The 255,557-nt window shown below is 48.2% G+C and overlaps 4 protein-coding genes across 6 annotated transcripts; 3 read left to right on the top strand and 1 right to left on the bottom strand.

The window, feature by feature from the left end:
• Window positions 1–11,156: 11,156 nt before the first annotated feature.
• MAEL (maelstrom spermatogenic transposon silencer) lies at window positions 11,157–26,540 on the top strand (the record flags this gene model as incomplete). Of its 2 annotated transcripts, none has more annotated exons than XM_081112177.1 (12): window positions 11,157–11,288; window positions 11,551–11,643; window positions 12,876–12,975; window positions 14,114–14,269; window positions 16,035–16,076; window positions 18,686–18,810; window positions 19,549–19,603; window positions 19,725–19,866; window positions 23,291–23,353; window positions 24,513–24,645; window positions 25,286–25,361; window positions 25,890–26,540. In XM_081112177.1, the coding sequence occupies 12 exons, from the start codon at window positions 11,157–11,159 to the stop codon at window positions 26,075–26,077; spliced, it is 1,305 nt and encodes a 434-aa protein (XP_080968303.1). In that variant the 3' UTR covers window positions 26,078–26,540. The 2 variants fall into 2 exon arrangements, with proteins under 2 accessions (XP_080968303.1, XP_080968302.1); XM_081112176.1 differs by having other exon boundaries at window positions 11,157–11,300.
• A 13,381-nt stretch (window positions 26,541–39,921) lies between these two features.
• On the bottom strand, window positions 39,922–61,575 carry GPA33 (glycoprotein A33; the record flags this gene model as incomplete). The annotated part of the gene is made up of 7 exons (XM_081111931.1): window positions 39,922–40,033; window positions 40,369–40,492; window positions 41,115–41,234; window positions 49,062–49,214; window positions 52,257–52,473; window positions 52,957–53,111; window positions 61,533–61,575. The coding sequence occupies 7 exons, from the start codon at window positions 61,573–61,575 to the stop codon at window positions 39,922–39,924; spliced, it is 924 nt and encodes a 307-aa protein (XP_080968057.1).
• Window positions 61,576–73,724: 12,149 nt separating this feature from the next.
• STYXL2 (serine/threonine/tyrosine interacting like 2) lies at window positions 73,725–96,430 on the top strand (the record flags this gene model as incomplete). The annotated part of the gene is made up of 5 exons (XM_081112934.1): window positions 73,725–73,837; window positions 83,627–83,721; window positions 87,814–88,045; window positions 90,254–90,471; window positions 93,188–96,430. 5 exons carry the CDS (start codon window positions 73,725–73,727, stop codon window positions 95,971–95,973), a joined length of 3,444 nt encoding a protein of 1,147 aa, XP_080969060.1. The 3' UTR covers window positions 95,974–96,430.
• Window positions 96,431–129,841: 33,411 nt separating this feature from the next.
• POU2F1 (POU class 2 homeobox 1) lies at window positions 129,842–252,466 on the top strand. 2 transcript variants are annotated; one of them, XM_081112569.1, is made up of 17 exons: window positions 172,161–172,332; window positions 173,142–173,299; window positions 197,777–197,842; window positions 220,183–220,283; window positions 221,170–221,223; window positions 224,632–224,751; window positions 228,118–228,306; window positions 229,873–229,999; window positions 231,164–231,258; window positions 236,345–236,518; window positions 242,029–242,170; window positions 243,572–243,717; window positions 244,597–244,776; window positions 245,924–246,029; window positions 248,323–248,668; window positions 249,328–249,416; window positions 251,599–252,466. In XM_081112569.1, the coding sequence occupies exons 3-17, from the start codon at window positions 197,785–197,787 to the stop codon at window positions 251,907–251,909; spliced, it is 2,238 nt and encodes a 745-aa protein (XP_080968695.1). In that variant the 5' UTR covers window positions 172,161–172,332; window positions 173,142–173,299; window positions 197,777–197,784; the 3' UTR covers window positions 251,910–252,466. The 2 variants fall into 2 exon arrangements, with proteins under 2 accessions (XP_080968694.1, XP_080968695.1); XM_081112568.1 differs by lacking the exons at window positions 172,161–172,332; window positions 173,142–173,299 and adding an exon at window positions 129,842–129,989 and having other exon boundaries at window positions 251,599–252,125.
• Window positions 252,467–255,557: the final 3,091 nt, after the last annotated feature.

The raw sequence follows: 255,557 nt of genomic DNA, 5'->3' as shown, positions 1-255,557 counted from the left end.
CGCCCCGCAGCGCCGCCCGCTGCCCGCCCCGCGGCCTCCAAAGTTTCTGGGTCACGTGCTGGCCCCGCGGGCAGCACCCAGCGGCCAAGTGCACCAGGGGCGCCGGGGGCGGGCGCGCGGGCTACTCGGAGCCAGAACCGGACCCCCGGTTGGGGACGCGAGCAGGGGCGGCTGTGCGCGCGCGTGGGGGACGGAGCGGCCAGGTCGGGACCCGCCAGGACTCGGGGCAGCTCATCAGCAAGTCCCCTGGGCAAGGGGCTGCTTGCGCTGGGCCCCACCCCTCCGTCTGGGTCGCTTTCTGACGCGCAAGGAACCAAGATGCTCCGCAGAATTGGAAAAGGTGGACGGGAATCCCGCGCCCTAACTTCCTCCTGTTAAAACATTACTAAGGGCACGCAGCTCTTCAACAGGAATTGCCAAACGAGAATGAAATAAACAATATGTCGGCTTTCATTTGTCCAACATTTACCGCTTCTCAGCCTTTTGGCTAAGATCAGGCGCACTTGCCCAACACTTCACAGTATGCAGGACACATTCACAGGCTTATTTCCATGTTGTAAACAGATCTGTGTCGTGTGTGTGTGTGTGTGTGTGTGTGTGTGTGTAAGGAGCCTGTGTGTTGAGAGACAAGGCAGAAAGGTATGTTCCCAAAGATAATTAAGCGCCTACTAGGTGCTAAGAACCTGGGCTACGAGGATGTGAGACAGACTTCCTGCGGTCCAGGGCCCACCTTGGTCCTTTAAACACATCACTCATTGGTAGGAAAACAGGGCAGATGCGACCCCGGAGATGCGGAGAAAGTGCCCTGGGAACTTAAGAAGGACTGTGTGTGAATGGGGGTGAGATCTGAGCATCAGAAGAGGTGAGAATCCGCTCTGCACAGTGGTCTTGTTTGGCTGCCTGACCTCTGAATGCCCTGAGTTTGAGGAATGCCAACTATGGAAGCCAAAACAGCTAGAGCCATCCCCGACCCCCAGCCGGAGGACAGCCGGCCCCTGATGGCCTGGGCTCCTCTCTCTGAGCTGTCTGAGCTCCAAAGCAAGTGATGCAAGAAGCCGAGCCAACAGAGAATTGGTTTTGCCTCGTCGGGCAGTGCATCCAGGGCTCAGGGCAGCGGTGGGAGGTCAGGCACCAGGCTGCCTGGAGGTGGGAGGTGCTGACTGCCAAGGTCTTGGGTGAGCTTGTTGGTTCCAGCCCACTCTCTGCAACTGGCTCCTCAGCCTCCTGGCAACTCTGAGAGCTCCCCACCGCCTCGCCTCAATCCCCTCTCCGCTGCTTTTGGCAATTGAGAGCCTGACTAATATGCCCTGTGAGAGACATTTGGAGACCTATTTCCTTTCAGATACGAAAAGATAAAATAAAATAGAACATAGAACTAAAAGAGTTACCTAACACTCGTGGGTTTCCTGTAGGGTTCTTGGCACAGTCCTAGATGCTTCACCAGCATTCACTTTTCATCCCGATAAGGAAACTCAGGCCCAGGGACCGGAACTAACCGTCCTAAGGTCAGGTAACTAGGAAGGCGCAGAGGTAGGATTTGAACTGAGGTCTCTAAACGCTGAAGCATATGCCCTTTGCATCATAAAAGGCACCTCTAGACCAGAGGTTGATATGGTGATGTATTGGTATTGTGTCCTGCCATCTCGTGTGTGTGTGTGTGTGTGTGTGTGCATACGTGCATGGGCACGTGTACACGGTGCACAAAAGTCTTTAGGATCTAAGCATGCATAACAATGATACTTTATGCAAAACTTGGGCATAAGAGCCGAGAAATGGGGGACTGGCTGTGCAGGGAAGTGGGCAGTGATGCCCACAGGAGAAGCGAGCTGTGACATTGTGCTGAGGGTGTGCCTGTGTGTAGGTCAATGAGCTGGGGAAGAGCTGTGCGAGAGGGAGTCAAAGCCCACCATCAGCTTTGTTTCCTGCAGCGCACCCTGTGTCTTCTAGCGAGGAGGTGCAGTGGGCGGTCCCCAAGGAGCGGCTGCACAGACTGAGTCTCCGTGGAGCCCCTCTCAGCGCACATGCTGCCGCCAAGGCGGGAGGGCTAAGGGGAGCGTGCAGAGTCCATCTGATGACCCGGGACGTGGAGCCTAAGCGATGGAGACCCGAGGGGAGACAGGGGTTCTTTTGCTGCACTGGTGGTGATGGCTGGGTGACACCAGAATCGGGGTGCTCTTCCAAGTGTGGTTTCTGAACTGGCAGCATCAGCATCACACCAGTGGCTGCCCCAAAGGCAGATCCCCAGGCCCTGCTGGGAGCGATGAGATCAGAAGCTCTGGGTGTGCCCTGGAGAGTGCATTTTAACTGCCTTCCTCAAGTGCTTCTGAAACACACGGGACAGAGGGCCACCCAAGCAGAGGTTCATCTTCACGGCCCGGGAGGGTCTGGATCCCCAGGCCTTCAGACTTCGTGCTGCAACCGGAGACAGGTCAGGGCCCAGGCCTGTGTGGGACCAGAGCAGACCCAGGAAGCCCCAGTGTGACCCATAGGTGCGTGGACTCACAGGCCCTGCCATCAGAGCAGCATTTTAGAACAGAATTAGGACGTGGAGAAAAGAGAAGTGAGACCTGCTGGCTGCCGGTAGCAACCACATGGCTATAAATATAACCAGCGGAGCCCTCCCAAACATGGCTTCACTGCAGGCCCAGGCGTGCAGGCACATGAATCGCTTACATGGGTGTTCTTAAAGCACGCAGGTAACGTCGCCTTTCCTCTTCTCTTCTCTGACCTGGACTCCACACAGATGCCATGTTTCTCCCCCCTTCTTCCTGTGCCATGGGAAAAGGTTTACTGAGGCGCTGGCCGGGTAGCTCAGTTGGTTAGGGGGTTCTCCCAATACACCAAGATTATGGGTTTGATCCTGGTCAGGGCACATACAAGAAGCAGCCAATTAATGCATGAATAAGTGGAACAAAAAATCTCTCCTCTCTCTCTCTCTCTCTCTCTCTCTCTCTCTCTCTCTCTCTCCTCTCTCTCAATTTTAAAGAGGTTAATTCACATATCATGTAATTCATCCATTAAAAGTGTACAATTCAATGGTTGTAAATATGTTCAGAATTTCTGTACCATGTTATTTTTTTAAGTTTCTTATCTAAGTTTTGTCCTTTCTTTTCCTCGTGCTACCTGTTAGGTTTGTCATCTTCCCCATTCCCTGTATCTTCAAAACCAACTTAAATGAAGTATAAGTTTTAAAACATTTAAATTAAAGCAAGAAACTAAACAACAACAACAAGATACCGAGACTCCGGGCGCCCTATACTGAGAACTGGAGCCATTTCAACCTGGAAGCCTTTTCCTGTTGAGGAATAAGCAGTCCGTTAAGAAAGTGCCTTGCAGAAAGGAAATGCAAATGGGAGTATAGGATGCCAAACACTTTCAAAGCTGTCCTGCCAAGAGCAGTGGGAAGTGTATAAGTAAGAGATTGGGAGAATGTGCTGAAAACTTTATGTCTCAAAGCAGATTTGCAGTACTGGCTACCTCAGGCTTCAGATCGAGCTGCGGTGGCACCTAGAGCTGAATTAGGGGTGCCCGCCCTAAGGCCGCACCCCGACGGGGGCAGCCTCCCCGTCGTGAGCTCCCTGATCATGCTGCCCTCACAGCGGTCCAGTCCAGGAGACTGTGCAGAAAACAGAGCAGAAAACGGTAGAAGAACATCAAATTCTATTTAGCCCGTGGTCTCAGTGATGGGAAATGCATTTTAAGGTGGCAACGGGAACAATGGAAGGGTGGCAGTGGCTGTGCTGGGTGGGGTTGTCGTTCCCTCGTATTTTCTTTTTTATAATTGAATATGTCCTCTGATATTTCTATGAGGTAGGAAAAGGTGCTGGGCGGAAGCTGTCACGGTGTGCTCTGGGACACCATGGAGGAAGGACCGAGGGCAACAGGTGTTTTGTCAGGCCCGAATCTCTAGCCAGATACAAAGCCCCCACGTGTACACCTGCTCTCTCCTGCCTTGATCTTCCGCAGTTACCAAGTTCCTTCTGCGCAGCTGTAGCCCTGGGCGTCCTGCCTGCCTGGTGGCTCAGCCTGTCATTCCTGTGAGCGACAGGCCCAGGGATGGAGTAAGCCTGCCTCTCTCTTCGGAGCCCCATCTGCAGGTTTTGCTTTTGTTTCTGTTTTCACTTCAACATTAGCATCCTTTGGGGACCAGAACAGCACTGACAGCTCCCAAATGAGCAAGAGAGCAGATTCCCGGGGTCAAGTGCATCCTTCAGCCCGGGGGTGGGGGTAGGGGGGTGGGAAGAGGGAGACGAAAGGTGGCCCGTCTTCCTGCCTGTCGCCAAGGCCTCAGGTGCTGGGTGAGTGGTTCAGCCAGAAGACTGCATCTCAGCCCCAAGCACTCTTCTCGAGGCACTGGGCCCGGCACAGGCCAAAGACAGAACCTAGGGGAGGGCAGTGAGCCAGAGCAAGTATGGCATCCGATGACCTCACCCCCAGAAAATGGGCCAGGACACTGAGCATCAGAAAGGAAGCAGCTCAGACAGGAGAAGGGTCTGGTGGGCTCTCCAGCTGGCGTTAAAGAACAGCAGCCTTGGCCATGGCGCTGGAGCCCTGGGGCAAGGCTCTCACCAGTTAATCCTGTACCCCTACCCCGGTTCTGAGTGGGTGCCTGCCACATAGAGAAGGTCTGTAGGGATTTGTCTAATGAATTACAGACTGTTCAAGAAATTATATAAAGGGTATTCTTCTTGCTTTTTCCTCCGCATCTCTTCTGTCTTCCCCGAATTCATTATTCTATTCACATGTAGTGAGCACCTACTATAGTCTAGAAACTATGCTGTCTAGAAATTCAAGATGAATAGGAATTTAAAGATGAGTAAGTCACAGAGAGTACGGTTGAGTGGGAGCCATGTGTGTTAGGGTGGAGGAGAGACAGGCGTGTGGTCTTTAAATGTGATGGTGGAGCAGGGCCACCTTAGCACATGGGCCAGGAATGGTGGGGGAGCAGAGGGAGGGGGGCAGTTACCCATCAGGAGTGCTGGTCAGAGATGTCTTTGTGAAAAGGTGGCCACTGAGCTAGGTCTTCAACATGGTCGGGCAGAATTTCTAACAGCAGAAATGGACCAGAGGTGGTGCAGGCAGCAGGCAGCAGGCAGCAGGCAGAGGTGAGCGGAGTCTCTGTGGGAATATGGCTTCATGAAGGGCAGAGTCAGCAACAAGGCCAGAAAGGTAGGCTGACGTCAGGCCATGGGGAGCCAGGCCACCAAGTCTGGACTTAATTCTCCAGACAACGGACCACCCATACAGATATCAAGCATAAGAACAAGATCAGACCTGCGTTTCAGCCAAGTTATTCTGGCCACAGGGTGGAGGATGGGTTGGTGGGAGTAGAGGCCTTTTCCAGGTGAGAGCTCAAGACCAGAGCACAAGAAGGAACAAGCACGCAAACTGGATTATGCAGCAGCAGGAATGGAAGGCAGGCGGCAAGTGAGAGACACACTGAGGGAGACACAGAGGCAGGATCCGCACGACCTGGCGCAAGGCCACAGGTGTGTAGACGGAGCACGCAGGGGGCATCAACCAGATTCAGGCTGAGTCACTCACAGATGTGGTTGTGCATTCAGGCCACATCTAGAGATGGTGGGGGACTCGGAAACCCCCTTTTTTGCTTTGGCAAAGCACCTTGAGCATTTCTAGCGAACAGTTTGGAATGAGAGCAATAAGGAAGCACCGATCTCACAGAGGTCAGAGCCACCCAGGCTGTGTGGTCCGGGGAAGGCACTTCACCACTCTAAGCCTCAATATTTCATTCTGCAAAATGGGGGTGATCATGAGTCTATTTCAGGGGGTTGTTGTTAAGAGGAGAGATGATATCCCTGGGGCCACATTTAACAGCCTGACACAGTGGCGTTCCATGACTGTGACTCTTATTACTATTACAGCACAGGTTGGAGGGTGCATTCTGAACAAGGTCAGGGCCTTCATTTAAACTAGCACCAGGGAAAAACTAGTATTAGGAAAAATGCTGGGTCTTCTTGGGTGGTTTTCACAACACTCACTCAGCTGAAAATCACACCTTAATAATAATAAAAAAAAAAAGGCAGAAGCCATCATGTCTCCAATGGCTTGTCACCCATTTAGATTTAAGTCCTAAGTCCTTACAGTGGCCTTGCAAGTGCCACACGATTTGGTGCTAGCTCCCTCTCTAATATCCTCTCTACTTTCCCCCTTACATACTTCACTCCAGCCACAGGCATGCTTTGCTGTTCCCGAAACATGCTTGACATGAGCCCACCATGGTCTTTACACTTGCTATTCCCTCTGACTGGCATGCTCTTTGCCTGACATCGTCCTGTTTTGCTTCCTCACTTCCTTCTGTTGTTTGCTCAAATTTCATTTCCTCAAATAGGTCCTTTTCTGACCATCCTAAAATTACACCTTCCATAGGTCCCTGTTCCCTTATTCTGCACCATTTTTCTTCACTGGACTTATTGTCCAATAAGATATCTTATATACATAATTGTTTATTTCTTTATTGCCTTCCTTCCATACTACAAATTTTGTTCTATTCAAGTTATTATTATGCCTAAAAAAGAGTCTGGTGCTCAGTAGATTTAATAATTACCCATTGAATGAAAGCAGTGCTTCCTCCTGGAAACACTCCATTCTCCTGTTTTCCTGGTTTTGTCCCTGCTTCTTCTTCTTCTTTTAATCCTCACCCAAGGACATGCTTAGAGAGAGGAAAAAGGGAGGGAAGGAGGGAGGGAGGGAGAAATCAATGTGAGAGAGACATCGGTTGCCTTCTGCACATGCCCTGACTAGGGATCAAACCTGCAACTCAGGTGTGTGCCCTGATCGGGAATCAAACTGGCAACCTTTTGTTGCACAGGATGATGTTCAACCAACTGAGCCACTCCAGCCGGGCTCTCCCTGCTTCTTCAGACATTCCTTCTTAGTCACCTTTATGGGTAACCCTCTTCTAACTGGCTTCTCAATGCTGTGTTCCTCAGGGCTCCATCTTGGATCCTTTCCCCTCTCTCTTTACCCTCACCCTACATGATCTCATCCATTTCTATAACTTTACCGTCTTTATGTGGCTTACTTCCAAAATCTATCTCTAGCCCAGAACTCCAGACACAGATAGCCACTGGACTGTATAATAAGGTATTTCAAAATGAACATGTTCATAACTGAATTCTGGACCCCCCCTTCCCCTCCCCTCCCCCTCCCCCTCCCCCTGCTATGCACACCGAACAAAAACCTGCAACCCTCCAGAATTCCTGAACAGAAAGATTGATCTGGCTGAAATGAGGGGGAAACTGTTCTGTTTATGGAGGACTTTATTTAAGGAAGACTGAAAAAAATCAGTTTTATCAAAGAAGGAGAGGAGCAGGTCGTAGGTATCACTGGGAGTGTTGGACACTCTTCGCTAGTACTGTCCTCCTCCCCTAGTCCTCACTCTCTTAGAAAAAGGCACCACTGGCCACTGGGTTACTCAAACCAAAACCTTAGGATTCCTACTTTTTCTCACGTCCACCTCCAATCCATCAGCCACTTCTGTTTTCCACAAAGCACAATTTGAAGCCACCCTCTTCTCTCCACATCTACTGCTTCTTCTCTGTTTGGTCACCATCATCTCTCACTGGACTCCCGAAGGCGCCTCCTACCTCATGTCCCCATGTCCATTCATGCAGCTTTGAACCTATTTTCCGACTAGCATCGACTGATCTAAACTGTGAACCATATCACGTGTTCTTTAAAAACCTTACATGACCACCCATGTACTTAGAATAATACTTAAGCCCGATACTGGCCATGCCCAAAGACCTGCTGATCACTCCGTCCTCAGCACGTATCATTCTCCACTGACTGGACACAAACCAGTCTCCTGTCTGTTCTCAGGATACACCAAACTCTTTATTGCCTCAGTCCTTAACATATGCTCTTCTTTCATTTCTTCTCATGACTAGCTGCGTTTCAAATGAATTTATCCAGCAGCCTGAAACAACTAAACACTGGTCAAAATTTATGAACCAATGTTTTCAGACACTGGCAATGAGGGAGCAGAGGTGAGGAATTCCTGAAAGAACAGAAATAAACAAAGGGGAGCCCAGCGATTGCCCCAGGTTGCTACCTGAAGGCAGTAGTATCCAGGAGGCAGCATCAAGAGGGGTAAGTCAGGCAGAGCTCCTAGGTCTTTCTGGGATGAGGAAGTGGAGTTGGGTGTCTAGGTGCCACAGTGGCCAGCGTGTGCAGGGCAGAGTGCCAGAAGAGAGAGAGCAGCACAAAGAAAGAGCTCTGGACGTCCACTGAGGCTCTTCCCTGAACCTCCGGCTGAATATGTGGGAGGAAACCACACAGTGCCATGGAAAGAAAACCTGAAAGGATCAGAAGGAACAATCCTTGAAATTCACCCAGCGCTATAAATAGTTTGTTTCCATCAGCCAAAGTAGGAAAATCTCCAAACTCATGGATTGTCAGGCACAGTACCCAGAAGGGTGCTATATCAGCAGAGGAGAATGTTAGTCCTAAAGGTTGCTCTGATTCCAAATAACAAAGCATAAAAGCCAGCCACAAAAGAAGAAAAATCTAGACTCAAACTGTTTCCAGATAACATAACTCTGACACAGAACAAAGCACAAGAATTCTAAGGAGAGTACAAAAATATGCAGCACTCAACAGGGTAAATTTTATTTTGGTCACCCAAGCAAATATTACGAAGCTTGTAAAAAAGCTGGACAATACACAACCCATAATAAGGAGAAAAATTAATCAGTAGAAACAGACCCAGAAATGATACAGATGGTGGAATGAGTAGACAAGGACATTAAATAATTATAACTATGTCATATACTATTCTAACCATGTTAAAGTAGAGGAAATATAGACCATTTAAGTAAAAATATGAAAGATATAAAAAGGCTCAAATGAAATTCAAGAAATGAAAATTGAATGATCTGATACAAAAAAATACACTAGGTGGGATTAATAGATTAGAGATGGCAGAAAGATTAGTAAACATGAAAAATAGCTATAGAAACTGAAACTGAAACAGAGAAAAGGCCTGAAGGAAAAAATAAACAGAACATCAGTAAACTCCGGGCAACGTCAAGCAGCCTAAGGGGGTGAGGAGGAAACTGGTTGGTGATGGTTTCATAGTTAGTTGCACAGGTGGTTAAGCCTTATGAAATTGTATGCTTTAGATATATTCAATTTATTGTACTTCAATTGTGTCACAACACTGTTATAAGAAAGCAACGTGGAACTAAAACAACATTGGAAATGGCAGTGTGGTGGTGGACAAGTGGGTTTGTGGGAGGCTGAACAGCACCAGGTGTTAGACCGCAGGGGAGTTCAGCAACCTCAGTAGTTGAGTTCTGGCTAAGAAAGAATTCAGAGACAAGACTCAAACTATAAGAGCAAGTTTATTTAGAAAATCACAGAGGTAGAGGCGATCCATAGAAGAAATGGGCTCAGGCAACAAGTTACAGAGGCAAAAGAAAGGCCCTTGGAGCTTTAGAGAAAGAGAGGAAAGGAAAAGGCCTCTGGGAGAAGGAGGTGGGGAAAGGCCAGGGTGTGCTCCATGGAAACAGCTGCACTCTGTCCCTGAACCAAGGGCTTTCATCTGGAGGCCTCAAGGGAGAATCCCAATAGAACATTCGTGAGCTTTCCTGGTGAGCCCCCCTTGGGTCTACTGATTAGTCAGCACCAGGGGGTCCCTAGTCAATGCAGCCAGTCCTGATGCCAGCCCTGTGTCACTCCATCTGATTTTGCTGCTTCTCTGGGCTCCGAACTGAAACACAGCTGAAGCCTAGATGTCATCTTCCAGGGATGAACACTAGGGGAGTGGTCCTACAAGGGCTTGTAGTTCTGCTGGTTGCTAAGCGCCCAGGGCTCTCCACCCTGGTGAACCTCTGCACCTGGCCTAAGGTTCCTACACTGCTCCTACCTAATTGCCTACTGCAGGCTGGGAGACCAAGTGTAGAGAAGCAATAATTTTCTAAGCTGCTTATCTATTTGGGAAGAGTGGCGTATGGATACGTCTTAACTGCATAGCTTGTTATAAAAATGTTTTAAAAAAAGTATCTTAAAAATGTATGAATAGCCACTGACTGAAGCAAAATAGACTGTATTTCTTGAAACCAGCTGAAGGGTTCAGCAGGGTGACTAAATGCACAAGATTAACAGTTAAATCAATACCTTCTCGCCACACCAGCTGTAACCAATTAGAAAATATAATAGAAACAAGAAAGTTTTCATAGTGGTATACTATGACATACTATGAACAGATATACTCTAGGAACAAAACTAACAAAAACATAAACCAGACCTTTATGAGGAAATGTATAATGTCCTATTCAAGGACATTATTTTAAATCTCAGCCTCTTACTGTGTGTTTCCTCCCTAATACTTACTAAAAACTGCATTTAAAAAAAACACATATTCTTTGCAACAATAAACGTTACTTGATTAAGAAAGGTGAAAAAACAATATTGGTTTTGTCGTCTTCCCCCCCTTTACACTGTAAATTTCTTTTTTTTTTTTTTTATCTTTTATGTGTACCATTCCCGGAGGTACTGCGATAGTGTGTCGATGCGCAGAGTGGACGGAGCAAGCTCCTATTCCACCTTCCTGCTCCGAAAATCCATTTAATATATTGTCCTCAGAAAGAGGAGGTATCAGACATTAAACTGGTAAGAACAGATACTACACTTGATCTTAGCCAAAAGGCCAAGAAGCGATGCGCTGTTTCTTGGGGAAAAAGATTTTGGTTGCAAGGGTCCTCACTCCATCCCCTAGAGATACCTTGCACAGTGCTTGGCACAGTCGGCCCTCCTAGTCGCAAAACCTGGGGGGACTGGAGCACTCGCGGGCCCTCTTTCTCTCCCTGCTGGGTTCAGTGTTACGCAATAATGCCCAGAGATTGCTTCACGTCTTCCACGTGACCACACCCGACCACGGCTCATCCCAGCCAATCAGAATGCTTCACACCCACGACCACGCTCCGCCCCCATCGCCGCTTGCGGAGGGATCTTATGTCTCACACTTCTTTTTCCACCAGCTTGGCCAATGCGGCTGCGCGCTGCGCCCTGATTGGCCAAGGGCTGTGGCGCTGCGCGCGCAGGCGCAGCCTCGGTTACTAAGGGCGGGAGCCCGGCGAGGGCGGCCGTGGCTGGTGCTGTCTTAGGTCCCTCGAAGCCTGGCCGCGTTCGCCATGCCGAACCGCAAGGCCACCCGGAATGCCTACTATTTCTTCGTGCAGGAGAAGATCCCTGAACTGCGGCGGCGAGGCCTGCCGGTGGCTCGCGTGGCGGACGCCATCCCCCACTGCTCCGCTGATTGGGCGGTAAGGCCGGAGGGGTCAGCGGGCAGGGCAGTTGGGCAAGCCGAGGCGAGGCCGGCGGGCCAGGCCGGCGGGCGAGGCCAGAGGGCAGGAGGCCTCGAGGAGGACAGCGACCCTGTGCCAGGGGGAGGGGGACCCCCTACGCCCCCGCGGGCAAACGGACGCCTGAACCGCAGCCCCTCTAAGTCCGGGCCTCCGCCTGCGGGGCCGGGGCGCTCGGGCCTCACTGCTGTTTCCCTTCGTGTCTCCCCTGCACTGTCCGAAGCTCCTGAGCCAGGACGAAAAGGAGAAGTACGCAGACATGGCTCGAGCATGGAGAGCCGCCCAGGGAAAGGAGTCGGGACCTTCCGAGAAGCAGGTAAGGGTCGCCGAGATGAGCAGCTACGGGCCTGGCTCCCGGGCCGGCGAGTAGGTGCCGGATGCGTGCGTGGGGGCTCGTCGGGCAGGTGGCTGGGCGTTGGCGTGAGGAGGTTTTCGTTTTCCTCCCGGTGTCAGAATGCCGGTTATGAACCCGGCAGGCTCCCCTGCGAGGGCCCAGGTTGGTATCCCTGGCAGCGGAGACCAGGGAAATCCCATCAGGGAACCTGCTGCCCGTGTGCCCTGATGCAGGGGGAGCGGCGGCATTTAGGGCCCGTACCGCCGGCCTCTGAGGGTCCCTTTCCACCCTTTCGTGGTTTAAGAACGCTTTTTCGGGTATTTTAGAGTAGTTTGGGCCAGCATCTCTTTTTAAGTGAACCAGGCCAGCTGCCCTATGTAAAATACTGACATAAGGAGACTTGGAGAAGTTGGCAAATGTTTCATGCCATCCAGGTAAGCATTGAAGACGGCGAATTTGGTAAATTTCTGTGTAAGCGGAACGTAAACATACCCAGTAAGATTGGTTTCTTGATTGATATCGAAGCGCTGGGTAACTGGGTTTCAAAACCACTCCCGTGTTCTCTCCATTCTTACACAGTGAAGTTCCGTTCTTCCTCTCCACTGCCAGTGTCGGATTCAAATTCCGGAGAGCTTTGCCATGTTTTAGGTTTGCGAGGTTTCTATTTGGGGGATGTATGTTAGGGTAGAAGCTCTAATCACTTCAATTCATTACTTACACTTGCGAGCCTTGATTCTCCCCCCCCCCCCTTCTTTCTACTATAATGTGTTACAAGACGTTTCCCATCAGAAAGTAAGCTGTATTGTCTATACACCTCATTAACACTTGGAGTCAACATGATCTTTTTTTTTTATGAAAAGCAAACATTATTTTTCCAATGATGTCCCTTTGGCCACTGGACTGGCACATATTATGACTCATTAGGAATAGTTTAGGTTGTCAGTAAGGGAGGGGCAAGTAGTGCTCAGCAATGGTTGAATTTAAGGTATTTACCACTCACCTTTGATTCAGGATATTTATAGATTTTGCCATTGTCTGCCTTTCACGTTGTCATTGACAAGTGTGTATGTATTTACCCATTGGGCTTGTTGGCCTGGAGAGGTCATTGAAGTAATCTGTGGGCGGTTTTCCAGCTATTTTGCTAATTTAAGTTTGTGGTATAAAGTGCCAGGCAAGAGTGTAAGGGTGTGGTCACTCATTCTCTTCCTCTTCAGAAACCTGTTTGCACCCCACTGAGGAAGCCAGGCATGCTTGTACCAAAGCAGGATGTTTCACCCCCGGATATGTCAAGCTTGTCTCTGAAAAATGATCAAGGTAGAGTAATCCTAACATGTTTTATTTAGTTACATTTGGGTGCTCAAGACGCTGTAATATGTTGATCAGTAAGTGCGTGTTGTGTTTATTTTGAACCTGCATTTCAAAGTAATTGATTACAGGTGTTCAAGAATGATGGCGCCAATGTGGTAAGAGATCAGGTTGTTTGCATTTTGTTGAAGTAACACTGGAGAGTTTTTTGTTTTACAGAAACCTGTCCTCTTGGTTTCTACCACTTCATGTATTATCAGACATACCTTAGGCATTTGTGTTTATAGCTAGAGACTTAAGTATATAGGGACTTGCACATTTGTGTTATAAAGATAAAGTTGAAATATTGATCTAGCCCTGAAAAGAACATAGTTAATAAGAGTCCTTGCCATTCCCTTCTGGCTTATTTTTTGATATGTTTATTTTTATTGATTTCAGAGAGGAAGAGAATGAGATAGAAACATCATTGATGAGAGAGAATCATTAATTGGCTGCCTCTTGTATGCCCCATACTGGGGATCAGGCATGTGCCCTGATCAGGAACCAAACTGTGACCTTCTGGTTCATAGGTAGATGCTCAACCACTGAGCCACGCCAGCTGGGTGTGGCTGTTTTTATTAATTGTGGTCTGACTTTGTTGAAGATTAATAAACTTTCAACAGTCTTAGAGGTGGTCAGTCCTGATAATAAGACCGATCTCCCATCCTCACATTTTTTTCTGCCTTAAGGTAATTTATAGATGGTCTTGTGTATATTGGTAACCAGGGAAGGGTGAACTAAATTGTCCATAGTTTATATCACAGTTTTTCTACACTAATTTGGACTCATTTCTCAAATGCTTATACTAGTACTTGTTGACTATGGGTCATTCCTGAGATTCAGGGCTTATGTTTAGCTAAATTATATAGAGTAAGCTGCAAGTTTTGAATAATTTTGTTGTTTCATGCAGACTGGTTACTGCTTTAACCCTTGATAAGTGCCATTGGAAAGCTTTTGATTCATTTATCCCATACAGCTGATTCGTTCTTTTTCCCAGCTCCTTTCGGTATATAGGAACAAAAGAAAAATGGCTCTAGAGTTTTGCTTTTGTAGAGGGTAAATTTGAGATGCTCATCAGTTCATGTTGTCTGTGATTTTTTTTTTTTAGCTCTCCTTGGAGGCATTTTTTATTTTTTGAACATTTTTAGTCACGGCGAACTGCCTCCTCACTGTGAACAGCGCTTTCTCCCTTGTGAAATAGGCTGTGTGAAATATTCTCTCCAAGATGGTATCATAGCGGACTTCCACAGTTTCATCAGTCCTGGTGAGTAGCCAGATGCAGCAGGCCTAGATCTTTAAAAGTATGGGTTTTATCTTGAACTCCTTTGATACACTATTTGTTTTCTTAAAAGCTGATATCCAGTTGAGTTCTTAAACTGTAACAAGACTTTATAATACTTGGTTGAAAAATGGTTAAGAATTGTGTTGACACAGGTTTTTGGTTTAGGCTTTTAACCTCAGGTAAGCATCAGAGTTGGATGGATGGAATGCCTGGAAGCGTGTAGCCGGCTCTGTGCTCACCTGCTATTCTACAGACTGGAATTTTCTAAAAGTTTTTTATACTGTGGCTCCTCTGAAGGGTTCCTTTACCCCATCCTTCACCGAAGCTGTCACCAGTTTTTAACTATTTATTGCTTTGTAACTTTGAGCCAAGGAAGCTGAACCTATTAGAGAGCTGCTCTAAGGAATAGTGAGAAAGTGCGGAAAGAGCCTCGTGGCTGCAGGCGCTCAGATGTTCTTAGTGTCTCTTCTTCTCACTACTCCACCTCATCAGAGCAGTTTGTTACAAAGACATGGATTTGGTTTGTTTTCCGAGAGGATAGACCAGTGGTTCCCAACCTTTTCTTTGGCCATGCCCTACCTAAGCATCTCTAAAATCCTGAAGTCCCCCCTTCCCCGTGACATAGAATTTTTATTCAGAAAGTGAACTCCTATTCACATGGAGGAAGCCTAAAAGGCCATTAGCTTTGTCTAAACAAGCTTCCAAAGAACATGGCACCCATGAAAGAGAAAAATAAAAGAATGAAAGGACAGTTGAAGTATTAAGTAAGAAATTGTTAAAAAAAAATAACAACATGAAGTGATATGAAGAAATAGCAAATAAAATTTCAAAACATGTAATAGAGAACTGAAATACATAAATATGTCACCATCTATACTTATATACTTTATATGAGGCCCATAGAACCATAAGAAATGCAAAAAATTCACTGTTGATAACTCATTCTTGGAATTGCCCCCCTGTGGGGCGTGTGCCCCATGTTGGGAACCACTGAGATAGACGGTAGTTAAAGGGACACGGACACTCTACCTTTGAAGGTAAGCAGGAGAAATATAACTTCTTCATATGGAGACATGTAAAGGAGAAGAGGTCAGGGAAAGAAGAGCTGCTTCCTCAGTTTTGTCCGTTGCTTTTACGTTCATTAAGATCCCAGCACGTTTTCTTGTTTCTAGGTGACAGGAAACCGAATCCTGCTCCTACTGAGGGTTGCTGCTTAGGACAAGCCAATGACTACTTTTTTATATGGGAGGTCCATTCCTGGACCCTGAGCTCAGACCCTTTAGCACAAGTGTTCTTTCTAAAAAATACATGTTTTTATTGATTTTAGAGAGAGAGAAATATCCATTGGCTGCCTCCCACATGCACTCCGACCTGGGATCAAGCCTGGAACCTGGTCATGTGCCCTGACTGGGAATCAAACCAGTCACCTTTCCGTGCATGGAATGATGCTCAACCCACTGAGCAATACTGGCCAGGGCCAAGTGTTCTTTACCTAAGATTTCTTTCTCGGTAAGGAATAATTTGCTTTTTGAAGTAGCTTGACAAAAATACAAAAATTTTTGATGGTCATCATACCTTTGGTTAAAAAACCCATGATGAAATAGGTTTACTGTCTTGTATTTTTTCATAGCAATAACAGTTACCCACCTATGTTATGACTTGGTTGTCCTGTGGAATATTGTTGCTGTAAGATAACCACAGAGCTGCCAGATTTCTGCTCTTCTCAGCAAAATATTTTGTATTACAGGTGAAATTCCACGAGGATTTCGGTTTCATTGTCAGGCTGCAAGTAAGTATAAAAGAGTGGGGTACATTATAGGTATTGAATGAATATGTGTGTGTGTACCTGGTTAAGACTTAACTGCTTTTACCAGATACATGAAATGTCAGTTGAAAAATAACCTTAAGTTAGTTGTTGGAGACTCTTCATAGAAGTGGTAGATGTGTAAATGATCCTTAAAAACTTTAAAGTTATATACACTTTGTAGTATAATATCCCTTTTCCTTTATGGGGGCTGTGTTTTTATTTTCTGCCTTTGGCTTTGAGATTGGCTGCTTTTACTGGCCAGATACGTAGGTAAGTCTTTTAGGAGGTATCAGATTATCTAGGTTTATTGGAATTTACAGGGAGACCTTTCAGAATGAAGAAAAAGAGATGATGTTTCAAAAATGACAGAATGACAGTGTTAAACACACAAAGGAGCTCTGAATTAACTTTTAGATGAGGAAATCAGGTTTTTATTTTCAAGTTTTAAGCAGCCAAAGGACATGACTGTATATACCTCAGCTCTTGAACTAAACTATTTTCTAGAAACTAGATTTTAACCAGGTTCCTGTTTGATTAGAATGAAAATTGGGATAATAGATTTATTTTAAAATTTATATTAGAAAGTGTTTGAAATTAGAAAAATGTTTTTTAAATCTGTAATCAGCTATTTTGTAATACTTATAAAGGTAAATGAGTGTTTTAGATTCATTTTTGGTGGTGTCATTTGAGTTTTTTCATAAACAGTATGATATGAACACCAAAAAACAAGCAGACCAATAGAGCAGAATGAAATACCAAAAAGATTCGTGTGTGGTACAGGAGTATACTCTGCATATCAGAGTACATTGATTACTGGTATTCAATAAGGGAGGCTGATTATCCACAAGGGGGGTAGGGAGGGATGCACTGAGTCTACCTCACACCATAAACAAGTCGATTCCAGGTGGAGTAAAGACTGGATATAAAAATAAAACTTTACCAGAAAGTTTTATTCATGACCTTTGGGCATTCATGTTAAAGGTGGAAATCGGTTAATTTACCTGATCTTGTTGTTTAAGGTTATTCTGTAGTCTTAAGGAATGTGTTTTCAATCACTTCAGAATCTGGAATATTTTTGGATCTCTCTCTACCACTCTGTTTTGGTTCTGATTCTTGTTTCTTTGTGTACTTGGTAAATCATTGAAAAAAGTGATTTTAAAGTAATTTGAGGCTTATACTGATGTTCCTTTTCTTCGAAGAGGATTTCTGTGTTTTTTTTCTAGACACATGGGGCCTCGCTAGCTCGCCAGGCCCCCAAAGCAGTGAAATCGCACTTCCCACCAGTCACCTCCCTCTTCTGGAATTGGCACACGACTCCAGGGCCACTGCCCCACAGCAAGGCTCTGTGCTCTGGAGTCTGTTCACTTCCACCTGCTCTAATAATTCCTTGCTGCTGATGTGCTCTTGGTGTCCCCAAGCACTTTACATCTCTGTGGCAAGGCTGGTCTGAGTTACTTGGTCCATTTTTTGCTGGAAGTGGAACTCTTCTTCTTACAACTTTGAAAAAGTGGTCGTTATTGTTAAGTTCTGTGGTCTTATTAACAAACAGATTAATGAAATAGTGAAGACACAGGCTCAGTCACTTTACAAACCTGGGTTTCAGTTCTCACTCTACTGCCAACTGTTAACACAGCCATCCCCCCTTGTCCACAGGGGACCTGTCTGAACTCCCCATGGGTGCCTGAAACTGCAGAGTTCTAAACTCTATATACTGTGTTTCTTCTCTACAGACAAACCTGGGATAAAGTGTAACATCAATTAGGCACACTAAGAGATTAATAACAGTAAGAATAAAACAACAGTCAGAACTATAGACTAATAAAGTTCTGTGAATGTGGTCTATCTCAGAATATCTTATTGTACTGGCTTAGCCTTCTTCATGATTTTTTTCTTTGCCGTTTCACGGATAGGAGATTCATTCTTATGATTTTGGCAACCTTAGCATACAACTTTTTTTCTTATTTAGTTGGGAACTTTCACCTTTTCACATAAAGGAAGCCCTTTCCGGCTTCTCTGGCAGATCCGAATCGCAGCGTCACCACTCTTGTGCTTTGGGCTGTTCTTAAGTGAAATAGGGGCACTCGAACACAAGCACTGCGGCACTGTGACAGTCAGCCTGGTAACTTGGACTACAAGAGACTAAGGGGTAGTTAACGTCTACAGCGTGGAGACCCAGGACAAAGGGATGTCTCGCCCTGGGTGGCACAGAGAGGGACATTGTGATTTTCATATCACTATTCAGAATGGTGCTCAATTTAAAAGTTTAAAGAATTGTTTATTTAGGGAATTTTCCATTAAATATTTTCAGATCACAGTTGAAGCAGGTAAACTGCGGAAAGCAAACTGGATAAGGGGGGCACTGTGATGCTTTCTTCTGCGACCGCAGCTGTCTCTTCTCTGTGTGTATCCCCTACCTGATAAGGGGGGTGAGAGGGATAAGACAGCTAAAGTCCCTAATCTAACCAGGCTTGGTTCAGTGCGCAACATGAGGCACCCACTATCTTCCTTTCTTCCTACTTTCTTTCATACCTGCTTTGTAACATTTGTCTTAGTCAAGTTTTGAACTCCTGCCTTCTCTTTATTTCCTTCAGGTGATTCGAGTCACAAGATTCCTATTTCAAACTTTGAAGCTGGATGTGACCAAGCAACTGTGTTGCAAAACCTTTACAGGTTCATCCATCCGAACCCAGGGAAGTGGCCACCTATCTACTGCAAGGTAATGTCAACGGAAGCATCTCTTTAAGGCATCTCCTTAGGTAACCAAGATCCACGAAAGGGACCCAGAGAAAGACCCTTTGCCTGTCTATTAGCTGTGCGTGTGACTCAGTGTGTGTGTGACTCACTGCGTGTGTGACTCACTGCGAGTCATTTTCATTGTAATTCGGTGCGATGCCTTTTCTTCTAAATTTCTCTTGTACTGAAGGCTGCTTTGATAGATCTCGTTTTTAGTTGCTCCTGAAATCCCTTCAAAATCCTTTTACCCTGAAGAGTGGATGTTTTAGTCCACAGACCCATCTGTCTAAACAAGATTACCCGTTTAATCAAAACTGTCCTACAGCAATCCCTTGACTCTTATTTATTCTCTATAGAGTTCATTTGTTCATTGCTGGGTCTAAATTCTTCTAAGCTAGGAGCTAAAGAATTGGCTTTTAACCTCACTATTTACTAGCATAACCATGAATAGATTATCTTTTTCTGAACATTGGGTTCTTCATTTTTCTACCCTAAGTCTCACTAGCTTTTCATAAAATATTATTTTATGAATATAGCTGGTTATTAATGGTAGTGGTCTATTCTGATACATGTTGCTCTTTGCTATAGTTCTCATCTAGCTGACACAGACTCTCCAGTCCTCTTCCGGCCCCCCCCCCCCCCCCCCCGCCCAGTTTGAGAGGAGAGCATTAAGTAACTCGGGCGGGCGGAGAAAATACGAGTCGTTTGTTCTCTCCTGCAGTCTGACGATAGAGCCAGAGTCAACTGGTGTCTGAAGCACATGGAGAAGGGGTTGGGTGAGTAGCCCTGAGCCCCTGCTCCGGGGCTGTAATATCTGCATTTGTTTCCATTTTGGTGTTCATGCTCTCCGTACCTGAAGTCACTAATCCTGTCTGTTTTTCTGTTCACCAATTAAAGAAATCAGGCAAAATATGGAACTTCTTACTGTTGAGGATCTTGTAGTGGGGATCTACCAGCAAAAGTTCCTCAAGGAGCCCTCCAAGACCTGGGTTCGGAGCCTCCTCGATGTGGCCATGTGGGATTATTCTAGCAACACAAGGTATTCAGTGGTTTTGTGATAGAGTGATTTTGACTTCTTTCCTGAACTGAGAAAATATGATAGGATTAGTTTTTGCCTTTTTAGGCCATATTTTCCTATCAAACCCTGGAATCATTATAGTTCCTTGAATATAAGATTCCACTGATTGTGAGACACTAGTACATTGTAACTTTGTCTACTAAAAACAACCAAAAACTGCCAATTAAACTGACAGTACTTTCACGTAGGATTTCTGTACTGATAAAACATTTTCGCCGAAACCGGTTTGGCTCAGTGGATAGAGCGTCGGCCTGCGGACTGAAGGGTCCCGGGTTCGATTCCGGTCAAGGGCATGTACCTGGGTTGCGGGCATATCCCCAGTGGGAGATGTGCAGGAGGCGGCTGATCGATGTTTCTCTCTCATCAATGTTTCTAAGTCTCTATCTCTCTCCCTTCCTCTCTGTGAAAAATCAATAAAATATATTTAAAAAAAAAAAACATTTTCTATTTAGGTGTTTTATTACATAGCATTCTTATACGTACATGTAAGAAATATATAAGTGAAATACACTGAGTGGCCAGATTATTATGACCACCTGACGTTTGTAGGCAAATTAGCTATAATTTCACACTGAAGTTGCGAGGGGACCAGATCATTATAGACGTCTGAATAGCACAACATACCTAAGTATCGTTGCTGATCAAGTTCATCCTATCATGTTGATGGCATATCCCAGTGGAGATGGCTTCTTCCAACAAGACAGTGCACCATGCCACGGTGCTCATATTGTGCAGGAGTGGTTTCAAGAGCATGAGGGAGACTTTACCTTGCTTAGGTGGCCCCCACAATCACCAGATCTCAATCCAGTTGAGCATTTGTGGGACGAAGTTAAAAGAGCCATCAGGCAGCTGGTTCCACAACCATCAAACCTCACAGAACTGGACAGTGCTATTCATCAGGCATGGTGTCCGATTCCTCGCATCACCTTTCAACATCTCGTGGAGTCAATGCCAAGAAGAATCGCCGCAGTATTGAAGGCAAAAGGGGGCCCAACAAAGTACTGATGGGGTGGTCATAAGAATCTGGCCACTCAGTGTATATCAGCAAAAGTATTTTTTACTTTGAAGTAATTTCAGGTTTAGAGAAAATGTGCAGGAATAGTACAAAGAAGTCATATATGCCATTTTCTCAGATTCACTCAACGTTTTAGTACATTTCCTTTATAACTGTGTCTCAGCATTTATATACCACTTGAGTCGGTTGTGGTCATGATGCCTTTTACCCTCAGTAGGGAATGTTTTTCTAAGAACAAGCACATTTCTACGTTTTACCCCAGTGTGATAGAGCCGGGGGCTGCCTGCCACAGGGCCGCCGCCAGAGGCTTCGCTCACACTTGCTGGTTGGTTCAGTAATGTCTTTTACAGCAAAACGACAACAGTAACATCTAGTCTAGGGTTCATTCCAGGATCACAGGTCGTGTTTAGTTATTGTGTCTCTTTAGGCTCCTTTCACCTGGGATGGTCCCTCTCTGACCTCCATGGCTTGGCGTTGGAAGGGTGCAGGCCAGGCACGGTGTAAGTCACCTTTCTCACTTGGAGTTGCCTGCATTTCCTTGTTAGACCGGGTCAGGTATTGGTTTGAGGAGTAGCACAGAGTGATGTCTTCCCAGCGTCTCATATCAGGGGGCATGTGTTGGCCCAGTGACTGATGATACTGTTGATCACATGCTTAAGACAGTGTCCGCCCGATTTCTCCACTGAATAGTGGAATTTTTCACCTTACGATGTTTTGTGGGGGATACTTTGAGATTCTGTTCCTGAAATCTGTGGGTTTCAGCATCTGTGAATGATACTCACCTGGAACTTATTACTGTGTTTGTGAATTAGTGACTTTCTAATCCCATGGTCCCACTGTAGGAAAGAGCTGTTCCCTTTGCGCGTACATTTGTAACGTGCTTTATGCATGTGGACTCGCGGACTCCTTTCTATTCCAGGGCTGTAATGTTCCTGTTATTCTGTAACTTTCCTCATGGCCAGGGCGTCCCTGCAAGCAGGGTTGTGGCTTGGCCATCTGCTGCTTTGCTTTCTGGCCCCTGTGGGCCCAGCTTGCCCTGCAACGTGCCCTGCAGCGGCTTGGGTCAGTACTGCTTCTGGAGCCCCGGCGTCTGCCAGCCCGGACAGTATTAGGAACAGGCTCTGGGTGCTAGGGGTGCTCATCCTCCTGGAGTACCTGACTGGTGTGCTCCCTGGAGCGCTCGGGCATGTCCGTGTACACACCCTCGGCACACGTATTATGTAGCCCACTTGTCTCTCTCGCTGTGAGTTTGTACTAACCCTGCAGCTGCAGTCCTCAGCATGGGGTTCCTGGTGTCCACGCTTCTGCTGGTGCATTTCCCTTCTCTGCGTGAGCGCCTGGCTCTGAGGTCTGTGTGTGTGTTCCTGCCTAGGAGACGTTAGAAGTCATCCAGGATGGTTCAGTGACACCCGGCAGTAGATAGACTCACTGACTGGGGTTTGTTTTTCGTTGTTTTTCAGTCTGAAGGTAACAGAAAGTAGTTCGTTCAAAAGTTATTTGGGTTTTTTCCTCCCTATCAGAGTGGTTAAATTACTTATTTGCAATATAGTTAAGTCCATTTGCTAGTTTTATTTCATTTGTTTTCTCCCATCCTTGCTTTTATCTTTTGAAAGTGTAGTGCACTAGCATGGCTCAAACAAAAAAGTGTATTCAGAGTATCACTCGCTTCAGTCTAGTTCCATAAAAAAGCTCCTTGGATTGCATTAAGTGTATAAATTAACTTGGGAGAATGAAATCTTTATAAAGTTAAATTCCATCCAAAGAACAAGAGGTGTCTTTTGATGGAATTTGGTTCAAATCTATTTTGGGGGTCTTTCAAGTCTGTATTAGCATTTTTCTTGTGCAGGTCACGCGTTTCTGGGGCTGCACTTCTGTGGCAGGTCCTGCTTCTGGAGAAACGGGCTTTATCGGCTCGCTGACTTTCCTGGGACCAGCTGTGGCCGTCAGGCCTTCCCTAGCAAATGGCACCTCATACGTAGGTCTCCCAGTGCATTTGAAAGTCTTCCAAGTGGTCGTCTCTCATAGTTTTTGACAGTTTGCACTCAGCAGATGTTTGCTGAGCGAGTGCATATTCACCATGGTCACTGCTGTGTGTCTGGAGCACTCGTGTGAGTTCAAGGTAAGATTGACCTGTTGTGGTTCTGAGGGGCTTGCATAGCGTCAGGAGTTTGCATCAGAGGAGGTACCATAAAAAGATCTGTTCTTTAAAAATCTATTTTTTGTGTTAAATTAGGAACCTTAATCTTTAAGTAATAGTGTCAGTTTTCTTTGAATGATTTCAACGAGGTAAATTAGAAGTCTGGCATGCAAAAACCCTTAAGTGGTGCTCTCTCATAAGATCAGGAGATTAAAGCCCTTTTTTTTATTCAGGTGCAAGTGGCACGAGGAAAATGACATTCTCTTCTGCGCTTTAGCTGTTTGCAAGAAAATTGCGTAAGTTGGAGAAAGAAGGCTCCTCTCATGTGGGTTCGCCATGGAAGTCTTGGTGTTGGGCTGGCCCTGGTGGTTGCAGTTGGAGAGAATGGCTGTTCACCTCTATTCCCACAATTCCTTTTCAAAGCAAAGTGGGTTTTTCCTTCCTGTCTCTCTTATTATTCCACCCACGTCCCTACTTGTCTGGCATAGTTACCACCTGAGCGATTGGGGCAAACCTTCGTCAGCACTTACTGGAGTCTTCCTCCGCAGTTCCTGCAGGAGGAAGTCCTGCAGCCATGAGGGCAGTGCTCCCTTGTGAAGGTGCTGGAAACACAGACCCACTTCCCCTTCTTAGCCTTGGGGGCTCTGGGGTCCCTTCCACGCTGAAGTAGTTGGATCTGAGGAGACATGAGTGTTTTCAAATTGCAGCCTTATTTCTGGTGCCCTCTCCTTGCCTTAAACATTTGAGAATTCTAGTGAACTTTATCTTCATTCATATTCTCTTAAAACAAACCTGAAATTTTATATGGTAATCAGAATATTAAGGCTTAGAAATAGGTGAAAATACTTTAACAGTGGTGGCCAGTTTTACATGTGTTGCTACCATTCCTGTTCCTTCTCAGAATTCTGCATTTCTTTTTGCCAGTTTAGAGCAGTGTCCCTGCCACCAGCTTTTATGGGAGAAACTAGAGGCCTGGTGCACGAATTTGTGCACTAGTGGGGTCCCTCGGCCTGGCCTGTGGGATTGGGCTGAAACTGGCTCTCTGACATCCTCCAAGGGTCCTGGATTGCGAGAGGGTGCAGGCCAGGCCAAGGGACCCCACTGGTGCACCATCGGGGCTGGGGAGGGACATGGGAGGTTGGCCAGCTGGGGGGGACCATGGGAGCGCTTCAGGGTGTGTCCAGCTCATCTAGCTCAGTCCTGATTGGCTGGACCCTAGCAGCAAGCTAACCTACAAGTTGAAGCGTCTGCCCCTTGGTAGTCAGTGCACATCATACTGAGTAGTTGAGTGACCTTAGCATATCATTAGCATATTATGCTTTGATTGGTTGAACGGCTGACTAGACAACCAGACACTTAGCATATTAGGCTTCTATTACATAGGATGTTTGAAGGGTGAGTGCTTGTAGGAGGGGCTGGGCAAGACCTGGTGGTGACCTTTCCTTCCCTCTGAAGGTACTGCATCAGCAATTCTCTGGCCACGCTCTTTGGAATCCAGCTCACAGAGGCCCACGTGCCCTTGCAGGATTACGAGGCCAGCAACAGGGTGACACCCAAAATGGTCATATTGGATGCAGGGCGGTACCAGGTAAGGGCTGACTTTGGAGCTCCTGTCTCTTCTCATGTCCTCCTCGGTGTGGTCCTGGCCAGCAGCAAATCAGGCCTTTGGTTCCCTCTCCCGTTAAAATTCCTAAAATCTCCATGGTGTGTGGAGCAGTTCTCACTCAGGTGACTCCTGCACAAACCCTTTGCCTTCCTGGTACATTTCCCACTCTCATTGACAATGTGTTAAGAAAATTAAAATTATACAAACCACGTCCAAACATGTATTCCAAAACTTACCTATCTGAATGTAGGTAATACAGCTATTTAAAATCTTCACTTCAAAGATGTCTAATGCTGGAGTCAGGGTTTGATTAAAGGCTGTCTGATCTCTCTGCCTCCTGCCATGTCCCTGCTCACAAGGAGGCCGGCTCGGCCAGGGCACAGCTGCCAGGACTGCGGCTGGATTCCGGTCATTCCAGCCTGTGCTTCCTGCAGGCCCAGTTCCCCTCCAGACACTCCCCTCCACAGCATTTTTCTTCAGAAGGTGGTCAGATATTAGGAAAATGGAGGCTGGTTGTCTTTTTTAAAGAGTAATTTGAAATTGTAGTAGAGCCAATATTTGTGTCTCTCTCCTCCCCTCCCCCCAACCCCCCCGGTATTTTTTTCTTCTTCTGTTTTTATAGAAGCTAAGGTTTGAGAGCTCAGGATTCTCTCATTTCAACTATTCTAATCAGGAACCAAGATCAAACACACCCACTGGTAAGCATCTCATATTTGATAGGAATGTACACCGAAGGGCTTGGGGCCTCAAGAGTGTTCGAGCGCCCAGAGTGTGGTGCTGAAACGGCGCTCTGCCTGGGCTTTAGGGCTGCAGGGGCTGGTTGAGCTGGGGGTTTTATTAGCCACTAGCACCTCAGGCAGTTGCGATGGGTGCATTTGGTATCACTCAGACACCTGAACTCATCCTTCAGACTTGTTCTGGGCATTTAGAATACAGCCCGCTGTTCTGTGGCAGCTATAGTTTCATGGTTTTGATATGATGGTGGCTTTGGGACGATGGGAAAGTTAAACACCCAGTGAAGTTCAGGTGGTTCCCAGAGAGCTTCCGTCTCAGTTTCCAGGGCTGAAAACAAACAGGTGGCACTGTTGAGCCTCGGCCTCCACTGGGCTCTCAGTCATCCCCAGCCCGCCAGGCCCAGGGAGCCTGCACTGCAGTGCGGGGCGGTGGAGGGGTCTCTATGATGAAGCTGTACAGTGGCTTTCCTTTCTTGCATTTCAATGTCCTAGGTGACTACCCTTCTGGGGTGAAGATTTCAGGCCCAAACAGCAATGTTCGGGGAAGAGGGATCACGCGCCTGCTAGAGCGCATCTCGGGCTCCTCCAGCAGCGTCCCCAGGTTCTCCAGCTGTGACACCGCGCTCTCCCCTTCCCTGTCCCCGAAGGGTGGGTACAACTCCTTCTCCCCCCTGTCTTAATGATGGTACTCTTCAATTCTGGGAAAATAGCAGGCCTGCTTCCCTCTGATTGCAGTCCCGGACAGCAGAGCACACCCCTGGTACATGCCACCCTCTGAAACGGCCTGCCTTGTAGAGAATCCTGTTTCATAGATTAAAAGTAACTGTGGTTGGAGAAGATTTGGCATTTTTGCTTTTTTCTCGAGGGCTTGCTCTGCTTCCTGACTGTGTAATGGGAACGCCTTGGAAGGTTGACCTCCAAGGACAAAACTGGCCTTTTCAGAGGAGTGCTTTTGCAAATGTTACATTGTGCTCATCTTCCTCCACAATAAAGGTATTGAATGTCTGTTATGAAAGGTGTTAAAATAGTGTTGCTGTACTTCTTCCCATTATGACGTGTAGAACCTTTCTCTTGAGACCTGCTGGCTGTTTTCATTGCAAATATCTAAAAAATTTGCCTTTAATAAAAATAAAGTTTTGTTACTAAAGTCTTTGAAATATGCTGACTTTGGCAAAAGGAATCATATAAAGGAGAAGAAGCCAAGATGGGATTATGTAATTTCCCCCAAATCACAAGGCTAGAAAGTGACCAAATGCCAGCTCCACTTGAGCATGGAGCTCTCTTCACTACCCCCATCCCCCGCCCCCCGCCGGCACCTCAGAGTCGGTGTGCCCTGCGCATGGCTGACTCAACTGCTCACATCCTCTCAGACTTTTGCATATTTCCTGGTTAAATCAATGACTTTTTCTTTTGTAAACCTAATGTAATACTTGCATAAATGCAAAGAAAGAAGTAATAGAGCTTACGGAGAAATAGACAAATTATCATCAAGCTGAAAGATTTAAACAGTCTTTTATTGATAAGCAAACTAAAAATCAGTAAATGCCTGAAAATTTAAATTAACAAATTTGAACCAATTTGTTCACTACAGTCATTTCAAACACACATGGAATATATGTGCTTTTAAATGGTAATGTGCCAAACCATAAAACAAGACTCAATATATTTTAAGGAATTGACAAGTCATGTTCTTTTTCTATTCAGTTAATGTATAATTTAAAAATAAATTTTTAAACCCTATTTATATGAAAGTCAATGAAATAAGCCAACTTATAACAAAATGATAGTAAAAATTCTGCAAAACAATTGAATAATAAACACTATGTAACACTTTAGGAACATGAAGGGAAAACCACAGCTTTAAATAGTAATATTGGACAAAAAGCATCAAATACACATTTTAGGAAGTTAGAAAAAAAATTGGAAACATATTTCCTGCCAACTACAAAAAAACAGTTTTTAACACATTGCTGACGGATCACGAGAATTCTTCATATTACACAGTGTTTTACAAAGTATGATACTTTAAAGAGATATTAGCTTGTAAGAAAATATAATAACTTCAAAATGCAATGGGTATTTAATTTTAAAGCATGCCTTTAACATTTATGTAAAACGTTGTTTGTACTTGTTCAGTAGAAACTTACCTGGCCACTGGGTAAAAGCTAGCATTAAAACTACTGGTCCGCAATGTGTTAAGTTAGAAAAAGAACAATAAACCCATGAAAAGTGGAAGGAAGGAGAAAATGAGGAGTAAACATCAAATAGAAAAAGAACAAAAGGGGGGTTCCACAAAGCCTAAGCTGTGAAGTAGATAAAAACTCCAATGAGAGGAAGCAAGCAAAAAGGAGAGAAGGCACAAACCATGGCCCAAGCCACTGGGTGCATGTGGGAGGCACCCTATCGATGTTTCTCCCCTCCTCCTCCCTTGCTTCCACGCTCTCTAAAAATCAACGGAAAAAGTATCCTCTGGTGAGGATTTTTTTTTTTTTAAAAAAAGTGGCACAGACTAGAACAGCTGAAATTAAACAAGTAATTCTATGAGCATTCATACCAATAAACGTGAAACTGAACTGGAAACAAATTCCTAGGAACATAATGTGCTAGGAGTGCCTCGAGAAGAAATAGAAAGTCTGCATCTTCAGTAACAGATAAATTGAGCATTAAATTTAACCTGCGTTCAGCACTTGGTTTAACAGGTGAATTCTAAACTTTCAAAGGCTATCTTTCCAATATATAAAAACTAGAGGCCCGGTGCACAAAAATTTGTGCACTCAGGGGGGGCGGGGGGTCCCTCAGCCCGGCCTATGCCCTTTCCCAGTCTGGGACCCTTCGGGAGATAACGTTCTGCTGGCTTAGGCCGGCTCCCAGGTGGCAGAGGGCAGGCCTAATCCCTAGGTGCAGCCCCTGGTTGGGCTCAGAGCAGGGCTGATTGGGGAGTTGGGGCGCCGCCCCCTGTCATGTACAGAGCTGGGCAGATTGGGAGGTTGCGATGCCACCCTCAGTCACGCTCAGGGTAGGGCCGATTGGGGGGTTGGGGCACCGCCCCCTGTCACACTCAAGGCAGGGTTGATGGGGAGGTTGCGGCGCTACCCCCTGTCACGCACAGAGCAGGGTCGATCAGGGGGTTGGGGACCTCCCCCCTGTCACGCACAGAGCAGGGTCGATCAGGGGGTTGGGGACCTCCCCCCTGTCACGCACAGAGCAGGGTCGATCAGGGGGTTGGGGACCTCCCCCCTGTCACGCACAGAGCAGGGTGCATCAGGGGGTTGGGGACCTCCCCACTGTCACGCACAGAGCAGGGTGCATCAGGGGGTTGAGGAGCTCCCCCCTGTCACAGAGTAGGGCCAATAGGGGAGTTGGGGCACCGCCCCCTGTCACACACACAGCAGGGCGGATCAGGGGTTTGGGGTGCTGCCACTGTCACACTCAGGGCAGGGCCGATGGGGAGGTTATGGCTCTACCCCGTCACACAGCAGGGCTCATGGGGTCGGGGGGTTGGGGCGCCGCACCCTGTCACACACAGAGCCGCAGGGCGATCAGGAGGTTGGGGAGCTCCCCCCTATCAGGCACAGAGCAGGGCCGATCAGGGGGTTGGGGAGCCTTCTCCTGTCAGGAGCAGAGCAGGGCTGATAGAGAGGTTGTGGCCCCGCCCCGTCACACAGAGCCACAGGGCGATCAGGGGGTTTGGGCGCTGCCCCCTGTCATGCTGATCCCGGTGCTGGGAGACCTCACAGCTCTGCTGATCCCGGTGCTGGGAGGCATATTACCCTTTTACTATATAGGATAGAGGCCTGGTGCATGGGTGGGGGCTGGCTGGTTTGCCCTGAAGGGTGTCCCGGATCAGGGTGGGGGTCCCCACTGGGGTGCCTGGCCAGCCTGGATGAAGGGATGATGGCTGTTTGCAGCTGGTCACACACCCTTCAGGGTGGGGGTCCCCACTGGGATGCCTGGCCAGTCTGGGTGAGGGACTGAGGGCTGTTTTCAGGCTGGGACTGAAGCTCCCAGCTGCTCCTTTTTTTCTTATTTTTTTTTTTATTCTGGGCCAGCTTTAACTCTGAGGCTCCAGCTCTTAGGCCTCCACTCCTGAAAGCAGGTATCTGGTTTGTTTAGGTTCTACAATCGAAACTCTGTATCAACTCCAGGTCTGAGATCCTGGCTAGCTGAAATCTGGTTTCTGGGGTTTTGTTTAGCTTCTATTTTTGTAATTATGTTTCAAACTGCCAGCTCAGAGGCCTGCAGCAGCAGGCGGGAACGTTGGAGTCCTCCGTCACTGAAGCAAGCAAGCCTCATGTTAGTTTCAAGCTGCCTGGCTGCCGGCCGCCATCTTGGCTGACAGTTAATTTGCATATCGCCCATTAGCCAATGGGAAGGGTAGCGGTCATACGCCAATTACCATGTTTCTCTTTTATTAGATAGGATATGTAATCGGTTGTGTCCAAACTGGATTTATTAAGGAAAGCAAGAGTGATTTAGCATTAGAAAAAGATACAAATGTCATTTGTCACAATAGATTCAAGGAAGAAAAATGTGTTACTAGAATGGATGGAGAAAGAAGCATTTGACAACATTCCACACCCATTAGTGATAAAAACCAAACTAGAAATAGAATGAGCTCTTTTGCCTGATGAAAGGCATCTATAAAAACTCTACACAAATATTCTCCATGGGAAACTGAAAAAGCGTTTCCTTTAAAACCAGGAACAAGACAGAAAATGCCCTCTGTGGCTGCTGGCACTCAGCACTACTGGAGATCTAGCAAGGACAACATATGGAAGTAAAAAATCAAAGGCTTGGGAAGGAATAAAATTGTCACTATTCACAGATATTGTTGTCTGCACAAAAGCTCAAAAAATCTACAGGTAATAAGTAGAAACAAGATTTGGCTGTAAGATCAGTTAAAAATCAAATGCATTTCTATACATCATCAATAAATGGTTTAGAAAACAATTTTAAAAAAGAACTCAGCATTTGCAGTAGCAAAATACTTGAGGTACCAAGGAATAAATCTGATGAAAAATTTTAAAAGACCTATATGCAGAAAATCATACAACTTAGTGAACAAACAACAAAGACCTAAATAGATTCCTATAATATTATAAAGATTTATTTAAAATAATTCAATTCTCCCTGGATCTGTAGATCAACAATTTCATTAAAATACCAAGTTTTTGTGGTACTTGACAAGCTAATTATAGAAAGGCATGAAAAAGCCAGGACAGGCTTATGGAAAGTTAATATGGTCAGGGGGTGGAACTTGCCCCCCAACATCTTCAGTTTATTATAAAGCCTATAGTGATGATTAAGGTGGGAAGAGTCTGAGTAAGGACGGACAGACTAACAAGTGGGATAAACAAAAGACCCTGCACTTATGGCCCTGTGATGCATGACGGGTGACATTTCAGACCAATGGGACTATTTAGAAAACTGTCCAATAACGACTTATAAGTCCATAAAGGGGAAGAGTTGAAATTGGACCCCTGCCCCACGTTAGTCACAAAAAGCCATTCCACTTGGTTTAAGGATTTAAATGTGAAAAGGAAGCTGCTTAAAATTTTAGAAGAATTTTGGTGTCTTGTTTTCCTTAAAGCAGGGGTGGGGAATGTCTGGCCCGTGGGCCGTAGAAGGCCTGCAAAATCATTTTGTCTGGCCCAGCTAAGGCAGTAGGGATGAGTTAACAGTCTGACCAAACATAACAGGCACCTTTAAAGATAATTTAAATCCTGAGGTCGTTAGGATTTTTTGAACACCTAATAAAGAATGCACTACCAAAGAAACAACACGTGACTACGTTAATTTTATTATCTTGTGTTCATTAAAAGACAAAACAAAACAACTACAGTGGGGCCTTGACTTACGAGTGTCCCGACTAACGAGTTTTTTTCAGATACCAGCTGTCTGCCTATTTTTTGCATTGAGTTGTCAGAGTAATCTGAGTTAACGAGCTCCTTAACAAGCTCGGTCTCCAAACGAATTAAACTCGTAAGTCAAGGCCCCACTGTATTTCAGAAGAGAAAGCAGGGGAGTTCTGGGTGCTGTTGTGCACATTCGATGTCTTGCCAGCTGCTGAGCCGAAATGTACCTGTACTTGCCTTTAAGGAAGGGGGGAGCCTTTCTCAGCCAAGGGCCATTTGGATATTTATAACATCCACGGGCCGTATAAAATTATCTTTAAAAGTAGCCTGTTATATTTGGTCAGACAATTAACTCACCCCTAATGCCTTGGCAGGGCCAGACCAAATGATTTTGGAGGTCTTATCCGGCCCATGGGCTGGACATTCCCCACTTCTCCTTTAAGGAAAACAGGACACTAAACTTTTAGTCCAGCCATAGCTGGACCCCCACCCCCCACTTACCCCGCAACCCCAAGCACTGGTTCACCTGCCACCTCACAGTTTGAAGAGTCTACAAAGCCCCTTTCTCCATTTGAGGTGCCAGGCGGAGATGGCAATTTATTTTATTTATTTTTAAATGTCTGAAGTAGGAAAACAAGGCTGCCCAGCTCGTGTCAGCCCCGACAATAATCCTCAAGGGTTGATCTTGGCCTCCAGCCCTGGCTGAGGGGGAAAGAAACCCTGCAGGCCCATGGAAAAGAGGCCCTGAGGATGGCAATGTAAATAAACTTGGCTTCCCAGGGGCTGAGAGGCAAGTCCGCCAGCAGGGCCCAGAGCGCATCTAGCATTGGTACCCGCATTGGAAAAATAACGTCACTTTCTCCGCTGGCACACATGGGGTTAAGCACAGCTCCTTTACCAGGGGGACAGGGCACAAAGGAGGGACAAGCCCTTAGGAAGCCACTCCCTGGCACACCAGCCCTGGACCTTCGCCAGGCCCATCAGTGCTTAGACTCCTCAATTTCCAGACAAGTACAATGCTCCTATAGCTCTGGGGCCCCTCTGACACCCCAAGTTCAATGCTCCTATAGCTCTGGGACCCCTCTGACACTCCAATGCTCCTATAGCTCTGGGACCCCTCTGACACCCCAAGTTCAATGCTCCTATAGCTCTGGGACCCCTCTGACACCCCAAGTTCAATGCTCCTATAGCTCTGGGACCCCTCAGACACCCCAAGTTCAATGCTCCTATAGCTCTGGGACCCCTCTGACACCCCAAGTTCAATGCTCCTATAGCTCTGGGACCCCTCTGACACCCCAAGTTCAATGCTCCTATAGCTCTGGGACCCCTCTGACACCCCAAGTTCAATGCTCCTATAGCTCTGGGACCCCTCTGACACCCCAAGTTCAATGCTCCTATAGCTCTGGGACCCCTCTGACACCCCGAGTTCAATGCTCCTATAGCACTGGGACCCACAGCCGGTCAATTCAGTCACCACTTCTGCTGCCACCGCACTGTCTTCACTGCTCCTGACCAGATTCCAAGCCCACGATCACATGTTGCAATCAGTCCCTCGCACACATTCTTGCCTGCTTTGCTCATTTCCTTTCTTTAATCATTAGGCACAACCGGAACCCTTGCTAACCCCAACCCTCTGCCTCGTCCACGCCAACACGACCACTTTGGGTCCCTTTTCTCAATGGGGCCTCGGGCAGCTCTGGCAGTGGCCACTGTTCCTGCCGGCTGCTCCTGCGCCCACCGAGCTCTCCGGGGTCACGGAGCTGGTTCAAAGGCCTGCAGGATGTTTGTAGTTTCAGGACGGAGACAATGAAAGCCTGTGAGAGAAGTGGGAGCAGGAAGAGAAAAGTAACAGTGGGAGAGAAGGAAGGCTGCTCTGAGCTGATACCACTTAGGTTTCCCTGAAGGGGAGGCTAAGGCTCACGGAGTGTAATGCTGTCCTTACACCACGTGTCGAACTGCACTTAACACTGGGTGTAGAACTGCACATACACAGGTATAGAGCTGTCCTTACACGGGGTGTAGAGCTGTCGTTACACGGGGTGTAGAGCTGTCCTTACATGAGCATAGAGCTGTCGTTACACGGGGTGTAGAGCTGTACTTACATGAGCATAGAGCTGTCGTTACACGGGGTGTAGAACTGCACTTACACGGGGTGTAGAGCTGTCGTTACACAGGGTGTAGAGCTGTACTTACATGAGCATAGAGCTGTCCTTACACGGGGTATAGATCTGTACTTACATGGAGTGTACAACTATCCTTACACGGGGTGTAGAGCTGTACTTACATGGGGTGTGGAATGTACTTAAGCAACGGACACTTATTTGGGGGTGTGGGTCTCTCTCTCTCTCTCTCTCTCTCTCTCTCTCTCTCTCTCTGAAAAGAGAAGTTCTAAAATGAAGCCCAGGACATAAGTAGTTAGACCTGGTTTGGGCCTTCAGTTCTGTCACTTGACCAGCTGCCTGACCCTGAGCCTCAGTTTCTTTGTCTGTAAACGGGGCTCTTGTGACCACCTGGCTGGGAGTGTGGCTCTGACGATTGCCATGGGCCGTGTCTGCATTTGCTTCCTGAAGCTCAGCACCGCCACCCCTGGCCCCTGGCGACCTCGAACATGTGGTACAAAGCACCGGCGTTTACATAGGAACCCCACTGGCTGTGATTCACGGAGGCTGATTCTTCTAGAAAGTTGCTCAATTTGTGTTTCCGCTGGTTCTTTGAAGCCTCTTCCTGGATGCGGGGGAGACGAGGCGCTGAGTGCACCTCTCAGCACTCCTGCTCGGAGGCAGCTGCAGCGAATTATTTCATTTTTGGAGCGAGATGAAATAATTGCCGCCGGCACAGCAAGCCCACCTCTCCCCCGGCAGCACGAAGGGAAGCTCCAAAGCACCTCTGGTCCTGAGGGCCCGCGGGGGAGGGAGGGACAGGAGTCCGTGCTGAGCCAGGTGTCCCTGCAGGAACCCATCCCCGCCCCGCGATGCAGATGCCACTTCCTGCCGCGGGTGCCCCGCGACGCTGATGCCACTTCCTGCCGCAGGTGCCCCGCGACGCAGATGCCACTTCCTGCCGCAGGTGCCCCGCGACGCTGATGCCACTTCCTGCCGCAGGTGCCCCGCGATGCAGATGCCACTACCTGCCGCAGGTGCCCCGCGATGCAGATGCCACTACCTGCCGCAGGTGCCCCGCGATGCAGATGCCACTGGCTCCCGCTCCCTGGAGGTCCGCATGTCCAGGTGCTCCCAGCGGAGCGGGGGGCTCCTTCACCTGGGGAGACGAGGCGGACAGGTGCCTGTCGAGGCACCTGGGAATGTCGGGGGGAACTTTAGGTGGAAACAGACAGGCTTGCCTCTCTTCATTCAGAAAAAGAAAGATTGTCACGCTGAGTGAGCTGTGCTCCGTGAGGACTCCCACGGTGGCTGCCGCGTGCTGATTCCGTGAGGAAGGTGCCTGGTGGGTTTGTGCGAAGTCCTCTGAGGGGAAGATTTCTGTGGCCGTGGCCCTCCCGCTCGTCCGCACCTGCCGGGGCTCTGCTCACTCTGCCCAGTTCTCCTCCCGCGTCCCGACCGCCCAGGTCCGGGCGCTCCTGCTCCTTCCCGAGGCCCTGGGAGAGCTGGACCGGCCCATAGCAACGGCTGTTGCTATGATTCTTACTTATTGCTAACCAAGCTCATCCTGTTTTCAAAAGGATTGAGGTGGATTCCTAAAATACTGTACATAAAAGATTAAAACTAAGTACAGCAGCCCCCCTCCCGGTCCAGCTCCACTTCCCGTGGACTGTTACCCACGGCCACCGAGGCCCAGAAGTATTGAAGGGAGGATCCCAGAAATAAGCAATGGACACGTGCGTGGAGCCGCGGGTGAAATCTCCTGAGTCCCACTCAGTTCCACGCAGGACCTGGCCCCTCCCTTGGCCGCATCCCTGCTCCAGGGGCCCCGCCCGAGGGCACTGAGGAGCCTCTTGGCCTCAGCTAGACGGTGTGGCCTTGCAGGCTTGTGCTCACATCACCCCGACCTTACATGACGTCACAACGGCCCCAAAGCGCCAGAGCAGCGAGGCTGGCAGTTCCCATGCGCCCAGGAGAAGCCGGAAAGTGCTTCGGTCAGGTCAGCAGCAGCCTGACGTCACCAGCCCCGTCGCTCCCCACCCTTCTGTCGCCACCAGGGTTTAACACCACTCGGATGCTCACCAGGATTGTTAATGTTTTCAAGTGATCTGGTTACAAAGTTCCATTGGCTTTAGACGGTCTTCTTCCAATCCCCATTTTCCCACAAGTCCCATTATTTTTAGCTGGTGTTTGCAGAATGCAAGAGAAACGCACGTACAGTGTTACATCTGAAATGCCTATGTTGGGTAATAACATTCACATACACATTTAAAATAAACAAACAAAAACTCCCTAACTCTGTCTCCACGCCTGCCTTCTCCCCACTCAGTGCCCTCTGCATCCACAAGGCCAGGAGCGAATGTGCCAGCAGCGTCAGAACTGCTTATTCTGGGGTCTTATTCTGACACTGACCAGCTGTGAACCCGGGTGACTTCACTCCCTGAGCTCCGTCTCCTCGTCTGTGACACAAGGAGGGAGGGAAGGCCTTTCTGGAAACCAGCCAGGGAGCAGGCAATCTCAGTGAGCACACTCGGTCACAGCAGCTGGGTGTCCTGCGAGTGGCCTTTCCCGAGGACAGCGCTTCCTCACAGGGACCAGGCATCACCTGTGCAGGTGCCCAGGGCCGGAACCTCCAGGGTGGGGCTGAAGCCAATGACCCTTTCAGAATGCCCACAGGTGACGCCTGGCTCCACTGCTGCAGAGAGGAGGCTTGTTCTGACTTCCCTTGTTCTGACTCACACCCAGCAAGCAGCTGGGGGCCCTGGGGGGAGAATGCCTGGTCTACTTGACAGCTGGAAATACCCAATTGAAATTCTGTGCCTATTAATATGCTCCGATTTGCTGAGCCTCAGCTTCCTCATCTGTAAAATGGACATAATAACAGCTCGTGTCACAGACCTGCAGCACGGATTGTGAGATGTCCCGTGGAGCATGCTCAGAGCAGCGGCTGGTGCAGAGCAGCTCTTGGAGTGATGCTGCTGGTGTGCATCAGGCTCTCTGAGGTTGGTTCCTGTGACTCTGCCCTGGAAGGCCAGTGCTGCTCAGTGTACACAGAAGCAGCTGCAGGAAGACCCGAAGAGTGGCTAACTCACCACACTACCCGAGGGTTGTCTGAGCGACTGTCGGTGCCTGACCAGTGTCCAGCAGGGCTCCCTCAGCCAGCGTAGCCCTCAAACACCAGAGGTCTATGAACCGTCAGCGGGAAACCACGCATGGGGAAGGAACGCCTGGCCACCCGCCTAGGAAGTCTATTGCTGGACTAACTTGGATTGTAAGAGAGCCTGCAACTTCAGAGCATCAAGAGGATTAGGAGGGGGCCTTGAGCATCTGCAGAAGTGGCGCCAAACATTATTCATTCAACAAACATCTATCCAGCGTCAACACGTGCCAGACCACAAATAAGATCTGAGGCTGAAACCGACCATGGTAGTGATGTACCTGTGACAGGTGCTAGGACAGGAGGACACAGGGACCACAGGAAGGGGCGTGGAGGAGAGGACCTTGAACATGAGGCAGGAGAGACAATGTCAGAGTCAAGAGCTAACTGGAGCGAGCACCAGGGTAAGAGGCTCTCTGCTCTGCTCCTCTCTGACGGCTGTGGCACGAGGCGGCTTCTTCGCCCACTCTGAGGGGCGCCACTTCGGGCTTCACAGCGAGAGCAGGTCACCTCTTCCTTGAAGCTAACTCCCAGGCCTACTGGCTCACCACCCTGTGGTCCTGTCCTGGCACACACAGTGGGACCCCCAGAATCTGGCCCTCGGCTGCCCTTGCCTGGCCCGTCACCAAGGAAACAGAAGAGGCCTGTGGGAGGTGGGTACAGGTGCACAGACACAAGCTCCACCCTCGTGGGAACCAAATCCACACAAAATCCACAACAAAATCCACATCAAATCCACACCAAAATCCACATTGAAATCCATACCAAAATCCACATCAAATCCACACCAAAATCCACATAAAATCCACACCAAAATCCACATCAAAATCCACAACAAAATCCACATCAAATCCACACCAAAATCCACATCAAATCCACACCAAAATCCACATCAAATCCACACCAAAAACCACACCAAAATCCACATAAAATCCACATCAAAATCCACACCAAATCCACATCAAAATCCACACCAAAATCCACATGAAATCCACACCAAAATCCACGTCAAATCCACACCAAAATCCACACCAAAATCCACATCAAATCCACACCAAAATCCACATCAAAATCCACAACAAAATCCACATCAAATCCACACCAAAATCCACATCAAATCCACACCAAAATCCACATCGAAATTCACATCGAAATCCACATCAAATCCACACCAAAATCCACATCAAATCCACACCAAAATCCACATCAAAATCCACACCAAAATCCACATCAAATCCACACCAAAATCCACATCAAATCCACACCAAAATCCACATCAAAATCCACACCAAAATCCACATGAAATCCACACCAAAATCCACGTCAAATCCACACCAAAATCCACACCAAAATCCACATCAAATCCACACCAAAATCCACATCAAAATCCACAACAAAATCCACATCAAATCCACACCAAAATCCACATCAAATCCACACCAAAATCCACATCGAAATTCACATCGAAATCCACATCAAATCCACACCAAAATCCACATCAAATCCACACCAAAATCCACATCAAAATCCACACCAAAATCCACATCAAATCCACACCAAAATCCACATCAAATCCACACCAAAATCCACATTGAAATCCACACCAAAATCCACATCAAATCCACACCAAAATCCACATCAAAATCTACACCAAAATCCCCATTGAAATCCACACCAAAATCCACATCAAATCCACACCAAAATCCACATCAAAATCCACACCAAAATCCACATCAAATCCACATTGAAATCAACACCAAAATCCACATTAAAATCCACACCGAAATCCACATCAAATCCACACTGGAATTCACACCGAAATCTGCATTGAAATTCACATCGAAATCCACTGACAACTTTATCATTGTTGACAGAATTTTGAATGAAGCAAAGAACTTAACAAAATATATGAAAGGTCTTTTTGTAAATCACAAATGGACAGCAGATTTTAAAAGTTGCTTTTCTGATCATCCAGAAAAGACCATGTTTATTTCATAGTAAACAGCATGTGGGTGAGATGGGCCATCGCCAGGAGGCCGGGCAGCCACACTGCAGGGCTCTCAGGGGAAGGACAGCCACCAGCGGGCGAGGCTGTGGGGGCCCAGCAGAGCCAGCAGCTGCCAGGAGTGGGCGGGGCGGGGCGGGGTGGAGCGGGGCTTGGGGAGGGGAAGCACGGGGGACAGGTAGTGACTCGGGCCTTCCAAGGAGTCACCATGACGGGTGAATCCTGCCCGCTGCAAACAGCATGTTCACTTACATCAGCTCATGGCCATTCACCAAATGAGCAGAGGTTTAGGTGCGAGTCCTCTGTGTCCACATCACGTCAGGGAGAGCAGAGAGGGGCAGGGCCAGCCTACAAGCAGGGCCGAGCCCAGCCCTGCCAAGGAGCACAGACCTCACAGGGAGTGGGGGGTTGGGGGTGCGGGTGGGACATTGGGGCAGGGTATAGAATTCAGGGGTGTGAGATGGGCCTGGGGCACAGCTGGGATGCTGACAGGCAGAGATGGGCACCAAGTGGGCAGTCGTGCGGGCGGGGTAGGGGCTGGAGGTGGCCCTCGCGGGAGTGTCTGAGGTGCAGGGAACCTGCGGATGATGAGGCTGGAAGGAGAGCTCATGGCCAGGCCAGGGCCCCAAGCACGGGGTGTACACGGAAGCTGGGTAAATAATGGGGGGCCTTCATGTGTGCACTTATTCTTTCATTCATTCAACAAAAATGTACTAACCCTCCGTTGTTATGGGTTCACTCAGCGAGATAGACCACCAACTCAGAATTTAAATTTAAGAGCCTTTATTAAGCTGGCCAGCTGACTACAGTTACAGCACCCTGCCGAAGCAGAGGCTGAACTGCAGCGATGACCACAGGAGTTACATTTTATTATTAAATTCTGTGCAGGCCCAGAGAAAAATGTGTCTTTCAAATTCTGGGCCCCCAATATGGAGGAAACTCTCTTTATTTACACTTTTTCCAGTCCTTTGTCTCCCAAATTTGGAATGAGACTTCCGGGCCTTCTGAGAAAGGGGCCATGAGACCATATCTCCAGGCCTGGCCTGATGTCAGTACCTTCCTATCTATGTGTTTTAGGAACAGACAGCACAGCATGACCGTCTGGCCGAAGCGCCAGATATGCAGGCCAGCACATCGTCAGCGGGCAGCCCCTGCTGTCCCACCGGCTGGAGGAAGATGGAGGCTGCGGCCTGGCCCCTGGGAGCCGGGAATGGCAGTGGGAGGGCTCACTTGGCAGGTGGCATCGGCTCATCAGGCTAAGCCAGGGCCTCTGGCTGCCATGGGGAGGAAGCACCATCAGTGCTGCTCGTGGGGAGGGGAGGGCAGGGTGTCAGGAAAGCGGCTGGAGCAGGGGGGGTGGTGGGCAGGACGGAACCGCTGCCCCTGCCTGCCCTGCAGCAGGCCCCGGTCACACGTGGGCAGCATAGTCAGAGGATTGGCGCCTGGAGTCGTCCTCGTCTTCCCGCCCTCTGGGCAGTTCCTTCAGCTGCTCTGGAGGCTCCCGGTAGATGGACCGATTCCTGCGGCCATGAGGACAGAGGGAAGGTGTGCCCCAGAGCCGGGCAGTGCCCCTCAGGGCCTGCCAGCCCCACCCAGTGCCCCTGGCCGAAGGGCGGGCTCAGAGAGGACAGGAAGGGGCCCAGGCTTGTTCCTCCTGTGAGCTGAGGGACCCACCAGGGACAAAGGTTCTGGCCACATTGGGCCCTGGCCCCCTCAGCAGCCCTGCCCTGAGATCCACGGGCCTTGGTCAAGTCTAGGGCTGCTGTGCTGATAAAAATGACAGCTGTCCTGGTGTGAGGAGCTGGGGCCACCTTCCCCACCTGCCCAGACCGTGCCGCCGGCGGCCCACACTCACGGCCTGGTCTCCTCGTCCTCGCCCTTCTCCCGGCAGCAGCAGCAATAGACCAGGACGCCTATGATGATGAGGGCCGCCACCACGCCGCCCGCGATGCCCGAGTACAGGGCCACGTTCATGGAGGCTGCAAGGGACAGAGCAGCTGCACTGCCCGAGCCCAGCGAGCCGGACGGGGCCCAGCTGGAGGGCTGAGCACCCCAGGAGGCCCCACAGCCAGGGCCCCAGTCCCTCCACCCCCACCCCTGCCCCCTCACCCCTGGGATCCCGGTCCTCCAGCCCAGGGAGCAGCCTGGGGGCACCGTGAGGCCTGGCCTGGTGGGAGCGCCAGCCAGGACTGGGGATGCTCTTCTGCATGGAGATGCGGACAGGACAAGGACGATGGCCCTGGCTCTGTGCCCGCCTCCCTGTGCTCCCCGGGCCCGGAGTCCTCAGCGTCAGCCAGGCAGTCCTCCTCCAGCTCTACCTGAGCTGGGAGTGGCCCACCCCAAAGGATGGGGCCCGGACCACGGCGGCTCTGGCACCGCCCGGCCACTGGCTGGGCAGGTCTCCAGGCACCAGCGTCCTGGGCGCTGCTTCCAAAGAAGCAAGGGAGCTGGTCTGGCCTCCAGGCAGTGGGCTGTGCAGGGCGTCTGGCGGGTCCCCCGGCCACCGGCCCCCCCCCCAGCCACCGCTCCCCCCCCCCCCCCGGCCCCGGGCCCCCGGCAGCGGCACCTCCCCTCCCCGCCCCCACACTCGGCTGCTCTTACGAGGCCTGACGGTCAGGGTGATGTTGCAGGACTCGGTCCCCACCTCGTTGCTGGAGGTGCAGACGTAGTAGCCGGACATGTCCGTGGAGATGTTCTTCAGCGTCAGGGTGTGCCCCGCGCCTGGGAGGGAAGGCCGCGGCGTGAGCAGGCGCCAGGCGGAGGGGAAGCGGGCGCAGCTGCAGGCCGGGGCCTGGGTCCAGAGAAGCCCCGCAGCTGCAGGCCGGGGCCCGGCTCCCACTCACGGTGTGGCCCTGGGCGGCAACAGCTTCACTGCGCTCGGTTTCCTTATTTCTGAACAGAAAGAGCGCGGTGCCTGCCTCGCGGACACGGTGGGCGTCAGCCGAGGCCCCGGTCACTCAGGCCCACACAGAAGGCCCGACTGGCGGGCGCTCTGGACACACGCTATACACACGCGTCACCTGAAAATTCTGATGAGGCGTCACTATGACCCCCTCCATGACCTTCAGAAACTGAACCCGTAGCTGGGACTCATGTGGAGGAAGCTTTAGAAATCAGTATGTGAGCATGTGTGAGTGTGTGTATGTGTGTGTATATGTGAGTGTGGTGTGTGTCTGATGTGTTCATGAGTGTGTATACATGAGTGTGAGTGTGTGGTGTATGTGTATATCTATATATGTGAGTGTATGTGAGCGTGTATGTGTATATGTGAGTGTGAGTGAGAGTGTGTGTGTGTATATGTGAGTGTGTGTGGTGTTTGTGTGTATGTGTGGTGTGCGAAGGTGGTGTAATCATGAGTTTATATATGTGAGTGTGTGAGTGTGTATGCATATAATGTGAGTGTGTACATGAGTGTCTGTAGTGTGTGAATGTGAGTATACGTGTATATATGTAAGTGTATGTGGAGTTTGGATGTGTGAGTATGTATGTGAATATACATGTGTAATTATGAGTGTATGGTGTGTGTAGATGTGTGTATGTATGTATATGTGAGTGTGTGTTGTGTGAGTGTGTATATGTGGATGTATGTGGCGTGTTAATGTGTAGATGCGTGTGATTGTGTATATGTGAGTGTGTGTGGTATGTGAGTGTATGCAGTGTGTTAGTGTATATGTGTATATGTATGTGTGGTGTGTGTGTATATGTGAGTGTGTGTGGTATGTGGGTGTATGCAGTGTGTTAGTGTGTATGTGTATATGTGAGTGTGTATATGTATGTGTGGTGTGTGAGTGTGTATATGTGAGTGTGTATAAGTGTGTGTGGTTTGTGAGTGTATGCAGTGTGTTAGTGTGTATGTGTATATGTGAGTGTGTATATGTGAGTATGTGTGGTGTGTGAGTGTGTATATAAGTGAGTGTGTGTGGTTTGTGAGTGTATGCAGTGTGTTAGTGTGTATGTGTATATGTGAGTGTGTATATGTGAGTATGTGTGGTGTGTGAGTGTGTATATGTGAGTGTGTGTGAGTGTGTGTGGTATGTGGGTGTATGCAGTGTGTTAGTGTGTATGTGTATATGTGAGTGTGTATATGTGAGTATGTGTGGTGTGTGAGTGTGTATAAGTGTGTGTATCTGGGAGGAGGGTGCGGGGCAGCTGTCTGTCTCGACTCTTCACTGTCCACCCTTCCGTGGCCATTTAACTGTGGGAGCCGCAGCTTCGTGTCAGGGTGAGGGGAGAGGGGAGTCCTACCCCGACCCGCCTGAACTCAGGGGAGGCCCGAATGTGCTCAGGAGCGGCCTTCCTCCGAGTCCCGGCCCTGTGTGTGTGCACCTTGGGAGGAGAGCGGGTGTCACTGTATTTGTATGTCCTGTCCTCTGAGACGCTCTGCTGCGACTGCGGTTTTGAGAGGAGGGTTAGGAGGCCTTCGTCCTCTCCCCTGTGGCAGAACTAGCCTGTGTGGCCCTGCTGCCACCAGGAGGGCGCACTCCGTCCTGAGGGGACGGCCTACATGCAAATAGGACCGCCCGCCGCCGCCAGACATCCCAGGGGCGGCCGTGGTCTCCAGTAAGGAGTCCAGACTCTGCAGCAGGGTCCCCGGGCCGGGCCTGGTCCTGCCCCCCTCCAGCCTGCCGCCTGCCCTGCCCTGGCGCCAGCCTCCCCCGCCCATGCCACTCTCGCCAGGTTGTATTCCTGGGTCTGGACGAACCATCAATGTGCTTCCTCAGGCAGGAGGTCCCTGGTTCTGCCAGAAGCGACTGACTCTCCTGAAGTCACAAAACTACGAAATGACGAGCCCTTAGCAAACATCCTGCTTCAGGTCCAAGCAGGCGGCGAGGCCCCCATTTCCCAGGGAAGACAGACGGCGCAGTGGGGGCGGCAGGGACCGGAGCCCCCAGTGGCTGCCTTGGAGCTTATAGAAGGGAGTGTGACCGCCCCGCAGCGTCGCGGAGCTCCGCGAGGAGCAGAATAAGACGAAAACCACGCTTGCTCCCACCAGCTGGAATAGCAGCGGGTGTTCCCTGTGCTCATTCCCCCTAAAACCCTGGACACCCACAGCTCGGGGTGCTCTCTGGAATACGGCCCATGCGATGCTCACATACTGAAGAGACCATGACGAGAACGGGTTTAGAAATCAGAGTTAAGGGTAAATTTTTTTTTTTTAACGACAGAACTCTCGTAGCTTCTGATATGCTAATGAGCACTGGTTGGCGAGGGTGTAATGGTCTCATTTTCTAAACTAATGGGATTTTTAAAAAGAGGCAACTTGAAGGAACCCACTTTGGGACATGCTCTCCGACCTGGACATACTTCCAGGCGAATCAGGTTCCCTGTCTGAGCGGCTGGAGCTGGGGCTGCGCTCGGTGCACAGCGCGGGGATGGAGGGAAGGCTTGTTTAGGGCACGCACCCGGGCTTCCTACTCGAGTCGGCACCCTCCCCGGCTCCTCAAGCAAACAGTGGGCATTGGCGGCTGCCCAGGGCACACCCGGGGCCTAGACCTGCTCTGATTCCCACTCGGGGCTCCCCAAACCCCCTTTCTGGAAAGGACCTGATCGCTCTGAAGCTGTTTCTGCTGCAATGGTGACCCCTTGTGGTCAAGATGGGAAACGCACAGGACAGCGGCTCCCACCTTCCCGGGGCTCCGCTGGGCAGCCTGGTCTCCAGGGCACTGAAGTCAGTTGACAAGAGTTAACTTTCCTGTCCACAGCTTGGCTGCTGCCTCTGGCCTCCATGATCTTCCCTGGCTGCTGGGAGCAGGGCCCACGCCCACCCCTCAACTTCCTCCCTGTAGTGCTCCAGCCCCCAGAACCGCCCTCTCTCCCTCCCTCCCTCCTGGATATCAAATTCCCGCTCCTTCGTGCGTGGCACCCTGGCTACAGAGCATGTTCAGAGGTACCCCACACGGGCGCCCCTCTTGGCCTCCTCACAGCCTTCGGGAGGGCGATGGAACAAGGCCGGGCGGGACTACAGCGGGTGGAGAGTCAGGACCCGGTCCGTGTGCTGATCCCAGCTTCCCCGCCCGCCCTGCCGGCTCCGCCAACGGAAGCCGTCTCTAACGTGGGCAGGGGAGCCCTGCTCTGTGGTCCACCGTGGCCTGAACTGCTTATGTGAGAAACGGGTTTCGTCTGCCCCCGCAGGAAGCAGCGGGACAGGCTCTGCACGGCTCTGAGGCAGGAACGCCACCCACCACACCCTGGCACCAGGTGCCGCTCCTGTTGGCACCCCGACAGCCCACTCCTCCCTGTCTCTCCCAGGTCCCGAGTCTGACTGGCAGGTGAAGCTTTCAGAAGCGGGCAAGTGCACTTCCCTTAACCTCCTCGTGTCCTCGGCTCTCCCCTTGGGGGTTACGAGAGAAGAATGACGTTCTGGCTTCTGACAACCAGAGGGTCTTTTCTGTTGGAGGCAGGAGAACTGTGAATGGGGTGCCCGTTTGGGGCGCGCCTCAGAAGGAGCAGGTGGCCTCCCGGGCCCAGGCAGCCCCCCTCCCAGTGCACAGGCTCCTTTCAGTGCTGTCCCCGTCCTTCTGAGCATGCTCCCTGCGCCTTGCCACCCCCCACGCTCTGTGCCCTGCGGCCGGCCTGGCTGCTCCTCCTCAAGGCCCCAGCCCACAGCAGCGCCAAGCGCTCATAGCCGCCAGGCCAGTGGTTCTCAGCCTCGGCTGCACATTAGAAGCACCTGGGAATCTTTTTAAAATCCTGATTTCTGGGCCTCATCCTCCGGAAATTCTGTTTCTTTGTTGCTAATGTTGTGGCCCCAGAAATCAGGATTTTAAAAAGATTCCCAGGTGCTTCTAATGTGCAGCCGAGGCTGAGAACCGCTGCGCCAGGCACTCCGTGCTTCCCCGGTGCGTTTATTTAACCTTCACAGCAATCCTGTGCACTGAACACTAGCAAAATGCCCATGTTTCACGCAGAAGCTACAGCACAGAGAGGCTGAGACGCTTGCCAAGGTCGCACAGCGCGCCGTGCTGTCAGCCACGTGCTGTGCTGCCCGCGCCAGTGCCTCCTCCGGACGCCGCCTTGCTGGCCTCTGCGTCCTCTGTGGCAGCGCCACTGGGTGGAAGACTGTGGACCTGGACCCGCTGCGCACACTGTGCTGCCCGAAGGGCAGGCCGAGCAGTGGCCATGGCACACCGCGGCGACCGCTGCGGAGTCACGTTCCCAGCCAGAGAGGGGAGGCCACCGGCCAGGGGAGGCTGCCCGGCGCCAGCAGGAACTCCAGACGCGCCCAGAGCAGGCCTGCCAGCAGAAGCTGGCAAACTGGAAGCTTGCTGAGTCCACACCACAGCTTCCATGTCACATTAGAGCGAGGGGTTCCCGCAGTTCTGTCCTTTCGTTACTTTTAAGAAGTTCTTGTTTTGCCCCAAACGAGTGAAGGGTGGAGTGGCAGGTTCATCCCGGTTAAACGGGAGCCCCAGCCGGCACTCATGCGGCCACAGGCTGGCGGCTGCTGCCCTCCCATCCGACTTTTCCAGATACCACCTACCCTGCATGTGCCTCCCCCACACACACGCCTACCCTGCATGCACCTACCCCCCACACACGCCTACCCCACACACATGCCTACCCCACGCACATGCCTACCCCACGCACACGCCTACCCTGCATGTGCCTCCCCACACACACGCCTACCCTGCATGTACCTACCCCCCACACACACGCCTACCCTGCATGTGCCTACCCCCCATACAACACCTACCCTGCATGTGCCTACCCCATACAACACCTACCCTGAATGTGCCTACCCCACACACACACCTACCCTGCATGTGCCTACCCCCCCCACACACACCTACCCTGCATGTGCCTACCCCACACACACGCCTACCCTGCATGTGCCTACCCCACACACACACCTATCCCACGCACATGCCTACCCCACACACATGCCTACCTCACACACACGCCCACCCCACGCACACACCTACCCCACACACATGCCTACCCCACACACACACCTACCCCACACACATGCCTACCTTAAACTGACACCTACCTCCCACACACACCTACCCCCCCACACACCTACCCCACACACATGCCTACCTCACACTGACGCCTACCCCACGCACATGCCTACCCCCACACACACCTACCCCACACTCATGCCTACCCCCCCACACCTGCCCCACACTCATGCCTACCTCACACTGACGCCTACCCCACGCACATGCCTACCCCCACAAACACCTACCCCACACTCATGCCTACTTCACACTGACGCCTACCCCACACACATGCTTACCCCCACAAACACCTACCCCACACACATGCCTACCCCCACACACACCTACCCCACACACATGCCTACCCCCACACACACCTACCCCACACACATGCTTACCCCCACACACACCTACCCCACACACATGCCTACCCCACACACATGCCTACCCCACACACACACCTACCCCACACACACGCCTACCCCACACACACGCCTACCCCACACACACGCCTACCCCACACACATGCCTACACCACACACACACCTACCCCCCACACACGCCTACACCACACACACACCTACCCCCCACACACACTTACCCCACACACATGCCTACCCCACACACACACCTACCCCACACACATGCCTACCCCACACACACACCTACCCCACACACACACCTACTCCACACACATGCCTACACCACACACACACCTACCCCACACACACGCCTACACCACACACATGCCTACACCACACACACACCTACCCCACACACACGCCTACCCCCCCACACACCTACCCCACACACATGCCTACCCCACACACACACCTACCCCGCACACATGCCTACACCACACACACACCTACCCCCCACACACACCTACCCCACACACACACCTACCCCACACACACGCCTACACCACACACACACCTACCCCCCACACACACCTACCCCACACACATGCCTACCCCACGCACATGCCTACTCCCACACACACCTACCCCACACACATGCCTACCCCACACACATGCCTACCCCACACACACACCTACCCCACACACACGCCTACCCCACACACACGCCTACCCCACACACATGCCTACACCACACACACACCTACCCCCCACACACGCCTACACCACACACACACCTACCCCACACACACGCCTACCCCACACACACGCCTACCCCACACACACGCCTACCCCACACACATGCCTACACCACACACACACCTACCCCCCACACACGCCTACACCACACACACACCTACCCCCCACACACACTTACCCCACACACATGCCTACCCCACACACACACCTACCCCACACACATGCCTACCCCACACACACACCTACCCCACACACACACCTACTCCACACACATGCCTACACCACACACACACCTACCCCACACACACGCCTACACCACACACATGCCTACACCACACACACACCTACCCCACACACACGCCTACCCCCCACACACACCTACCCCACACACATGCCTACCCCACACACACACCTACCCCGCACACATGCCTACACCACACACACACCTACCCCCCACACACACCTACCCCACACACACACCTACCCCACACACACGCCTACACCACACACACACCTACCCCCCACACACACTTACCCCACACACATGCCTACCCCACACACACACCTACCCCACACACATGCCTACCCCACACACACACCTACCCCACACACACACCTACTCCACACACATGCCTACACCACACACACACCTACCCCACACACATGCCTACCCCACACACACACCTACCCCACACACATGCCTACACCACACACACACCTACTCCACACACGCCTACACCACGCACACGCCTACACCACGCACACGCCTACCCCACGCTGTATTTCTCCCTCCCCTGTTCCCAGCCCATTGAGCTGGAAGAACCCCTGAGACCAAGGGCGCCTCTGGCCTTGTCTTCTTATCTCCGAGAGCTCTGGGTGCAGCTGGCCAGGCAGCATGGGCACCGGGGCCGGGGCCCCCAGCTGTGCTCCCACTCCATGGGCTCCAAGGTAAGGACGGAGAATATTTGTATAGTTTTTGGATTTTCCCTCCCAGTTTGTTTCCTGACCAAACGGTCAAACACCAAGCTCCCCAGGACATGAGTGGCCTCCTGGCAATGGAATGGGCCCTCTCCACAGCCCTGGTCTCCTGTGTGCAGCCATAAGGGCGTGCATTTGTGGAAGTAGGTTCAGGGGAGTCTGAGACGGACGGCCTAGGAGGGAATGCGGACAGGAAATTCCCACCCTGAGCGGAGCCACAGTATTGGATGTGGGGCCTCAAATGTGAACTTGGCATAATCGTACTCAAAGCTGCGACCAGGGCTTTCGCAGTGACTCCGGTGCCCTGGGCCTGAGGAGCGCGTCATGGGCTCCCACCAGGTGCTTCTCAGGAAGCCGCCGCTGTTGCTTTCAGCAACTGGGGGGAGGCAGGCGTGGCTATGAGAAACCGGCGCCCAGAGACATGACCCAGGACGTAGCTGTGCCCACTGCAGAGTGGGACCGCCTTCCGGGCCCCCTGCAGCCTGGCAGTCGGCTGCGGGGGGTGTGGTTACCTGGCAGGCCCTTCCGCTCCTGGTTCTGGAGGTTGAAGCTCTGCCAGCGGTACTGAGGCGCCGGGGAGCCCTCCTTCGACTGGCAGGTCAGCTGGATGTCGCTCCCAATCACGGTGTCGCCCAGGATGCTGCAGTCCGGTTTGGAGGGTGGCACTGTGCAGGGAGGGGCCGAGAGGAGGCGTGAGTGGGCGGGGCTTGGCGACAGCCACCTACCTCCCACCCGAGCACTCACGTCTGCCGTCGTGTTTGCTCCCAGGCAGAGAGATTCACAGCCAGGAGCTGAGAGGCAAGCGCTCGAGGTCAGCCCAGCACAGCCCCTCCCCAGCGGCCTGTCCCCATCGCAGAGCAGCAGGCACAGTGCGAAGCGTCCCCGTGGCCAGTCCCCTCTGTCCCCTCTGTCCCAGCAGCCCTTACACCCGCTGCGGGGACCCCGGAGACCTCAGGTCTCAGTTTGCTGGTGTCCGCTCTCAGACAGGACGCAGATGCCACCTGAATACTTATTGCGGGCAGAGCCATGGGCAAGCGGAGCCGGGACACAATGGGCTGGAGGCCGCTGCAGGGCCTGCGCCTCCCACGGAGGACACCAGGGGGCGCCAGAGGCCGGGAAGCACCCGGCCCGATCCCATGGGCACCGGCAGGTGTCCCGGGCAAGGCGGCCTCCTTGGGTGACCTGGGCCTCGTGCCTCGTCCAGCCTGGGTGGGTGGCGCCACATACTTAATGCCCTTGTGGGTCAGAACTAGCCCCGCGGGAGAGCCATTAGGAAAGAAAACTTTGTTTTTTAAGAGAAACTGCTGAGTTTCTTGACATATAGTACAATATGATCTCTCTCACGCCTTTTTTTTTTTTAAGCAAAAAATGGGTTTCACCAAGTTCCATAACCTCAGATTAAGGGTGTCCCCTCGCCCTTCAAGTTAACTAAAATGCAGCGGCCCCGGCCGGGGGGGGGGGGCGCTGCCTCCCCAGCCGCCCCGGCGGGAGGGCCCGCTGCCTCCCCAGCCAGCCCCGGCGGGAGGGCCCGAGGTGCTAAAGGGCCACGGGAGACAGAACTCGGCAAAGACCAAAGACCGGGGGAAGAGGGGCTCAGCCGGGGAACCGGGGCAACGGGAGGATGGGGGGGGGAGCAGGAGAGAGGCTGGGGGACACGCTCATTTTCTTGGCTTGGTAACCTCTCTCTCTCTCTCTCTCTCTCTCTCTCTCTCTCTCTCTCTCTCTCTCTCTTTCTCGCTCTCTCTCCCTCTCTCTCTCGCTCTCTCTCTCTCTCTCTCTCTCTCTCTCTCTCTCTGTTGAGAGGACGTGCGGAGAAGCGTGGAGGGTCTGTCAGCGCCCCACTTGCTGCTGGTGGGGCGTGTGGGAGGGGAGACAGCCCTCCATTCAGGGCTGTGCTGTTTGACTCACGACGAAGCTTCAGAAAGCCAGGCAGCCACCTCAGCGACGAACAACCCCCCCCCCACCCCACCCCGCCCCCCGTGGTGTAAAGGGAGGAACTAAAGGGGGAACGGGGCCGTGGCGGTCAGACTCAGACAGGCGCTGCCTTGCGGGTGGGCCGTGCGGGCTGGGCACAGCACAGGTGTCGCCACAGGCTCCCCGCGGCTCTGGCTTGGCTGCCTGCTCTGGGCCTTGCCTACAGAGGGAGGTCCTAGCGTAGACGATGGCGCAGCTTCCCTCACAACGTGGACTCCACTCACGTTATTTGTAGGGAGAGAATGGGGTCTTGGGGCGTCTTTGAAAGGCAGACGACCTGGCGGCCGTGTTGTTAGTAAGTTGGGTGTGAAAAAGGGGAGAGGGCTGCCCTGGCGGATGGACCAGGTGGTTGGAGCGTCACCCATGCACCAGAGGTGGCAGGGTGATTCCCGGTCGGGCACATGCCCAGGGTCGGTTCCATCCCTGGTCGGGGCGCATGCGAGGGGCAACCAATCGATGTTTCTCTTTTATATCAATGTCTGTCTGCCTGTCTCTCTCCCCCCTCCCCTTTCTCTTTGAAAATCAGTGAATATATCCTTGGGGGAGGGTTTTAAAAAGAGGAGAGGTGTCCAGGAAGAGGCGTGATCAGAGCATGGACAGGATCCCGCTGAGCCCCAGGGGACACTCCCAATGGGCCGTGTCCTCTGCCCTGCAGAGCGGCCACCCTTCTGGAAACTAGAATGTTCTGCAGCTCTGAGGGAGGCGCAGTGCCTGCCTGAGGCCTGCGGACAACGGAGGAGTCCCAGCTCTGGGTCAGGCACTGCTGCTACCAGGCACCTGTCCTCCAGGCACCCCCTCCAGGCACCTATCCTTCAGGCACCTGTCCTCCTGGCACCTGTCCTCCAGGCACCTGTCCTCCTGGCACCTGTCCTCCAGGCACCTGTCCTCCTGGCACCTGTCCTCCAGGCACCCCCTCCAGGCACCTCTCCTCCAGGCACCTGTCCTTCAGGCACCCCCTCCAGGCACCTCTCCTCCAGGCACCTGTCCTCCAGGCACCCCCTCCAGGCACCTCTCCTCCAGGCACCTATCCTTCAGGCACCCCCTCCAGGCACCTCTCCTCCAGGCACCTGTCCTTCAGGCACCCCCTCCAGGCACCTCTCCTCCAGGCACCCCCTCCAGGCACCTCTCCTCCAGGCACCTATCCTTCAGGCACCCCCTCCAGGCACCTGTCCTCCAGGCACCCCCTCCAGGCACCTCTCCTCCAGGCACCTATCCTTCAGGCACCCCCTCCAGGCACCTGTCCTCCAGGCACCTGTCCTCCTGGCACCTGTCCTCCATGTACCCCCTCCAGGCACCTGTCCTCCAGGCACCTGTCCTCCAGGCACCTGTCCTCCTGGCACCTGTTCTCCATGCACCCCCTCCAGGCACCTGTCCTCCTGGCACCTGTCCTCCAGGCACCTGTTCTCCAGGCACCTGTCCTTCAGGCACCTGTTCTCCATGCACCCCCTCCAGGCACCTGTCCTCCTGGCACCTGTCCTCCAGGCACCTGTTCTCCAGGCACCTGTCCTCCAGGCACCTGTTCTCCATGCACCCCCTCCAGGCACCTGTCCTCCAGGCACCTGTCCTCCAGGCACCTGTTCTCCAGGCACCTGTTCTCCATGCACCTCCTCTAGGCACCTGTTCTCCATGCACTCCCTCCAGGCACCTGTCCTCCAGGCACCTGTCCTCCAGGCACCTGTCCTCCTGGCACCCCTGCCGCACCTGCTGCCTACCACAGGAAGGGGGGCACTCACCCAGGACCAGGAGGCGGACTCGGGCCTTGGAGGTGCCGTCCAGGTCATTGAGCAGCGAGACGGAGCACTCGTAGGTGCCGTTGTCGTCCATGGTCAGCTGGTTGATGATGATGGAGGCGTCGGACTCCTCGGCATTGCCCGACAGGTTGACACGGTTCTCATAAAGTTTACCGTAGTTGTATTCTTTGGTCGAAAATGTCCAGGCGAGCACCCTTTCCTGGAGGAAGGAGAGATGCCGCCTGGCCCTCACCCTAAGGCTTCGGCGCGGCCCTTCCTCCCGCGGTGCCGCTACCCCGAGGCCCCGCCCGCCCACCCGCAGCACCGACGCCACCCTCGGACCAAGCAGCTCTCCTCTGTGGCACCAGCTCCCAGCATCTTCCTAAGTTTAGTGACAACATTGAAGGGCTGGGCAGGGGGCGTGAGGGTAAATGGGGTTTCCCCAGATCCCGCCTCGCTCTCACCCCGCAGGTGAGCCCACTGTCTGTTCCTGCGCCCCGTCAGCCAGCGCCCATTGAGCGCCTGCCACAGGCCAGCACCGTGTGGGCAGCGCCCTGGGCTCCCGGCCGCTTCGTGTACTTGGTTCTTGCCTTTGGAGTTTATTTATTCACCAATTTACTCATCGCTTATCAAATGGAGCCTGGAGCAGACTGAGGTCGGTTCTGCCCGCCCGTCCGTGACGCCCTCTCTCGGGGACACTCACCGAGTGGCTCCACAGCAGCTTGTCCCACAGGATGAATCCTTTCCGCTCCAGGACGGAGGTGCGGTAGGTGCAGGGGAGGGTGACGCTCCGGCCTCGGGCAGCCCGCAGGACTTCCCCCGGCGTCTCCACTGAGATGGCGGTGACGGTCACCCAGACTGCGGGACGGTGGGGTGGGGGCAGGTGAGGGCGCGGGCAGGCCCCGTGGCGTCCTGCCCCCGCGGCCGCAGCCCACACACGGCATGGGCCCCTCCCGCAGCACACGGCCCGCCTGCCTGCCAGCCTCGGCCCCTGCCTCCTGCCCATCCACCTCCCAGGTCAGACGCGTTTATCCCCGCACCTGCGACTCCACATCAACACACGGCTTCTCCAGGGCTGGAGGAAGTGGCACAGCACTGAGTTAAATGGTTTAAACGGAGTCCCTCTGTCCCTAAATGCATGACCCCCAGCAGTCCCTCGGGCACTCGGGCCTGCGTTCTCACTGGGACACGGCCGGTGGTGAATGCCTGGCTGGAATGTTCGCTTTGCTGAGAACGGGGGCTGCCCCGTAATCCGCGCCCATCACTGTGAGTTGTCCTGCGTGTGCTCTGTCCTGCTGGCTCGCTTCCACCGTCCTGGCCCACAGTCTGTTCCTGAAGACCCCCTCGGTTATAAAGAAGAAGTCACGCGAGAACCACCCCCAGCACCCTGGGCGAACGCTCGGGAAGGACTATCATTGCTAGGGGTGTAGGGATCGTTAGGACAGGGAGTTAAAAGCATTTCATGTTGGTAGACCGTGAGGGGAAAGACGGAAGTGAACGGATAGGAAAGAGCTCATAAGCCAAGGGGAGCTCTCTGAGCGGAGTCAGATGCTATTGTAAACCCGGGGGGCCTCTGTGGGTGGGTCCTGGCCCCAGGCACCCTGCCATGTTCCGTAACCCCCACTGGGAATGAACCCCGGGTTTAAGGATGTCAGGCCCCCAGCACCCCACACAGCCGGACCCCTGGCTCTCACACCGCGGGCCTCACGGCTCGGGGCTCCGATGGCTGTCCCCCAGTCCCCTCCCACCTCCTGGAACAAGCCAGGTCCTCCCCCCTCTGGGCTCAGGGTTGTAGCTCTGGGCCCTGGGTTCCTCTTCTGTGGGATCTTCGTATCCCTACGCAGTGGAGGAGCCCCAAGTGGAACAGCTAACCTGTGATTAGAAAACTAAGACGTGGAGGAATTCTAGAAATTTCTAGAGCCTTCCAACCACCTTCTTTCCACTTCCTTGCCCAGGTCTGTTGGGCACCTTCCTCCCAGTTGCCCTGGATCTCCCCCCGCCCAGTAGTTGCCTCCCTAGAGCTGTGTCCTTCACGCCCCAGAATATTCCTCCCTCCTCCTCACTCCCCTGTGCTCCCAAGTGTGAGCTCCCCACGCATCCGCCATCCACGGATGTGCTGACTCACCCCAGGGGCTAAGCCAGCCGTGGGCAACTTTCTGACTCGAGGGCCACAATGGGTTCTTAAACTGGACCGGAGGCCGGGACAAAAGCATGGATGGAGTGTTTGTGTGAACTCATATAAATTCAAAGTGAACATCATTACATAAAAGGGTACGGTCTTTTTTTTTTTTTTTTTAGTTTTATTCATTTCAAACGGGCCGCATCCGGCCCACGGGCTGTAGTTTGCCCACGGCTGGGCTAAGCACTAATAGTTCAGTGACCAGCTAGCCTTCTGGGGGTCGGGGGGGAGAAGGGGGGACGTGTTGGAAGAGCAGGTGCTTCACCTGCCAGGAGGGCGGCACTCTCCTGCGCTGAGGCCCTTGGCGGAGAAGGAAACGCCTAAACTCTCCCAGGCAGGGCTGTGCCACCTGCCACCCGTGAGCACCTGCTCCGAGAACCGCTGCCATGAGGAGTTATCTCGCCCGCAGGAGGGCGGCCCAGAACACATGCTGGAGCCCAGCTGCCCGGGTGGCACCTCACCCTGACTTACCAGCTGTGTAACCAGGGCAACTTAACGAACCTCTCTGCCTCAGTTTCCTCCACTATAAAATGAGGAGCCCTGGCCAGGTAGCTCAGTGGGTTAGAGAGTCTTCCCGCTACGCCAAGGTTGGGGGTTCAATCCCAGGTCAGGACACATATGAGAAGCAGCCAATGAATGCATTAATATGTGGGAGAAAAAAAATCAGTGTTTCTCTCTCTCTCTCTCAAAATCAATAAATAAACACATTTACAATGAGGACAGTGCTCTCTAACTCCAGGTTGTTGTGAGGGTTGAACGACAATACATTTAGCGTGCACACCCTTTCCCCAGCACATACGCAGGTACCAGCGATGTTATCGTGTCTTTTCCTCTGCTGGGCTGTGTTGCTCCATCGTCATATCCCCGGGGCACAGCCAAGTGCACCCACATCGGACCTGCTCTAGCAAATGAATGAGGTACAGAGCAGCCAAGCTTTCAACATGGGTAGGATTCACAGCCCAGACACTTGGTTGCAGACTCTATCCCACAGATCACGAGAAAATGCAAAAAAAAAAAAAAAAAAAAAAATCAAGTAAAGAAGCCCCTCCCCTCCGGGGGAGGCCAAGTCTGCAAAGTGCTCCAGGCCAGTGGTCGGCAAACTCATTAGTCAACAGAGCCAAACATCAACAGTACAACGATTGAAATTTCCTTTGAGAGTCAAATTTTTTAAACTTAAACTATATAGGTAGGTACATTGTTATGAACTTAATTAGGGTACTCCTAAGGCTTAGGAAGAGCCACACTCAAGGGGCCAGAGAGCCGCATGTGGTTCACAAGCCGCAGTTTGCTGACCATGGCCCCAGACGAAGCCGGGCTGTCCTTTAGCCTCCCTAAGGGGCGGGGCCGGAGGCCGGCGAAGCCACGGTGATGCTTGTAAGTCATCACGGTTTGTTACGAAGATGAACTGTCTCTTGAGAGCTCCCGGGAAGCAACACACCCGAGGCGGGAAATGAAGTGCGTGATGGACTGGCTGCTGGAGGCCACACAGTAAACGTGGGGGCCCTGGGGGCACTGGCAGTACTGCCTCCACTTAGGACATCCATCTGCTCCCACGGACGGACGAGGAGGAGCTGGTGCGAGGCCAGAGGCCGCCGCCTGCCCGGGGCTGGGCCCGCGCTCTGTGTTGAGGAAGTGCGGGTCTTTGGAGGGGCCCTGCATGCTGGCGGGTGGGTTTTTCCTGCTCCCTCTTACGAATGACCTCCAACTGGCACTGGGGGGAGATGGGGGGTTAGAAATCGATGAATGTTCGTTGAACTTTTTGTTCAACATGGATCTTAGGAATCTGCAAATGCCAATCAAGTCACTGGTTTTCCCCAGTGGCCCCAGTTTAGTGCAGGCGCTGGGCGTTGCCGCGGGCCTGCTCACGGCCGCCTCCTCTGGGAACCCACTGGGAACCCCCAGCCCTCACTGCGCTGGCTTGTATGTGATTTATTTCTGTGAGTGTAGTTGGCATCCGGTATCACATTAGTTTCAAGTGCACAGTATAGGGATTCGGAATGCACATGCCTTACGACGTGATCGCCACACCACGTCCAGTGCCCACCTGTCACCCTGTGGAGCTGTGACAGTGTCATTACCACAAGCCCGTCACCTTTCACCCAGCTCCCCGCGCCCTCCCGCCGGCCACCACCAGTTTAATCTCTGATTCCATGAGTGTTTTTGTTTGTTTGGGTTTTTGTTTGTGTTTATTAGATTTCACATGTAAGTGAAATCATGCGTATTTGTCTTCCTCTGTCTGACTTGTTTCACTTAGAAATGCCCTCCAGGTCCATCCGTGCTGCCACCAATGGCAGTTTCCTTCTTTCCCGTGGCTGAGGGTCTGCACACGCCTCCTTCAGCAACTCCTCTCTGCGGGCTCCTGTGCGGCTCCCGCCTCCTGCCGCGGTGAATAAGCTGCCGTGAGCGTAGGGGGGCAGGTGGCTTTTGAGCTAGTGTTTCCGTTTTCTTTGCTGGCTTTCAGGGCCACCTCAGGCAGGTGACTGTCCCACGCACACTCTTCCCGGGTGGATGAGGGTGGGTGGGTGCAGGCCTCCTCCCCTCCCCAGACAGGGCTCCTTCCCACCCCAACGCGTCTCCACGGAGCTGAGGGCTCAGACGACCTCGCTGAGTGAGCGGTTCGTGGCACAGTCCTGCCCAGACGGGTCGGAGGCCACGGCCAGCGGGCACCTACTGGAGCCTAATTACGCGTTCAATGCCGGTGTGAAGGCAGGGGTGGGGACCCTTTTCTCTGTCAGGGGCCATTTGGATATTTATAACACCATTCCATACAGAATTAGCAACTTAAAAACTAGCCTGCTTATGTCTGGTCAAACGTTTAATTAATTCACCACTAAGGCCTTGGCGGGGCCAGGCCCAATGACTTTTCGGGCCTCATTCGGCTCATGGGCCGGACGTTCCCCACCCCTGTGCTGGGAGAGAAGAGTGGCAGAGGGCAGGTGTGGGACCAGGACTGGACAGGAAAGGCCGCCCGAGGGGCCGGGCCTTGAAACAGCCCCAGGGATCCCGTTCCAAGGTGGACATGTGCACACGAGGGACCGGATCAGGCGTGAGCCTGTCTGCACAGCCGCACCGCTTCCCGCCACCGCAGAGAGAGCGGGTTCTAGGAGAACACAGGCCCGCACGCAGGGCGGTCACAGCGGACTGGGTTCTGGGGTCACAGGGCAATTTGGGGGTTTTGTGCATTTTTAGTTCCCAAACGTCCCGCAACAGGCACGCGCGCTCCTGGAACCATCTCGCTGGCTCCGGTTTGTAAGTCACGCAGGTAGCACGGCACCGGGAGGACCTGGCCTGTCGCAGGGCACAGCCAGCTGGAACCAGGGGCCCCATCATGCCTCTCGCGGGGGTCTCTCTGGTCCCAGCTGGGGCAGAAGGTGAAGAGACCTGAGCGGGGTTCCAGGGCAGGAGCTCCCAGGGGGAGAGACAACAGAAGAGAAGCAGATGGAAAGACCCAGCCTGGGCAGGGGAGGGGCGGGAGCTGGCGGCCTGCCCCGCCCGCTCATCCCCAGTGAACTTTGTAGCAGTCCCAGGTCCTGCTGGTGTTTATGGCCGCCTGACTCACAGGCAGACAATGCAGCTCAGGGCACTGGTGGCCGAGGGGAGGGAGGCCGGCAGGAAGGGGGTGGGTTCTGGAGTGACAGTTGGTGCCCTGGGCGGGCAGGAGGAGATAAAACCCAAGTAACGCCAAGGCCAGGGGCAGCCTCACTCTACCTCCCAGCCCAATAGCTCTGCCCTTCGGGGCTCACCACCACTGCGTCCAAACAGCACATTGTCCCATCCAGGCCCTTTGAGGCAGATCCTGCCACCTGGCCCCTGGCCCCTGCAGTCACACCGCTGCCGTGCGGCCAGCTGGGGGCCCCGCCCTGCCCCCACTTGTTTTCTGTCCGGTGCCCCAGGTCCGGTCCCCACGGCACTCTGACTTCAGTGGGGAGTCAAACTGACCCCCCTCAGCCTGTGACCAGCAGGAGCCGGGCACTCAGAGTGGCCAAGTGGAAGGCATTTAGGGGCAGGTCTCCTGCTGGGGGGCAGGGGTGGGCGGGGAGTGCTCTAACGAAGACCCCAAGGGGGGGATTCTAGAATGGCAGGACCAGCCTGCAAGTCTGGAACTTAGAAAGCTGGTTCCCGCCAGAACCCATTGTGGATCAGCACCCACTGGTTCAGTACATTTGTTTAGATGAGGGGAGAAAAAAACACATTTCTCATCTGGAGCATTTGAGGGTGATGGATTCCTTTACTTCTCTATGTAAAGCAGTATTTCCCCAAGTTTTTCTCACTTCTGCTTCAAGGAGGGTTCCTCTAGTTCCAGGGCTGTGGGTTGTGTGTGTGTGTGTGTGTGTGTGTGTGTGTGTTATCAGGTCTTCACAGACTTCCGGGCCTTGGGCAGCACTGTTCAGGGACGTTCTTCCTGGGGGGTTCCTCTCTCTGAATCTCTTTTCCTGCCGCTGGGACTGTCCCCACGCCCAGTCCTCATGGGGTCTGAGGACCCAGAAATCCCTGGAGTTCTGGGCTCAGGTTGGAGTGTTTCCTCTAGCAGCCTCTGGGGGGTGACAGCTCCGGGCTCCGCCCCAGTCATCCTGACTCTGGGCGCAGGTCTGCCAGATGAGCGCCCTCCGGCGATGAGGAGCCAAACTCCAGTTATTTTCTGTAACGTACACCTGCCCGCACTGATAATAAGAGGCATTTGTTGAATGCTCCTGGTGCCAGGCACTCTTCCTAGATCCCTACACCTACGAACGCTGAATATCGGCAGCACCTCTGGGAGGAACAGCGAGCATCCTGCCCATTTCACAGGTTAGGAAGTGGAGGTGTATGGAGGTGAACTTTGCCCACACTAAAGTGAGTGAAGGAAGAGGGTGGCTGGGCCCCGGGGGAGGCCTGGGAGGAAGAAGTGTTTGTCCCTGACGTTAGAACTGTCAGGCCCATGGCTGGTCACCGTCAGTGTTGTTTTTAAATTCTCTAAATGCACTGCCTTCTGTTTCATCCCCCACGTTATCTGATGTGATACCTTCTCCCTCCCGCAGCCTGAGGGGCTGGGCCTGTTATCAGTGTGGAGTTGCTCTGCCCAGGACGTCAGCAAGATCTACGATATAACTGGGCAAGTTCAGGTGCAGAACTCCGCCTCCTCCAGCAGCCCGCCCAACCTCCCTGCGCCTCCTCGGAGTCCTCTCCTGAGGGTGGGGGAGGGCCCCCTGGCTGCTCTTAGGTTTGACCGTCGAAGGCCTTCGTTGCTCACATGCAGGTGGCAATGGCTATTTCTCCCCCAAATGTTTTCACTCAGCGAACTGTCCTAGGACCCGAGGGGCCATCCAGCCTGGGCCCTCTGCCCCGGGCTCCAGCCCATCCTCTGGTGAGAAAGGCCAGGTGGTGGGCAGGGGTTCTGGCCTGGGCAGGGGGAGAGGGGGCAGAAACACACTTTATCTGAACACAAGCCCAAGAACGGGTTCCTCCTCACAGGGGGAGGCCAACGGACCCTCCAGGCAACGCAGGGCTAGGGCCACTTTCCATTCTACGCTGGGTGAGCATTTTGTTTTGAGGTCATTTCCTAAGCAAATCAACTTTCTTTTCATTCAGGCATGGGTTGCAGCGGATGGGGGAGGGGAAGCCAGGCATCACAGCCCAGCTGGGCAGGATGGTCACTTCTTCTCAGCCCCCGCCCATTCCCACCTGGGTCTGCCAGCTGAGCCTCACTCCTTCGGTGCCCGCACAAAGTGTGTCCAGTAAGGAGCTGTCTGCATGAAGACGTGGCCCAGGCCCCGTAACCTGGTGACCAGGCCCCTCGGGCCCCAGTCAGATGGACCACCTGGCAGCTTGGGCTTGAGTGAATCGGTCTTTTCCAGATCTATCTTCAAGCTCGACCCAGCCCTTCCCCAGAACCAGGCCGCCCTCCAGGAGTGGAGAGGTGGGGAAGGTGGGAGCCTGGGGGCCTGGGAGGATGGTCTGGGCATGGCTGGCGGGTTCTGGGGCCTCCTGTACAAGCTGATTATTTTTGTTGTTGACTTTTAGAGAGAGTGGAAGGAAGGGGGAGAAACAGAGACAGAAGCATCGATGTGGGAGAGACACATCAATTGATTGCCTCCTGCACTTTCCCTGAATGTCAAGCCTGCAGTTGAGGTTTGTGCCCTTAACTAGAACCAAACCTGGGACCCTTCAGTCTGAGCCAAACCAGCCAGGCACACAGCTGAAAGGTGAGCTCTGCCTCGTCGAGCCTCCTTGGCTCCAGGCCTAGGGCTTAGGACTCTGTGCTTCCTGCTATGACCCTCCGCCTCCCTCCTTTCTTCCCAGCTCCCTGGAGCCTGCAATCGCTTCTACGCTGCAGGCTGATGAGATTTCTCAGTGTTGCCAAAAACACTGAGTGAAATCTACTCCTAAAATTCCCAGCCCCATCTCTCACCTTCCCTTCCCATTCCCATTCCCGCCAGGCCCAGGACCCTAACGCCAAGCCTTCCTCCATCCTAACTCTAGGGATGCCACGGTCTCACACAGCAACGGGGCTGGGACGCAGCTGCTTGGCCACAGCTGTCTGATTCTTATTTTGTGGGGCCCCGTCTTCTGAGCTCCGGGTGAGCAGAGAATCAGAGGCTGAGGGGCTGGGGCCTTGGGAAGGGCCTGTCTCGCCTTTGTTTGTCGTTCTTGTTGAAAGGTTGGGTCTTCTTTTGCTCTGGGAATGATATTGGGTCAGTTGAATTGTCTTTCTGCCTCAGTTTCCCTATATGTGGTGCAGATGTTAAAACTCTTCACATTGACTTTTTCTCTGGTTTTAAGGCAAAGGTTAAAATCTCAAGTAGTGAACATGTCTAAATCCATAGATCCTGGATTTTCCAGGACAAACTCAATTTCAAACACTTTGTCCCAAAGGTCAGATCCTGTGTCCGACCCTCTATTCTGATCTGAGATCAGAAAATATGGTGTTTGAGAATTTGCGAATTCTTCGTTTTAGAAAAGGGCTGGGATCCTATTTACTAATACGCGAATGATAAAGCATTCTGATTATGGGTTCTGGACCGGAACCCGCCACCTGAACGACAGAACGTGTCATTCTGCCCAGCAGGGCCTCCCGGGGAGACTCGCCCACCTGGGCACTGGGCGGGGAAGGGCCTACTCACCCCCACAGAGCACCCACAGCACAGGCCGCGTCGTCCCCGCCATGTCCTGCTGCCTCGTCGCCTCAAGCCCAGCCGGGAACCGGCAGTACCCAGACAGGTGTGGGCTGACTCCTGAGAGCTGGCCCCGAGGTGCACCGAGGGCTCCTCTTCCTGGTCCCCCAGCTCAGCCTGGCCCGCACACCCCGCCCCTCACCTCGACTGGCAGGCAAGCTCACCTGTGGGGCTGGACTTGTGCTCCACCTCCTCTACCAAAGGCCCCAACGGGAACTTGCCCGCCTTCTCCTTGAACTCTCTTCCTGCCTTTTCACCTCTTGACAGGTGTACAAAGTCCTGGGCTTCTCCTATGATGGACAGGAAATTGCCGCCTCGTCATAAAAAGGGAAATGATCTCAGAGGAGAGTCTGAACCAATTAAGAAGGGCGTTGCCCACAGTCTGCACCACCCCAAGGCCCAACATGACCCTGTCACTCCCTCCCCACCTACAAGCCCAGCCCACACTAGACACGTCGTGAGGAGACGGGAAGTCTGTCTCCTCAGAGGGCGGACCGCCTGGTGGAGGAGATAGACAGGACACAAGTAATCAGAGAACACGCCTCAGAGAACCATGGCCACCTGGTCTCAGGTGCGGGAACTGTCCCGGGTCCCCTGGCCCTGGACCCCCTCAGTCCCAAGCAAGCTGGGAGGGCAGGTCATTGCTTCAAGAGTAAGAGTCCTGTGGGGCATGGCCTGGGGTAGCACAGGACAGGAAATGGGCAGGGGAGGGGCTCCTCTTTAGACGGGTGGTCAGAGCCGAACGGGAGACGGGCCTTGGGATTTTCTGTATTACAAACGCTGAGCGTCTCAGAGAGCTTAAAGGGGTCTCCGCGGGCAGGAGCTGGCGCGTGGTTTCCTGGTCTCTGGTCCACTCCAGGGGTCCAGTGTCACCCCTGCAAGTCCAGGTGGTGACCAAGCGCACAGAGAAGTCCAAGGCCCTCAGTCCTCTCCTCCTGAGTGGTCCCCTCTTTGTCCGGCGCCTCTCATTGTGTTAGCGTCTGTCTTCCCTCCCCCACTGCCCTCTACACCATCCGCTCTCCCCCCGCCCCCTGTAGTCACTGTGAGCCTGGCCCGCCTGATGCCACCCTGCAGTCCCTCCCTGCCCCTTCCTGCCCTGTTCCCACTGTGAATAAAAATAATATCAACGGAACCACTTTAAATGGCCCTGGAGCTGCTGTCCCAGAGGAACTGCTGTGTACATCCTATGCCTCGAATATTTAGAATATTAAAACAGGGCAAAATAACCTTTGCACTGGGCCTAGGGCAGCCTTGTGTCCCAAAGAACTGTTTGCAAAGATAACAAGGAGGCGGTTATTGTGACTACGGGACTGAAATTTAAGCCATGTTTAGAATTAGCATCACCGTGTCATGTTACCTGCACTGATAACAACGCCTTCTTCTGTTGATGTCACTGTCAACCTGCCCTTTCTCATAACACCCGTCCCCTCTGGCTCCTCCTCCGAACACTGTTTGGGCTTCTGCCTGAACTCGCGCTTCCCGGATCGCTATTCATGTTGATCTCAGATAAATGCTTGCTGCCTCTCACTCTGAAATGTCTTTTTATTTTTGAGTTAACATACCCTTGCTTCACTTAGTAATTCATCTTAGGAGGATTCCCTAGGGCAGTAGTCGGCAAATTGCGGCTCTTTGGCCCCTTGAGTGTGGCCACGAAGTTTCAATCGCACTGTATGTGTGCACCCGCACATGGTATTTTGTGGAAGAGCCACACTCAAGGGGCTGCAGTTTGCCGACCACTGCCTTAGGGAATCCATTCATTTAAAAATGTAATTATTTAATACTACCATGTGTCAGGTGTGTGAGGTTCCAGGCGGGAGTGGGGGGCACAAGGGAATGTCCTCAATGACAAATAGCACTGGGCTCTCCCTCTGCCCCGTGCCAGTGCCAGCAGACATTTTATTTCACATTTATCCAACTGAATACGTACGCAATTCGGGCACTCAAAGGGAAGTGGCGTGGGAAAGTAAGCCTGCTCCCCATCCTGTCCCCGGTCACCTGGCTCCACTTTGTAGGGCAGCTTTGGTCATTGGGTTCTCCCAGCTCTTTTGTGTATACACTGAGTGGCCAGATTATTATGACCACCTGACGTTTGTAGGCAAATTAGCGATAATTTCGCTCTGAAGTTGCTATAGGGCCAGACCATTATAAATAGGGAAGCAGGTTATTTACGACAACAGTAGAAGTGATTTTTTTCTGAAGATATGGGTAAACAACATGATTTAACAGATTTTGAACGTGGGATATATATATATATATATATATATATATATATATATATATATATATTTGAGTGGCCAGATTATTATGACCACCTGACATTTGTAGGCAAATTAGCCGTACACTGCATCATATGAGATATGGAAGCCGAAGGCCTGTTCAAACACCTTTGCTGTCTGCAGTTACCAAGATAAAACGTCTCCAATTCACACAGTAACACAAGGATTGGACAGTTGAGCATTGGAGAAAGTCATGTGGTCCGATGAATCATGTTTCCAGTTGCATCTGCCATGCAGATGGCAGAGTGAGAAGTTGGCAGAAACAGCATGAAAGCATGCACCCACATGCATGAGTACAACCTTTTAAGCTGGTGGGGGCAGTGTTATGGTTTGGGGCATGTTTTCCTGGCATGATTTGGGCCCTTTAATTCGTGTGGAACAACGTCTGAATAGCACAACATACCTAAGTATCGTTGCTGATCAAGTTCATCCTAACAGAGAAACCAAGATGGCGGCATAGGTAAACACCGGAAATTGCTGTCTCCCACAACCACTTCAAAAATACAACTAAAAGACAAAACGGACATCATCCAGAACCACAGGAAGGCTGGTTGAGTGGAAATTCTACAACTAGAAGGAAAGAGAAAAGCACACTGAGACTCAGAGGAGGTGCAGAAGTGCAGAGGTACGGAGGTGCACGTGGAAAGGGCTGGCAACTGAGGACGCGGCTGTCTTTTTGAATCGGGAAGGAGTCACAAGCCCCCGACTGCTCTGAACTCCAGTTCTGGGTGAGTCTCTGGGGACCCAGACTCATACAGAGAGAAACTGGACTGTCTGGCAGTGGGCAGAACTCGTAACCCAAGGGCAGCTATCTCTCAAAGGTGCTTGCAGCGATTACTGGGACACTGAGACGCAGGGCCCCTTAGAGCAGGGCTGAGGATCGGCCATAGCTCTTTGCTCCGCCCTGTTGATTCCCTGAGACCCTGCCTCACCCAAGCTGCGGCAGAGGCTTTTGCATATGAATGCCCTGACCCTTTGCAATCTGAAAATTACCTAACAAACTGCAGCTGGGCCAGACAGACCCAGAACTTCCAAGAGAAGGCCCAAGGCCCCACAGCAGCTTGCACTGCTTCACAGCTGGGCCTCATTTGGGCACCTCCAAATCCCAAACAAGGAAGGGGAATCTGCAGTTCTCTTCGTAGCTCCTGCTGGGTAGCCTCAGGCAGAGGCTAAATTAGCACCTCCTTAGATCCAAGAGCCAGTGTACCCAGTGGTCAGAGTGGGACCATCCAATTACAACTCCTCAGGTCCATAAGGGACACACTCAGGGGGCAGACTCAGTGAGCACCAAAGCCCCACTAAAGCAAGTCTTGCCTCATAAGGGTGTCTTCAGCACAGAAGTTCTCCCACCGTAGACACAGCTGATTCTCACAGCCAATTGGCCTGGAGGTTAATTCCTCCCAGTGACACCTACAACAATAAAGGCTTAACTACAACAAGACTGTGCACAAAGCCCACAAAGGGGTCCACCAAGTGTGTCCACCTCAGGTAATTGGGGATGCTGAACCACTGGGCTCTATGGGACACCTAGCACACAAAGCCACTCTACCAACACAGGGAAGCATAAAAAATGTGGAGACAAATAAACAGGTCACCAATGACAGAAATGGAGGAAAGCAAACTACTGGATATAGAGTTCAAAACCACACTTTTAAGGTTTTTCAAGAACTTTCTAGAAACCGCTGATAAATTTAGTAAGGCCCTCAAAAAGTCTGGTGAGACTGCCGATAAATGTAGTGAGACCCTCAAGAAATCTAGTGAGACCCTCGAGGTTATGAAAAAGGACCAACTAGAAATTAAGCATACACTGACTGAAATAAAGGATATTATGCAAAGTTCCAACAGCAGACTAGAGGATCGCAAGAATCAAGTCAAAGATTTGAAATACGAAGAAGCAAAAAACACCCAACTGGAAAAGCAAAATGAAAAAAGAATCCAAAAATACGAAGATAGTGTAAGGAGCCTCTGGGACAGCTTCAAGCTCACCAATATCCGAATTATGGGGGTGCCAGAAGAAGAGAGAGAGCAAGATATTGAAAACCTATTTGAAGAAATAATGACAGAAAACTTCCCTTACCTGGTGAAAGAAATAGACTTACAAGTCCAGGAAGGACAGAGAACCCCAAACAAAAGGAATCCAAAGAGGACCATACCAAGACACATCATAATTAAAATGCCAAGGGCAAAAGACAAAGAGAGAATCTTAAAAGCAGCAAGAGAAAGAAAGTCAGTTACCTACAAGGGAGTACCCATACGACTGTCGGCTGATTTCTCAACAGAAACTTTGCAGGCCAGAAGGGAGGGGCAAGAAATATTCAAAGTGATGAATGCCAAGAACCTACAACCAAGATTACTTTATCCAGCAAAGCTATCATTCAGAATTGAAGGTCTGATAAAGAGCTTTACAGATAAGGAAAAACTAATGGAGTTCATCACCACCAAACCAGTATTATATGAAATGCTGAAAGGTATCCTTTAAGAAGAGGAAGAAGAAGAAAAAGGTAAAGATACTAATTATGAACAACAAATACACATCTATCAACAAGTGAATCTAAAAATCAAGTGAATAAATAATCTGATGAACAGAATAAACTGGTGATTATAATAGAATCCGGGCATAGAAAGGGAGTGGAGTGACTATTCTTGGGGTGGAAAGGAGTGTGGGGGATGTGGGAAGAGACTGGACAAAAATCGTGCACCTATGGATGAGGACAATGGGGGGGTGGGTGAGGACGGAGGGTGGGATGGGAACCGGGTGGAGGGGAGCTATGGGGGGAAAAAAAGAGGAACAACTGTAATAATCTGAACAATAAAGATTTAATTTAAAAAATAAAATAAAATAAAATGTTATGAAAAAAAAAGTTCATCCTATCATGTTGATGGTATATCCCAATGGAGATGGCTAATTCCAACAAGACAATGCACCATGCCACGGTGCTCATATTGTGCAGGAGTGGTTTCAAGAACATGAGGAAGACTTTACCTTGCTTAGCTGGCCCCCACAATCACCACATCTCAATCCAATTGAGCATTTGTGGGATGAAGTTAAAAGAGCCATCAGGCAGCCGGTTCCACAACCATCAAATCTCACAGAACTGGACAGTGCTATTCATCAGGCATGGTGTCCGATTCCTTGCATCACCTTTCAACATCTTGTGGAGTCAATGCCAAGAAGAATCGCCACAGTATTGAAGGCAAAAGGGGGCCCAACGAAGTACTGATGGGTGGTCATAATAATCTGGCCACTCAGTGTATATATATATATATATATATATATATATATATATATATATATCCTATCTAATAATAGACAAACATGGTAATTGACCATACCTTCGCTATGCCTACCATGGGCCAATCAGCGTGATATGCAAATTAACCGCCAACAAAGATGGTGGCTAATTTGCATACTGCAAGCAGGGTAGGACAGTGCAGCCGCCACCGCGAGATCCACCATCCAGGCCCCCGTGTGTGACCCCAGAAGCTGCCCAGAAGCCAGTGATTGGGGGGAGATGGGGGTCCGCTGCCCAGGCCTGACACCTCTGGTGGAGGCATCAGGCCTGGGCAAGGGGCCGATTGGCAATCGGAGGGTGATGGAGGTTGACACCTCTGGCCGAGGCATCAGGCCTGGGCTGGGGCGGAGCCGTCAATCGGAGTGGTCTTGGGGGGGGGTTCCCTGCCCAGGCCTGACGCCTGGGCCAGAGGCGTCAGGCCTGGGCGAGGGCGGAGCAAATGATCAGGAGGAGATGGGGGTCCCCTGCCCAGGCCTGACACCTCTGGCAGAGGCGTCAGCCTGGGCAAGGGCTGATCCGGCAATGGGAGGGTGTTTGGGGTCACGCCTCTGACCCAGGTGTCAGGCCTGGGTGAGGGCGGAGCTGGTGATTGGAGGGAGATGGGGGTCTCCTGCCCAGGCCTGACGCCTGGGCCAGAGGCATCAGGCCTGGGCCAGGGGTCCAAGCTGGCGATTGGTGTGAACTACAGAGGAAACACCTTTTCTGACCACTCATTGGCTAAGCTCCCTGTATGCCACTGGTAATATTCTTAGTAACTTGGATAATAAGAATCCAAAAAGATGATCTAGGGTTTTTCACCACACACCTGGCGAAAAAAACGAAGGCCTGCTGCTGGAGGGCGAAGAAATGTCATATCCTGCCCTAGCCGGTTTGGCTCAGTAGATAATGCCTTGGCCTGCCGATGGCAGGCTCTGGGTTCAATACTGACCAAGGGCATGTACCTAGGTTGCAGGCTCCTCCCTGGCCGGAGCCCAGGTCAGGGCTCATGCAGGAGGCAACCAATCAGAGTGTTCCTCTCACTTTGATGTTTCTCTCTGTCTTTCCCTTTCTCTTCCACATTCTCTAAAAATCAATGGAAACATATCCTCAGGCGAGGATAAAAAAAAATAATAATAAAGAAATTATTATTGTATGAAAGACACATCTTGAAAATGCCTAAATAAAGTTGTCATTTTTTCATGGTGAAAGGGCTGGAGTCCGTGTTGATGAGAAAACCTTGGTGGCTGCGGTGACTGGCAGTGGCTGCAGCAGCGGTGTGATGGGGCTGATGCCTTCCCCTGATCAGCCCGGTCACCACCCACAAAGGGAGGCCAGACTGCAGCTTAGGCCCTATCCCCAAGGGGAGCAGGGAGCGGGCCTAAGCCGTCACTAGGACATCCCCTGAGGGCTCCCAGTATGTGAGAGGGGGCAGGCTGGGCTGAGGGACAACTCCCCCCCCAGTGCACGAATTACGTGCACCGGGCCCCTAATATATATATATATATATATATATATATATATATATATATATATCCCATGTTCAAAGGCTGTTAAATCGCATTGTTTACCCATATCTTCAGAAAAAAATCATTTCTACTGTCGTGGTAAATAACCTGCTTCCCTATTTATAATGGTCTGGCCCTCTAGCAACTTCAGCGTGAAATTATAGCTAATTTGCCTACAAACGTCAGGTGGTCATAATAATCTGGCCACTCAGTGTATATTCTATTGTTTGTTCTCCAAGGCAGCCTACCGCCCAAGGAGTCTCTTCCCTAATATGTAACTTGTGCTCTGACCAAGTTAGACATCTCTTCACGCCCAGAAGTCATACTTTCCTACCCCAGGACTTTGTTCACGCCGTCCCCTCTGGAGTTCCTTTCCCCACCATATCTGCTGTTACAACCCAATTTGTCCTTTAAAGGCCAGCTCAGGTAAAACCTCTTCTTCTGTGAAGGCTTCCCTGATTTCTTCAGCCGAAGGGCTGTCTCCCTTCTTAGAACTCACCCGCTCTCTGGAGCTCTTTAGGACACTCTGCCTTATGCCAGAGTTATTTTTGACCCGGGTCTCATTCCTCCTAATAAACTGTGAGCTCATTCGTGTCTTCAGCCAGTTTTTCATGATAGTGCGTGTTAGGCATTTTCCCACCTACTCAGGAAGAAAGACCATTTTAAGCATGCAATTGTGTAATTGCTAACTTTGGTCAAGTACAGTGTCTGAGACATAGTGGGAAATCAGTAGATACCTATGAAGGGATAGACGGATGGGTGGATAGATGGGTGGGTGCGTGGGTGAATGGGTGAATGGGTGGATGGGTGGATGGGTAGGTGAGTGGATGGGTACATGTGTGGGTGGGTGGATGAGTGGATGGATGGGTGAGTGAATGGGCATATGAGTGGGTGGGTAGATGAATGGATAGGTGAATGGGTGGATGGGTGGATGGGTGAATGGGTGGATGGGTGGATGGGTGGATGGGTGGATGGGTGGGTGTGTGGTTGGGTGGATGGATGGGTGAGTGGATGGGCATATGAGTGGGTGGGTAGATGAATGGATAGGTGAATGGGTGGATGGGTGGATGGGTGGATGGGTGGATGGGTGGATGGGTGGGTGAGTGGATGGGTGGATGGATGGGTGAGTGGATGGGCATATGAGTGGGTGGGTAGACGGATGGATAGGTGAATGGGTGGATGGGTGGATGGGTGGATGGGTGGATGGGTGGGTGTGTGGTTGGGTGGATGGATGGGTGAGTGGATGGGCATACGAGTGGGTGGGTAGATGGATGGATAGGTGAATGGGTGGATGGGTGGATGGGTGGATGGGTGGATGGGTGGATGGGTGGGTGAGTGGATGGGCATATGGGTGGGTGGGTGGATGGATGGATGGATTGGCAGTCATAGAATATGTGGGATCAGGAGGTGAGTTATTGGGTTATTGGGCTTTGCTTTAATCATAGTGATGGTGGGGGTGGTGTTGTGATGCAGGCTGGCTTCATGGGTTTATTTGAAGTTTATGAAGCTCATGGAATTTTCCTATCACCCAGGTTGCCAGCTGACCACTACTGAGGGGTGAGTGTGGAGGAGGGATTTTGGAAGGGAGCACAAATGGCCAGATTGCTATCCGGAGCCACCTGTGTTGTAAGGAATTTGACCTGGCTCACAAGCAGACTTCCTTTTGGTCACACCGTGCTGCTCTCCAGACACCTAGGAATGGTCCTACCCCGCCCTACACAGCGGGTCATTTCCGTGGCCCCTCTAAGGTGACATGGGGCTGAGGTGCAGTTTGTCTCATTCTGCAAGATCCTTGGCTTCAGACTGTCTTCTGGCAGACGTGGCACAGGCAGCCCCAGGTGGGACGGTATAGAGCAGCGATGGTGAACCTATGACATGCGTGTCAGAGGTGACACGCTAACTCATTTTTTTGGTTGATTTTTCTTTGTTAAATGGCATTTAAATATATAAAATAAATATCAAAAATATAAGTCTTTGTTTTACTATGGTTGCAAATATCACAAAATTTCTATATGTGACATGACACCAGAGTTAAGTTAGGGTTTTTCAAAATGCTGTCACGCCGAGCTCAAAAGGTTCACCATCACTGGTATAGAGAGAACCCCAGGTGGGAGCGTATATATAGAGGGACCCCAGGTGGGAGGGTATAGAGGCAGCCCAGGTGGGAGGGTATATATAGAGGGAGGCCAGGTGGGAGGGTATATATAGAAGGAGCCCAGGTGGGAGGGTATATATAGAGGCAGCCCAGGTGGGAGGGTATATATAGAGGGACCCCAGGTGGGAGGGTATAGAGGCAGCCCAGGTGGGAGGGAATAGAGGCAGCCCAGGTGGGAGGGTATAGAGGCAGCCCAGGTGGGAGGGTATAGAGGCAGCCCAGGTGGGAGGGTATATATAGAGGGAGCCCAGGGGGGAGGGTATATATAGAGGCAGCCCAGGTGGGAGGGTATAGAGGCAGCCCAGGTGGGAGGGTATAGAGGCAGCCCAGGTGGGAGGGTATAGAGGCAGCCCAGGTGGGAGGGTATATATAGAGGGAGCCCAGGTGGGAGGGTATATATAGAGGGAGGCCAGGTGGGAGGGTATATATAGAGGGAGCCCAGGTGGGAGGGTATATATAGAGGCAGCCCAGGTGGGAGGGTATAGAGGCAGCCCAGGTGGGAGGGAATAGAGGCAGCCCAGGTGGGAGGGAATAGAGGCAGCCCAGGTGGGAGGGTATAGAGGCAGCCCAGGTGGGAGGGTATATATAGAGGGAGCCCAGGTGGGAGGGTATATATAGAGGGAGGCCAGGGGGGAGGGTATATATAGAGGCAGCCCAGGTGGGAGGGTATAGAGGCAGCCCAGGTGGGAGGGTATAGAGGCAGCCCAGGTGGGAGGGTATAGAGGCAGCCCAGGTGGGAGGGTATAGAGGCAGCCCAGGTGGGAGGGTATATATAGAGGGAGCCCAGGTGGGAGGGTATATATAGAGGGAGGCCAGGTGGGAAGGTATATATAGAGGGAGCCCAGGTGGGAGGGTATATATAGAGGGAGGCCAGGTGGGAGGGTATATATAGAGGCAGCCCAGGTGGGAGGGTATAGAGGCAGCCCAGGTGGGAGGGTATAGAGGCAGCCCAGGTGGGAGGGTATATATAGAAGGAGCCCAGGTGGGAGGGTATCTATAGAGGCAGCCCAGGTGGGAGGGTATAGAGGCAGCCCAGGTGGGAGGGTATATATAGAGGGAGCCCAGGTGGGAGGGTATATATAGAGGGAGGCCAGGTGGGAGGGTATATATAGAGGGAGCCCAGGTGGGAGGGTATATATAGAGGCAGCCCAGGTGGGAGGGTATAGAGGCAGCCCAGGTGGGAGGGAATAGAGGCAGCCCAGGTGGGAGGGAATAGAGGCAGCCCAGGTGGGAGGGTATAGAGGCAGCCCAGGTGGGAGGGTATATATAGAGGGAGCCCAGGTGGGAGGGTATATATAGAGGGAGGCCAGGGGGGAGGGTATATATAGAGGCAGCCCAGGTGGGAGGGTATAGAGGCAGCCCAGGTGGGAGGGTATAGAGGCAGCCCAGGTGGGAGGGTATAGAGGCAGCCCAGGTGGGAGGGTATAGAGGCAGCCCAGGTGGGAGGGTATATATAGAGGGAGCCCAGGTGGGAGGGTATATATAGAGGGAGGCCAGGTGGGAGGGTATATATAGAGGGAGCCCAGGTGGGAGGGTATATATAGAGGGAGGCCAGGTGGGAGGGTATATATAGAGGCAGCCCAGGTGGGAGGGTATAGAGGCAGCCCAGGTGGGAGGGTATAGAGGCAGCCCAGGTGGGAGGGTATATATAGAAGGAGCCCAGGTGGGAGGGTATCTATAGAGGCAGCCCAGGTGGGAGGGTATAGAGGCAGCCCAGGTGGGAGGGTATAGAGGCAGCCCAGGTGGGAGGGTATAGAGGCAGCCCAGGTGGGAGGATATATATAGGGGGAGCCCAAGGGGGAGAGTATATATAGAGGGAGCCCAGGGGGGAGGGTATAGAGGCAGCCCAGGTGGGAGGATATATATAGGGGGAGCCCAGGGGGGAGAGTATATATAGAGGGAGCCCAGGGGGGAGGGTATATATAGAGGGAGCCCAGGTGGGAGGGTATGGAGAGAGCCCCAAAAGCTTTTCTTCAGGTTCTCCAACTACAAAGCGTGAACGTCCCCCGACCTTGACTGCTGGTAGGAATGGGCCCAGAGGGAAAGAGTTAAGTGGGGCCTGCTTTCTGGGGTCTGAGCCTGCATTCCTTCTCCCAGAGATATGCCTGCTGTGGGGCCAGAGGCTAAATTTAGAAGGTAGCTCAGGTTTCCTGCCGACAGCTGTCCTGCCCCTCAGAGGAGAGGCCCGAGGAGACAGAGTGGGGCCTCTCACTGGTCAGGCTTGTGGCATTGCCCGTGGGTCCCCCCAGTCCTGGGAGACCGCCCTCGCCCTCGGTGTGGAGACCACAGATCCGCGGTGAGTGTGCTACCTTCTCCTCTCTGTCCTGTGGGCCCAGGACGCCCTGCCCAGGGAGCCGCTCTGGCCTGGGTGTGGGGCCCAGCCCCTCCTGGGACCAGCTCCGGGAGTTCTCCTTCCTGAACAGGCTGGGGGTCGGTGCCTGGGCCAGAGACCCTGGAGGGCCAGCTGCTCCTCCCCCAGCAGAGGCAGAAAGTGTGTGTGTGTGTGTGTGTGTGTGTGTGAGAGAGAGAGAGAGAGAGAGAGAGAGAGAGCAGATGGGTGTCCATGTTTCAACAGAAAGACCTTTCTGGTCTGGGGAATTCACTGCCTTCAGTTTCCAGTCCCTCCCTCCCCCTCTTCCTTGCTGGCATCTGTGAATGCAGCCAAGTTGCCACTGAAGTCGTGTGACTCGAGGCTGGCTCCTCCTCGGCCAGGGCGTGAGTCTCGGTGTCCTGGTGACAGTGGCTCGGCCCAGTGTGACTTGGTTTCCCCCATGCGTCTTCTCACCAGGAGGGGTCTAGCACGTGGTGACTCCCCCCCATTCCTAGGTCCATTGAGGTGACATCGCCAACACACCCCTCCCCACACAAATCCCCCCAAACCAGATTCCTCAACTGCCTTTTTCACACCAAATATGCAGAGGCTGACAGGCGCCATGGCGACCCGTGGGGACCCTGAGGAGGAGCAGGTCGTCCCAAGTGAAGAGGACGAAGCAGATGTGAGGGCCGTGCAGGCCCGGTACCTCCTGCGGAGCCCCTCGCCCAGCCAGTAAGTGCCGCTGGGGGTGGGTGAGGGAGCATGCCCCCAGGACAGCCACCCCTAAGGCCACTCATCAGCAATGTCGCGGAGTTCTCGCTGTGTGCCGTCCCTTCTGGAGGCGCGGACACCCGGCGACCGCGGGGCAGGGTTCCCAGTGCCGTTAGGACCCTGCCTGGGGCCCAGTGTGCCCTGGGCTGAGGCAGGAACCACTGCACTCGGAAGGGGGTGGGAGGTTCCTGGAGGAGGGATGCTGGTCGGGACCTTGACGGGTGCCCAGGATCTGACGGTGTAGCTGAGGGTGGTGCCTGGATCGCTGGGACGACCAGAGACGGAGACGCTGCAGGAGCGGAGAGGCCCGGGGCCAGCCCGGCACTACGGTAACTGCTCTGTGTCTCTCCCGGGAACATGTGCGTGCCCGGGGGCAAGGGCGTGTGCCCAGCGCACGTCCCACGATGCACTTCCTGGAGAGTCCCCTTTATTTTATGACAATTTAACATGAAATCACTGAGAATACATTATGATGTAAGTGGAAGATTTTCATGTTCATGACGTTTTAAGGAAAACCATGAGGCAGCAAAGAAACGCTGCGGTGCCCGCCGTAGCGATAGTGTGTGTGCCCACCTGCGTTTTCTGCCACGGGTCACAGTCGGGGCCTGACGCCTCGTTTTAGCTCCGTCACCACATCTATGTGCGGAGCCACTCTGATTCTTGAGCCTGTCTTCTTAGCTGTGAAACAGGAAGAGGAGCCCCAACTTTATATCTCAAGGTCAGCTGACCTTGAAGTAGCCACGAATCCGCTTCACTTCCCTCAGTCCTCTGGGGTCTTGCAGGCTCCTGCTTCTCAGGGCCGGAGGCTTCCCCACGGGAGGGGGGTGGGGGACATAGGTGGGCGCTCGTCACTCAGGGGCTTTAGCAGACTGTGTCCTGCTTATGGACTTTGGGGCCCATGGGCTGTTCTCAGGCTTATAACACCCAAAGGCTTTTTAAGGCTCATCGTTTTTTGAAAATATGACCCCTTCATAGGTGTCTGATCTGCATAGACCAGACACCTCCCTGAGTCGGGACCACGCCGGGTGCTTCCTCACGTAGGAGTTTCCATCCCGATTTTCTGCTTTGCTCTCTGGGGGCATCATCTCTAAGCTGCGCCGCTCGCCGGGGAGGTTTTCTGAAACCCTGAGCCTGAGCGGGAAGTCCAGGATGTGTGTTGTAATCTCTAGTGTAATTGTTGAAAGTTTCACAACAGAATGTATAACTAACAATCTAATGAGGGGAAGCTACTGTGATAAAATGTAACTAATGCAAAATGAGGCAAGAAAGAAGAGGGGGAAAAATATAGAAAATAATGAAAATAATAAGAAAATAATAAGAAAAGCATCATAAATGATAAAAAAAGCATAAGAAATAAGAAAATGGTAGACTTAAACCTAATATGTAAGTAATTACATTAAACACAAATAAACTAAATACTACAATTAAAAGACAAAAACTGTCAGACTCCATGTTTGAAAAGCCTATATACTGCTTACAAGAGACACGCCTTAGAGGTAAAGCTACACAAAGGCTCACAAGGGGGAGAAAGTCTTCACCACGCTGTCCCAGCTGCTATTGCTCAGGACTCCCAGGCTTAGTGACATGAAGCAGCCATTTTATTGCGTTCACCCCAGGACCCTGGACGAGGGACAGCGTGTGGCTGGCCTTTGCCGCAGGATGTCTGGGGCCTCAGCTGGAAAGCTGTGAAGATTGGGGTGACCTGCAGGCTGGGGGTGACTCCACAGCCGGGCCTGGGATCGTAGAGGCATCGTCACAGGTCTGGTGCTTCCTGACGGTCAGACACCTAACGTGGTCTTTGCATCTGACGGCTCCGTGTGGGCCAGTTTGTGCTTTCTCATAGCCCAGCCGCTGAATTCCAAGAGTTAGCATCCCAGAGAACATGACAAGAGTGCATCAGGTTTTAAATGTAGCCTCACTGGGCCAAATGGCAGTTCCGTATGTAATTTTCTGAGGAAACTTGTACTGTTTTCACAGTGGCTGCACCCGTCTGCATGCCCCCCAGCAGTGCCCAGTCTGCATGCCCCCAGCAGTGCCCAGTCTGCATGCCCCCAGCAGTGCACCCGTCTGCATGCCCTCCAGCAGTGCACGAGGGCTCCCTTGTCTCCGCATCCTTGGGACACTTGTCGTTTGTTGATTGGTTGATGGTGGCCATTCTGATAGGTGTGAGGTGCTATCTCATTGTCATTTTAATTTGCATCTCTCTGATGATAGTGACTTTCAGCATTTTTCATATGTCTCTTGGCCATTTGTATGTCCACTTTGGAGAAGTGTCTATTTAGGTCCATTTGACTCAGTGATCCCACGTCTAAGAAGCTTGAAACTCTAATTAGAAAGAATGTATGCCCCCTATATTCATAGCAGTGCTATTTACAACAGCTAAGATCTGGAATCAGCCCAAGTGCCCGTCAGCAGACGAGTGGATAAAAAGCTGTGGTACATTTACACCAGGGAATACTATGCAGCTGTAAAAGAGAAGGATCTCTTGCCCTTTGAAACAGCATGGGAGGACCTGGAGGAAGACAAGTATCACATGATCTCACTCAGATGTAGAATCTAAAGAACAAAATAAACTGGCGAACAAAATAGATCCAGGGACATAGACGCATGGAGCAGACTGTGGAATCTCAGAGTGTGGTGGGGAAGAGATTAACAAAGAACTTATATGCATGTATGCTCAACCCATAGACTCAGACAATAGTGTGGTGAAGGCCTGGGGTTGGGGGCAGGTGTGGGCTAGCAGAGGTCAATGAGAGAAAAAGGGGGGACGTCTGTAATACTTTCAACAATAAAGATACACTTTTTAAAAAGAGGCAGGCTCAGAAGTCACATAGAGGACCACAGGTTCGAAAGGAGGGGCATGGACTCCAAGCCCTGCACTGGAGGAGTGTCCAGGTTCCGCTGTAGGGAGAGCACGAGGGTGGGACACGCCGGGCCATCTCTGGAAAAGGCCACTGACAGGACCCAGAGCAGGCCAGGGGCGCTGTTGATTGGCATCAGACTGAGGGGACAGGTGCTGGAGACAGAGAGGGAAGTTTCGTGATGAGCCAAGGTCCGGTTCACCGGGAGATATAATTATTTAAAATTTCTATGAGCTAATAACATAGCCTCAGAATATAGAAAGCAAAAAAGTGGACAGAACTGAATACAAAATTAAAATCCACAATCTTAGTCAAATGTATATTTTTTACAAAACGATCTCAGCAACGAATAGAATGAGACAAAAAAAACATTAAGAATATGGGAAGTTTTATAACTGGCAATTAACAGTCACAGGATGTATGGCACATTTGTAGGGATCATAGTCAATATTGTGGTAACTATGTCTGGTGCCACTTTGTAAGGTATATAAATGCCTAACCTGAAATTAACATAATAGTGTATGTCAACTGTAATTTAAATAAATTAAAAAATATATCTATAAGAAGTGTGAACAAAACAGTAAACATAATTAATCTAATTGGCATTTATGCACCATGTATCCAACAATCACAGAATACACATTCTTATCACGCACACATGGCACGTTTACCGAAACAAATTGCATACTGGGCACTACTTCATTTATCGACACATTTTTAATTATACAAAACATGTTTTTTGACCAGTTGAGACTTAAGCTAGAAATCAATAAAAACAAAAATATATAATAGAAATTTAAAGGAAAACTACAATTCAATACTATTACATACTCACCAGACCATCTAAAATTAAAGCCTAGCGATAGCAAATATTAATGAGGATGTGAAATCGCTGGTGAGCGTGTAAATTAGTACAACGATTTGGAAAACTATTTCCTAGTATCTACTAAGACCAAGCCTACGCCTGTCCTATGACCCAGCAGGCTGGCTGCTGGTCCGTACTTCACAGAAATAAGTCCCTCTGTGCCCAGAAGAATGTCTTAGCAGCTATAGTGACTGAGGATATAAAATGTGAACAACATGGCGAACTGTCTAATGAAGAGTAGCCCTCTAAGTAACGTCTGTACATACATTGTGTTGCCCTGGAGGATGGGCATTGTATGAAGTGCCTACCCCTTGGGTGTGGTGAGCTCTCAGATCACTGGCTGGGGAAGGAAACCAGTGAGACCTGGGAGTAAAGGAGGAGGGTCGGTCTCCTTTTTCTGTTTCCTTAACTGGAATCGAACCCAGGACCCTTCAGTCCTTGGGCCGACGCTCTATCTACTGAGCAAACCGGCGAGGGCTGTGTTTCCTGTTGTTTCCTGCTGAGTTGAAGTCGGTTTCTTGCTTTGGTTTTCTGGGTCTGAGCTTTCAAGCTTTGCAGCTTTTTGGAATTCCTTGGTGGTCGTCAGGCCGTCTCCTGTGGTGGCATTTCCATCCACCGTCAGCGACGCTTCTTAGCTGGGCTCTGTGGCTGTTCCCACGCTGAGGTCCGCGTGCGGGAGTGGCGGGTGGGTGGCTGGCGGTGGGCGTCAGGTCTGAGCGGCCTCGGGAAATGGCTCTTCCTGGCTACGCTTTCTCGTTTACCTTTCTTTCCCCATGACGACCTCTCCGCCTCACTCTTTCTCCCGGCCTCCCCCTGAGGTGATGGACATTCAGAGGCAGCTCAGAAACCTGTTCCTTTTCTGCAAAAGCCAAATCAGAAAGACAGCCCTCCTGGGCCTCTGCCTCCGTTTCATTCCCAGGGGCTCCTTAACAGGAAGTGACCAGCTGTCGGGGTCTGGGTTAAAGGACCCCAATTCCACTTGATTCTGTGTCCTGACAGCCTGTCGATTGGCTTATAGCTGCAGCTTTCAAACTTGGCCGATTATAAACCGCAGTGGCCATATCATTGGAGTCTCAGCTCCCGGTGTGTGTACAGGTGTGTGCACGCTTACAAAAAGGTTTCACCACCTTATGCTGGTCCTCGCCGTGGCTGGTGCGGTCCTGTTTTTCTCTCTTTGTTTTTCCCAGATGCTGGGCACGAGCCAGTGAATTGATTTGAGGTTACACGATTGGGCCGCGGCCTGCAACTGTGAAAAGCACGCTTTGAAGAAAGCGGCACCGTCTTTTGCTCTTGCTTAGGACGTCCGTCAAACTGCTCACCTTATGGTTGCTTTTCCCATTCGCCCTCAAGGCTTTCTAGCTGCTTCTTCCCGAGCCTATGACGAGGCGGCTATGGATCCTAGGTCCGCCCTCCCTGCCTGTCTTGTGAACAGCCAGCCCGTGCGCTTCTGATCCCGGTGTGAGTGCCGTCTCATCTCATCTCAGGGATGCGGGCGATGCGGGTGGCCGCCCAGGTGTGGTCATAAATCAAAACCGCCAGGGCCGCCATCTCCCTGACCTTGGAATAGGCACAGGGTGTGCTCAGGTCTCCCCTCCCTCCTCCTTCTGGGCACTTCTGTCTGCTCCCGGGCGCCCACCCCCACCACCGGGCTCTCGGGTCCTCCCCCCACACCTTCCTCACAGACTCTAAACTGCGCTGGTGGCCACCAGGCTGCGTGTCCTCCTCTCCCGGCAGTCGCCGCATACAGCCTGTGACCCAGCCCCGCACGGACGCGCTCCGGACCGCAGCAGCCTGGACACACGTGCGGGGCGGGAGGGGGTCTCCTCTGTGTCCTGGGTCCTGCTTCACGGCCGTTCCCCAGATTTGCTGAGCACAAGGCGGGGCACTTCTCCATCATTTCTGGTTTCAAATGCTCCTCATCAGCCCGCAGCCTCCGAGTTCAGGCAGGTGTAGAGCGACGCTCAGGTCCCCGTGTTTGGCGCTTAAACCCAGGCCACGCCGTCGGAAGTCAACACTGTTAAGGGAAAATGGCCCGGTCGCGGGCTCGCAGCTGGACAGTCCCAGGCTGGGATCCCGCTGACGCCACCTGCTGAGTCCTCCCAAGGCCTCTGCACACCTGACGGGTGCGGCTCTTCCTGTCTCTTTCGCTCTCTGCCCTAGCCTGGAGGACTGATCACAGACGCTAGAAAGCCTCCTCAGAAAGCAGAGCCCTGGTGGCCGGCAGAGGTGGGAGCAAGGGGGGCTGCCTGGAGGAAGCGCCTTGTCATCCCATAGGAACAAGAATTCCCAGCTCATTACCTGCAGGGTTCGGTCTTGCCCTTTCCCCACAAACCTCATTTTACATAATACTGACTCTTAATAAACAAACCAGTTATTTTATTAACAGTAGTATAAATGATATTAGCTATTATAAATAATATTATTTAATAATATTATATTTATTATTAATACATATTGTTGAAATGGAGATGGGACTCACATTTATATAAAATTTGAGGCTCTGGCTGTAGTTCTATGAGATATGTTGGTACTTGAGAACCAGAGTGCCCTGAGCCATGCGCACAGTGGGACCAGACTGTCCCCAGAGTGGGGCCACTTGTGTTTCTCCTCAGCTGCAGAAACAGGTGGCCGCTGGCACTTACGAGGTTCCGTATCGCAATGAGAAGAGTGCCTGGTGTTTGCTCAAATTTCACTTCTTAGTCTTAGAATCGCCGGTTCCCACTATTTATTGCTGCTTAACAAGTTACCCCAAAACATGACGACTTAAGGCCATGATTGTGCTCCCTTTTCTGTGTCAGAAATTTGGGCAGGACTTTACTGGGCAGCTTGTCTGTGTCAGCTTGGGGAGGCGGGGCAATGGGTGCAGGTTGCACCTCTAAGAGGCTCGTCCACATGGCCGCTGTCGGCTGGGAGCCCGGCAGGGACTGCTGACCAAGAGCCTTCCCAGCGAGGTGATTGTGGGTAGTCAGACCTCTTATAGGGCAGCTCCAGGCTTCCAGGGAGAGCAGCGGGCCAGGAGGAGACACGGGCCCAGTGTCGCCTCCAGGATGTTCTATGGGTGAAAGCAGTTAAAGACTACCCAGATTCAAGGGAAGTGGACTCATCTCTCTACATGAGGAGGGTCCCAGGGCTGGGGCCCCCTGTAATCCACCGTAAGAAAACGTGCTGATTGCCGACAGGCCTCCCAGCACATGCACATTTTGGCCTCAGGAGGGCAGAGTGGGCATGGACAGACGGAGCCAGGGCCCTGGATTGCTCCTAGCAGCCCAGTGAAATGATGAGCCAGTGGTCAACACCTGGTCAATACTTGTCCTAATTGTTGCAACTGCCCTACCCTGTAAACTGATGCTATTGAGGACAAATCCAGTCAGAGGATCAGAAAATAACTATTAAGCTTTTACTCTGTGCAAGATATTGTATGGGTGCTGGGAACCCAACCATTATCAAAACACCCAGCTGTGTGCTAGCCGGTTTTGCTCAGTGGTTAGAGTATCGGCAGACTGAGGGTTCCATTACAGTCAAGGGCACATACCTCGGTTGCAGGCTCAACCCCTGGCCCCTGTCAGGGAGCATGCAGGAGGCAGCCAGTCCATGGGTCTCTCTCACATCAATGTTTCTCTCTTCCTCTCTCCCTGTCCCTTCCACTATCTCTAAAAATCAATGGAAAAAATATCCTCCGGAGAGGATTAAGAAAATAAAACAAAAACCCACCCAGCCACGGTGGTGCCTCCTAGAGGGTGTGGCCTAGTATAGGAGGTAGGCACTTACCTGATGATTTCGCAGGTGAATGACAACGTCCACCTGATGAATGGGGCAGCGTGAGGCGGAGGCCAGGGGAGACTTTTCGAAAGAAGTGGTGGCTGACCTAAGATGAAAGATGGTGAAGGGGGGAGGACGGAGCACCCAGGCAGCAGAGGTGGGCTTCAGCGAAGTCCCCGGGCCGAAAGGAGCTCAGTGAGGATGTGCAGCTGGCGCCCAGGTCCCGGGAGGAGCGAGGCCGGGAATCCTTCAGGAACTGCCCTGGTGGCGTCACGTCCTGCTGTCCCCTGTGCGGCACGGGCAGGTCTAGCTGGTCTTGGGTAGAGTCCCAGGCTACTGCTGTCTTCCGGCAAAGACACTGTTTTCTTCATAGCCTGGCTGGCCCTGGGCACACTGCATGTGGGTGTCAACAATGAGATAATTACTCTGCTGATCCACCAACTCAATCCAACTAACCTTGTCCGAGCTCATGTCAGCTCTGTCAGTTCACCTGGACTCAGCTCAGTTCAACCCAATCCATCCATCCTTCCGCCCAGCCACGATTCCAACATGAATCTTCCAGGTGCTTTCCTGTGTCAAGGTCTGTTGGGCCTGGGGATCCAGCGGGGGTCACTTCGACCAGCTGCCTCCCGCTTCCAGTCTAAGTGGGGGCGTGCTGTGGTGGAGAGGAGATGGGATTTAGAGCGAGGCTCCCGGCGTTGGCAGCCCAGCCCTGCCACTCACTGCCTTGAGTAATTTTGGTGACCCCTCTGAGCTACAGTTTTCTCATCTTAAAGCAGGAATAGTAAGACCTAGTTTGCGGGAGTTTTGTCAGAATTAAATTCATAGAAGGCACTCAAAAAACGGTGCCCATTCTCAACACACTGGGTGGAAGCAGACCTGGGAACATCAGTGGGGAATTTCTAAACACCGAGGACTGAAATAAGATCTTACCAGTTCCTATAAATAAAAATAGGTCAATTACAGAGATCAGGAAACACATCCACTTGAGACTTTTAAAAGCAAAAGGACAACGGGCAGAGGTTCTGGTTCCAGGTAGTTCGGTGAAGGAGCCCCCCACCTGGACCGGCTCACCGATTGCCCTGTCGCAGCGGGGTGGGTGGTAGCAGCTGCCGAGGGCTTGTAGAGTAGATAGTGCCAGGCAGGCTAGGGAAGATCAGAACCCAGCGACCAGCCAACCAGAGGCAGGGTGTCCTTTCGCCCCTGGGTGCTCAGCCTCCACTCAAGGCCGCGTAGCCTGTGGTGTCTAAGTAACGGAATATTATTAGGCAATAAAAGAAACAAGTTATTGATTCAAGTCGTAGAATGGATGACTCTTAGGTGCACTTTGCGAAGTGAAATAAGTCAGCTCCAGGAGACCCCAGTTATATATGATTCCTTCACAGAGCATTCTGGAGAAGGTCCCAGTATCGGGACAGGAACAGACCCGTGATGGCCAGGGGTCGAGGGGCAGGGAGGGTGGGTTATGCAGGGGCAGAATGGGGGAAGTTTTGTGATAAAAAAAGAAATGGTGTCCATTAAACCTTCTTACATCTTTGTGAGTTTTTTTTTTTTTTTTTTTTTTTTTTTTTTTTTGCCTCTCTAGACCTAGGAAAGACTAGGCAGAAAGACACCCAGAGCTCACCTGACACTGGCTAAGGGGGATCCCAAGAGAGGAGGACCCGCCACTAGAGGGTGGTCCTAACAGCCTTGACATTGACCTCAGTTGGTTTATTACATTCCAGGGCTCAGGCTAACCCTTGAGTTCTTGTGTCCGAACGAGGTCTGGGTGTGGGAGCACGTCTTCCTGCCCCACCCCCCGACTTGTGCCAGCCTCCATCCTCAGCCCATCAGCCCACTCCCTCCCACGCAGGGATAAGATACCGGCAGAGAGGGAATGGTGGCACCTACCATGCCCAGTCCAGCAGGCCTGGCAGAGGCACAGTTAGGCATGTCCTCTGTATCGACAACAGAGGACAGGCGACAAGGAAACCAGGAGCAGCAGGACACCCAAGGGTGGGAACAATAGAGAAAGTCAAGCCGCATCAGGTGGGCGACCCCAGCCACAGCCCGACCAACCATGTCGCTAAGCATCAGCGCGCCTGGTGCCGCCTTGGTCCGAGAGCAGAGGACCCTGAGCGGAGCCACAGCACCCACGCTCCGCATCCTCAGGTCCTGAAACAGGAGGCACCCCTTCATCCCCCATCGCTGCCCACTTGTGGCTCAAACCCGGGTTTCTCCTGTGGAAGGAGCCTCCCATTCAGCGCCATCTCTCTCTTCCCCCAGGTTCTCGGTGGTCTCGGAGGCAGAAACAGAGAGCATTTTCATGGAGCCCATTCACCTCTCCTCAGCCGTGGCTGCCAAGCGCATCATCAGGGAAGGTAAGGCCGTCAGAGGCCGGTGGGAGTTGGGAGAGTCCTTGGGTCACCGGAGACGCTGGGACGGGGCCCGGAAGGTGTCAGTGTGCTTCTCAGGTGCTTTCCATCGCAGACGAGGAGCAGAAACAAACAGCCGCCGCCCTCCTCCTCCTCCTCCTCCTCCCCCTCCTCCTCCTCCTCCCCCTCCTCCTCCTCCTCCCCCTCCTCCTCCTCCTCCCCCTCCTCCTCCTCCTCCTTGCCTCGCAGGACAGAGGCGGGAATCGCCCGTGTAGTGTCGTGTCATGCGAGCAGTGCTCTGGTGGCACAGGAGGCGGCCCTGCCTGCCCTTATGCCCCATTCGGGTTTTCAGCTGCCTCAGGGTCCTGGGGGGCTCGTGTTAGAGACACAGACCGAGAGCCGGGAAGTGGCTGGAGCACGCAGGGCGCCCTGGAGGACTGTCTAGGGAGGCCTGCATGGCCACTGGGATTGAGATAGATGTCTGGGGAGGAGGTGGGACAGGGCTGGGGAGAGGCGTTACCATTACACAGTAAATCCAGGAGCAGAAAACATACTATATCTCACTCACCCTGATTGGATGGATTCACCTTCTCCCATCAGTTTTGGGAAAATAATCTTCCAGAATTTCTTTCCTCCTCTTTCTCCTCACTTTGGCCTGAGGGTCTCTCCCACTTCGGTGGGTTTGGTTTCAGTTGGGATCCACCGCTGGGGGCCAGGACCCCATCCCAGGCCTTTCGTCATGAGACCCACACACGTTGCTCCTGTACGTGGAACCCTGGGGCTCTCTCAGTCCCCTGGCCCTTGGGGTCCCCCCAGGATCCACAGGGACATCTGGGTCTCCTGTATCCTCACGAGGAACCAGAAATTCTATCTGCTGTTGCTTGCTCCCCGGGCCCCTGGGAGGCCCAGTCTCCTGAACTCTCCACTGGTCTCCTGTTGGCTTAGAGCAGTGATGGCGAAATTTTGAGCTTGGTGTGTCAGCATTTTGAAAAACCCTAACTTAACACTGGTGCTGTGTCACATATAGAAATTTTGTGATATTTGCAGCCATAGTAAAACAAAGACTTATATTTTTGATATTTATTTTATATATTTAAATGCCATTTAACAAAGAAAAATTAACCAAAAAAATGAGTTCGCGTGTCACCTCTGACACGCGTGTCATAGGTTCGCCATCACTGGCTTAGCGCAACCTGCCTGGGCCTCTGGGACCCTCAACCAGTCCAGGTGTCCTCGCCCGCTCTGGGTTTCTCTGGACGGCGCCCAGCATCACGCTGGCTCCGGAAGCTCCCTTTCGCTCTTGTGCGGCTGGGAATGCCCCGGCCTCCCACCTGCATCTCTCCTGGCTCCACTCTCTGGCCCTCTCTCCAGGCTCTGGTCCTGGGAAGTGGAAATCCCGCGCTCAGAGTTGGGAGAAAACCACGCGCCTCTTGGAGCGTCACTTGCAGGTCGATAGGACGCTGGGGACACTCCGCAGGGAGAGTGGGGCCTGAGCGGAGCCAAGCCCGGCTTCCTGCAGAACCTCGGGCTCTCCCTTCCCCAGCGCATGGGCCTGAGCTCCATTGGTGTTAGGGGCTGAAAGGTGGCCAGGGGATAAGAAAAGTCCAGAGAAAGGAAAGCGTGTCAGGGGACAGTCTAAAGATGGCCCTGCTCATGAGTCAGGGGTGACACTGACTCTGAAGAGCCTGTTTTCATGGAAGCCCGCGTTGGACAGAGCCAGGAGAGGCGTGGGCTTTGCTTTCTCGTGAAGAAACCTCACGCAGTGGCCATGCACGGGAGGAGGGGGCGTGGGGAGGGGCTGGGAACCGCTGGGGGTGGGCCTGAGGCCAGGGAAGGGAAGTGATAGAAAATGGAAGAGGAAGTCAATGCGTGTATTTTAATGAGGTGCTGGGAGTTTTGTTTTTAAATTAAAAGGGTAAAGGAGGGGTCTCTCAGCAGGGGAGGGGAGGAGAGGGGCTTTCGCCTTGCTCGGTAAGACCCCCGGAGAGCTGGGAGACGCGTCATCTGGTTTTCAGCAGCACGGAGCCCGGGCCAGTTTTCCTCTCCGCCTTGCATTGGAGATGCGAGACTGTAGAGCTGAGACCTGCTGCAGGGGTGTGGGCCGCTGGGATGGTTTAGAGGACAGAGGGAAGAGAGGGGCTTTGGGGGACGGGTCCTCCTTGGGAGAACGTAGGGCTCCGCCCGCAGGCTGCAGGACTGACAGCATCTTGGTGGCAGGCGGACTCGCAGCGCCCACAGACCTGGAGTAGCGAGAGGGCTCACAGACCCCTGCTCCCCCCGCGGGGCTGGGCCAGGCCTACTGGCCAGTGGGGACGTGCCTTTTCACTCGGAGCGGAGCAAGCTGGTGCCGGCAGGTCATGGCCAACACAGAGAACGCCCGTTCCTACTTAACTCCTCCCTCCTCTCTCGATTCAGTGTTTTGGCTGCTAAGTGGTGGGGGTGGGGGTGGGGGGGGGGACACACCTGCTCTCCTCTCTCCTGCTACCTTCTTTATTTTTTAATTTATTTATTTCAGAGAGGAAGAGAGCGGGAGAGAGAGGTAGAAACATCAATGATGAGAGAGAATCATTGATCAGCTGCCTCCTGACGCCCCCTACCGGGGATTGAGCCTGCAACCTGGGCATGTGCCCTTGACAGGAATCAAACCCAGGACCCTTCAGTCCCCAGGCTGAAGCTCTATCCACTGAGGCAAACCAGCTAGGGCTCCTGTTACCTTCTCACAAAAGGGAGTGTTAACGTAAAAAAACCACTGAAACCTGTAAAGAATTTTTGTGAGTTTATTTGAGCCAAACTGTTGACATGTGCTGGGAAGCAAAACTCAACGAATTGAGATAGTGCTTCGGAGAATGGCGGGGTTACATCCGTATTTATACATTCCAATCAAAGGAGGAACATAGGTGGGTTACATGAAATTCATTGGTGATAGATTAAGGAGGTGGGATTAAGCGAAGCGGGGAAACCTCCGGGATTGGATAAAAAGTAAAATGATGGACACACACTTAGGTGGGTGCAGGAACAATTAACATGATGATGGAGGAATCTGTAGTCTCTGTCCTGGGCCCAGCACACCTGGTTGTGCCCCAGGGGCTCCAGATACAGGGAAGTCACAAGTTACCCAGGCATTTCAGGGGTGTGTTATCATAGATGCAAAAAGACAGACAGGCTCAGGTAAGGTAAAGGTTGACCTTGTCAGTGAAGATACTGGCCCAGGACGTAACTGCCCGCCATCACTGCTTTAGTTAAAGTTTAATTTCAGACCATCCTTTGTGGTTACTTCAGGTCTCCGAGTTTGCAAGACCGCCATGCAGGCCTCCCCTGAGCCTGTCAGGTCAGCATGTGGCCCCTTCCGTCCACAGAAGTATCTGCCTGCCCCCGATTTGATAAATTGTGAGCAAATGGATTAGGAGGAGACCAAGGTTCTCTAGAGGTGGGGGTGAATAGGACTTGATTTTATTTGGAATCTGAGCCTCTCTGGCCAGAAAGGCCTGGGTGCTGCCTTGACTAGTGTCAGAGCCCTGGCCAACCCGCCGCCTGCGGAGAGCTGGGGCCTGGGAGACACGTGCTAATGCTCCAGTGCGGGAAGCAGACAATACCCGGCATAGACACGCCCACTAAATGTGATGGAGCAAAACCCACCGCGGAAGGTGTTGCTTTCTCAGGGTGCCTGCATCGCATGTGCAGAGGAGTCAAACCAGCCTCGGGTTTGCACGTGAAATTCAGATACATGCACATGCAGGTATTCAGTTAGCCAGGGCTTCTGCTTTGTATGGCGCACTGGAGGGTGTAAGTATGTACCGGATGTATACCAGGCACTAAGGACCTCGGACTAAGGTGTCAGCAACTTTCGGGAAACGAGGGGGGAGTAAGGGAAGCTGGTGTCCCATTCCCTGCATGGCCCTGGCCCTGGCCCTGGCCCTGGTCACAGTGTCCAGGCCAATGCAGGGCCCTTGGGCCCCCGTAAGTCCTTCCCGGCAGATGCTGCAGGCGTTTCAGCCCATGCCCAGAGGCCTGGCAGCAAACTGGCCAGGAGTGGGCTCTCCCCAGGAGCAGGGAGCCATGGTGCCCCAGCTCTGATGAGAACGCTGCCTGTCCCCCTAGAACTCAGGCCGCGGGGCGTCAGGGCCGAGGCGGAGTGTCCGGGCATGCTGGAGTCTGCCGAGCAGCTGCTGATGGAGGACCTGTACCACCGCGTCCGGGAGAAGATGGACGACACCAGCCTGTACAACACCCCCTGCGTCCTGGACCTGCAGCGGGCCTTGGTCCAGGACCGCCAGGAGGCCCCCTGGAACGAGGTGGATGAGGTCTGGCCCAACGTCTTCATAGCAGAGAAGTGAGTCTGACTGCTGGGCACAGGCCACTGTCCTCCCCTGAGTAGTGCCCGAGAGAGATGAAACGCCTGCCCCCAACTTTCACCAAAGGCCCCACTAGCTCCATCCAGAAACGTGATGCTGCTGACCACCCACCAGCCCCCGCCTTCGAGACAGGCCCTGCCCACCTGTCTGCACGCAGGGGTCCCCTCACCTCTATACGGCAGCAGGGCAAAATGCTGGCCCCATGACCCTGTTTCCCCTGCCAGGGCTTTCGTCACCGCCTCGCCCCTCCAGGTGCCTTCTCGGGGCCTCCCTGCCTGCCTGGAGCAGTGCCAGCACAAGCACCCTCACCATTGTCCCCCAACGTCCATACAGCCATAGAAGGGGACAATCGGAGCCATTGATGTCATGGTTTTTACGTGTATTACCAACATACGGAAATGTTCATGATGTAGTAAGATAATTAGGTCCCGGGATAGTATAGCTGCTGTGTGATGCTAACTGGAGAACATATAGATGTGTGCGTATAGCTTTTGCACAGACAACAATTAGAGCCAAACATGATCAAGTGTTACCAGTACTTCCCTCTAGGAGGTAGTTCTACAAGTGATTTTATTTTCTTCTTTTTAGGGTCTTTTGAATGGAACAGATTTCCTAGAGTAAACATTTGTGGTTGTTATAGTCAGAAAAGAAATGCTATTTTTAAAAAGTATATCAGGGGTTTCCAGAACAAACCTCAAAACAACTCACTCACATCCATTCCCTCGGGGTCTTGCCAGGGCCTATGTGGAGCCACGGCGTTTGTGGCCTAAGGCTGGCCAATCCGTTGGCTACTTACTGAGATGTTCTCCTGCTGTAGTTACCTTCTATCCAGAAGCACAGGGGGGCCTGGGACCCCAGGAGAACAGTAAGAAAATAGCTTTGGATGGTGGGTCTTATTCCCCACCTGGACTCAGTGCCCAGAACCTGATTCCCAGCACTGGGCACCGAGTCCCAAGCCATCCCTAATGAGCTCTGTGGACCCAGAAGCTCCGCCACCGTGGTGACCAGGGAGGGGTGCAGGGCGTCTGCCGAGGTCCCAGCTGAAGGCCTCTGAACCTTCTTGGACAGCCCTGTCCTCGGGCTCCTCAGACCCCTCCACCGCAGCGGAGAGCTCCGAGCGGACGCCAAGCCACCGGGCCCTGCGCGGTCTCTTTCTCAGCCAGTCTCGGGAAGTCATACAGCCCTCGGTTCATTTTTACAATCTTCAAATGGGAATAAAAGTAGTTTCTCTGTCTACCGCTGAAGTGCATTATTAGGACAAAGTAATGTGCATGAAAGAACTTTGGAAAACACAGCATTCCAGATCAGCGTGCGGCACACGCAGGTGATGGTTATTTTTGTCTGCCTTTTCTGTGTCTTGGTGAGTGTTTATTCCCAAGGCCTAGGATTTTAATTATTATTGTTTTTGTTAATCCTGACCGAGGATATTTTTTTCCATTGATTTTTAGAGAGAGTGGAAGGGAGGTAGGGAGGAGCAGAGAGAGAGAAACACCAATGTGAGAGAGACACATCGATTGGTTGCCTCCCACACACGCCCTGACTGGGGCCAGGGGTTGAACCTGCAACTCAGGTACGTGCCCTTGACCCGAAATTGAACCTGTGACCTTTTGGTGCACAAGCTGACACTCTGATCACTGAGCACACGAACCAGGACTTAATGCCTGATTTTTAACAATATATATATAATTTTATTGATTTCAGAGCGAGGATGAGAGGGAGAGGGATGTAGAAACATCAATAATGAGAGAGAATAGAATCATTGATCGGCTGCCTCTTGTATGTTCCCTTCTGGGGATGGAGCCAGCAACCCGGACATGTGCCCGGACTGGGAATTGAGCCATGACTTCTTGGTTCATAGGCCGACACTCAACCACTGAGCCACACCAGACGGGCAAGATTTTAAACTAGAGCTCTCTGGACTATTCAAAGGTTTCCTTCCCCCCCTCTGGTTCTCTTCTCTGTCCTGCCCTCCCCTACCAGCCCCCATATCTTCTCTCCTCCGCGGGGACTGAGCCCCTGGCCCCTTTTTATAACGGTATCGCAGTGAGCCCGACCTGTGGGGGAGCGAGGAGGAGGCACTCGCTGGCTGGCCCTCCTGACCCGGCGGGTGGACTCCCCTCTCCGTGGGGATGTGCCTGTCCAGCTCCGACTCTGGCACAAACCCGTCCCCGCCTCTTCATCCTCAGGAGTGTGGCTGTGAACAAGAGCCGGCTGAAGAGGCTGGGGATTACCCACATCCTGAACGCTGCCCACGGCACCGGAGTCTACACAGGGCCCGAGTTCTACACTGGCCTGGACATCCAGTACCTTGGGGTTGAGGTCGACGACTTCCCCGAGGTGGACATCTCCCGGCACTTCCGGAAGGCCGCCGAGTTCCTGGACGAGGCCCTGCTCACCTATCGAGGTGAGGGGGTCTGCCTGGCCTGGGAGAAGAAGGCGGGGACATATGGAAACCTCCCGTTATCTGCCGTGTCTGGGGTTACCTGTCTTACGGAGGTGGTTGTATCATTATAAGAAGAGGGGAAGGGAAGGACCACCACACATCCAGTAAGTCATGACTGAGAGCTGACAGGTGCCCTGGGGTGAAAGCCGGCCCAGAGCTCTGGCCTTTGCATCCCCCATCCAGTGAAGGCAGGAATGAAACAGAAAAGAGAGGAATGTGAGACCCTGCGGGGTGTGAGGCCTGAAACGATGTGTTGGAGCGACAGGCCAGCCTTGGAGAGGGAGGCTGACGCCCGTAGCTGAGTGACAGGGCGGGACTAGCCATCGGAACATTGGGAGGCGCTACCTGGCGGAGGAAAGTGCTGGAGCAAAGGCCCCGAGGGGAATAGGCTTGTCCAGGAGTCTGTGGAGGAGCCCTCGGGGGAGGAGGGGGTGCGGGCTGTCCTGCAGGAAGGTCAAGGACAAGGCAGGCACTGAGAAGGCACCTGGACCACACTCACCCCTCCGCTTTGGAGACCCCACGGGTGGGAGGGGAGCGGCGCTGTGGCCCAGATAGGAGCCCACGGGAGCTGCGGAGCTGCAGGTGGGCACGGGGTGGGCTCTGGGCGGAGAGCTCAGGGCCCCGGAGCTGGGGAGCCGGACCCGCTGCGCCCTCTCCATTCCATGGCGCTGCGGGCCAGGTCCTGGGCCGGGGACTCCAGCTTCCTATCCAGAGACCAGAGAAAGGCGCTCGAGTCCTCCTAAAATTGCTGTGAGGATTAAAATGTTAAAAATGCATAAAAGAACATGAAAAGATGCTTGAATACTGACCAAAAAACACAGAATAGCCAGGAAAATGAAATAAAGTTTAGCAAAGAATGTGATAGTGATGTTCTTAAAGATTTTGTCTGAAAGGCCTGGTTTATACAGATGTGTTCATTATTGACCCCAGATCATCCCAGGGGGAGCCCTGAGTGTCTGCTATAGAGCGTGATGCTCTGCCCTAACACGTGAAGGGACGCCCCCAAATTAGATCTAAGTGTGGAGCGAGGTGAGTGTGTATGTGCGTGTGTGTGGTATATGGTGTGTGTGGTGTGTTTATAGTGACGTGTGTGTGTGTGTGGTGAGTGTGTGTGGTGTGTGTGTGTGTGGTGTGTGTGTGTGTGGTGTGTGTGAGTGTGGTATGTGTGTGTGTGTGGTATGTGTGGTGTGCGTGCATGTGAGTGTGGTGTGTGTGTGTGTGGTATGTGTGGGGTGTGTGTGTGTGAGAGTGGTATATATGTGTGTGGTGTGTATGTGTGTGCAGCATGTATGTATGTGTATGAATGTATATGTGAGTGGTGTATGTGTATGGTGTGTGTGTGAGTGTAAGTGTGTGTGGTATGTGGATGGTATGTGAGGTACTGAGCTCCCTGTCACAGGAAGCATTCAGCAGTGTATGTATATGTCTGTGTGTGGTATGCATATGTGGTTGTGTGTATGTGTGAGGGTGTGATGTGTGTGAGTGTGGTGTGTGTGGTATGCATGTGCAGTGTGTGTATGTGTGTGTGGCATATATGTGTGTGTGAGTGTGTGTATGTGTGTGTGGTTTGTGTCAGTGTGTGTGGTATGTGTGTGGTGTGTGAGGAACTGAGCTCCCTGTCATAGGAAGGATCCATCAGTGTGTGTGTATATGTGTGTATGTGTGTATATGTGTATATGTGTGTGAGTATGTGTGGTATACATGTGTGGTTGTGTGTGTGAGTGATGTGTGTGTGGTGTGAGGTGTGTATGTGTGTGTGGTGTGTGAAAAGTGGTGTGTGTGATGTGTGTGTGGTATGTATGTGTGAGTGTGGTATGTGTGTGTGGTGTGTGTGTTGTATATGTGTGTGTTGTGTATGTGTGGTATGTGAGAAGTGTGTGTGCGAGATGTGTGTGTGGTATGTGTGAGCATGGTGTGTGTGTTGTGTATGTGTGTGTGGTATGTGTGGTGTGTGAGAAGTTGTGTGTGTTTGAGATGTGTGTGTGTGGTATGTGTGAGTGTGGGGTGTATGTGTGTGGTATGTGTGAGTGTGGGGTGTATGTGTGTGGTATCTGTGAGTGTGGGGCGTGTGTTGTGTATGTGTGTGGTATGTGTGATGTGTGAGAAATTGTGTGTGTTTGAGATGTGTGTGTGTGGTATGTGTGAGTGTGGGGTGTGTGTGTGTGGTATGTCTGGTGTGTGAGATGTGTGAGTGTGGTGTGTGTGTGATGTGTGTGTGAGCAGAGCCTGGATGAGGAATGATGCAGCAAGGATGCTATGAAGGGAATTCTTAAGTTCCAGCTGTGACTGTTGACGCTTTCCATGGCAACACTCCACGTCTCTGTGACGCCCTCATCTTGGCCTCAGGTTTCTCTGGTCTTTCCCTGTCCCCCCTTCTTTCATTTCTCCCCGCTCTGATGCCCAGTTTGGCGGGAGAAATGAGAACTGTGGGGACAGTGGTTAGTCCCTTCCCCCCTCTGCCCCACGTCCTGCCCAGGTTCAGACAGCGCACAAAGTGTGTGCCTGGGCTCAGGACAGCCCCACTGCTCTGCCTGACACTGTAGCACGGGACAGACGGACTTGAGCATGGACAGAGACCAGAGGCCAAGCAAACATGACACCAGCACATCAAAACAGGGCTTAAAACCAAGCCAGGACGTGCTGCGGCCACAGCTTTCTGACCGTGTTTTCTTCTCAGGGAAAGTGCTGGTCAGCAGCGAGATGGGCATCAGCCGGTCGGCGGTGCTGGTGGTGGCCTACCTCATGATCTTCCACCACATGGCCGTCCTGGAGGCCTTGATGACCGTGCGGAGGAAGCGGCCCATCTGCCCCAACGATGGCTTCCTCAGGCAGCTCCGGGAGCTCAACGAGAAGCTGATGGAAGAGAGAGACGAGGACGACAGCGGGGAGGGGGGCGCACATGGGGCCGGGGAGGGTGAGGACACGGGGAGCACCATCGGGGCCAGGGTGCAGGACCTCACGGTGGAGGAGCAGGACGACACCACCAGCCGCCTGAGTGGCTCCTCCTTGGGGATGGCCAGCCAGGCCTCCAAGCCCCTCACCCTCATCGATGAAGAGGAGGAGGAGAAGCTCTACGAGCAGTGGAAGAAGGAGCAGGGCCTCCCCTCCGGCAAGGCCCCGCAGGGTGGGGACGGCAAGTGCTCCACGCCCTCTGCCCAGAGGGGGGACGAGCCTGAGGATGAGGATGTGGAGGGGATCATCCGGGAGTGGCAGCGCCGCAATGAGAGGTACCAGGCGGAAGGGCACCGGAAGTGGGGGCAGGAGGAGGAGGTGGAGGAGGAGGGTGATGGTGGCTCCTTCAAGGGGAGAAGGCGCCGGTACACCCTGAGTGAGACCAGCACCTCGGAGAGCGTGAGCAGCCATGACATTCGGGTCCTGAAGCAGCAACTGGAGATGAGCAGCCAGAGCCGGCGAGGGAGGCAGCGCTCCGACTCCGTGTCCACCGACAGCTCCTGGGACGTGTGGAACCAGAGGCTGCTGGAGATTGAGAAGGAAGCTTCCCGGAGGTACCAGTCCAGGAGCGAGAGAGAGGAGGTGGGCGCAAGCTCAGAGGCGGGGAGCAGGGCCCGGGAGGAGGACGAGGAGAGTGTGCTGTCCGAGGCCAGCTCCTTCTATAACTTCTGCAGCAGGAACAGGAACAAACTCACTGCCCTCGAAAGGTGGAAGATCAAGAGAATCCAATTTGGGTTTCACAAGAGGGACTCAGAGGCAGGAGGCAGCTGCAGCGAGCCAGGCGCAGAGGAGGCCGAGCAGGAGAAGAAAGGCGCCTCCGACGTCAACCTGACAGCCTACCAGGCCTGGAAGCTGAAACACCAGAAGAAGGTGGGCAGTGAGAACAAGGAGGAGGTGGTGGAGCTCAGCAAGGACGAGGCCTCAGCCTCGGCCAAGAAGAGGCAGCGGAGGCTGGAGCTGCTGGAGAGAAGCAGGCAGACGCTGGAGGAGAGCCAGTCCATGGGCAGCTGGGAGGCCGACAGCTCGGCAGCCAGCAGGAGCATCCCCCTGTCTGCCTTCTGGTCCGCAGCCCCCTCGGTCAGTACTGATGGGGACACAGCCTCAGTACTCAGCGCCCTGAGCCTCAGCTCCCACCCATCTCAGGCCGTAAGCAACACAGGGGGAGGCTTGGCCTCCGCCCCCTCCACGCCGCTGCCTAACCTCCCCGTGGGGCCCGGAGACACCGTTTCCATCGCCAGTATCCAGAACTGGATCGCCAACGTAGTCAGCGAGACTCTCGCCCAGAAGCAAAACGAAATGCTCCTGCTGTCAGGCTCCCCATCCGCGGCCAGTGCGAAGGCAGCGCCCGCGGCCGGCGGCCCGGGGGAGGACCAGGTCTCCATGCTCAGCGCACAGAGCGCCGCCTCCCTGGGCCTTCCGCCTCGCGGCCAGGCCAGACCCAGTTCCGACACGCAGTCCCTGACGTCCTGCCACAGCAGGCCGAGCTCCAGGGCCGAAGGCACGGGGAGCACCGGGAGGGGGACCAGCAAGCCCATCTACAGCCTCTTTGCCGACCACGTCAACCTGAAGGAGCTTGGCCAGAAGGAGAAGGAGATGCAGGTGGAGCTGAGGGAGAAGATGTCTGAGTACAAGATGGAGAAGCTGGCCTCCGACCACAAACGCAGCAACCTTTTCAAGAAGAAGAAGGTCAGGGAAGATGAGGACGGGGACGTGGGCGAGAGAGACGAGGACGCCGACAGCGCCATAGGCAGCTTCCGGTATTCTTCCCGCGGCGGCTCCCAGAAGCCTGAAACGGACGCCGGCTCCTCCCTGGATGTCTCCGATCGCGACGGCAGTGGCCACGAGGCCAGCCACGAGGCGGACAGCAGCATCAACAAGTGGCTCAGTGGCCTCGGGGCCGGGGAGAGATCTCCTCCCCAAAGCAGCTGGTCTGGAAGCTCCAGGGGCAAGTCCACCAGGTCCTCCCTGCTCCGGGAGACGGGGTGCAGCTCCTCCAGCTACAAGTTCTCCAAGTCCGAGGAGCAGGACACCTCCTCCTACCGCGCGGCCGACGGCGGCTCCGTGAGAAGCTCCTCCCGGTTCTCGTCCTCCTCCACCAGGGAGGGCAGGGAGACACACAAGTTCTCCAGGGCCCTGTTCAGTGAGACCTCGAGCTCCCGCGAGGCCAGCCCGGAGCCCTCGGCCGGGGAGGAGTCCCCGGAGCCCCGACGTGCGGACTGGGCCAGGCCCAGGGACTGGGAGGACGTGGAAGAGTCGTGCAGGGCAGACTTCTCTGAGTTTGGCGCCAAGAGGAAATTCACACAGAGCTTCATGAGGTCTGAAGAGGAGGGAGAGAAGGCGAGGACGGAGAGCAGAGAGGAAGGGAGGTTTGCTTCAGGGCAGCGGGCACGGTACCGGCGAAGCACTGACGGGGAGGACGAGGAAACAGCGGGCGATGAGGCCATCATCGCGGCCTGGAGGCGCCGGCAGGAGGAGACCAGGACCAAGCTGCAGAGGAGGAGGGAGGATTAGCGGGCAGGTGGGCCTGGGACAAGGCCAGGCGGCTTAGCCCAGGGCTCAGGCACCAATTGCCACCACCCATCACGGGATGAGGGTGGGCACAGGCTCGCTGAACAGGCAGAGCTGGAGTAAGAGGTGCCAGGCAGAAGGGCACAGGAGGAGGAGAGCCGTCCATGGGCCGGCCTACACTGGACCAGCCGACACCATCACCTGTTGCCCAACGTCCTCTAAGCCTTGGAGCTTCACGTCTGTTTCCTGGTGTTTATCACAGACTAAACGGGGAGCCCGCAGGGTCGCCGGGGCTTGTGGGAGACTCCCGGTCTCACCCAGGAGGCTGAGAGTGCAGGGCAGCTTCGGGCGGCGGTTTCTAAGGAGTCAGGGACCTGCCCTGTGACACGCACCCTCCCCATGCGATGCTGAGTGCGGGCTCTTCCTTTTTAAGGCACTGGATCTGCATTAAATTGGTTTATTGTCCAATATTTCTTCTTCCTTCTGGTCACTCTTAGTGCTTTCAACATTAGGGCAAATTTTTTTAATTGTTACCCAAGGATATGTGGAGAGAGAGAGGGAGGGAGGGAGAGAGAGAGAGAGAGAGAGAGAGAGAGAGAGAGAGAAGAGAGAGTCATCGACAGAGAACATTTTTGGGGGGCCTCAGAGATGAGATCCTGGAGGGAAAATTTAAACTTGAGGCTCAGAAGAAACAAGGCGATCAGCAGCATCTGGCAGGCGCGTCCCACAGGAGCGGAGACGCTGGCCTGGAAGCCAGCCACCGGGAGCCCACAGGCAGCCCAGAGGGGTCAGTCTCTCTGGCATAGTTTCCCGTCCTCCGTCCTCTGCCTCCCTTGGACGACCCAGAGGGAAGGGGCCGGTGCTGCAGTGCCCTCAGCGGCCTCGCCTCGCGGGCAGAGGAGGTGCGGCCCCTGGCGGAGAGGCTCTGCAAGGGCACACGGACACGCCCCACAGCAAGGGCCACCCCTGCCGCCAGCCCCGCAGGGAGCCGGGACAGCGCTGTGACACGGGGTGCTGGAGACTCCTGGTGCGGGAATCCTCCCGGAAGAGGGGCTATGGGTGGCTTTGGACCCCCTGAAGCTCTCATCCCTGGTGTGCGCTGGGGAGAATTATTACCAACGACAATTAAGTAACGAAGGCTGCCACCACCTGCCTTCAAGCCTCTACACAAAGTTTCTCTTGTGAGCAGAATCCTGAACACAAATGTGCACCTGGGCTTGGGGTCATGCACTTCGGGGGACTGTGCCTCGGGCTCGCGATTCAAAGCACAGTCTGCTTTCCGAGGCCAGTCTTCCCTCGGCTCTGGCTGCTCGGCAGGTCTGCCGTGTGCAAACCAGAAACCACCCCTTCACACACACACACACACACGCACACACAAGTGAATTTCATGTAACACCTAAATTTTAAGTCATCCCACCCCCCTCCCCCCAAGTGCCTGCCAAATTCAGTGGAATTCCCTCAACCCACGTTTGGTGGGGAGGTCGTTGCAGCATCAGTTTGTGTAGGGTCCGAGCCTGCAGCAGCCACCGGTGGCCCCGGGCGTCTGCGAGAGGCGTGTACACCGAGCAGGCCCCGCTCCCGCATTCCGTCACCGAAGCCGGTGCACATGGCCCCTCGGCAGGAGCGCATGCACCTGGTTAACTTCCTCCGCCTCCAGGCTGCTGAGGGCAGGAGCTGGATTCAGCTTTGATAGCCACCAAGGCGCTGGCCTCAGCCACTAACCAGGTAACTGAGCTGTCTGGTCAACATTTCTTGAATGCCCACCTTGTGCCAGGCTGCCTGGCGAGAGAACATGCCGTGACTCATGGAGGCTAAAGACCATCTCCAGGGAGAAAGTCCCAGTCCCTCCTGAGAGGGGTCTGTGAGGAGCTGTCTGAGTTAGGGGGTCGTCAGGCTGTCAGGTGTAGCTTAGCAGTGCACCAAGTACATCAGAAGGGCACCAGCCACCGAGGCTGGGACCTCACAGCCACCGCCCTTCCCTGTGCCCCACACCTGGGCCAGGTGACTGCCCACTGCATTTGCTCCCCCTCACTGCATTCTCCCCCAGCCCCCCCTCACCCCCCCCTGCAAACCAGGCTCTTCTCGTCACCTCCTGGCTAGCACCATAGGCATCTTACTGGTCCCAGCCTCATCACCTGCCCTTCTAGTCTAGAATCACATCAACCTCCCCAAATCTCAATTCTGGATCTTTTTATTCTTCTTAAACTTACTGCCTGTGAAATGAAGCTCACATGTCTTCCCTGACATTCAAAGGCCACCCTGTCCTTCGTTTCCAGCCCCACCATTTCTTGTACCACAGTGTCGCCCTTGTGAGAACAGCATGCAGTTCCCAACACTCCGTGCCCTTCCTCAGGCTCTCCCTTTGTCTCTCTCTGCCGTCCCCATGGCACGCCATTGCCTCCCCACCCAGATCGCACCCTCTACCCTCCAGCCTCTGAGGTTCTCCCCTGTGACCCTCTCCCAGCCTCCCTGCCACAGGTGTCCTGCCTCATCTGAGGTCCACAGCACTTTGTTCACACCTGTCTTTGACCCTCACCACATCTGCCTTTTATATAGGAACTAGAGGCCCAATGCACGAAATTCGTGCAAGGGGCTTGGCCCTTGCAGCCCTGGCTGGCCCTCACAGCCTCTCGCAACCCCGGCTTCATCCGGAAGGACGTCCGGAAGGTTGTTTGGCTATTCAGTCTAATTAGTATATTAGCTCTTTATTATATAGGATTGGGTCCCTAAGGATAAAAATTCTACCATTCAGGATTATTGTGGCCTCATAATTAAAGAAGATATTGGTTTATTTATTATTTATTTATTTATTTATTTATTTATTTATTTATTTTATTGTCTAAAGTTTTACATACATCACCTTTTTCCCCGATTGACACCACCCTCCCCCAGCCATTCCCACCCCGGGTAAGCCCTCATCACCCCAGTGTCTATGTAGATATTGGGTTGTTTTTTTTTAACTAATGAGAGAGAGAGAGAAAGAGAGAGAGAGAGAGAGAGAGAGAGAGAGAGAGAGAGAGAGAGAGAGAGATGTAAGAAAGAGACATGGATTAGCTGCCTCCTGCACGCTCCCTACTGGAGGTCGATCCCAAAACCTAGGCATGTGCCCTGACCAGAAATTGAATTGTGACCTCCTGGATCATAGGTCAATGCTCAACCACTGAGCCACACTGGCCAGGCTATAGTAATTATACTAGTATATTATTACTAGGGGCCCAGTGCATGACAGCCTGTACTTTGAAAGGAACTGGGGGCCGCGAGGCTGTGGTGGGCACAGGGGCAGGTCTCGATCCATCCTCTACACCCCTGCCCGGCCCCTCCCACTGCAGCCCCTGGTCCTCTGTCTGCCAGCAGCTCAGCTCCCACGCGCTGATGGCGCTGGCCCTGCTCGCAACCACTGACGTCGGAGAGCAATTGGGGCTGGCGCCAGCAGCGGGTACAAGTGGAGCAGGCGCTGTCAGTGGGTGCGAGCAGTGGCTGCTGTCCTCATTGCCCCTCAGGAGCAGGGGAAGGTGGAGAAGCCCTTCGGGGAGATTGGGACCAGTGCTGGGTACCAGGTGTGAGAATGACTCTGACACAGGCAGCGAATGTGAGTGGGGCTGTCGCCAGCAGCAGGTGCAAAAGGTGGCTGCCAGCCCCGATTGGCCCTCAGGAGCAGGGGGAGGTGGAGAAGCCCTGAGGGATGATCGGGGCTGGCTGCTGCTGCTCGCACCCACTAATGCTGCCGAGTGATCAGGGTTGGCACTGGGCGCTGGCAGCGGGTGGGAGTGGGGCTGGCACCGGCAGCAGGTGCAAGTGCCTGGCGGGGTCACAGCGCATGGGCAAAAAGAATTTTCAGTAACCACCAGAAGTTTGCCCCCATGATAGCGACTGGTGCCCTGCCTTGGTCTGGTGCCTCCACTCATCTGCTCCACCATCCTGCCGGTGGCCAATGCCCACCATGTTTTGTGTGCCCCCTGGTGGTCAGTGCATGTCATAGTGACTGGTTGTTCAGTTGTTCTGCCGTTTGGTCTATTTGCATATTAGGGTTTTATATATATAGATTGTTGGTGTTGTTATAGTTATTACTATAGACACAAAGTGGTTAAGAACACAGCTTTAAAATCTAATTGAAAAGCAACCAACACTTTGCTAAGTGTTTGCCACGTCCCAGACCTACGCGAGGGCTGGGCACGGACTCTGAAGTCTGGTTGTGTCCCTGTTGACTTCACTTTCTGAAGCATATGCTAGGAACTGGGGATTCAGAGGAATCAGGGCAGATGAGAACTAATGATTTTATTGATGGAGATAGGCAGTGGACAAGGAATTTAGAATATTTGGAATACCACTTGTTCCCCACCCGCCTGCCTGCCTGTCTATCTGTCTGTCCCCGCTGGGATGGGAGCGCCGTGGGTGCTGTATTGCATCACTGGATCCCCAGTGCCGAGAAGCCCAGCCAGCAGGGGGCACCTCCAGCAGACGGTGGCTGTGGCCGAAGAAGCCAGTGCTCCGGAATAGATGCCGCGACACGAAGGGAAACAGCGGTGGGGTGGAGAGCATCTCTCAGGGGGGATCATATTTAAGCTGAACCTGACGGCTGAGAGGGGCCCAGTTCGGACAGGACCCACACAAAACACTGATGGGGACACTAAGGCTTAAGAGGCAAAATAACGAATTACCCAAGGCCACACGGCCACTCCATGTCAAAGCCATCACTCAGACAGCGGGTGTCAGAGCCCACACAGCTCACAGTGCGTGACGTCGGTAACGTGCTCAGGTCGATGCCCGGCTCGGAGTAACTGCTCAGAGAGCAGCTCTGACATCCTCTCCGGGGCTGTGAGTGTTTGAACCAATCTTGCTCTGAAAGCGTGGAGTTATAGGTCAGCTGCCCATGACAGCACAGACCGTTGTTATAGCCCAGAGACCGCACTTTAGTTCCAGCGTGGTCTCTCCCCCTTTTCTGTGATGAGTAGCAAGGTGTCCCGGGTGTGGTGGGAAGGGGATGTCGAGGACACTCCTGGTGGGGGTGTCCCAAACACCCCTGGGCACCGCGGTCCAGCCCACCACCCGCGGCTGAGCAGAGGCGCTGAGAGCGTTTCTCTCCCGGCCACAGTGGCTGCAAGAGCTTCAGAGGCTCCGTCCTGACGAAAGCCTGCTCTCCTAGAGTCTGCTCTCCTAGAGTCTGCTCTCCCAGGCGGAGCAGGCGGCGGGGTGTGTGTGTGTGTGTGTGTGTGTGTATGTGTGTGTGGAGGGGTGGGGGAGCGGGAGGGGAAAGGAAAGCCCGTCTAAGGCCACCACAGGAGAAGGTGGTTCTGGCTGCTCTTACTGCATGCACGGGCAGGGGCGGGAAGGCGGGAGCGGGGTGGGGGGGGGGTGCGGGGGGGGCAGCTAAGAGCCGGTTGCAGGGCCAGGCACTCCTCAGAGGAACACAGAACTACTACCTAGGGCAGAGGGCAGACAGCAGGCCTGACTCATGCCCTTCGCAGAACCTCCGAGCATGTGGCTTTAGTGACAGTGGTTCTCAAACAGGAAGACAAGGCAGTGGCTTGCCCGGGCTGACCCTGGGGGCCCCAGAAAGGGCATAGTGAGAGGACCCCCGTGTTCTCTCATTCTTGTTTCTGGAATTCCATCTGGAAAGGTGCTCAGGCCACCTCTCTGCCATGCTCCACGTAGCCCTGGTGATGGACACAACCCCAGGAAGCCAGCGTTCATGTCTCTGTTCATGTCTCTGAGACGCTGTGCCCAGACCCACCGTGGAAGGAGGAAATGGACACCTGAACCTAGGCATGTCGGGGCTTTTATGTTTGTTGTTAATCCTCACCTGAGGATTTTTCCATTTATTATTATTTTTTTAGAGAGAGTGGAGGGGAGGGAGGCGGGGCGGGGGGGGGGGTGTGGACATCGATGTGAGAGAGACACATAGATTGGTTGCCTCACACATGTGCCCTGACTGGGGCCAGGGATGAACCTGCAGCCTAGGTACGTGCCCTTGTCCAGGAATCGACCCTGGCTCAGTCCCTGGGCTGACTCTAACCATGTAACCGTGTCTGATCTAAACGCCACTGTTTTTGCCACACTGTCTTGCCTTTAAGAAGGATCAATGCCCAGGGAGGGATTAAAACTGTAATTGCAGAGAAATCTGGAATGTGCTGTGGGGCTTCCGCCAGACTGGCCATCCCGAAGATGTGGTCCCTGAACAAAGTCGAGCCCGAGCGGCTGTCCCCGTCCCCAAGTCCGCTGCTCACTGACAACCCGTCCAGGGCGAGGGTGTGGGGGACATGGGGAGCCCCGGCCCCCGGGACCGTGGTGAGGTAGGAGCTGCACTTAAAGGATGGATGTTCAAAGAGGTTAGGGATTCCACGCTCCCTCTTCCTGATCCCGGAGATGGGCCTTCCTCCCGGGGAGTGACAGGAACTGTGTGCCTTTCGGGCAGCTTTCTCTTTTTAAAGCTGCGAGGCTGCGAAGCTGGTGGCTCCTGATTGATTACAAAGGCTGCTGGGGAGATGGCTTAGAGCTGGAGGGCGTGTGTGTGTGTGTGTGTGTGTGTGTGTGTGTGAGGGCGGGGGTAGGCAAGTCTCTCATCCTCAGTCTCTCAAACAGGAGGAAAATGAGTGCCTGTTTGACAGCCATGGGGTCCGGATGAATGAGGACGTCAGATACAGCCAACATTTAGACTGACAGGCCTAACACCGGCCTATTCAGTAGACCTGTTTTATGCTATATTTATAATCGAGGACAGTCGGGACCCGCCATGAAAGATCTCCCTCGTTGGTTTCATCCACTCGGCCCTTCTCCCACCCCACAAGCACCTATGGCGCACCTGCTGGGGGCAGGAATTGTTCGGGGGCTGGAATACAAGCACAGATGACACAGTGCGGTCCCCTCTGGAGAGTCTGGGCACAGTCCAGGGAGTTCTGGGACAAAGAAGGGCACTTCAGAGCCAGAAGCGACTCCCGCTTGAAATCCCAGCCTTTGCACGCATTCCTTTGAGTTAAGGCAGCGGCTCCAGTTAAAAGGTCTGTGAATTCGAGATAACTCAGTGGCCTGGATTAGCCACGTCCCCTTGAAATGAGACAGACACTGAGAAAGTAAGTGTAGATGACGAACATCAAAGGGCCCAGGAGCTGGCGCTTGTGTCGGAGGAGTAAGCGAGGCGCTGAGGCCGTTTGCACACCAAGTCTAGGCCTCCTGATCCTTGTTCTTGTCCATTATTTTCAGCCTCAAGAACTACATCTCTGAGCTGCCGGGAGTCACAGACAGAGCACAGCTCCCTTTCGACACACTGGCCCTCCACGCCAAAAAAAAACCTAAAAAAATCTCTGTATCAGCGGTTCAGCCAGGCTGACCAAGGCTTTTTATCTGATCATGAAAATTGCGGGATTTTAGGTGGCAGCATTTACTGGAGGCAAAAATATCGACTGTGCTATGATTGTACACCGAGTGGCACTTACCATCATAAAACACTTTCAGCACTCCACACTGTAAATACGCACGGGGCACTCTGAACCCGGGTCCATGAGGTCCAGCTTCGGGCTGAGTCCTGTCGGGGTGGGTGCCGCGCCGGTGGATGGTTGGCCACCAGGGCCCCGGGTGCCCCTTGTCTCCGCTCTGCCGGCCAGAGCCAGCAGTGCTCACGATGAAAGGCAAGTGCGCGGGCGATTGATTCCACGGAGAGCGTTCAGCTCCCCTTCTCCTTGGCTCATGAACGTCATTTCCTAACTCGTGGTGTCCTTGGGGGTGCGGTTGTGCTGTGTTTATTTCATTATGATAAAGTCAGGCAACTGTCAAGACTGTTTCAGAATCAAATGCCATCAGACATTATACACTCATCTTTTTGTTGTTAAATGAAATGAGGTTTCTTCACGTCTGAAGCGTTAAGTCCATTTGCAGAAATGCCTGCCTTGACTTCCCCAGAGGCTGGGCTGCGTGGCTGTTCCCCAGGCTGTGCCGCATCCCTCCACATCTCGCCTCCTCCAGAGCCCGGCTCCACCCGGCCTGCGGGCTCTCCCACGCCTGTCTGTGGGCTAAGCCCGGCACATCTTCGCTTTCATGACTGCATAACCTCAGTGGTTGAGCAACAACCAAACGAAGGCATTTTAATCACCATTTTACAGATGGAAAAACAGGATCGGGAGTCACATAAATTGCTCCGAGTCAACCAGCTAGGAACCACAGAGCAAGAAATCCACCTTCTGTCGTAGACCCGCAATCCCACAGTTTCTCCACTGGGCCGCCTGGTTTATTTTAGTTCTAGATCCAAAGCAAGACATGAAGGCATTTCAGTTTTTTAACTAAAAAAATAATCAATAATTAAAAAGTGCCTATTACAACATTGTAGGCTTGTTTGTTTGTTTTTAGTGTTATGGGTCAGCAACATGATTTTCCACATTTTTCACTTCCATACTCACCCTCTAGCTATGAGGAACTTTCTAAAAAATTATCTGTTTCTTTGGGGTAATTCTTAGAATTACCTTTTTAAGTGAAATTCTGGTTTTCCTCAAGAATATCTTTAAAATTTCTAAATAAGACTCTACCCGCCTACCCCCCCCCCCCCCAAAGCCTTTGCTGGGATGGTGATTTCTTTCCGCCATACTTGCATATGTGGGCATCAATGTGGGAGATATGAACTCAAGATTCCCATAAACATGAGTGTCGGTTTGATTCGATGGAACCACAACCCATGGTCCCCCAGTGTTCTCACCCCATGATTACCTAAAAGTGCTGTTATTTTCTCCAACAAGAACCTGGGTGCCTCTTTAAAGCACCCACTCCTTTGTGCTTGTTTGGCACAGTCTGCGTTGCCTCTCTGTGTGGCATTGTGCACTGTCCCTGATGTCACCAATCGCGTTTGGTACCATTGTTGGTGGAATGTCACGGGCACTACGCCCGGTATTTGTTATCCATTCTTTTATTTCATGCTCACAGCATCTATGAGGTAGGCATTTCTACACCCTTTCACAGACAAGAAAGGAGTTCAGAGAACTCACGCATCTAGACTGTTCAAGGTCACACACCTAGACTGGCAGGACTGGACTTAAAACCCATTTCTGCCTAAATCTGGAGCCAGCACCTTCTCCCAAACCCTACTTGGCCTGCCAAACGCTCAGGTGGGCATGGCATGGGATTTTGAAGTCCACAGACTTTTCTGATACTTCTAATTTGTTTTATCTACCATCCCAGACCCCAAATCAAAGCCCAATATCATCACTAAAGTCTTGGCACACCATTTTCTTTTCTTTCTTTCTTTCTTTCTTTCTTTCTTTCTTTCTTTCTTTCTTTTTTAATCCTCAACTGAGGATACATTTCCATTGATTTTTTAAAATATATTTTTATTGATTTCAGAGAGGAAGGGAGAGGGAGAGAGATATAGAAACATCAATGATGAAAGAGAATCATTGACCGGCTGCCTCCTGTACTCCCCCTACTGGGAATTGAGCCCACAACCCAGGCATGTGCTCTTGACCAGAATCAAACCCATGATCCTTCCGTCTGCAGGCTGACGCTCTATCCACTGAGCCACGCTGGCTAGGGCTCCATTGATTTTTTTTTTTAAGAGAGAGTGGCAAGGAAGGAGGGAGAGGGAGAGAGAGAAACATCAATGTGAGAGAGGCACATCAATTGGTTGCCTCCCAAATGCCCTTGACTGGAAATGGAGCTCGCCACCCTTCGGTGTAGGGGCCGACTCTCTAGCCACGGAGATCACAGGCTAGAGCCCGGGCACACATGTTAAATCGAATGGGCTATGAGGTTGGTGTCTCCTTCCTTGGATGTCCTGATCATGGCCGGCCCTGGGGCTGTTGGTTTCTTTTTCCTCCCGGGAGAGCTATTCGCTCTGAGAGCACCTGGGGTTTTCTGGGAGGGTTTTCCGGTTTGGCACGAAGCTTGCTGTGGGCGCGAGACATGAGAAAGTAACACCTCCTGCAGAGAATGTTCTGGTGCTGAGTGAGCGTGGCCTTCGTTAGCGATGCCCCGCCGCCCGCTGCCTTGGTTAAGTTGCTGGGGACTTTGAGGGGACAGAGGGCCGTGGAGCCAGTGCGTACGCTGCTCTGCAGAGCAGGTGCCCTAAGGGGGATTTCGGGGGCTGCGGCTGCGGCTGTGGGTGCCGGCTGCCGTCACCGGGAGCAGAGCCGCTGCGCACAGTGGGGCTAGCTGCTCTGAAGTAAACATGGAGGCTAGGAATCCCCTCGATGTCAGAGGGTTTCCTGGAAGATGCACAGTTTCTCCGTTGGAGAAGGCAAAAGACTCAAACACGCATCGACCAGTCAGAGGATCGATTAGAGAATGTTTAAAAAGTAGGTAAAGAAATGTGAACTTGGGTGCTAGAAACCTTTATACTTTTTTCAATAACATATACTCTTGTCAATTTCCTTTCCCTCTGTTACCAAAAGAGGAAAACATAGAAACGAAAACTTCACTGAAGCAAATTTGGGACATGCAGAAAGGGAAGAGAAAAGCTACCTGTAACCTGCCCTGGAGGGCGGCTCTGCTGGTTGGAGGGTCGTCCAGGGCACCAAAAGGTTGTGGGCTTGATCTCTCTCTCTCTCTCTCTCTCTCTCTATCTCTCTCTATCTCTCTTTCTCTCTCTCCCCTTCTCTCTTTCTCTCTCTATCTATCTCTATCTCTTAAGAATCAATAAAAACATGTCTTTAGGTGAGGATTTTTAAAAAAAATACCTGTATTTTACTATTTGTTTTTAATAGTAAAGCATACTCTTTTTTCTTTCTTTTTTTTCTTGTTAATCCTCATCTGAAGATATTTTTTCCATTGCTTTTAGAGAGAGAGGAAGGGAGGAGAGAGAGAGAGAGAGAGAGAGAGAGAGAGAGAGAGAGATTGGTTGCCTTCTGCATGAGTCCCAACTGGGGTGGGTAGTGAACCTGCAACCCAGCTACGTGCCCTTGACCGGGAATTGAACCCAAGACCTTTCTGTGCAAGGGGTGGTCTAACCACTGAGCAACCGCCTGGGGCATAAAACATACTGTTATAAATCTTAAACATTTCTTCAGTATTTATGGCTAGATTCTCTTTCACATTCCTAGTGTTTTATGTTTGTTTTTTTTATTTTTGTTTTAGATTAGATAGCAGATTGTCTACTTTCTTGTATTTTGTCAAAAACAACTGTATTTCACTATTTCTTTTCTACTTAATAAATGTCTGCTCCATACATAGTCAATAGAAGCAAGGCTTTGGCCAATAAATCATTGGGCAAGTTGGTCATTAGGCAAATTGGTCATTGAGACCATATACTATTTCTTTTTAGCAAACTGGCATATTGGCTTTTGAAAAGTCAGTTTGCTTCATGCAAGAAGTGACATGCCAGGCAGGAGGACGTCGGAAATGACAGGACAGGCATGGGCAGCCATCCACAGGGGTCCCACTCTCAACTCTGACCTGCGCAGGTACCCCCTGTGACGACAGACGCCTCCGCCAGCTGCCAGGGACAGGTGGTCACACACCCAGCTCTTCCTCGGACCCCACCCTCTCCTTGAATGCTCCTGGTTGGTGACAAATGAGCTCCCCACCGGCCTTCCTCCAGAGAGGGAATTGGCCGGCCAGGGGTGAGGGAGGAGCAGCTGCTGGGTGGGCATCAATCTCGATGCGCACGAATTAAGCGGGCAGCTTTGTTCACACTTGTATCCTGTGAGCCTCAGAGCGCAGTCAGGCCTGGGAGTCAGAGGAATGCTCCCAGCGTCTGTGAGACATGGCCAGGCCCAGCTCTGCCCCAGCTCACAGGTGCTCCTGCAATCTGTAAACTCACAGCTGGGGAGACTCTACATTTGAAGAGCGGACCTGAAATAATGGCAGAGGGAATAAAATGTTTCATTACACGTTTTATGTGAAAGCCCTGAAGGGATAAGGGATAGCCTGAGAGCCCAAGGCTGCATCAGCCGGAGTGTGCGATGGGGGCACATCGACGGAACCCCCAGGTTGTGTTGGGGTCTAGCTTCACCCCACCATCAGGGGCTTTGCATCTTTCCAGACCCCCCCAAGAGCTCCCACAGCCCCACCAGTTATTTAGGGGCGTTCCCAAGGACGTCTTGTGTGCTGCTGAGGTCCTCGGCCACCCCTGCCATTGTCTGCTCCCAGGTGCCCCTCGTGATGCCACGGCCAGGCGGGCAGCGAGGGGCAGCCTCCTGCTGCTGGGCCTGTTCCCCCGCTTCTCCACCTGCAGCCAGAGCGGCGGGAACTACTCCAGGTCCTGCAGGCACCCACGCCGGGCTTGGCTGTTGGCCTTGGCACACTCTGCACCCAAGGGCATGTGGGGAGTCTCCCTCTTCTCCTGTGAGTCCCAGGGGGCCCAGGACCCTCAGTGTTGCCCTGCAGTGCTGCCCTGTGTGTCCACAGAGCTGCCACGACAGGCCCCGGACTCAGGGAGGGCTCCTCCGGGCCGGCTAGACGGGGCGAGCTCACTGCTAGGCAGAACCCGGCTTTCAACACGCTTGGGGAGCCGCGTGGAACCGCCTATGAAGGCAGGGCTAGCAGCAGCAGCTGGAGGTGGGCCCTGGGCCTCCTGACCATCCTGAGAACTGGAGGAGAGGAAAGTGAGGCTGACCTTTGTCACCAGAAAGGGACCAGGACCGAGGCAGGTGGCCTGGCACGGTCTGGGATGTGTGGGTTCTTGACTTGGTGGCGGGAAGCTTTCACGACAGGAGTCCAGGTGTATTGGAGAGGACATTTCTTAAAGCTGGGACAGTGCAACAAAGGAAGGGCTTAGGACAGAAGAGGCAAGATCACAGCCGCAGGAGTGAGCCACGCCGGGCTGCCTGGCCGCGGGGAAGGCAGTCACAGAGGCAGCAGAGCCCTTGGAGACGGGTTCAGGGGGTGAACCTGGGATGAGCTGCCACTGCCTGCTGCCCCCTGGTTGCAGGTCTCATGGGGACCCCTAGAGCTCAGGAGAAAGAAAGCAAAAGGACTTGCCTGAGGAAAGGGGGGCGCAGGTGTGCTCAAGGGAGAGCGGCCTCTGGGTCCTTTGTCTTAAGGGTTCCTATCTGTCTCTAAAGGCAGGAGTTTTAGGGGAGGTCGGGGGGAGGTGTCAACAGAATATTCAACAGCTTTCCAGGCCCTTTAAGATGCCGATGCATCAAAATGAGTGTAGAGAGGCGTTTGGGACCGTTGTCCGGTCAGCGTTACTGCTTTACCTCTATCTTGGATTTGTTGGCTCTGGTTGATTTTTGCTTTGATTTGTTTTTGTCATTTAGTTCCCTGACTTCATTCGTTCTGGGGTTTGGCTGGCACTGATGGCACTAACCTGCTGTCTTAGCTCCCTGCCCAGGGTGACTGAGCTGCTCGCTCTCCGGGTGCGGGTAGAGGTGTAAACCTTTGCTCCTAAGTGTCCTTGGTCGGGGAAGAGAAGATCTTGTGATTCATTGGCAGCTGCTAGTTGCTCGGCCTTGTTTAGTTATTTTGTCTCAGTTTCCCTCATTCCACTTGCCAAGGAATTTCCTAGCTTCTAACCACCCTGCCTCACATCAGAACCACCCGGAAGGACATGCCACATGTATACTCATAAAAAGGGGGCGCAGTTCACACCACCGTGGGCATAAGAGCATCTTCCTTCGTGCGGTTTGGTGCTCTGGTGCTCACGGCCATGGATACGGACCGCGGCGCGGAGTCCAGTCCTGTGGGCACAGTCACTCCTGCCAGTGAATCGTCCGGCTGTCGCATAAAGTCACAGGTGAGCAAAACTCATTGGTTGGTGTAGAAAGATACCAGATCCAACCAGACCCGACTAACGGTTGCATCCGAGACGCCAGGACCCCGAGGGGGCGGGCCAGGTGAATGTCCCCCACCTGCCCCTTTCCCTGAACCCAGAGCTGCCCAGGTTCCATTTCCCATGCCCAGGACTCCCACCCACACCCTCCCTCGAGGGGACTGTGATCCTGTGCGCACCTGGGAACATACATTTTGTTCTTGACCCACGAACTCCTAGGCTGCTGGTCACCCCTGGGCTGGTTTCCCGAGCCGCAGTCGCCCCTCCAGGCTCCGTCGCGGACACCTAGGGAACTGCGGGTTCTGCACGCTGCCTCGGAGCCCTGGAACCTCCCCTCCCCAGCGTGGTTCCGCTCGGCACCCCTGGCGGCCCTGTGTGTCCTGCGGACGGCAGGTGGCGTTCATTCTGCAGGTACCTCCGAGTGAAATCTCTCCTTTACGCGCGCATCTTTCTCTCCGCCCCATCTCTCTTTCAGATCAAGTCAGGAAAGGCCTCTGCTGTCGTCCACCTTCCCTGGCGCCGTGCGCGCTGTGCTAAAGGGTTCGTCCCCCCACCCCCACCACTGGGTTTTAAAATTAATTTCAAAGAGAATGCAATTTCTGAGGCTGCCCTTCCTTGAGGGGCTTTTTTATTCCCTCGGCAGAGTGTGTCCTGGGCACCGGGCTGCACACAGTTCTTCCCGGGCCTCTGTCTGGTTTGCCTCCTGAGGTCCTTTGGGGGATGGGGACGCACTGAGCGCACTGGGGGTCCTCACTCTCTGAGCTTCGTTTATGACGGGTCAGGGCTGGCGGTGTTCTGAAATGCCAGCCACCCTCTCCCCCCAAAACGCCCTCCTGCCTCGGGCCAGGCCTCCTCCTCTCCTGTTACTCCCGGTGTCTCCACGGCCAGAGGTGATGAAAAGAACCCAGGGGCCTGTTCTATGCAGACACACAGACAGACACACAGGCATGCACAGACACATGGACACATATAGACACACACATTCAGACAGACACACACAGACACACACAGATACATACACAGACACAGGCACACAAACACAGAGACATGTAGACACACACAGATACATACACAGAATCACAGCCACAGGCCTACACAGACACAGTCAGACACACACAGGCATAGAGAGACACACAGAGACAGACACAGATACACAGACGCACACGAGAAGTGAGCCTTCCACAGGTGTCCCTTTCATTGCTACCTGGACCTGCACCTCTTTCTTAGAGGGGAAGGGTGTGTAGTGATGTGTGGACATGTGTCCTCTGAGTGTGGGCCCCGAGCCTCCTGCAGGGGGAGGCCGGAGTCGGATGGGAGAGGGGACGGTCCGAGGTGAGGTCCCAGTGACCTGGAACCCAGGTGCCGGGAAGAAGCCACACTCAGTCCATGCGAACACCCAGAGCACAGGTGGGACGTGGAAATGGATGCACTGCTGTGCCAGGTTTCTGCTGGGGGCCTTTCCATACCGGAACCAAAATACCGCCAAGACACAGCAATAACAGCCAATCTTGGCTCGGCTTAGCGATGAATAAGAGCCACATATTGAAAGTGTGCAATTCGGTGATGTTCAGTATAGTCACAGGGTTGTACAATGATCACCACTATCTAATCCCAGAATGCCCTCATTGCCCCCAAAGAAGCCCCACACCCACTAGAGTTACTCTCCATCGCCCTCCCCTCCCAGACCCTGGCAATCACCACTCTACTCTGCCTCCATGAATCCGCATATCTTGGATATTTCATGTAAACGGAATCGCACAGTACATTGTCATTTGTGACTGAGTTCTTTCACTTAACATGCACTCAAGGTTCATCCGCAATGAAACAAGTACCAGTATTGTATTTCTTTTACCGGCTGAGTAATATTCCATTGCATGGATATTCAGTATTTTGTTTATCCATTGAGCCTCAAGAATCCAAGTGCACCACTTCTAGTACCTAAACTTTAGTCTCTCTTCTCTCTCTCTCCCTCTCTTCCTCTCTCTCCCCCTCTCCCTTGCCCTCTTACTCTCCTCTCCCTCTCTCTCCCTCCCTCTCCCTCTTCCTCCCTCTCTCTCTTCCTCTCATTCTCTCTCTTTTTCCCTCTTCCTCCCTCTCTCTCCCTCTCTTCCTCCCTCTGTCCCTCTCCCTCCCCCACTCTGGCTTTCCTTCCTGTGGAAGTGGCTGAGTGGGCAGCAGTGGGGAGGGCTGCAGAGAGGTCAGCCTAAAGCTTAATGAGAATCCCTATCTCCAGGCCGCTGTGGGAAGGGGAACAGATAAGGTCTCGAGCTCAGAGGGCCCTGGAAGGCCGCCCCTCCGAAAGTATAGGATTGGCTTTTATTGCCGCAGCTGTTAATAAAACAGATGTTCTCAAGCTATCCTCCAACCAGTGACCAGACTTGGAAAATTGCTGTCCCTTGTATTGGTTGCTGAAACCAAATAAAAACCAAATGAAAGTTTAATTCACCTCATAATTTTCTCTGTGGCAGCTCTGCTCCTCGGCCAGCCTCAGGCAGGGCCAGTTTCCTCCTGCTCCGTGGCACACACCCCTCGGCCTCATGGAAGCCCCAGCGGCCGGGTGGCCAGGCGGTGGCATTGGCAGCTGGAGGAAGGGCCACAGCTCAGGCGACGATGAAAGAACTTTGGAAGCTGCTGGGTGGTACTGGAGAGGAGAAGAGGGCGGTCTCCATGGCAACAGGGGGCCGGCTGTTGGGTATTCCAGCTATGTGACCTGGGCCTGCATGTCCCACAGGTTCCCAAAGGGTGCAGGCCTGTAAGTACTGGGAGGCCTACGGCACATACACCAGAGCCTGTGACCCTGGGCCTCAATCAATTGTGCACACATTCACTCAGTAAGCTCTGCTGTTCAATTAATATGCAAATGAGTGTGTGAACGAATGAAATCATTTTCCAGCTGCTTGTTTCCTTTTTAAATAGTCTCCTTCCTTCCCTCCCTCCTTCCTTTCTCCCTTCCTTCCTTCCCTCCCTCCCTCCCTCCCTTCCTCCCTCCTTCCTTCCCTCCTTTCTTTCTTTCCTATGGCCTATAAATGACCTGGGACTCCCGGCCACCACTCCGAGGCTGGCAGAAGCGTCCCCACATGCCAGGAGTTAGCAACTTGCCACAGATGCCAACTCAGAGTTGGGTTTTGCTGTTTGAAATGCATCACGTGCCCTATAAATGCTGAAAGGGGAGGCCAGGAGATGGGTGAACCCCAGCACCAAGCATACCTTCAGACCAAGAAGCGCCTCAAGCACAGTCCTTGCAGTGACATGAGAAGGTCAGAGGGCACGCTGGGCAGGACTGCAGGTCCTCGTCAGTGTTAACCCCCTGCTCTCGCTCACTCTGTTCTAATCAGCATTTCTGTGCCTGCGCCTGGCCTGCGAGGTGGGCTAGGCCCCACAGAGGGAGATGAGGCCAGAGCTGCTGGCCAGCAGGGCACCCCATGTGGCCACAAGTTGTCACCCTACAAGGTGGCAGAGACATAAAGAACCCGTGGGCGAGGAGGTGGGGGCATTCTTAGTGGCAGGGGCAGGACTCTGGCTTTTGCAGAGTGGAGTCAGGGCGGGAGGGGAGCTTAGGAGGGCGAGCCCGGGGAGAGGCTGTTTCTCCAGCCGCTGCAGCTCCATCTGAGGCGGGCGCCACCCACCAGGCAGGTCCCTCCTGGGAGCTTTGAAGACACCCCTCCCTTGACATTGAGATCGTGGTGTCTTTGCCTATAAGAATGGGAGGTTTTTCACTTTGTTGTGTAAAATGTAAAACATATTCTGAAACCGTGTACCGGCTACACAGCTTCTGTTTCCCTATCACAGAAGCAGCTGCGCACAGTCTGGTGTGAACTCCGGAAGCAGGAAACCTCTCCTGGGAGATTCTGGTGAGTTTCCAGTCTGGCTGCTGGTGGACCAGACAGGTGTCTTCTGCAGCCCCCACCTCTCCAGCTCGAGCGGAGCTGGCCATGGGGGTGGGAGCATGGGCTCCTTGAAGTGAAGGGGGGGTGCTCCGCCGGTGGCCAGGGCGAGGGGTGGGCTTCCTTAGCAGGGAGAGCTGCCCCGCGGAGGCTGTACGGGGACCGAGTGTCCCTCCCTGAGCCAGGCTTCCTCTCTCTCCCTTCTCCCACCTTCAGAAACATTTAGCATTTCGTGGACAGGGTCGTGTTAGATTAGGGTGCTGTGAAGAGGGAGAAGACCAGGGAGGGAACGGAGAAGATGTGTGTGGGGGGGCGGCTGGAGAACCAGGGGAAGGAAGAGAAGGAAGGACCAGGAGGAGCCAAGAGCCAAAGGAAAAGCAGGGGCAGCAGTGACCTGACTTTCTGGGCCGTTGCCAGGGCGACAGACGCTGCCTCGGGCCGTGCACTGGCCGGACCAGCACTGGCTCAGCTCTCGCTTTCTCTGTGCCTAATGTCACCTCCCAGCCAGGGGCCTTGACCTCTCCCCAGGTCGCTCTAGAAACCGGGTCTGTGTTTCCTCACAGCCGTGATCGCCAGCCGCGTTGTGTATTCACTGGGTTGGTTTTCTTCCCTCAAAGGAATGCAGACTTCACTGGCACCGGGACGTGCCTTTTTCTTCTTTAAAGTTGCTATAAATTTTTATTTCAACCTCAAAAACAGGAGGCATTTCCAAAACTAATTTGTACAGAATAAGAAGGAACATTTTAAATAGGATTATTTTACTTAATTAATATAAACATCTGAAATTCTTTGTGAAAAATTTTTTTTTAAAATTTGCTGATTAGCTCAGCTCTGCCTAAGGTGTTTGTGTAACAACTTGAGAATTATCAAAGGGCATTGCCTGTCATTTCCTTTCTCTTTGTAAGTTGAGGTATAATTGACATAAAACTTTATGTTCGTTTCAGGTGTACAACATAATGGTTCCATATTTGTACACATGGTGAAGTGATCCCCACAATCAGTCTAGTTCATATCTGTCAGCACACATAGTTACAAAAAAAGTTATTTTTCTTGTGATGAAAACGTTTAAAATCTACTTTCTTAGCAACTTTCAAATATGTGATTCGGTGTTAACTATAGTCACCACGCTGTACATGACATCCCCATAACTGACTTAGTGTATAACTGGAAGTTTGTATCTTCTGACCCCTTCACTATTTGCCTGCCCCTCCCCCCGCCTCTGGCAACCACCAGTCTGTTCTCTGTATCTGTGAATTTGAGGGGCTTTTGTTGTTACTTTTGTTTTGTTTTTAGATTTCACATATAAGTGAGAACATACAGTATTTGTCTTTCTCTGTCTGGCTTACCTCACTTAGTACAATGTCCTCAGGGTCCATCCATGTTGTCCCAAATGGCAAGATTTAATTCTTTTTTATGGCTGAATAATATCCAACTTCCTTTCGCTAAATAAAGCCAAAAGCCTGGCCACTCCAGAGGAATGCAGAGATCCAGTGCGAGAACAGCTCCCCAACTTCTCGTCCTCTTTGGGGCTTTGACCTTTCCCGTGTCTGGGGGGTCAGTTTGCGGCGGAGCAGCAGCTGCATCGTCAAGGCCCAGGAGTTAGGGCTCCCACCCTGACGGTCTGGTCTGGGGTCAGTAATGAACGCGCCTGTGTGAACCAGGCCTTTCATACAAAATCTTTAAGAACATCACTAACCTATTCTTCGTTAAATTTTATTTTTCTTTTCCTGGCCATTCTATGTCTTTCCATCATTATTCAAGCATCTTTTCATGTTCCTTTATTAGCTACTCTCTTCAAGGTCAAACTTTACTTTATCCATTTTTTTTTTCCTTAGGAGTTTGTGCAGGAAGAAGGCAGATAGGTCAGGTTTGGGCTTGGACCGACCCACACAGAGTGGAGTGGCCCTCACCAGCCAGTGTCCACATGGCACACGAACAACTGGAGGTGCCTGGAGAGAGGTCTTCTCCTTTGAATAATTGTTCAGAATCTATATTTTTCTCTTGAGATAAGACAGTAGTGATCATCCTTGTTCATAGCCAACAAATAAAAAAATCTAAGAAGTAGTTTTTACGTAGTTTTTAAACACACAAAACTGTAACCCAGTAATAAATTTCTCCCCAACCAGCGCTAGCTAGAGAACATTTTAAGCCAAAATTAAAATTTCAGAGACATTTCTTTTTTTAAATATTTATTTATTGAATTGATTGGGGTGACATTGGTCAACATGAACATGTAGGTTTCAGGTGTGGGTTTCTATGCAGAGGCACTTCTGAAAGACAATAAATATAATTAGGCTCTGGGTTCTGTTATCTCTACAGGATGATCCTAATTTTCTAAATAAGAAATCAGGACACAATCAGGCGATTCCTCTGCTTGGAATGTCAGGGCCCATCCCCTCATGCAACTAGTGAGCTCCTATTCATTCTTCAAAACCCAGCCAAGGAGTCACCTCTTCTGGGAAGCCTCCCCTCCAGTGTCCCGCCTCCAGACTAAATAAAGTTATATGCTCCCTTGTGGTTGAAACATGTTTTGATTGTTATATGTAAATCGCCAATTGCAATTTATTTTTTACTTTGTGAGATCCTTGGGGACAGGGATTGTGTTATATCTACTTCTAGACCTCCTTGACCTAACTTAGGACTGGCATATCACAGAGCAATCAGTAAACGTTGGTTGAATTGAATTGAATGGTGAAGAGAGTGTTTTCTTACTTGTGAATCTAATTACATGAAGTCTTACAATTATATGAAATGACTTCATATTTAGTTATATATTCAACAAGATGAAAATTACATGAAAGGAGAGTGTCCAGGAACATCCTAGACATGTGGCCTTCTGGCTCTGAAGTAGCATGATACCAGCGTCCTGGACGCATCTAACTCGACCAAGTGAGGTGCTCACTGGCATTTGAAAGAAATGTCCGACAAAATCGTGGGGAGAGTTGTCTAAGGTCATTTCAGTTGCCAAAGGGAAGTGATTCACTTCCATGCGATTTGTTTTGCCTCTGATACTATTTCCCTAGCATAGACTGGGCCCTACACCTTCCAGTAATTGGTTTGATACCTTTGGATGCTATTTGGCCCCTTTTCACATATGCACTGAACAACTCACTTTAAGAAAACACTTGTTTTATATATATATATATATATGAAAACACATGTTATAAGTACTTGCTAGTTAAAGAGCCAGCTTCTTCTACTGTTTAAATTAGGTTCTCAGGGAAATTAGGAGGACTTAGCTCAGAATTACTTCATAAGCAGTGAAAATTATAGGGTGAGACAATTTGGATTAGGAAAGAGTAGGCGGAAGTGGTGGGAATTTAATCTTTCCGTGCTGGAGAAACAACACCTGCAGTATGAAAGCATGTCACTCCTTCATTTGTTCACTCAACAAACTCACATTGGGGCTCACCGCGAACACTGCAGTGCCCACGGCATACGGTAGGGTCCCACCAGAAAGTGCTTGAAAGGATATCCCAGCAGCTTGAAAAATTGAATGCCCTCTTCAAGAACTGCACTGAATGGTATAACTTATTTTGATTGTTGAGCATAAGACGAGCTGTAATTGGGGTCTTAGCAGGACGGGCGACAGAAAGCTTAACTGAATCCCAGCTGAATAGGATGAACCCCGACGTTTTATCTCTAACCGTCTCTGTCACTGCCGACAAGAGGCCTGGTGCTCAGAGATGTGTGTGCGGCATTCAAACCTGAGTTACTGTTCATTTGCTTTGATGGCTACACCCTTTAGTCTGTGAAAACTAGGCAAGTTAGTGTGTGGAATCTGGCTTCACCTGAGCTTCCCCCTTTTTTTGCAGGACTCTTACACAAGAAGTGGGTGTCCCGGACCAACAAGCTGTCAGTACAACAATGTTGATTTTGTGCCTCTCAAGTGTGCGAGGCACTGAGGACACGGGAATTGCCAGCTACAATCTGTCTCTGCGCGTCATAGACGCTCCAAGGGTGGACTTGTGTATAAGACCAACAACGTCGGAGAAACCAGCAGATGCTAAATGGAATAGTCTCTGAGTCCAGGCTGGATGGTCTGGCTGGGGTCATGGAGGATGGCAAGCTGGACAAAGAGGGGGTTTCAGGAGGGGTTAGCAGCGGTTCTCAACCTGTGGGTTGCGACCCCTTTGGCGGTCGAATGACCCTTTCACAGGGGTCTCCTAAGACCATCCTGCATATCAGATATTTACATTACGATTCATAACAGTAGCAACATTACAGTGATGAAGTAGCAACGAAAATAATTTTATGGTTGGGTCACAACATGAGGAACTGTATTTAAAGGGCCAGAAGGTAGAGAACCACTGGGTTAAGGGGTGGCGCAGGCACGTGTGAGCGGAGAGGAGGGAATGAGAGTGCAGAGAGCAATGGTCAGACCAGTTCTGCTCTGGCCAACGGTGGCTTGAGGCCTGGTTCTGGCTACAGAATATGAATTATTTGGACCGAACGTAGTTTGCTTATTGAAAAACTGGTAGAATTCACATAAAATCTAGATTCCCGATAGTCTCTTTAAAACATTGGAAAGGCTGGCGGCAATGGGCCTGCGTTCCTGCAGTGACCCCTCAGTGCTGAACTGCTACTGCCGCCAGGCCCTTCTGTCTGCCCAGGTCCTCTGGCCCGTGCCCACCTGTACTGAACCAGCCAGCTTTTGCTGGGGGAGGGGGTGCTGTGGTAACAACCACGCCCCAAGTCTCAGCGCTTACATACACCAAATCTTATTTCCCGCTCTTATTACACACCAGCAGTGACATGGCACACGGTGCTTCCCCTGGGAGCACATTTGGCCACAAGCAAGTCAAATGCCAGTGGTTTGGGGAAACACAGTCCTCCCTCAGGGAGGCCAAGTAACTAATAGGGAACATATAATGCAAATTTCAACAGCATTTGAATGTAGCCCTCTCCTGATGAGAAAACGTTTGGTGTAGAGTGAGGATCAGAGAGGCTTGAATGCTGACTCCTAGGCCGCACGACTGGCAGCAAAGTTCCATGTGCACCAAACACACAAACACCCCCTCCTCCCCTTCCCCGCCCAAAGACAGCCTGCCTCCGGGAAACAGGGCTCTGGGCCCACGTTCACACCAAGTGTGCAGCTGCACGGACAGAAGCTAACAGAGGAGGAGGAAAGGGTCCACCCTGTGCTCCTGCCTTTACAGCACAAAACACTCTGTCACCTTGGAAACAGCCCACAAAGCAGCGTGCAAAGCCATAAGAAATCCCTGTCTGCTCTCTGAGAGGTGGCTGGGGCTAAGTGGTGGGGTGGGGTCCCCTGCTTCTGACCACCTGGGGTTGGGGAGTGTGTACTAGTAGTGGGGCAGGCTGCTCTGGCTGGAAGAAAGCTGTGTGTTTTAGCAATGGCTCTCACGGCTTATCAATCTCCTAAAATAGAAGGTGAGTCAAAAGTCAATTAGGAAATTATGATGGTCACAGCTGCCCACATAATATGTACCTCCTTGTCCTTTGTATTCAGAGATAACACTGCGGACAGAGGATGAGCCCAGTGCCCGAGCCTGTGACCCACACTGGGGACAGTCCCGCCGTCCTGTGTCCAACTGCTCTTTACAAGTCCCAGGGCAATTGGCGGTTGTATAGCCTGGGCCACTTTCCCTCTGAAGAAGCCACCACTACCTGGTAGGTTTTGCCATCGGTCCCAACGGTCATGCCTGTGTCATGCTTGCATATGTGTAGTCACTAATTTTCTCTTTCCTTCTCATGCTAAGTTGTGTGAACACTGCACTAATAAAATTCCTCTTCTGTCCTAGGCCGAGGGACACTCGAAATTAACTCACTGGTCACACTTATTGCCGTGTTAGCCTGGAGACCTGATATGGTGTCTAATGTTCTGTTGATGCTACCCCTGCATGTCCGAAACGTTCTTGACCTTTAAAATGGGGTTTTGAGCTTCTTGGACTTTCCAGATGTTGTCAGGGAGACGGCGCACAGCTAAAGATGGCCCAGCGCTATCTGTAGTCACCGAGCACCTGAGGCCATCCCTACGTGACTAGTCCTAAGTTGTAGCAAACTTTATTTGCATTTTGCTGGAGAAAGCATCTAATTCTGTTCTAGATTACACATCATTGAGCTCAAAACTTCATAATAAATCCCAGCCCGTTGGGTATTAAACTCCAGGGTATTTAGCTGTCTTTGCATACAACATGGTCTAAGAGCAATGATAGCAGATTGAAGGGAACCCAAGCTTTGGTTTCAGCTTAGCTACTTATTACATGATCGGAGACAAGGTGTTCATTCATTTGTACAGAGCGGACTAGATCAGATAACAGACAGCAAGCAGCACTAATGACGCTGCTCCCAACTCCTTTGCCTGGGCAGACATGACTAATCAATCGCAGCCCGATTCTTACTGACCTAGAATGGTCCTCAGGATCCTTTTCAGTACAGCATTCCAGGCAGCTGCCACCGGTCATCGGAATTGACACTCAGGTCGGAATCTGTGTAAAAGTTTAGGTCTAGATACTCTGTAACATATGGAGATAATGTGAAAGTGCTTTGCAAAGTCTCCATGTTGTACAAGCGTAAGGTGCTACTATTGTAGTTGTTACTATCACATTCACTCGTTAAAGAGGTTTGCATGGGTTGTTCATTCTATACGGGGTGCCGATGGTGGTTTGTATCTTGTCAACACCACCTTCGTGTATTATCCTCATAACAAACTCTAAATGCTCCTGGCATGTTTACAGCAAGCACTCTACATGAAAGTAGTCCCCAGATACAGAGCAAGGCCCTGGTGACTGCCAGGGAGGCTGCCAGGGAAATGGACTTACACTTGGACCCTGGCTTCACCTTTTCATGTGCGGGTGCAGGGCTGACACCCCCTCTGGCCTCAGTTTCCTCCTCGATGAAGTGGGCTCTAGGACTTCCTCTTAGGGCTGCTGAACAATGTAAATGAGTCAACACGTAGAAAATAAACTGCAAAAGACAGGATTAAGAAGCTGTGCTCTCTAAGTGCCAGTTCCTGAGGCTGAGGTTTGTGATGAGCACTCTGGGACTTTTGACTCACCTTCTATTTTAGCAGAAGATTGATAAACCGTGAGAGTCAGAAAAGACTTTCAGTCAGAAATAGTATTTTTTTAGTGCAAGACATAAGCACCTGGTGTGCCCAGGAGTTAGGACTGTGGCAGCCCTGGGGAGCCGCCTTCTCCGGGCGGCAGGGATGGCAGAGGGGTTCCATACAGAGGGAGCCCCGAGGGACAACACGGCTGGGGTGTGTGATGCCCTGCGGGGGTGGCCACTGGCACGGGGAAGAGGAACGCTGGGATTACTGATGATAATTAGCTCTCATTTGTACCCACAGGTAGCAGGTCTTGAGACATCTAACCTGATATAGCAAGAAGTCGAATTTCCAAATGAATGGAACAGCCCTTTAAAATGTGTAACATTTTCATCTCTGTGATACAAAGTTTGCTGAAACACACATACACTTGCTGCTTTCTTAGAGAAAACAGATGACATTGACCCATCCTCGGTGTCTCCAAGCCTCCCGAGCACTGACTACATTTGTGCCTGCACGGTGAGGCCCCAGGGTCTGAGATAAGCTGCGCGCGGACGGCCATGCTTTCTGAATGCTCACACCCACATCTGGTAGGTTTTGCTCTCCCACTGTTACTGGGCTGTCGATAGACACTTCTTGCTTCTCTCAGGAAGACAGTTTCTAGGACTCTCCCCATCTTCCTTTTCACTTGATACGGAACCTGCTCTGGGTCTAGAAGTCACGGCTCTTGCGAAAATTCTGCCTAAAAGAAAAAAATTGGTTTCTAACTTCTGACAGAGAGAAGGTTTGCCTGAGAATGAAGCACAAGCCTTTAAGAGGATTATTTGGTCTATTTGGAGGGATTTTAAATTAACTTCATCTTCGCTGTGTTCCCTTAAATTGGAGTTTCTGGATGAGGGGCTCTAGAGGACGAGACGTTAGTGTATAAACAACTGAGATGCTGGGGAGAGGGGACAAAGTGATCCCTTTCACCCCATCAACATTATCCTATTCGCTTTATGGAAATTGTAGCTAATATTTTGAATTAATCAGATTGCACAATCACAGGCAAAAGCATAATGCAAAAAACTTGTTATGGAAATTAAAAATTTTAGGGCCTAGATCAGTGGTTCTCAACCTTCTGGCCCTTTAAATACAGTTCCTCATGTTGTGACCCAACCATAAAATTATTTTCGTTGCTACTTCATAATTGTAATGTTGCTACTGTTATGAATCATAATGTAAATATCTGATATGCAGGTCTTAGGCGACCCCTGTGAAAGGGTCGTTCGATTGCCAAAGGGGTCGCGACCCACAGGTTGAGAACCGCTGGCCTAGATGAAATTCGAAGATGAATTTTGTATGAAGAAATAAAATAGTTTTGCTTTATTATAAGGAACACCACCTACAATATCATTTAAATACTGTCCCATTCATCACAGGCAACGCTTCCCAGAAAACAAATTTAAAACAGACTCTAGGCTTGATAAATATCGAAAGGGTGCATCGCTGGCCTGCCTCTGCCTGTTTTCCTTTTGACGATCAGCAGGCTTAGTAACAACAAGACATTTCCTAACATAAGCATTATCATCCACAGAGAAGACTGGAAATCGTGAGTGATGCGAGCAATGTCCCTTGGTTATGACAGGAAGGCTGCATATGTAATCTTTGAAGCGAATAAACATCTTCAATTTCTAGTATTATATCATCCAATTCCAGGAAAACATTATCATAATATGAAATAGATGAGAAAGTAAATCGCAGTCAGAACTATCCGGCAATGAGAAAGGCTAGGTTTTTCTCTCTTCTGAGTTGGGCCACCCCCTTAGTGGGAGCAGGTGGTAGAAGGTGGTTCTGGGTTCAGATCTCAGTGTCTGTGTGACTTAGGGCAAGTTACTAAATGTATTTCACTGAACCTCTGTCCTTCTGACGTCAAGGAGTGGAAGCGATCCTTCCTTTCCAAGGATGGCATAATATGCAAATGAGACAACGTACATTTATGTACCACCGTATATTTCCTCTATGGAGAAACTGCAGGGCTACCCCCACAGTGTGCTGTTCTCACGGCCAACCCCAGCTCCCCTTTTTATGTCTTACTGCATAGGGGCCCCCAGCCACCCAACCTGGAAGCCAGCGGCTGTCTACACCTTCTTCATCTCCTTCCTCCCACTGGCTCTGACCCTCCCCTCCCCCAATTCATGTCTGACTTGGGAGATCATCTAATCTATACCTGTTTCAGAGTGTGTGCCTCACCCACAGTGGTGAAGGCGCAATAACCTAACATTTTGTCGAAGTAAGGAATTGTAGTTTTTATCTCTGGATACCTATGGAACTGGAGTGAAGTAACGGAGAAACAGCTCAATAAATCCCAGTTTGCTCTCTCCCTGTCCCTGCTTGGCTCAAATTGCTGACATGTGTGACTCTGGTGTCACTGGCTCTTGCTCTGACAACGCCTGCAGGACTGGGTCCTGCGGGTATTTCTGGTGGGACCTTCTGGGTATGTCCCATGATCGACCACCACTGCAGTAACAGGGAGCCCCTGGGGAACACTGTGGTCCCCTTTTACAGGGGAGGGCCCTCAAGTCTCTTGCTGGAGGTTAAACAACAGTGAGTGAACAGGATCCATCTCAGATTCAGCTGATGCCAGAACTCATCTAGCACCATCCTGTTCCCTCCTTAGTCTGAGGGTCACCCTGGCACCCCACACTTAATATTGAAATGAGATCATGCATTCCGTTCTAAACACTGCTGGTGCTCTGGGCTGGTGCTGTTGGTCCCTTTCCCAGAGCTGGTCAGAGTTCTCTCTCCTCTCCTCTCCTCTCCTCTCCTCTCCTCCCCTCCCCTCCCCTCCCCTCCCCTCCCCTCCCCTCCCCTCCCCTCCCCTCCCCTCCCCTCCCCTCCCCTCCCCTCCCCTCCCCTCCCCTCCCCTCCCCTCCCCTCTCTTCTCTCTCTCTCTCTCTCTCTCTCTCTCTCTCTCTCCGTTGTGCACTAAACTCTATCAGAGGTGCAGCAAAGCTCCTATGTCTCAATGTCCTGTACAAAGTTTCATGAAATGGTCTTTATAGACAGGGCTTAAGTCCATCAGGTATGGTCCTGGTAAGGGTTGGTTGTCTGTTCTGTTTGATGAATGCCTGTATTGCTTTGGGTGTTAAATATTTTGAATAGCACCTCTGCTCTCAGAGCTATGTCTCCACAGGAATCCACAGATGCATGCTGATGGGAATCTGGGCCTGAAGTTGAACCTGAGTGATGGACACCATGCTCCAATCACAAATGCCTGTCCCCTTCAAAGACCAAGATGGGTTTGGATGAATGGTCAGTATCAGAGTGATTCAGGGTAGTTTTTCACCCAGAAGCTGTAGACCAAGCATGTCAAACTCAAAGGCTAACACAGGCCAAATAAACAAGGTTTAAGTTTATGTGGGCCGCAAAAAAACAAAAGCTTCAATTTTCATAGAAACGTAGGTTTATTTTGATAGAGACATGCTGAATACAAAGAGCTGAAATAAGTAACAACATAAAATAATAGAACATTTTAACAAAAATTAATATTTTTTAAAAAATATATTTTGATTTTTTACAGAGAGACGAAGGGAGAGGGATAGAGAGTTAGAAACACTGATGAGAGAGAAACATCCATCAGCTGCCTCCTGCACATCTCCTCCTGGGGATGTGCCTGCAACCCAGGTACATGCCCTTGACTGGAATCAAACCTGGGACCTTTCGGTCCGCAGGCTGACGCTCTATCCACTGAGCCAAACCAGTCAGGGCGATATTTTTTTGAACATTAACTTACCAGACACTGAATAACTGCACAAATTAATAAGCGTGACGCAAATAAACCTATTTTTCTTCTTCTCTGAAAGCGAAATATTTCCTATTGCGCACACCAAACAAGTCAAGTCAGTACAAGACTAACAACGGGGCAATCAGCTGCTAAAATATTCGCTGCTGGTATTAGTGGAGAGAAATGGTGTGCCTGCGCGTAAGGCGTGCAAGGTAAATGAATGCAACACGATTACAGTAATCAGTCATTAGTGAATGTTGTAGTTTGTTAATAATAATTATGTATAACAGGATATTGTAAAAATTAAGTTACAAAATTTTTATTAAAACATTTCTTACACATCATTATATTGGCTGGGCCGCAAAAATATTCATTGTGGGCCACATGTGGCTCGTGGGCCGCAAGTTTGATATGCTTGTTGTAGACCTTCAAGCAGACAGACATTTGCTGATCTATGTCACACTGCTAGGTATGGCAAGACACAGCTGAACATGAATGGGACAACATTACTTTACCTCTGCCCATCAGAGATATTAAGAATGAATCCTCAGAAAGAAAGCAGACACCCCCAAATACTCTCACAATAAATATACATTTCTCAGAGTTTTTTTCTCCTTTTGATTTTAATGTAGGCTGATGACATAAGTCCAAAATATAATTCTAGGAAAGAATCGTACAAGGGGACAAAATAATGTATTTCAAGTGCATGGCTTTCTGACAGTTTGGCTTTTAAGAGTATGGGAATTACAAATGGATTTCATCTCGCATGCCAATGCTGATGAGATGCCAACACAACCTGAAGCGCTGGTGGGGAAGAATCAGGTTTGAGCAAGAAAGAGTCTAGGCTCAGCCTAAGAAGCTGTCCAGGGGCTTGGAGGGGACAGTAGTAAGAGTAGTCTCATGAATTTGCTGACCCGGAACCTGAGGGAAAAATGGACTATGTATCCATCAGATAGTTTTCTGATAATATTGAGCTTTTTGATAAGTAATGACTTGTAAAGATTTCAGTGTACATTCTCTGAGAAGTACAAATATTCTACATTGCACATTCAGGGTAAGCACATAAACCACAGCAGCCAGCTACAGTCAGTAGGGATGGCATACTTTTATGAATGTTAAGAGATGTTAATTTAATGGAAGCCCTCTCCACCTGCTCAAGGAAGAAGACCATGGAAATATCTGAGGCAGGATCAGAAGCGTCCTTGGGAAAACTTCCGGGTGCACTATAAGACATGGAGGAGGAGATGGAGTGCCCAGTACTTCCTAGAAAGGGTAAGTGGGCCACCTCGAATATGGAGGCAACTTTTTCCTCATTTGGGTGTCCGTCCAACCCATTCACCAATTGACACGAGAAGCTGTTGGTGTTGCATGAGGCCCAGAACAAGAGAAGGCTGTGAACTAGGTCCAGAGTGCTGTGCAAACTGCTCCGCCCTCAGCCATCTGATCCAGCAGATCCCATGGTGCTTGAAGTGTCTGTGGCTGAAGGTGATGCTGCTAGGAGCCAGTGGCAGCCCTTGCAGGTGAATGGCGGCTCAAACCCTTAGGATTTAGAGCAAAGTCCTGCCACCCTCGAGGAATAACTACTGCTCATTCAAGAAAGCTCTTGGCCTGCTACTGACTGAATACTTAACCATGGGCCACCGAGTTACCATGAGACCTGAGCTGCCTAGCAGGACTCATGAGGAGGTACACTACACTCAAAAAGAACTATTTGCGTTTTCTAACTTACACAGACAGGAATCTAGGGAATGTGTGTGGGATAATGGTGGAGGGAACATAAAGTTGGACCTGGCTTTTGGATTCTGACTGGAACTTAAACCACTCACTCTCCTTCTCAGGCCTTCAGACTGCAGATTGTGGGATTTCTCAGGCTCCATAATTATGTGAACCAATTCCTTATAACAAATCCTATCCTATATAATAAAAGCATAATATGCAAATCAACCAAACCAGGGGTCCTCAAACTTTTTAAACAGGGGGCCAGTTCACTGTCCCTCAGACCGTTGGAGGGCCGGACTATAGTTTTAAAAAAAACTATGAACAAATTCCTATGCACACTACACATATCTTATTTTGAAGTAAAAAAACAGAATGGGAACAAATACAGTATTTGTATTTGCATGTGGCCCGCGGGCCGTAGTTTGAGGACCCCTGAACCAAACGGCCAATTGCTATGATGCACACTGACCACCAGGGTGTAGATGCTCAATGCAGGAGCTGCCCTCAGCCTGCAGGCCCCAGGCCAGTCACAGAGGGTGCCAGCTGGGGCCCCCCTATCGCCCCACAGAGGGAGGTGACCAGCGGCGGTGGCGGGGGCCGGGGCCGGCGAGTAGGCTGCGCTAGGCTGGCCAAGATGGGTGCCAGCAGGGCCCCCCCCCCCCACCCCGATCACCCCACTGGTTGCCCCACAGATCAGCCCTGATCACCGGCCAGGCCTGGGGACCCTACCCATGCATGAATTTCATGCATTGGGCCTCTAGTTCACATATAAATAAATATAATGAAAATCATATATATCTCTATCTCCTATTGGTTTTTTTTTCCTTGGGAGAACCCTAATTCAGCCAAGTTTTGTAACATCTCTATGTCTTAAGTTCCCCATCTTAGAAAATTAGAATTAATGGATTTCCAACCCTGAGTTGTGAGGATTAAAAAAAGTTGATTCATATGAGTTAGCTGAGGTCAAATCAGCACCTTACACATTTTCATATCCTTAGCACCTAGTCAGGCTTCTGGCAGAAAGCAGATGGTCATAAATATCTGTTAAATGACCATCACTTTTTCAAAATACTCCTAATGCATATAACTGTATTATTATTTATTATTCAACAAATATTTATGGGTACCTACTATGCCTATGCATTGTGCTAGGCGGCCTGGAAACACATATAGAAAAATAAATATTTTCATTAAAAGGAAAATGAATCGACAGATTATGTCAAACTATTTTTTTCCTCAAAGAGCTATTCTTAAACAATAATTCATTCCATGAAAACTTCCTTTTACTGAAATTAATAAAGAATATTAATTTACTTAAAAAATTATCTTTATTGCTGAAAGTATTACAGATGTCCCCTTTTGAGCCAAAGAGCAAAACAAATATTAAGCAGAAGATAGGAATTTAAATAAGGGTACTTGAGCTCTATTCCATAGTGGAGATGTTTCAGAGCAAAGGCATATACTTAACTTGGTTTCAGATAGGTTGATGATTCTGGCTTCCCCTATAGTAAGGCTAGTGAACATAATTTAGAGCCATTTCCTGAGTGATTGCAACATGATTAGATTTTGTATTTCCTCATGTGTGTGTTGGCTGGCGTGGTTTGAAATAATTAGATTACAGGGTGGTCCAATTACTTGGTGTAAACAGTCATGCACACACCCTAATGCTTAATTACTGTGAGTAAATCAATCGCATCCCAAATTCACTGGCTGAAACTAACAATAGTTTTCTTTAACTATACTTTCACAGTGTAAGAAACTCAAGGTGCTGGCTAAGTCCCACGATTAAAACCTCAGCAGTTAAAACAAGAATCTGCAATTCTACCCTGATTTAAGCTTTACAGTCATTTCTCTCTCGGACAATCTTGGACAATTGTTGGGGTCCAGCCCCAGCAGGTCCAGGGGTTCCCAAAGGTGTGGATGGAGTCGGCAAAGGATTGACACGGAGACAGTGTTCAGTTGATCAGCATAGCCAGGTTCTCTCTTTATTGTCCTGTTACATCTGTATTTATACCAGTTGATTTTAATCCTATCCATTCTATTCCAAAGGTTAGGGCATTTCTTATCTCCATTCCAAGGTTACTCTATTGTTCTACCAAGCTACAAGGAAGTAACTGAAGGAGATTATCCTAAGTAAAGATTATGTTGCTTAAGCGTGATTGTTCGTAGTTAAAGTGATTAACTACCCGCCTGGCATTTAGTTAAGGGGTTTTACGGATTTATTCCCTTCCTTAGTCCTGTTTAATCCCTATTTCCAGGGAAGAAATCCCCACCTGGGGAAACAACCTTTCTCTGGGAAGTGGTCCTGTTTAAAACACATAGCACTAAGAGGGGGAGCAAACATATGCCATATACGCCAGGTCCCTTGAAACATAATCTGTGCAGATGTTTCTTCCCTGGAGTGACTGTGTCAAGCAGCAAGGGTGTACTGGCTTCCGGCAAATTCCCCCATTTTTATTTTTTAAATGACAGCGCGTGTAAATCAGTGGCCACCTCTCGGATTGAGTTGTTTAAGACTCGGAAGAAGACTTGTTTGTGACTCTGCCAACAGGTCAGTCCTAGGCTTAACCCTGTATCAGCTCCCCACAGAAATTTTTAAAAATGTAACACTTTCAACAATAAAGAATTTAAATTAAAAAAATAATACTCAGAATAGAAAACAAAAAACCCTTTTCTTTGCTGTTCATAAAATACTATGCTGAAGCTAATACAAAATAATATTGAATGTAAACTAATTGACAAATAAAATTTAAAAAACTGGAAAAAATCTTAGCTCTTTAGTAAGAAATTACACCTGGGTCTTGTCCAGGGAAATTTACCATTCAAGTTAAAGAAGTCTTAGGACATTATGGCTAGTTACAAAGAAATACTACCTGCAATGGAAAACATCTATCCTATTTACGCTGAGATAGCAGCCAAGTAAAATCCATGAAGCTATTTCGCCGTTATTACTTATAGGCCATCAGTTCCACTTTCTTGCTGGGTTTTAACAGAAGTTCCTAGGCCAGGGAAGGGGAGGAAGCCTGTCCGTCCACGGCCAGGGGCCGCCGCTTGGTGCGATCCGCCCGAGGGCAGAGGCTGGGTCGGCGGGAAAAGCGAGGCTGCAGAGCGGAAGGGACGGGGGATAATTAAGTTAACCCGGGGCGCGCCCCCGCTGGGCCCGCGGACCGCGGCTCTGGCAGAGCCAAGGGCGGGGACTCCTCCGATTCAAATTTCGAGCGGGCCGCCCGCGCGAGGCTCAGCAGGTGCCTCGGCCCGGCGGCGGGCATTTCCGCCTTACCTGCCCGCAGGGCCGGAAGTCACCTAGCGGAGGCGCGGCCCCGCCCGGTGGCCGGCGTTTCAACCGCGCGGAAAGCCTCAAAGTGTGCGCCCACGTGTAGTCACGAGTCTCCACGCTCCGGGCCGCGGGCGCCCTGCCCTGCCTTTAGAATGCCCTGGGCCCGGGGAAACCGGGGCAAAGCTGGGGGGGAGCGAGGAGGAGGAGGGGGAGGGCTGTGAGAAGCCCGGGCACTCCACGTACCCCCACTGCACTGGTTACGCGCTGGAGGGAGCCCCAGGAGGTCGCGCATGCGCCGACTGTCCTTCAGGCGCGTGGAAGAGATTCGCGCATGCGCAAAGCCCAGACAGGAAAGTGGAGCAAAGGGGTGACTGGCAGGTTGAGGGAGCTTCAGCGACTAAGGAGCCGCGGCGGCCCGGAGGCGCGTGCGCAGAGCGCCCGAAGGGGCGGGGCTCCTCCACGCGGGCGGCCTTGTGCGCCCCCTGTCGCGCGCCCGGGGACGGAAGGCGCGGAGGGGCGGGGAGGAGGGGGCGGTGTGGAGGGCGGGCGGGGGGAGGGGAGCCGGAGCGAGGGAGGGCTTATCGACCCGGCGATTTTGGTTAAAATATTCAAAATGGCGGACGGAGGAGCAGCGAGTCAAGATGAGAGTTCAGCCGCGGCGGCAGCAGCAGCAGGTAATCATTACGGCATTTTACATATTCATATTCATACTCGAGCCCGGCTCCCGCGGCCCCCCCGCGACTTAGCATAATTTATTAGTACTCAGGATTATTATAATTAACGGCGGGGCGCTGGGGGGCCGGGGAGCGCTGAGCCCCCGCCGGGCGCCGAGCAGAGGGGGAGAGGCTCTCAGCGGCCGGGCGGAGGGGGACCCGGGGCACCGGGGGCTGCGGCCCGGCCCGCCGGCTGCCCGACCCGGCCCGGCCTCCGCCTCCTCGCCACCCCGAGCCCGAGCGGGTCCGCGGCGGGGCCGGGGCCGAGCAGGACAATGAAGACGCTTTACATATTCATAGCGGCGGGCGGCCCGGCGGGCGGGGGGGCGGGCGGGGGGGCGTGGAGGCCGGGCGGCGGCGGCACAATGCCGGGAGGCGGCGTGCCCGGGCGGACCCGGCGGCCGGACCCGAGCACGCGTGCCCCCGGGAGTGGCGCGGCGGGGCGGGGCGGCGGGGGGCGTCCGCGGGGAGCTCCCGCCGCCGCTCGGGACCCGAGTCTGGCCGGGGTCACGGCCCCGCACCTCGCTGCGCCCGCTCGTCCCCCGGGGGGCGGCCCGACCCGAGCAGGCCCGCGCCCGGGGTGCGCAGGGCGACAGTGGGCTCGGCCTCGCGCCCTCGGGCGACCCTCGGGCTGCCCCCCTCGGAGGGCATGTCCTCGGGCCGGCGGTCAGCAGCTCCGTGGGTCCCCGTCAGGCGCAGTCCCCGAGGAGCCGGGTGGAAGCGCCGGCGTGCCGTGGCCCCCGCGCCCTTCCCTGGCCCTCCCGGAGTCGGGGCACGCACCCCGGAGCGCCCCCGGGTCCCCGGAACGCGGCGGTGAGGCCGGCCGGCGCCGGGACCCCCGGCCTAACAAGTTGATAACATCCCGGCCTCCCTCCCGTGGGAGTGGGGAGGCGGGGATCCCCGTCGGTCCGCGGCCGCGTCTGCCCGCCGGGGGCTGGGTCCTCCCCGCTCGCCGCTGCGCGGATCCTCTCTCATTTGAATAATGTCTAATTCGGGGAGGTTTATATTATTGAAATGGCCGCCTGGCTTTCCCCGCCTCTCATGTTTAGTAATTCAGACCTTTAATAACAGCCACTCACAGCCCAACGCCGTGTTTATATTTTACATTCGCCCCATGTGCTTTTGTGGTTCGATATGATTCTTTTTTTTTTTTTTCCTTGGCAATCCACAGGGCTCTGAGATCAAACCCAGGCTGAGCCGGGAAGAGAAGGGGGAGCGAGGCCTGGCTCCTCCTGCAGTTGCCTAGGCCTCATGTTCTCTGCCGCCTGATTTATTTACTAATAACCAAAATGCCTCCCCTCACCCAGTCCTCACGCACCCCCTCCTCCGTGGGCACAGCTGACCCTCCGAGGCCTCACCGGCCTTCCCACAGCCCCGAGCTGAGCATTAACTCTGCCTTGTTCTGTTTTCTCTTAAGACGACTTTCCTACAGTGTGCAGTAATATGGGCCTAGGGGGGCGGGGGAGGGGGACTGTCCTATTTTCAGAGGCTAAATGAAGCCTTTTTGGGTTTCACTTTGTTTTGGTGGAGCCCCTTGCCCTCTGCTTCCAACCCCCAAATTAAACATTTGCTAGCTTTGTAAAGGTGGGTCTGCAGGATTTTTGAAACCAATCTTTTTTTTTTTTTTTTTTTTCAGTTGGGGAATAGCCAAGTATTTTATAAATCCTAATTTACCGCACTTTCAGAACTTCTCAGGGCTGCGGTCCCTTTTCAACCTCTTTATTGGAATTTAAAATGGGGCTGATACTAATTCTGTGCTGTCACTGTCACAGATTTGCTTATTTTCATTGGAGCACTCCCGAAAGCAGAAATGGGGTTCTGTTTTCTTTGAGTGTTTGTGTCATGATTAAATGAGTAAAATGGAGGAATAAACACTGTCATTTGTGTCCACCCTGATCTTTGAACTTACCACCCTCCCAGCACACCCGCCCCCCTCTTCTTAAAATTGTCAGAATTGATTTTGTTCCATGTAGGTTTAGGACAGTTGGTCGGCGAAAGGCAGATTAATTTCAACTATGTAGAAGAAATTTTGAATTTTGGTCTTTGCCTTGATGAAGTTTTTCCTCCATTTTATTTTGTATAGTTGTAGTGTGTTTTTAAAATCATGTTGTTGCTTCTCATGGGGTTTTTTCCCAGGCTGGGAGAGGAATGTATCAGAATTGTTGTTAAACACTGATGTGTTAAACCTCTGAAATTATGTTAAGGCCCTTTAGGGTCAGTTGCTAGCTACAGATTTGGTGAGACTTTGATTTTCAGTTTAATTTGTAACAAATATCTAGATTTAATGGGTTAAAGCCATTTTCAAATAACTAGTTCTTACCGTTTTTCATAACCTCCAGTAGGCAGGCCCTGAAATGCAGCAGGGGGAAAAAAATCTGTGGCTTCCACCGGACTGTTCAGGGGAATGACTGTTTCAGAGATCTGAAGCTTGAGGTCAGGTGGACAAAAAGCAGGAATATGATTTCCTGCCTTAAGTAGCATATGTTTTTGCACCAGATTCCCAAGATGTGGTCAAACTGATGATGTCATTGGACAGAGGACAAGGTGCAGTTAATTTGATTTATTGTCCTGAGGTGAAGTGTAGCAGCGAAACCTTCTCATAGGGAAACCATTTATCTCGGGACAATTTCCTTTATAGCTGCAATTTAACCACCACCGAGGCTGTAGGTATTTTATCCAAGAGGAGAAAATGGACATTGCATTTTACAAACAAAATTTCACTGGTACAATTTCTGTAATACAGAAAAGGATGAATATTATGAACTGGCCTTTTATATTCTGGTTGGCTTTCCATGCTATTGTAAAAATTCATTTCCTCAAATTCTCAAATGGAGACGATAGGCCTTAAATAAGTGTCATCTTGGAAGTGGTCCAGGTGCATGCTCATTTTAGATGGCTTCTTCCTGACCCCCCACACTCTGGGAAGCTGTTTCTTGACTTAATCAGAGCACAGCCCAGGCTAAAGGAGAGACTATGTGTGTTCCTTGTATCTATTTCCACGAATAAAGTGAAGTTAAAGAGAATGAGGGCTAGCTGTTCTTTTAGGTTGAGATTATAGTGTTTAAAATGAAGTAGAATACTTAACAGGAAAGCATGTGCTTTGCAAACAGTTTTTAAAAATATAATTCATAATTCTTTTTGGGTTTGTTTTAGTCTGGACAAGTTTGTGTATTTTATTTTGATTGATTAGTGATTTTTAAAATTGAGGTAGTGATTTCACTTATAATTTTTGACATCTGAGTAGATTTTCCTGTTAGACATTTTTTATCCAATTAGTTTATCTTAGTGAGGATTAAAATGCCCTGGGAATGTGGTAGTATTGCTTTATTCCTAACTCTGACTTGTGAGCCAAGCTTGTTGGATGGAGTATTTTATGTTACTTTTGAGCCTCCAGAAGTTGTACTGTGCCTGTCTGCTTTTGCATATGTCAGGTGGCTTCCACAAATTTTCAGAAAACCCATTGTCACTTCCTTCTTACCTTCCCCCACTGGTGCTTTTGAATTTATGTCCTGAAAATTCTTATCACTGCTGACCAAATGCTTTTAATTTTTAAAAGGACCAGTATGGCTGTAACTGGTTTGGCTCAGTAGGTAGAGCTTCAGCCTTCGGACTGAAAGGTCCCAGGTTCGATTCTGGTCAAGGGCATGTGTACCTTGGTTGTGGCCACATCCCCAGTAGGAGGTGTGCAGGAGGCAGCTGATAGATGTTTCTAACTCTCTCTCTCTCTCTCCCTTCTTCTCTGTAAAAAAATCAATAAAATATATTTTTTTAAAAAAAGAAGAAAAAAAAGAAAGGACCAGTCTGCTTGTAAGCTATTTTTGTACAAGTAATTTTTAACCTCTTTCCCAAACTAATTTCTAATTTCTTTCATTTTGTCATCGAAAATCCCAGTAGTCAGGGGAAATACAAACTACTACTGCTATTCAGGTTTAAATGGTGTGGCATTGTGCCGTATTTTTAATTTACCGATTTCTGAACCCATAGGCGGTATAAAGCAGCAGAAATGAAATGTCTCACTGCTGTCTGGGTTGAAGTCATTGTTAAGCTGTTATCCACCTGGTCAGTGGATTCTGAAATAAGTTAAATTGCTCTTATCAAGCCACCAAATGTGTTTAAAGGAGCCTTTAATATCTTAAGCAGATGATTCTATAATCCCAGAACTGAACATTTAAATGCTATCTTTCATAAGTGTTTTCCATTCAAAATGAAATATTTAAAGTTTCTTAAATCTGTATTACTGGATCTTGAATTTAGTTGTGTTTTTTCAATTGGTCACTCATCTTCATGAATATCTATTTCCTTTGTTGCAGAAAGACTCTAATATTATGTAGTGATGACTGCCTTGTTACCAGTTATTTTTGTTTTGTATTTAATATTGAAAACCCACAGCCCCAGTCTTTACATACTAACCTTCTTTTGGCCACTATTAAAATTAATTTTATTTTAAAACTCTGGTGTGTGACTGTCATTAATTTGCTTTTATGCAACAGTATTGGTTCAGTTACACAGTTTTTGTAATTCATAAAGACTGTGAAACCTCAATTTCAGCAGGGATGTGTTTTCCTAATGGAAGTGATTGCATTTAGAACTATTCAAATAATTACTGTTTACAGAACAGAACAAGTCACAGACAAAACATGCCCCTTTTCGGTCACCCCTGTTCTTGTTGCTCTTGCCTCTTTAATGTTAAATGCCTGAGCAAACATGCTTATTATGTATTTCTCCGGGGAAATCTAATATTGGGTGGTAGGTAGCGTGTGGATCAGCTAGTTCCACATCTGCCTTCTTCGGGTTTCTGCATCCCTCCTGGATGGAGTCTTTCCTCCTCTTCCTTTTAAGGACATTCTTTGGGCCAGAATTCTCCCTTATTATCTTTTTGTGTTGCTTAAATAAGATAAATATCTTTCAGAGTGGAATCAAGGTTGAACGAGGTAATAATTATGGTTCACAGAATAGCAGTTTCCTTCTCCATCTTCTTTTCCTGGATGTTTTTGCACATTATTGACATTTTGTGAATAAAGATAATTGGGTAATTTTGTAGATTTATATTTCTTCTTTGGAACAGATCGGTTTTGTGTTGTACTGACATCTTTCTGACCGTGTCTACGCTGGCAATGAGCCCTTATAAACTCTTTCAGCAGTAATAGCACTGGGACCAAAAATAGCACGAGCGGAGCCAGGGCCTGACTTACTGGTCCATTTACGGGATATTTCAAGTTGGAAATGAGAATTGTCTTGAGCTTCAGAACCTCTGATGGAAGCTCTTTATGTACCATGTGTGTAGTTTATAGAGCTGTGTGTTTTAACTACAGGAAGTTAACTTATTGAGTATTGATATGGTATCTTGTTTGTACTCAGTGACTGATATCGCTTCTTTGTTTTTCCTTTTTAATTTATTTTTTCCAGTTAAACACTCAGGTTTTCACTGTTGCCTAGATTCTGCTGACAGGACTAGTAAAGAGCAAAAGAAGAATCAGCAACCTCTCGATGTGTCAGATTATTTTTTAAGTACCGTCCAGGACCCTGGGTATTCATCCAGAAAAGGAGCCATATTATTAATTTTTTCAAAAAGACAATGTGAAAAGCACAAAACTAAGCTCAATATGAGTATTGGTTGTAGTAGCTTTATGCAGCCTGCAATATTAGGTACAGTTTGTCACGTGAATTATTTCCTCATCCGCTGCGTCACTTTATCGGTTTTTATGTTGGAACTATAGCAATAATGTGTATGTAAAATTAGAAAATAATAAAAATTTTGGTTGGTCTTTTATTTTGTTGGTGGGCATTCACTTTGCAATCAAAGATAATAAACATTATGTTGTGTATGTTAACTCAGTTGTATTTGGCAGGTGGTCACCTTAAATAATGGGGTTATACTGACTGGCTTTAAAACCTACTAAGTGAATATACCTTTTAGAGAAAAGTGACTTAGCTGTTTTCTTGTCTTAGTCCCTTATTTTAATGGTCTGTTTAATGGGGGAGGAGGGAAAGCCCCCCTTTTTTGCTGATTCATACTACAGCAAGCAAGTATAGTATAATCAGTCTTTTAAAAAATAGTTACTTAAACAGTTCTTTGCTTACACAAAGTGTCTGTTATATACCTGCTCTTGTGCTGGTTATCTTTGGGGACAGCAAGGGACTGACTATAAGGCTCTTCTGTGGGACAGTTGATATGTTTACTTAGGGAAGATTGAAAGACAGTGTTTGTAATTACATATTAAAATATGTAACAGATAATAAGGATCAGAGTAGAGATCAGGGTGTGTCTGCGTTTGTAGGAGCCCACCCATCCTAGAACCCTATAGCTGGAAGGTAGTGGAGATGCACTGGCCGTAAGCCATGACTACTAGTAGATGCTGAGAGGGTCTCACAGTGGGTCAGTGGCTTGCCCACAGTCTCTGAACAGATGAGTAACAGATCAGAACACAAGACTTCTGGCTCTCCAGTCTCCTCCTCTCCAGTCTCCCTACACCACGTTGCTGCCAGTCAGACTTTCAGTAGGAGGTGAAATTTTTAAGCTGAGCTCAAAAGGGCAAAAACATTAGAGGAGGGAGAAGACGGGAGGTCGTGGTCTAGATTGTGCTGTGAAGGTGAAGAAGGAGGTATTTGTTCTGTGCGCAGAGAGGCTGGGGAGGTTTTTATAAAGTAAGGAATCTTGTGGTAAAAGTGATGTTTTAGGTTTGATATGGTAGTGTGCAAGAGAGTTGGAAATAGGAAGGGAGAGATTGGACCCATGGAAACCAGTATATAAAAATCGAGTTGTGTTGGCTGACTGGCGTAGCTCAGTGGTTGAGCATCCACCTATGAACCAGGAGGTCACAGTTCCTGGTCAGAGCACATTCCTGGGTTGCGGGGCCGATCCCCAGTGTGGGGTGTGCAGGAGACAGCTGGTCACTGATTCTCTCTCATCATTGATGTTTCTATCTCTCCCTCTCCCTTCCTCTCTAAAATCAATAAAAAATTTCAAAAAAATTGAGGTGTGTTGTTTGTAGACTAATTGCTTCAAGTGCTGTTAGAGATACAGACGTAATAAGACAATTACCTGACCTCAAGAGGCTTTCGATCTGATACGATGTAATGAAATAGGTCATCCAGGGTGTTGACGACGAGCATGCTGTCCATCTACATCGCAGGATGAGAACCGGTAGGAGACATTTTTGCCTGTTCTTACAGTCGGAACTGGTTTATTTCTCACCAGTGGTTTTGTTTTCCGTGTTTTGGACACTGTCTGCTTGACTTAGTTTTCTTTCCAAGTCAAACTACAGTGTTCAGGCCAAATCATTAACCTGAAAGATTACATAGGCAGTTGTGGTATGCATTTTTCTTAGCGGCATTCCGCATCCCATTTTGTTTGGTATTTTTTTTATTGTTTCTACTTTAAACTCTTGTTATGTTTGTTTTATGTGAGCTACTTTCTATCCTTCCTGGAGCAAGGCAGGTATAAAATTATCATAACTGTGACATAATGATAATGTCGGTGTTTTTATAGTACCTTAAAATTTATAGCAGCACTCTCATTTTTATTACTTCAGTTAGTCCTTTCAGGCAAGTATTATTATACCCATTTTATAGTTGGGTAAAATAAAGCCCAGATGAAGTGACTTTCCCAAGGTCACATGCTTAGGAAGCACTGAGTGTGCTTGGGGAATAGCCAGCACTTGCAGGTTAGGGATAACCTGGGCTGTGTTCTGGAGACTGGGGGAAACCAGGCTGTGACTGTGAGCAGGGCTCCCATGCTGTGGTGCTGGTGAAGGAGTTTGGATTTCATTGGCTAGGCAGTAGAGAGTCATTGAATTTTTTTGTTCTTTGAGCTATGATCAAAGCCCTTAATTTAAGTGTTTAGCAGCTAATTAGAGTCAAAGGGGAAACAAGGTTTTGAGTTTAGATGAACAGAAGTAGGGAAGTGGAGGATGGAGGCATTTGGGGAATAGGCAGTGAACTCAGTGATAGACATGTCATTTCAGACATGATTGAGTGGGTCCTATTAGATTATACATTCACTGTGTGATCAACATAGAAATGTGAGGATTGAGGTTTGTGCTCAAGCCACTGTGTGTGTGGACTGAGCATTGAGTCTGAACACTAAATTCTAGACATCTCAGTTGGCCTTGGCACTGACTTCTGTGGTTGTCTCTTTCAGCAGTGTGATGGTGATAATACCAGTGTCAGAGGATGCTGTGGGAGTAACAGACGCAGAGCAAAAGCATTTCACAGTCCTGTAGCAGTTTTTCTTACATGGGCACAAGAGTTAGATGTGCTGCTGGAGAGGAGGAGCTGTGGCTCTCCAGTGATTTGGGGCATCTGACGGCAGGGTGTCCATTTCCAGGTGTGGCCAACACCTTGGGAGAGGGAGCAACTCCCCTATGGTCCTCTGAAATTATGCAGCGGAGCTGCTGCATTGTGGCAAATGTAAACTGGCCCTGGATCTCAGGCCCTTCTGCCGAATGCCCCACTCCCACGGCTGCCTCTGCATTCTTACCTTTTACTACTTCCTTGAAGAGCATGACCGAACAATTCCACCAGGAAGTCCCCTTACAGGCCCATCACAAACATGGCATTTCTTTGATCAGGTTTTAATTTTTAAAAAAATCTCCCTAAAATTGTGTTTAAGACCTGCCGTGGGAGGGTTGTGTTTTATTCTGCTGCTTGCTCAGTCTCCTCTCACTTCTCCTCCCCCTCCACAGTCCCATCCAGGTTTGAGACACAGGACCTGAAACAGTCCATGGGTTCTGGTCAGGCTGGTGTTTCGGGTGCTCTGAGAAGCTCACATGGTCCCTCTCTTGGGATGTCATGGTGGGTGCAGTGTGTGTGCCAAGGGTTGGGAGCTGAGGACCTGGGTTCTAGACCAGCGGTCGCCAACCGATGGTTATCCGTGAGGTCCGAAAGGCTGGTGACCGCTGTTCTAGACCATTGGTTAGTTTTGTGACTTTGGGATAAGTTACTTCACCACTGATTTTTTTCTTTTGCATTTGTAAATAAGAGAGTTTTCAAACTCTTAAAAGCCATCAGAATTCTTATTTAAATGAATTTGAGGCTGAAGCTTCCTGCATGAAAGGTAAGCATGCAGCTATTGCGATTGAAGTGGGTGCAGGGCCAGGGTGGGAAAGTGCACTCCGCTCCTTTGTTCCTGGATCCTTAGGACTCAACGCTGCACTACATGAAAACTTAGCCTGTTTATCATTCGGGACCTATCTGTCCCTTATTCTTGCTCCACAAATAGCTCATCCAAGCCTGTGCTCTTGTGCTACTTTCTCTGAATTTAGCAAATTCAGCACTTCATTATACTCAGTCGTATTTTTTCTCTAATTTAGTTTATATAAGTAATTCTTGTCTCAGAAACACTTTGCTGGGGAGAGAGTAGATATTTAGCAAATGATGCTGATTGATTAAACTATGGGTTCTTGACCTTTGCTGGGATGAGAATCACCCATGGCACTTTTTTTAAAAATTGTTTTTTGGAGAAAGGAATGGAGGTAGGAAGGGAGAGAGAGAGAGGTCAATTTGTTCCACTTATTTATGCATTCATTGGTAGATTCTTATATGTGCCCTGACTGGGGATCAAACCCCAAACCTTGGCATATCGGGACAACTCTAACCAACTGAGCTACCCAGCCAGGGCACCCATACAACTTTTTCAACATGCAAAGGACCAAGCCTTCCCTCTTGAGTTTCTTCTACCGTAGAGGACACCCATAGTTTAAAAAGCTTTGCAAGTTGTTCGGTAGCATTGAATTAGTACTTGTTGCATTTTAAGATTATTGCTTAGACTCTCTTGAATGGTTCTCAGTGCACAAAAAGGAAACAGAACTGGAACCTTGGCTCCTTATTGCATTTATAACTCTGTCTAGCTTTCTGTGCTGTACAAAATCATTTCACTTTTCTGCCCCGAGGTTCTCATCGATAAGTTGGGGATTATTTTCATCCTTTTTGCTTTTTAAGCTGTGGAATTCTTCAAAAACATCTCTTGGATGAAGACCAGTAAACAGCAGATCCCTTGAATAGGTTGGCTTTCATCTGATACCGTTTTAACAGACATATTAAGAATATAAAGCACAATAGGCTCGATCCTATCTTAGCAGCAGAGCTGACTTTCTGGAAAGGTGGTATTTAGATTTTAAACTGGAAACATCTTATTAGAATGTGAATGAACAAGGACAGTAAGCTTATCAGAAACTAGTCATTCTCAATGGGAACATGAACTGGATTGCAATTAACCATCCAGACTGGTCCTTCCGAATTCACAGGAGGGTTTGGGAAGGGCTTCGGAGGAAGTGGTGTGTACAGAGATGTGAAGGATGCTGCAAGTCAGTTGCCCGTGCTAGGAGTAGGGAGTGGGGCTGAAAGTGTTCTTGGCAAGGTACGATACATACATAATTCTGGAAACTAGTGAAAACAGCACTTTCAAGGAACTGAAGCTTGGCTTGCTGGTCCCGGAAGAGCCGGATTCAGCTGAAGAGTTGAAGATGATTTTCAAGACCTTGTCCTTCTCAGTGGCCAGATACGCAGGCAAATTTTGGAGGAGATTCCACACCTTGCCACCAATGTATTTCTAATGCGAATAAACAGCATTTACTAAGTCTTTGTCGAGTTAATGTACTAAACGTGTTACAGCATTTTCATGCTAATCCTCACAGTGACCTGAGGTGTGTACAGTTGTCACCCTCACCTTTCAGGTGAGAACACTGCCCTGTAAAGAGGCTGAGTGCAGACCCAAGTCTCCTACCTGTTTTGGTCGTGGAGCCACTAACTGCTACTTCAAGTCAGTTGAATGATCAAGTATTTAGCAACAGTTGTTTCTGAGTTTGTCCTTAGTGCTCTACATGGTTCCCAGGTCCAGATCATGTGGTCCAGAAGAATTCCGCACTCCTTTCTGTCTGCAGCGTGGAGAGATGGACACTGGCTTACAGATCTAACGCTAGCCTTGCTTTCAGCCATCTCCAGGCATTGATTACGAACATATTTTGAAGCTGTTGGTATGAAGATTGTACAGTTGGTATGCTGATCCTGGTACCCTTAAATCCTGAGCCTTTTGCATTTCTCTGAAGAATTGTATTTTAAACTGAAGCTATTTGCAGATGTTAACATCCAGATCATTTTCATTTGGGACATCTTATTTTTTCGTGACCCAGTTAGCTAGATAGAAAATTAGGCCTTACTGTGGTTACATATTATTTTGATTAACGTGTTTAAAATATTTTAATGTTTCTCAAATGAGTTGTGACTTAAAATTAGTGTACAGAGAGATACCATGGCTTTGTTTACATGCCTTCCCCTTACCAAGCTGTTACTAAATGGGGGTGTAGCTTTCAGTTGAGGCCACATGACAGTTGATTCAGTTCTGATGAGAAGTCAGTCATTCATGGTACTGGTGCTCCCAGCCCTAACAGCCTGTTTAATCATGCCCCAAATCATCTTAAGTTGCTACTTGATCTGTGCCTAAAATGGTTTTCTTTACACTACCTTGCTGAACACCCTCCACCCCCATCCTTCCTTAAGCAGTCAGCAAGAATGCTGTTCTGGTGGACTGTAATGTAGGTACACTCGAGTGCCAATCACTGTTAGTTAGGAAGAACTGGTGAAAAGTCTGATAATGGGGGAGATATGGTAAACTTTAGCTGAGAAGATGAACGAACCATTTCGAGTATTGCTGGAAGAAACGGTGTGATTTCAGGGGATTAGACTAGTGTCGAAGCCATTCCAGCCCCTGCTGCTGCAGCCACATCTTCATCATGTAACTGCACAGTGCTGTGAGGAGCAGTGTGCTGCTGGCTCTGTTTCCCAGCCCTTTCCTGGAACGCGCTCCTGCATGTGCAGACACACCTGCGGTGCACCGCACACATGTCCACATCACACGCCTCTGAATGTGCACACACACCATTTAGAGGGATTCCTAGTGTACAGCCTGTTCTATAACTCGCTCCTACCCCCCTTTGTGTGTGTTTGCATGGCTCCTCATTCTTTAGAATTTACCCAAGTAATTAAACAATCCTTTTATTTGCTGGGTATAATCTCTGGGTAATTTTAAGACTGGCTTTCGGAAAGATCTCGGATCTTTATTTAGTTGAATAACAACTGGCATAAATAACAAACGGTAAAGTACTTGTGGGATTATTAGGGTGGCCATAGCTGATCAGCGGTGATTCTCAGGTTAATCAGAGTGGCCAGTGAAGGCAGCAGAGGGGCACTGCCACCTTGTCTTGTCCTGTAAGATTGGAATATATCGACGTGTCTGCAGTTTCATTTCTTCAAAAATTAGCCTAACCTGCCTTTTTACCAGTCTTTCCCAACCTTCCACACCTTACCTCACCCTTTGTAATGGTTGCACAGTATTTTATTGTATCGATGGGCCAACCTAATTACTTAATTTCTTTTGATGTATGTTGGATTTTTCCCCATAGTTATAAGTATCCATCAACATTTGAATTTTGTGTATATGGCCAGATTGCCCTTGAGAGAGGTACCATCCTATATTTTTATCTACGGTACAGATTTTATCTGTGATATTTAATAGTGTTGGTTTAAATTTTTGCCATGTTGATAGATAACAAATATCTCATTGTTTTCATTTTCTTTTTCTTTTTTTTTTAAATATATTTTATTGATTTTTTACAGAGAAGAAGGGAGAGGGATAGAGAGTTAGAAACATCGATGAGAGAGATCGATCAGCTGCCTCCTGCACGCCCCCCACTGGGGATGTGCCCGCAACCAAGGTACATGCCCTTGACCGGAATCGAACCCCGGGACCCCTCAGTCCGCAGGCCGACGCTCTATCCACTGAGCCAAACCGGTTCGGCAATTCATTTTCATATTTGCACTGTAAGTTGGGCATCTTATGAATTTTTTATTTCTTTTTCGGTATATATTTCCAGTGTAATATGATTACTTTCTCTTGTATTACACTAGTTCTGGCCCTTTCAGAATACTGTGGTTTTTTTGAAAATTTATAATTTATTAAACACTATTCTCTTTCCATGAGTAACTTCCCCTCAGCTCCCCCATATTATTAATTCCTGTATCGTTTTCAAGAAGCAGCTCAGCGATGAGAGTAGCGCCTGGGTCACTCCCTGGGAATTCTTCAACATTCCCCACAGGCCCCTCTGTTTCTATGGACCCTCTGCAGGCATCTATCTTAGCACTCTTAATTATTGGTTAACTTGTTTCTCTTTTTTAGAATAGCTTAAGGTCTTTGAGGTCAGGGACTACATTGTATTGCTGGCACTTAACACATGCCTGCTAGTGGTGCTCAACAAGTATTTATGGAGCCATGTTTTGAGTCTCAGATTTTCTTCTATCCATGGACCTGTAGGAGGAGAGTGCACTGTGTCCTTAAGAGTTTGGGGCTGTTGCAGACTGCAAAAGATGATGGCCCAGGTAATTGAAAATGGCTATGAAGTCTGTATTCTCTTTCATAATAGACTGGTATTTGTTACCAAATATTTAAAAATTGGTAACCAAGTTTTTATAACAAATATTTAAAATTATCCAACTTTGAGTAAAATGGACTTTCCAGGGAGATGGAGCATGTTTTTCTTGTGATTTGGGGTCCCCGATGAGAAGGGGAAGAGCACCGACGCTGGAGCCAGGCAGGCCTGGCCTTGCCACCTCCTGGCAGGGGGCTTGTTCTTCAGCTCTTTTTAGTCCTTTACAGAATAATCTATTTCAGTTAGTACGTTTCTTCATAGCAAATACTTACTGATTGCTTGCAGTTTGCAGGGCCTGCCATGGTGTGTTCTGATTGTGTGATTGGAGCGGGCACAGTGCTTGTCTTTACGGCGTGACCGGGTGCCAAGGCTCTCTGCCCTGGGACTGTACACATTTGCCCTCCTTTCCCGGGATCTGAACCTTCCTTCCCGTTCACTTAGCAGGACTTCAACCACAGCCAAGTCTTGCTTATCTGGAACCAACTGGTATGCAGACTAACCACAGTCTGAAAGAAATGGTACGCTTTGAAGGAATAAAATATGATCAGAAAAACATCACTTATTCTGAATGGCCTCTCATTGACCCTGCATGGTAACCATAGTTGCGACATGTACCTACTTCTTTGGGAGTTAGATACTTTACTTATAGCCATCTGTTGGCTGCTCATTCATAGGGAGGGGATTGCAGAGTTGGGGTGGGAACAGGTGAGTGTGGCACTGTGGTCCTGGAGAGTGGAACCAAACCTCATCCTTGCACAAAAATGTTGCTTTTAGTAGAGGAGAACTAAGTGCACTTAATTTTTTACTCTGCCTGCTCTTAAGACATTTCACTTTTATTTTTTTTTTTGTGTGTTAATCTTCACCTGAGGATGTTTTTCCATTGATTTTTAGAGAGAGTGGAAGGGGAGGGGGAGAGACAGACAGAGAGAAACATTGATGTGAGAGAGACACATCGATTGTTTGCCTCCCACACATGCCCTGAGCAGGACCAGGGATCGAGCCTGCAACCTAGGGACATGCTCTTGACCAGAATGGAACCTGGGTCTCTTTAGTTCCACAGGCTGACGCTCTGTCCACTGAGCCAAACTGGCTATGGCAAGACATTTTAATTTTTTAATTCAATATGTGGGAGGAAAGGGATGGGAAGGTGTGTTGGGTGATCTGGAGTGTATTTCTTTCTTTTTTTTTTTTTTAAATCCTCACCTGAGGATTTTTTTCCATTGATTATAGAGTGGAAGAGAGAGGGAAAGACAGAAACATCAATGTGAGAGAAACATGTGAGAGAGACATGGCAATTGGTTGCTTCCTGCACACACCCTGACCAGAGCCCGGGCCAGGGAGGAGCCTGCAACCAAGGTATGTGCCCTCGACTGGAATTGAACCCTGGGACCCTTCGGTCCATAGGCTGGCACTCTATCCACTGAGTCAAACGGCTAGGGCTGGAGTATATTTTCCACCTATAGACTTGGAATTGACAGGACTCAACCCAAATCTCCTCAGTGCTGCCTGGAACTGGGTCTAAGCTCCCAGCAAGCTTGGGGCTCTCTGGGGCACGGGGAGCAAGACATTTGGAAGCTGATAATTCTGAGTAGAGGTGGCTCAACCGTGTGAACCAGAGTGGACATACAACAGTGACATCACTGCAAGTCCTTGGTGTCTAGGAAAGATGACAACGGCTTTGAAGGTGAGAGGCTGTCTAGCAAGAACACGATTTGGCCGTGCTGGTTGTCGGTTGAAACACCACGCTGGTCATCCAGAAAGCTAGAGGGCAGTGGACTCATGCTGCCATGTGTAGGGTTTTCCTTAATATGGAGGCTGGGGGAGCTCAGATAAGAAACAGGTTAATAACAACCTGTTTGTTTTTCCATTTTTATGAAGTAATTTTTGTTTTCTTGATTGTGACTTATCATTTTGAGTGGAATCATAAATATTTCTAAATATTTTATATGACTTAAACCAGCGGTCGCCAACCTTTTGGATCTCGTCCGCGGACCACCGGTTGGCGACCACTGACTTAAACCATATAATAAGTTTGTTTACCCAAAGTCATTTTTCTGCTACCATTTGTCTAATTTCTGTAAATAAATACAGATTGCTTGGGAAATTCCCTGCTCTTGCCTCTTCATTTCCCTTCTGTTTCCCCAGTCCATTGAGAGTTGAGTTTTTATATTTTAAATCCATACGTCATATTCTTGAAATCCTTTCTCTCCCTTGACTTCTCACTCTGACTTTTTTTCTGACTCCTTAAATTTAAAAAGAAAATTTTTCTTTTCTTTTTTTTTTAATATATATTGATTTTTTACAGAGAAGAAGGGAGAGAGATAGAGAGTTAGAAACATCGATGAGAGAGGAACATCGATCAGCTGCCTCCTGCACATCTCCTACTGGGGATGTGCCTGCAACCCAGGTACATGCCCTTGACCGGAATCGAACCTGGGACCTTTCAGTCCGCAGGTCGACGCTCTATCCACCGAGCCAAACCAGTTTCGGCAGAAAATTTTTCTTATGATTCATTAAGGCAAACTTTACTCATTTGTTTCATTTTCTCCCAAATTTAATGTGGTTTATAGAGATTCATAAACTATAGCAAGAAATGCAAAACAAATATGTAAAACAAAATAAAAGCCTGATACAGATCTCTAATATTTGTTCTCAGTGGGGCACAAATATGTCTCTAAGCTTCATAGTAGATATTGCAAAAGAGAAGCCTCGTCAATTTATGGCATAACATTTGAAAACAAGCAAACTTTTATTTGAAGATTGGAGGCCTGGGAAACGGCCCCATGTGAGGGAATGAACAGTGGCTGCCTCGCAGCAGTGATGCTGTGGACGCATCAGCCAACATCACAGTGCCCCTCCTAGGCCAACACATGCCCAGCTCCCTTCCTAATGGCCTCAAGGGGTGAGGAGGTGAGCGTCATTCAAAACAGTCCGCGTTCAAAGGGGAAGAGATTTTGGAGACGTTCGAAGGATGGAGATAGTGCATATTCTTTAAGTGTGCTTCCATAAACATTCTTTCTCAACTTTTTATGAATTGTAAGCTCCACGAGGACAGGAAGTACATCTGCTGTGCCCACACTAGTGGACAGGGCTTGCTGGCTCAGTGTAGGCTAATAAGTTTTTTCATAATAATAAAATTGGGCTGCACTGGCTTTGAAATTATGTTTGTTGGTTGTTGTCATTGAAGGTAGAGAAGATGGTTTTGTTGTTCAGGGAGATTGGTGGCGACTCAGGTGGCACCTGAAAAGTACCATTACCTTGGCAGCTCAGGGCAGGCTTGGTTCTCAGAAACTTTATTTCGTTGCCATCCGTGCTAAGAACAGGACATAGAAACAATGCCTGCTTGCATTAACCCGTATACCTGCTATGGAAAATGCAAGTGCAAAGTGGGTAGAGTTCTTGCCATTCGGCAGTACTTACCTTGCTTTAGGGAAAGCCAAACTAGAATTAGAGTTGTTGCTTCAGACCTTCCTTGGTCAAGGCCAAGGAAATTAATTAGTTATGCTAATGGCCGGACATACCTTCTCTGCCGCTTGGGTGTGTTTTGCCCTGAGCACTCCTGGGCACATCTTGAACATTTTCTTCTCTGGACTTCCCTTTCCTATTCTCAGCCCAGGTGCTGTCCTCTAAAAGCGTTGTTTGCCACTGACAGAAGGACAACACAGGATAAATAGCCCACTTAAATGGCGTTTTAAGTAAGGGGCAAGGTTGAAATTTATCCTTTGGACTGTTTGTGACCCTCAGCTCCCCATCGCCACGTTTGAGTCTGCCATGTTGTTAGGCAGTGTCAGCTCCTAACGTAAACATGAATGGTTTTCCAGAGCTTTGCCATAGTCAAGCACACACTGGACGGTGCTGTCCCTCGGCAGCAGCTCAGGGGGTCATCGTAGCACATACCTCAGGCGTACGGGTGTGTGTACACACAGCAAGCTGCTTGGTGGCCACCGGTTGTATTTTGGCATTGTAGTCAAATTTGATACTCTCACCCTCCCCTCCCCATTATTGTCATTCTAGCAGGTGTTGAGGGAGATTGGTGGCTACTCAGGTGGCACCTGAAAGCAGAATACTAGAAGCAGAATACTGAGCCCTTGAACAACAATGTGCTTTGAAAAGTGATCACTTTAATGCAGACATGAAAGTTCCCTGTCAGCATTAAGCAGTTTAGGAGCCTACAGTGGTTTAAGTTGCGTTAGGTAGAGGGAACAGGTGGTGGTAGGAAGTTGGCTGTTCATTTGGGGGGAAAATGTGTGTCTGGGTTATACTTTATACAATATACAGAAATGAATTCCAGAGAGATTAAAGATTTGAATGTTTAAAGAAACACTCAGAAAAGTACTTGGACACAAGGGGAATAATTTTTATTTAGTTTTAGGGATGGAAAGGCTTTTGACACAATATACAACTCCATAAAAGGAAAAGATGGGTAGATTTAACTATGTAAAATATTTAAGGTTCTAGCTACCAAAGATGCTACGAATAAAGTTATATAATATATGGGAGAAAATATATGAATAATAGAGTTAAGTTTATTCTTAATATATTAAAAATCCTTAAACATCAATAATAAATGACAAATGCCCCAATAGAAAGGTGGTCAAAGTGGATGAAGAGGCAATTCACTTTGGGAATATAAAGATGAACCCTGGTAAAAGCCTCAGCTGTAAAGACAGAAACCTCTTCAAGTCTGAAAGGTTAACAAACACACAAAAGGATGAAGAAATTGGGAAATGTGTGCTTTTGGTGAGATAGTGCGGCAGTTAGCATGTTAAGGACCTTGGCTGAGACCTTGGCATAGAGACCGTCAGTGCATCTGGAAGCCTGTTTTTAATCAACACAGTAGATCAAACCAACTCTAAAAATGGTTTTTAACAATCTCATAAACAGAAGACATCTGAGGACCCGGAATATATTACACAAGTCGGTCTTCTGGTGTCCTGGGCATTATTTTAAAAATATATTTTAATAACACCCTTTTTCTTTATTGTGAATTATTTTATTTCTTCAAATTTTGTTACCTTTCCTAATTAGGTTCAGTTTAGGCTAGATTAAAACTGAATATGCTTGCCTAGCTAGTGTTACTCAGTGGTTAAACGTCGACCTATGCACCAAGGCTCTGCTGGTTTGATTTCCTGGTCAGGCAACATGCCTGGGTTGTGGGCTCCATACCTGATGAGTGGTATGCAGGAGGCAGCCAAGCGATCTTCTCTCTCATTGGTGTTTCTATCCCTCACTTTCCCTTCCTCTCTCTTAAAAAAAATCAATAAAAATCTGTTTTTAAAAAACAATACGTTTATACAGACTTCAGTTTATTTGGCTAGGGTTCTAAAAGCAAATTCATATTTTATATTAGTCATTTCAAAATGTGTTTCTCAAGAGATTGGTCAAGATTTAACAACAGTTTCAGCTAGGAATAGTGAGATTGTGAGTGTGAGTGTGAATGTGTGTGTGTGTGTGTGTGTGTGAGAGAGAGAGAGAGAGAGAGAGAGAGAGAGAGAGAGAGGGAGAGAGAGAGAGAGAGAGAGAGAGAGAGAGAGAGAGAGGAAGAGAGAGATGTATGAGAAGAAAACCCCATGATTGGATGATGAGGTTTTCAGCTTAAGGACTAATCTTGGATTCACTTGTACTTTAGTAAATTTAGTTCAGTATTTATCAATATTTATCAATATTTTGCTGAGTGTAGAGAGAAATAGTTAGGGGGATAGTTTCAGTATATTAGTGGGAAATTTTTTATTTGGTTTTCTTTTATGTCTCCTTGTATTGGGTACTAGGAAAATATATTTTTCCATTAAAAAGGTTATACTTCTTGGAAATTCTCCTGGTTTGACAGCCTGAGCTTGTTGGTCTAATTAAGGGTATGTTTCTTGCTTGACATAGTAGGTTTTGCAAAGTAGGTGGAAACACCATATTATTTTTGTCATTACTGAGTATACGGTGCTATGGGCTTGACAGTGCATAATGTAAGATAATTAAATTAACCTGTGTTCTGTTAAGAAAACAGATATGGTATAAGATAATATTTTTCCTGTTTTTACTTTATATATCAATTATTTAAATTAGATATATTTCTTTTCTAAGTGTGGGCGGTTTTCCCCATGTTTTTAAATATGTTTTCTTATTGTTTATCTTGTAACAGGCTTCTTTAGAAGCTTCTTGCAAATGAAGGCCATCCTGTTTGGTGTTAGGGCTCTCTGACCAGACTCTGGCGAGTATATTTAGCACCAGCAGTCCAGGTTTCGTGTGTTCTGTCTTTGCAAATGAGGAGAAGCACAGATGTTTTTCTTTCTAGAATGTGCCTACCAAACAGCCGTCCCCGCTGCCTCCTCCCGGAGACTTGCAGTGTGCTTTTCCAAAGTGCTATCCACACTTATTCCTGCAGGTTTCCATGTGGAAGAACCCCTGCGGAAAGCACTAATACGAACTTTTGAGTGGGTCTAAGATCCCCAAATCTGTTGTCAGTGATCATTTTTTCTCACTGAAGAGGAACCAGCACCATAATAAACTCCATTGTTGATTATTTAAAAGCACAAATCAGATTGTTGTCTATATACTGTAAAATTGTGTAGTTAAGTTACAGCTTTTATTAGGTCTGGTTTTCTACTTTTTTGCAAACTCCAAGCCAAAGAATGTTCATAGCTGAGCACAAATGCAAAATGAACCAAGAGTATTTCTGGCCAATAGAAAAGCTTAACACATTATTTCAGAATGTAACTGAGTTGATAGTTTCTTGCTCACAGAAGAGTCCCCTTTCCAGGGATGATTTGTTCATACTTTCAGTCTGATGTGGGGGGGCCCTGTGCCTTTCGCATGGCATTCTCCTGTTCTCTGCCTAAGACAGTGCCGGCAGGCATGCTAACAGGAGCTTTGGGTATTTACTGATTTCTGTATACACTTAATTCACATAATCTAATTGGGCCTTTGGGTTTTTAAGAAATGGCCAGGCTTTATTGCATTATAGCGCATGTGGCCCAAAGAGCATGTTCGGATGAATGTGCTCATGAAATACTAATGAAACTTAGATATGTGTGACTCTCAAGGCACAAGTTACTTATGAGGCTAAAAGAGTTTCACTTCAGAGAAAGGCCTGCAGTATTTACTTTTAATGCTTTGAATTATGTTTGTATCTCTCATTAGCCCAAGAGTTTGTACTTGAGGGTCAGAAACAGACTTTCGCCTCTGACTTGCATATTGACGTACTGACTCTCTTGAACAAGAAGGTGTCATTCTTTTCTACTGTCATGTTCCATTCTGTATTTTTCTAGGTTGTGGGTTTTTTCCAGAGTAAAACTTGAAGCTGTGTTTAGTTAAGGATTTTTTAATTAAAAACAAACAAACAAACAATAAAGTTCCTCTTAGATTTTTTTTTCTTTTTAACTTGGTGCTAGGTTTGCCTGTCTCAATGAGGAAAAGAATAGAAAAGTTGGCTGGGTGTCTTTGCTGCATTATTTTCCCTCTTTGCTCCTTGCTTTTATGCTGCAACTGGAAGAACAGGCGCCTCAGTGACACAGACTCCAGCTGCATCTTGGAAGTTTTGTCAGTTTGATTTCTGACTAGAATGTAGAATGGAATCTCTTCTGCCTTCGTTACGTCCTTGGGCAAAATATTTCAGACGCCTGTGTAATAGGTGAGTGGCACTGGGTTTTTTAAACCTGTTCACACGTTATTTAGTTTTTGAAGAAAAAAACTTTCTATAATGTTGCTTCAAACCAGGAAATGCCTTAGTATTCTTTTTAAAAAATATATATATTTTTATTGATTTCAGAGAGGAAGGGAGAGGGAGAGAGAGAGAGAGAAACATCAGTGATGAGAGAGAATCATTGATCGGCTGCCTCCTGCACACCCCCTTCTGGAGATCGAGCTCACAACCTGGGCATGTGCCCTGACCAGGAATCAAACCTGGCACCCTTCAGTCCACAGGTCGACACTCTATCCACTGAGCCAAACCAGCTAGGGCTTTAGTATTCTTTTAAAACTGTTTAATAAGCTTATTAATCTGACTTAGAGGTTCTGGTGGAATACAGGTAAAAACATTGGGCAGCTTCAGTTTTATTGACTGTAAATTCAAGCAACATTACTAATGAGTGTGCAGTGAGTGTGTTTCTCAGCCCCATGAGGGCAGCCACTGTGCCTCTCGCCACCTTCCTCCTGCACAGAGCTGGTGTCTGGCCCTGAAGGTAGCAGAGAGTATTTACTAAATTAGATTTGATGTAGCGGTAATTCCGTTTCTTTGTGCACTGCCCAAGCTTCAGCCATACCAGAGCTGCTCCACAGGTGGCTCCGGTCTGGCCACACAGAAGCCTACACAGAAGGTGGTGTGAGTTTCACTCCACTGTTCAAAGCAGCAAGTGTCTGACTCATAACCATAGAGAACCTTGTAACTGAAATCAGAAACATTTATCCTTGGTTTCAGCGATGGAACATATAGGATGATGCTTTATTCTCAATTATCAGAGAAAATGGTGGCTCAGGCCATTTCTTTATCTATCTCTCCCCCCCCCCCCCCCACAAGTATAAGAATTTTAAATTGGAATGCCCAGAGATGGTGTTATGGTTCACTTTCTTACATTGGGTGATTTTTGGTAAAAGTCACAGTAATTTCTAAGACTGACTTACATTCCATAACATTTATTGTTTCCCTACTGGCCAGGAACAATTTGAAGAACTGGAGATATTTAATAGGAATTTCTTTCCCTAAACAGGTCTGTTGGTGGTTTTTGCCTAGAGATGGGGCAGGTGATCTAACTGCCTGGGAGCTTTTTTGAGGTATATGTGCCTGGGCCCTGGTCTGGTTTGGTATGTTTAGTGTGGTTAGGTTCAGGCCTCTGCGTTTTGACATAGCTCTTTAATGATGCTGAAGTGTGTTTGCTCTTGAGAACCATTGCTCTTGAAGATGAGAGATACCGGGTGGGCTCCAGTGGGGCACACAGAAGTCCCAGTGGCACTCAGGAAGGTTTCATAGAAGTAGGGACATCTTAGCTGGCTCTTGTCCTCACAGGTGTTGGGAGTAGGGGTGAACCCCTGCATCCACAGAGGGCACAGGTAGATTCCGGCCTGAGAGCAGTGAACAGAACGATAGGTGAAGACAGCTTACTGAATTTTGGAAATTGCATGTAGTTGGCATGATTAAACTACAAGGTGAACATGGTCAGAAATGAGATAGTTTTTATGCTACAGGAAACAAAGAGACATTAAAAAGTATTAAGAAAGGAGGAGAAGACTAGACTTGAACTTTAGGTCAGAGGTGGGTGGTGTGAGACGAGGCAGGGCGGTCAGCTGGAGTCACAGTAACCGGGTAAGAGCGACGAGGAGGCCTGAGCTGAGAGTTGGTGACTGGTTGGATTGAGACGACGAGGAGCCGGTGATTTCTCACTTGTCCAAAGAGTGTGTATGGATGATGTGCCCGGCGTCAAGTGAAGATGTGAGGGGGTGATTAGGTTTTGGAAGAAGATAAGTGGCGGGGATAGAGCTGATGAGGGAGAGGGCCTCCGTGGAGGGAATGGCTTTGAGTAGGGGAAGGTGTAAAGGACATCCTGGTTTTGCTTGGAGGCACTGCTCCTCCCCACTCTCAGTCCATGCCTGATGGGTGGTGCGCTCTCCGCTGGCACCTTCAGGAACCTGTTCCCAGTTGGTGGTGGGCTCAGGTGGTGGGCGTTTTCTCAGGGGAAGCCATCACAGCTTTTGCTTCTGTTTTAGCTATGGGGGCAGGCATCCTGGCAGGCATCCTTGCTGGAAGGGAGAGTGGTTGCAGTTATCTGGCTCCCTATGAAGCCTGAGAATAAAGTCAGAATAAAAGAGGGAGGATGGAGGTGGAGGGAGGGGAGAGAGAAAGACAGGGGAAGAGGGGAGACAGGTGAGGGGAGAGGAAATACCAGGTCCTGAAGATACTGCTTGAGTGTCTGTAATGAGCTCTGCTTCTGGCTATTCCAGTTACTTGAGCCAATAAATCCCCTCCATTTGTTTAAAAACTTATCTCAATTTGTGTTAAGGTTTCTTCTCCTTTGAAATAGATAGGGTTCTCACCGAGAAAGAAATGATCATGATTTTTATTGTTGTTGAGGCAGGAGATACATGATGAAGAGAACCTGGGTTTTAGGTGAAGAAGTGATGAGGATGTTCACTCTGAGTCCCTAAGTAAAGTGAAGATATCTGAGGCTAAGGGACTTGCTGAAGGTCCGGTGTCGGATAAGTGATGGCTGAGACTAGACTTCAGATGTTGGAATTCCAGCTCAGTGATGTTTATACCATATTGCCTCACTTAGGCTTCCAGAAAAGTAAAAAAAAATAATGGTCTGTGGATGAGCTGCCTGTGGATGAAAAGAAAGATGATTTGGTTGTTGTTGTATTTGAAAAACTCTTTGGATCTAGCAGTACAGCGACTGCTGCTCAGAAGAGCCTCCGTGCAGGTTTTTGATGCACGAGGAATGGGTACACTGGTTAGAGCTGCCCAGGCCTTGACTTGGAGGCAGGCTTTTTGAGTGGCTTCAGGGAGAGAGCTCCTTAGAAGGCGGTACAGCCCTGTGTGAATGTGGCGTCCCTTTCCACTGTCTGATGTGCTTGTGGAAATGTCTCCCGAGGACCTTTATTTTGTTCCTAAATTTATAACGGAGCGGCTTCTTGAGGCCGTCTGTTGCTCAGGATGCTCTTGGTGATAAGATTGTTATTAAGTTGGGAAGGTGAGCGGAAGACTGCCCTGCGGGGAACCATTTGCTGCTCTGTACAAGAGAGGCAGTGTGGCAAATCAGCTCACATCAGGAGCATCAGACGGTCTCTCACATTACAATCTGACATTGGCACTGCTTTTTCTTTGATTTAAACAGAAAAGCCAGCCAATGCTCATATGAGCATGAGAAAGATAACTTAAAAACAACTTCTTGAGGCATGGGCTCTATTTTATTTGTTCTATGGAGACTAACAGGGAAGAGCCCTGTAGTAGCATTATATACCTGTGTCCAGATGATGAGAAGTGGATAGCATTTTGGCCTAATGTCAGTTACTATAATACTTTTCCTGAGAAAAATACCTTTCTTTTGAGTCCACCATTGATTTTCAGTTGAAAATGTTAGAAGTATACAGGGCTAAGAGTATACAGTAGCTTCAAACTAAAGAAATTTGCTGAGGAGTAAAATAAAAGCTTTGTTAAACACAATTTGAGGCAGAGAGTATTGGAGACAATGGAAAGCATAGACTATGAATGATTGGCTTTGTAGGAAACATTAAGGGACCTACTTAGACAAGACTTAGCAACTAGTGGTGATTATAATGACCCCTCTTAGGGAGTCCGATGACATGCCGGTGGCCACACCATGGTTAGCTGTTACCTCATTTAGTATTCAGGGTCTTAGGAGGCAGACAGTGTTTTTAACCCCCATTTTACAGAAGAGGAATGTTGAGATAAGTTAGATAACTTGCCCAGGTTTTCAAGCTGAGCTGTGAGTGCCAGAGCTGAGGTATTTCTCATAGTTTGGGTGCCTCTTCATCTTTTTTGTGAGATGACTTAAGGATCAGGAATCAGCAACTCCCCCTTTATATTTCCTTCATATTTCTTCTTTTTCTGAATGTGCCACACTGTGATTGTTGGGCATTTTTTGACACCCTGGTTATTACCTATCTCAATCCTTTTTTCTATAGCTCTTAGGAGAAATTGCAAAGATTGCATAATTATATTAATTTTTGTTTATATTTTGTTTTCTTCCACTAATAATAATATCTAGTATTTGTTGAACTCTTCCTATTGGCCAGCTGTGGTCTCTGTATATTACTTCTCTTTCTAACCACAATTCTTTCAGGTAGATACAGATGAGGAAACAGACACAGAGTTTAACGATTTACCTAAATTTACACAAGATTTAACTTCGAGAGCTGTTTGTTTAAAAAACATTTTTATTTATTAATTTGAGAGAGAGAGAGAGAGAAACATCATATGTTGTTCCATCTTTTGATGCACTCATTGGTTGATTCTTTAAAAAAAATATATACATACATATATATGTACATACATACATATGTACATACATACATACATACATATATATATATTTGTTTATTTCAGAGAGGAAGGGAGAGGGAGAGAGAGATAGAAACATCAATGATGAGAGAAATTCATTGATTCACTGCCTCCAGCACACCCCACACCAGGGATCCAGCCTGCAACCTGGGAGTATGCCCTAGCCGGGAATCGAACTATGACCTCCTGGTTCAGAGGTTGACACTGAACCAGTGAGCTACACTAGCTGGGCCATTGGTTGATTCTTGTACGTGCCCTGACCAGGGATCGAACCCACAATCTTGGCATAATGGAATGACACTCTAATCACTGAGCTACTTGACTAGGGCAAGAGCTGTTATTCTGTTTTGTTTTGTTTTAAATCCTCACCCAAGGATATTTTTTGCATTAATCTTTGGAGGGAGTGGAGGGGGGGGGGGGGAGAGAGAGAGAGAGAGAGAGAGAGAGAGAGAGAGAGAGAGAAAGAGATATCAACATGAGAGAGACACATTGATCGGTTGCCTCCCACACATGCCCAGACTGGGCCTGGAGCAAACTTGCAACCAAGGTACGTACGTGCCCTTGACTGGGAATCGAACTTGTGACCCTTTGATCCGAGAGCTGACTTAGAGCTGTTGTTCTTAATTAGAGGCTGGTAGACCTTTCCAGTAAAGGGCCAGGTGGTAAATATTTTAGACTTTGTAGACAAGAGGTAAAATCAAAGATATGATGTAGATACTTACATAACACGAGAGAAAATAAATTTGATGAAATTCAAAATCTCTATATATAAAAGCCTAAGCAACCGAATGACCGGTTGACCAGTCACTATGGTGCGCATTGACCACCAGGGGGCAGACGCTCAACGTAGGAGCTGCCCCCTGGTGGTCAGTGCACTCTGACAGCCAACCTCCTCCGGTCCCTTCCCCCGGCTGGCCAGCCCAAATCGGCCCTGATCAGGACTGGGCGAGACAGCCCTGATCAGCCCTGATCTCCGGCCAGGCCGAGGGAGCCCAACCATGCACGAATTTGTGTACCGGGCATCTAGTATTATAATAAGTAAATATTTTTGTAATCAGGTCTACTAATGAGAAGAATAGAATTTTTTTGGGGGGTAGCTTAATTGGGGTTCAAAGTTAGTGTTCCGTATCATCAAATTAATTGTGCTTCTGCATATAATGATGTCTGGCTTGTGGACCTACAGCAGCAGGCAGCAGGCCAGATGTTGCCTGTGGCCTGCAGTTTGCCAGTTGCCGTCTTAACTGCTACCATGCCACTTACTCCCTTAGGGCCGAGGGCCGTGACTCTCAGTCCAGGGTGCGCCTGAGTTACCTGGCGAGCTTTAATGAGAATTTCTGCCAGTGGTTGTTCTAGGAGCTGGGGAAGCAGTGACAAACATAGTACAAATCCTGCTTTTGTAGAATCAGCCCAGGTGAAATGTTAAAGCAGGGAAGGAGTTATAGGCAGGATTAGGTAGGGGGCTGTGGGAGGTCGCACTGGACAGCTCCAGGCCCTGGACACCTCTTGTGATGGCACCTCCTCCCTCTGACCCTGGAGAGAGCCACCCTGCATACATATGCAGGGTGCTTTTATGTCCTTTTAAAGCGTATATATAGTATGATAACGTTTATATTTTGTGTAGCTTACTTTTTACACGTCATTTGTCAAATTTATTCATATTAATATGGGTAGCTTTAATCCATTCCCATATCAGTAATCTGTTGCTTTGTGACGACCCCCAAAACTTACTGACTTAAATAACAACATTTATTATTGCTCCTCAGACTGTGGGTCAGCTTGATGGCTCTGCTGACCCTGGCCAGGCTCGCTCATGTCTCTTTGACCAGCTCTGGGTTGGCTGAGGTTGAGAATGGTTAAGATGCTGTGGTAGAGACAGCTTGTTCCCACTCCCGCATTTCAGCCTGTGGGAGGTGAGTGCATCTTGTTCCCCAGGCCGCTGAGCAGGGGTATAAGAGAGCAAGAGGAAACTGCAAGGCTTGAGGCTTCAGCTCAGCTTGGAGAAGGCCAACATGACCCTGCTGCACCCTGTTCAAGGCCATCCCGATGGGAGGGATGCAGCTCTGGATGGAGGAGCAGCAGAGACAAGGCGCAGGGTGCCGCAGGCAGGGAAGGGAATTGTGGCCAGTTCAGCACACCCTCTATACCAGTGATGGCGAACCTATGACACGCGTGTCAGAGTTGACACGCGAACTCCTTTTTTTGGTTGATTTTTCTTTGTTAAATGACATTTAAATATATAAAATAAATATCAAAAATATAAGTCTTTGTTTTACTATGGTTGCAAATATCAAAACATTTCTATATGTGACACGGCACCAGAGTTAAGTTAGGATTTTTCAAAACGCTGACACGCCGAGCTCAAAAGGTTCGCCATCACTGCTCTATACAGTTCATTATCACTGCTGTAGAGTGTTTTGCTGTATGCACATGCTGATGCGTTCCTTCCTCCACTGTCACCAGTTCTTGGCACTGTACCCAGTGCTGCTATGGGTGATCTCATTTGTACGTCCTTGTGCAGGTGTGCTGCAGCTCCGTGAAGGTGTGAGTGAGGGAGACAGGGCATGAGCAAAGTGTGTGTGCACGTCCATGAACTAGAAGTGGTGTCACATCAGAGGCTGTACTGGGAATGGCCAGAGTGCCTGCATCAATCTACGTGCTCACTGGGAGTGTGGTTCTCACTACGCCACATCCTTGCCAGTCTCACGGGTGCTATATTCTAGAGCAGCGGTCGCCAATCTTTCAGACCTTCACGGACCACCGGTTGGCAACTGCTGCTCCAAAGGTTTCCTTAAACCAGCGGTTGCCAACCTTTCAAACCTCACGGACCACCGGTTGGCGACCGCTGTCCTAGAGGTTTTAATTTGTATTTTCTTTATTAGTAATGAGATAAACACCTTTTCATATGCTTATTGGCCATGTGTTTCTTCTATGAATTGCCAGTTAATATATCTTGCCCATTTTTTATTGGATTATTTTTCTTTCAGTGATTTGTAGGACTTCTTTGGATTCTAATTTTTTCTTGGTTATATATGTTCTAATATCATTTCATAGTCTGTGGTTTATCATTGCATTTTTTAAATGGACTCTTGATGAACAAACATTTTTAATTTTAATATTGTTAGATTTATCAGCCTTTTAAAAATGTTTTGTACTTCTTATTAAATAAGTTTTCTCTTCTCCTTGTTCAAATTCTCTTATATTTTCTTAAAGTTTTAAAGTTTTTGTTTTTTCACATTTTGATCATTAATCTTTTGGAATTGATTTTTGTGCATGGTGTGAGGTCAGGACCTCTTTTTGTGTGTGTATGGATTTCCATAAACAATTGTTGAAATTCTTTCTTCTTTTTTCTGCTTTCAGGCAAGGCCAGCTCTGTCCCATGTTTAATTTCCATGTGTACATAGGTTTTACTTAATACTAGTTTCATATATAGAAATGGTGTCCAGTTTTCACTTTGCAGCTGACACCTTTTGTTTACTGTTGTATTATTGCTGAATTAGTGCCCTTAATTTCCTGGATGATGATAGTAAGTAGCAGGTCTTTGGTTGCTTACTCTGTGCTAGGTTACTATACCTAGGGCTTTAATGCATTGATTCATTTGGTTCTCATAACAGTATATGAGTTAGCTGTTTTTGTTTTCAGTTTAGAGATGAGTAAACTGAGGCACAGAGGAAGCCCACTGAGAGTTGGGATTACGAACCCTGTCCAGGTGGCTTCAGGGCCTCAATTTAAAGCCATTATGCTTTCATTTGCATGAGTTCCTAAATAACTTCTCTAACTTGAAACATTTGAACGGGAGACTGGCTTCTAGTCAACTGTTACCTGTTGAAAATTTGTCCAGTTACTTATGCTTAAGGACACAGTTGTTAGAATGAGTCAGGCAGGACAGTATGGATTTTTGGTTTGTTTTTAGAATTGGATTTGGCTTCTGAACCAGTCATCTTTGCGCCCGCCTTCCCCATCACACTGCATGTGAGGAAATAGAGAAAATGACCGTTCCCGGATTTCTGGATTAATGTATGGCACTAGTAGAGACTGCTGTGTGCAGGAGTGAGCACAGACATGTAGGGCAGAGATGGGTGCTCTGCAGGGGTTCTTCTTTTTAAAACCAGGATGTGTGGGTTTTACAAAGGGCAGATAAGGCTGTTGGAGCAACCTGGGAGCACGCTGCTTTGGGTAATCTTGCCCCTTCTTGCCCTCTAGCCACCCTCAGAAAAGCACCCTTCATCCAGGCCAGCCACTTGGGTCTCTGCGCTCTGGACCTCCCATGGCATGTGTTAGCTGTCCCAGCTCTGCTAACATTCATTTAGAGTTTGATTGTGTTTGATAGCACTTGGATTACTTTTTGATTGCCGTTAAAATATGTCTTCTGTTCCTAACGGTATTGTAAGCTTCTTAGGATAGGGATGGTATTTTATAGTTACTTTTATCATCCCCTCTGTCTCTCAGCATAGTAGCTAACTGCAGTTCAGGTGCCTGAAGATTTCTTTCTTTGAATGTAGCTCAATGAGTAAGACCTGAGCAAGGGAAAATTTTATATTCAACTTAAATTTTTGGCTGTTTTATTCAACACGGTTGTTTAAGTACGTGTTTTGTTCAAAGAATTGCAGGAACAAACTATCAGAAACAGTTCCTGCCCTCAAAAGAAATAGGCTCTTAAATCAATTTACAAATTATAAATACAGTGTTTGTTTTTACTACATCTTAGTTTCATAAAAGGAGGGGGGCTAAAATTGTTTATAATTGATTTTAATTGGGGAGATCCATGATACTATTATAATTATATCATTAGGAAAAAGTCACTCAAGGTAAACTGTAGTGAGGTCGAGAGCTGGAGTAGGCAGCTGCAGGAGAGGGAGCAGGCATTGTGTCCATGTGGAGGGGCTGGACAGAGACGAGAGCAGAAGGAATCGGGGAGCTGGTCCTGAATGTGGAAGGTAGGATTTTGACAGGTGGATTAGGAGTGGAGGGTGGGATTGCATTCCAGGAAGACAGAACGATGTGCACCCAGCCTGGTAGAGGCAGAAAAATCTGGCTGGGTTTGAAGCAAAAGTAGTTGAATTTGGCTAGGAAATAGGGGAGTAAAAGTAGGTAAGTTGGGGCCAGTTTGTGTAGGGTCTTAAATATCAGGCTAAGGTGTTTGGACTTGGTTCAGTAGACAGTGGGGAGCCACTAAAGTTTTTTGAGTAATATGATCTGAGCCATGCTTTTGGAAGATTAACCTGGTTGAATTGTGAGTAATGAATGAATGGGAAAATGGAAGTATTTTCCATTGTTGGATCACATTTTTGTTTTCTGTATAAACATAACTAAAACAAATAAAGGCTTAATTTAGTTATTAAATAATGCTAAGAATCATCATTAATTAATATGTAATAAAAATCTGTATGTGTATATTTCTCATATCCAACTACCTTTTAAAACTAGTCGAGGCCCTGTTCACCTGTTAGATTCTAATTAAATTTTTGCATTCAGATTCTTTAATTAGTTCTACTTTATAGATAGATTAATCTTTCAGGTACATGGTTCTGATGATGGCATTGTGCCACTCAAAAAGCCTTCAGCACCGCTCTGTGGCTGCTGAATAAAGTCCGGATTTCACAGCCCAGCAATCAAGGCCTTCTCTCATTTCTCTCTCCACCACTCCCGACTGCCTCAGAGAAACGGCCCTGAGACTCCTGGCGATGTCCTCTTTCCTTGTCTCCTTTACTCTGGTTTCTGTACCCTTTCTCAGAGTCAGGAGATTCAAAGTATGTTGCCGTCCTGAGAATTTAAGTGACCCGCTCGTATCTGGCACAGCTGGGAGGAAAACTCTCATTCGACCAAAAAGTATTTTTTTGTACTTGGTCGGGACGTATTGTGCCATCCCCTGCGGATGTGTTGGTGAGTAAAACAGAAGCGGTCCCTATGCTTTATAGCCTATAGTCCTGAGAGACAGACACTGCTCACTCAGTAGAATTAAGTTACAATTACGAACTGGGGTGGGTCCTATCAAGGAAAAGTACTTTGGGGTACTCGAGAGAATTAATGGGGGAAGGAAGTGAGACCAAGTCAGAGCAGCATGTCAGGAAGGTCTCTTTAAGGAAGTGAATTTCAAGCTGAGAACTGAGATGTGCTAGCCGGAGTGGATAAGCAAGGTGACCAGTGAGAAAGCCCTACCAGACAGAGACCAGTGTGCTGAGGCCCGAGAGGAAAAGCATTTGGTAGTAGCCTGGCTGGTATGGCTCAGTGGTTGAGCATCAACCTATGAACCACGAGGTCATGGTTCGATTCCTGGTCAGGGTACATGCCCAAGTTGTGGGCTTGATCCCCAGTAGGGAGTGTACAGGAGGCAACTGATTGATGATTCTTGCTAATCGTTGATGTTTCTATCTCTTTCTCCCTCTCCCTTTCTCTGAAATCAATACTATATAATAAAAGCGTAATATGCAAATTGACCGAACTGCAGAACAACCAGTCGCTATGACATGCACTGACCACCAGGGAGCAGACGCTCAACACAGGAGCTGCCCCCTGGTAGTCAGTGGGGGAGTGCTGCTCAGCCAGAAGCCAGGCTTACCGCTGGCAAGTCCAGCAGCAGTGGCGGGAGCCTCTCCCACCTCTGCTGCAGGCGGGTGGTAAGGAGCGAGGAGTCCCAAACTGCTAGAGGGCTCAGGCCAGGCTGAGGGATCCCCCCACTCACTAGTGCATGAATCTCGTGCACCGGGCCTCTTGTAAAGACATATTGAAGAAGAGAATATATCCCAAATCCACTCTTATCCCCACTACCTACTCTGGTCTAAATCTCACTTGAATGAACTGGTCTCTGCTTCCAACCTTGCAGCCCTGCAGTCTGTTCTTAACATAGTGTCCAGTAATTTCTGTTTCACAGAGGAAAAGGCAGAGGCATGCTCCCACCTCAGGGCCTTATGCTAAATACTTCAATGCATAGGTCAGCCCTCCTACCCAGCAAAGTGCTCCAGTCCAGAATGTCAGTGGGCAGAGTATGAGAAACCCTGCCTCAGGATCAAAACTCAGACTCAGTTATGCTGTTAACATCCACAGACCTTTATAACTTCTTGTCTACAGGTGATTGGAATGATTGCACGTACTTCTAAACAAATATACTGTAACTGACATACACATGCATGCTCATGTTCCTACATCTAACTGAGCATTCTGTGTTCAAAATAGTTCCTTTGAAAAGGTTATTCATTTGTTTATGTGACCTGCTGTTTTTACAGTTGCTTTTGAGACCTGCAGCAAATTCTTTAAATCTCCTTATTGGTATCACATTCTAAGGGTAAATTTGGAGATATCCAGTGCTTTTGAATACATTGCGATGAGTACTGAGGCTGGGTAGTAATTCTTTTGTAAGATGAAATGAAATATGACTATAATGTGATAATTGGCTATAAAGGCAGTTTAAAAATATACTGCTTCTATAAAATATTTTCATCAGTAAATATTGGGAATAAATGTTTTATATTCTCAATTTGAAGGAGAGTATTTGTGAGGGAAAGTTCTAAAAAGCAGTGTTCATCTGAGTCACATGTTGAAATGTTATCTAGGATTAGGGACACAGGCACTCATGTAGTATTGGGAACGTAACTTGGCACACTTTGGGAGAGCAATTTGATAATATTATTAGATTGAAAAATGTTTGTACCCTGTCATTTAGGAATCTGACCTGCAGCTATTAATTTTCAGAAACATTTATGCCAGTAAGCAGAGATACATATACATAGAGCTATTTCTTAAAGCGTTGTTTATAAAGTGGAAAAAGAAACAATCCAAATACCTATCAACAGCATATTGGTCACCAATCATTAGTACATCCTTCCAGTAGAATACTATACACTGCCAACAATATATGTGGACTGGCATGAAAGGAGGTAGAAAATATATTAAATTAGGGGAGGTGGGTGTTAAAAAACACACACCAAAAACTAGTATGTATGGTATCCAGCACAAAATTATATATGTCAGATATGCGTAGAAGAAAAATACTAAGCTAACTATGGGAGTAGGGTACATTCCTACATTTCAGACATGTTTGATTGTTTTAAATGAATCTATGTTTTACATCAGAAAAAGAGAAATTATTTTGAAGCCATGGGACAGTCATCTTGCTTTATAGCCAGATCTTTCATTGTTTTGAGGTAGCCTTTTTTGTATTAATAGGTAACATAGCAAAAGATCTTCCAGAAGTTCTGTATTTGTAGTCAGGAATATCTGACATTGTCCACAGATCCCTAGGGCTTTGTTCTTCACTGCCTTAAAAGTTTGTAATTCTTCACTTTAGAGTGAGAATGCCAAAGGTTAGTTATGACTGTTTCTTTTTTAAAGTCTTAGGCTTGCAGTATGTGGTGGCGTGCTCATCTGCGTTGCTCCTGCAGGTGGTGCTGGTGGGTTTGCAGTGTTCTTGGTGTTTATTAAGTCAAGTTCCCCTGAACTGGGAAATCATTTCATTACTGGCCCTTCCTGGTATATTGCTGTTTTCATGTAATTGTGGAGAATCAGCTGTTATTCAAGAAATACAGTGTAGCAGAAAAATATGTAACAAGTTCTTATTTATCTACTTTGTTACTTGTTGCAGTCTTTGGGAAACTTGAATTTATGTCAACACAGAATGATCCTCTCTAACTCCTTTAAAGTTCCAAAACTTCATCAAAATTGTCAGGAGAACTAATTTTTTTGAAATGAATTTTCTTTGAAGTCCTCCCTTCCCTTTCTCTTTGTGTGTCCAACTCCCCCTCTCCTCTCTCTTTCTTTCTCCCAGTCTGTCAAGTTCAAGAGCAGCTCAGATGCCATGAATTAAGTGAAACACAAAAGGGGAAAGGAGACCCTTTGGAAGAACAAAGGCCTCCCATTAGGCTGCCATGTTCTCTTTTGAGCAAATGCGCACCCTGCCCAGTTTCTCTTGCTGTCCCCATGCCCTGCACAGAAGGTAAATAGGCAGATCCTCATTACCCCGAGTTTCCCCCTCTCCTCCAGGCCACACACAGGCTGCAGGGCTTTGATGTCTTCAGGCATTCTCTGAGAGTTGCTTTACTCCTTTTAAAGAGCAACAGGGGAGAGATGGAAGTGAGAGCAATGCACACTGAGTAAAACCCCACAAGGAAAGAAAATGAGCTGCCAGTGGGCCGCAGCCCGAGAATCCGGGGCAGGTGGGAGGGACCCAGCGTTGCTGCCATTCTTCTGCTCCATGCCTTTTAAAGCCTGTATTTTAAAAATAATAACTTCGATTTACATTCGCTATAGATTGGTGAGTTAGTTTCTCCTTTCTGACAAAATAGGCAAGTGGGAGTAAGTTTAATTGCTGAGCACAATTCTTATAATACTGAGAAATTTGCTCATCTTCCTGCATTTCATTGGATGTTGGCTCTGTGGTATCATGTGGATGGCTTAGCATAGGTTTGTGGCCTTACATGTCTTTTCATTGGGCTGGAACTGAGAAATGACAGGGAAAAAGCTTTGAATGGCATATAAGAAAAGGGATAACCTATGTGGAACCAAACTTAAAATTTGGGAGATAAACTATTGAAGTTCATATTCTGCACACTTGCAATGAGCCTGCTTATGGTAATGCTTTAATGTTGCTGACAAACAGCAGTTGCATTTGCAAAGGAATGTATGATTCGAGCTGTTTGCTTCAGTTAATCACTTAAACGTCATCAGGGTAGCAAGTTTGTGGAAATAGTCAGGAACCTTAATTCATTGCAAAGTGGAACTATCTGATAATTGGAGGTTTGGACTATATGTATTTATTTTTATTCCTTCAAAGAAATTGGATAGTAAGTGGTTCACATTGAAATCTGGCTTATACACTTGAAGTAAAAACCAAACAAACAAATAATAATAAATATGTTGACTTCATGAGGAAATGTTTTGACTTGAATGGACTCTGGATGTTGCTTTTCAGGAACCACACCCTTGGTTTCTGGTTTTCTGGGTGTAGTAGTTTGCAAGAAATCCTTTGGTTTATATACTTGGCAGCCAAATAAAAGGCAAAGGGCTCCTTGCTTTGTACTGTGTAGGGAATCACATTTTCTGTTGTCTGGGCAGGAGGTTCCTAAAGGTGCAGCCCGGAGCCTCAGGAGAGACTGGGGTTCTCATTTGATCTCGCTGTGCCTCTCTGGTCATAGGTGTGATTGTTTGTCGGCTTCTGTTCTTTGAGGAGGCATCAAATCTTCAGGAGGAATTGCTTCACAGTCCAACACACACTGCTCAACTGTGGCATCCTTGCTGCTACAGCTATGCTGATGTCACGGGGAGCAGTGATTGACAGTTTGATGGGGGGAGAGGAGAGTGAATGCAGGACTTACTGAATGCACATCTCCTGCCATCACCTTTCTGAACACAGCTCTGACCCCATTGCATGGCTTTGCACCAGCCTCAGTATTTCTCTGCTAATCTGAGAGGCCCTGCACCAGAGACCAGGCAGTTACAGTCCCACATATGGACACTCTTTCCTGAAGGAAATGACTTCTTGACACTTCCCAGGTTTCTGATCGCACCTTCCAAGTCAATACTGATTTGAACAGTTTTCAAATACTATACTCGGATGAGATGAAGACTTACACAGTTTTAATTATTTAAATAATTTAACATTTCAGGACCCCGTGGCTTTAAATTTAGAGATCTATTTTTTTAATTTTGAAACATTATGCTAATAATATTGTTATAAGAATAATAATACTAATTAGGAAAATAATAAAGTAAGTAGTAAGTTTTAAAGCTAAGAATAAAGAAATTCATTACTGGGAAAGTGATGAGAGAGGCCTTGAGAGTAATAGCCCAGCTCTTTTTCTGAGTTTCCTGTGAAGCCTTTTGAACAGTTACTGGCAAGATTTTAAAGATGAAATGTATTTGTGACTAAAACCGGCCTTTGCAATAGGCAGCCTCACTGCTGCGCCCTCACGGGCCTCACTGTAGAATTAGACTCAAATGACAGCTGCGAGGGAATAGCGCAGTGCGATGGCCAGACCCGAGTTTACTGAAAGATTGAGCGTGCACACATTTAGAGCTTCACACCAGTTCGGGGAAGTAGGATTTGTAAAAAATGGCAATGGGCAGCTTTTTTTCCTGGCACGGGTAGATTTTGATTAAAAATCATCCAAGGGACTGCAAGCTGTACTCTGGGGAGGGGGATGGGTAAGGAGGGGAGGGGTCTGATAAGCCAGACTTCAGAAAGTGTCTGTGGAAGGCTTGGAACTGGGGATGGAGGAGAGAAATGAATGAAACATCAAGATATTTGAAACAAACTTTAATAGATTGTTGCAGCTTGTTTCTATAGACATTGTTGGGAATAATGCAGGGAGGATAGTGCATGGTGGTCCTCCAGCCAACTCTGCATGCTTTCTGGTTTCGTATGGCCCAGGAGTCAAGACTGAGTTTTACATTTTTAATGGGAAGAAATAAAAAGAAGTATAGTATTTCATGACACATGAAAATGGTATGAAATACAACTTTCTGTGTCTATCAGTAAAATTTTATTGGGATACACCTACACCCACTTGTTTCTGCGTTCTCTAAGTATGTTTCTGTGCTGCCCTGGTATGTTTCCATGTGATCTAGGTACTGGCTGTAGCTGCTCTTGTGCTGCTGGGCAGAGTTGGAGCAGTTGTGATGAGATTCATGAAAACTAACGTGGTTATTTCTGCCCTCTACAGCAGCGGTTGCCAACCGGTGGCCCGTGGACCGCTGGTGGTCCGTGAGGTCTGAAAGGTTGGTGACCACTGCTCTACAGAACAAGTTTGCTGTCGTAGAGGATTGCCTGTAGTACATTAGAGTGAGCAGTATAGCTTTTCCTAAGACTGGGAATGTTTGCCATTAACAAGTTTGTTTTCTGTGCTCTTGTGTTTGTTCATCAGGAATCAGTGCTTTTTCTAGTCAATGGTGTCATTAATTCTGCTCTCAACAGAACATTGTACAGTCGGTTGTTCTGTGCCTGTGTCTGCCAGAGATAGAATTTCTTAGGGGCCTTGAAAAGATAGTTGACATTGGGCTTTTACATGACCCTTAGTGTTTTTTAAGGTGAGGGTCAGGGTGTGTTACAAATCACTTTTGCTTTGCTTTGTTTGAACTTATTTTAATGTAGGCTTTTATGAACGCTTGATCTTCATGTGTCATTGAGATGGTTTCCTTTGCGTATTCTTTCCACAGCCTCAATCTTTAAGTTCTAACTTAGCCTAAAGGGGAAGGTCATTCTTCTTTCTGACCCTTCCCTGAAATTAATTGTGCTAAATCGTCAGTCTCCTAGGTTTTAAGCTGTCCTCCTGCAGAGGACTCTTGTTATAAAATGTCCATGTGCGCTGGCTCCTGTGCACAGTGTTGTAGCAATAGAGCAGGGACACTTGGGACTCTGCGCTGTTAAGTGCTTCTAAAGTGCCAGGTAACATTAATGCAATCATCTGATCCACAGCATTCATGTAGTGTCCCCCATCCCCATCCACCAAGCTAAGTGTTGTAAATGTGTTAAGATCACATCCCTGTAGGACAAGCATGTCAAACGCAAAGGCTAACATGGGCCAAATAAACAAGGTGTAAGTTTATATGGGCTGCAAAAAAACAAAAGCTTCAATTTTCATAGAAATGTAGGTTTATTTCAATAGAGACATGCTGAATACAAAGGGCTGAAATAAATGAGTAATTGTTAACAAAATAATAGAACATTTTAATAAAAATTAATTTTTTTCTTAAACATTAACTTACCAGACACTGAATAACTGCACAAATAATAAGCGTAACACAAATAAACCTACTTTTCTTCTTCTCCGAAAGCGAAATATTTCCTGTTGCGCACACCAAACAAGTCGGTACAACACTAATGATGTGGCAGTCGGCTGCTAAAATATTCGATGCTAGTATTAGTGGAGAGAAATGGTATACCTGCACGTAAGGCGCATAAGGGAAATGAATGCAATACGATTATAGTAATTAGTCATTAGCGAACATTGTAGCTTGTTATTATTCACTAGACGCCCAGTGCATGGGGCCCCTCAGCCTGGCCTGTTCCCTCTCGCAATCCAGGACCCAGAGAGCCGGTTTCAGCCTGATCCCTGCAGGCCAGGCCAACGGACCCCACTGGTGCACATGCACTGGGCCTCTAGTACGCATAAGATCTTGGGTTAATCTCTTCCTTCCATCTCCCCTCCTTCCCTCTGATATTCATTAGTCTGTTTCATGTTTCCATGCCAGTGGTTCCGCTCCTGCGTTGAGTGTCTGCAACCTGGTGGTCAGTGCACATCATAGCTACTGGCCGGTCAGCTGGTCGCTTAGGCTTTTATATATATAGATTATGCATTACAGGATATTGTAAAAATTAAGTTATGAAATATGTATTAAAACGTTTCTTATATACTGTTATATTGGCTGGGCCACAAAAATATTTGTTGTGGGCCATATGCAGCCTGCGGGCTACGAGTTTGGCATGTTTGCTGTAGGAGGAGGGTGGAGTTGTCAGTCTGCATTGGGGTCTGGTCTAGATGAAGAAACATCCTATATAATAAAGAGGTAATATGCAAGTTGACCATCACTCCAACTCAAGATGGCCACTCCTATGTGGTCAAAGATGGCCACCACAAGATGGCCGGCAGGGGAGGGCAGTTAGGGGTGACCAGACCTGCAGGGGAGGGCATTTGGGGGCGGCCAGGCTGGCAAGGGAGGGCAGTTAGGGGTGACCAGGCCAGCAGGGAAGGGCAGTTAAGGGCAATTGGGCTGGCAGGGGAACAGTTTGGCGTTGATCAGGCTGGCCAGGGGAGTGGTTAGCGGGCAATCAGGCAGGCAGGCAGGTGAGTGGTTGGGAGCCAGCAGTCCTGGATTGTGAGAGGGATGTCCAACTGTCCGTGGACATGAAGAGCAGACAGTCGGATATCCCTTGAGGGGTCCCAGATTGGAGAGGGTGCAGGCTGGGGTGAGGGACACAATCCACCCCCCCCCCCCCTGCACGAATTTCATGCACAGGGCCTCTAGTAAGTGATATATAGTTCTCCAGAGGTCCATTTCTAGACCTGTCTTACTTAGAATTTATATAAAGCATTGGGGAGTGCTGCCCTAGTAGCATAGCATCTGTGACTGCAATTGTCTGAATAAGGAGAAATGGACAAAGCTATAATGTACAAGTTTAAAATAATGGGCTTGGGGAAAATATTCCATTCTACACTTGTAGGATTATGGTTTTCAAGCTATTAGTAGGGAAGAGAATTTAAAAGTTGTTTATTATTTGAAAAGGACAGATTGGTATACTGTGGCCAAAAGACTAGTTCTGGATTTTAAATGAAAGTTTATTGGAAACATCAAAAAAAAGTTCCCACTCTTGTACATAATGATCTCTATTTTCTTGAAAATATGTTTTTATTGATTTTAGAGAGAGAGGAAGGGAAGGGATAGAGAGATAGAAACAACGATTGGCTGCCTCCTGCACACCCCTACCGGGGATCAGCCCACAACCTGAGCATGTGCCTTGACCAGGAATTGAACTGGAGACCTCCTGGTTCCATGCTCAACCACTGGGCCACACACCTGTCTTGTTTTTAGTCTGTAGATTTGGACACAGTGCTTCAGTAAAGGATGGTCCAGAAGAGGGATGGCCAAGGATTGGAAAACAAAGGAACGGAAACACTTCCGTCTGCATCATTACAAAAATTCAGCTGTGTTAGGCATTCATTCACCTGGTTACTTGTTGAGAAACTATGTTGTAGGCCCTGTGTTGGCCTCACAAAATCCTCTGTCACCTCTGCCAGACAGGAAACTGCTGGTCCGTGCAAAACGTACGTCTCACTAGTTTGTTTTTGGTATGCTCTTATAGGAAAAACAAAAGGACCAGAAATACGAAACAGCCGAAACCGGTTTGGCTCAGTGGATAGAGCTTCGGCCTGCGGACTGAGAGGTCCCAGGTTCGATTCCGGTCAAGGGCATGTACCTGGGTTGCGGGCACATCCCCAGTAGGAGATGTGCAGGAGGCAGCTGATCGATGTTTCTCTCTCATTGATGTTTCTAACTCTCTATCTTTCTCCCTTTCTCTCTGTAAAAAATCAATAAAATATATTTAAAAAAAAAAGAAATATGAAACAGATAAAGCCTTGCGATTGCCTATGATCCCAGGTGATGGAACCCGAGTAGGTGGCGGAGCTGCAGTTATTTATCAGCATTTGGGAGGCAGGTAGTCTGGGGGTTGAGAGTGAGTTCTAGAGCCAGACGCCTGCGTTTCATTCCTGGGCTCTCTGACACTCTGCATCTTGGTTGCCTCATCTGTGAATTGGCTGTTTTGAGGATAATGCATGCAAAGTGCTAAGGACAGTGATTGGGCCACAGTAAGGAAGGGCCCACGAAATGCTAGCTGTGAAGTGGAAGAATGCTAGGACTCGGAAAGACTTAGAGAACCAGACCCTGGACTCGAAGAGCAGAGAGCCCCTGCAGTACACCCAGTGAGAACACCTCCGAGCAGCATGAGAACATCCGTGCGTCACGAATCCTGGGACAGGACTATGGTGCAGAGACCTATGGAACGGGGGTAAGAGTTGCTTGGATAATAGAGGATGGGTCCGCCGAGTGTCGAAGAGCCTTCCAGGAGCCAGGATTAGTTGAAGAGAAGCGTCCTCAAATAACGCAACTTGTCCCTCAGGAGATATTTGATGGCTGGAGACATTTTTGATCATCATGATTGGGGGGAGATGAGTGCTACTGACATCTAGTTGTCAGAGGTTCGGGTCACTGCTAGACATCTGACAGTGCACAGGACAGTCCCCATAACAAACCCTAAACGTCAGCAGCGCAGAGGCTCAGAAACAGTGGCCTAGCACCAGGGGTAACAAAGGCCCCTGGGAAATAGAAGCCTGCATTTATAATGTCATCTCCACCCACCGCCCGGTGAACACGTGTGTGCACACTTAGCTCAAGTGAGTCTAGCTCCAGCATCTCCTCTCACTGTGCAGTCCGGAACCTCAGATGGCACTGGCCTGCTCCATGCTTTGTGTCTCCCTCCCAGCCTAGACGCAGCAAGGAGAAATGGACGTTTGCTTGGATTAGAACAGTGGTTCTCAACCTTCTGGCCCTTTAAATACATTTCCTCATGTTGTGACCCAATCATAAAATTATTTTTGTTGCTACTTCATAACTGTAATGTTGCTACTGTTATGAATTGTAATGTAAATATCTGAAATGCAGGATGGTCTTAGGCGACCCCTGTGAAAGGGTTGTTCAACCGCCAAAAGGGTCGCGACCCACAGGTTGAGAACCGCTGGATTAGATGTTGCAATAAAACTGTTTGCAAGACTCTTCTTTTCTAGGTATCTTGCATCTTTTTTCACTGTATTTCTCTCTTACAGGCACTCTTTTGCACACTAGGCAAGGTGATTGATTAATAAAAAAGTGAGTAAGGAAGATTTAGTTCATGACTTGAATAAAGAGAAGTCCAAGCTTGAAGACATAGAGATCCTTGGCATTTTGTCTGTAGGACAGTTTTTGAAGTCACTATGGTTTGGGTGGGGAGAGAGGTGACAGTCTATGCGTGAAGTGGAGGGTGGCCTGGTGTGTGGGATCATTTTGGAGTGAGGCAGTGTGTGCTTGGATACTTTGATCAGGGAGAAGATAGGGACCTTTCCCTTTTATCCCAGACCTGTAAATTCGGCTATTTGCAGAACTCTCCCATAGGCACATTGACTTCAACACATCCAGACTTATCCTTGTCCCTTCACCTCACATTTTCCCTTCTTGTACTTTCCTCTGTAGCCCCACAACTTACTCAGTGGCTCAGGCTGAAGTTCGCGGTCATTCTGGTCATCTACTTCATTTAGTGATAGATAAATAAATAAAAGCCATCCTGGGCCAGAAGTGCTCTGGTGGGGCCAAGGCAGACGTGTGACCCGCCTGAAGGAATGTACCTGCAACCCAGGCTCCTCAGGTTAGTTTTCCAAATATGAATTGAATCCCAAATTATAGAACCTAGGAGGGAGCCAGCCAACATCAGACTTGCAGCAAAACAACCAACAATAGAAGTAGACCCTCTTCCCCGGCAAGGACTTAAGAGTAATCGGATCAATCAGGTTTAGTATTAAAGTTATAAAGACTTTAATAATAAAAGAGGGTGTTGAAAACATGGGCAAAGAACAAAGCATAACAATGAGGAGGCAGATTTGTCAAAGAAGCAATTTGTAGAAAGGAAGGGAATAGTCACTGAATTATAGAAACTCAGTGAACAAGTGAAGTAGTAGGTTGGACTCTTTTTGAAGAATGGATTGATGACAAGGCTCAGAAAATGAACTAGATGTAGCAGCAGTTATAAATTAGTTATAGGTTATAGATGAAAGATAAAATGTGTAAGAGAAGTTGGGAGATATCAAGGATAGAATGAGAAGGTTTAAAATGAATCTAATTGGACTTCCAGCGAGAATACAGTTCTTAGCTATTATCAATTCAAATACATACTGGCTGAGAATTTTCTAGAATTGACAGAAGGCTGGAGTTCTCAGCTTCAGGAAACACAATGAAACCCCACGCTGGATAGATAAAAATTCTACCCCTAGATGTATTATATGACACTTCAGAAAATAAAATATGAAGGATGTCTTAATAAGGAAACAGAAGGAATAGACAATTGCTCATAATGAGGCCCCATTTCCCTGTACTCAGTAACAATGGAAGCCTACAGATATAGCAAGCTTATTAAATGCTGAGAAATAATAATGATCAGCTTAAACATTTTTTTCCCAGATAAACTTTTATTCAAGAATAAAGATGAAGTGCATTTTTTCCACAAATAAAAAACGGAATTGGCTCCCATCATACCTAAGCTAAAGAAAATTTTAGAGGCTGTCCTTATGAAAGGATCTTGAACTCAAGAGGAAAGACTGAGGATGGAAGAGAGAATGGTGAGCAAAGGGATTGGTAACGTGGGTAAATCTAAGTAAACTCTACACGCCCGTTTTAACACCTTGGCACATAGTAAATGCTTGACTAACACATAGATGATTCATCAGTTTCCTGAAATAATGTGCTTCTTGTTCAACCACGGCAAATAGAGGAATTGACTTCCTACTCAGGATTTTTCAAAGAGAAGCTGGAATCTAAGAAGGACTCCCAGCAGGATTCGTCTTACTTCGCAGAGTTCAGAGGCACAGTCAGTACCTGGGATGTGATTTGGAATGGCTGAGTTTCTTAAAAGATTTGTGCCTATTTATAGGCTGCTGAGCAAGTTGTAACTTAGTTATTAACTGAGTTTACCGCCATTTACCAAGATCCTAAATATCAGTCTGGATTTATAGTGGGAATCTGGAATTTCTGCTCATAATGTTCTCAGATTTCACATCAATTAACTAGAAGACAGTTCTAAATTTATCATTTCTGAGAACCCATGCTAATCTAGGAGAAACAAAAGAGAATGAATAAAATGGAGATTAGTATTAATTAAATGGCCAAGAACACCACAAATCAGAAGCCACTCTTTCTCCTTTATGGCTCTGACTTTATAAAAGAAGTATTTGCTAATAAAAAACATATTTTAACTGCTGAAATTTAAATATGCTATCAGAAGTATAGTAGGATTTTGTTAGGGGGCTGCCTTTATTCAAAATCAATAGATGTGCGCTCTCAGTACATATTCCTCTTTTGGAAATAGTTTCTTTCGAGGAGTTTTATTGTAGCCTTAACACCAATGTCCCTGATCATTCATTCAACACATAGTTTTGAGCACTTGTCAGGTTCTGCAAGCACTAAGGTTGCCGTAATGAGTAGGACTGATAGGTGGGGCAAGTAAACACGTTTTAAAATGAGAAGAACAGAGAGAACCAAGTAGGGTGACATGATCGTAACTTGAGAAGGGAGATGCTTTTTAGACCAATATTTGGGGAAGGTCTTGCTGAGGAGATGACATTCAGACAGAGACTTAAACAGCCAGAAGAAGCCACCTGGGCAGAAGCATCTTGGGTTGAAGGAGCAGAAACTGCCAGGGCTGAAAGGCCCATAGGAGCATGGTGGGGGTTCCCATGGTGTGTTCGGTGCTGAGAGTGTATTAATGCGGTGGCTTAGCTGGCCCGACATCTTGTGGAATCATTTTGGTTTTATGATGGTGTAGAAAATTATAAGAGCTAAATAGATGTGCAGAAAGAATAGAATTGAGACTGAAATCCGTAACTTAACACCATCATGTACAAATCAAAAGACCACATTTTGTCCAAGATGTGCACATATAATAGGAGTTTTGCAAAGTTGCCAAACATTATGTGGCAGCCACACTTTTTAGCAGAAAACAAATCCTTAGTGTAGTCTGAAAACTCTAATTTTACTTTACACATCAAATTAGTAACTTAGTAATTTGCATATTTGTTATTGGTGGGTTGCTTTCAGCCTAGTAGAAACTGAGACTGGCTGAAACACAAGGGAATCAACGTGGCTTCTGTGATTGAGAGACCGGAGCGTCAGAGACAGGACTGAGCTCCAAATGTTGCTTTGCCCTCAGATTCTTTTCCTCATGGTTGGAAAACAGCTGCCAGCAACCAGGGAAATATGCTTCCTGTTCATGTCCAGAGAAAGGAGAGTAACCACTCACCGTTCTTTATGCAACATGAGAACAACTACCCAGAAAAGCCCAGGAGCTCTGTCCTTGGTGTTAGTGGCAGAATTGAGTAAAAATGCTGAATTCAGAACATTGAGGTCTTTCCCCTGAGCTGAGGTCGTTGGCTAAATGGCATTGCCCTTCTCCAAGTGGGAAGAGTGGGAACGGCAGCCAGCATGCACTGTGAGTTTGTAGTGCAGTCAAGCATGAGGGTCAAGAATTAGCATTTTGGATCAGTCAGGCCCAGGAGTGACACAAAGAGAGTGCTCTGAAATCAGTGTTACAGTGAGAAGTGGATTGAGGATGGTCCCGAAGGGCCACCAACATTTAACAGAAAGAGAGGAGCCTGTGAGTCAGAATTTCCAACTTCAGTTTACCCAGCGTTGCTGCTCTGATGTAGAATGAGACAGGAGTGATGACTGTGGGATTTGTTTCTCAAGTATTTCTTTTTCCAGAAGAATAATTACTGGAAATATATTAAGCTTAGAAATTGAGATTTGAATTTACTCTAAGCAAAAACATCCCTTAACATTTAAGTAAAAACATCTCTAAAATTCACATATCTATAATAATAATGTAATATGCAAATTAACTGAACGGCTGAACAGCAGAACGACCGTCCCAACGACCACACTATGACACACACTGGCTCCAGGCCAGCCAAGGCGGATGTGATGTGGGGGGGGGGGGGGCGTCCTCCATCACCCCATGAACACCCCGCAGAGGGAGGCCCAGGCTACCCAGCCAGTGGTGCTGCAGCAGGTGGGTGGAGCCTCCCTCTGCAGGGCGGTTGATCTGGGGGCCCTGTGATTGATTGTCCCACAGAGGGAGGCCCAGGCCACCGGCCAGTGACTCTGTGGTGGGTGTGCGGGGCCGGCCAGTGATCACCCCACAGAGGGAGGCCCAGGCCAGCCAAGCAATTGCATCCCATGCCTCTCACCCACAGAAAGAGGCCACTGGTGGTGGGGGAAGGGTGGCAGCTCCACACAGATGGCAAGCAGTGGCAGCAGCAGGGGCAGGGCCAGCTGCCAGCAGCCAGGGGAAGGAAAGCCCCGATAGGCCCTGATCCCTGATCCCTGGCCAGGCCTAGGGACCCTACCCAAGGGGTCCCGGATTGCAAGAGGGTGCAGACCGGGTCTCTAGTATTTTAAGAAAAGAAAATGACAAGCAGAAGAAAATTCAAATGTATGTTATTTTCTGTATTCTGCCTTGTATATAAGGTCAAGAATCTGGCCTTTGAGTAAAGTTTTATCATGTATCCTATCTAATAAAAGGGTAATATGCAAATTAACAGCCACTCCATCACAAATATGGTGGTGCCCATAGCCACAAGATGGCGGCACCCAGTTCTCTCAGCTCCGCTGGAGTCCCCCAGTCCTGGGGGAGCAGCCACTGAGAGCGGGCAGCATGAGCATTCCACCCCAGCCGCGGAGGGCCTCTGGGCAGCAGAGGGAAATGCTTGCGTCGTTGCCCCGGCGATGAGGCAAGTGTCATTGCAGGCCAGGCTGAGGGGACGTCCCCCTCCTCCCCCCGCACAGATTTTGTGCACTGGGCCTCTAGTTTTGTTGTTTTGTTGTTTAAATATATTTTATTGATTTTTTTACAGAGAGAAAGGGAGAGGGATAGAGTTAGAAACTTCGATGAGAAAGAAACATCGATCAGCTGCCTCCTGCACACTCCCCACAGGGGATGTGCCCGCAACCAAGGTACATGCCCTTGACCGGAATCGAACCTGGGACCCTTGAGTCCGCAGGCAGATGCTCTATCCGCTGAGCCAAACGGGTTAGGGCCCTCTAGTTTTATCATAAAACAGATTTTGAAATATTCCTGGGAATAAGTAAACAAACACTTCCTTTGAATTTAATGGATTTTTTTAAAAAAATTGTGACGTCTTTGATTAACTTACAATATAGTTTTAAAAGTACATTTTGCAAGTGTAATACTGAAGGTATTTAGCAATTCATTTTTTAATTTTGAGCTGCAGAAAACTACTCAGTGGCCTTGAATTCATGAATTGTAATAGCATATAGTATATTTGATTTACCCAGTGGTTTTTCCCATTAGATCTCTGCTTGTCTCTGGTCACTTAAATGTCACTAGTTTAGCTATTCTTTGAAGTGCTACCCATGTCTTAAAGGAAATAGGGAAGCAATTGTGACAGGGTGTACTGAAGTTACAGGGAAATGAAAAGTGTGTCTTGTAATATGAAGGCAGCATTGAAGGGTTGGATACTGAGGAAGAACTGAATACTTGTATTTTTTTTAGTTCTTATTAGTAGTTCTTAGTAAGGAATGTTAAAATTTATGACTCACACTACAGATTATCCCTCATATACCTAGTACATCTTGGAAAATTATTATTTTCTCATTATAAAGGAATAGATGGTTAGGTTTGCTGCCTCCTGTCTGAAGGCCTTGGTGATTGAAAGTGGGTTATGAGTGGTAGTGGATTGAGTGTCTTATGTGCAGGGACTCTGCTCTCCTTAAGTCGTCATGAAGGGACAGGGATGCTGTCTGTGCTTGTTGTGTGTGGGAGAGACATGACGAACTGCTGACCTCTGGTGTCTTGTAGACCATGAGATACTGGCCAGCAGACTCCATTCGGAGACCATTGAGTTCTTTACACATTGTTTTGTTCCTATGCCTCACTTAGTTCCAAGGAGTGAGAGAAAGCATTGCGTTTTCTGTTTCACATTTCAGACACTGTAAATCTTGGTTCAGCATGTGGCAGCATCTTCTGCAGGGTTGGTGCAAACACAGATTTTGGGGCCTCCCATGCAGTTTCTGATCCCGTTGGTCTGGGGTGGAGCCTGAGAATGTGATAAATTCCCAGGTGATGTTGCTGATGCGGATTCAGGTACTGCCCCTTGAGAATCACTGCTGCAAAAAAATTAACTTTCAGTAAAATCAACCAGCGGTCCTATTCAGTTTATATAAGGAAAAGATGCACCATATTAACTACTATTTAAATTAGATTTTATATCGCTTCCATCTCTATTTCTCTGGATGTTGGTTATAACATTAAAGGACTCACAGGGAGCACACTCTGAAAGTATTATGTTGCTTTAGTAAAATAATGGTTATTGTTTGGTAATTGGTATCTTGTAACTTTTCACAGACACATTATTACTGTCACTCGACAAAGGCACGTGTGGGCAGGGGAAAATACTTTGCATTATTTTGCTTGATGATTCCAGCAAAGATGGGATTTTTTTTTTTTTGGTATTTGTTCTTTATAAGAATAATTATTATTTCACTCAATGAGTACTGAAGCTTTTTCAGTCACTCTGAGGCCAGCACAACCTCTTTGCTGTTGCTGGCCGAGCGCGTTTCTGTGCATAATCAGTAGGTCTAGCAGGATTACTGTTATAAGGACCACACCTGGCTTATTTAAATTGGGGAGATTTCAGAAGAATGAAAGGCCTGTAGAGGAGCCAGTGGATAGCCAGGAAGGGTTTGTCAGGTGGCAGCCATCGTGTTCTTGTAAAGGGAAAGAAAGGGAGGGCGGGTTTTCCTTGTTACAGTTTCTGCTCCGGAGAGTTTGGGGTGGGGAGTGCTGAAGTTTCTATTTGTTTTGTGTATTTATTTGTCTCAAGGTGTTTTTCATTTTGTTTTAGGGAAATCCTCTTACAATTTAATGTTTTAAAAAAATTCCTTAAAGAACTTAAAGTGCGTACAAATTAGACTTTTTTTTTCCCAAGAAAAAGAATTCTGTTTCTTTGTTTTCAGTAGTATACTGCAGTAAAGTGTCTTAGTAAGTTTTGGACATTGTTGGAGAATTGTGGCAGAATTTTATGTTAAACTTTACTTTCATTATAAACTAGTATGAGCCCCTTCTCTCACAAAAATAACTCTTTTTTAAGAAGGCAGTTTGAGGTATTTACATTTTTTATTTTGTTTGCACTATTGAATCTAAGCTCTTGATTCAGAGTTTTATGAAATAGAAACATCACAAATATATAAGGAAAAATTATATGGGCTAGTTACATGAGCACTGAAGACAGTAATATAAAACATAGGTGGTTTTCATTAATTAGTTACACCACTCAGTCTGTTCATTAATTTGTACCAGTTACACCAACTGTTACAGAAATTCAAACATAGCTGTGAAGTACTGGTATAGGGCAGGCCAGAGTCAGTGCAGGTACCAACTCCTCCTTGGTTGAGGCTGCTGAACTCTCTACTGGAGAACTCTCTACAGAATTTGGAGGCCTCGTGGTAAAGAGGATGATGGTCAACCAGTGATGGTGAACGAATTTCCACACCTGGGTGCCAAGTGTTGATCTTCCTCATTTTCTAAGACAAAAATGTGATCTTGTATCTTTTCTCAGAATGCTTTGCAATGATAGCAACCTATATTCATCTGTCTGTATCTATTATCTTTGTATATACTCAAAGCTAATTGAAGTAGATACTTGTAAATTGGAGAGAGGTTCATGTTGGATGTGTGTGTGTATGTGTGTGTGTTAGTTAAATGTACCCTTTAAAGAAAATAGTAAGTAGGCTGTTTTATCCAGCTTCATGAAAAAGTAACACCTTATGATGCATGTTCCAGGAACTTTCTAATTGGCCTGTGTGTTCCCACAGTGAGGACAGCTGCTGGTCCCTGTGTAGTAGACGAGGAAGTGGGCACAAGAGAGGGGCCTGCCCAGGGCAGCAAACCATACCTTGGTGGGCAGTCAGTCCGTGTTCCCCACGTGTGTGATCGTTCCCCCTGAAAGTGCTATGTTTCTCATACAGCTTAGTCTTGCCTTTTTCTCTTTTTGTATTCATAGATTGGGAAAGTAAGAACTCTCCTGCCTTCTGAGTTACTAAACTACTCTGTTTTCAATGAATCAGTTCAAAGAAAGAGTATAGTCTTTCTACACCTGGTAAATATTTTCTGCTAATTTCGTAGCCTCTGATAAATCCAGGTGTTATGATGATTGCCTTTAATTCTGTGGGATGACTATAAAATGACTTTCCAAATATATATCTATTTCATTTGTAACTCTGAAATTTGTTTGATTTTTTAAAAATTAAATCTTTATTGTTCAGATTATTACAGTTGTTCCTCTTTTTCCCCCCATAGCTCCCCTCCACCCGGTTCCCACCCCACCCTCTGCCCTTACCCCTGCCACCCACTGTTCTCATCCATAGGTGTACAATTTTTGTCCAGTTTCTTCCCACACCCCCCACACCCCTGTCCCCCCCGAGAATAGTCCACTCCCTTTTTATGCCCCTGATTCTATTATATTCACTGGTTTATTCTGTTCATCAGATTATTTATTCAGTTGATTTTTAGATTCACTTGTTGATAGATGTGTATTTGTTCTTCATAATTTGTATCTTTACCTTTTTCTTCTTCTTCCTCTTCTTAAAGGATACCTTTCAGCATTTCATATAATACTGGTTTGGTGGTGATGAACTCCTTTAGCTTTTTCTTATCTGTGAAGCTCTTTATCTGACCTTCAATTCTGAATGATAGCTTTGCTGTATAAAATAATCTAGGTTGTAGGTTCTTGCTATTCATCACTTTGAATATTTCTTGCCACTCCCTTCTGGCCTGCATAGTTTCTGTTGAGAAATCAGCTGACAGTCATATGGGTACTCCGTTATAGGTAACTGATTGTTTTTCTCTTGCTGCTTTTAAGATTCTCTCTTTGTCTTTTGCTCTTGGCATTTTAATTATGATGTGTCTTGGTGTGGTCCTCTTTGGATTCCTTTTGTTTGGGGTTCTCTGCGCTTCCTGGACTTGTAAGTCTATTTCTTTCACCAGGTAGGGGAAGTTTTCTGTCATTATTTCTTCAAATGGCTTTTCAATATCTTGCTCTCTCTCTTCTTCTGGCACCCCTATAATTCGGATGTTGGTACGCTTGAAGTTGTCCCAGAGGCTCCTTACACTATCTTTGTATTTTTGGATTCTTTTTTCATTTTGCTTTTCCAGTTGGGTGTTTTTTGCTTCTTTGTACTTCAAATCTTTGACTTGATTCTTGTGATCCTCTAGTCTGCTGTTGAAACTCTGCATAATATCCTTTATTTTAGTCAGTGTATGCTTAATTTCTAGTTGGTCCTTTTTCATAACCTCGAGGGTCTCACTAGATTTCTTGAGGGTCTCACTAAATTTATTGGCGGTCTCACTAGATTTCTTGAGGGTCTCACTAAATTTATCGGCGGTTTCTAGAAAATTCTTGAAAAACCTTTAAAGTGTGGTTTTGAACTCTATATCCAGTAGTTTGCTTTCCTCCATTTCTGTCATTTGTGACTTGTTTCTTTGTCTCCGCATTTTTTATGCTTCCCTGTGTTGATAGAGTGGCTTTCTGTGTTAGGTGTCCTACAGGGCCCAGTGGCTCAACCTCCCCAATTACCTGAGGTGGACACTCTTGGTGCACCCGTTTGTGGGCTTTGTGCACAGTCTTGTAGTTAAGTCTTGATTGTTTAGGTATCACTGGGAGGAATTGACCTCCAGGCCAATTGGCTGTGAGAATCAGCTGTGTCTGCAATGGAAGAACTTCTGAGCTGGAGACACTCTTCTGGGGTAAGACTTGCTTCAGTGGGGCTTTGGTGCTCACTGAGTCTGCCCCCTGAGTGTGTCACTTATGGATCTGAGGAGTTATAATTGGATGGTCCCACTCTCACCCCTGGGTACACTGGCTTTTGGATTTCTAAGGAGATGCTAATTTAGCCTCTGCCTGAGGCTACCCAGCAGGAGCTATGGAGAGCTTCCTCTTCTTTGTTTGGGGTTTGGAGGTGCCCAGATGAGGCCCATCTGTGAAGCAATGCAAGCTGCTGTGGGGCCTTGGACCTTCTTTTGGAAGTTCTGGGTCTCTCTGATTCAGCTGCAGTTTGTTAGGTAATTTTCAGGTTGCAAAGGGCCAGGGCATTCATATGCAAAAGCCTCTGTGCACAGCTTGGGTGGGGCGGGGTCACAGGGGACCAACAGGGCAGAGCAAGCAGTTATGGCTGCTCCCCAGTCCTACCCTAAGAGGCCCCGAGTCTCAGTGTCCCGGTAATCGCTGCAAGCACCTCTGAGAGAAAGCCACCCTCGAGTTCTGCCCAATGCCAGACAGTCCAGTTTCTCCCCGTATGAGTCTGGATCCCGAGAGACTCACCTGGAACTGGAGCTCAGAGCAGTCGGGAGCTTGAGACTCCCTCCCGATTGAAAAAGACACCGGCGTCCTCAGCTGCCAGCCCTTTCGGTGTGAGCCTCTGTACCTCTGCACTTTACTGCTGCACCGCACCTCCTCTGAGTCTCAGTGCTTTTCTCTTTCCTTCTAGTTGTAGAATTTCCACTCAGCCAGCCTTCCTGTGGTTCTGGATGATGTCCGTTTTGTCATTTAGTTGTATTTTTGAAGTGGTTGTGCGAGGCAGCAATTTCTGGTGTTTACCTATGCCACCATCTTGGTTTCCTTGAAATTTGTTTGATTTGATATGAATTGCTGTGATGGCGTCATGCTTCGAATGCCTGTGCCCTAGCCAGCAATGGAGAACAGTTCGGATTGGCCCTTGTACTTAGATTAGGCTCTAACTTCTTTAGAACAAGTTGTGAAATTAATGCTAATAGGGTTTGTTCTGTGATAATATAACTTTAGCAATAATCTCTATATGGTAGTTAATTGAAGTGCTTTGTAAATAATAGTCTTATAAGATTAATCTAATCATCATAATACAAATTAACCTAGGTGAAGATCAGAGAGGTCAAGTAACTTGCTTATGGAGATTCAGGCAGCCAGAAATGAGATCAGCATCTAGATCAGAATCTACATATTTTGACTCCTAGAGTGCCTTTTAAAAATTCTTCTTTTAAAGTAACACAACATGCCTAAGAGAATAAAACAGACCAAAGGACAGTTCATATGGATTTTCCTTTTGCTTAACTTAAAATATTAATGTGGGAACAGAGAAGACAAAGGTTTTATTTATTTTACATTCAGTATTTTCTCTATTAACAACAATATAGCAACCATGAATGAACTACTGAGCGCCATGAAGCTTTCAGATACATTTTATTTAGGCCTGCGGAGAACCCTCAAGGGTATTATGGTACTTGATTTACAGAGAAGGAGACAGGCTTAGGGGCAGAATCCTAGAGTTTAGGATGTGAGAACCGGAGTTTAAACCTAGTTCCCTCTGGTTTCAAAGCCCATTACTAAATGAAGCTGGATTATTTTTGGAATTAAAATTTAATTATAAATTCAGCCCTTTCCATGCTAACCGATGAACTGATCCTGATGGTGGAATCATTTCCTCCCTGAGTTCACCCATCCAAGATGCTGTGAGCACGAGAGGCACACTGAGGAAGTACAGTGAGACCGCATCTTCCTCTGGAATGATTTCACTGTGGGAATCCTGTTCACCATCTTTATAATGTAGTTTAAAGGTGTAGGTCATATCCCCTTTAAGAAGGTGTTTATAAAGTATTTGTAGCTTATAAACATGTTTAAACTATAGTAAACTATTTTGAGCAAGTTCAAAGGTATATTTCGTCTAACTGAACATTTGTCTCCATGTTTTTACTTTTATAGTTGACCAAGCAGTGATTAATTTCCCAAAATATTTTAAAAATAAACCTTTCAAAATTAGTTAAAACACCTTTAATGGAAAAAGATGTTACAGCAAAGAGTGTTATTAAAAATTAATATAACATTTCACGTGTCTGATTGATTGGCTTGGGGAAATAAAAGCTCATTATCTTAAATGAAATTGTAATGTTGAGAGTATAAAGGAAATTCCTTCTTCTTTTGTTAAATACCCAGAATTGCTCAAACCAGGAGATTCTTTGCCTTAAAACCTGACTCACCCACTGAAATTCATCTTTACCCAGGAATCTTGCATTAAATTACCATCTGGCTGGCCAAGAGCGGGCGATGCACAGAATATGAGCATGAGATATTAAAAATACATTTAGAGTAGCTCACATCCTATGTTTTGTTCCCAGCAGCGTGGAGATCTTCTAGCACAGAATTGTAATGTGTGTGCGTTTTAATCTATACTATTCAAAATGAGGAGTAATGTACATTAGAATGCCTGGCATCTTTCTGTTTGGGGGAGTCATGTTAGGGCTTCTAAAAGGCGAGCTATATTGATGGATTTTATTGTTCTTCCAGTTAAATTCTTTCTGACCAACTGGAGCTTGCAAGGATGAGATGAAACTTATTGATGCTGTTGACATTATGGAGAGATTACAAAGTTGCTTGACTACGCCCAGCATCCCTTGCAGTTGCTCATCATCTTCACTTGGCAGGGCTGGGGGGCTCATGGTTATTGAATTCCTCCCCTGTTGGGCACATGCTAGACTAGACACATCCTCGTACGGGCTGGCACTTTTAATACTCATGGAAGTGTGGAAGTCCAGGCAGTAGAGCATAGAGAGGAAAACATTCTGTCCAAAACTATGCCTTGCTTTTTGTTCAGTCAGCTTGTCAACCCTCCCTATTGTTTGTCCTGTGCTGTGGGCAGTGCCAGTGCTGCAGACTGTCGCAGCGCCTGCATCCAGCTGGGGTTGCGTCCAGTGCTCATGTGGCCAGAGGGGCAGCCAGTTTTGGAATTTTTTTGGTGGGGTCAAATTTTAGGTTTTCAGAAGACTATAGTTAACAATACTGTATTATATACCCCAAAATTTGTAAAGAAAGTAGATTTTATGTTAAAGTACTCTTACCACTCACAAAAGTATTTTATTTAATGTGTTGATTTTTGAGAGAAGGAGAGAGATCCGCAACCTTGGCTTATCTGCGTGATGCTCTCACCAACTGAGCTACCCGGCCAAGGCTGCAGAAGGTTCAGCCCTGGCCTGATGGCTCAATTGGAGCATCGTCCCGAATACCAAAAGGTCTGATTTCCAATCAGGGCACTTAACCCAGATTGTGGGTTTGATCCCCATTTGAGGCGGGGCATTGCGGGAGGCAAACTAATTGATGTTTCTTTGTCTCACTGATATGTGTGTCTCTCTTTCTCCCCTTCTTCTCTCTAATATCAGTGAAAAAAATTAAAAATTAAAAAAAGACCAAAAAAAAAACCCCAAAACAAAAAAAAAAAACAACCCCAAAATATTTTTTAATTCAAAAGGAAGTTGAGAAAAGGAGACTTGCAGGTGATGGATAATTTTATGCCTTAATTGTGGTCTCATGGGACGCACTCATCTCCAAACTTGTCAAGTTGTATGTATTAAATATATACAGCTTTTCATATGTCAAGCATACCTCCATACAGTGTTCTTTTTTAAAAAGTTTTCAAAAGAATTTTTAAATCTCTTAAGAAATGTAATTTGAGGACTAAAATATTAATACTCTTCTTACCATTACAGTAAAGATGATTTTCTGGCCTATGAATTAAAAGTTAGTTAAAAAACATGGAAATATTTAAGATCATTACTTAAACATTTTTATTATAACAGAAGAAAAATCTTATATTTGTTAAGTATTTATCAAGCGATTATAATAACATCATTTTTATAATTCCTGATTATTATAAAAATAGCTTATAATCTTATCTTAATTTTAAAAACAACCTTAATTTTAAAAAGAAATAATTTGTCAGTGAGGAACTTCGGGTTCAGGTGTTGTGTTAGCTTCCTGGGGCTGCTGTAACAAGTGCCACAACCTGGGCAGCTCAAAGAACAGAAATATATTGTCAGAGCTCAGGAGGCCAGGAATCCGAGATCACGGGGTCAGCAGGGTTGGGTCCCGCTCCAGGTGGTGTTGGGAAACTGTTTCCTGCCACCCCACTTCCCTCTGTATGTGTCTGTGTCCAAATTTCCCCTTCTTATAAGGACAGCAGTAGCACTGGCCGGGGCCCATCCTCATGACCTCATTTCAACTTATTCATCTGAAAGACCATATTTCCAGTAAGATCACATGTGCAGATGCTGCGGGGTTGGCCTGTAACATTTTTGGAGAGATTCAGTTCATAACAGATGTTGAGTGCTTTGCTTGGGGTTTCTTAAGTAGTGCCATGAAAGTGGTACTTGTTGTTTTTTAAAAAATATTTTTTATTGATTTTAAAGAGGAAGGGAGAAGGATAGAGAGAGAGACACATTTATCGGCTGCCTCCTGCACGCCCCCCATGGGGCATCGAAACTGGGGTATGTGCCCTGATGGGAAATCGAACCAGGAACCTCTTGGTTCATGGGTTGACACTCAACCACTAAGCCAGATTAGCTGGGCCAAAAGTGGTAGTTTTAACAGAACATGACAACATACCTATAATACCACACTTAAAGTTCATTTTCTATGATTGTCTTATGTTGGGTAAATTTTACTTAAAATTAACTGAGTTTCCAACCTTAAGGAAAAATCTGGAAAATAGTGAAAGAAATGACACCTTGCCTATGGGGAAAACAATTTCAGAGATAGATTTCTTATCAGAAACCATGGAGGCATTGCCCTGACATTTTTCAAGTGCAGAAAGAGCTCAAAATCCCCAATTCTATTTCCAGCAAAAATGTCCTTCAGGAATGAAGAGGAAATCAAGACATTCTGAGATGAAACAAAGAATTTTGTCACCAGCTGACCTACCCATAAAAAATGGCTGAAGAAATGAACTTAGTTTTAAATCCAACAAAACATGTTCAGGACTTGTATACTGAAAACGACAAAATGCTGATGGAAGAAATCAAGGAATACTGTATATAGAGAAGTGGAGAGACATACTGTATCTGTGGATTAAAACACTCAACATAGGAAGTATCAATTCTCCCCAAATAGATATGCAGGTGTAAGGCAAATCCTATCAAAATCCCCACGAGCTTTTTAATAGATAAGGTTCTAAAATTTATATAGGAATTCAAAGGAACTAGAATAGCTAACACATTTTCGAAAAAGAATAAAATGGGAGGAATCAGTCTCTCTAATTTCAAAACTTAGAAATAGCTGCAGGAATCAAGCCTGGGAGTTTGGTGGTGTGATTGGCACTATGATCAGTAGAACCAAATAGAAGACCTAGAAATAGACCCAAACAAGTACAGCCCGCTGATTTGTGACAAAGGAATAAAAGACATTCAGCGGAGGAAGGGTAGTCTTTCCGACAGAAGATTTAAAAATAAAACCCTAACCTAGACCCCGCACATTAGGGAAAAGACAGAGAAGACATCTTCAGGATGTGAGGCTTGGTGAACGGATTTTAAACACGACAGTGAAACTGAGTTTATAAAATTGAAAATTGAGTAATTAGACTTTATCAAAATTCTGTGAAGAGAATCAAAACACAAGCTCACACTGGCAGAAATTATTCGCAAAGCACATACCTGATAAAGGACGTTTATCTACACAATATATAAAGAACTCTGAAAACTCAGCCCTAACAAGAAAATAAGCAGCCCATTAGAAAATAGAGATTTTTAGAAAAATCCAAAAGGAAGAAATAGATACTCCACTGAAGAAGATTTATGGATGGCAAGTAGGTATATAAAAAACTGTTCAGTATTCCTAGCCACTGCTAAAACTTCAGTAGAGCTATGCGACAGTCATACTTTCCCCACTGAGAAATGTCAGGGTTGGATTCTGTAATGATGATGTGTTTACTGGATGCCAGTGTCAGATGGAGCAGTCAGTGAGCTGTGCACAGGCTGCAGAGATACAAGGTAGCACAGTCCACAGAAGGGATCCGAAGCACATGCCACTTACTAGCTGCCTCTTAGTGGGGTGGCTTTCCCTACAAACCTCCATTTAAATGACAGAGTAGAGCCACTGACTTCGCTCTGTGTTTGCCCCACAGCATGCTGAGTGCTCCTCTTTAGTGGTCTGTGCAGATCTGCCTCCACTAGTGGGTGGTATGGTGACCAAGAGTTGTTGACTTACTTGTGCCCCAAGTCTGTTGTACTACTTACTTTAATTATACAATTTAAATAATTATTATATAAACCAAGGAAAAGAAAAATGATGCTTTTGTGAAAACTTTAACTTGAATGCATTGAAAAGATGTGATAAAGGGTCATTACTAAAAATGCTGTTGAATTAGACTTGAATAGGAGAGCTGTATGATATTAGGGATTGATTATTCTAAAAGAAAAGAATGGAAAAGATTCTGCATTCAGAAAGCTTCACATGTCTTAAGTTCCTGTCTTACTTTTAAAGCAGTTTTTCAATATGTGGGTCATGGGGTCAATTAAGTAGGTTGAAAACAGCAGTTAAAGAAAATAAATGTATCAGTGCATTACATCCAAGAAGTAGCATTGTTTCCTGAGACTTTCCTTTTTCTTTATATTTATTCTATACATATTATGTACAGTGTAAAATGTGAGGATGGAAAAGCCTGAAAAACAAAGCTAAATAAATTGAAACTGAAAAGATTAGGGTATGTATTAGTGATATAATTGTCATCCAAGGAAGAAGAGGAAACTCAACTGAAAGCAAAGGTTTTGGTCTGACATAAAAAATTGGTGAATGAATGTATATTTATGAACTTTGCATTAAAATTAAATAGTTATGATGTACATAGTGTTTTTATGGCACTTATTTTAAGTTGACCTAAGAGGCATTATTTAGGCCTCAATTTACTTTTTATAAAATCTATAGTAATAAAAGCATAATATGCTAATTAGACTGGAAGTCCTGTCCTTCCCAATGACCTTCCACATGAAGCCAGGGCTGCGAGGGAAGCCCCGTCCCAGGTGCCTACCAGCGGCCTGAGGGAAGCCAGATCCTGGGTGCCAGAGGGAAGCCGGTGGCAACAGCTGGGGGAAGGAAGGCCTATTCTTGCACGAATTTCGTGCATCAGGCCTCTAGTAAGGTTATAAGAGTAGTTATTGCCCTCTTTCCCAATGGAAACAACTATCACATCACATATGGACTCCTAAACTAGATATAAAGTGAAAGCAATTGAGTTGGATTAATTCAGGTTAAAATGTGAATGACTGACAATCCCACAAACCTCCCGGAAATCTGGAATTTTTTTTTAAGGTTGTCTTTTTTGGGTTACATTTTACTGTATTTCAGACAGAGGACCAAATGTAGTGGACATTTGAGACTATGAGTAAAGCTCTCTGTTCCCTTGCTTTAGGTCTGACTGTGCCATGGTTGGGGGAATGCAGGGGAGAGATGGTAGCCATCCTCCCTCAATCCATCTAGAGAGACCTGGACAGTCTTGTGGAATTGAAACCTGCCCTCTAGAATTTGCAGGTACCTAGATCAAGGGTGGCAGAAAGGGAGTTTTATTCCCCTTCCCATTAAAACGGTGAGTCTTCTTGTCACCCTGGATAGCTGCATCTCAGGGCTGCCTCTTTCTCTTGCCCTCTCCCTCTTCCTGGAGTGAAGATGGGAAGTTTTACAGTAGAGGGGATGGGGTCCCTCTCTGAATACTGACCTTCAGTGAGCAGTAGGCCCCCTGCTGTTCAGAGACCCTCTCTCCTCTCCCCTTGTGGGACCCTAGGCTCATTACCCTACCAAGGTCCTGCCCTGCATGGTACCTTTCAGCAAACACTCCTTAGTTGGCAGTGATTGTATGGCTGTAGCTCCAAGACATGAGACGAGTAGTTTAGGAGTGTTACTACATGTGGCCCAGAGAGGTAGGAGGTGAGTTGCAGAGGTATTTCGTAAGTACAGACAATAAATTTAAAATTTTATGAAGGTAGAAGAGGAGGGAAGGAAACATTTATGACATTTGCTATATTCTAGTCACATTCATCATTGCGACTCATCTTTAACTGCCAAGCAGAACTTATATAGTCCAATACATTCTGCCTTAAAACTCATTTGAATTTTATATTCTGTTTCATACTATAGTCTTGCTTGTTTACTACAGTGTTATGAATTGTGATTGAATAAAATTTATGATCTTGAAAGCTGTCCCATATCTGCCTCATGCCTTGATGTCTCCCTGGCACAGCTGCCCTGACAGGCGTGAGCACACTTATCCTGACAGCCAACTCATGAGAGAAACGGCGTCATTTTACAGATGGGAAAATTAAGGTTCAAAGAGGGAAGGCACTTAGGTCTCGCAGGTACTAAAGGGCAGTGTTCGATTTCTCCCCATACCCTCTCCTCATATGCACTTTGTGATTCTATAAAACAGAAAAACTAGCAATATAAATGGAGTGCTGATCTGAAAGTTGAGAGAGATTCTTGGTTTTGTTTCTAGCTATTACTGATTTGCAAGGAAATCTTTTTAAGATTTTTTTATAAAAATCTTGTCTTTCATTTTCTCATATTCATGTTGAGTTCAATTTCACCCTTAGCATTGGTAAAAGTGAACTATTTTTAAAAGGCAGACACTTGGCGTGCTCCAAGACTGTTTCTAAATCAAAGCAGTTAGTAGCGGGATAATGCCCCCGGGAACTCTCCTCACCCAGTGCATGTGCCTGTGTGTCTGCGCACACTTGACTTTTAAACACAAATCCTTGTCACCAAATATTGGTCTCCTGACCACACTGAAACATGCTGTTTTAGCCTGGCCTTACTCGAGCCTTCCCCCACGTCTGCCGCGTCCCTGAATATAGAGCTTGTCCATCATGGGTAAGAGCCAGGAGCTCAGATTTCATGTCAGGAAATCTGGTTAAATCCTGACTCCATGTTGCTAGTGTGATGTTGGGTAGAGTGCTCCAGCCCTCTGTGGCTCGGGGTCCTTGCTTTTAAAGGGGAAATAATGTCTGCTTCATGTGATTTTTTTAAATAAATCTTCTGAACCATCTAGAATGATTCCAACACAATGTTGTCATTGTAATACCTAAAAAGTTTGGGTTGATGTTTTACCTGTAAATTCATTTTAAATTTTATAGATGTATTTAGTAGGATTTTATACACACACTCACACACACACAATCACACACACATATATATATACACTGAGTGGCCAGATTATTATGACCATCTGACGTTTGTAGGCATATTAGCCATACACTGCATCATATGGGATATGGAAGCCGAAGGCCTGTTCAAACACCTTTGCTGTCTGCAGTTACCAAGATAAAACGTCTCCAATTCACACAGGAACACAAGGATTGGACAGTCGAGCATTGGAGAAAATTCATGTGGTCCGATGAATCACGTTTCCAGTTGCATCATGCCGATGGCAGAGTGAGAATTTGGCGGAAACAGCATGAAAGCATGCACCCCACATGCATGAGTACAACCCTTCAAGCTGGTGGGGGCAGTGTTATGGTTTGGGGCATGTTTTCCTGGCATGATTTGGGCCCTTTAATTCATGTGGAACAACGTCTGAATAGCACAACATACCTAAGTATCGTTGCTGATCAAGTTCATCCTATCACGTTGATGGCGTATCCCAAAGGAGACGGCTTCTTCCAACAAGACAATGTGCCATGCCACGGTGCTCATATTGTGCAGGAGTGGTTTCAAGAACATGAGGGAGACTTTACCTTGCTTAGGTGGCCCCCACAATCACCAGATCTCAATCCAATTGAGCATTTGTGGAACTAAGTTAAAAGAGCCATCAGGCAGCTGGTTCCACAGCCATCAAATCTCACAGAACTGGACAGTGCTATTCATCAGGCATGGTGTCCGATTCCTCGCATCACCTTTCAACATCTCGTGGAGTCAATGCCAAGAAGAATCGCCACAGTATTGAAGGCAAAAGGGGGCCCAACGAAGTACTGATGGGGTGGTCATAATAATCTGGCCACTCATTGCGTGTGTGTGTGTGTATGTATGTGTGTGTGTGCATATATATATGTGTGTGTGTATATATATATATATGTGTGTGTATATATGTGTGTATATATGTATGTGTATATATATCCCACATTCAAAGGCTGTTAAATCACATTGTTTACCCATATCTTCAGAAAAAAAATCACTTCTGTTGTGGTAAACAACCTGCTTCCCTTATTTATAATGGTCTGGCCCTCTAGCAACTTCAGCATGAAATTATAGCTAATTTGCCTACAAACATCAGGTGATCATAATAATCTGACCACTCAGTGTATATATATCTTATGTAATAAGAGAAGGATATGCTAATTATCCCAGATATGCTAATCACGATCAGATATGTTAGTCATGACCAGTATGCAAATTGACCATCGCTCCAACAAATAATAAGAGAAGGATATGCTAATTAGCCCTGATATGCTAATTAGTCGCAAGTATGCAAAATGACCATCACTCCAACACACAAGATGGCCTGTAGGGGAGAGCAGTGGGGGGGGGGGCGGGCCTGCAGGGGAGAGCAGTTGGGGGGGGACTGGGCCATCAGGGGAGGGCTATTGGGGGAGACCAGGCCTGCAGGGGAGGGCTATTGTGGGGGACCAGGCCTGGAGGGGAGGGCAGTTGGGGGTGATCGGGCTGGCAGGGGAGGGCTATTAGGGTGGACTGGGCCTGCAGGGGAAGGCAGTTGGGGGCGATCGGGCTGGCAGGGGAGTGGTTAGGGGGTGATCAGGCTGGCAGGCAGAAGCAGTTAAGGGCAATCAGATAGGCAGGCAGGCAAGTGGTTGGGAGCCAGCAGTCCTGGATTGTGAGAGGGATGTCTGACTGCCCGTTTAGGCCCACAGGAATAGGGACATTCCTAGAGGGGTCCCAGATTAGAGAGGGTGTGCCGGGAGCCAGTCCATCCTTGCTGTTTCAAGGGACCTGGCATATATGGCATACTGTTCTTAATATGTTTGCTCACCTTCTTGGCACTATGTGTTTTAACCAAGGTCGCCTCTCTGAGAAAGGTTGTTTCCCCAGGTAGGGATTTCCCCCTGAAGTTAGGGAGGGAATAAAATCCCTTAACTAAATGCCAGGCGGGTAATTAATCACTTTAACTACGAATAATCATGCTTAAGCTACATAATCTTTACTCCCTGGAATGGAGATAAGAAACGCCCTAACCTTTGGAATAGAGATTGATAGGATTGGAATCAACTGGTATAAATACAGATGTAACAAGACAGCAAGAGACAGAAGAGAGACAGAACCTAGGCACAGAACCTACACAGAACGTTCTCTAGAGACAGAAGAACTTCGCTGGAGAGAACATGGCAAAAGATCCTGGACAGAAACTAGCCTCAGAACCTAGAGACAGAACCTAGCACGAGATCATGGCAAAAGATCCTGGACTGAACCTGACTACAGAAATTGGCAAGAGAACCTGACTAGAACCTGGTGACTGAACCTGGCTGGAGAACCTGGACAGAACCCGGCTACAGAACCTGGCTGGAGACCCTGACAAGAGAACCCGGCTATGATGATCAACTGAACGCTGTCTCCGTGTCATTCCTTCTTCGCCAACTCCGTCCACACCTTTGGGGACCCCTGGACCCGCTGGGGTTGGACCCCAGCAAGGGTGCAGGCTTGGCTGAGGGACATACTCCTCCCCCCATCCCCCGCAGTGCACAAATTTCATGCACCAGGCCTCTAGTGTGTGTGTGTATATATATATATAATTGATTTCAGAGAGGAAGGGAGAGGGAGAGAGGATAGAAACTTCAATGATGAGAGAGAACCATTGGTCAACTGCCTCCTGCACACCCCACACTGGGGAGTGAGTCGGCAACCAGGCCTGTGCCCTAACTGGGAATCAAACTGGTTGTTTGGTTCATGGGTTGAAGCTCAACCACTGAGCCATGCCACCTGGGTTGTCTTCCACTTTTGATTGAGGTTGATGGGGAAGGCTACACATCATGTGGTGATCCACTAATCTAGCCTTTTAGCTCATAGTAGAAAAAGAATTGTGCATCAGGCCTTCCAACTCTTAAGGTGGTTTTTCCATCCTGCCCTGCTTCTGGGTTTTTACTGTTGCCTTTTGTGAGCAGTACTTTCCCCCCGAGGACACATGTTTATAATCTGGAACCTTCCCTATCAGTGGGCTAGCACCATCTTGATGGTCCTGTGTTCTGCTTCTACCTTGCTAATTGTTTCCTTGGGATTATCTGGATGGTGTAGAAAGGTTTTTGCAAATCCTCTTATTACTGAAGTCATTGTTGCCAGCAGGAATAAGATTAAAGGTGCTTAAGTCTGTGGAGTTGTTTCTAATTTGTACGTGTCATTTCAGTGGCATTTTAACAGAACTCTGTCTCTTGTCCCTCCCTTCTTCCCTGGCACTATCTCAAGTTAGGTCCGAGAAGCCAGGCCATTGGAAGAAATCTCATTTTATCCTCCTAATTATTATGCTGGCACTCAGGAGATAATTTTTCCCTTCACGCACTGCCAATTAATATGCAAATGAACTGATAAATATTTATGCAATGATTTAAATTATGCAGGGAGGGCTCTCAGTGTATTCTGTAAATGAATTGTTCATGGACTTCAAAGTGCTGGCTGCTGTGCTAACGAGGAGAGATTTGCATAAGGCCCTAATCACCTGCATACTGATTAAGCTTCATTATGGAAACTGCCAGCTGCAATCTTTGTTTCTATTTTATTACAAAAAGGGGAACTTTTCATGCTTCAGTTGCCTTGACAATGTCAGTCCTAGCTGATAGCAGAGACTAAAACTCCTCTGAGCAACTGAAGTTTCCTTATTCAGTTGAAGATGGCTATGGTGTAACTGAAGTTGTAGTCTGCTTCTCCCCAGCCCGCTTTCCACCTCCCACTCTAGTTCCCTTAGTTTTGTCAGAAATAGTAATACCTTCTGACCCCCCCAATCCGTTACCTGTTTCTTTGCTGTGGACTGTGAACCTAGAAGATTTCACAGCAATGCTGGACTGCAGTGACTTTGTTCTAGGTGGGTACCAGCACGGCTCTTTCTTACAGCTTTACTGTGGAAATAGTGGGAGTGGGGTTGGCTATGCAGAAATGCTTCATCTCTTATACAGCCGGCTGGGGGAGAGGAGAGACCAGTGGAACAGGGAAGGCGGGGGAGCATTTGCAAAGCACCAGTACTTGAATTTGCTGTAGGTCCCTCCCTACTTCTAGCTCTTCTGGTTCAGAGGAGACTTTCAGTAAATATTGTGGATTTAGAGTTCAACTTGAATGGAGGACATTTTTGCTTTTTAAAAAAATTTTCTATTGAGAGCATGTCATGTAGTTCTAAAAACACTCTGGATCAGAAACAAGGTCTGTAGTGTACCTAAATAATATGAATGTTAATAAAAATGTTTTGCATACTTAGTTGAAATGTCTTGTAAAAAACAAAAGTACTTAGTGCAAACCAGGTGGAGCCACAGTGCAGAGTTGCTCCCAAGAGGACAGATTGGGTGACTGCCCTGGTTACTGCAGTTGGGCTGTGGGTTAATTTCCAGATTTTAGAAACTGAACTTTCCAAATTTTGACAATATTAGCCTTTTTATTTTAAAAAATTTAGCTTCTCTTCACAAAACAGTCTTAAATACTGGAAAGCCTATTTTTAGAGTTTTTTTGTGTGGGTTTTTTTTTTTAGATTTTTAGAGTTATCCCTATAGAGCTACAAGCCTTTGGAGAGGGGCTTTCTGGCTTGAGTATATAAATTATGTCTTTGGTGACTATGATTTATAAGAGTTGGAGTCTCTTTGGTTTTTAGACATACAGTGGATGCTCGTGGTGGCCATACTTTGTGTTGAGCTTTGCCTGCTTGTGTACAAAATTGTGGAAACCTCTTTAGGTTATTCTGGTCACCTGGAGTGTTAGATGACGGGAACTCCAGGACTCATATATCTTACAAATCTTTGCAAATGATTGCTTTTTCCTGTTTGCCATTTTTCCCATTTGAAAAAGCCAGGCTGTCCCCATCACCTTCACAGTTGCCAGGGTTAGAATAAAATGATAGTTCTGAAAAATGTTTGAACTGTAGGTAGACAGAAGGCTTGGCCTAAATCCAGGGTAGTAGTGATGTCTGCACAGACTGTAAAAGCCACTGTTAACCATGTGAATGGCTGAACCAGCAAACCGATGTCAAGAATTCATCAAGAGCAACTTGCAGAGTGTGTATTAGACTCATTATACAGTCAGCTCAGGGTGTCCAGGGGGGAGCACTCCAAATATCAAAAAGGAAATTACTTATTTCAGTTTATATTTACTAAGTTGGGAACTCAAGAAAGGAAAGGAAAATATCTTTTTGAAATATTTTTAGCATTATATTTTAGAATAAGAAATTATATCTATTTTTAGCTAATAAATATTTAAACAGTCTTCCCATAGTTGTACCGTTAATCAGAATGTTTATTATTATTTTGTGCATGAAGTAATTTGTTAAATGTCCTTGAAGTTCCTGACAATTCAATAGAAAATCCTTAGAAAATTCACATAGAGTGCCTGTGACATAATCTTTAATTTATGGATGGGAAAATTAGGATATGACTTGTATAAGGTTGAGCTCATGACTTGTTAAGAGTTATGCCTTCTTTGTTGTTATGATAGGTAGAAAATTATCTTTTTAAAATGAATGTTAACTGCTTCATTATTTTCCCCACTTCCTTTTAAAATATGGTCTAAAGGAAGCGTTCAGCAGTGTGTATGCTTAATGGCATATTCTATTACATGTGTTGTGATCTTTGTTGGCTTTCATAAGATTTTTGTTAAGTCATTCAGAAAGCTGGTGTTCACTGAGTTGTACACCTGTTTCTTTCAAACCTTAGCATGCTTTCAGATGACATTTACATTTTTCTGGGCAGTGAGGGAAAGGAAATTGTAGAACAACCCTTATTTATGACCAAAGACATAAGAATCTGAGCCCTTTGAACTTTTGAAAAACAAACTAAAGACATGAAAGACCTGCATAAGCACATAAGACAGGCATGCGTTTAAAACACTGTGTTAGAATGGCTGGTGCCCAGCTTCTGGGTTGGAAGTGAAATGTATGAAGCTCTCTCATCCCTTGTGCATGTACATAATACCACTGTGGCAACGTGGTAGGGACTCTAGTGATCTGTTTGATTTCCTATTTAAATATTTAAGCATATGACAAAATGGACTCTGGTAAAAAAAAAAAAATCAAATATAATATAGTTAAATTGTTTATTCTCTACTAACCAGTAGTTAATTGTCCTTAACCTGGTGGGGAAAAGGCAGAGCTTGCTTGATAGTAAACTTGTTGGATTTATAAATACCCTAAGTTTGAGTTTGTAGAAGTAGAATAAGGTCTGTATTTAATTTAATGTATATTTAGTTTTCACACTTCTGAAGAAGTCGAAGAAAAGCAAACTTGGTCTTGTCCCATCTGTTGCATGTCTTCTGGGAAACCTAACATTGCTCGATGAAAACTTTTCACTGTGACATCTTCATTAAAAAGATAACCTAAAGATCTGAGGCACAGAAGTGGGTTCATTTGGGGGTATCAAGGCAGCATAATTCATAAGTGGGTGTGGTTGTGTATGGTGGTGAGTCAGTCTTGACATTATTAGATGTATCTGTTTTGCCTGTGGTAACTCCTTGTACTGGTTTATGATTGAGGTGTGAACTCAGATATCACGTTGACATATGCTTAGTTTCTTGGGGGAGGGAGTAAATTTGGAGATATTTTTTAGATATGCCGTAGCCGTATACCATTCTTTTGAGTTACTGTCCAGTCTGTTGTCAAGATTATCAGTGGCTTGTTTGGTTATAATTAACAAATATCTCTGCTCATGGGAAAAGAAAGTTTATTGGCCACTAACATGTTTTACTTGGTGAGGTGCTTCCCCAGCTTTGTTTCTTTAACATTTTATGCTTCATATTACAAAGCATTTACACCTTTTACATATCAGATCTATTGTTACTTTTTAGGTTAGATTTCTGCTCTCTTTCTTAGAAGAATCTTAAAGTTTATTAGAAAGACTCCTTATTTGTGGATCACTTCAAGGTTGATGGAATCTTGAATTTTTTCAGTCAAACTTTTATTGCAATTTCCAACATTTTAGCATTGACTCAGTCTCTTTGAACTACAGGGCTGTGACATTAGTCAATATTCTTAACCTTTCCCTCTGCCACAATTTTGTCCCCCTAACTCTATCCCCAATTTTTTAAACTTCATTCACCTCTGATTTATTGCAGACTCGAGAATGAACAACCCGCCAGAAAACGGTAAATCGTCCGTGGAGAGTGGAGACAGCAGCACAGGTAAGAAACCCTCTGAGACTGAGCTTTTTCATTCAACTTAGTAGAAATAAAAGAGGAGGTTTTCCATTTAACCGGGACTCATATGGGCAAATGAAGACGGATTTGAGTGTTGAGCCATCACATGTAATTTAGTACCTGCAGAAACGGGTGTGTTTGCTTCAGATACCCGACTTCTCCTGCACTTGGCTTGTCTTTTTGCTGCCGTTTGTCTGCGAAGCTTCAGAGCAGCTCAGAGCATTGTTCTTTGGGCCCTGTAGTTCTGGGTATGAATTATGGATGTGCCACTTACTAGCTTTGTGATATGAGGCAGTTTCCCTCATCGTTTTGAGACCCAACCAAAAAGAGGGATAATATATTTCAGAGGTCATTGTGAGCACTAAAGAGGAAGTGTTAAGCACAGTGCAAGCCACACACTCAGTACAAAGTTGCTCTTGTTACAGGTGTTAACAACATAATAAATCTTACCCACCCACATTCAATAGAAACTATGTTAAAGTTATGATAGTGTCTGAACATAGTTAAAAACACACACCTGCTCTTAGTACATCCTTTTATTTGGTGATTTAAAAGAAAAATTACACTTGGTTAAACCTGTCAGGAGAAAATCTACATATATATATACAAGTCAAGTGACAGGAACGACTGGTTACTATGATGCACACTGCAGCTGGCCAACCTCCTGCAGGCCCCTCCCCCCCCCGCTCTGATTGGCCCCGATCGGGCAGGCCGGCCGGACCCCACCGGTGCCCGAATTCATGCACCGGGCCTCTAGTGACTTTGTAAATGAGAATACTGAGGCCCCAGAGAGGAAAGCTATCCATCCAGGGCAGATGGTCTCCACAGCCCACATTTAACTCTGCGTGGCTCAGAAGACATCTGACTGTGTCTATCTGCTGGTGATTGCCCCAGTGTTTGGTCAAGGCACAAATTACAGTCCTCAACCACATAGGGAATTACAGGCTGGGAAGTACAGAAAGTGCCAGTTTCTGAGTGAGCCAGGTTTTTCACTAGCAAGGACTTGCTTCTGTGACCCGCTGTTTAAAAGTGCCTTGCTGCCCTAGCCGGTTTGGCTCAGTGGATAGAGCCTCAGCCTGTGGACTGAGGGGTTCTGGGTTTGATTCTGGTCAAGGGCACATGCCCAGGTTGCAGGCTCGATCCCCACCGGGGGCATGCAGGAGGCAGCCGGTCAATGATTCTTTCTCATAATTCTTTCTCATAATTGATCTTTCTATCTCTCCCTCTCACTTCCTCTCTGAAGTAAATAAAAATATTAAAAAATAATAAAATAAAAGTGCCTCGCTCTGGGAGACAGTAAGAATGAGAGTCACTCTTGGGAACTGTTTCCCACCCCCACTGACCACACAGCCTTTTCACTTGAAGCTGATGAGTTGAACCAATATGGCAACATCCTCCCTACACAGCTTTCATTTTAAACTGTCCTGAACCTGAGGGTCCTTGTTAATCTTCCAGTCTCTGAAGTATACCTGCCCCTCCAGGTGACACTGAGCTGTGGGCTCCCTGATGTGTTAGCATATCTCTCCAGTGACCCCCTGAGGCCAGCTGTGCAGACTGCTGTGCACTCCTGAGAGCGGAAGGGCTGCATTCGACTGTCTGAACTGTTGGCAGTGGCCTCCTCTCTATTGTTTATCTGTCCCAGTTGGGCCCCATCTTTCATTATCTTGTAGCACTAGTATCTAGCAGTGTAGGTGGGTTGGCACCCAGCCTAGGTGTGGGGCTTGGTTACAGAGAAACAGGGCAGAGGGTCCCATTCAGATACTCGGGAAGAGAGCAGGGCACAGTGCCTGCAGAACATCTGCGCAGAGGAGGCATGTTCCAAGGGAAGAGAAACTCGCAGAATGACAAGAGCACTGGAGGCAGGCACTGCGCCCTGCACTGCGCCAGATCCGGGGGGACCCCAGCACAGTCAGGACCTACTGTGCCCTGAACACCTTTAACACACATAGGACTCCTGCTCCGGGGCACTGTGTGCATTATCTGACTGCAGTTTGAATTCTTTTTGTTTTGTTAATCCTCATCCAAGGATATTTTTCCGTTGTGTTTTTGAGAGAGTGGAAGGGAGGGAGAGGGACATAGAGAAACATCAATGTAAGAGAGAGACATCGATTGGTTGTCTCCCACATGTTCCACACCAGGGCCAGGGATCGAGCCTGCAACTGAGGTACGTGCCCTTGACCAGAATTGAACCTGGGGCCCTTTAGTCCGCAGGCCGAGGCTCTATCCACTGAGCCAGACCAGCTAGGACCAGTTTGAGTTAATGCCAGCCCTGCAAGCTAGGTATTATTATTGTTTCAAGAAATCGGAAATTCAGGCACAAAGCCAGCCAGGAAATAAAGGCAGGATTACACCTGCTTATGGTTTCTCTGCAATAAAATAAAACTGCAAATTCTAGTTGGAGCACCTACTGAAACTGGCTCATGAATCCCTCTCTCTGTTTTCACATGAAATGTGTGGCGGAGTCACTCCCCCATAAGAAATTTATCTTATGGGAAACGTGTTTATGAAAATGAACTAGAAGATTCCTAAGAAGTATGCATGAGTTCAGTAGTGTAGGGAGAAGTGGTTTCTAGCTGGGAGGTTTAGGGAAGGCTCTGGAGGTAGTGGAGGGTAAACCGACCCTTGGCAGCTGGATGCGATTTTAACTCAGTGGGGGGTAATGTATGTTCAGCATGAAGAAATAAGTCAGTGAAAGCTCAGGTGGGAGGAAGAAACCCACCCTGATGGTCTCCAGGTCCTCCAGGTTTCTCACCAGGTCCTGTGACGTCCTCCCCGGTATCATTCACTCACCCTCAGAATGAGACCATCCCAGTCCTCCTCAGGGTGGCCATTACCTACCATCGACTTACTAGTGTTATTTTTGAAAACTTACCATTGGCTTATTATTATTACTAGAGGCCCGATGCACAAAATTCATGCACTGGTGGGCGGTGGGGTAGGGGGGAGAATCCCTCAGCCCGGCCTGCGCCCTCTCACAGTCCAGGAGCCCTCGGGGGATGTCTGACTGCCTGCAGGCCTAAGCAGGCAGTAGGACATCCTTAGTGCTGCTGCAGAGGCAGGAGAGGCTCCCGCCACTACCGCTGCTCTCTCCAGCCGTGAGCCGGCTTCTGGCTGAGTGGCGCGCCCCCATTGGGAGTGCACTGGCCATCAGGGGCAGCTTCTGTGTTGAGCGTCTGCCCCCTAGTGGTCAGTGTGCATCATAGTAACCAGTCGTTCTACCGTTTGGTCAGTTTGCATGTTAGCCTTTTATTACATAGAATTATTATTATTAATGAAGGTAAAAATGACATTACATTTTAAATATAAAATGTTACTTTTCCTGATATTTGTTTTGAAATATTAAAACTTATCCTATCTAATAAAAGACAAATAGGGTAATTAACCGTACCTCCGATATGCTTCTCATTGGCTAATCCGGGTGATATGCAAATTAACTGCCAACCAAGATGGCGGCCGGCAACCACGCAGCTGAAGCAAACAGGAGGCTTGCTTGCTCCAGTGATGGAGTAAGCCAAGGTTCCCCGCCTGCTGCAGCCCAGCTCTGAGCTCCAAAAGCAACAACTCCGAAAGCAACTATGTTTCAATTATAGAAGCTAAACAAACCCCAGATAACTGCTTTCAGCTAGCCGAGGTTTCAGAGCAGGAGCTGCAACAGTGTTTCAATTATAGAAGCCAAACAAACCCCAGATACCTGCTTTCAGCAACGGAAGCCTCAAGCTGGAGCCGGGCCTCAGAGCTGGAGCCGGCTCTCACCTCCAGTGACAGCCATCGAAGGTAAATAAATCCCAGAATAAAAAAAAAAAGAAAGAAAAAAAGGAGAGGTTGGGAGCTTCAGTTGCCCACCAGCCTGAAAACGGCCCTCAGCCCCTCACCCAGACTGGCCAGGCACCCCAGTGGGGACCCCCACCCTGAATGGGGTGCAGCCAGATGCAAACAGCCATCAGCCCCTCATCCAGGCTGGCCAGGCACCCAAGCGGGACCCCCACCCTGATCCGGGACACCCTTCAGGGCAAACTAGCAGGTCCCCACCCATGCACCAGGCCTCTATCCTATATAGTAAAGGGGTAATATGCAAACTGACCCTAATGCAGAAAAAATGGGAATGACTGGTCACTATGACATACACTGACCACCAGGGGGCAGACGCTCAATGCGGGAGCTGCCCTCTGGTGGTCAGGGCGCTCTCACATGGGGAGCTCTGCTCAGCCACAAGCCAGGCTGACGGCTGCCAGTATAGCGGTGGTGGTGGGAGGCTCTCCTGCCTCCTCAGCAGCGCTAAGGATGTCTGACTGCAGTTTAGGTCTGCTCCCCGCTGGCAAGTGGACATCCCCTGAGGGCTGCCGGACTGCCAGAGGGATGTCTGATTGCCATCTTAGGCCCAATCCCCTGGGGAGCAGGCCTAAGTCAGCAAGTGGTCATCCCCCGAGGGGTCCCAGACTGCGAGAGGGCACAGGCCGAGCTGAGGGACCTGCCCCCCGCCTCCCCCCGAGTGCACAAATTTTTATGCACCAGGCCTCTAGTCCTATATAATGAAAGGCTAATATGCAAATCGACCAAACAATGGAATGACTGGTAGCTATGATGCACGCTGACCACCAGGGGGCAGATGCTCAATGCAGGAGCTGCCCCCTGGGTGTCAGTGCACTCCCACAGGGGGAGCACCACTCAGCCAGAAGCCAGGCTCACAGATGACGAGCACAGTAGTGGTGGCGGGAGCCTCTCCCGCCTCTGCAGCAGTGCTAAGGATGTCCAAATGCCATCAGCCGGACATCCCCCAAGGGCTCCCAGACTGCAAGAGGGCGCAGGCCAGACTGAGGGAATCCCCTGAGTGCATGAATTTCCTGCACCAGGCCTCTAGTTTTAAAGTAACTGACTCACCTTTTAATTCATTAAGTTTGTGGTGAATGAAATGTAAGCCTTTGTCCACCTGAATCATGATGGATAGAGTGAGGCTCTCCTATCCCATCCCTGGGCACTTTTCATTCAGATGATTTTCCCCCAGGATAACATTAGGATCTTTCTGGCAACTGAAATGACCAAAGAAATTTATTAAGTCAACCTAATATATATTTATGTCATACATTCCAAAATTATTATTGCCAGAAGTTCCTAGCAGCCAGTGATGTGCTGTCTGTGGAATTTATTAGTTCTGGTGTCAGACATCGTTTTCTCCAGGTGAGAGAAGGATCATGAAAGCCCAGGGCGCCTGTGAGCACTTCTGCTTTTCTTCCTGGGAACCAAGGACCTGAGGTCTCCACCCAGCCCTCCTTGTAGGACATTTTCACGTTTTCAGGAGATGCCTCAGAAATTCGCTGAGGAACTTCGCTGAAGCTCTCATCACAGCAGTGGAGCAGTTGAGATTTCAGGCTCAGAAGGACTGTTTTCCCTCCGAACTTGTGTCTATCCAAGGACTATTTCTAATGTTCTCTTGCTTTTATTATGATCCTGATTTCTATGTTTATTGCACACTACTGTGTGGACTACATTCTGTGCTGGCCAAAGTGCTCTGATAAGCCTGAGGGGTGAAATACCAACACAGAGATGTCTTGGAGTTCCTCTGAGTGAAGTTAAACAGTGGGTGGTTCCAGAACTCATGGAGCACTTGTGGGGAGAGCCCTGGGAGCATAGGGGACCACAGGTTCCTCTGTTCCTGGTGGGCTGGCAGATGTCAGCATGGGATGTGGCCTCTCCGAGATTCTCAGCACTGCCTGCCTGCCCATTGGTGTATGTGGGATTATTTTTAGGTGTTCGGGGGCAGAAGCTATAATTATTAAATATATGAGAATACTGAGTGGCATTTGCATTGATATACTTTTGATAAATGAATGAGTGAGCATTTGATCCTTTCACCAAGAGATAACCCGAGCACACATTTAGAATTTTTAAGATAGTACCCACTTCATTTTTAAAGGCTGCCTTACACACAGAGTGAGATTGTCTGTACTCCCTCCCCCCACCCCCCTTAGGATGGCAGCTTTGGCAGCTTTTTCTGTGATATTTTTCTGAAAAGTATAAAAGAATTTTCCAGCCATGTTCTACTTTACCTCTTGCTTGACATACAAATACTGGACTTCATTAATCTCTCAGGTCCACTGTATAGATCCTGGCTTAGAACCGTGGCAGTGGAAGCTAGAGGACATGTTTAAAGAGCATGGAGGGGTGATTGAGGGGGAGGGGGGGGCAAGAAAGAGGAAAGGGAGTGATGTAAAATGAATCCCTGCTTTTTCCTCTGGACCAGGCAGGAGGTAGCGCCTGCAGTCTGTTCTCTGAGTAGGGATTGCCTGAGTGGGAGGAGATTCGCCAAGGAAGTGGTGCTTGCAGGTGAAGAAATGATCAGTTGGAGGTAGAGGTGTTCCCGAGGAAAGACGTCTGGGCTGTGTCGGAGGTTGTGGTGGTCTTCTGTGGAGGTAGGCTGCTGGGAAGAGCAGAGTAAGCACCAAGGACAGAGCTCTTCTGCAAGCTTGCAGGGCCCAGCACAGGAGCCCTGCAGTGCCTGCAATGACCAGTAGGAGGCCACAAAATTCAGTCACGCTCACCAAACTGCTAGTGCTCAGTAGCCACCTGTGGTTAGTGGCTTCCATATTGGTTAGCACATCCATAAAACATTCCATCATCACAGAAATTTCCATTGGACAGTGCTGAGGTAGACCAAGAAAGGGTACCAAAGAGATCAGGGTGAAGCCAGCAGTGAGTTCATGGCCTTAGTATTCAGGTTATTCAGGGCTGCAGAGAAGTCAGGGCACAGAAGCTTAAAACGTGACTGGTGGGTGTGACAGTTAGTAGTTATGGGGACCTTTGAAAGGGTTAGGTAAGTGGTAGGGAAAGAAATCTCTGTGGATAGAGAAGTAAGTGGTGGAGGGAGGGGCATGACAAGCTCAGGTGACTCTTATAAGGGAGGCTGCATAGCATAGTGGCTGAGAACTATGTTTTATATAGTTCTAGAATTTTTCACACACCAAACCACTTCAGTTCTGAACCTGGTTCTTTCACTTGGCGGCTGTGTACTTTGGGCAGATTATTTCTTCCTGTGCCACAGTTTTCATAGTTGTAAGAGAGAAATAAATAATAATGACCCATTGCATAGAATTGATGTGTTCATGTAAGCGAGTAGGTGCTCAGTCAATGCTCAGTCATAGCACTTATTAGTATTAGCATTAGGAAGTGGAGGATAAAATCCTATATAATAAAAGGCTAATATGCAAGTAGACCGAACAGCGGAACAACCGAACAACCAGTCCCTGTGACGTGCCCTGACCACCAGGGTACGCGTGTGGATCATGGTGGGTGTCAGCCGTGGTGGGATGGTGGAGCAGGTGAGTGGGGATGCCAGACCAAGGCGGAGTGCCGGTCACTGTCATCGGGGTGAGCCTCTGATGGTTACTGAAAATTCTTTGCTCCCACGTGCCACGGTCCCGCCCAGTGTTCACACCTGCTGCTGGCATCAGCCCTGCTTGCACCTGCTGTTGGCGCTGGAGCCACCGCTCGCACCTGCTACCGGTGCCCAGTGCCCAACACCGGCCCTGATCACTTGGCACCATCAGCAGGTCTGAGTGGCAGTTGCCAGCCCCAATTGTCCTTCAGGGGTTCTCCACCTCCCCCTGCTCCTGAGGGGCAATTGAGGCCAGCAGCTGCCGCTTGCACCCTCTGCTGGTGCCAGCCCCAATTGTTCCATGCTGTCAGTGGGTGCAAGTGGGGCCAGCGCTGTCAGCACATGGGAGTGGCAGTGGTGGGAGCAGATCTGCTGCCAGACGGGACCGGGGGCCGTGGCGGGAGGGGCCAGGCGGGGGCACAGAGGATGGGTCAAGATCCGACCCTGTGCCCATCTCAGCCTTGTGGCCCACAGTTCCTTTCAAGGTGCATGAATTTGTGCACTGGGTCCCTAGTATTAAATAAAGGGAAGGTGAGAGTGGGAGAGGAGTGGTAAAGAAAGGACTGATGATTCAGGAATCAGTTCCCAAGGAGAAAGGGGTGTTGCATTTCAGAGCACTGGTAGGTGAAAGGCAGAGGAATGGGAGAGTGAAGGGGCTAAAGATAGAGATAATAGATACAGATAAGTCAGCTTCCAGGAAGAAGAATGTACTCTAAGCAGGGTTAGGGACAAAGGCAATGAGGGGTGACCCTGTGGTGTTAGGAAAATGAAATCAGGAAGTGCAGTGGGGACATCTGGGAGTAGAGAGTTCATCCAACCAAAAAAGAGTACAAGCAGGATTGGTAGCAAAGGGTCATAGTGCAAGCTAGGAACCCTGACACCAGGGAAAATCAGAGGATTAGGAGTTTTACTGCAGCTTTTCAGGAACTTGTTTGTGTTTCTGAAGCAGGCAGGAAACGGCCACCATTTAACTGGCTCATATCCTAAAGGTAAACATGAGGAAGGAGCATTGGACTAGTTGAGAGGGGGGCAGAAGAAAGACCCAGCAGAGTAAATGTTTGGTAAAAAAATTTTTACCAAGAAAAATGTTCATATGATGTTAGAAATTTTAGAATAAGGACTTTCTCTGCTTTTCTTGGTCCTCGAAATACTCCCTATATGGGGCATGTTTAAGTGATTTGAAAAAGACTTGGTCACAATATTCATTTTTTCTACAGTTGAGAATACTATCTAATAAAAGAGAAACATGGTAATTAGCGTACGACCACTACCATACCTATTGGCTAATCAGGGCAATATGCAAATTAACTGCCAGCCAAGATGGCGGCCGGCAGCCAGGCAGCTTGAAACTAATATGAGGCTTGCTTGCTTCAGTGACGGAGGACTCCAACATTCCCTGCCTGCCTGCCGCTGCAGGCCTCTGAGCTGCAACTCTAAGCAACTATGTAACAAATATAGAAGCTAAACAAAACCCCAGAAACCTGCTTTAGTCCGCCGGGCTTCAGCCAGCAGGATCACAACATTGTAAGCAAAGGCCAGAAACCTACTTTCAGCAGCGGAGGCCTAAGAGCTGGAGCCAAGACTCAAAGCTAAAGCTGGCCCAGAATAAAAAAAAAACAAAAAGAAAAAAAGGAGCGGTTGGGAGCTTCAGTCACCCCCAGCCTGAAAACAGCCCTCAGCCCCTCACCCAGACTGGCCAGGCACCCCAGTGGGGACCCCCACCCTGAAGGGTGTGTGACCAGCTGCAAACAGCCATCATCCCCTCACCCAGGCGCTGGCCAGGCACCCCAGTGGGGACCCCCACCCTGATCCAGGACACCCTTCAGGACAAACCAGCCGGCACCCACCCATGCACCAGGCCTCTACCATATATAGTAAAAGGGTAATATGCCTCCCAGCACCGGGATCAGCGGAGCTGCGAGGCCTCCCGGCACCAGGATCAGCGTGACAGGGGGCAGCGACCAACCCCCCTGATCGCCCTGCGGCTCTGTGTGTGACAGGGGGCGGGGCCACAACCTCCCTATCCACCCTGCTCTGTTCGTGACAGGGGAATGCGCCCCAACCCCCTGATCGGCCCTGCTCTGTGCCTGATAGGGGGGAGCTCCCCAACCCCCTGATTGCCCTGCGGCTCTGTGTGTGAAAGGGTACGGCGCCCCAAACCCCTGATCGGCCCTACTCTGTGTGTGACAGGGTGCGGCGCCCCAACCCCTCCCCCCCCACGGGCCCTGCTCTGTGTGTGACGGGTTAGAACCATAACCTCCCCATCGGCCCTGCCCTGAGTGTGACAGTGGCGGCGCCCCAACCCCCTGATCCACCCTGCTCCGAGTGTGACAGGGGATGGTGCCCCAACTCCCCTATTGGCCCTACTCTGTGAGTGACGGGAGAGCTCCCCAACCCCCTGATTGGCCCTGCTCTGTGCGTGACCGGGTACGGAGCCCCAACCCCCCTGATGGACCCTGCTCTGTGCGTGACAGGGGGTGGCGCCGCAACCTCCCCTTCGACCCTACCTTGAGTGTGACAGGGGGCGGTGCCCCAACCCCCCAATCGGCCCTACCCTGAGCGTGACTGAGGGTGGCATCGCAACCTCCCAATCCGCCCTGCTCTGTGGATGACGGGGCAGCGCCCCAACTCCCCAATCAGCCCTGCTCTGAGCCCGACCAGGGGCTACACCTAGGGATTGGGCCTGCCCTCTGCCACCCGGGAGCAGGCCTAAGCCAGCAGGTCGTTATTTCCCAAGGGGTCCCAGACTGCGAGAGGGCACAGGCCAGGCTGAGGGAACCCCCCCCCCCCCCAGTGCACAAATTTTTGTGCACCGGGCCTCTAGTCTCTCTATAAAAGGCTAATATGCAAAGTGTTCCCACAGGAGTTCAACCGGAGACCAAGAGTTCTGTTGCTTGCTATGGTGTGCGCTGACCACCAGGGGGTGGCACAGAATGAAGGAAGGCCCCGGCCGGCAGCTGGGGAAGGGGGGCCCTGGCCAGCAGCCAGAAGGCCCCAATTGGCCCTGATTGCCGGCCAGGCCTAGGGACCCTACCTGTGCACAAATTTTGTACACCGGGCCTCTAGTAAAGTTAATAAAAATCTGTTTTAATAGTACCTCACATCCAGCTAGACTTAAATAATTCAGCAAGCATTAACCGCTCATAGGACATGTCATGCTCACTGATGGGGCAGTTGCCTACAGGTAGCTTACACCAACATTAGAAGCATCCCGTTACTGAGGAGTGAGGAGTGTGCAGTAGAACAGTGGTGGAAAGTGTTAGCAGATAGTAATAGTCATCCATCTTGCAGACGATCCATAGCATCACTTTGGTTACGCTTCCTGCTTTTGTAGGAACATGGAACTTTTAAAGTGATTCTCCTTCTGGATCTCCATTATCCTAGACTCTTCTATTTTATGATGACTCGCTTACCGCACATGTGCATACATACGCACACGCACACAAAATGAACAGAGGCCAAGTTTTCCTTAAACATATTGTTAGCTGTTATTTATGTTAGTTATGCTCCATGGTTGCTTGACTTTTTGTGAACTTCATGTAGAATTTGTGCTTGCTTATCAAGGTGACATAGTGACAGGCACAGGGATATTGTCATTATTTCCTTTACAGCATCTGAAATTGAGTCTATTGGTGCCGGACACCAATTCCAGCATGACAGCAGGGCTGAATCTGGGAATGGCTGATGGCATTTCCCCAAACCTGAATAGGATACATTAAATTGTTTGCTGCCAGACAGCTCAGGACATCTTAATCTACATGTTATTGCCTCCTACTGGCCAAACACCTGAACAGCCGTAGGCTAATTCTCCCCAATCTGACAATGGACTCTGTATAGGAAACCCTGACCCTTTGAAGTGTATATCTCTGCCTCGCCTCAGGACAGTTTGTGTTAATAAAAAACATGGGGTCCTGCCGAAACCGGTTTGGCTCAGTGGATAGAGCGTCGGCCTGCGGACTGAAAGGTCCCAGGTTCGATTTCGGTCAAGGGCATGTACCTGGGTTGCGGGCACATCCCCAGTGGGGAGTGTGCAGGAGGCAGCTGGTCGATGTTTCTCTCTCATCGATGTTTCTAACTCTCTATCTCTCTCCTTTCCTCTCTGTAAAAACTCAATAAAATATATTTTAAAAAAAAAAAACATGGGGTCCTGAGATGAGGAGATCTTAGTTTCCTTTAAAATAGGCTCCTCTGACCCCCAAATGCCTTTCAAAATTACATTTTGTCTCTGGACTATTTAATCTACACACAGTCCTTTCTCCAGATTTCCTCAACCCTTCTTAATGCTGGAACAAGAACCCCAGCATATTGGTAAATTTTACTTGGACTGACTTAAATTTACTGACAAATAGGAATCTGTAAAAAAAAAAAAAATAGTGTATGTACTTTTCTTTATTACATAGGTTTAATTGAAGTAGGAGTATATGATTTCTATTACTGACGAAAATGTAGTAAAGTATTATTCAAAATATACCTTCTGAATGATGAAAATTACCTTTCACAAACAACATGTTCAAGATTCTCTAGGGCTCTCATTCAGGAAGTGTGATTTTTATTTTCACACATGGTTCCCCCAGGGGTCATCGTGTGTGACTTGGCTAATAGCAGGGGGTAAGTGGCCAGAGAGACTGGCAGGGCTGGCTGCTGCGGGCAGGAAAGTTATGCTGGCAGATTCGTCCTGGGCCTGCAGATTCCTTGTATTTTTTTTTTAATGCGCATAACATAAAATTAACCATTTAAAGTAAACGTTTCAGTGGCATTTGGTACATTCATGGTGTTGTGAAATGTTTTATATAGTTCTAAAATTTTTCATCACCCAAAGGAAACCTTGTAGCCAGTAGTCGGTTGCTGTCCATGTTCCCTTCCCAGCCCCTGGCAACCACCATCTGTGTTGTTCCCATGGATTTACCTGTGCTGGATATTTCAGATCAGTGGAGCCATACATATGTGACATTTTGTGCCTGGCTTCCTTCACTTTAGTACCATGTTTTGGGTTTGTCCATGTTGTAGCACGTGTCAGTACTTTATTACTTTTTATGGCTGAATACTATTCCATAGTATGTATATACCACAATTTATTTGCCCAATCATCTGTCAATGGACATTTGGGTTGTTTCCACTTTTGGATTATTGTGACTATGAATAGAGCTGCTATGAACATTCATGGTCAAGGATTTGAGTGTCTGCTTTCAGCTCTTTGGAGTGTATTCCTAGCAATGGGATTGATGGTTCTTGTAATAACTTTGAAGAGCCACCAAACTCCTTTTCACAGCAGCGGAACCATTTTTGTTTACAAACCCGTGCACGAGGGTTCCAGTTTCTCCATGCCCTTTCAGCACTTGTTATTTCCCTTGTTTTCTGGTGGCATCCTAATGGGTTGAATAATATCTACCTTTAAAGTAGCAACCCTGTCCTCATTTTCCCTCAGGAAGTAAGATCAGAATGAACCCTCCCTCTTCTCCAGCAGTGCTGTGGTGCTGCCCCCAGTCGTGATCGTGATCGGAATGCCTTGTAGTGAGATGAGCAGTGGGTGGTAAGAGCGTCCATCTGAACCATTAGGCTTCCATTTCCCTCGCCTGAGTGGCTCAGGCCTCCCTCTGCAACCCCTGCCACCTTTGTACTCTGTCTCCCTCCTCCTGGCCCTGTGGGCACTCTCAACACACTGCCCACATTCCTCCTAGGACATGAATTTGGCCTTGCTGAGCTTGAGGTTGGTGATGGTGCCTTCCTTGTTCTTGTCTGTTCCACCTCCTCTGTCTTCCTAGATGAATTTTTCATAGACTTAATAAATCCATGTTATAGTGATTTATTTCTTGTCTGTCGTTCACACATAACTGAGTAGCTTGTGGTATGGGAACATGACTTGTTTATCTTTGTAACCCCAGGACCTGATATTACAGGTAGTTTGGAATCTGGTACAGATGCTTGACCTTCCCTCCCCCCATCTCTAGTTAATTCCATCTCATCCTCGTTAGATTCAAGTGAGAGGTCACCTTCAGGAAGTTTCCCCTGGCATTGCCTTCTCTTCCCCATAACGTCCCCTTTCTGTGTTGTGGTCATGCCCTACATGGGTCTGTTGTCCCACTTTCCATGTTGTGTGTATCTTTATAAGACCATAACTAGCCATTGCTTGCATACCCCACCAGACTCCCTGTCCCCTTTCCTCATTGTCCATACATTTCTTTCCATCTAATGTTCAGTGTTTTCCGTTTGTTGGCTATTTCCCCTCACTAGGATGTAAGCTCTGTGAAGACGTGGTTTCTGCCTCCTCTTCTCTGTCATGTCTCTTGCATGTAGAACAGAGCCTGCCACATAGTAGACGCTCAGTGAGTATTTCCTTAGTGTGTGAATGGCCACGTCCAGGTCGAGGACACCTGAGAGCAGGGCCTGTGGGGCCCTCCTCTTCACAGCCGTGGCACCACACGCCAGAGCTGCACACACGTGTGAGTGTAATGCTTATTCCCACAGCAGAAACTTTTCCTACATTATATATGCTGATTCTCTTTCTGTTGTTTATACCCAAATAATTATATAAAAATAGAAAATGCACATAAGCAAAAAGAATTGTCTAACTGCAAATAATACATGCTTCAGTCGTAAGTTTTGTGTCTAGGGAATAATGGGTTTATCAAAAGCTAGTTCCTGTAAAGGTAAAAGCATCCATTCGAAAGGAGAAATTTCTTTTGAATTGTAAAGATGGCCAATCCTATTAAGAAGTTAATGAGCCTGGCTGGTATAGTTTAGTGGTTGAGCGTCAACCCATGAAGCAGGAGGTCACGGTTCGATTCCCAGTCAGGGCATCAGGGCACATGCCCAGGTTTCAGGCTCATTTCCCGGTAGGGGGCATGCAGGAGGCAGCCAATCAATGATTCTCATCATTGATGTTTCTATCTCTCTCTCCCTCTCCCTTCCTCTCTGAAATCAATAAAATATATATGTATTTTTTTAGTTAATGATTTAGGAAAGAGTTGAATAATCCTATAGCCATATATCGAATTTGTCATTGTTGGGGTAGATTGAAAATTACAAAGGTAGTATAGAGTTTCAGGTGTGCTGGATTCTTACAGAGGTTGGAGGTCACATGCTGCAAGTTCCCAGTTTAATTAGCAGGTGTTACTCAATGTCATTGAAAGCAAGGTAGCCTCCAAAGCACCTTGCCCTTCTATATATTCAGGGTGTAGGTCTCCATTCAGAATAAATCATCTTTGATCCTCTATTAAAACAGAGTATTTACAGATATTTTTCGTTAAATCCAGTTCTCTGCAACCAGCTTCTTTGCTCTGAAATAACTCTGTTTGGTAGTGTGGGTGATTCTGATACTCAGTGTGAGACCCACTGTAACAAACAAGGTCATTTCCCTGCTTTTAGCAAGAGTCTGAGGCCACTTAGAAAATGATTGTTTTCCTTTTTTTTTTTTAAGATATAGCTAGATCCTAAAGAGATTACTAAAATATAATATCACTTTAAGTTTTCATTTCTGGCCTTTAATCTTCCTCAAATTTTCTATTGTCTTTCTGATATGATATGAATTGATCTCATTTCACTTTCCCCCCAAATGAATGCCTTGTTTTCCATTGCTTCGCACGAGTTGACCTGCAGGGCCTCCTCACCATGTTTTCCGTGTCCTGATGTGTGTGGCTGTGTCTGACTCTATCTGATCCATTTGTTTACCCTGTACTAGTCCCACATGGCCCTAACTGGCACTGCTCAGTGACCAGTCTTCCTGTCTTGATACACACCTCTCACCCTGAGAAAGAGAAGAAAAAATGAGAAAGAAAATAACTTGTTGAAATGAAATTGCTTTTGAGATGAAATAACTTGTTTGACATGAAATTGCTTTGAATCCATTGATAAATTTGGGAAGAACTTATATCTTTACCCTGTTGAGTCTTATAATAAACTAGAGGCCCAGTGCACGAATTCATGCACCAGTGGGGTCCCTCCACCTAGCCTGTGGGATCGGGCCGAAACCAGCTCTTTGACATCCCCCAAGGGTTCCTGGATTGCAAGAGGGCACAGGCCAGGCTGAGGGACTCCACTGGTGCAGGATCGAGGCCACGGAGGGACACGGGAGGTTGGCCAGCCGGGGAGGGACCGCGGGAGGACTCTAGGGCATGTCTGGCCCATCTCGCTCAGTCCTGATCGGCCAGACCCCAGCAACAAGCTAACCTACCGGTCAGAGTGTCTGCCCCCTCATGGTTAGTGCACATTATAGTGAGCAGTTGAGTGGCCTTAGCATATTACTCTTCGATTGGTTGAATGGATGACTGGACAACCAGACACTTAGCATATTAGACTTTTTTAAAAAATATATTTTATTGATCTTTTTACAGAGAGGAAGGGAGAGGGAGAGGGGGATAGCGAGTTAGAAACATCGATGAGAGAGAAACATTGATTTAGCTGCCTCTTGCATGCCCCCTACTGGGGATGTGCCCGCAACCCAGGCACATGTCCTTGACCGGAATTGAACCCGGGACCCCTGAGTCCACAGGCCAACGCTCCATCCGCTGAGTCAAACCAGCCAGGGCTAGACTTTTATTATATAGCACTAGAGGCCTGGTACACCGGTGGAGTCTCTCGGCCTGGCCTGCGGGGATCAGTGGACCTCTGTGCTGCTGCAACGCGGCCTTAATTACCAGCTCGTTGGGCTCCAGCCTGCTGTCTGCATCGATCCCGCACAGCATGAAGTAGTGTGTGAAGCAGCAGGCGGCCAGGGAGGAGCCTGAGCCCAGGCTGGGCACTGGTCCACTCCCACTCATCCTGGCCCTGCTGCGCCTGCCGCCACTGCTCGGGCTTGCGCTGCTGCAGCTGTACTCGCCAGCGGTGAGTCCAGCATCTGGTGCCCATCTGTCAGCTGAGCGGTGCTCCTGCTGTGGGGGCGCACTGACCACTAGGGGGCAGCTCCTGCATTGAGTGTCTGCCCCCTGGTGGTCAGTGCGCATTATAGCTACTGGCTGATTGTCTAGTTGTCCGGTCACTTAGGCTTTTATATATATAGACTAGTAAGTCCTGTGCACGAATCCATGTGCCTGTAGGTCGCTGCCACCCTCCTGTAGCTCTCTGCCCACTGCCCCACCCTCCTGTAGCTCCCCCCACTCCCCTCTTCCATTCCCCCCCTCATAGTTTGCTGCCCTGCCCCCTCCTGTAGCTCTCCGCAGCCAACTTGTACCTCGCTGGCCCACCCTCCTGTTGATCCATGATCTGGCTGTGACGCGCTTGGTCGTTAAGCTTCAGGGCGTAATGGCTAATTAGCATATTCCTCTCTTATATAGGATGAGCATTTATTTATGTCTTCTTTATTATTTTTAAGTAAAATTTTACAATTTTTTGCTCATAGGACTTGCTATAGTTTGATTTTAAATAAATTTTGTGTGCTGTAACCTGTTAAACTCTCTTATTCTAATAATAGATCATTAGATTCCTTAGTATATTTATATACAAACATAATCAAATCATCTGAGAAGAGAGCTTTGTTTCTTTTTTCCAACTTCTGTGTTTTCATGCCTTGCTTTGCTGCCTAAGCTTTCCAGGAGTGCGTGCCCTTCTCTTAAAGGGAGTGCTTATTGCTCCTTATCCAATTAAGGGAGTTTCTTTCTATTCCTGTGCCTAGAAGTTTTATCATAAGTGGGTATTGAATTTTATCTGAAGGTTTTCCTTTAAGATAATGGTAAATCATATTAATTTATTTTTTTTTTTAACTCCAAACCAATCTTACATTCCTGGAATAAGTCCATCTTAGTTATAATATTTTATCTTGCTAGATTATTTTTGCGATTGTTATTTAGGCTATTTCCATATATATTTATGAGTAAATCTGGCTTGTGTGTTTTTTTTTATTTTTCATACTGTCTTTGTCAAATTTTGGTATCAAGATTTTCCTGTCCATATAAAATGAATTAGGAAGTGTTCCTCTACCCTCAACTCTGGAAAAGCTGTACAGATTGGAATTATTTTGCCTTAGATTTTTGGAAGCAAACAGAGGAAAAGTGTCGAGGCTTTTCATTTGGGGTGGGGGTGGGGGATTTTACTTATTAATATAATTTCTTCAAAAATGTGGCCTCTATAGATTTTCTATTTGTGTTTTAGTCAGTCTTGATATGTTCTCTTTTCTAGAGTTATCCGTTTCTATGTTTTTATGTTATTGGCATGGATTTTATTGGTTCATCTTGTTAGTATCTGTGGCATTTTTCAGTGATGCCCTTTGTGTTAGCCTTAAAATACTTGCTCCGCCTCTTACTTTCTTGTTCCATTGTAAGAGAAGTTTGTAAGTTATGTGATTTTTTTTTAAAGAACTGAGTTGGTGTTTCTATAGCATGGTGGGCAAAAATAGGTTTAAGTTGTGTGTACATGAAACACAGTTTATTCTTGTATTATTATTTATTAACTAGAGGCCTGGTGCACGAAATTCATGAATGGGTAGGGTCTCTAGGCCTGGCCAGCGATCAGGGCCGATTGGCGCATTCTGGCTGCCGGTCGGAGCCTTTCTTCCCTCAGCTGCCAGCTGCCGGCCGGGGCCTTCCTTCGTCCTGTGCCGCCCCCGGTGGTCAGCGCATGTCATAGCGAGTAGTTGAACTCCTGGTCCATCGAACTCCCGAGGGGACAATTTGCATGTTAGCCTTTTATTATATAGGATTACTGTATTTTTTATTACAACCATAAACCTCCTTTTTCATACCCCTGGATGTGTTTTTGTTGCTGTTTCACTGGTTTTTGGTTTTAACTTTATTATTGCTTCTCCTCTGTTCTCTTTGGATTAATTTCTCTCTTAGCACTGCCTTCTCTTTGCTGCACATCGGACAGTATTAAACTACCCTGTCCCGTAGCTCTCCCTTCACTGGCTTCTGAAGCACACTAGTCTTGAGGGGTCTTTCTACTTTCTTAGCTTCCCCCTTTCTGGCTCTCTTTGACTTTTCATCTCCTCTTGTTGGTACCCTCCTGTCTTCAACCCTCTTTTCTCTATATTCATTCTTCTCTGATAGACATTTTTACTCTCCTGATTTTAGCTATCACATTTCTGTAAGTGATTAACAGAATCAGGGAACACATTCCATGTCCTGGCTCTTCCACACACTAGCGATGACATGTTGAGCAATCCACTGAATATTTCTTATGCTGTTTCTTCACCAATAAGACAAAGATGTTGGACACAAGATCTCTGCAGTTCACCTCGTAATGCCATTCCAGGAACAGCCTTACAGAAGTGTGAGCTCGCCTGTCATCTGAAACTGCCTTCTGGATCACTTTTCTTCCATGTTTGGTCAGGATTTCTGAGTTCTCTCTCTCTGAGGTTAACCTTCCTTTTTGCAAATTCACCTTCTCCTCTGTCCATTCCCCTGGTTTTTTACTTGGATGTTCCCAGTTTTCCAGGCACATGTTTGGTGCTGGCTCCCAACACTCTGTCTCCCCATATTGTCCTCATACTCAAGACTGATTGTGTGTGTGTGTGTGTGTGTGTGTGTGTGTGTGTGTGTGTGTGTTGTGTTCCCTCTCCTCTCCTTTTAGCCGAGTTTAAGTCTCTATGTTTTATACGAATGATTTCTACATCATGTCTACTTTCTTCTGTCACTCATCACCTTATTGAAAAACATCTGCCTTTGCATCTTACATCTCTGTTTATTGGAATTGTGGAATGTTCTATTTACCTTACTAGCTTTGGGTATCCTACCTTTATGCCATGTCCCAGTGGCAGAGCCAGAGCACCTAAATAGTATTAACCGTAGGTCCTTGTAGGAGGATCTATACCAGGGATACCAGAAATCAATCAGTCTTGTGTTAGTTAGTGCTGTCTGACTTATAAGGGGCTTGTTACCATTTTTGTGGGACCTTGGAAGTGGAACCAGTGTTCAGATCTCTTGTGGTCCCATGAGAGTGGAGCACTTGGTTCTGGCAGACTTCCAAAACTGGTGATGTGTCCATTCCTAGTTCTTGTCTCTGCTTGTCAAAATCTTACCTTCCTTCAGCCTTCTTGATTTATTCCTAGCATGTTTTCTGTAATTCTGTACACTCTTAAAAATTTTTTAAAATATGTTTTTATTAATTTTAGAGACAGAGGAAGATGGAGAGAAACATCAATAAGAAACATCAACATTAATCTGCTGCCTCCTGCACACTCCCTGCTGGGGATTGAGCCAGCAACTTGGCATATGCCCTGACCAGGAATTGAACGACCTCTTAGTGCATGGGTCAATCAATGCTCAACCACTGAGTCACACCGGACAGGCCTCTCTGAAAATCTTAACCTAGTAATGATTTTGTGCATAGAGATAGAAACAGCAGCGTTTCAACTTTAAGAGAGTGAAACTTCTATAGTGTGTGGCTTCCAGAAGTGACCCCAATCACTTTACATTTTACTTCATACTAGTCCATCATTATTTGACACAAGCAGGTATCTTGTATTCATTAACTTCATAGATCTAGATAGTTCTATAGTATCCTATGTATGGGAAAAAAACATAAAAGAACAATCACTGAGATTTTAAGGAGGTGCAATGTATATACACATCTATCTATATATAAAAGCCTAAGTGACCGTTACGATGGAACAACCAGAACAACCAGAATGACCGGTTGACCAGTTGCTATGATGTGCACTGACCACCAGGGGGCAGAAGCTCAATTCAGGAGCTGCCATCTGGTGGTCAGTGCACTTCCACAGGGGGAGTGCCGCTCAGCCAGAAGCTGGGCTCATGGCTGGCGAGCACAGCTGCAGCAGTGGGAGCCTCTCCCAACTCTGCGGCAGCACTACCAAGCGGCAGCAACAGGTGCAATGGGCCAGGATGAGCGCAAGCGGCGCCCTGCCCTGGTTCTGGCTCCTCCCTGGTTCTGGCTCTTCCTATATGGCACACTGCTATATCCCCAAGGGGCCCCAGATTGCAAGAGGGCGCAGGCCAGGCTGAGGGACACACCCCCTTCCAGTGCACAAATTTCGTGCACTGGGCCTCTAGTTTCTTGTATAATTATCTCACAGAAAAGTGATACATTTCTTAGGAATTAGGACACATAATGGCAGAAATTGCACCTTTTAGAAATATTGCTTTACTCTCCTAACTGCTGTGCTCTATGTACACAGAGAGGTGAGGGCAAGGAGATGGGTACTCCAGTGGTGGGAAGTGGAAGGGCAATGCTCGATCATGTGTCTGTATGGTTCTCACAGGTTCCTGCAGTCTGTTTTATTTTATTCAGTGTAAAGTATTCTGATGTTTTCTAACTAATAGCTGGATATGGTAACTTGAAAATAATGTCTTAGATACCGTAGATGTATTTCTGGTTATTAGGGTGGTATGTCTTTCCACAAGTTAGTCCTATTCTAACATTTGTAAAATTATAATAATCGCAGAGCCCTTGCTAATCTATCTAATAATAGGATAATATGCAAATTGGTTGGACGCTGTCACAAAATACCAATCAGCAGGCTTCATCCCCGTCACCTGTGCCGGCCCAGAGACATGAGACTCACGTCCCCACCCCCAGCAACGGGCCCTGGGATGTGAGGCTTGTGTCCCTGCCCCCGGCAACGGGCCTGTGATGTAAGGCTTGCATCCCCAGCAACAGGCCTGTGACGTGAGGCTCACGTTCCTGGCCCCCCGGCCCAGCCCAGGGGCGGGGTCGTGGTGGGGCCACTGCCACCACATGGTGGGATCTGTAGGCCTCCCCTGGCTCTGGCCTACCTCTTTGAGGCAATCCATCGAGGAGCCCTGGATGGGTGGGTGGGGCCTACCTCCTTGGAGTGATTTATCGCGGGGCTCCCACACTGTGATGGGGCACAGGCCATGCTGGAAACGGCACCTCCCCTCTCCGCCTCCCCCCAACGCCCAAGTGCACAAATTTCATGCACCGAACCACTAGTTACTTATAGGACTCAAGCTAAACTTTGGGATTGAATACAGTATTAAAACTATTTTGATTATCATGTAAATGGCTGTTTTAGCCATCAGGTTGTTATTTATTAACTAATGGCCCAGTGCACGGATTCGTGCACATTGAAAGGGAAATAATTAGAAGAAATATTTTAATATTGCTATTTGCCCTTTCTCCCTCAGTACCTGGGAGACAACGACCTCTTAGTGCGTGGGTCAATGCTCAACCACTGAGTCACACCGGACAGGCCCCCTTGCCCCCACCGCCACTGCTGGTTGCCATTTGCGGGGCAATCAGCAGGGCGATCCCCTGCCGCCGCCACCGGTCACCATCTACAGGGTGATTGGCAGGGTGATTGGGCCCCTGCTCACACCCGCCTTGGTCTGGTGATGCCCACTCACTGGCTCCACCATCCCACCATGGTCCCGCTCTCATCGGAGCCCACTGGGGCCAGCAGCGTCTCCACTGCTGCCTGCTGCCAGTGCCGCATCGCCAGTGCCTACCATGTTCTGCGCTGCCGCCTGTTGGTCAATGCATGTCATAGTGAGCAGTCGAACTCCCAGTTGAGGGGACAATTTACATATTAGGTTTTTATTGTATAGGATGTGTTTAAGTTAAGAATAAGTTTGTCTTGCTCTTGTGAATGTCACTAGTGAATTTATTCTGTCGAAGCCAAATGCTGAGAAGGATGAGACCAGGGGAGAACCTTGGTACCTCCTTGCACCTCCGTCTCCACCATCTTAACAGCAGTGAGATGACAGTAATCTCTTCCTAAGTACCTCTCATTCATGCTTTTGTTGGGCCTGTTTCCCAGTCACCACATCCACTCCTGATTTCTCCAACACTGTCTTAGATTGTAATGATAATTTGTAGTTTTGTTCCTGTTTCCTATGCTCTCTCTGTGCTTGGGTACTTGTCCTGCCGTCCTGCCTTTAGAAATTATTGTAGTGCACTTTCTTTTGCATTTCTCCACCTCCTTGGAGATACTTTGGAAAGTGCTTATACAAATAGATGCCTGGTAAATGTTGGTAATTGAAGTCTAGTGCTTAATTTCAGTTGAGTTTGTGTTTGTCATAATTATGTTCTTTTGCTTGCTTTCTAGGCACACAAACGAATGGTCTGGACTTTCAGAAGCAGCCTGTGCCTGTTGGAGGAGCAATCTCAACAGCCCAGGCCCAGGCTTTCTTCGGACATCTCCACCAGGTAGAATGTTCTGCTTGACTGTGAGCAAGGGAAGGATGGAGGCCTGGATGCTGGGGCCTGGGCAGGTCTTTCAGGATGTGGGACTTCTTAAGTTGATCGAGCCTGGTGCTAATCACATCTAATCATGCCATTCTTAATGGCTAGTCCACATCTTATAGTTAGTTGACTATAGCTATTGACCTCACAGCTGAAAATGTGTCAATATTATGTTAGTCCTCCATCGATTATGTTTGCCTGAGTCATTTATTATTATCATGGTCCCAGTGGTGATCCTTATTTTAATGTAACCGTGGTTTGAATTTCTGAACATATGACATGTGAGTATGAAATAGTATGACAGCATTCTGTGTGTTTTGTAGGACAGAATCCTTTCAGCTAGAGCTTGTCGTTAGGGCTATCATGTCTTAAAGACTTGACTATGTGGTGTGCACATATGTAAGATTTTTACTCTGCTGTGTACGTGGAGATTTTGAAATTAGGGTGAGCAGATAATTCTGATAGATTATAATAACAATAATGCACGTAAGTAGCTTGTTCACATGTATTCTTTCACACAATGTGGAAGATGAATGACGTTTTTGGATCTAAGTGTCTATGAATACGAGCAGAATGTGATGTAAGGAAGGTCTGACTGACAGTGCGGCATCCCAGTGACGCCGAGTGTGGGCAACACCCTCCGGAAAGCAGTGGGAGCAGCACTTTCTCCTGGGCGGTGGAGGGACCGCGAACTTGTCTGCACAGTTTTAACCCCAGCAGGTTAACTTCTTTCAGCCTCAGTTCTGGCTCAGTGACACACTTAGTAGAGACGCTTGAAGTCCTTGTTGAGGACAGCTCTAATGATGGTGTCAGCAAGTAGACCCTGATGCCCCTGGTTGCTTACCTGCAGGTCCAGCTCGCAGGAACAAGTTTACAGGCCGCTGCTCAGACTTTAAATGTACAGGTAAGCTGGCACATGGGCTTGTGGGCAATTTTTCCATTTTCCCCTAGTTTTCCAATTTCATGAAATGAGCAGGCAATCCTATCTAATAAAAGAGAAAGATGGTAATTAGCGTACGACCGCTACCCTTCCCATTGGCTAATCAGGGAGATATGCAAATTAACTGCCAGCCAAGATGGCAGCCGGCAGCCAGGCAGCTGATGCGAACATGGAGGCTTGCTTGCTTCAGTGACGGAGGACTCCAATGTTCCCCGCCTGACTTGCCGGCCTCTCAGCTGCAACTCTAAGCAACTATGTTGCAAATATAGAAGCTAAAAAAAAACCCAGAAACCTGCTTTACTCAGCCGGGCTTCAGCCAGCCGGACCACAACATTGTATCAAATACAGACGGTAAACAAAGGCCAGAAACCTGTTTTCGTCAGCCGAGGCCTCAGAGCTAAAGCTGGCCCAGAATAAAAAAAACAAAAAGAAAAAAAGGAGCGGTTGGGAGCTTCAGTCACCCATCAGCCTGAAAACGGCCCTCAGCCCCTCAGCCAGACTGGCCAGGCACCCCAGTGGGGACCCCCACCCTGATCCAGGACACCCTTCAGGGCAAACCAGCCAGCCCCCACCCGTGCACCAGGCCTCTATTCTATATAGTAAAAGGGTAATATGCCTCCCGGCACCAGGATCAGTGTGACAGGGGCAGCACCCAAACCCCCTGATCGCCCTGCAGCTCTGTGTGTGACCAGGTGCAGCGCCCTAACCCCCTGATCGGCCCTGCTCTGTGTGTGACAGGGTGCAGCGCCCCAACCCCCTGATCAGCCCTGCTCTGTGGGTGATAGAGGGTGGCGCCCCAACCCCCTGATGGACCCTGCTCTGTGAGTGACAGTGGGGAGCTCCTCAACCCCCTGATCAGCCCTGCTTTGTGTGTGACAGGGTATGGTGCCCCAACCCCCCTGATGGGTCCTGCTCTGTGCATGACAAGGGGCAGCACCCCAACCCCCTGATCCGCCCTGCTCTGTGTGTGACAGGGGGTGGTGCCCCAACTCCCCTATTGGCCCTACTCTGTGCGTGACAGGGGGGAGCTCCTCAACCCCCTGATCGGCCCTACTCTGTGCGTGACAGGGGGAGCTCCTCAACCCCTGATTGGCCCTGCTTTGTGCGTGACAGGGTACAGAGCCCCAACCCCCCTGATGGGCCCTGCTCTGTGAGTGACAGGGGCAGTGCCCCAACCCCCTGATTGGCCCTGCTCTGTGCATGACAGGGGGTGGCACTGCAACCTCCCCATCGACCCTGCCTTGAGTGTGACAGGGGACGGTGCCCCAACCCCCCAATCGGCCCTACCCTGAGCGTGACTGAGGGTGGCATCACAACCTCCGTATCGCCCTGCTCTGTGCATGACAGGGGGCGGTGCCCCAACTCCCCAATCAGCCCTGCTCTGAGCCCGACCAGGGGCTGCACCTAGGGATTGGGCCTGCCCTCTGCCACCCGGGAGCAGGCCTAAGCCAGTGGTTCGTTATCTCCCGAGGGGTCCCAGACTGCGAGAGGGCACAGGCCGGGCTGAAGGACCCCCCTCCCCCCCGAGTGCACAAATGTTTGTGCACTGGGCCTCTAGTAATTTTATAATAGGAAATACTTAGGAGCAGTACCCTTTTTGTATTACTGATTCTCATGAAGATCCAAATAGACCAGGGGTCCTCAAACTTTTTAAACAGGGGGCCAGTTCACTGTCCCTCAGACCGTTGGAGGGCCGGACTATAGTTTAAAAAATAAAACTATGAATAAATTCCTATGCACACTGCACATATCTTATTTTGAAGTAAAAAAACAAAATGGGAACAAATACAATATTTGTATTTGCATGTGGCCCACGGGAACCCCTGAAATAGAGGTAATCATTGCCACTAATGAAGATGGATTTTACACGATGCTGCTACTGTGAATGACCAAAAGCGATCAAGAAAAGTCAGTTTTCAAAAGTTTTCTGTGTAAGTCCAGGAAAAACAAGTTATGCAGCTGTAGTGCATCCCTAAACACCAAGCCAAATAACGTCATAAATGTCCTTCTGTTTCCAACTGTCTTTCTTTGCTCATCCTCATATCTTAGAGAAACACTCTAGTGCGGAGGAACTGTCCAGGACTGAGAGCCGTCTTGAGTCTCATTCTGTGCCTGCTAGCTGTGTGACCTTTAGCAAGTCACTTAACCTCTGGGGCTCATGTCTTTTGATCTGCCTTTAAGTGGGTAACTGAGAGGATTGCCAGGGTTCCTCTGTGCTCAGAAATGTTATGATTCTGAGGATTGTAAGGGAACCTGTTTATAGATACTGACGTGCTTCAGTCAGTCACAAGTTTAAAACAAAACTTAAATCTGGCTACATTGCTGCTGTGAATCATATGGCAAAGGCATGCCAAGTTCAAGTATTAGGCATGACTCCTTAATATTTCAGTCAACCTGCTGTTTCTTTTCATTAGCGTGTTTTGGTAACTAAGAGCCAAGAGGGGACACAGTTTCTGGAAGATTGGTTTCAGTGTTGCTAATGACTCAAGACCTCGGGTTGAGCATTCCATGCAACCCAGTGGAATATGGGCCTACATGGAAACAAGGAGGGAAAGAGAGGGAGATAGTGCAGCCTCCCTTTGTGAGGGAGAGGAGGTGGAAAATCGCCTGGGTTGCCATGGTAAACTTTCATCCCTTAGAGAGATGTTGGCAAACAGGCTGTGTCTCCAGTGCCATGTGTTTACAGTCCTGCACTGTAATTACCTCACTGACTGGCAGAATTAATCAGAGCCTCTATGTTAATTAGCCTTGCTGCAGTCCCCAAAACAGGTGGTGGGAAATATGCAAATCTATGCAACATTTCAATGCTCTATATAACCAGTGTTAATTTAACATAAAATATTTTCTCAGTGCCTCTCCAGGACTGAGTTCTCTCCCTCCTGAGGGCAGCGTTTCTGTCTAAGCTGCGGTGTGACTTGATGGGCGATGCTAGGTTAAACTTCTCTAGATATTAAAGGAAGTTCCGTGGGCCAGGCAGTCACTCTCTGCATGGGAGTAAGGCCAGACTGCCCAGCAAAGGCCCTTCAGAATGTGGGGTGGGAAGCTCTCCCGCAGAGGGTGAAAAGTGTGCTCCCCACCCCTTCCCAGAGGGGAGGATTACGATGAATTTCGCTGGTTTGTGTTGGACCAAATTATTTTTTCTTCTTAAAAATTATAATACAACTTTGCTGGCAATGGAACAACAAAAAAAAATCTATAAACTTAATATGCAAAATCAGGAAAATACACAGATTTATAAGAAAGGAAAAGAATGAAACCAGAAAACTCATGTCTGAATAAGTTCATGTTTTAAATAATTCTTGAAATATGGAGTTATAAGTGCATTTCTTTTAATGAACAATTTGAAATCTCTTTACCCCCTCCCACCTTCAGTCTAAATCTAATGAAGAATCGGGGGATTCCCAGCAGCCAAGCCAGCCTTCCCAGCAGCCTTCCGTGCAGGCAGCCATCCCGCAGACCCAGCTCATGCTGGCTGGAGGGCAGATAACCGGGGTAAGTTTTCTGGGAGCATCGTAATAGACCCTCTGTGCCAGACTGCCATTGGCCAGCTGTTGATTAGGACTCTGCTGTAGCAGGCAGTAATGGGGCTGGGCCTAGCACCATTATGTATATTTTCTACAATTGCAGATGCTTGGGATAAACTGACAGCGTTTCTAAACCCATGTTTCCACTGTTGCTTCGTCATGCGGTGGAATCATTGTCCAGTGGGTGAGACCCTTGCATTGATGAGTAGTAGTGACCATTTGCGTTATGACATCATTGCAGAGCAAAAGTTAAAGGAGGGAATCGTATCTAATAAAGAGGGCATATGCATATTGACTGTCACACGGTAACAGTCAAAATGGCTGGGCCCACAATGGAGGCAGGGATTACATAACACAAGATTGCTGCACCCACAGTGGAGACCAAGTTCCCTTAACGAACAGTTAGCAGGAACCTGAGGCTGCGCCTCCGCCTGGTGGGGCTTGACAGGGGACCTCAGGCCGCACCGCCCCCCCCCCCCCCACCACACACACACACACACCTGGTGGGGCTTGATGGGGGTGGGGCCAGCCGGGTCTGGGTCTCGCGCGATTTCGAGGCACGCATGGGTGGGTGAGGACTTGACTCTGGTTCCCATGGCATGCCCCAGACTCTGACAAGAGGAAGATTTTCATATACATTTTACTAATTTTCTTTCATCTCTGATACTTCTATTATAGAGAAAGGGCAAATAGCAATATTAAAATATTTACTCTAATTGATTCCCTTTTAATGTGCACAAATTTTGTGCACCGGGTCACTAGTAATGCCTATAAAAGAACATTTAAGTTACAGTGTGATGTTCTAAAATTAAGCCTCTGGTCTCAAATTCTGGCTCTCAGTTTACTGTCTGGGCTAATTATGCCATCTCCCTGTGGCTCAATGTTCCTCTGCTTAAATGCAGATGTTGATAATGCCCATGCCACAGTATTGCGATAAAGACTAAGGGTAATACTGTATGTAAAACTCATAGAACAGTGCTGGGCATGTAGTATTCAATAAATGTCATTTATTTTTATTGGCAACTAGAGGCCCGGTGCATGAAATTCATGCACAGGTAGGGTCCCTATGCCTGGCCAGAGATCAGGGCCGATCTGTAGGGTGACCGGCTAGATGATCAGGGGCCCCCGCTGGCATCTGCCTTGGCTGGCTTGGGGCCTGCAGGTTTGGGGCAACTCCTTTATTGAGTGTCTGCCCCCTGGTGGTCAGTGCACATCATAGCGACCAGTCATTCTGCTGGTTGTTCTGCCATTCAGTCAATTTGCATTATAGGCTTTTGTTATATAGGATAAGTTGGCCTATGTGAATATATTGAGCTTTTAACTTTTCAGCTGTCTTTGCTCTAAGACACCATTTAAAATACAGTGGGGCCTTGACTTATGAGTTTAATTCGTTCTGTGACGGAGCTTGTAACTCAAATTACTCGTATGTCAAATCAAAAAGTGAACGAGTGAAACACGTGATGCTGGGCTGATGTTGTGGCGTTCACTGTGACATTCGCTGCGCCAACTAGCGGTGGGGTATCTGAAGCTGGCTTGTAACCCGAATTTTAGCTCGCAACTCAAAGCAAAAAATCGGCCGAGAGACGGCTCATATCTCAAAAAACTCGTTAGTCAGAACACTCGTAAGTCAAGGCCCCACTGTATTTTTCCAGCCTGGCAGGCATGGCTCAGTGATCAGCCTATGAACCAGGAGGTTACGGCTCAATTCTGGTCAGGGCACATATCCGGGTTGCAGGTTCAATCACCATTTGGGGGTGTGCAGGAGGCAGCCAATCAATGATTCTCTCTCATCATTAATGTTTCTCTCCCTCTCCCTTTCTCTCTGAAATCAATACAAATATTTAAAAATATTTTTCTAATGCTGAAAATTTCTCATATTATTTTTGGGGGAGGAGGTGGGGTATTAAGGAGTGGTAAGGAAGAGTTATTTATTAATTCATATCACATCAACCCACAAAATTTTGTATGTCCTTCATTTCCTTTAAGTATGTTTTGGCAGTAGAAAGCTCTTTTAAGAATTATTGCAAAATTGTTTACAAAATCCCATTAGTAGAGATGAGTACATGTTCATATATTATATGAAACCTCTATAAACATATCTGGAAGGGAATCTGACTTTTGAATCGTTTGATTCGGATTCTGTCTCTAAGGCACAGACAGGTTGTATCGGACCCTTTAGGACAGTGATGGCGAACTTATGACATGCGTGTCAGAGGTGACACGCGAACTCATTTTTTTGGTTGATTTTTCTTTGTTAAATGGCATTTAAATATATAAAATAAATATCAAAAATATAAGTCTTTGTTTTACTATGGTTGCAAATAGCAAAAAATTTCTATATGTGACACGGCACCAGCGTTAAGTTAGGGTTTTTCAAAATGCTGACACGCCGAGCTCAAAAGGTTCGCCATCACTGCTTTAGGAGGAGGTGTGCACCAACTGGCAGTCCTTGCTCTTCACAATATGATAGTATTCCTTTTCCTTTGATCAGCGCGTGGCATCAAAAGGAAGGAGGAGCACACTGCTTTAATGCAGCCTGAAATAAGTTGCATTGTGAAAGCAAGTTTAAATCTGCTCTGAATATATTTCCTCTGTTACTGGTTGAGTTTTTGCTTTGGGTGAGGAGTTTCTATAATAGTGAGGGACACTTGGGATTCCAGGTTTATGTGGCGGGAGCCTCTGTTAAACCTGCATCTGAAATTATTTGCATGTAGAGAGAGGGGCTGTCACCACCTGTTTGACAGAGATAACGTGTGGGAAAGGGGATGGAAAGTTGCAGACCCATTGCTTTCAATAACAGAAGAGACTGTTGGAGGGAGGGGGCTGCAGGGAGACTCGGAAAAGAAACAAATGGAGCTCATAATTCTTTAGTCATATCTTCAGCCATAATGGAAATGACGGACTAGGGCAGGATTCATGCTAATGGGGAGCAGCTGGGCCTTATCAGCCCGTCCTATGTCAGATGCAGCTTACTTGGTCCTCATTCATCTGACTGCCCACTTGCTGCTCTGTTGGGTATACATTTCTTTTCATAGCCTGTAAGTGTTGATTCTTTTTCTTCTTGCTTACTAGTTTATTACTATTTTGCTTGAAACCTAAGGCCCCGGACAAGCTTGAATGATTTAATTCAAGAGTGAGGTCCACCATTTTCATTTAAATGTTCTGCTGGTAATGGTAGCTTGATCACTGATGAACATTTTAGTCTCATGCTAACCATGTGAAGTTGGTAGCTAAGGTCTAATACCACTTGAGTTACCTCCTTCAGAGCAGTTGACTTGAATTAGGGGCCCTTCTTCTTTAATTCTTTCCAATTGTTTGTCCTAATTTTGTTTAGCTCACTTTGACACCAGCCCAGCAGCAGTTGCTCCTGCAGCAGGCGCAGGCACAGGCACAGCTGCTGGCCGCTGCAGTACAGCAGCACTCCGCCAGCCAACAGCACAGTGCTGCCGGGGCCACCATCTCTGCCTCCGCCGCCACTCCCATGACGCAGATCCCGCTGTCTCAGCCCATACAGATCGCACAGGTGAGTGAGTAGCTCTCAGAGCCGGGGCAGGGAGAGGAATAATCTCACAGCCGGAGCAGGGAGAGGAACAGTCTCAGAGCCGGGGCAGGGAGAGGAACAATCTCACAGCCGGGGCAGGGAGAGGAACAATCTCACAGCCGGGGCAGGGAGACGAACAATCTCACAGCCGGAGCAGGGAGAGGAGCAGTCTCAGAGCCGGGGCAGGAAGTGAGGGACAGTCTCGGAGCCGGGGCAGGGCGTGAGGATCAGAAGGGCAGTTTTTCTTTAATCGGAAATTCACTTTCTGATTGTTAGTGGGGCCCTTGCAGGCTCAGGAGCTCTCAATCAGTGAGGTAAGTGGTAGCCTTCCTTACCACTGAACTACAAGTGATAATACATTTGTTTGCTTGAGTTGATATTATAAACACTTAAGTGATTGTTTGAATAACTGACTGTATTAAGTGACAGGTCTTGAGTAGTTAGCTGGCATATTTTTGAAGCAAGGGGTTGGTCACTGTGTCTCATTAGCCACTGGCTGCAGCCTGGTTCTGTCTGGTGCTGCAGTGGATGCTGCCCATGTGCGAGCCAGTGAGGCGCCTGCTGTAGTCAAGGAGCTTGGGCAGAACTGTGGTAGGACATTGTTTGGTTTCATTTTTCACATTTTGGAGCGAAGTATCAGAGATAATAAAAATGCACTTAAGAGGCATAGACAGTACCACCAAGGAGGGAAGGTGAATGAAATCCTTCATCTCAAGGAGAAGAAGAGAGAAGGGGTAGTCAGGGCAGTGAGGTCTATGAAGATTGTTATGAGCCTGGTCCTGGACAGCTGTGTTCATCCCCGAGAGAGGCCTTGGAAATGGACTGAAAGGGAGCGGGGGTGTGACTAGACAGCACAAAGAAACAACTACAAGAGTAGGGAATAGATGTCAGACTGACTTTTTTGGCTATTATATACAATCTTTATCAAGATGACATTTTTATTTTGACCACTTTTTTGATCAACAAAAACATGTTGTTAGTGCCTGAGCTGTGACACCCTGTGTTGACATTATTTTAATAAGATAAGATATTATCGATCAGATTTTTGTATGGATAACATAATGTTTCACAGTGATTTCTCAGTTGAGTTCAATGAGCTGGTGCCAAATTTCATAAATCCCTATAGATTTTTAAATTTGTTTATGCAAATTCAGATAGCACTCTCAATTTTTACTTCAGAGAAAAAATCAGTTAACTATTTAAAAACTCAAATTCTTTTCTCATTTGATTTTTAAAATCCACTTGATTTTTAAAACCCATATTGGTCTCTACATGTTAAAGCACACCTTTAACCATTTATTGTGGGAATTGGAAATAACCATTGAAAATTAGGCTCATTGTAAGTCATGACACAACATCTGCCAACAAATACAGTCCTTGTAGGAGCTCCGTTTCTTCTCCCACATTGTGGACGCACTGGAGCATGCGTCATGCATGAGTGGGAAGTGTTGCCTGATTGGGTTGGGACAGAACGCCTCATCTGAGAATGTTACGAATAAGCAAACTTTTATCTCCCTCTCCAACCGTGTTTTCATTCTAATGCTTTAGGATCTGCAACAACTACAGCAACTTCAGCAGCAGAATCTCAACCTGCAACAGTTCGTGCTGGTGCATCCAACCACCAACCTGCAGCCAGCACAGTTCATCATCTCACAGACGCCCCAGGGCCAGCAGGGTGAGCCCATCACAGCTGTCCACTTGCAGGGCAAGCAGCCCTGAAACTGCCCATTAGAACAGGGGTCCTCAAACTACGGCCCGCGGGCCACATGCGGCCCGCCGAAAACATTTATCTGGCCCGCCGGGTGTTTTTGCCGCCGCTGCCTGTTGCTTAGCAGCCGACTAGTTTTTTTTTTAAACTATAGTCCGGCCCTCCAACGGTCTGAGGGACAGTGAACTGGCCCCCTGTTTAAAAAGTTTGAGGATCCCTGCATTAGAACAATGTTCTCCTTAAATTTTATTGGCCTTTGAACTCAGTGTTCATGTTAAGAAGAATATTTTTTTCACGCGTACCACAATATTGAAGGTCATCCTTCCCTGCCATCATTTCTGTAATCACCAAGGAGGAACCAAGAGTTGGGCCAAAAGTCTAAATGAAATCTCTCAACGCTGAACATAAATTGGATAAATTGCTTCTGGTGTTTTGGTAGTTTTTCCTGGAAGTGTAGTCAAAGAATGTAGGCCAAGCATTCAAGTATATGCTTCTAACAATCATTTGGTTTCTTTTAAGGTTTGAGAAAGAGAGGGTGTTATATTAGAAGGTGTGCACAATCTGTAAATGATAAAAACTGTCTTCGCCGCTGCTTAGTGGTGAATATTGTATCAACAATCAAGTTTATCGTGTTTGTAAAGCTGGTTAATGGCATCAGTGCAGAGGGTGTCTGGGTGGGTGGTTCCTCATCATTGCTGTTGCTTAGCCTTTTTTCTTGACCATTCACTCCAGAACCTTTTGTTACGTAAATGCCTGTTACATTTAAAGGGTAGTCTGCTCCCTTCATGAACTAGACAATTCTCTGGTTGTTGGTGAAGGATTCTGGGTGAGAGATTGAGCTCTTGGGAATGTCAGTCTGCTTCCATTTAGACTACTTCACTTTCATCCATTCCACCCGAAAGTAAAGAACTGGCCGATTAGAGGGTTATTCAGGTTACACTAAAGACATGCCATCTTAGTCTAATGTTTCATATCTCCTTGCCCAAGTCACATTAGCAAGATTGAACTTCAGTAAGACCAATAAGACTATCAGGAGACCAGTTGGAAATATCCATCTCACGGTCATATTCTTTTTGCTATGAGTTCTAAGTAGTCCTGATGTTCCTGGCATAATGTGTTGTGTTTTAACAGGTCTCCTGCAAGCGCAAAATCTTTTAACGCAACTACCTCAGCAAAGCCAAGCCAACCTCCTACAGTCGCAGCCAAGCATCACCCTCACCTCCCAGGTCAGCCTTCTCCCATGGGGGTTGCTTTTTCTTGTCCTGTTGTTTTAAGGGACTTTTGGACTTTGTTGAATTAAACACACACACACACACACACACACACACACACACAAACATCCTAATTTTAAAAATCCTAGTATTCAAAAACTGACCAAAAATTCAAAGCTGGGCTTATCAGCTCGATAAAGCACCACTACCAAATTGATGTAGTCTTTAAAAATCTTCAAGGAGTCCCTTTTTTCATGTATGTTCATAAAGAATGACAGTCTTAGTGGCAAGTGAGTAATGAGTTCTGGCTATTTGACCACCCTCCCCCAGCACTGCAGTAGAGCTTGCCTTGAACTAGAGGCCTGGTGCCTCAGCAAAGGCCCGAGCGCCCTTGGTTGGCCCTTTCTCGGGAGCCGCATAGAGGCCCTGACCCCTGTGTGTTCTCTCCTCTCAACTTTCAGGTGTTGCTTCAGCTCTAAAACGCACCAGTCTAGACACTGAGAGGCGAGAGCATTAGACCAGTTCAGCAGTGACTGAGCGTGTCATTGGCGCATCTGTAAATTAAGTGATGCTCTGAACTGCTGGCCCTGGGGCCCATCTCCCTCTGACTCTGTACTCATGGAAGTTTTCACACATTACCATATTTGACAAAATTCAACATCTGTTTATGATAAAAACTCTTGCAAATAAGGAATAGAGGGTAACTTTCTTAACCTGTAAAAAGTAGCCACCAAAAACTCAGCATCATAAAGACGAGTACTTCCTGCTCAGCATTGAACTGAAGGTGCTAACAGTACAATACGACAAGAAAAAGAAATAAAGGACACAGATTAGAAAGAAGAAAGAAAACTGCCTTGATTGGTAGACGAATGGTTGCCTGTGCAGAAAATTCCAAGGCAGCCACAAAAACGCTGCTGAAATTAATAGGTGATTTTAGCAAGTGTGCAGGATACAAAGTTGATACACAAAAAATGTGTACTCCCAATCGCAATGATCATTTGGAAGTTGAAATTAAGGAAGAAAAGTATTTATAATGCCTACAGATAAATTTAACAAACATTTGCAAGACCTTTACATTGAAAACTATAAAATATTGCTGAGTGAATTTAAAGAAGACCTAAATTGATGGTGAGACCTAACATGTTCATGAAGCAGAAGGCTTGGTTTGTTCAAATGTGAGTTCCCTCCAGATTGATCTATGGCTCCCACACGATGCCACCAGTACCCAGATGGCTTTCTTAGAAATTTACATGCCATTTCTAACTGACATATATGGAATTGTGGGGGACATAGAATAGCCAGGTAATTTTTGAAAAGTAAGAAAGTTGAAAGGCTGCCTGATATCAAGAATTACTGTAAACTACAGTAATGACGACGGTGTAAGACTGACACATGGATAGGGATGGGAAGAGCGAAGGTCCAGTGGGGCCACACATCTGTGGGCAGCTGACTGCCCACGAAGGTGCCAGAGGCTTTCAGGGAAAGAAAAGTCTCTCAACAAGTGGTGCTGTCCAGTGGGCCGTGCACGGTGAAGACAGGACCTTGGTCCTGGTTCTCCCGCTGTGTGGAGGTGAATTTGAAGTGGGTTGTAGACATAAACTTCTAGAAGTAAACTCAGGGATTAGCCTTTGTGTCCTTGGGCACAGTAATGATTTCTTAAATGGTATTAAAGAGTCCTAACCATCAAAGAAAACAGTTGATGGATTTTGTAAAAAGTAAAAGCTTCTGGTAAAAGAATAAAAAGAAAAGCCACAGGCTGGAAGAAAACATTATTAAAACTTATCCTATATTATAAAGGTATTATATGCAAGATGTTGTTATGTAACAACCGACAGCGTAATGACCGGATCACGGATCAGCAGGAGGGTGGGACAGCGAGCTACAAGTGGGCTGCGGAGAGCTACATACAGGAAGGGGCAGGGCAGCAAGCTATGGGGGCAGGGGGAGCTACAGGAGGGCGGGGCAGCAGGTGGAGAGCTACTGGCGCATGGATTCATGCACAGGGCTACTAGTATCTGATAAAAGACTTGTTCCCAGGATATATAAAGAGCTCATACATCTCAATCATGAGACAACCTGATGTTCCAAAAAGGGATTGCATGCAAAATATTTGAAGATCCTTCACTGAAGAAGGTATGTGAATGCCCAGGAAGCATATGAAGAGGTGCCCCAAATCATGAGTCCTGAGGGAATGCTGATATCACCACATACCCGCCAGAATGGGCAGGATGCAAAAGACTGACAGTAACGAGGGTGGCGAGAAGGTGAAGCAACTAGAGCTTGCATACAGCTAGTAGGGTTGCAAAACAGTACAGATGCTTTAGGAAACAGCTTGGTAATTTCTTATCAAGTTAACTATCCATATGCCTTCTGACCTAGCAGTTCTTCCAAACGCTGTATATGAATGTTCGAAGCACTTTTATTCATAGTCACTCCAAACTGGAAACAACCGAGATGCCCATCAGCTGGTGAATAGATAGTGTATCCTTTGGCACAGCCACGCGCAGATGCCGCTCAGCAGTAGCAAGAGATGTGCTCTGCTGCAGTGAAGCCCGTGTGTGAATTTCAAAAGCACTGCTCAGGTGCCAGAAGCCAGGCATGAAGGACGCCTGCTGAGCCATTCCATTTGTATAAGTCCTATCAGTGGTCGCCAGGGCGGGGGCCCTGGGTGGGGTCGGACAGCACAGGGTGCTCGGGAACTTTGAGGGTGATGAAAATATCCTGAATCACTTGTAGCAGTTATGTAATTGTCAAAACACTTCAAACTGCACACTAAACGGCACATTTTATTGTGAATATGCGGAATAGAAAAGTAAGGGTGGAGTTTTGAGAAGACCTTACCTAAGTGACTCCCTCCTGGCCCACCTGCTCTGCACATGGTGGCGTTGTGCTGTCCTGCCCCTGCTCACTGGATTCCACTCTGTCCTTGAAGTCTGGGCCAGCCTGGCCTCAGGCTGCTGGGGCTGGAGCAACGCCTCTATAACCACTCCACCTAAGGTGACCCAAGTGATGCTTAGTCCTTTATTATTTGAGAGCAATGCTACTTCGAGCCTGGAGGTGAAGTAATAGTCTGACAGTTGAGACTGGGAAGCGTACAGCCGTGTAGGTGTCTGGTGTGGTTGGTGCTGTTTTGGGCACCTCCCCAATGGCCAGGTTAAAAATTACTAGTGTCACCGTGTCAGAAATGGGTGTTGTCTTCACTGCACAGGACAGAGAGGTGCTTACCCAGCTGCAGGCCTGCGGAGTCCTATTGTCTAGTTTTCTGGGCTAGTGAGTTCAATTGGAGAGAGTATATTACTAATGAGGTCTAAGTAAGGGTATATGACCCATTTCAACTACAAGAGCAAAACTCACAGCCACAAACGTGGTGTGTGATCTTGGCCTGCGATCTCTCAACCCAGGCACCATTCACAGGAAGGGTCAGCTGAGCGATGGAGGTGCACTCACGGCAGCACTTGTCTGTCACTAGTGATACTCAGAAGGGCGTCTCCTAGCGCTTGTGTTTTCATAATAAGGACATTTTGTATTTCTTCTACAAAAAGGAAAGATTATACCCTCATGTCCCCAAGTAGGCTTTAGATGGATTTTAGTAATTAAATATTTTAAAATACATAGAAGAAGCAGGTAGAATATTTAAAAAATTTATCCAAGTTAGAAATAAATGAAAGCTTTTTCAGGGTTGAAGCAACACATGATATTAGAAAAGAAAAAAGTTTCCCCTCCTTTTTTTTTCTTTTGATAATTTAAAAGTTAGGTACATTGAAAAATAAAAGGAAAAGCAGATAGGAAAAATTTGCATTAATGCAACACAATCTATAACATTTGATGAGTTCTTTAAGGATAAGAATGAGAAGATCATTAATACTTTATACAAATGGGTTCAGATATAAAACTAATTCACATCAAAGGAGATACAGATAATAATTCACACATGGGGAAATTTTGACTTTATGTAATAAGAGAAATACGAATTAGGGCAACAGTGAATTAGCAAACGTTTTGAAAACTGCTGACAGATTTTGGGGAGAGATCGGATGGTGAGAACCGACATGCTACTGTGGATCGGAAGCGATGCCGTTGTCTCTGGCTGCCCTTTATCTGGTTACAGAAGTGCTTCATGAATTTATCTCCGAGAACTAATTCCAGAGGTGGGAAAAGAACTACATGCAGAACCATTTGTTGTGGTGTCACCTGTGCTAGTGAAAACAAAGAAGTGTCCAGCAATGAAGAAATTGTTAAATAAATTATGATCATATTGCTTCCGTCAGCCTTTGAAAACGATAATTAGGAAAACTGAAAAACCATAGGAATAAAAAAACATAATTGCCCTCACCACTGAGCAGTGGTTGGAGTGTCTATAGGCATTGGAGGGTTATGGGTTTGATTCCTGGACAAGGGCTCATACCTGGGTTGTGGGTTTGATCTCTGGTCCCGGAAGGGGCGCATGGGCAGGCGTGAGGGGGCAACCAATCGATGTGTCTCTCTCATCAATGTTTCTCCCACTCACCCCCCCCTTCCACTCTCTAAAAATCAATGGGGAAAAAAACAGGATAATAAAGAAAAGAAATGTAGATCTGTGGAAAATTGGAGGAAATACACACAAATGAAGCTATTAAGTTATTTAAACTGTAGGTGGTTTGCTTTTCTTAAAATACTTTTAATAATCTTATAGTAATATTTTTATAATATTGTGTCACAAGTTGAAGATATACAAGATAGTGATAAACAAGATAGATTAGTCCCTGCTGTTTTAAGAGTTATAGTTTAAGTGGTATGTTTATTAAGTAGAGTCTAAAAAATGAGGACTAATCTATGAAAAGGCATAAAATACATGTATTCAGACTATTTGAAAACCCGAATATACTGGGTTTCATTTTTAGGTAGACAAGTTCTTTACTCGTGCTTACATTTTAACCTTATCTGTGATTCTGGGGTACATGATTTCACATCCTGCTTTTCTCCACAAAACTACCTGTTGCAGGGTCTCCATAATCCTCCCCCAATACAGCTGTTTCCTTAGGTTGTTTACTTGCTGCACAGTCCAGTTGCAGCCTAAACACCTTTTTGTATGTCTGTTCTTCTCCTTCTCCTTCTCTAACAGCCAGCAACCCCAACACGCACAATAGCTGCAACCCCAATTCAGACACTTCCACAGAGCCAGGCAACACCAAAGCGAATCGACACTCCCAGCTTGGAGGAGCCCAGTGACCTTGAGGAGCTTGAGCAGTTTGCCAAGACCTTCAAACAAAGACGAATCAAACTTGGATTCACTCAGGTAGATGAGCCCGCCCTGAACTTGGATTTCCCTACTCATCCTGCTTTACGTGTCCATTAGTTTTCCTGCATCTATAAGATTAGACTATTGTATATATTTGGTTATAAACTTATGATTTAATGCTAGGTTAAAACCTTTAAGACTCTCTCAGAACACAGGCCTCTGAAATTATAATTATACTAATAGTGCTGAGAAATTAAGAGATTGTGTTAGGGGATAGTATGACTCTACTGAGGGTTTTGTTATTTGAAGAACATCTGGTTCTAGACCTTAGTGCTATATATGTGAGGTAGAGAGAGAGTAGCTGACAGGGGAACGTTTGAAAGGCTTGTTTGAAATAGTTTTTTGTAGGGGGTGGAGACATGCGCTTGCATGCACGCACACATGTGTGTGCACACACGTACAAAATAAGCCCAAACTGAAACAAATTAAGTAAGAATCTGTCAAAGATGAAAAATCCAAATTAAGTTTTTTTAATGCCAGGTAGCAGAGCATTTAGAGTAGAATATGTCCAGTGGTTTGGCAGGAGGCTTGGCCTATAGGCACTGCTTTAATTCCTCTCATTCACTGCGTAAGTGACACTGTAGTGGAAGAAAATTGAATGGCATTTATGTAAAACTAGAGGCTTGGGGCACAGATTCATGCACAATGAAAGGAAATTAATTAGAAGGTGGCTGGTGGGGCGGGACTGAACAAGATTGGCCGGATACACCCTGGAACCAGTCTCCCGTGGTTCCTCCCCAGCTGGCCTCACCTGGGATGGTGCCGGGGTTCAAAGGGCATCTGCGGAGTGAGCGGGGTCCCTCCGGCAGGTGGGGTCCCTTGGCCTGGCCTTCAGGGATCAGGCTGAAACAGATAGTCCGACATCCTCTGAGGAGTCCCAGAGTGCGAGCGGGCACTCTGCAAAGTTGCTGTTGCTCAGCAGCTCCTGCTTTGAGCATCTGCCCCCTGGTGGTCAGTGTGCATCATAGCCTGGTCGGAGCATCTGTGCCCTGGTGGTCATTGCGTGTCATAGCTACCGGTCAAACGGTCACTTAGGCTTTTATAACCTCCTATATAATAAAAGCTTAATATGCTTAAGTGTCCAGTTGTCCATTCAACCAATCAAAGTGTAATATGCTAATGATATGCGAAGACTGCTCAACCACTCACAATGACATGCACTGACCACCAGGGGGTAGAAGCTCCAACCGGTAGGTTAGCTTGCTGCTGGGATCCGGCCGATTGGGACTGAGCGAGACTGGCTGAACATGCCCTGCCCTCCCATGGTCCTTACCTGGCTGGCAACCTCCTGCGTCCCTTCCCAGCCCTGATTGTGCACCAGTGGGGTCCCTCAGCCTGGCCTGCGCCCTCTCACAATCTGGGACTGTTTGGGGGATGTTGAAGAGCCAGTTCCTGCCCAATCCTGCAGGCCAGGCCTAGGGACCCCACTGGTGCACGAATTCGTGCACTGGGCTTCTAGTCCTGTATAATAAAAGCCTAATATGCTAACTGTCCAGTCGTTGGGTTGACCATTCAACCAATCAAAGCGTAATATGCTAATGATATGCTAAGGCTGCTCAACCACTCGCTATGACGTGCACCGACCACCAGGGGGCAGTCGACCAGTCACTATGAGGTGCACTGATCACTAGGGGGCAGATGCTCCGACCAGTAGGTTAGCTTGCTGCTGGTGTCCGGCCAATTGGGATTGAGCGAGACGGGCCGGACATGCCCTGGAGCCCTCCTGCGTCCCTCCCCGGCCCCAGTCATGCACTTGTGGGATCCCTTGGCCTGGCCTGCACCCTCTCGCTGAGGAACCCCCCTCCCCCAGTCCACACATTTTGTGCAATGGGCCTCTAGTGTATAATAAAAGGCTAATATGCAAATTGTCCCTACGGGCGGGAGTTTGACTGACAGGGAGTTAAACGTGCCCTGACGACCAGGGGGCGGTGCGGAACATGGTGAGATTTGGCGATGGGGCAGGCAGCCGGGGGAAGGGAGACCCTGGCCGGCTGCTGGCAGCTGCTAGGGACCCTACCCATGCATGAATTTTGTGCACTGAGCCTCTAGTATATAGATAATAGAAGATCATTAGATGAAAAAAAATTACTGAAGTATAGATTGGATTGGGTATTTTTATGGAATCAGGAAAAACCTAATGTTTTCTTTCCAGAGAATATAATTGCTATTTGAAATCTGAGCCACCACTTACGTACTGTCCCATTTCCTTTGTGTCGGAAGAACAGTAATGTACCACCTGCTCAGGCAGGTCGGACACCAGGGTTACATCCCTGCATGTGTCCTGGTGTTTTTATGAACAGACTTGTATTCCTAATATCTTTGGTAGTTTATTTTTGCTCAAAGAAACTAATTATATATTAGGAACATAAAATGATTTTTTCAATAGCTATAATGTTAGAGATAATGCAGTTATGTATTTGTGAGGAGTTTCAATTGTGAAGAAACAAATTGCAATTAAGAAAGGTTGAAACATTGAATGATCTGGCTTATTCTTAAAAAGAAAGCAAAAGATACAGCTAGATTGAGCAGAGTACGTTCCTGTGCTTAAATACGTGTCAGAGTTCAGCTTTAAGCTATTAGCACAGCATACTCTTAGGTTCCCTAGGAAACAGTTGCCTAAGCGATATGCCAAGGATGTTAAGGCTTTTTAAAATCTTTAACTTTTACCCAGATAGATAGTGGTTTGCCTTTCTGTGGCACTTGACCCAACATATTGCCAGTGTTGTGTGGGTGTGTGCCTCTCTCTCTCACATATCCAAGAGTTTCCCTGTGGTCTGGTGTTCTGCTTATGGTTTTATCCTATTATTTGGCACAACTGTGCCTTATTTTTCAAAATGACTCTGATATAGCAGTGCCTATATTTCACAGACCTTGACTATTTAGATTAAAGCACATGTTACTGGTGCAGGATGGGGAAATCAGCCTTTGTGTTTAAGGCATGTACCTCAGTTGTAGTTATTCAAAGGTTGCTTTGTATCCAGTTTATTTATACACACACAGATATCAAATAATTAGTTAAGACAAAAAAAAATCCCTCTTCTTTGAGAAATCTCCATGTTATTAGCTGTTTCTGATTACATCATTGGTTATGAAAGGGTTACTGTAGATGTCATTTCATTATTAGGAGGCCATGGTGTCACACTTTTCTCACATGTGGCACATTCATTATTTCCTAATCCCAATCTTTGTTCCTTTTCCCTTTTGCTTTTTAAAAAATATCAAAGGGATATAATATAGATTATGTATGAGTCAGCTGCTTCAAACATTTACTTCTTTGAGGGATAACCCCAATGGTTTTGAGTTACAAAAGCAGCAAGCCACATTACCTCAAATTAATGAACATTAGTATATTAACTAAGGGAGGACCTATTGCTTTTATCCAATTAAATAATTTAAATGTGAAGTAAGACTGTATCATACATCTCAATTAAGTCAATTTGTAATTTATTGCCATAGTTTTACTTAGTTGATGGCATAGCCACCAACTTAAGGCATTTATTCTTGTTATGATGTGATTTTTGAATAGGTACTTTAGTTTTTGTTTACTTGTCAATATTGTTACTTTTCATAGATATTATAGAAGTTTGTGAAAAAACTTCTACTGAGCTGTGAGTTACAATCAGAAACAGTTATTGCCATCTTAACTACTAGAGCAGGCCCCATATGCAAAGAATTGTAAGGTTGGGTTGGTCCAGCTCTCTAGCAGGCTGCAGTTTAAACAAGTAAAGTGACCAAGACACACAGCCTAGTTTACTATCAGACATCTAGTAGGCACTTAGTGAATGTTTGTGATGGACTAATGTACAGAGGTATCGATCCAGGTAGACATCTGTCTAAGATAGATGTAGCATTTATGCCACTCACACTATCCTGGTTCTCTGTCTGCTGTGACTGGACGGAAACCACTAAGCAGTCACTTCTGTCCTGGAGACAGATGTCCAGAGCAGTCGGTGGCACTGTCCGTGTAGGACAGCCACTATGCCTGTGTGGCTACTGCTGAGCAGCAGGCTGGCTGGGGGAGCTGAGGAACTGGAGTTTTAATTTACTTGTTTTGAATAATTTCCATTTAAATAGCCACCTGGGGCTGGAGGTTCTCCTGGGGAAGGCCAAGTGACAGCCCAGGGAAGGTCTGGTTCTCAGTGCCTCATGTTACCTTCCATTCCAGCTTTATCCTCTGTTACATGTTGTATCACAAGTTGCTTACCAGTGAGGAAATCGAGCTTAAAAAATATCCTTCCCCCAAAGACAGGGAAACAGCGATCAGACTATCGCTCCCCAGAGGGAAAATAATGGGAAGAGATCAACCAAAGGACTTGTATGCATGTATATAAGCCGAACCAATGCACATGGACAACAGGGGGATGAGAACATGGGGGGGGGGGGGTTAATGGGGGGTATAAGGACACATTTGTAATACCTTAACTAATAAAGAATTTAAATAAATAAATAAAAGAAAAAAAAATATCCTTCCCTCTCCCTGACCATCACCTAGCACAGGTGCTAATAAACAGTGTAGTGTCCAAGGATGGAATGTAGGGGAATCAAAAAACGGGACTAATCCCCATTCACAGTCCCTGCTGGCGGTGGCTGGGCCTGAGCTGTCCCTGTGTCCCACGATGGAATGAGGTCTGCAGCACTTCCCAGAAGGGTCTTTCTGCCCTGTCACTAAACTAACGGAACGAGAGGGCGAATCATTTAAACTCTAGGAGCCTCTGTTACCTGAATCAAAACTGAAGATGTGGCTTTTCCAGCTTTAAAGGCGATTCATTGGCTGGAAGGAAAGCACTGTGTACATTCAGGGGTGATAGGCTGAGGAGAAAGACATCTGTGTCATATATTCGGGGCCATTGTTCCATTGCTGTAAGAGGACCAAGTCTCAGTGCCCATGAAGGTTTGACTAAATGGGTCATACCTCTCCACTGTGAATTTCTTTCTCTCTAATGGTTATAAAAGTAGTCCTTTAGAATACCTGTTTTTTATAACCAACTTTGAAATCCAAACTAAGGGTGGAAAGTAGATTTTTTTCAATGCTTCCAGAAATAATTTACAGGGGGGAGAAGAAGTAAGGGTGCATTTCTAGATTTTAAAGTTATTTATGGAAACGGTTAGTTCATAAATCCTGAGGTTATCGAGGCAGTTACTTGTGTTAAATCTGTAGGATTACTTAAACCACTTTGGTTACATGAATTAAGGGGCTGGTTTAGAATATTAGCACCATCTTTTGAGACTTAGTAGAAATATTTGATAATCTTAACTATTATATAAGGTGGCAAGAAGAGATTCAAAATGGAGAGAATGTGGGACAGTTTTGATTGTTGTAAGATTGGGGCCTAACTCCTCACTGGAGCGCTGGGCCCAGCTTAGGGGTGGGTGTTTTTGTGGCACCCTACGAAGGGGCTCATTGTTGAGCCTTCATCTACGGGGGCCTATGGAGGGAAGGCTGTCACTGTTGGTGAGATGACTCTCTTCTTGCTCGTCCTCCCGCTCCTTTCTGTGTTTCTGCACAGGGCGATGTTGGGCTTGCAATGGGTAAACTGTATGGAAATGACTTCAGCCAAACTACCATCTCTCGCTTTGAAGCCTTGAACCTCAGCTTTAAGAACATGTGCAAGTTAAAGCCACTTTTGGAGAAGTGGCTCAATGATGCAGGTGGGTGAGAAATGGCCTCATTGCCTGTGGGGATCTTACAGGGGCTGTCGTATAGAAAGGGGTTCAGATTTCTTACTGCATTATTGGCGCTACTGAGCCTTGAGGTGCGCCAGTCTTGGGAGGATCCAAGGGATACGTTATGGTTCGATAAATCAGAGATTTGTTTAAGTAGTAATTGCAATGCACACAGTCAACAGTAGTTTTTAGTTTTGGAACATTTCCAAAGGGTTAGGGGCAGTTGCAGGAAGAGGAAAAAAGGAAGTTGAAAAACCAAGTTTATTGGTTCTTCCTTGATGGATTATAGTAAATTTGTTCTTGATGATATTTCTGCTTTTGTTACTAAAAACGACTACATAGTTCATTCATGAGAAGTTGAGTGGCCAGTGTTAACTTGTGTGTTTTGTACTGAGGTTTCCTTTTTGGGAAATTTGAATTTTGAGTCACAGAACCACAGACTGTGGGCTGCAAGGAAAGTGCAGATCCCCTAGATGGCAGTTCCTGTTTAGATGGGAGCAAAACCAGGTCTTTGGAAAAGGTAGACTGTGACCCCCTCCCTCAGACAGTCTGATTCCATGGCCCTGTACCCTTTCTGAGCTCCACAGGTGAGAACCGCCTCTCTACCCTTCCCTCCGTGTGCATGGAGTGGAAAGAGTCCCAGAGCCGGTTCCGAGATGCCCGGGGTCATTCAACTATTAATGACAGAACCTTGCTTGTTTCAACTACCAAGAATTTAGAACTATTTCATTCTTGTTTAGTTTGGGGGGAGGTGTTGCCCTAGATTATACTAGTAAAATGAGAGGTCATTTGCGAGATAAATATTAAATGTTCAATAATTTCCAACAAGCTTTCTTTTATCCCTAGAGCTGATCTATATATATAAAAGCCTAATATGCAAATTTTCCCCTTGGGAGTTCAACCGGGAGACTGGGAGTTCTATTGCACACTATGACATGCGCTGACCACCAGGGGACGGTGCAGAATGAAGGAAGGCCCTGGCTGGCAGCCGAGCAAGGGGGCTGGCCTTCATTGTTGGCCAGGCCTAGGGACTCTACTCGTGCACATATTTCGTGCACCGGGCCTCTAGAAAATAAATAAATAAGCAAGCAAAACCAAAACATAAGGACAGAACTCAGAAGAGGCAGAGCTGAGTCTCAGGGCAGAAAGAGTAACCCTGTGCTTTCTCAGAGACAAGTCAGAAGGCAGCGGGGACAGACAGCTGACCGTTCTCAGACCGCAGCTAAAGTAGTGAGGAGCGCTGTATGTCCATGTGGGTTATGGAAACCTTTTCATGCGCTTGCAGCATAAACTGTCTTGGTTGCCTTTGTTATGTTGTTAATACGCGTGCTACCTGTGTGAAGTATGTGCAATTCCTTCGATCTCCTGTTTTCTCCTTTCTTACAGAGAACCTCTCGTCAGATTCAGCTCTCTCCAGCCCAAGTGCCCTGAATTCTCCAGGGCAGGGAATCGAGGGCTTGAACCGTAGGAGGAAGAAACGCACCAGCATAGAGACCAACATCCGTGTGGCCTTAGAGAAGAGTTTCCTGGAGGTTAGTGGGGATTGGGGGATTTTACTTTTCGTGGGCGTGGGATTGTTGGCATGGTGCTAACATTAGGTCTGTCAGCCGCAGCCCTTATGGATGCTTATCCCATCGTGGAGAAAAGAAGACAACCTAGACAGAGTGTGCGTGCCTGGGGCTCAGGCAGTAGGCTCACATCCACGGAGTCCTTCGTGTGACAGGCAGCAGCTGTCAAGGGGCACAGGGACCCCAAGCAGGGAGGCGCAGGGAAGAGAGCAAAGGCATCCAGGGAAACCAAGGGGTCAGCGCAGACACCGGTGGTTCGGTTTGGCTGAGTTCTAGTGTCTGCCTAGACCAGCAGTTTGGGACCAGGACACAGAGGGCCTTGAATGTCAGCCTATCGAGTTCAAGTTAATTCAACAGATACTTGGCTTTTGGGTGTGTGTTTTTTATTTTTGTTTTTATTTTTTTAACCAGAAAATATCTCAATCAAAGCTTCCAACAAAATTCTGACTCTGATTCAGAGAGGCTTGAGCACTATGGAAGGAGCACTGAGTCAGGAGTCCAGCATCTGCCACTTTAGGACCCGAATCCTTGATCAGTCACTGAGTCCCTTTATCTGGGAGGTTCCTTTATCTGGGAAGCATTTCCTATCCTGCCCCACAAGCTTACAACAACCACCAAAGTAAACATTCAAGAATAACTTATTCTTAGTTACCAGGAAAAAATGTAATAGACTTATGTTCATTGGAATGTTGGTCTGTAGACATTTTGTTAAGGTGGGCCTGTTGGTCATTGACATCCCAACTTTACTCCCTGGCCTGTCCCTCCATGTCTGTTGGTTTATATAAAGGCATGGTTGTGCCAGTAGTTCTAAAGGTTATTCCACAAGATGATTTTCCCCTTCAGAATCAAAAGCCTACCTCGGAAGAGATCACCATGATTGCAGAGCAGCTCAACATGGAGAAGGAGGTGATTCGAGTTTGGTTTTGTAACCGCCGCCAGAAGGAGAAAAGGATCAACCCTCCCAGCAGTGGTGGGACCAGCAGCTCGCCTATCAAAGCAATTTTCCCCAGCCCGACCTCCCTGGTAAGGCAGGAAATGGGGAGCTCGGGCTCATTTCACAGTTTACAAGGGACCCGCTCATTGTATTTCATAACAGAGTTTACTGTGAGAGCACCCAGTGGTTTAGGGGAAGGCTGAAGGGAGGTGTGGGGGGGTCCAGTCCCCTGTGAGAGGCAGTCAGGGGAGCTTTGTCCTGTGCCGCTGACTGTTTACTTGTGTTTGGATTTATTTGAACGAGAAAGAAGACAGTATTTTTTTTTTTACAAAACTGTAGACATATTTTGTTGTTTTTAAAAAATTTGTTTTACATTCTTTCCATGACATCATTTCATTAAGAAAAAATTCAAGACACTCTTGCCCCCACAGAGTCAAAAATAAAACAAGCTGCGATTCGCGGGTCCTCTGGAATAGTTTCCTTATTTAGCCTGAGGGAACAATTAGCATAATACTTCCCACTAACTTAGATTACTTCTGACCCACCATTACTGAGATTGAGAAGTTTTTAAATTATTTCTGTGTGAAACCTGGGCAAAGCCATGCGTCAGGCCAGTGAAGAGCCACCTTTGATGGCAGCCTTTCAGCAGGCGCACATTTCTCAGTTCCAGGGGAACCGGGGGTCAGCGCAGACCCAGGAGGAATGAAAAAACCTTCTCCTCTCAGGCCCGTTTACTTTATTCTATTTTTATTCTATAATATTTAAATTCTATCCTGGCATTGAAAATTTTTATAGGCAAAATAAGTCTATAAATGGAATTTTACATTTTTATTTTTTAAACTAGAGGCACGGTGTACAAATTCGTGCACGGGTGGGGTCCCTCGGCCTGGCTGGTGATCAAGGCCTATCAGGGCTGGCCAGCGGGGGGGAGGGACCCCAAGAGGTTGGCCAGCCAGTCCCCTGATTGGGGCCAATGGGGGGACCAGTGGGGGCGGGGAGAGGGGCCGCAGAAGTTTGGCGGTGGGGGGTGTGGGGAAAGGAGGGGCTGCAGGAGGTTGGCTGTGGGAGCACACTGACCACCAGGGGGCAGCTTCTGCATTGAGTGTCTGCCCTCTGGTGGTCAGTGCAGGTCATAATGACTGGTTGACCGGTCGCTCTGGTCATTCAGTCATAACGGTCGCTTAGGCTTTTATATATTATTAAATGTTTTTGCATATTTTCATTTCTGACCTCTAGGTGGCAACCACGCCAAGCCTTGTGACCAGCAGTGCAGCAACTACCCTCACAGTCAACCCTGTCCTCCCTCTGACCAGCGCTGCAGTAACCAACCTCTCTGTTACAGGTAACCACCTCTCTAGTACAGGTAACCACTTCTCTGGTACAGGTACCCACCTCTCTAGTACAGGTAGCCACTTCTCTGGTATAGGTAACCACCTCTCTGATACAGGTAACCACTTCTCTGGTACAGGTAACCACCTCTCTGATACAGGTAACCACTTCTCTGGTACAGGTAACCACCTCTCTGATACAGGTAACCACTTCTCTGGTACAGGTAACCACCTCTCTGTTAAAGGTAACCACTTCTCTGGCACAGGTAACCGCCTCTCTGATACAGGTAATCACTTCCCTGGCACAGGTAACCACACCTCTCTAGTACAGGTAACCATTTCTCTGGTGCAGATTACTACCTCTCTAGTACAGGTAATCACCTCTCTGGTATAGGTAACCACCTCTCTGATATAGGTATGTGGCAGCCAGACTGTGCAGCTGTGAGGCAGCTGGTAGCCATGAGAGGTTCCTGTGAGAATCTGCCATTAAGCTGTGAATTACAGCTCTAGGGAGGTATTGCTTTTTTAAAAGTTATATGTGAAAACCTGAACTCCAAGAAAAATCAGGCACAATTAATTTTGTCAGAAATAATACTTTCACACAAAGATTTCATCTTTTTTGTTCTTTTTCACCTTACTCTGTCTTCTCCATTACTCCCAGGATTATCTCTCAAAACACACACTTTTTTTCAAGTAGCTCTTCTTAAAAACCTTGACTATACAGCTTTTTGCATCAAGACAACATCAGATCAGATGCCCCTTCGCTTTGTAGAAGGCACTTTCCAGTGTGACCCTTGTCTCCACTGGTCGCCATCCCCTGTCCTTGGCCCACAGAGGCTGGCGGGCCTGTGAGCAGGTGCAGCCTCAGGTGTCGGCCAGCTGCCTGCACGCTTCTGATGGTGGCAGGTCTGCTCTGGGTCAGGTGTCCATTCCGCCTGGACGTAGTGTTGAGCTCCCCTGCAGAACTTTCTGTCCCCTGCCTGTGTCACCAATGATTATAGTTTTATAATTTATTCTCTCTTTGCCAATAGACTTTGTACTTCTCAAAAGGCCTGGATTTTCTTTTTTAATCTCTGCCTCGTTTAGTGCCTGACACATTCACTATAAAATGAATGACTAAATTTTTCCCTGTGCCACCTTTTGAGTAGTAGATTTCTCAAATACATTTAAAATGAACTCAGTGCTGTCATCAGCAGTTCTTAATGGCACGATGTGTGAGGCATTCTGCGATTATTCGCCAGGTTGATGATGGGTATGAAGCTCTGGGCGGGCGGATTTCTGATGGTTCACGGTGCAGTTTGGATTTAGCCTCCAGGTGGGGAAATTGATTTTTCTGCACTCGTATTTAACTTCATCGTACCTCTTTGGCTCTGTGACCTAACCATGGCATGTAAAGTAATAAATGTTTTTATTCACATTTATTAAATTAAGGATGAACTTTGCCTTTTCCCTCTTTATCTGTCTGTATCGGTATGAATTCAGACATTCTTTTGTATCCAAAAGGTTAGAATTGTACCCCTATTTCAGGGTTAAATTGTCCCGGATCGGCCAGTGGGAGTCCCTTCAGCTGGCTCCCCTGTCCTTCTTTAAGTGGTTCCTTCCTTTTTGGCACAAGATGTTCAGGCTCATCTTCACGTTTCTCTGCCCAGGCCTGGAAGCAGCTATTTCTCCAAGGTTTCCGAGTTCCAGTTAGTGAGGAAAGGACTTTGGAACCAAGGTGGAGGCATTAGATACACTCACTGATACGCATTGTTGCTTCTAGGGCATCTCAACTGAAATAAGTGTGCACACACACGGGAATGTGTGTAAGATACACACGTGTGTGTACATTCACTCATCTACACCATCCATTTTCACTAGCTGTCCCGTGTATTAAGCCCATGCATCCATACTTAGTCTCCAATTCCAGCCCAACACCCTCTAGTTTAGCGGTTCTCAACCTGTGAGTCGCGACCATCAGAAAACACATATAGCATATCAGATATTTACATTACGATTCATAACAGTAGCAAAATTACAGTTATGAAGTAGCAACGAAAATAATTTTATGGTTGAGGGTCACCACAACATGAGGATGTATTAAAGGGTCGCGGCATTAGGAAGGTTAGTTCATTATTTTCTAAGCTTAGGTTCTAAAGGGTTTGTTTTGGTGGTTCATGTGTATAGATGCACTAACGAGATTAGTGAAAAGTACCCATTTTGAGGTGCTGGCCGGTAGAGTCATTGGTCAGTTGTTCCTGGAGTTGGCTGAACAGATACCCGCCTCCAGGCTCCCACAGCTCCTTCCTAACACAGCCCTCTTTTCAGGCACTACAGACACCACCGCCAACAACACTGCGACCGTGATTTCCACCGCGCCTCCGGCCTCCTCCGCAGTCACTTCCCCCTCGCTGAGCCCCTCCCCTACTGCCTCAGCCTCCACCTCTGAGGCCTCGAGTGCTAGTGAGACCAGCACAACACAGACCACCTCCACTCCTCTGCCCTCTCCTCTCGGGACCAGCCAGGTGATGGTGACGGCGTCAGGGCTGCAAACAGCAGCCGCGGCCGCCCTCCAAGGAGCTGCGCAGTTGCCGGCGAACGCGAGTCTCGCTGCCATGGCCGCCGCTGCAGGACTGAGCCCAGGCCTGATGGCACCATCTCAGTTCGCAGCTGGGTAAGGGCTTTCTCGTCTGTTCCCACCTGAGAGTCCATAAGGAGGTCATCCCAGGGCTTACTCTGTGGGAGACTTTCCATCTTCATCTTCAACGCAAAATCCAAAATAAAACTCTTTAAGCCTTAATGTCTTTGAAATGGGTTGCTCTGTAGCAGCTCAAGGACCTTGCTGATTTCGGACTTAAGTGTCTGGACACCCTGGAAGGGCAGCAGTCAGACCTTCATTTCTAGGTGAGACCCGAGCAGCAGGCGCTGGCCGTGCCTCGGGGTTGGGCCAGAGGAGCCCACAGCTTCCGGCTCTCAATCTCACTCATTCCCTGCTGGCCTCTCAGCTGACCTCTTTCTGACTCTCAAACGTGCGGAGGGGCTGCAGCAGTAAGAATTACTCTATAGATATATTTATTTCTCTGGCATTTGCTTTTGTTTTGAGAAAAGAGAAGGAGATAATGCAGAGCAAGTTTGAATGGCTACGAGTTGGACACTGTGTGGTCATCGTCTTGTTTGGTTTGCACAGTGAGCTTCAGAGGAAGCAGAGACTCAGGCTGTCGACTGTAGAGAGTACAGGAGCTGCAGCTGCTTCCCTCCCTCCCCTCCGCGAGGCCTGCTTCCCCTCGGGCGTGACGTCACGCTGACTGCTGTGTCTGCTCTTTTCACTTACAGAGGTGCCTTACTCAGTCTCAACCCAGGGACCCTGGGCGGTGCTCTCAGTCCAGCTCTGATGAGCAACAGTACACTGGCAACTATTCAAGGTCGGTACAGCTGCTTTCCTTACCTCTTTTTTTCTTTTTCTCTTTAATGGAGGAAATCTACTTTGCCAGAGGTCAGGGTGATGGGGAGACAGTTGAATTGATAATGTTGACTAACTTGAGGACCAAGAAAATGTCTCGTAAAAAAGCTTTGTGAAGAAGTGTGGGTGTGGTTTGGGCATTAGAACAGGAAGCCTACTAGTTTAGTGTAAGAAATCAGGACTTTTATGCTGATACTGACCTTGTTATGTGTATAGACTTGGGGACAGACTTTCTCCCTAACAAGTTTATTGACTTAGTCATCCAAGACCTATGCCTAGGCACCCTGACCAAGTAAACCCCCGTCCTCATCTCCACCCCAAGAGAGCACGGCTGAGCAGTCCCCTCAGAGCACATCGGGGACTCCGGGAGCACTTCGCATCCTTGCCGGGCCTGCCCTTTGTTCCTTTGGTGTCCCCATCCTTGCCTTTCCCAAGGCCAGTGGGTCCCTTTGACCTTCACGTGCTGCCAGTCTGAAGTGCGTCTGAATGCCAAACGGTTTACTGAAGGGTGTGTCTTATGTGCCTCGGCTTGTGTCTGAGGATGCTTGAGAGACATCCCTGTATAATCAAAGAATGTGAATTTTTTTCTTACAATTAAAATAGCGTGTGCTTAAGTGAGAGTTCTTGGGGCCAGAAATAAGCTGTTAGCCACTTGAGTAAAGGTGCTGTCAGGTGGGTGATACTCCTCCAGTGTACGTACCACAGAAAACACTGGTCACCGACAAGTCCCAGACGTGGGCTGGACTGCCTGGCCTCACACTCACCTCCGTGCTGTGTAGAATCGGTGGTTAGCTCTGTGAAGCTTTTGTTAGCCAAGGACTCCTTTTTGGAATAAGACTGTGAGAAGCCACTTTCTTGGCAGTAGGTGTCTTTGGGTGGTAGTGATGCTCCAGACACTGCAGGCGGGAAAGACCTCTCTGGGGAGATCTAGAACTGGGCTGTGGCCCCAAGCCTGGAATCTCAGAAAACTTCAAGCCACACCCAGTCTCCCCGGGTGTGCTCATGGTGTGAATGGTGTCCAAGTCAGGGACGATCCCTCAGGCCCTCCAGCTGTCTTTACATGTTACATAAGAAATCAACCAAAGTCTTAAAGCCTAGAGAAACCTTCTAATCTGCATGTGGTTTTATGGGTCAGGGAGATATTGGGGGGTTGTCAGATAACGGAAATTTAGTAAAAGGGAATGCCCGCTTATTTTTTTAAATTGATTTCAGAGAGGGAGAGAGAGAGAGAAACATCAATGATGAGAGAGAATTACTGATCGGCTGCCTCCTGCATGCCCCACACTGGGGATCGAGCTGTAACCCAGGCATGTGCCCTGACCTCCTGGTTCACAGGTCGATGCTCAACCACTGAGCCATACCAGCCAGACGCCCACTTATTTTAAAGAAAATCTTGCTGATGCCTTCATCACAGGAAGTTCTCAGGTGCTAGAGCCAGTCCTAACCCACGATGGCCCACGTGGGCATCCCCACATCTCTGCTCCCTCCTGTAACGCCCACCATGCTCTGCACAAGTTAGAAGGGGCAAACTTGGTCACACCTTACACTTTACTTGCTAACTTAATTTATTTTAGAACAAAAGCCTTTGGAAAGATGGCTTTTCATCTTGTGTATAAAGCCATAAAGTGCTCAGATTTTTCATAGTGCCAGTGGATTGATAAAAGCTGACTATATTTTAGTGCTATGATTGCTGGAGCTAGTTTGTCATTTGAAAGGAGTTTAACATTGGCAATCTTTATTAAAAACAGTCGCTGGATTTACCTAATGCTGTCGGTGGGCACTGAAGTCAGGGAAGCTCCAGTGCAGATGCAGCTTTAGCGGGTCAGACAGGCCTTACCTCCCCACCCCCCCGCTCACGCTCACTAGATTGATCAGTCCTTTAGGCCAGCAGTCGCCAACCGGTGGTCCGCAGACCACCAGTGGCCTGTACAGGTCTGAAAGGTTGGTGACCGCTGCTTTAGGTCCTGCAAAAGCATAACAAAACTTCAGGTGGGACAAGATGGCTCTCTGATTAAGAAAAACAGTCAGCGAAGGGCCGGGCTTTGTAGCTGGTTGTGGGAGATTGAAGTCATTTGGTGGCCCTTGGCTTCTCCGGGATGGTATTAACGGTCTCCTTCCCACCTGTCTTGGGGGTTTGTTCATAGCTCTTGCTTCTGGTGGCTCTCTTCCAATAACGTCATTGGATGCAACTGGGAACCTGGTCTTTGCCAATGCGGGAGGAGCCCCCAACATCGTGACCGCCCCTCTGTTCCTGAACCCCCAGAACCTCTCTCTGCTCACCAGCAACCCGGTTAGCCTGGTCTCTGCCGCCGCAGCCTCCGCGGGGAACTCTGGGCCTGTCGCCAGCCTTCACGCCGCCTCCACCTCCGCTGAGTCCATCCAGAGCACGCTCTTCACAGTGGCCTCTGCCAGTGGGGCTGCCTCCACCACCACCACCGCCTCCAAGGCGCAGTGAGTGCTGCCCGCCTCTTCCAGCGCAGTGCCATCGGGCAGCCAGCTGGCGACCGCAGGTGCCCTGGCTCCCTCTTGCCACGGTGTGAGGGCGAGGGAGAGGAGAGCAGGAAAGACACGTGCCGGAAAGAAAGGATGAGGACCGGACTTCATTTGCCTAATTTTATAATAAAACACTGTCTTTTCAGGATTGCTTCATGGATTGGAGAACTTTCTAACCAAAAATTAAAAAAAAAAAAAGCAGAAACAAAAAATCAAAAACAAACAAAAAATAAGTGAAAGGACTACTTATCATTTCCAGCGGTCACGGTGGCAGTCAAGGTGGGTTACCAATTCTAATATGGGTAGGAAGGAGATTTCTTGTTTGTCTAAAGTCCTTTTTTTCTTAAAAAAATCATTTTTATGGGTCTGTTGTACAGGCCACTAAGTCATAACAAGGTGTTTATAATCGTATCAATTGTGTTGGGGGTTCCTTTCTTAACTGGTACAATTTAGGCAGGCCCGCGTTACTGTATCTGTTGTTGTTGTTGTCATGTTTTATATATATTTGGTTTGGACGTGTCTCGCTCCTGGATCCTGCTTCAGTGAGCTCCCACTGTGGGGAGGGGTCGGGAACTCGAGTCCTTCACTGCAAATGTCCTTGCTGGTTTCCTCACCTTGGACGCTCACAGAGGCCCTAGGAAATGTTTTCTGTTGCCACTTATGCAAGAGGCTCGGTGCAGAAGCTGAGGGCAGCGTGCACAGACGCTCCCACTCCACGCCCCCATCAGGTGGTGCCTTTGGAGCACTTTTGTGTAGGAAGGAATTCCTGCTGGACTGTAGCTCTCACTCCGACCTTGAATGACCCGAGGCCAGGTCCCGGGGTGCACCAGCGCCGCTCCTTGCCTCTCACGGGGCACACGTGTTGCAGGCGGGACTTGGCTCCAAGAGCAAAGACTACTGCAGACACCTGCCTGGGTGGTTCTCGTGACTCTGATCTCCTGAGAAATGCTCCTGTTGTTGCTGCGTGTGTGTGCGTGTGTTCCATTGTGTGGAAGGCTTTCAACCGAACTTCCTTCAGCTTAGCAAAGAACAAATATACTTGTTGGGAGTGGGGTGTTTCCCTCCTGTTCTCTAAAGGAGCCCTGCTAGCCTGCTCCCATCGGTGATTGACCTCCAACAGGGGGATGAGAAGAGTCTGAGGTTACACCTTCTCTAGCCAGACTTCCTTTTCCCCAGGTGGCTCTCGCCTGCCACCCCAAGACCGTCCTTGTCCCCTGGTGGAGAAGGCACGCACTAGCTTCGTGGGTCTGGAGAGCCTGAGGACTGACTGAGTGGGACCTGCGTGCACCTCCCTCGGGTGTCTCCTGGGCTGGTTAGTGATGCTCCTGGGAGGCGGGTCACGTGGCAGTGGTAGCTGTTCTGGGGAAGGGAGGAGTTTCTGGCACGGGTGCAGTGTTTCTGGACTGTGTAAATGAGCCCAAGAGAAGGGGGAGTTCATGAAGTAGATGAGGAGCGAGGTGACTGGGAAACGGGATCCCCTTTTCTTTATGGTAGCATCTATACCAAAACCCCTGGACTGATCCCTGCAAGGCGCTCCTGCGCCCGCCCGCCCGTGTGACTGAGGGCGAGGGCCGGCTGCTGTCCCGGGTGCTTGCTGACCTTGCCTGTCCCAGCTGCACTTTCCCCTTCTGAGCTTTAGGCTGAGGGCTTACCCGTCATTTTCGTTGCTCGGCTTGTGCTGGAGGGAGCTTGGTTCTGTGCACTTATGTCTCCACGGCCTTGGGAAAGGTCGTGCTTTTCTGTTTGTGATCGTCCAAGTGGGAGACAGGCACATTAATGTTAAAAGGCCAGAAACATTTTCATCCCCTTGTTGATTTTTCTTTTGTTCCATCTGTCTTCCTGTTTTATTTCACAAAGTATTTAATTCCCATCCTCGGTGTCCTCTCCTCACCCTTCCCTTTCCCTAAAATCCCTCCAAAATCAGTGAACTGCAAGCAGGGATACTAACAAATGTCCACCCACCTTTTTTATGTGTGGTGTGTTTTTTTTTTTATGTTTTTGTGTTTTTTTTAACTAAGCTTGAACCAAAGTCAATTTTTAGCAAGCTGCTGTACTAAAGGACTAGTTTTTATCGTGCGGTTCAGACACATTGAGGAGTTAGATGCTACTGACAATTTCTTTTTCATTGTCTTTAATAATTTTATATAAAAGTTGCTGCTTCTTTTAATCTTTTATGTTGGTAAATTGTACTATCCTCTGGGCAGACATGAACTTGATTTTTAACTAGTTTATTTAGTTTGGTGTGTAAATAGAATGGCAGTGTCGGTGAACTAACTTTTCTCTCTCTGCCCCTCAAGTTCTCTGATGTAGTTAAATTTAGTCTTGTATCCTGACTTGATATCTCTAACTTTAGTCTGTGCTAATGGTTGTAGGACTATCAATAATACTGCAGCTGCCACGGGAAAGGGTTGCGCCCTTGGGAGTGGCAGGTTCCAGGCAAGATTCAGGGAGGGGAATGCTGATACCCACCATACTAGGTGAGAGGCTATAGCATTAATTCCCAAAATGACTACCAAAGGAAGTGTCAAGGCCCAAGGAACTCCAGCCCAGTGGCTAACAGCAAGGGCCAGGACTGACTGGGTTTGTTTCCTATGTGGCTCCAAAAATGCTCCCTCTCCCAGTAAGACTCACCAATGGACTTTAATATGTAAAAGGATACTAAACATTCAAGTCTGTGTGATGGTCTTCATTCCCAGCCCTGTCTGTATTCTCTGGTCAGTTTAGGATAAGGGAATTGTGTCTGGGGATCACTTTATGATATTAAACCAGCATAAAAACCTGTATTTAAAAGAAAGAAATCTTTAGACAAGTAAAAACAAGTTGCGAAATGAACGTACATTTATACATGTACGAGAAACACTAAAACAGCTTGTTGCTGGGTGGATAGCTTAAATAGATCCCCAGCCCCACCCCTAGGAACCTCACTGACCATATTGCTTCATGACACAACCTGCAGTCCTTTGTCACTGTGTCGTCTTTATCATCTCCACAAATGCTTTTTGTGTTGAGTGAATCTCTGAAGCTGGATACTCAGACGTAGCTGTTAGACACCTTATGTGGGAGTCTGGAAATTAAGAGGGGCAACTGATCAAAAAGAGGTGTTGGGTTGAGTTCCTGCATTTCTAAGAGGAAGGGCCAGACAGGCCATCCCAACTCATTGTGACAGTCTTCTTTTTTCCCCTTAATGTTTATGCAAGTTTTATTTCATCCCTGAATTTGCTTAACACATTAAACCAAAGACTAATCTAATGCATTTGTAGTGATACTATATTTGCCCATGGCGATGGGCCTTCCCGAGGGAGTGCTGAATGTAACTGTCCGAACCCTACTCATTGCAAGCAGTGCAGTTTGGTCGTGCACTTGATGTGTGCCCTGTGTAAATCTGAGGGACAAGGCAGAAAGACCGAGAAAAGGGCTTCTCACAGGAACCCTGTTACTGTCCCCGATTTAAGAAATAGGTTGAGTTACTGTATTAGTTTAAATGTTTCTGAAGTTATGGAGGCAGCTCTTTAGAATTATGTAAATGGTGCAGTCCGTTCTGTGATGTCACATACTCCCTGTATTTATTTGATAAGAAAGATCAGTACAGCCCCATTTACTCAGCTTCTTG

The sequence above is a fragment of the Myotis nattereri genome (genome assembly GCF_964212035.1).
Source record: "Myotis nattereri genome assembly, chromosome: 18".
NCBI classification, from domain to species: domain Eukaryota; kingdom Metazoa; phylum Chordata; class Mammalia; order Chiroptera; family Vespertilionidae; genus Myotis; species Myotis nattereri.
The sequence above is the reverse complement of the archived record's forward strand: the minus strand, read 5'-3'. Positions and strand labels throughout refer to the sequence as shown.

Bases quoted from the DNA above. Each gene is read 5' to 3' on its own strand.
- POU2F1 (XM_081112568.1), top strand. From the start codon at position 129,929: ATGGCGGACGGAGGAGCAGCGAGTCAAGATGAGAGTTCAGCCGCGGCG. The intron at 220,284-221,169 runs GTAGAATGTTCT...GCTTACCTGCAG, and splicing joins TCTTCGGACATCTCCACCAG to GTCCAGCTCGCAGGAACAAG. The intron at 236,519-242,028 runs GTAGATGAGCCC...GTTTCTGCACAG, and splicing joins TCAAACTTGGATTCACTCAG to GGCGATGTTGGGCTTGCAAT.